The 208644-nt window shown below is 33.9% G+C and overlaps 2 protein-coding genes across 2 annotated transcripts; one reads left to right on the plus strand and one right to left on the minus strand.

The window, feature by feature from the left end:
- Positions 1 to 40500: 40500 nt before the first annotated feature.
- On the plus strand, positions 40501 to 124240 carry LOC123657913 (scavenger receptor class B member 1-like). The gene is made up of 12 exons (XM_045593400.1): positions 40501 to 40587; positions 67204 to 67304; positions 72214 to 72305; positions 86811 to 86974; positions 90182 to 90329; positions 97832 to 98035; positions 107534 to 107658; positions 111503 to 111661; positions 112337 to 112443; positions 115442 to 115560; positions 122841 to 122966; positions 123830 to 124240. Exons 2-12 carry the CDS (start codon positions 67211 to 67213, stop codon positions 124169 to 124171), a joined length of 1680 nt encoding a protein of 559 aa, XP_045449356.1. The 5' UTR covers positions 40501 to 40587; positions 67204 to 67210; the 3' UTR covers positions 124172 to 124240.
- Positions 124241 to 130621: 6381 nt separating this feature from the next.
- On the minus strand, positions 130622 to 160374 carry LOC123657957 (salivary plasminogen activator alpha 1). Its single transcript, XM_045593437.1, has 6 exons — positions 160299 to 160374; positions 137265 to 137374; positions 134981 to 135087; positions 134164 to 134303; positions 133245 to 133954; positions 130622 to 130937 (listed from the first exon to the last, which is right to left on the minus strand). The coding sequence occupies exons 1-6, from the start codon at positions 160372 to 160374 to the stop codon at positions 130776 to 130778; spliced, it is 1305 nt and encodes a 434-aa protein (XP_045449393.1). The 3' UTR covers positions 130622 to 130775.
- Positions 160375 to 208644: the final 48270 nt, after the last annotated feature.

Genomic DNA, 208644 nt, shown 5'->3' on the forward strand with positions numbered 1-208644 from the left:
ATACCAACATGATTGAATTAATTATTTAAATTTACGTTGTGATTAATTATATTTACTAGATTAGCTCGCTGGCGCAGTTTGCGGTGAGCCTGCTTTTTACGTTGGAGGTAGTGGGGTCGATTTCTGCCCCGAATCTGGATGTGATACATATTTATTTAAAGTGTGTGTATAAATTTGTTACCAAAACATATATTAAACAGTCATTAAGTTGCCTACTTTAGAAACAGACGACCGTGTGTGTTTGTGTATCATATTCATTTAATTCTTAATATTCAAATCGTAAGAAATACATTTTACTTACGATTCTAGGAGAAGGATTGGAGCTTAATTTACCACACTGCTCCACTGCGGGTTAGCGGTTAATAAATTTTATTTACCATAAGTATTGCATTGAAGTGACTTCTAAACATTTAACATAATACTTTTGCCAACATCTTTCTAGGAACGAAGGGTAAAGTTAAAATGTGTCATGTTTTTGTATCTTAATCATTATGTTTGCACGAAGGCGATCTACTTCTGTCGCGTACAATCATCAATTACATCGTTAATAACATCGATTTTTATAAGTTATCTGTGTCCATTCTTTCTTCATACACTTCCCGATGTTGTATTATCCAGTTGTAGATATGCGATACTAGGCTGTTAATATATTTCTATATTATATGTGAATATACAACTTACGATTCAGCCTGTAACATCCCACTGTTGGGCATACGCCTCGTTCTTCATGTATTCGTAGGAGAAGGATGCTGCTCCCGCCATTATATATTCTCTACTAAATGCCAAAAATTGCGTGTGTTTTTCCCATAGTCTCCACGCTGTTCAGACGGGTTAGTTACCGCAGAGCTGGCTTTGTTGTACCAGAGACGCTGCTGCCCGTCTTCGGCCTATGTATTTCAAAGCCAGCAGTTGGATGGCTATCCCGCCATTTGTAAGTTCCAAGGTAGTAGTGGAACAGTGTTAAGCATATATATGCCTATAGGAAACTAGGCAAGTGACATCTTTGCATAAATTAATACAAACTTTAAGTGGACGCCATACTTTAGTACTCGGAAGCGTTTATATCTCAATAACTTTTCCTTCCAGGGATGGGTATGTGATTGAAACTGCCGTTTTAAAAACCCGTTGAGTTGATCGATCGTCGAGTAAGTGATTCCGCATAAATTATAAAAACCGACTTCAATTACATCGACAAGTAAAACAACATGGGTATTTGAATAAATATTCAAATAAAACGCATTATTAAGGATAGTTCAAAAAGTACTCGTCAGATTACGAATAAATGAAAATAGAACTATATGTCTATGATCAGTTTTCGATTAAAAAAAGAATCATCAAAATCCGTACGCCCAATAAAAAGTAATGATACAAAAACTAATGAAAATTACAATTGAATCGGGAACGTTGTCCGTGTTTTGAAGTCGGTTAAAAAAATAAAATTCTCATATAATAGATACGAATATAACCTAACAGATTTTTTTTTTAAAAAATAAAAAAAACATAATAATAATAGATAAACTGACATTTACATTTTGCGTGAAATTTGTGCGTAATTAGGCGGCTGATAACGATTGTCTCGTACATAAGTTACTTGTATGCTTTATTAGCAGTAAAACAGGTCCTTAGATCCTATTACATCTTAACTAATACTATACAACTCTCGGATTTACAAGTTTCAAATAGAATTATATTCACTTATGTGGTTTGATGGGTTCCAATGTTGCCAAAAGAGCACAGGTGATGTCAGCAATCGAGGTGTGGTCGAAATTATAAAGGCCTATATTTCATATACAGGTTGGAATCAAACAAGAATCATGATATAAAAAAAAAAACATACTACACACAAAATACACAAAATAGGCTTGTTAGTTATGGTTTTAGAAAAAGTAACTCCCGAGTCCCGCTGGACCGACGAACTACATAAGATTGCTGGTGGTAGCTGGACGAAGTTACGGAAAACCGGGATGTTTAGCGCGAACTTGGGAAGGCCTATGTCCGGCTGGAGTGGACTGCGATAGGCTAAAGTGAACTGCGGCGTTTCTTGCCGATTCTTCTCTGCAGAATCTACATTCTGAACCGATGATAGCATCACATAAACTGTAATTGATTTATTATATAGTAATATAATCTTAATTTATGAAATGACAATCCAAAAGTGCTTTTGAAGCCCATTTGAATAAAGATGATCTTCTTTAATTTTCTATCAATCAAAATTTATAACAACACAAAGGACACTTCATATATGATAATGAGGGTAATTTGAATGAATTATGACGAACATAAAAATGTTAATTGATAATTTATTGATCTGGTCTAACAGCGCGATAATCGGTACAGACTTCGTTAAGGACAAGGAGACGCTGTGGAAGTTCATGATATTTGCCAAATATTGAATTAGGAAATACAAAATTATGCTTAGAGGAAGTTGTTCGGAAATTACCTTATGTATGCTTTTGACATATAATAAATAGTATTCTGACATGTAATAAAATTGTTGATATCTAAATGTGAGAAACATTTAAGAAAAATTTATTATAAGGATCTTGTGATGTCTATCTACTATATCGTTTGTTTGCATGTTTCGGTATCATGCAAAATCTTGTTGCACGCCCAGTCTACATAGTCATACACGAGTACATCTGTGTGACCTCTACAAACACATGTCATATTGTATGACAATCAAATTCTGCGGTTACTTGGGGATCGCGGTTTTAGCCTTTGTTTAATCATAATTACAATTTACAGTGTAAAAATGTTTATAGAGGAGGAGACCACGCCATCACTTTAGCCTAAGTCTATTGCTGAACGTAGGCCAAGTTCATGCCAAACTTTCCGGTTCTGTACAATCCTCATCCAGCTTCCACGTCCTCTACATTCTCACGTCCCGCACTGCGTTTGACAACACCCGGTCTCCACTCCATGACTGTTCCAGTGGCCATCGGTCCTACGACACGCTTGGCCAGTCCACTCTCACTTTGATTTGCTGATTCTAGTAAATGAGATATGCCAAATATTTTATAATTTTAGCTACTAATATAAAATATTTGTGTTAAAACTGAGTAATTTTTAATGGTAGCAATGATATCAGGGAAGTTGTCGCCAAAAATGTCAACCACTTTTATATCAAAACATGACCATCAAATTCTCTAGAAGAGTCTTTAACTCATAAACGTATATCATTTGTCTTTGATATATTTCTTGAAGTTTATCTAAATATGTCTCTAAAATATACGTCTTTTGACGACGTTATTTTTGTTTCTAGTTTTAGTTAGTTAGTTTTAGTTTGAGCTGTAATTGCTGTTTTTTTTTTGGGTATGCTCTTTTTCATTGTAAATATAGACCCAAGGCCCTAACATTTCCATAGGAAATGTCAAACGTATTCAAGTAATTTTACATATATTTTATGTGTTTATCACGGTCTCATCTCCTAAGCTATATATTGTTTCGCAAATACTTGTCATTGAACGTTGGTTTATATTTTTATACAGTGACGCAAATTTTTATAGTTTTATTATGTTTTACGATTCTGCAAGTTATATAGTCTGCTTTAAGTTCAAGTGTAATTGATATTAAATACAATAAATTTGATGACTGTGCCCATCAAGAAGACTAACAATGACTCATAAACCCCTAGCAAGTCAGTCAGGCAGGAATAGTCTAGTATCTGGCTCCACCCATATATATATATATATATATATATTACATTACTAGTACTAAAATATAGCTCATTTTGGGAAACAAGTAACTGAATAAATCTTTATTTTTTTAATTGAAAATTTATCTCGGGTACCAATCCTGCTCCTTTGTGTCTTCTCCATTAAATATGAAAATTGACGAATACATCTGTGCTCATTTGGCAAAATCGAAAGGCATTAATCCTGAAAAAGAAAAAAAGGAAACTATTTCAAATAAATAATACGAACTACTTATTTGAAATTAAGTTAAAAAAAATCGAATGTACCAATTATGTGATTTTTTAATGTGATTTTTAAATATCATACTACTTATATATAATGAAACAAATTTTTCGGATTTTATCTCGGTTTATTAAGTTTTTTAGAGGCCCAACGTTTTGGATACTTTACAGCAACCATGGTCACGGGAGGTTGTTTCATTATAATGAGTTAAATTCCCGTAAATATTAGAAAACAGTACCTCATCTATTTTTTAGGTATATTAAGTTACCACACATTTATCTTCAGAATAGAATTGCTGAAGAGAAGCAGCAAGAAAAACAGCTTCTTTTATACAATTGATTATTAAATAATAATTTAGACGTACATAAATGTTGTTAGAACTTTTACAAGTAAACCAATTTGTGTTCATTTAACGAGTTAGCTTTTGTTATTAATATAGAGCTTAAATTTATAGCTCTTCGTATCTATTTTCATTATTTATTACAAAAAAAAATCACGATAACCTTGACATTGTGATGTTTTAAATTTTGCGTAGTTAGAGTATGTGACCTTATTTTGCCAATATATTTGTTGATGTTGTTATCAATATCGCTGTTGATATACATTATGTTATTATTTATTACTGCAATAAATTAAATTTTTAGCAAATTAACATTTATTACAATTATAGTTTTTGCTTTACGAGAAAAAAAATCCTTTCTTTGAAGTCACTTTAGTGACGCATCATTATCAAAAATTGTATCATGGCGCCTTAATAATGATTCGATTGGAAATATCGATCAGCGAAATCGTTTTGTTTTCACTGATGACAAATTTAAACCAGCGCTGTCTATAAAGTATATTAAAAGTAATAAAGGGCCTAAAATGGACCATTGTAGAATGCCTATTTTAACCAAAGATTTTGAAACTTTTTTGTATTGTACTATTGCTACCTAAAATAATTTAAAAGGATAAAAATAAATGCTCTAGGCTGTTTGAAGGGCTTACTTCAACCGGTCAATATGAGTAAGACATTCTAATTTCCCTTAATCTAATTGGTCAAGAGGTGTGGCTAAGCTGAGTGATCGCAATGACTAACTGTATGGTGTAACTTGTTTAATGGATCAAAAAATTTATGCTGAATTATCAACATTGGATTAACTACGTTCACAGTAAATCATGTTTTATTTATAAAAATGAAATAACTTAATAAAAATGCGTGTTTTAAACTGTCATATTTGAACATGTATTTATGTTTCTGAGGTCAGTGGTTATTATTTAACTATTATGTTTTTAAATTTATTAACAGGTCCGTTGGTTGTAAGCTTCTAAGCCTTTTAAATTATTACCCACGTTTGCCAGTTGATTATATAATAGATGAAGATGTGTTTTTTTAGTGAAGATGGCTTATGTAAAATTTGCGACAGGTAATAATTATTAGAAGTTTATTAATATAAAATTGTTTTTTAAGGACGGTTAAGTTTCTTGTCAATTCATCTTAACAAGATCTATAAATAAATCTATATTGCGTATTTTTGGCAGTTCGCCTTGACTATCGTAAGGTGAATTAATTAAGAATAGTGAAAAAACAAATCGAAAGTGTTTTTCAATCGTCATTCTACTATAAGTTATTCACTGAAGTAGGACACATCATGAAACCTCCTCCTTAAAACCTCGACCTTAAAGAAGATCACAGCTAAATAATACTGCTTTTAAGCAGTGTTGTGTTCCTGTGGTGAGTAAGGTGGCCACAGCTCCTGGGGAGATTGGGGGTAGGGTCTACAACACGCGATGCTTCTGGTGTTGCAAGCCCTTACCTTACTAGCTGCTTATTGTAGCCTATAAACATAGGCTACGGTAATCACTTACCATCTGATAAGTTTTTTTTTGTTTATATAAATAAATAATTAAGGCCTATATGTAATATATTGATTTGAATCAGTTTGCCACATTTAAGTACCGCTATTTTTTGGCTGTATTGGTAGGGCACAGCAGGAATTTCCTGCTCAAAATATGGAGCAGCCCGACTGGGGTAGTACCTCGACCTTACAGAAGATCACAGCTAAATAATACTGCTTTCAAGCAGTATTGTGTTCCTGTTGGTGAGTAAGGTGACCAGAGCTCCTGGGGGATTGGGGATTGGGTCGGCAACGCGCTTGCGATGCTTCTGGTGTTGCAGGCGTCTATAAGCTACGGTAATCGCTTACCATCAGGTGAGCCGTACGCTTGTTTGCCGACCTAGTGACATAAAAAAAGGCTAAGTTATCAAACTTATTTGACTGTAACTGTTTGAGTTTAAGTGACTGTGTACTGTAGATTTAAAGTTATGTTTTTCGTACATCTGTATGTCGGTTTATCTACGTTTCTATCTAAGGAGCAGCAAAATAAAAAAAAAAAAAACTAGACAATAACCAAATCAGATCAATACGTAGATTATTTAGTTTTAATTTTTATTTATATGGGCTGATTATCCCAAGAACACCAGTCATTTGAAGGTCAGTTTTTTGATAGATGATGATAATTTGATGTACCAATGCAAGAATCTTTTACCCCAGAGCTTTGACTGTAGCTCTCAGTCCTCACCAAATTAATTAAGGTATAAATATAAATAGATAAACATAAATATATTATTACACACACGGTCGTCTGTTCCTATGGTAACTCAATGCTTGTTTTATAGGTAACAGCTTACTGATAAATATATATTTGTTTCATAAATGTAAATAGAAATAATATACATATTACATAAATATTACACTCAGACTCAGGCGGGAATCGAACCCGCAATCCGCAAAACAGAACGTGCTAATCAAAAGTTAATGTTAATAACGCAAAGATTACAAAGCTGTGGTCTAAAAATATAAATAACTTCAAGTGTTCACACAAAAACGATATATTATTTTACTACGTTTTATGTAACACGTTTAAGTCCACGTGTATGCAAATAGACGCTTTTTTATGTACCTATGGTAATTATATAATGCGTGATTTTTTCTATTTGTAATATCGTCTTAAAGTCTAAACGATTGAAAAAAAGTTTTATGTTATGATCCCAGACATGGTATAAAAAATTATTAAGATGGTTTTTGGTACATACCAAACATACCCGAAGAATGGCAGCTCAATATAATGCTATCTAGCACATAAAGCGTTGATTTCCAGCTAGAGCCTTAATGCATATGAAGTCAAGGTTACCTAATTGTGTAACTAAATAAAAATTTAAAATAAAATCTGCTTAATCGAATACTATTTATAGTATTGCTTAAAGGCTTTAGCCTTTACTAACCTGCAGCAAAAAAAAATAAAAAAATAAATAATGGACGAGCTTTCAACCAGGCGGGATATCTCTTAAATAGTTTAATTTTTTGTGGTCATATTGATGTATTTTTTATTTTTAAGCTTTAAAAGGGTACCAAAAGTTTTTTTTCTCTCGGCCTACACTAGGGACATTACTCTATTTATTGTAATCATTACATAGTATAAAACAAAGTCGCTTCCCGCTGTCTGTATGCTTAGATCTTTAAAACTGCGCAATGGATATTGATGCGGTTTTCTTTAATGAATAGAGTGCTTCTAGAGGAAGGTTTATATGTATAAGACATGCATTATATAGTAGAGTTAACCTTGTTGTCATTTTCGATGACCAGGAAAGTAAATCGAAACTGGTACACTACTTTCTTGGCCGACCGTACATTAACTAAGTTTATAAAGTACCAAATGTTAAGATGTAAGTTTTTATTTGATTGATATTTTTGCTACTTTTACCTTTGTTGGGATTTTTTTTAATGACCTTATGACTTATTTAAATATTTTCGTTTCATTTTACATTGTAACAGTAGGTAGTCGTATATTTTCGACGTTCTACTTTTTATAAATTTCAATTCTGCCGTGTGTAAATTGCATACACACACATTTTTTTATTTTTGTATTATTTCCATATGTATTGTAACAAATATTTACGTGACTACATCTAGCTCCGTAAGACATACGCCCAAAGACAATTTGCTATTATTTACACTTCATCATGATTAGGTACGTCTTTCTTATTTTTCCTTCAAGAGATTTTTCTACGAATTTTGTATTTCTTTAACATGACTAATTCTGTGACTCTACAGTTAACGGCAATGTCACGACTGACACATTAACGCCTAACTGAAACCATTAGTGATAGGAGTATATTACATTTTAACTGCGATAGGGCGCAGCAGGACATATTCTGCTCAAAATCTGGAGGCCGACTGGGGTAGTACCTCGACCTTACAGAAGACCACAGCTAAATAATACTGTTTTCTGGGAATACTGGGAGGGGGGATTGGGGATTGGGCTGGCAACACGCTTGCGATGCTTTTGGTGTTGCAGGCGTCTATAAGCTACGATAAACGCTAACCACCGGGTGAGCCTTGTTTGCCGACCTAGTAATATTAAAAAAAAATCGACGAGAAAAACAATGTACGGTTACGGTCAAATTTAAAAAGAACGAAATGAAAAAAATATACATAAATAAATACAATCGAATTGAGAACGTCCTTTTTTAGAAGTCGGTTAAAAATAAGCTAAATTTGACAACAATATTAATATATTAATTGAAGTCACTAATACACGTACCTGTAACGCGTTTCTTGCTGTAATTGCTTTGACTTGTTCGAAGAAGTGGTAAATAAGTGTCTCAAGTTACGTATTTTTTGTGGATTGAGAAATAGGAGATAAATGTCGAAAATGTTTAACACCAGACTGATTTACGGTCAAGATAAAGACAGGCGAATGAAAATAAAAAAAAATAGGGTGTTTACTGTAATATTACAGTTGCTAATAAAAATATAGGGTGTTTACTGTAATATTACAGTAGCTAATAAAAATCATTGAAATAAAACTTCTGTACGCGCGCTTGACTTGGGGAGTAAGCTGGTAAATGCGTGACGAGAGCGTTACGAAAAAAGTGATTGAGCAAGGTAAATGGAAGTTAAGAGGGAGATAATAATAAAAATAATAAATACTTTATTGTACACCACAAAGAAACATTACACAAAAAATGTGATACATGCAAAGAAAGATGTACAAAGGCGGTCTTATCGCTAAGAGCGATTTCTTCCAGACAACCTTTGGCCATAGGACATACATCTTAGTGAAGATAGAAGAGTTACGTTTCGTACGTTACTGTAGGAGCTAGAAGTTTTACTTCAGTCGTGTGGTCTAAAGCACACTCGTTTTTTTATATTAAAAACCTTTGCCTGGTAATTCTTTTGCATTTACGTATTTTAATTTTGATTATCTAAGGAACTGCACTGAATTATGAGATAAAAAGTATCCAGAATCCTAGCTTATGTATGGACTCAATTTTCCCCAAAATATATGTGATTTCAAAAAAAAATTCAGACTTTTTTGCTTGAACAGAATTTGTCCTCGATAATTTTATAAAAATAATATAAGCTAGTATCCCCAAATATAAACACGAAAATGATTTTTTTTTGCTAATTCATAAAAGATCGATTTCGATGTTCTGCGTCATCAGTAAATACCGTACATAAGTATAGATTAGTCCGTTTTTGTAAAATTACAAATATACTACAATTTCCATATTGTAGTCTTTATATTGCGTTCAATTTTATCGTGAGTCAAAGTAAAAACGTTATAACATATATTTTGCTAAATTGATATTATTTATGAGTTGGCCATTTCATCATGTCGAGAATGAATACGTCAATGTTATAATTGCATGTTGGAGAAAAAAATCTAATAGTACCGAAATGTCTAGATACAGCGTGTTATTAACTTGTAATAACTAGTTTGTGTAGTGACTAAAAAAAAAATAATAATTGTGTTTGCTCGCAAACAAAAAAAAAGAACCTCAATTACATAGACAAGTAATACAACGTACACGAAACAATAGTTAAGTAAATATGCGTTAGCAAACATAACTCAAAAAGTAGTCATTAAATCTCACTCATTAAAGAGTCCACGTGACAAGCATCAGCTTTCGATTAAGACAAGAATCATCAAAATCGGTATATCCAGTGAAAAATTATGCGGTATAATACAACGTAGGTCGACGAAAAAATAGTCAAGTAAATACGCATTATTAGATATAACTCGAAAAGTACTTATTAGATCGCAATTAAATTTAAATGGGACCACATGACACCACCTTTTGATTGAAAAAAAATCATCAAAAAAAAAATCATAAAAAAACAATCGAATTTGACCACTTGTGTAAAGGGGACTAGCCCGTTAGCGCAGTTTATAGTGACCCTGCTTTCTGCTCCGGGAATTGTGGGTTCGATTCCCACCCTGAGTCTGGGTGTAATATATAGATTTATTTAGAATTATGTATTATTTATATGTATGTTTATTGATTTGGTTCAGTAGTTTCGGAGTTTATCGTCCACATACATCGTGACGCGAAATTTTTATTTATATAGATAGAAGTGTCCATAGTGTTTTGATTTTTTTGAAATCGAAGCGCATATTAGTTTGTTGCGTACATGTATCTCGAGAACCAATCTCTAAATATGTATTTTAATAAAAAAATATATTTCTTTTGAAGGTTACTTGACGTTTGACAAGACTTTTTGCGAGTTTTAAAAGTGACGGTAGTTCGTAATTATCTTTAGAGGAGATCTTAATGTCTAAATTGTATGTCGTTTTAAATAATTTATATCTATAAATAACTAAGAACGGCTGGAGCGATTTTTATGTTATTATTATGTGGTGTCATGGGACACCAGGTAGGAACGAAGTTCCTTCGGATAGTATAGAAGCAACGCAATATAAAAAAAGGGTTGCATTTTGTATATATTTTCTAGTTCTTGATTTTTTTTTAAATTTTGTTGACTGGTGTTTTAATTTTTTAGAAAATAATAAATATCGTAAAATAAAATAAAGCAAACAAAATAACAATAGTAATAATAATTCAAACTATTAAGTGAAATAAAAAACATATGTCTTTATTTATTTTTGTCGACAGTATAAAAAAATTACATAAATAATTTTAAAAAAGTTTACTAGTAATATTTTAGTTTTACAAACGTCATATCTACGTCATATTGTAACAGTCGTGTGATCGTCGTTATCTTTCCCTACATTTTCTTGCCCTATTACTCATTTCTAGTTTGGCAGATCCAAGGGCAAAACGAACGTAAGGAAATCAGATTCAAGGTCATTGCACCGGTACAAAAAATTATAGCACTTAAATCTAGCTTAGTATTATTCAAATAAGGCTTTCCGCACACTGGCGGAAAGATCGTTGCGAGCGCATATCGACCCACCACCACGCTATATGTAAATAATTTAATATATAAGCAGATAGCGTAGTGATACTTTCAAAGTCAAAACATACTAATGGTTGCCGGATTGATAATCAGTGACTTATACAGCTTTTGACGAATGGCATGGAAAAGCTGCCGCTTTTACGAGTAAATGAAGATCTTAAGAAACTGTTTTTAGATCTAAAATTAAAGTTGGTATATCTTTTCCTGTTAATGATACTCATAATCTACCACATGGGTTGTAGTGTCTGAGACATAAGATAAAATTTAAAATTCAAATTAATTTTGAAGTTTTACAATAGTACAGATATAGTACACAATACACGGGAGGGCAGGTGCATTCTTTGCAAAGACAAAAGTTCCGGTAAAGGAGGAAATGCCGCCAGCATTCTTGGCACCATGCGACGCGGACATGATTTGTACCAGAATTCATTTTTTCTGTTAATAAATTCATAATTAGTGCCTACATTTGCATTGTAGGGATATTTTATTAAATGATGACGATTTAATTAGGGGTCGTCCACAAAATACGACACGCAGAATTTTACCGTTTTGTACACCTTTTATCATCGTGAGTTGTGACTTAGAGTAACTTTCAGTGACCGCTTAGAAGGCCTTCCTAGCAAATGATACGTCACAAAAGTTATGTCTGCCCTCATAAATTATTTTATCAAAAAAAAAGCATACAGATTAATTTTTTTTTTTCCAAATATATAACAACCTTTCCCTCTTCCCCCTAATTTTCAAACGTATTTAATACAAAACCCCCTATCACTTCATATACTAACAAAAACGGACGAAACCGCGTGCATATCTAGTATAAAATTAATATTTATAACAAGGCTCTTGGAGGGATTGGGGATGGGGTCGGCAACGAGCTTGCGATGCTTTTGGTGCTATAGGCTACGGTAATCGCTTACCATCAAGTGAGCCGTACGCTTATTTGCCGACCTAGATGTATAAGAAAAAGTACTAAAAAGTATCAATTAGTTCCAATATTTATTCACGTTATGCAAATACGTCTAACGCAGTGAGCGTCAAAGCTCGCGGGGTATTGCGTCACTAATAGCATATCTTAGTTTATTGACAAGAAAAAAGTCGGTATGAGATCACTGACATCCACAAATACCTTATTTGTCAAATGACCAAAAAGGTTTAGTTTATTAGAAAAAAAAAAAAAAACAGAATACAGATATGTATGTATTTCCTCATGTTAAGGTTGATTGTTTGTAATATACAACGTTATTGCTTTTTTGATGTATGCTTCCTCAGAACTTTTGACTGGGTTGATCGAATTTGATGATTTTCTTTTCATCGAAAGGTGTTACGTGTCGTGTGATCCCATTTAAATTTAACTGAGACCTGACAAGTACCTTTTGTGTTACAGTTAACAATAATACGTATTCACTTGACAATTTTTCGTCGATATACTTTATATTATTATACCTCATGACATTTAATTGGGTAGATCGATTTCGATTACTCATTTTGAATCGAAAGGTGGTGCTTGTCATTTGGTCCCATTTAAATTTGATAAAGATCTGACCAGTACTTTTTAAGTAATTTTTGATAAAACGTATTTACTTGAGTATTTTTTGTCTACCTACGTTGTATTACTTGACGATTAACTGAGGTCTATAATTTTTTCGTTTGCACTAATGTGCCCCGCGGTAAAAGACCATCTCACAACGGCTAGACTGCTAGAGATCTCTTTAAGAGATAAATTGGTCGTTGTCAAACTTTAAAGTGTTTTCAAGAATATAGACGAGTGTATGGGTTATACACACACAAAGTTAAAGTAACATTAAAAAACGCAGCCTACTAAACTAAGTTATGTTCCTGCCTGGAGCTGCTTGTCGACGTTGATTACATGGCAGGGCATTATGTCCTGTTAGCCTATTATATATTACATGATATGGCACATTATGTACTGTTAGCCTATTATATATTACATGATATGGCACATTGTCCTGTTTGCCTATTTCACTTTGTAGTAACGTAGTATTTTAGTATTTTTTATAGTTTTATCGGTCAGTTTTTCAAGTGTTCATCACAAACAATCATAAAAACAAATATTTTCGTGCTTAAGATGTACTTAGGTGACTTGTATCTAACGGGCATCGGATTTACTCCTGTGCCATTCCAAAAACAGTTTCTGAGATCAGCGCGTTTAAACGAATAAACAAACTTCTTTGTTTTATAATATTAGTATAGATTTCTAAATCACATATTACATTTACATTTCTCGATTACAATCATATCGAATCATCTCGAGTCGAGTTACCTTGAAAAGTGTACAAAAATCTGCAAATAAAAAAAGTAAATCAATAAAGGTAAATTTAATAAAACAAACAAAAAAACCGACTTCAATTACTTCGACCATAATACAAGGTAAGTAGACGAAAAAATTGTCTAGTAAATACGTGTTATTAGAGATAAAAAAGGCCTCGTCAGATCTCAATTAAATTTAAATGGGACCAGTTAAACTGCACCAGTTTTCGATAAAAAATCATCAAAATCAGACAATCCAGTAAAAATTAACATACCATTTAATATACATAAAAAAGTCGAAATGACATTTTCTTTTTTAAATCGTTTAAGCTGTTTTTAATAATAATATTAATAATAATAATAATTGTTCATTTGCAAGACCATGGTGTTGAAGTTGTACAAGATTAACATTAGTATGGTTCAAACATGTTCTACCTTACGGTGTCATCATCATTACAGCCTATACAGTCCACTGCTGGACATAGGCCTCCACAAGTTTACGCCAAAAATAACGTGAACTCATGTGTTTTGCCCATAGTCACCACGCTGGGCAGGCGGGTTGGTGACCGCAGGGCTGGCTTTGTCGCACCTAAGACGCTGCTGCCCGTCTTCAGCCTGTGTATTTCAAAGCCAGCAGTTGGATGGTTATCCCGCCACCGGTCGGCTTTTTAAGTTCCAAGGTGGTAGCGGAACCGTGTTATCCCTCAGTCGCCTCTTACGACACCCACGGGAAGAGAGGGTGTGGCCATATTCTTTAGTACCGTAGCCACACAGTACAGTACCTTACGGTGTACAAATATTAAATATTAATGTATTGTAACGTATAATTTTACTAAAAAAAAACGCTTTGCGACGAGAGAACGTGATCATTTCCGTCTGTAAAAATGTATTTCGCAATTTAAGTAACAATTTAACAAATTAGTTTTCGTTTCATTTTTTGTTTTGAGGTTTTTTGTGTATAAGACGTATGTGTTTAAGATTAGCGACGGCCTTATAAGCTAGACTGCTAAAATGTCAACGTACAAATAATCGATATATCCAGCAATATTTAAAATTAATTTAATTATTGTTATTTGATTAGCTGTGCCCGCGACTTAATCCGCGTGGAACTTAACAAAATAGCTATTGTTCAGTTCGCAAAATTATAAAACAAAAACTAAAATGAAAGTAGCCTAAGTTACTCTTTATGACATTAGCTACCTGCCAGTTAAAGCCCCGACAAAATTTGTCCAGACGTTTCAGAGATTAGCTGGAACAAACAGACAGACAAAAATAAAAAAAATGTTATGTATATTTATATTTATCGTATATACAGTACCGAGTATACTAGATCGTTCAATAAGTCCCGAGACTGACCTGGAAATGGCGCATATATTAAAAACTCTTTTGACTTTTAAAAAGTACTGGCTATCAATACAAGAATATGTGTCAAATTTTTAAAAATGGAACAATAAAATTATTGATTTTGAAACATTTAAGTGACGCTACGGTTGTAATTTCGATACAATGGAAAAAAACGAGTTTCGCGTGTTGATAAAACATTGTTTTTTAATGGGAAAAAATACCGTTGAAGCAAAGCAATGGCTTATAAAATGTTATGCAGGATCAGCTCCCTCTAAAGCAACCATTTGTCGGTGGTATGCCGACTTCAAACGCGGTCGCATGGACACCAATGATGGGGAACGCTCAGGTCGTCCAAATGAAGCAGTGACTCAACAAAATATTAACCAAGTCCTCAAAATCGTATTGGAAGATCGGAAGGTAAAAGTGCGAGAGATAGCCGAGATAGTGAAGATTTCAGCTGGTAGTGTTTTCACTATTTTACATAAAAATTTGGCCATGAAAAAGCTTTTTTCTAAGTGGGTGCCGCGTTTGCTTACAACTAATCAAAAGGAACAACGTATCAATGATTCAGAGCGATGTTTGGCGCTGATGAATCATAATAAAAAGAATTTTTTACGTCGGTATGTAACAATGGATGAAACCTGGATATACCATTTCACTCCGGAATCCAATCGGCAGGCAGCGGAGTGGAGAGCGGCTGGTGAAAGCCGCCCGAAGCGTCCAAAGACTCAGAAATCGGCCGGTAAGGTTATGGCGTCTATATTTTGGGATGCGCATGGAATACTTTTCATCGACTACCTTGAAAAGGGGCAAAATATAAATAGTGACTATTGCATGTGCTTATTAGAGCGATTGAAGTACGAAATTGCGGATAAACGGCCTCACATGAACAAAAAGAAAGTGGTGTTTCACCAGGACAACGCGCCTTGTCACAAGTCCGTGAGAACGATGGCCAAAATTAACGAATTGGGCTTCGAATTGCTTCTTCATCCCCCTTATTCGCCAGACTTGGCCCCCAGCGATTACTGGCTGTTTGCAGACCTCAAAATAATGCTTCAGGGTAAGAAATTTGACTCAAATAGTGAAGTTATCGCAGCAACGGAGGCTTATTTTGAAGCCAAAGACAAATCGTTCTACACACATGGGATAGAAAAGTTAGAAAAGCGTTGGAGGGACTGTATCGCTCTTGGAGGAGACTATGTTGATGAATAAAAATTAATTTTATAAAAAAGACCTTTTTTTAGTACTTAGTCTCGGGACTTATTGAACCACGTGTTACATCAATATGCTTTTAGTAAAAAGCGGTTATTTTAATATTACAAACAGACACTCCAATTTTATTTATTCGTATAGATATGGAACTGTTAATAATATAAAGCATCTCTTTTTAACTTTGTTATATATATTTTCTAATATCGGAAACTGTTTTTGGTCGAGTGATGACCGTTTTGTTTGTCATTCTGTATATTATTGTAATACCATTTGTTTCCAAAGTAAATACGCATTATCAAAGATTACTCCAAAAGTTGTAATCAGATCTCGATAAAATTCAAATGTGACCACATAATAAACATTGCCTTTCGATTAAATTAAAAATCATCAAACTCGGTATACCTAGTAAAAAGTTATGCGGATTTTCAAGAGCTTCCCTCGATGTCTCTGGGATCCAATCATCAGATTCTGGTTTCCTTATCATGGTACCAAACTAGGGAAAACTCCTTTCCAACAAAAAAGGAATTATAAAAATCGGTTCATAAACGACGGAGTTATCCCCGAACATACATATATATAGGTGTTCACAATTACTCTTAACACGTATTCATATAATTTGAAGAAAGTCAATTGATTGTCTAAATTACATTGAATTACCAGAGAACATATTCAAATACATTTCATTATATATTACATTACAGCCTATACAGTCCACTGCTGGGCATAGGCCTGCACAAGCTTACGCCAAAAATAACGTGAACTCATGTGTTTTGCCCATAGTCACCACGCTGGGTAGGCGGGTTGGTGACCGCAGTACTGGCTTTGTCGCACCGAAGACGCTGCTGCCCGTCTTCGGCCTGTGTATTTCAAAGCCAGCAGTTGGATAATTATCCCGCCACCGGTCGGCTTTTTAAGTTCCAAGGTGGTAGCGGAACTGTGTTATCCCTTAATCGCCTCTTACGACACCCACGGGAAGAGAGGGGGTGGCTATATTATTTAGTACCGTAGCCACACAGTACACAACAACCACACCATAACCCAATAAAATTATAAAATAAATGCATTTCAAGTAGACAATTAATACCTTTTTTTAATACCCTCCTTTAAAAATTACTGAAATCACAAATTGATAGTTTATTTAAAATAGCGCGATACAACCTTACTTAATACACTTTAGTAGACTTTGAACAATTTTTAAAGGAAACCCGACACGTCATGACATTTTAAAATCTCATTTATGCAACCATAAAATATTATTGTATGAAAATTGCTTTTATGGATATATAATAGGTATGTTTTGCCATAAAATTATCTGAAAATGACGAAAAAAAAAAGGTTCTGGTAGACGATTTCTGGTCGTTTATGAGGACGCTAATTTTTTTACCGAGAAGTTAAAATTTTATGTTATAATAACTTACAGTTTATTGCTATATGGTTTTTTTTTTGTAATATAAGAGATGCCTTAAAGTAATTAAAATTATTATAAAGACCGTTAGTGCGTTTGCTGTGATCCTGTATTCCATCAAAGTCGTGGGTTCGATTTATACATACAACAACACACACACATAATATATATTTATAAAAAAAAGTGTGTATAACGACCAACGACTGATGTTCACTCCTTCAGATCGACTGTCTGTCACAAAAAGGCTTACTAGTCTAAGAAGAAGATTAATACTTTATCAAATGGTAAATAAACGAATCGAATAACGCCATCTATCGGAACCCAATAGGGTTAACAAAAGCGTAACGAGGTCATTCGTTCAATAGATTTTACACCTCATATTTTTTTCATACCGGAGGCCTTATGTGAAAATCAATTCTTAAGAAGTTAACTCCAGAAATGTCAATAACATACTAAGGATTTATTAACTTACTTTAGCTATTAAACGAAGTTCTGTGTGTTGAATAATTGCTAAGTGTATACAATAGGCAGAATAATATGCCTTTCTGATTGGAAAGACTGTTCTAAACACTTTTTGAAGTGAATTGATTCAAGCTATAACAACCACTGCATAGGCCTCTTTCTCCGTATTGGAGAAGGACCGTAACTAAATTCCCCACGCAGCTCCACTCTCTAAAACTTAACTGACTCGATTTAAAGATAAAAAATTAATTACAGATTAGACCGAACTAAAAAAAAATGTTATTTTTTTCTCTTGAAGCCTCGGCATCTCTCTGTTGCGGAACAATAGTACCCGTAAAATGTCTATTTCGTTAGTTTCCGTTATTACAGTTTTATTTTTTAAATATAAGAATTTTAATTCAGATTAAGTACTAAAAAATAATCGTTCAATTTTGGCACAACCAAAAACGCTGAAATCAAATGTATGAATGAATGAATGAATGAAATACGTATAAGAATGCGTGACGTGTTTTGTGTGAATTAGTGATAATGAAGAGAATTACAACATCAGAATGTATTCTTAAATATTTGCAGTGGGTATGCGATTTACTGAATAATGAACTAGCGATAGTAACAACATCGTTATTGTTAAGGAAAATAGGCTAACCTCACGCTATAAACGGAACTGAAATAGTAAATAACAAAGTCAAACATTGATAATTTAACCAATTATTAAAATTGAACTATTCAAAACAAAGTTTACTATGAAGGAAAAACGAAAAGATCACAGCAGTAATGCTGTCAAGTTTCAGTAAGTAACGAAGCCAAAGGTGCTTGGAATACACTGTAAGTATAATAATTGAAAAACAAATTCTAATTAAAATAATTATCTCCAATCTCTTTTGTATATTATTTGGTGCAGAATTACATAGTTATTACTAATTTTGTACTAAAACGAAGTTTATATATTATTTTTAAAAGAGCGGACTAACTAAGTAACTGCGGAGTTTTTTGGTAGATTTATTAAAAAAAAAAAGTTTCGTAAAATGACGATTCAAAGGTACTTTTGAAGCATATTTTGAATAAAGTTGTTTGTTTATTTTGGAACGAAGTTCTTTACGGCAGGCTTGACATTTGGCTGGGCGACCGAACGAAAAAAATGTGATACTAAAACCGTAAGAAAAACATATAACGGAAGTGACGTAATATCAGTCACACGACTGTATAATATGACGTTTGTAAAACTAAAACTTTTTTTTAAATTATTACTATAAAACTATATTGTTAGCATAATCTCTTTTTAAATAAATAAGTTTGTTTCTCCTAAAAATATATATTACTAGTAAACTTCTTTTTAAATTATTTATGTAATTTTATACTGTCGACAAAAATAAATAAAGACACAATATGTCTTTTTAATTCACTTAATAGTATGAATTATTATTATTTTGTTTGATTTATTTTATTTTACGGTATATGATATTTTCTAATATACTAAATTTCCTAAATACTTTTATGTACTTAATTAAAAAACAAGCAACAAAATTTAAAAAAATCAAAAACTACAAAATATATATAAAATTCAACATTTTTTTTTTGAAATTGTGTTGCGTCTATACTATCCGCAGGAACTTCGTTCCTACCTGGTGTCCCATGACACCACATAATTTTCTATATTGATTTTATTGACAGCGGAAGTAATCGGTTACAGGTCAATAGGTTATGGTTACCGCTTACCATTATTTAGGTGGACCGTACACTTATTTGATAATATAATGGTATGAAAGAAACCGGTTTTGCAACGCTTCATAAATTTAATACTTATCGATTATATCGGAAACGAATTAACGTTTTAAGGAAATCGCTTTGCAAAGGACAGTCTCTTTATAATTTAAATGTCGTTTATTTTTTAATTTACTTTAATTGTATTCTTTTACATATTTTTATTTTATATACAAAAAGTAGGGTTATCAATTATCACAATGTAATCATATATTTTCTCCAATGAAATGTAATTAAATAGCTATTTTTTTATATAATTCTGCAGAAGCTGCTGATTACCATCGTCGAGGTTCGGTTCAGTGACCTTATTGTGAACGATATCTCAATATTTTTAATCGACTTCCAAAAAAGGAGGAGGTTCTCAATTCGACTGTATTTTTTTTATGTATGTTATATCAGAACTTTTGACCGGGTGGACCGATTTCGACAAATTTTTTTTAATCGAAAGGTGGTGTGTGCCAATTGGTCCCATTTAAATTTATTTGAGATCTAACAACTATTTTTCGAGTTATATCTAATAATGCGTTTTTACTTGACGCTTTTTTCGTCGACCTACGTTGTATTATACCACATAACTTTTTACTGGATGTACTGATTTTGATAATTCTTTTTTTGTTGAAAAGGAGATATCCCTAGTTTTGTACCATGATAAGGAAACCAGGATCTGATGATGGGATCACAGAGAAATTGAGGGAAACTCTCGAAAATCCGCATAACTTTTTACTGGGTGTACCGATTTTGATAATTTAATTTAATCAAAAGCTGATGTTTATCATCAGGTCACAGGTCACATTTAAATTTTATCGAGATCTGATAACTACTTTTTGAGTAATCTTTGATAACGCGTATTTACTTGACTATTTTTTCGTCGTTCGTTGTATTACTTGTCGATGTAATTGAAGTCGGTTTTTTTTTCGTTTGCCTACGAACATAATTATCCTTATAAGAATGGTATCATATATCATATTACGTATTTCTGAGGCAGGAAGATTCTTAATGACATAGAGAGGGTACAAGGTGGGAGTTCTGTATGAAAATTTCGAGGGCGTTTATCACCAAAATGACTGGTCGTTCTGGAGTTACTTGGAAAGTAAACCCTGAAAGAGTACAACATCTGAACCAAATCCTATCTCAAAGGCAGTTTCCCTCCCCTTCTCAGACTGGAAACAAATATTTGTGTAAATACAAATATAACGGACAATCGAATTCCAACCGGCTTACGGTGACATTTCGTATACATTACACACAGTTAAATAAGGACGATAATATTGCATAGTAATGCATCAGTCATCATCAAATTATTGACACTACACACGATGTCGTAACTTGTTTATTTAAAGATTTCTTTATTTATTTATTCCATCATCTTACATCTAACATTACAGGATATTATCTTAATGCGTTAGTGTCGTTGTCGTATTAAATACATGTCATATGAAGATAAAAATACAAAAATTGACATCAAATTCAATTCCATTATTTCATTTAACAAAACAAAACTAAATTACTACTAAAATTCACAATACATAGTCAAATTACATAATCTATATTAATAAAAAAACTATAATAATTTCATCACTTCAATAATTTTCAATAAAAATAAAATAAATTAAAACCAATAAATAAATTTAAAACCTAGTCAATAAAACTAAAATCCAATTAAATACTTGATAAAATTGTATTCTCTTGATAAAACTGTGACGGGGTCAAGTCTGTGTGTGCATGACTAGTTTTTTGAAAAGATTAGCCACAGTCACAGTTTTTATATAGGAACATTTTTTAAAAATAATGTGGTTCGTATATAACGCAATAGCACTTACAATAATTTTTTTTCCGCCTTTCTCCGTCCTTGTAATGTAGGCTGGACTGCACCAAACTCCTTAAACTGTTTGTAGCGTTCCATTCCTTGGCCATTTTCTCTACGACTAAGACATTTTCGAGAAGGCAGTTTCTCGTAAGTTGTAAAATTTTTAACCGCCTCCAAAAAAGGAGGAGGTTACTCAATTCGACCATATATATATATATATATATATATATATATATATATATGTTCGGGGATAACTTCGTCGTTTACGAACTGATTTTTATAATTCTTTCTTTGTTGGAAAGGAGATATCCAAAGGATGGTACCATGATAAGGAAACTAGGATCTGATAATAAAATCCCAGAGAAATCGAAGGTAACCCTTGAAAATCGTAGTGACGACTAGTGTGTTTGTTATTTTTTTTCGTCTACTTACATTGTATTACTTGTCGATGTAATTGAAGTCGGTTTTTTTTCGTTTGCTAGCAAACACGATTATTTCTCTTTTTGAGTTTGAGTTGGCACGATTGGCACAACTCATATTTTAATCATGTTAAGAAGCAGAGGCGGCTCTAGCCCTTGTGGCGCCCGTGTGCAACCAAGTACTCTGGCGCCCTCTAGTAGGCGCGGGGTCAAAATGGAATACTTACAGTTATATTTTCAAACGGAAATTTGGGTGCAAAGAGTGCAATTTTAAATGATGTCGGGAAGCAAAGTGTTTTTTAGGAAGATTGGAGTTACGACAATAAAAAATCACAACTTTGTAATTCTTTTAAAATATTTAATTAAAAACATATATTGAAGGATGCTCGCACACCAAATATCATCGCACACAGATATATACACACACACACACAAACACAAATGTATTTACAAAAAAGTTACTTTTCGTGCTTTTGCATTAGCGAAATCTTTAACAATGTCACTGACTTCAATTTTGATTTCCTGTTCAATATTTATTAACGATAAATTTGTCAATGTACTTTGCGACGATGTTGATCTAAGATAATTTTTAATTATTTTACTTTATAAAATGATCTTTCGCTGTGAGCTACAGTGACTGGAAGTGTCAGGTAAATCCTCAGTGCCGTGGACAGATTTGGGAATACTGAAATCAATTTATTCGTAAACAAGTAAATTAAAATATCAAATGGCGTAGTGGAATCATCAATAAACATCGGTAATAATTCGATTTCATTAAAGAGCTCGAACTTTTCCACATCTGAAGAGCTGGCATGGCAAAGTTTATTTTGTAAATTAGAACAATGTGCTTTTTTGTATCAGAGTCCAAATCCTTCCAGTGTTTCAATTTTTGAAGAAATGAAAAATTTACATTATTTTGATTCAAAAGTTCGAACCGTTCGTCGAACTTAGTAATCGCGGTGTCTAATAAATAGTAGTAAAAATTAACTCTAAAATGTATTTTGGCGTCTGTTATCGGTTCATCCTCCGCCTCCTAATTAAAAACCTTTTACGAGTGCAAGGGCGTGCAAGTGTGGGAAATTCTGTTATTGCCTAGACTTCTCCCGCTACAGTTTTCACGCTGTTAAGAAGTCCTCAAAAGCGGAATCATTGCGGAATCCAGACAAACTTATTTTTGAATTGTCAATCACTTTCACCGCTTCTGACAATACAATGTCTGACTTTTGAAGTGCCTTGCTAACTACATTTATCTTGCTTAAAATTTCAAACCAAATAAGCAGAAAGCAAATTAATTTAAACGACTTAATTTTTGCCACTAATGATTTTGCTATATTTCTTGACTCCGAATCTTTGCTCCTATCGGAATATATGATACACAAGACATCATACACTTTTCCCAATTCAAATCGTAGAACTTTTACTGTTTCAACCCTACTCTCCTATATGTATTTGAGAGTAGTTTTAGACTTAAAGTTGGCACTTCTTTAGCAAGTATTTGCCAACGTGCTGTTGACGCAGAAAAAAAAAAAACAAATTTCTTGCACAATTGAAAAGAAATTTAAAATTTCTAATGAACTTTTAGCTGCGTCATTCACTGCCAAATTTAGGCTGTGTGTCGCACAAGGTACATAAAATGCGCACGAGCTTAAATCTAAAATTCGTTTTTGTAGACCTATATTTTTCCCTTTCACGTTTGCACCATTATCGTAACCTTGACCACGTATATCTTGGATATCAATTTCATTTGAAATTAAAAAATTTAACAAAAATTGAGTTAAGCCCAGGCCAGGTCTGTAATAGGAAAAAACCCAGAAAGTGTTCTTTTACTTCAGCCTTGTTGTTGCTTGCATTTAAAAGAACGTACCGTACGACGACGATATTTGTTATTCGTGAGCAATATCTGGAGTGCAATCTAAAATAATTGAAAAATATTTGAATTGTGTCAATTCCAAAACTAGCTTTGTTTGTTTTTTTCTCCTAATAATTGTATTATTTCATTCTGAATATTATGACCAAGATAATGATTTGGGTACATTCAACCAGCTTTAAAAAGTTACCATTATCAGAATCGTAAAGTTTTTCAAATCTTCCCCGTAAAGCCAGACATTGCCTAGCTAAAAAATGAATCATGTTAATTATTTGTCGAGTACTGCAACCCAAGGTTTTTTTTTTCTCATTCAATTTCATTTTGGTGCAAAAAATCTACCGACTTTTCTTTTAAAATAATAGTTTTCAATGTGATTTCTTTCTTAAGACATTATAGGCCCTAAGCTCTTTTCATGACGTTCTACAGCAATAGACAAATGCTGCCAATCTTTGTAACCTATTTCACCATTGAAAGAAGTCACATCAGCATAAAAAAGTTTACAACCTGCACTATAGGTAAAGACGTCTCTGTTAAGAAGGCCATACAGTTGCCAATGATAATGAATACCTCACGTCTTTTACATCGATTTATTACATTTTCTATTTCGAAACATATGCGACATTAACGATTATTTAATAAAACAAAAATAAGTTTTTATTGCATTTCTAAGTTTTCTAGTTTTTAATAATCATCTAATACAAAGGTTAAAACTGATACTACGTCAAAACGAGTACGCGTACCTTATCGGCTCACCTTATACGGTTAAGCTTTGACATGCGCTTGTAATAAGAAACACAGCTTGCAAAATTTAACCTAAACATACTTGCAAACATTGTAAGTTAAATAAAAGCTTCTAATGAGATACAATTAGCGGCAAATATTGTAAGGCCATGTCAACTACTAATACTAGCATTAAGCCTGACTGAACCCAGATTAAAAAACTTAGAAGAAATCCGATCCAGACGCCTCCAGAGCCAATATTATATGATTGAGAAATAAAGCTTCAGTCTTTAATATCCCACTGCTGGGCATAGGCCTCTTTCCCCATATAGGAGAAGGATCAGAGCTTAATCCACCACGCTGCTCCAATGCGGGTTGGCGGATATATTCCCTACTACGAGTAACGATCGCTATAGTATGAGGATATATCAAAAGCCATACATATCACTACTTCATAATTGCATATATTATTTCTTCTTCACAACAATTTTAATCAACCTTTCTTGTGTTCTACATCTAACGTGACAGTGGCGAAATCATCTGCTCTTTCGGCACCATCAAAAGTCATTATATAAACAAAGGAATGAAAATTCAAGGTCTAAGGAATAATATTTTATGTTTTTGTCTGAGACAGACACGTTGCGTAACATTGTTTGTAAGTTCGATTGTGTTAATATATACATTACTTTTTAATATGTATGCAGGACTTTCGAAATATTAGGCGTTATTATCGCTTAGAAAAAAAAATAGATTATAAAAAATATGCCAAGAATTAGTAACGCGCAAAACGGAGCGTTCTGTACTACAACACGTTAAAACTTGAAAACATCGAAAAACACTTATCTTTAAAATGTAAAATAAATAAGGAAGTTAAACTTTAAATAAATGAAATTCCGTAAGATTATATATTATAGATATATACATAGCCTTGCCCTAAATATTGTTACAAAGAAAAAAATATTTTTTCTATTCCACGTAACATTTATTACTATTATAGCGTGTTAGTTTAAAATATTAATATAAAACCATTAATAGTTCTGTTTGCAGGCAACGAAGAAAAATCGACTTCAATTATATCGACAAGTAATACAACGTAGGTAGACGAAAAAATAGTCAAGTAAATACGCATTATCAAAGATTACTGCAAAAGTTGTAATCAGATCTCGATGAAATTTTAATGTGACCACATGATAAACATCGGATTAGATAAAAATCATTAAAATCGGTACACTCAGTAAAAAGTTATGCGGATTTTCGAGAGTTTCCCTCGATTTCTCTAGGATCCCATCATCAGATCCTGGTTTTCTTATCATGGTACCAAACTAGGGATATCTCCTTTCTGACAAAAAAAAAGTATTATCAAAATCGGTTATTATCTTATCTTTAAATGTTGAACTCAGTTATCAATAGAAGCACGCACTCTTTTCAATGGCAAAATTCTTCACTGCCAATCGTATGGATATTTTAGGGACTCCAAATTATTATGACATTTAGGGCAAGCCATACTCTCTGAATATGATCATAAATGATAATCTAGCGGATTAAGATCGGGATTAGCCAGTCTTCAGCTCTGGTGAAGTCCAAAACGTTGGTGTGAACGTTGGTGTTTAACCAAGATTGGGTGGATCGAGCTTTATGATCTGGCACCGAGTCTTGTTGAACCATTCTTGGTTATTAAACATGGTGTTGTTAAGGGACTTAACTACCTTCTCAAGAATGATATCTAGATACACTTGTGCCGATGTTCTGATACCTTTTTCACAAAAACATGGCTCAGTCACTCCTTCATAGGTAACTCACCAAACCATAACTGAAATTGGATAATGCCCACGTTGTACTCTGTTGACTAATTGGGAAGCTTACTTAGAGGTGCGACCATTAATACATAAATTTTGTTTGTTAAAATATTGCTCATTTGTAAAAAATTCCTCATTTGTAAACAAAATGTTTCTGTGACCTCATTTTGTGTATTTTGATTTTATCACCTTATTCTTTTTTATATTATCAGTTAAGGAATGCTTCCCATCAGTGCATCTCATATAGGCTGCAAGTCCTAAGTCATCTTTTAAAATACGTAACATGGTTATCGGTGCAATCTTCATCTCCTGAAATAAAATCTTCTGCTTGCGGACAGGATTTCTTCAAATTCTTTCCCTTACAACTTTGATTACGTACGAATAGTACTTGGACGGCCAGATCTTTTTCTGTCACAAACAGAGGAGGTTTCATTCCATCTATCAATAGCCTCGTACACAAACATTTGACTAATTCCAAGCGTAAAAAAAGTTTTAAAAATTGTATTTGGCTCCATACCTACTTTGTGTAATGTAATCACAGCGATTCGGTTCTCTTTATCGCGCCACTCTATTTTAAGATCACAAAATATTTTACAATGTATTGGCGCGAAATTAAGAAAACACATAAACAATCATATAAAAATTACAGATTCCAAATTCAAATGTAATATTTTGTTTATTTTTAATTGTAACAGTATTTATGGCCAGACTATATACCTATATAGTGTAGGTTTTTTGTAAACTATTTCATTTAGTTATTTTTTACTTTTTGTACACTAAAACTACATGCATTAATTGATTTATTTATAAGGTTAGTCAACAGTTGTTTACACTAATTTATAAATATTTAACATTGACAAATAATACATTATATAAACAAATGCAACAACCACTTATAGGCTGACATCACAATCATAAACAATAAAATAAATTAAAACTTGATCACAGGAAATAATATATAAATCAAATAAAAGAACGCGTATAAATATTTTACATCAAAAATAAATAAAAATAAAAATGAATTTAAAAACTGGTTGAAATCTAATGTTTGTTTTTACAATTTTCCCGTGTCCATGGTTGCTGTAAAGTACTCGAAACGTCGGGTATCTAAAAAACCTAATAAACAGCGATAAAATCCGTAACAGTTGTTTCATTACAATCTAAAAATATAAACATTTTTGGATTTTATTTAAAAACTAGCTGACCCGGCGTACTTCTTAACGCCTAACAATGACTTTTAAGTATTATCACAAATCTTTTGTATGGGAGTATAGAAAAGTGTTGTTTTTAGACTTTTTCAGGAAATTTAATTTTTTTTTTGAATTTTTCTCTCCGTAAGAACCATCCTCGTACTTCAAGGAATATTTTAAAAAAAGAATTAGCGAAATCGGTCCAACCGTTCTCGAGTTTTGCGCTTAGCAACACATTCAGCGATTCATTTTTATATTATAGATTTACAAAATGCAAACAAATCGAAGTAATGAAATGCGAGCAAACATAATTATTTAGTCAAAAATCTTCAATTATCAATCTGAAAAATTTTGAGCGATGCGAATTCTTAAAAGAAATTAAATTTCCCAGAAAAAAGCTTTCTTAGTAAATTAATGTAAAACAAGTCGTTTTGTAATCGTAAATCTAATATATGAAATTCTCGTGTCGCGGTGTTTCTAGTTAAACTCCTCCGAAACGGCTTGACCGATTCTCATGAAATTTTGTGTGCATATTGGGTAGCTCTGAGAATCGAACACCATCTATTTTTCATCCCTCTAAATGTTAAGGGTAGTACACCCAAAATTTTTTATATTTATATAGTATAAATTATTTATTTTTTATTTTATTATGATTTGGCGTTAAAAAATACATACAACCCTAAATTTTCACCCTTCTACTACCAACCCCTATTTTTAAATAGCGTTTAGCGGCAAGGTAACGTTTGTCGAGTCAGCTAGTTTCTATCTATATTTATCAAAAAACAAATAGCTATAGTAGTCAAGCGTTACCTATAACACAAACATAAAGTTGCGTACAATAGGAACAGACGACCGTGTGTGTGTATGTTATATGATATTTATTAATTTATTTTTATTTAGGTACAGACACAGGAGGAAATAAACTGCTCAAAATCTGGAGTAGGCAACAAAGGCAGTAACTAAGCCTCGATCAGATAATTATAACAATAAACTTTATTGTACCCCAAAAACAGAAATAATACATAGTAAAGAAAGAAAAAAATATGAAGAATATATTCATTAGGTAAAAGGTTCAAAGGGCGGCCTTATCGCTAAAAAGCGATCACTTCCAGGCAACCTTGGGGCAAAGAAAATGGTCTAACGTCAGCATAGGTATACAAGTTACAACAAATTTATAATAAATATTCAAATAATTAAATATATGCATACATACATATATACATATATACATACATACATACATACATACATACATACATACATACATACATACATACGTACGTACGTACGTACGTACATACATACATACATACATACATACATACATCAGATTAAAGATAAGTAATACTTCTCTCATGTAGTGCTGAGCTCTTGTAGTTAGTAAGGCGGCCAGAGCTCCTGGAGAGCGCCAGCAGTAGGTTCGGCAACGCAATTTTGATGCTTCTAGTGTTGCTGGCGTCTGTCTATAAGCTATGGTAAATGTCAAATTCAGTGGGCCATACGCTTGTTTGTCGTCTAAAAAAAAACGAGTGTGCCTTAGACCACACGACTAAAGTAAACTTACGAAACATAGCTCTCCCTTCAACTTCCGTTTGACTTGCCCGACCACACTTTACGTAACGCTCTCGTCACGCATTACAACACCTTACTCCCTAAATCAAACGTGCGTGAAGAAGTTTTACTTCAAAATCTTCATTCCGCATACACTTTATCTCTAAAAATCTTCTCATTTATTTAACAAAAATATTACGAAACAAGTTAAGCTTGTTTTCTTGTCGGCTATTGTGACCTTTCCGCTACGATCCAGAGTAATTAAAAATTTTTTTTAATATATTATGCATAATAACTATAGCTTGGTGTCGCAATATGCACTTCGAACGTTACGTAACATGCAGTCATTGGCCGTTACTACAGCTTTTTTGGCTCAAAATGATCCCTGACACGAATCAGAAAGCGCTTTTACCACATGAATGAGATGACCAGATGAACAACAATGAAGTTATTTAAATGTAGTATTGATAGTCCATGTAGCAATTAAGCTGTAATTATTTCCGGATGGATAAGCGTGATATTATTTTTAACTCTTACATTTATTCATATTTGCGTGTTTGTAGAATTTCGTTGAATTTGTCGAGAATTTTATACATTTTTATAATTAAGTTTCAAGTTCGAATTATAGGCGAAAAAGAATTTTATTCACCGATTTAATTGTTGAGATAAACGAAATAGCTTTTCAACTCTGAATATAAGGTATTAAAGACAGAAAACTCTCTCTATGTGGTTTATATTTATTTCTATAATACTACCTTTTGAGATATAAATAATATGCGGTTTATTGAACTACATAAATGCAGGATTTACGGTGTAGATTATTATGAAAGATCGATTGAACTGTTACGTGAATACGATGTCGAAAATGTACAATTATTGCTGTCAAAACGATATCGCTAATTATAGTTAGCGATAGGTTATAGGTTTTAACTGAGGTAGGGCACAGCAGGAATTTCCTGCTCAAAATATGGAGCAGCCCGACTGGGGTAGTACCTCGACCTTACAGAAGTTTTCAAGGAGTATTGTGTTCCTGTTGGTGAGTAAGGTGACCAGAGCTCCTGGGGGGATTGGGGATTGGGTCGGCAACGCGCTTGCGATGCTTCCGGTGTTGCAGGCGTCTATAAGCTACGGTAATCGCTTACCATCAGATGAGCCGTACGCTTGTTTGCCGACCTAGTGACATAAAAAAAAGGTTAACAAAATTTTGGAATCATTTATCGCTACCGTATTTGCCACTACCAACTAGTTTAGTAAAATAAATGTGATATAATATAACAATTGATCGCGCGATAATTGCTTGTTTATCGCAAATATTTTAACCATTAAGGTTTTTATTTACGAGTATAATTGCGAGGTTTGGTTAAATGTTTAGACATATTTTTTTAAATTATGACATCAACATGATATTCAATTTTTCCCATATTTATTCTGGGCTTTAATACATACGTTAATTTGTGTGTCACTTGTTTGTCAAACCTCTACCACAATTTATTGAGAAAGCCATTCACGTGACGTCGTTCAAACTGTGTGATTATGCGACAAATTCGTTTGTAAGCGCGTGAATCGTAAAAAGGTGTATGCGTTCAAGGTCGTTTCGGTAGTTGTCGTGTTGCGAATGGTCTCCTTTAGTTATAATGTATGACAGCGTATGTATTTTACGAGTTTTTAGCGAATGTTAGCTATGACTAGTGCTTATGTCGAAACGTAAAAAGTCGCTAATTTCTACGAAACTGCAGGATTTGGATACGGATTATTTTGCAAGTGTATTTAGTAGTAGGGGTAAGTAATATGGCAAAATATGCCTTGTAATTTGTTCCAGTTGTGGTTGCCTGTAAATGGATGAGTACAGTGTGAAATTATTTTCTGTATATTGACTTGTATTTTTTTTCTATATCATCCTTTGGCGATCTTTTAAATAAATAAATAAAAAATCCTGTACTTCTTAAAAATATTTACACTCAAAATGCTATTCATAAACTAGTTGACAATACAATAATTTTACTTAAGTACGTCAAAAAAGCTGACTAGTCACGAGGTGGAAGGTCACTTCACGTCATGCGTCAGAACGTTTTTGCTACTACCTCGAGGTGTCATTAACAAAACCTGTGTCATATCGCCTTACTTGCCTTATATAATTTTATGGGGCATTATTTTTTTTTCATAGAAACTTGGTATACAAGACGTATTGCCTGCCTTATGGTGCGAACGACGATTCAGCCTGCAACATTCCACAGCTGGGCAAAGGCCTCATTCTTCATGTTGGAGAAGGATTGGAGGTTAATCCACCACGCTGCTCCGCTGCGGGTTGGTGGTTAACTTTATGGTAAGCGTAAACTTTTCACGTGACAACGTCTAATAAATCGATGAACGCCGGCTGCATGCCGGCTGGATGACTCATTGTAGTGTTACGCTCATTGTCCCGTTATGCCCATTGTACGCTTGCGCCGCATCTACCTCTCTTCCACTCGATTAGCGTATGCGTCCGAGAACATGTTTTGTTATGACGTTGTCACGTTAAACTATTTATTGAGTTAGTGACGAAATCCTGCTTAAATCTGGAGTAGCCCATCTTTAAAAATACCTTAACATTACAAAAGATCACAACGAAGCAATATTGCTCGAGTATTGTTGTGATCATGTGGTGAAAATGGCCAGAGCTCCTGGGGAGGGTCAGTAATGTGCTTACTCATCACAGAAATACAACACCACTTAAGAGAGTATTATTTAGTTGTAATCTTCTGTAAAGTTGAGATACTTCAAAGAGGGAGAGGTATTTCTTGATCGAAATGAAAGTTGCTAAATTCGGGTGATGGCAAAAAGTAAGCATTATATTAAATTGCAGTTTCTTGATGATCTCCTGCAGCCGACGACGCGATCTGTGTGCTTACAACACGAAGCGTATTCGAAATACAATCGAGCGGAACAAAAGCCCCAAAGCGTTGGCAAGGGAACTGCGTATTTGGCAAAGTCAATTGACGACGTAGAGGACGGGGTTTTGCTCCATAGTTTCGTCTAAACCTGAGGATCAGAGAGAAATTGAGAGGTACTACGGTAACTTGTGGACGGTTACTAGACTACTATATAACAACATAAAAATAATTTTTAAATTTGAACCAGTAATAATTAAAATTACCACGTTTAAATAAACAAACAAACAAACTTTTCAACGATATAACATTAGTAGGTATAGATAGGACTCGTTAACGTAAGCAATTAGTTTAAATAATATTTGTCAATAAAAGCTAGAAATTATAAATGTATTTAGTTTTTTAAAATTTGAATAATTATAATAAGGTATGTAAATAAAAATGAATGTTGCTAAGCGCATAACTCGGGAATGGCTCGACCAGTTCGGCTAATTTATTTTTTGTATGTTCCTTAAAGCCCATGGAAGGTTTTAATACTTAAAAGAAAGGAAAAAAATACTATTAACTTTTGACAGAACGAAGTCTGTCCGGGCAGTTAGTGACTAATATTTCTAAGTATCGAATATATAAAATATATTTATATTTTTTTATTAATTGAGTAATAATTACGAATTGATTAAGTATTGAAATAAATTACAAGTGAAATAAATTTAATGTAAAGATATTGATATAATTATATGTATATTTCAAAATTTATAAAGTAACTCGAAATTGTATTTCCTCTTATTTATAACATACCTATTTTTCTTTTTTTGAAGTATTGTAAATGTTGATGCATTTAATTTTTTATTTTTATTTATTTATCGATAAATAAAAGTAATGAATATTAATGATACCAGTTATCATTCGTTTTTTAATTAAATTCCAGAAGAATCGTGGGAACCTTGAACATAATATATATTTATATAAATTACTTGATTCTGTTTAGATTTTTGAATATCATATCAAAAATTTTGATCTAGCGGGTACATCGTTCCATAGCTTAATAATTGGCTAGAGCGATCAGTCGGAGACGCGGGTTCGATCCCCGCTGGAGCGGTCAATTTTTGATATAATATTCAAAAATGTTTAGAATTCCTAATGTGTGGAAACACTAAAATAAAATCTGTTTAGATTATCTATTATAAACTGTAATTATGTGTACTATATAGTTACTATTGAGCATTGGTCCCCGGGTAATAGCCCGTTTGGCCCTAAGGTAAGTACGCCCATGCTGTTAAGGTTTACCCAATAATTAAAAAAATCTGGTGATGAACTCTGGAAAGTGTGTTACTTATTCAAAATTGTTTTAACCGGGAGTTACTCCTTTACAACATTACTTTATGTATTATGTACTGTAGCAATATTTATTTGAAATTCAGAATAGGCTTGTATAATTTTGACCGCGTTAGAGTAATGGTCACAGAACTGGCTTTTGACTAGCGCTGGCTCTGCGGATTCGATCTCCGCGCATGGTATATATACATTTGTATTGGTCATACAGATATGTACTTGTGTATGGTCTGTGTTTCCGGATCCCGATACCGTGAGGCATTCATTTGTTTATTTATTTATCAGCGAAAATAGAAGTATTAATTTTCACTTATTAACTGCCAATTTTTGGGGATTGGGACTTTCAAGTTCTTTTTTGGCGCTTGTCACTCCATTATTCCACGCACTCCTAGCACTCTTCCTATGGATTTCGCTTCATCCATGAAAGCCTATAAAGTCAGCTGGTGAATAATGACTGATTATTATTATAAAAATAAGAAAAGAATTATTTTGCTTGAAATGAATAATTATCCTACATACGAGAAGAGGTGTGCTGAATACTGGCTGTAGGCGAAGCTTGTTTCGGTTCAGTTGAGTTTACTTTTTAAGTACAAATTTAATTTTAAGGATATTATTACCCGACTGCCAAGGAAGGGTTATGTTTTTCGCGCGTATCTTGTATGTATGTATATTTGTATGTAATATTCTTTACTACCTCATATTTACAGAACCACTGAACGGATTTACATAATTGAGGTATCGTTAGGTTCATCTTAGCTGCCCAAGTGTTCTTAGATAGGTGACATTAAAAAAAAACAAACATGGCGGCTGCGCGAAGCCATTGTAGTTAATGAAAAAAAAATTTTTTTCTCGACTACTACAATATGGGTATCAAATTGAAGGGCACAATACAAGGATTTTAAAAAGGTATATCATGATTATTATTACCGTAATACTAATAAAGAAATACAATATTAAAGTTTAAAAAATGTGGACTTTGCTATTTCCCACGCCTATACCATGCCAAACTCGCCTCCTAGGCGACGATCAACTTCGGGGTGTAGCCTTTCTAATAAAATACAATGGTTAAAAAAACATACAATTAAAATTACAAATAAAAATTAATAAATGTCACACCAATTTACAATTACATTAATAAAATCAATAACAAATACATAATACCAAATAAAAACAAATAATTTTAATAATAATTTTATTATATTAAAACTAATAGTTGTTGACTTAAGCAGTCACCTATTTGCTAAAGGTCAGACTTACGTTGCTTTGAGCAGAGTGAGATCTTTCCCCGGGCTTGCTATCAGTTCTCTTGACCCTAAAAAATTACTTAACCAACCACATGATGTAAACTGTTTTAATGAATTGAACCGATTACCTAATTTGTCTGACTAAAAAGACATAAATAAAATAATAATTATAAAAAAAAAAACAAAAAACCCGCCTGCGTGAAGAACAACTAATAGAAAATCAACTGAAAAAGCTGGAACAAGATAAAAATTCAATATGCACACAAAGTCAGCGAAATAAATAGAAACAATATCAAACATTTTGTGCTGTACATTTAAAATATATTAATACGGTAGTCCTTCAAAACTTTATGCAACGTAGTAGATAATATGCAGTCGGAGGCATGAAATTGAAGGATAAGTCAAATCATTCTCTCTTTGTGCATGTCTCCGACTGCATGTTATGTACGACGTTGCATAAAGTTTCGAAAGACTACCGTATTAATATATTTTAAATGTACAGCACAAAATGTTTGATATTGTTTCTATTTATTTCGCTGACTTTGTGTGCATATTGAATTTTTATCTTGTTCCAGCTTTTTCAGTTGATTTTCTATTAGTTGTTCTTCACGCAGGCGGGTTTTTTGTTTTTTTTTTTAATTATTATTTTTTTCGTTTGTAGTTGTACAAGGTTATTATTATAAGCTACCCGTCTCAACACACGGTATGTCTTCCGGACTGTCAAACGCATAAAATTATAAATATCGTTATAAGTTTTTTTTAATTTTTCAAGTTTTTAACGAATATCCTTAATTTTTCATTCCGCAGGAACCTTCAACTGAGGTAAGGCACAGCAGGAAATATCCTGCTCAAAATTTGGAGCAGCTTGACTGGGGTAGTACCTTGACCTTACAGAAGATCACAGCTAAATAATACTGCTTTCAAGCAGTATTGTGTTCCTGTTGGTGAGTAAGGTGACCAGAGCTCCTGGGAAGGATTGAAAGGTCGGTAATACGCTTGCGATGACTCTGGTGTTGCAGACGTCTATGAGCTACGGTAATTGCTTACCATCAGGAGAGCCGTTTGCTTGTTTGCCGACCTAGTTGTATAGAAAAAAAAGAAGAAAAACAAGAGTGCTACACAATAGGGCTGCACTGTGTCTTAGATATACGAAACGTAACTGGCTATGAGAGAAAGAGAGAAAGAAAATGAGTTTAGTAATGCTCTCTAAAAAATATTCCCGTGTATATTCATCGTTGTACAAACGTAATTTCGAAGAATTTTTAAAGTAAAACATTTTTACGCATGCTTAACTTGGGGAGTAAGCTGTTGAATGCGTGATGAGAGCGTTACAAAAAGTGTGATCGGGCGAAACGAACGGAAGTTGAGAGATATATATAATAAGGATGGAGCTAAAGAAGTTACGACTAAAGTCGCGTGACTTAAAAAACACTCGTTTTTTAAATTTTGTTTTTAATGTTTTCTTGGAATTATGATTACGTCTTGTTAATTCAAAATAACAAAACATTTACATAGTTTTATTAATGGCATAAACACTTACGCGGTTTCGAGGTGCGAAGGTTAGATGGCATTTTTTTTTCTTTTATTTAGATGTCTTTTTGCTTCCGTTAATATTAAAAAAATCCATTGTCTGAAATATTATTATTGTTTCTATTTATTTATATGTATTTATTTGATTGTTCTCGAAGTGTAAAACACAAGTTATGACGTAGTTTGACGAAGTCGATTTTCGATAAGGTTGATAACTTTACTTATTAATGTCGAGGTTTAGAGAACACGAGTTTGGCGACGTTATTCACAATTCATCATTACAGACTATACAGTCCACTGCTGGACATAGGCCTCCACAAGTTTACGCCAAAAATAACGTGAAGTCATGTGTTTTGCCCATAGTCACCATGCTGGGCAGGCGGGTTGGTGACCGCAGTACTGGCTTTGTCGCACCGAAGACGCTGCTGCCCGTCTTCGGCCTGTGTATTTCTAAGCCAGCAGTTGGATAGTTATCCCGCCATCGGTCGGCTTCTTAAGTTCCAAGGTGGTTGTGGAGCCTTGTTATCCCTTAGTCGCCTCTTACGACACCCACGGGAAGAGAGGGGGTGGCTAAATTCTTTAGTGCCGTAGCCACAAAGCACGCTATTCACAATTGCATTTTAATAAGTCTAAAAATATTGTATGTACTTGACGTTAGCGCAGCGGTCACAGCACTTGCTGTTGCGCTGGCGGTCGCGAGTTCGATCCCTGCTCACGACTGACATTTATATTGGCCATATGTTTGTCGCAGTCTGGGCGTTTGTGCTTGTGTATTGCGTATGTTTCCGGACCCCCGACACAGGAGATAATCCTACTGGGGGCCGTTGAGTGTGAAACGTTTATTTATTTATTTATTTATTTATTTATTTATTTTCTCTAGTTTAATATGAGCCGTTTGTTCAAAGGTTTCTGTTACATTTCGGGTTTCAAGTTATTTGGACCTGATTGATGGTTAAGATGTCCGCAATTTCTGAATTTATAATAATAATAGAAATTAAAACACAGTGGAATGCAGATACTGTTCATATTGTTCCCACTGTACTCTCCGCAACTGGAATCATACCTAAAACTCTTACTAACAACAGCTTAAAAATTCTAAACATGTCTACCAATCTAACATACACCTTACAAAAAGCAACAGTGCTCAACACTTGCCGTATCACTCGAAAATTTCTGACAGCCTCGACAATCACCTCCAACGCAGAACCATCTTGAACCATCTGCCATACTTGGTTAAGGCCCGTATGGCAGATTATTACCTTCTCTTAACAAGAGAAGAGAAAAAGAAAATAATAATAATAAAATTTATTTTGGGACTAGCCCATATAGTGTTAGTAACAATGTTTCTTATAACCTAGTGTTAGTACAATAACAAATTACTAATTTAAAATAGTAACATTAATACAATAAAAAAATTAAAATACTAACATTTTTATATTTACAAATTTGTTATATCACACAGAATTTTTTCCAATGTTCCAACATTTGGCTCTCTTTTACGTTGATATTTTTGGAATTATTGCGGAGCAGTTATAGCAATATAAAGAGCCGTAGAAAAAAAAATAAAATAAAAATACAAAACAAAAAAAAATAAAAACTTTTCAAATATATTATAGACGATGTACAATTGAAAAGAAATATTGACATAAGTTTACGATCGTCTATCTACAAAAACACTTTCAGAATACTACTAAATACTAACAGAAAAACTAATAAAACACAAGGCATAGAAAAAATCAAAGGTTAAATCGCTAAAATGATTTATTTTTTAATTAAAAAAGAAGGGATGAATCAACCTACTTTTTTTATTACTTTCAACACTGTTTCAATGGAGCCGTGTTAAATTACCCAAATAAAAAAGTGTTCTAGCAGTAGTGTAGTTCTGCGGAGCACGTTGAATGAATTCTAATTATTACCAGTTTAATTTAAACTCAAAAAGTAGTTTACCATGGCTCTTAGATATAGAGAGACAGGCATAATAAAATCCGTTATATTTTGATTTCAGTATTAATATTATGCAATTCTCTCTATTGATGATATGGCTTTGAAATACACAGGCCGAAGACGGGCAGCAGCATCTTCGGTGCGACAAAGCCAGCCCTGCGGTCACCAACCCACCTGCCCAGCGTGGTGACTATGGGCAAAACACATGAGTTCACGCCATTTTCGGCGTGAACTTGTAGAGGCCTATATCCAGTAGTGGACTGCGAAAGGCTGCTGTGATGATGATGTGAATTCTCTCTAAAAAGTTCTCAGAGCATTGTCGATAGAAGTTATGTCATGTTACAGTTTTATTGTAAGTTAATAAAAGAAAATTGAATATATTTATTGCTCATTTAAATATAATGACATATTTGTTTTTTATTGGATTTGTTTGGATTTTAGTTAAAATGTGTCATTTCTCTCTTGTAAGATTGTGGTGTTGCCACAGTTGGACTGCTCCAAATTTTAAGCCGGATGTTACCTTCTATGGCGATGTACGGCAGGAAATATCCTTTGATTTATTATTATATTATAATAGTTTTTTAATTCATAGTTATATGAAGGATGGAATGGAAGGATGGTTATGGAAGGGGTTTCTCAATTCGACCGTATATATATTTTTTGTGTGTTCGCGGATAACTTCGTCGTTTATGAACTGATTTTGCTGATTCTTTATTTGTTAGAAAGGAGATATCCCAAGGGTGGTACCATGATAAGGAAACCAGGATCTGATTATGGAATCCCAGAGAAGTCGAGGCGAATCTTCGAAAATCGTAGTGTTGACTTGTACGTTTGTTAATTTTTTTCATCTATTCACGTTGTATTAGTTATCAATGTAATTAAAGTCAGTTTTTTTCGACTGCTAGCAAACACAATTGTTAAAATTTTACTTTGTATGCCTTCAGGTTTTGTTTGAAATTGTTGAGATGTTTTAAAAGTATTATGTATTCATGAAGCTGGTAGAACGCTATGGATACATGTTTCAAGCTGATAATTAGCTGTATAGAATAACTGTCCTCTATCAATATCAAATAAAATATTAATAAAGGTTTACATATAAAAACAAATTTAGTATTTCCGATATGATTTTCCCCCGCTCATGCTGCAAGTAGACGTTGCAGACGCGGTACCCCAATTTTATTTCATAATACGCGACGCCGGATTGAGCCGACACGTAGCTGTTGCGCAAAGTCGAGTTTGGCGGGAGATGATCGCAAGTCGAGCGTAAGTATAATCGAATACGATTGTTAATCAAGCACGCGATCCAATCGGAGCGTTCGCGGAGACTGTGATTTTGGTGTTTAATCCTTAAGTAGTTCAGTTAAATCGTGCGAAACGAAACAGCAGTGACGCTGAGAGTGGCGCTTTACAGCGCCCTTAGCGCTAGCAAGATATAGGTATATAAGTCATTTACTCACCCGATGTGAAGCGTCAATTTATGATGTTTTATTTTTAGTTTCATTGTTTTAATTGTTTACAATTTGAATAGTTTTTAATTAATTATAATTTATCGTGTAACAGAAAGCGTTAAATAATTGATAAAGGTAAGTTATGCGTACACCGCCCTTTCATTATGAATTATAACCGCGCTCATTGAACGGTTAATGCTTAACTTTAAAGTAATGTAAGTTACATTGTTAATTGTTTTTAATTCATTAATACATTTACGAAGTTTGGCCCAGATATCGTTAATCAATTTATTATATATACGTTGATATATGTATTATATGGCTTATGTACTTGATCATTTTCGTTAAATAGTAGAGTTTCGTTAGAGGGTTCCTTAAACCGGTGTCAGACCATTGGTAGAATTAGATGTTTCACGATACCTATTACGCCTGTTATTCACAGTTTCCCTCAGCGTTCAAAACGTCTCCTCTTTGTTTTTGTTTAAATTCTTTTATTACTTTTTTTTTAATCAAAGCAGAATAAATGTGTAAATAGATACGGCGAAGTAATAGAGAAAAAACAAAATGTTGACTGTTAATAATCAATAATCAATTTCTGTCCATGTTTTCTCAGCAATTTAATATTTAAATTCTTAACTAGTAAAAAATTGTTTACAATTACAATTAATAAAAAATGTAAATATCAAACTGAATTAAAGTATAATTAGTTATTTTAATTTAAAATCTTCATGACTGGTTTTAAATAAAATTAGTCAAAAAGTCAAGTTTAATTTGTTATGATGTTCATGTATAAAACTAGTCATTAAATGTCTTTATTTAAATACAATATTTAAAATGATAGATATGTCATATTAATCTAATTAATATATTTATATAATATTGTTTATGTTCATCCTTGATAGCCTATAAATAGCCTACCAATCTCCTTTGTTACTTTCAATATTTTGTAAAATATCTTATTTCTGTGAATGACCTAACATTTATATATTACATTTCAAAATATATTTATCAGTAAAATAAACATAGCAGGATACTCATAGATACAAAGAGTATTTGAACATTGTAAAATTCGTGATATTTGAGATATTTTTCGAGTTTTACGTCAACGGCTAGGACGAAATTCTGAAGCAGAGCTGTGCTTATATAGTATAAGTTTGTTGGTTCGGTTTAGTGCAATGACAGCGCGCAGTATGAGTGGTAGCTTACGTTGGAAGTGTCAAGTGATTTAGTGTTGTGACAGTCGATACGTGAAATACGATGTAAGTTCTAGCGATTTATCGATTTTATTGTTTTGTTATTTTCTTTTTTTTGTTGTTATTGTTATTGATTACGCACGTGATTTTTAGTTATTTATTTTATTTAGTTATTTATTATCTTTTATTTAGTTATTTTTTTTTAGTTTTTTATTACATATTAGTTATTTGGATTTTTGTTTTTATTTTGATATTATTGAATTAATTATTAACTTAGTGATATTTTATTACGAATTTCAAATAAATATGTAAAAGACTATCAAATATATGATATTAAATTATTTAAAAGTTTAAACAAAGGAAACAATGTTAAAATGATAAATGTAATAATTTAATAAACATACTTTTTATATAACATTTTACAAATTACAAAAAAAGTTGGTAAATTGATTTATGATTATTTAAAATATATTTTTTCAGTAATTGTTAATATTTATTTCGAATAAATTATATGTATACCTGCTATTGAATATCGAAGCCTTGGATTTTATTTATTTATTTTGAACTTATATATTTTTTTCTTAATTGAAAATTGATAATTTCAATGTTAACTAATATTTTTACTGAATAACGTGATATTTGAACTTTAATAATAAATAATAATAATAATTTTCTTTAATTACTGTTAGTTGTTTTTCAATAAACAATTAAAATAACACAAATAATTTTTATAGTTGTAAAAAAGCATGCCATTGTTTGCTATAATTATTTCTTTTCCTACGCTACAGATTAAAAAAAAATGGTAAATTAAAAAAAAATCTAATCATAGTAGGTACGTAGTAGAACTAGTTGTCGCTTTGAAACGATTTGTTTATTACTGGCTGTGCCCCGCGGTTTGACCCGCATTAATTTAAGAAAAAAAAAGCACTACAATATGCAATACAAAACGCACTGAAATATAATACTCACTCCAAGTTTCCGACTACGCAAAGTAAACGTCTCCTTTCTGGGTTATGCTATTCGCATGTATATTAAAATCCCAAAAACAATTTTGCAATCTTGTCTCAACATAAATTTAAAGGTTTTATCAAAAAGAAATTAATAGATAAAGCGTATTATTCGGTGCAACATTACATAGATGATAAAGATGTGTGGACTTAGTGACGCTGTATTTCATGCAACATGTTTCTAATTTTGTACTAAAACACAGTTTACATATTATTTTCAAAAGAGTAACTGCGGAGTTTCTTGCCGATTCTTCTCTTCAGAATCTACATTCCGAATCTGTGGAAGCTTTACTTTTAAATTTTAGTTTCTAAAATGACGATTCGAAAATGACATTAAAGCCTATTTGAATAAAGTTGTTTTAGATATCGATTTTGATATAGTCTACCTTTTTCGGTAAATAAGCTATCCAATACAAAATTAAAAAATTTCAAATCGTATCAGTAATGCCTAAGATTAGCGCGTTCAAACAAACAAGCTCTTCAGCTTTATAATTTTAGAATATACCTATTGTGGTAGTGGATTAATTAAAAATAAAATTAAAAACTATTTACTTTTGTGTAGGCTAGGGACTTTGTATATCTTCATTAAAATGATTCATTAATTAATTCAATCGACACGCACATGATAATTGGAACTCATAATTCTTTGTCAATATAGATTCTTAAAAATATCAACAGTAAATATTAGCGCCTAACTGCGAATTACGCGATAAACAGTGTAATTCGATTGTGATTCCCAGGTATACGAGAAGGTGGAAAATTTAGTAGACCACAAAACTGTGTACACAAAAAATCTGTTTGTTTATTAATGAAAAACTACGCAAGCTTGACTTGGGGAGTAAGCTGGTGAATGCGTAACGAGAGCGTTACGAAAATTGTGATCGGGTGAGGCGAACGGAGCAAGAGAGAGAGGTGCGGACACATTTTCTTTCTATATTTCTCTCATAGTTACGTTTCGTATATCTAAGACACAGTGCAGGCCTGTTGTGCAGAAGTTTTACTTCAGTCGTGTGTTCTAAAGTACACTCGTTTTTTTTAAGAATTTGGTTTTGGATAGTCCATTTCTCGAAGAAGATTATAAGCTATACAACGACGCGGGTAACTTCATGGTTTCAAAGCACTAGTCGTTACACGATAGTACAAAATCGTAAAAAGCATGTGTATACAATCGGATCTACTAGATGTGGACGAAAATTTGTGATAAACAAACAAAAACTGGTAACTTAACGCCAAATCACAAGTTGTATAAACTAAAATACATTCAAATCAAAAATACAATTAAGTAAAGCATAATTTTGGTCGGTGGACTCACGTCTGCATTAGGGATACTAAGACAGCATAATTAGTTTTCTTAATGTAAGCTGCAGTAGGGTACCAAATAAACGATCACTAACAAAAATATTAATAGCATGGGCATTATAAGCCTGTGGACATAACTTTATATATATATATATATATATATATATATATAAATACAAAAAGTAAGCGTTACAATACAAAGAAGGCTTTCTTGCAAAAAATATTCTTAGATTACAATAGAGTAATACGGTCACCAACCCGCCTGCCCAGCGTGGTGACTATGGGCAAAACACATGAGTTCACGTTATGTTTGGCGTAAACTTGTGGAGGCCTATGTCCAGCAGTGGACTGTTTAGGCTGTAATGATGAATACAAATAGTATATATAGTATTTCATTAATAAATGTTATTATAATAAAAAAATAGATATTTATATGTATATATAATCTTATCTATAATATAAATAAATGAGAAAAAAATTATATTCATAAGGAAATATTAATTATATTTAGTGATATTATGAGCATCCATATCAGACGGAAGTTATATAAAAAGGGGGTTACGGGGTTATGGGTACAGTCTCTCTTAGGATTAGACGGTCGTCTAATCGTAAAAAAATAAACTACACTTGTTTTTTTTTAACCGTGCGTGTTTGTTAAAAAACAATGATACCCATTGAACTTCTAGTTCCTAGATAATTGTTTTTATAACCTTTGTCACTTTAAAAATAATAACAATTGAACAAACTTCTCTCATTCTTTATCTATACTAATATTATAAAGAGGAATAGTTTCTAACTTTGTTTGTATGTAGGGGGTAATCTTCGCAAATACTGATCCGATCATGAAAATTCTTTCACTAACAGAAAGCTACACTATTCAGCAGTGACATAGGCTATATTTTATTGTTACTGAACAAAAAAATCACTGAAAAATAATAGTATACACAAATCAAGTCGGAGAAAATACGAGCGAGATGAAAAACTTTACTATATATTTGCATCACTAAAATAATTAACGCCCATGAAGTGGACACGGATCGGCTAGTTTATTATAAATTTCAAGTTATAATTAATTAATTATTTTATTATCATCAATAGGTATTTGTTACGTGTTTTTGGACCTCATATTACCTATATTCATTCTACCAGTGATGGTTGAGTGAGAAGCGAATATTTCGTTTACGATAATGTTTACATTGTAACACAGAACACAACACTTCTTGAAAACATTATTAAGCTGTGATTTTCTGTAAGGTTGACATACTTCCTATGACAGGCTGCTCCAGATTTTGAGCAGGATATTTCATGCCGTGTCCTATTTTAAACATAAAAATAATTATTGATTGGAAGTCAACAAGCAATGTGTAACTTCGATTATCTCAATTAACATTCTTCTTCATGTAACATCAAACGCAACAGTTACATAAACATTAGATGATACGCTGTGATGCGTTACGTTATATACTAAGTGGTAAACTTAAAGAAAGACGTGTTTAATCTCTAATGAATAACTTTTTTACTTAAAAAAAGTAGGAATTTCTGAATTAAATTTTATTTTTTACTAGCTGTGCTGCAACTTTTAACTGAGGTAGGGCACAGCAGGAATTTCCTGCTCAAAATACGGAGCAGCCCGACTGGGGTAGTACCTCGACCTTACAGAAGATCACCGCTAAATAATACTGTTTTCAAGCAGTATTGTGTTCCTGTTGGTGAGTAAGGTGACCAGAGCTCCTGGGGGGATTGGTCGGCAACGCGCTTGTGATGCTTCTGGTGTTGCAGGCGTCTGTAAGCTACGGTAATCGCTTACCATCAGGTGAGCCGTACGCTTGTTTGCCGACCTAGTGACATAAAAAAAAAAAACTTCGTCCGCGTGGAATTAAAAAAATATTGCTCAGTTACAAAATAAATAAATTTCTAAAATAAAAGTAGCCTAACTTACTCCTTATTACATCAGCTATCTGCCAGTGAAAGTCCCATCAAAATCGGTCCAGCCTTTTCACAGATTATCCGGAATAAGCAGACAGACAGACAGAGAGACAAAATTTTTAACAAATGATATTTTGGTATGTATACCGTGTATACATCCATATGCATTTAGTAAAAAGCGATTATTTGAATATTACAAACAGACACTCCAATTTTATTTATTTGTATAGATGTGTTTTATATTATATTTTTTTTGACTGAGTGGATCGATTCCAATTTTTCTTTCTTAAGTAAGTTGGTGCTTGACATAATTTTCCATGTCAATTTAATTGTGATCTGACGAGTTATTTTTGAGTTATTTCTAATAATACTCATTTACTCGATAATTTTTCATCTATCTACGTTGTATTATCTGTCGATCAGTTTAAATTAATTCTTGATTGGTCGTATCAGGTTATTGGTCGGAGTTTTTAACGTTGATTTACGCACTAGCTAGGCGTTTTACAGTTAAGTATTCAATGTATTTTCTGTATAATCTAATATATAAAATGATTATATGTATGTATACAATTCTCGTGTCGCGGTGTTTGTAGTTAAACTCCTCCGAAACGGCTTGACCGATTTTCATGAAATTTTGTGTGCATATCGGGTAGGTCTGAGAATCGAACAACATCTATTTTTAATACTCCTAAGTTATGGGGTTAAGAGGGTTAGTAAAATATATACGGCAAACGTACCAGCGCCTTAAACGATCTTGATCTAGAATTAAGAAATAATATAACTCCAACAAATATAAAATACAAACTTAAGACGCATTTCTTGAAAAAGCTATAACAGCCTGTATCAATATTGTTTTTGTATATTTAACATGTTTGTATATGTATATTTTTTATTGTATTTACTGAGTCGGATTTCTTTTAATACTACCTTCATAATTATGTTGTTTTGTTTTGATTAAGAACTGTATTGTGATTTTTGTGTTGCGAATGATTGTTGAACGACATATTCCTAAGTAAACCTAATTGGTTTTTTTGTGAATGTGTAAATTGTACTTTTGTTACATGTTTGTATGGTAATAATAATAAAAAAAATATGGCAAAACAACGTTTGCGGGGTCAGCTACTATACATATATTAACTAACTATAAATAACTTGTGTCTCCGTTACTCGAAGTAGGGAATATTGAAAGCCATTTTAACCTGAAGAAGAAGAGAAGAAGTAGGGAATATCCTCAAACACAACAATAAGTTCCGACACATCTCCATAAGGAGAAATAGGTCTAGAACCAGTAATGGGATGCAACAGGATTCATCTTCAAAATTTCCATACAAATCCAATTCTTAACTTCAATAGTACAGCTTTGAAGATTTTATTACTATTTCTAGAAAGAACATTGTTATGACTATTAATGATTAATTGACCTTAAGTCTCTTCCGGTGATATATTATTGTGAACTATGCGATAACTCATTCCGAATTGTCGCAAACGACTACAAATTAAGATGACCATTTTAATGTGAATGACCTCATGAATACATAATAATATTTTAGACTCAATAGTTAGTAACACAACAACACTTATATTCAGTGCGAGTAAACTATGGAACGAAATACTAAGATTTTATTAAAGCCTAATTCTGAAGGAACGATGTGGTACAAGATATTTAGGATGTGAAATTGTGTGACAAATGACGTGGGACAGTGACGGCGAGTCATGCTCTTCAGCGCTTTTTTGGGCCGACACGAATAGGAATAGTCAATTTAGTTTTTGATTCCGAATTTTTGTAATTTACTCAATTATATTCTGATTCATTTAATAGGACTGACACACACAGTCTTTTTAATTATTTTCTTTCAACTTTCTCCGATTTTTCTGGTTTTGGAATCATTTTTAACAGACTTTATTTTTTTTTTTAATGTATGTTACCTCAGAACGTTTGACTTTGTTGATCGATTTCGATGATTTTTTTGTTATCGAAAGGTATTGCGTGTCGTGTGATGCTATTTAAATATAATTGAGATCTAACAAGTACTTTTGACTTATATCTAATAATGCGTATTTACTTGACTATTTTCTGATCAATCTATGTTGTATTAAACCACATAACTTTTAACTGGGTGTACCGATTTTGATGATTATTGTTTTAATCGAAAGCTGATACTTGTCTTGTGTTCCTTTTTACGCTTGTAATGTAGTTCTATATCAATATGATTTAAATCTGATGATTCCTTTTTGAGTAATGTTTGATAACGCATATTTACGAATATTTTTGGTCAAACTACGTTGTGTCACTTATCGATGTGATTAAAGTCGTTTTTTTTCGTTTGTGAACAAACATAATTATGTAAATTAGAAAGCTTACATATTTTTTAATAAGGATTCAACTAATTTTCAAGTCTCTTTGATATTTACAATACAAATATAAAGCTTTAGATTTTCGTTCCAGCGCCATCCACAAAAACGTTGCCGTTTCATCAAAACGTTGCCGTTTCATCAAAACGTTGCCGTTTCATCAAAAGGTTGCCGTTTCATCAAAACGCTGCCGTTTCATCAAAACGTTGCCGTTTCATCAAAACGTTGCCGTTTCATCAAAACGTTGCCGTTTCATCAAAACGTTGCCGTTTCATCCGTAATAATTTTACCCTCCGCCTAAATAAGTTTTACTTCAAAAAATCAAGAAATAACTCAAAGTAGCAGAGCAATAGCCTATGTATGGTTATGAAATTGGACGAAGTAATCTTGTTTGTAAAATTTATAATCGCTTAGTAGCGTTTTAAGAACATACATTAATACATAAATATATTAAAGTTTTGCAACTTGTTATAATAAGAAAAATTAATCATAATTATTCCAATTAAGTCCTGTATTTCGATAAAGTTGAAGCTAGTTTTTAATTTGTGATTGCGTATTTCAATGTTTTGATTGGTGTTTTTGTGGAATTAAAATACTAAGTTATTATAATTATTAATACGCTTAAATTTATTTACTAATGTGTTTTATCTTTAGCAGTTTAAGCAAATGAAAAAGTATCGTTTAAAATAATGTTTACTTGCACTTTAAATTGCTTTTCTATAAGAAGTATTAACGTAAGATGTTTAATTACATTTGAATTTTAATATTTACAATAACATTAAAAAATAACATTTCTTTTTAGAATGTATATAAAAGTATATACCAAATTTTTGATGCAATGAATTTATAGCTGCTGTTTGGTTACGGGATTAAAGAATATAGCCACCCCCTCTCTTCCCGTGGGTGTCGTAAGAGGCGACTAAGGAATAACACAGTTCCACTACCACCTTGGAATTTACAAAGACGACTTAAGGCGGGATAACCATCCAATTGCTGGCTTTGAAATACACAGACCGAAGACGGGCAGCAGCGTCTTCGGTGCGACAAAGCCAGCTCTGCGGTCAAAAATCCGCCCAGCGTGGTGACTATGGGCAAAACACATGAGTTCACGCCATTTTTGGCGTGAACTTGTCGAGGCCTACGTCCAGCAGTTGACTATATCAGGCTGAATTGATGATGATGATGATGATGATGAATTTTAATATTTACAAATATATTAAAGAACAACGTTTCTGTTTAAAATATATATAGAAGCAGATACAGAACTTTTGATGGAATGGAATTGATTCATTGTATACAATTAAATAAAAACAGGTTTTTATTATATGTAAGAATGTCTATATATCAAACCTATAAATTATGTATGAATTTTACGAATACTACAAATAGTCTTGAGAGCTATCGTAACGACGATTATGGTTTCTACTGCGGCGCTTTTGACTAGCCCGTTGGCGCAGTTTGTAGTGGCCCTGCTTTCTGTGCCGAGGTTTCCGGGTTCGATTCCCGCCTGAGTCAGGGTGTAATATTTGTATTTATATATATATATTTATATATGTATTATTTATATGTATATTTATATAAAAAAAAAAGATATAACAGTCGGCTGTTACCTGTAACACAAGCACTAAGTTGCTTACCAAGGAACAGACGACCGTGTGTGTTTGTTATAAGATATTTATTTATTTATTTTAAAAAAAAGCTTTGAGTTAAATTTCAGTTATTAGTAAATATCTATTCAAATATTCTCATACGTAAAATTAATAGAATAACAATTCTAAAATTATGTAGCTTTACTATGATCCGAGTGTTAAAACAATTGTTCATTCAAAAACAGTCAGTGCGTGGTTCGCATTCTTATTAAGACGAGGCGCGTAAGTCATTTTAGATGCATGATATATGCAGAATACATTCTTACACATTACGTTGTATATTTACTAGCTGACCCAGCAAACGTTGTTTTGCCATATATGTTATAAACCCCTTAATCTCTCCCCCCTTAGAACTTAGGGGTGTGAAAAATAGATGTTGGCCGATTTTCAGACCTACCCGACATGCAACAAAATTTTATAAAAATCGGTCCAGCCGTTTCGGAGGATTATGCTAACTAACATTGTGACACGAGAATTTTATATATAAGATAGTGAAATGAAAACATTTATTTCGTCATAAGGTGATATACACACTTAACGAAAGTCAAAATAATATCATTAACAAAAATAATAATACAAATAAATTAAAAAAACTCGACAATAATAAAAGAAAGTTAAGGCAAAAGTTAATAAAATATTGAAGTTAATAAAATATTAAGTCATTTTTATGAAGATCTATTTTGATAACGTAACTAGCGACCTTAATCCGTTCATATTTTTTTACACAATAAGTAATCACCAAGATTTCATATACGAGTGTTATTCCGATCGGTTTCGACGTTTTCGCAACATATCCGAACAATAAAACCGGCTCTCCATTATATAAGATAAAATTAATCACATCAATCTATGTAAACGAAATGCTATGTCAACATTAAAATCAGAGCTAAACCCTAAACGATGAAATATGACGTTTATACTTTAAAGGCTTTTCTGTATTTTTGTTTTAAGCCTATAACATCCCTCTGGTAGGTAAGGCCCCTTTCTCCATATATGAGAGCTTAATATACCGGAGCTTAATTTACCCCCGTACCCTTCAAGGGCCCACATCTTCCTTCGCGGCCGGTGTCTATAGTACCCGGCCCCTCTCACCGGTGACGCTGTAAAGGCCAGTACCAACCAGGACCAACAGCAACAGTCATTTCGAAAAAAAAAAAAATGGAGCTTAATGTATCTATATGGAGAAATTATGGATCGGGTATTATTTTTAAAAATACCAATAATATACACTTCAACTATAAAATTTAAGAAACTGATTTTATTATTTACTTATTATCGATGGACTCCAAAAAAATGAGTAGGTCAATTATTTTTTGTGTCCTCAAAAAAAAAAAAAAAAACTCATAAACAACACTCTAAATTGAAGTCGTTTTTTTTTAAATATCGTGTGTAAAATGCCTACGAAGTTATTTTAAATTCGATTTACGTTTGTAGTTTCAAAGATGTTTAATAGCGAAGGAGTTTGAATAACAATTATTACGATAAATCATTGAAAAGGTTACCTTTAAAAATATATAATGTTTATCGAGTTTATTATAAACTTATCTTTATATAAGTTATAGCTGGGGGGGGGTACTTTTTGAATAATTTATATGAAGTTCAATGGGTCTGTATGCGAACTGCCTGTTAAGACATTGTTTGTTTAGGATAGCTTTTAGTGATGGGAAAAAGTATTAGAGCCTTCGTAAAGATTGGAATTGTCATCAATTATTGTTTTACAATTAGGGTTGTTTGTTACTTCGTCTGGAGGGAAATGTTGATGTTATACCATATGTTATGCCTAAATGTCACATACAGTATATAATTGTGTTTAATTGCAAATGAATAAGCGTTAACAAAGATTACTAAAAAAGTAATCATTAAATGTCGTTCAATTTAAATAATGTTGTCTTATTAATATTAGATAAGTATCAGCTTCCGATTAAAAGAATCATCAAAATCGGTATACCTAGTGAAAACTTATGCGGAAAACAACGTAGGTCAACATAAAAATTAGTCAAGTAAATACGCATTATTATTAAATGCAACAACAACAACAACAAAATATATATTAGATCAGGGATCACATGACACAGACACCTTTTGATAAAAAAAAAATATCATCGGAATCGGTTCATCCATTTAAAAGTTCTGAGGTATAACACATTAAAAAAAGATACAATCGAATTGAACCTCCTCCTTTTTTGAAGTTGGTTAAAATCAATATAAATTTTGATACTTTGAGCTTCTATTAGTATTTTAGGCGTTGGTGTTTATTTTTCCTTGTGGGTCTCCCCACCGTGCTTCGGAGAGCACGTTAAGCCGTCGATCCCGGTTGTTATCATGTACACCTGATAACGATCGTTATGCATAGGGACCGCATTGGAGCAGCGTGGTGGATTAAACTCTGATCCTTCCCCTACATGGGGAAAGAGTCCTATGCCCAACAGTGGGATATTACAGGTTAAAGCGATTTTTATTTAAATTCTATTCAAAATACATAAAAGTCCTTCATTTCAGTAAATATTAACTAAAAAATAAATAAATCATACTAAAAAAATTTAAAATTAACTTCAATTAATATGGTTTAGTATAATTACAATATTTATCTTATCAGCGATTGAACTCGTCGATCGGTACTTATCTAAGTGTCATCTACATATTTATACAAGCAATCAAAGATATCTTTTATAGATAAGACAGATTACTTGAATAACGTTTAAGAGTCGGATTTCACACGTGATTATCTTATGATTTATAATTTAATATAACTTAGATAAATAATCTTAGATTATTAAATGTATTACGGACTATACGTCTCGTGCGGTCGCGCTTAATTAAAATTTTAAGCCATCTGAGTTGAACTGACGCAGGCTGATAACATCACACTGCTGGGCGAATTTATCTTTACCATATATTCTTATTATGATGTAATTACCGTTAAAGTAACAACCGCTCTGGTGTAATGGTGGGAGTAGTCGCCTAAAACACCGACGGTTTACAGGTTCGGTTCCCCCCCCGGGATGGATATTTTTATTAGTTCAAATATTTCTTTCCGATTTGGTCGTCTCCCGATCGTGCCTCGGAGAGCACGTTAAGCCGTTGGTCCCGGTAGTTATCATAAATACCTGATGGCGCTCGTTATCCATAGTGAACATATCCGTCAACCTGCAGTAGAGTAGCGTGTTGGATTAAGCTCCAATCCTTCTCCTACATGAAGAAAGAGCTCCATGCCCAACAGTGGGATATTACAAGCTGATTGTGTATAGTGAAAGTATCTCTAACATGATACAACCGAGATCGATGGCTTTTCATGCTTTCAGCTCCATAGCGGCGAGAATTAAAAAAAAAACGTTTAGCGTCATGATGTGGTTTTGATATCACACATACACACATTTTTTCACGTTCATTCCTACTAATTTTATCTGTATCTGCTAATTTATGAATAATAAGTATTCGTTCCGAAGACGTCTTCGGTGCGACAAAGCCAGCCCTGTGGTCACCAACCACCGTGGTGAGCAACACACATGAGTTCACGCCATTTTTGAAACGAACTTGTGCAGGCCTATGTCCAGCAGTGGACTGCAATAGGCTGAAGTGATGAAGTATTCGTTATCCTAGCTCGTAGTATGGTCACGAAACATGTGAAGTTTTAATTGCGTCTTATAGTTTCAGACCGCGGCCAAGATACTGACAAAAAGGTATTTTTTTTTTAATCTCTGTCAACTGTAGAAAACCACTCAAAAAAGACTTTAAATAATATCTTCAATGTACAAAAACGGACCTGTTATTATTTTTTTTAGACGTATAGACGACGTTTACGTTTTTTCCCTATTTGTTATGTTTATGTATTGTCACTTGATTACGTCGTTATGCTACTATGTTATTATTTGACGTTGCAAAAAATGAAATGACTTTTTGGAATTTTGTGGCCAAGGGTAATGATCTTTGTGTGAACAATTGTGTTGTGGGCAGTCTAATAGTAAAACTCTGCGGTTATTTCGTCTTAGGCTAAATTCATTTTTTTTTGTATTTGGTCTGGCTTATATTAATTACTTTGACTGATGGTCTCGCTTTTAAAATATTTTTTATTTTATTTTTAACCGCCTTAAAAAAAGGTAGAGGTTTCTTAACTCGACCATACATATATTTTTATGGATGATCGCGGATAACTTCGTTGTTTATGAACCGATTTTGCTGATTTTTTTGTTTGAAACAAGACACCCCAGGGGTGGTGTCATGATAAGTAAACCAGGATCTGAGGATGGAATCCCAAGGAAATCGAGGGGAATCTTCGAAAATCGTAGTGACGACTAGTGCGTTTGTTAATTTCTTTCGTCTTGGAGTAATCTTTGATAATGCGTATTTACTTGACTATTTTTTCGTCTACCTACGTTGTATTACTTGTCGATGTAATTGAAGTCAGTTTTTTTCGTTTGCTAGCAAACACAATTATTTACTTTACAGATTTTATTTTAGCTTATCCACTCAAAAAACGTGACCTAAAACTTAATTGTAGATAACCCACTATAGATATTCACGTTATTTCTAACTTATTCAGACACAAAGAAATAACAATTTTGAGGTAATTTAGCGAATCACCGTTTAACTATCGTCGTGAATTCAAATGAACTCGTGGTCGTTGGTTTTTTCAATCTTAAATTACTAATTTAAAACTAATTTTCGTTCTAAGATTAAAAGCCCCGTGGCAAGGTCAGTAATGGCGTTTGTAGCTTAAATCTGCGTCGAAATTAAAAATTGACGTGTCAAATCGCGTCAGTTGCGCGTCAAAATATATTTAATTTTTATTATACCGTTGCATATATTATGTGTTTTTTAATGTCATTTATATTTTAATTGTATTTTTTGTCGTCATTTGCCAAGATGACGAAGGGACTTATGTTAAGATTTTTTAAGCGTAACAATGAAATACTGACTATTTGGCCTGTTTTCAAAATTAATTTGGGACTGTTATCTCAACTGTACCGATCAGTCTCCTTCGTGTATAATCCGCTCTAAGTGACATTGGCGGAATCAACCGGGCTTCACTTCACACACGGTCTTAAATACAGGTCTTGCAACGGAGCCCAATTTCAATTGTCAGAGATTAGTACGATAGTGTCATAAACTTTTCGTTCGCGTCAACGCCTCTGTACGTCATTGCTTTCGATGTGTGCGGTCACGTGGTGCGGTGCGCAGTGCGCACTGCGCACACCGGTTGAGTGACGTTTTATTATAATTGGTTATATTTTTAATCGTAAATGCGTTACGTGTGCTAGAAAAATAGAATGCTATTCTGTCTTCGTTGCACAGAGCACCCATCTGTCGTCATGGCTCTGGCGGCCATAAATTGAAATTAAAGCGCAACCATTAAGCCGACGTACGGCACGGTCTTCTACACATACTTCTAGAAGACCGTGTTTACTGGCACAATTAAAAGCCTTTAAATCAAATCAATAAATTAATATTTTTTAACAAAAATTTGCAATAAATATCTAATATGTTAGGCTAACTTAGGTCATGATGATTTGAGGTGGCGAATGCTAACGCGACCCCATCTCGCCCCTCCCAGGCGGACGACTGCTCACACGTGGTGGTTTTTAGTCAGTAGGAGTCTGATATAACCCTCTGGCGCCCCGCGCTGGAGGGTATCCATGATGGATTTTCCCCACGTAAAAAAAAGGTCACGATGATATGCAAAAAAAATATTTTTCAGTTTATTTCCTTGTAATTTTTATTCTGTAAATAGTCATGGAGAGACTATGTCTCAAAAAAAAAATCGTTTAAATTCAGTGGTCCCCAGTGGGGCGAAAGTTCTTAATTGTGTTTGGTCGGCTGTTACCTACACCACAGATTTTAAATTGTTTAATTTTTGTGCAGACGACTGTGTGCGTGTGTTGAACATAAAAGTTGAAATAATAAAACATTTAACATTTACACCAACATCGCAATACGATATCAATAAAAATGTCCGCATTCTTTTTTAGTTTTAAATATAATACATTACTTTAAGTATATGAAAAACTACTTCCTAAAATGACGTATAATTTGACCTGTTACAGTTTATTGTATATACGGATATATATTTATGTATTATTTTAACAGATATTAAATATTTTTTTTATACCAAAAAGTATTTAATAGCACAATCGTATTATTTGTCTCAAGATTTATTTTAAACTAGCTGCCCGGACAGACTTTATTCTGTCAAAAGTTAATAGTATTTTTTTTTCATTTTTCCTTTTTTTGTATTAAAACCTTCCGTGGGCTTTAGGGAACATACAAAAAAATTAATTTGCCGAATTTGTCGAGCCATTCTCGAGTTATGTGCTTAGCAACATTCATTTTTAGTTATATAGATTGGAAATACTGAGGTAGGGTACAGCAGGAAATTTTCTGCTCAAAATATGGAGCAGCTCGACTGGTTCTAGTACCTCGACCTTACAGAAAATCACAGCTAAATAATATAACACTTTGCTAAAGATCATGACGTGATGAAAAAAAAAAAATATATATATATATATATATATATATATATATATACGGACTCTTATTATCATCCCTACTTCCTTACTAATCACGCTTTACTAAGCAAGCTTTCACGCGAAAATTATTTAACCGATCATCATGAAACTTTATATACATATTTTTGGAGGTAAGTAACATAGGATACTTTTTATAAAAAAAAGATGCGAAAGATAAAATCTCTCTCTCATACTTATTTAATAGCTTTAAATGCGGGTGAAGTCGCGGTAAAAGCTTGTAATGTATAAAAAGACGATTTAAAAGTGATTTTGCTACTTGAGTGTAACGACTGTAAAGTATTTTAGGTTTTTAAGACATTTGGTTGAAAGTAATTTAGAAAACATTAAAGACTACTCAAAATTGTTACTGTATATTGTTCTGAAATTAGATTTTTTATCCTTTGTATAATAGTGCAAAAAGTGCAAAATGACCGGTTGCAGTCATTATAATGACAACAGCTTAATGTTAAAAAAAATGTATCAAACTTCCAGCTCCAAGTGTAAAATAAATTTATAAGCAACCAAAACTCGATGGTGATAAATTGAACTTCATTATTATTAATTCAAACTTACAGTGGGGACCCCATATCTATCAATTGACGGATGGCAAGATATAAGTATATTATTATAAGGAAAAAAATATATATAATAATAATAATAAAAAAAAACATAGATAAATTGTATCATACATTAGAATAAGATCCGGTCGGTGGACTCGCGTCTCTTTTGGAGACATCGAGTTAATCTAACTTGAACAGCGATGTTGTAGAGTAACGCCTACCTTGATTTAAAAAAAAAATGCATGTTTTAGAATAAAAAAGGACATGGGTTCAAAAGCCCGTGGATGTATATCACTTATATATATTAAAAAAAAAGTGACGGATAGACTGAGTTCTGCAGCATACGCGGTCAAAAGAATACGGTTATTAACGGATGTCGATACAGCTAAATTAGTTTATTTCAGCTACTTTCATAGTATAATGTCCTATGGCATTTTGTTATGGGGCAATACGGCTAATATTAATGTAATTTTTATTCTGCAAAAAAGGGCTATCCATTTTATTTACAAAATGAGACGTAAAGAATCTCTGAAAGAGAAACTTAAAGAGATCAACATCCTGACATTTGTATCGCAGTACATTTATAAAAGTGTAATGTACATACGGAAAAAAGGCATTTATTTGTTAATCGTAGTGCCATATATTTAGCAAACAACAAAAAAAAAAAATTAGCAAACAACAAAATTTAGCAAGCAACATAAGGGCATAGTTGAAAGTTTTTTTTTTGGTTATATATAAAAATAAAAATAAAAACAAAACGAAATTAGCATGTTTTGGGGAGGAAATAGACAACTACGAAATGCTGTTTTGGTCAATAATTATCTGCCTGAAACGGTCCGAGCTGCAGTTGTATTAGAGATAGGAACATTTTATTAAAATACCTATTTTCCAAAAGTCTTTCAAGTACCCTTTTCTCTTAATGATGAAAAGGTATGGGATTGAATAAAGCTCGACCAGGCTATGTCTATGACCCCGCCGTACCCGCCTTGTAACTAAATACAGTTACAAATGTTGTGAGCAGGTGGCATGTGGTGGTTTCGACACACACGATTGGCTGTCACGTGTTGTCCTGATCATTTTATGGTAATACTGTTGCGATTTGTCTTGTAGGTGACTTTATATTTTTCTTTCTGTCGGCCTACGCTGTGACATTACCTTATCTTATTAATTGTAATATGTATAAAGCCGAGGATACAATAGGAAGGTAATGTCTACAGAGTTATTTTTTAATTAATATCATTTATTGATTTTTGTAAGTGTATTACCACGAATGATTTCATTTCGTTGTCAAAATATGATTCAAACACTCATTATAATTATTAATTATGGTTAAAGGTGTACCGACGATTCAGAATACAGATTCAACGAATAGAGTCAAAAAAAAACTTCTAAGTTACCCCTTAAAAAAAACTATATTTTAATTTAAGGTTGGTAATATCCTGCGTAAATTACAGCGTCACTAAAACGACCGATCTTTAAAATCTATATAATCTTATACCTACTAATCAGTTGTAGCTATTAATTTCTTTTTTAAACAAACTTTGAATTTATTTTGAGGCAATTGCGAAATCGTTTGCGATATTTTATATATTCTTTATTGCACTTAAATTTTTTGTACACTTATTTATGTACAAATTAAGTAAGTAACGGTGCACTTATCTCTAAAAGAGATCTCTTCCAGCCAACCTGTGATGGTGAGAACTAATGTTACATAGCAAGCTAAGATAGTGCATTAATGTAGATAATATACAGATTCTTGAAAATAAAAAGCTAATTAAATAACATTCATAAGATCATACAATATATATATATATATATATATATATATATATTTATATATATAATGCAAAATAACGCTTACGGTGTCAGCTAGTTAACAACTTCCATACTTTTTTTGTAACACTGGGAAATTAATTTACACACCATCCCCTTGCCCGAAGGCGACGGGAGTGTGGGGCTCCCGGGGCGGAAATGACTTCTATACCTCATCCAAATCTTGCGTTTCAAATAAAGTATTCTTCTCATTATTATTATTGCCAGGTACCTTCAGATTAACATCCAATTGTGGATAAGCTCTCATAACTTCACGGTGTCTATCCATCGCTTTCTTCATTTGGAAATTAGTTAGTTAATTGGAATTAGTAGACACAGAAACATTTGCCTCACCAACATACTTGCAGCTCCAAGAAACACGGCTATTTGACTTATCGCAGACCTTCCACTAAATATGAATAAAATATTTGGACTTATAAGTTCATAATAGTTAGGGTATAATGATTTATAAGTTCATAATAATTCGGGTATAATGTTAATAAATGTGCGGTTTTCCTTAATTGGAAATACATATATAGCTGTTAGCGTAGTATTCCTTCGAGGTGTTGATGTGACCGCGCAACTTTTATTTGTTCTTTGTCGTGCATTCTTGTGGACGGAACTCTTTTACGTATTTTAGGAAAAAACCAACATAATTACACCAAGGGCATATCGACATAAAAATAAAAAGCGTATGCTTTCAAGAAACGTAAAAAATAAAATAAAAAGTAAAGTTTATTTTAAAACGGCTTGTTATATATATAAAACAACGGATAATAAACTTTATACTTTATCTAATATATAAAATTCTCGTGTCGCGGTGTTTGTAGTTAAACTCCTCCGAAACGGCTCGACCGATTTTTATGTTTGTGTGCATATTGGGTAAGATTGAAAATCGCGCAACATTTATTTTTACACCCCTAAATAATAAGGGTATTACTACACCCAAATATTTTTATTTTATTATATTTTTACAAGATTTTTTTATTATTATTGTGATTTGGAATTAAAAAATATATACAACGCTAAATCTTCACTATTCTACCACCAACCCCTATTTATTAATAGCGTCAGCTGGTAATTTATATTATTTTGTATTATCTGTATTATTATTGTCATCATATCATCTATATAATAATTATGACTGTCATTGTAGATATTCCTTACCATAGTCACGCCATTAATTAAACATGGCTGTTTCTTTGGTATGAAGTAAAGTTTTCGCACGTGTACACACTGATTTTGTAAGACGAAATGGCGTCAAAGCTGTACAGCAATACATTGACAATTTGACAGCACAACGTGTCAAATATATTATGCAGATAATCATGCTTCAATTATGCACAGATAACTGCACAGCGGAACAAATGAGCCTAAATACTATTGCAGTAGCATAGATGGGCGCGGATAGTAGCATAGAAATAAGTGGAGATTAACGAAGCACTTGTTTTATTGTCACCTTGTAATATTGAGACGGAATATCATTACATAATATAAAACAAAGTCGGTTCCCGCTGTTTTTATATTTAGATCTTTAAAACTACGCAACGGATTTTGATGCGGTTTACTTTAGTAAATAGAGTGTTTTCAGAAAAAAGTTTATATGTATAATACATGCATAATAACACACTGATATTTTTTGCAACCGTGCAAAGCCGGGGCGAGGCGCTAATCATTTTATAAAATTCTGCTCCGGGGGTTGTGTTGTGTGTGGCCCTGCTTTTTGCTCCACGGGCTGCAGGTTCGATTCCCGTCTAAGTCTGGGTGTGACATTTGTATTTATATATGTATTACTTCTATGTATATTTATGAAAAAAATATATATGTAGCTATAACAGTCGGCTGTTACCTATAACACAAGCATTAACTTGCTTACTTTAAGGAACAGACGACCGTGAGTGTAATGTGTAGATATTTATTATTATTTATTATTTATTTATTTATTTATGTCGAATAGTATCACCCAACATTTAACAAAAAATTGATCACAGGGTTTACAGTTTGTCAACTTTGTCCCTGAAAAGTACGATGAATATTTTACCGTTCGTTCAAAGTATTTCGCAATAGGAACATTGTAGTCTATGTGAATTTTTCTTCAAGCAATAAATCGCTTAAGAAACCAATAACAACAATAAAATAAAGCTTAAAAACGACCTCAACAAGATTTACAATGAAACAACTTTATTGGATTTCATCTGCCCGACGTTTCGTGTACTTTACAGCCACCATAGCCAGTCTCCTTTTCATTGTAATGAGCGAAGTTCGCGTAGACATTAGAAAACAATATGTAATAAAATTTCAATGTCTATGAAAATAAGATTTTTTAATTTGAAAGTTTTTATTAGTTTCTCGATCTTAATGAATATTAAATGATTTTGTTTTATTTCGTCTATTTACTTATATCGTCTTGTAAATACTTATATACTGTGCTTGATCGTTCTTGATCAGATGTAACTCTATGCATACCATGATATCCCATTTCACTATTTACTTATAAAACCCAGAGAACAAACCTCGGTTATTATTCCCTCATCCCTAGACTGAGTAGGCTCTACAGAGAATTTACAGTTAAAAACGAGTCATTAGACATCTTTGCAGATAACCTAGCTGTATTGAAGAATAAACTATTATATAAAGTCATTTGATTCCTCAAATCAAAAGCTGTGTAGCACTAATATTAATTTATATTAATTTATAATAGTAATAGTTATGTATTTAGTTCTTTATTTTGTATGTATTTTTTTGTTAAAATCTTGTACGTTCAAAATGTTTTGAATAGGCAGACGACTTAATTCTCTAAAGCGTATGCTGTAACTACGCTTAAGAGGAATTATATGTATATATTTAATACCTTGGCATATAACTGATTATAATAATAATAAATGAATATAACAAATAAAAAATGGACAAAAGTAATACGTATGTAATTAGAAATTAAACGAACTTACCAAGTGAAGTTCGAATTTCAATTGTACAAACTGCATAGTCTCGAAATGATAATCATGACGTGTAGTAACCGCATCCGCCAGCCCTTAATGTCACGAGTATTCAGAGCTAAAACACCCCGAATTCAAATAAGTAAAGAAGTCAACTCCATCCTGTGTTGCCATCTATCGGTAATCGTCATTTAGTTTAGAAGTCTAGGATCCGGGAAGTATACCTAGAGGCTTGATTATTTTACACCAATTGTTATACATCGGGGGTAATTCTTATTGTAGATAAGAATGGGTGGGAGGGTTATATTACTTTCTTTATCACATGAACATCCCCAACCAGTCAGTGGTGAGTCTGAAAATATTTCAAGTGCATAATTTCCACATTTTATATTACTTACAGATGTTCTTATATGAGACAACCACCACATAAAATCAGGTTTTAATTTATCTGACAAGGGCATGGTTCTTTCATAGTTGTTTTGAAATTTATTTAAATATAAGTATTTTTGTCCCTCTAATTCTTTACTGTGCAAAAAACCGTAATCAATAGCAGGACATGCTAATACAAGTAGACCTGTTACTTGTGCAAGTTCCCTAATCTTGCAATACTTTAGACTAATGAATTTCTGTAAGGTATTCTCGATAGTTAATCTTTTTTCTTGTGGTAGAGTAATAATAAATTTCTTTGAATTGAATAAGAAGCCAAGGAACTTAATAGTAGTATTAGGTATTATAGAACTTTTTTCATAGTTTATACTAAACCCTTAATGAGTAAGTAATTGAATAGTTTCTTGCACATTACTATGACATTCCGAAAAGGAACCCAAACCCTCTTAATCTCAGATGTTGCATGACAGGTTTTAAAAGTTTTGTGAATACGTATGGTCCCGTGTTTAATCCAAAAGGGAATACTGTAAATTCAAAAAAATTCTCTTTCCAATAAAAACGTAAATACTTCCTATGGCTATAATGAATCGGTAATAAGAAATATGCATCTTTGAGATCAATAATACTCATGTAGCAACCTGGTGTCATTAATCTAGTTACAGTACGTATATCTTCTAATTTAAAATGTTCAGTGATTACAAACTTATTAAGTTGTTTTAGGTTTAGTATAAATCTACTGCCACCGTTAGGTTTGGGCACAGTAAAAATTTTGATAAATATTGTCCCTCACATGGTTCACAATGAACAATTGCACCTATAGTGACAAGTTTTTCTACACCTTCGCCTATTTTAACAGCTTCGCAGCTTGAAAAACATTCATTGTTATCATATCATATCATTCATTGGTACCATGTACTGAATAGGTGTCTTAGCAAATGGAATTTTGTAACCGTCAATCCAGCTTAATATTGTAGGGTCAGATGTAATCTGAGTCCATTGATGTTTATAATAAATTAGTCTACCACAATATGGCTTACTAACCAGGGTTAATTGCGATTGCTCGTTGATCTCGGTGGTGCTTTGGGCTGTATTTTCTGTGGTGGGGGTAATTGCGCTCGATGTTTCCTGTTCTGGTAGTAGCGTTGTGACCCAGTGTGTATTCTCTGACCTCTGTATTGATTCATCGCCGGGCCCTTGTAGTTTAAAGGCTTACGCTGTGTCTGTTGCTGTACTTTCTTTGATTTATTTAGACTTATTTCTTGGACAGATTTCTTAATGGCTTTTGAAGCTTTCAGCTTCTCTGCAAAGCTTTCCCCAAACAACCATTGGTCAATTTCTGTATCTTTTACAGAGTCCCGAGTAGTTTGCTCTAATCCTTGTAATTTCTTCTCATATTAGACTCCTGGTTTTGATGGTCGCACAGTAGGCGAGCAGCATCACTCACATAATTTATAATTGATATATTTTCCTTTCCATTCTTGGATAGTTTCTCAAACGCCATGGAGAGCGCTGTAAGCGCCGAGCCTATTTGGCTTTGCTTGCTAGCGATGGCCTTGTCCCTCTTGACTGCTGCCTCAGGGACAGCTGCTTGGGCTTCCAAATTCAACTTTGGGGCATCTATTGTTTTGCAATTCTCGGGAGGAAGATACTTTTTCATGATTTATTTTTTCTTTTCTTTGGGTAAGCCATTCGTGATAGCATTTATCCATCTCAGTGCCAGTTCTGTATGAATGGGGGGCCCATACGATAGTTCATCTGGAGCATCGCCCAGTATATTGATGATTTCCTCATCAAGCGCATTCTCTGTATAAATATAAAATAATTGGTTGAATAAATTTATTCACCGTTATACTACTTAATAGTAGTGAGAGAACTAACGTCTACTAAGTAGTAGAATTTTTTATGTGTATGAGAATGCTTATTTTTGAAAACAAAAATAAATAAAATAAAAGCACATTAAGTTTAGGCTAAATAGGTAATTTCTTATTAGTAATAAGTTATATATTGAGTTTAATGTCTACTTTTAAAGTACAACTGTATTATGTGGGTGAATACCCATGCTTGAAAGGATGAATATCCAGTAAATTTTGGTAGTTTTGCACTAACAATAAAGCCAGATCGCCGAAATAGGTGACAAGCTAACGGCTTGACTTAGCGTCGCCATATACCGACACAACCTAAAGATGTCGGAACTAATGAATAGAATCAAAAAAATAAACGCAATTAAGTAAATACCTGTGTTGTCATCGTTAGGTTCCGCGATGAAATTATTTTCCTCATTATGATGAGGTGACGGAGATATTCCGGCGGCGTCATCGTCTGTATGAACGGTCTGCAGCGTGGGCGCCGGTGATGGCGGCCGTCGCCTCGAGCGCACTTTTTCTAACTTTTGCTCGTATTTCTTAAGTTTTCTTTGTAATCTTTCCTCACTTGATTTCCTCTTACGTTTTCTACGTCCCGACATAACATTGTATTTGAAATTATTAATAATTTCCTTAATTTTCTTAATTAAATCGGGAGAACGCGTGACGCGGGCTGCACGAAAAACGATAATGACGATTACCGATAGATGGCGACACAGGATGGAGTTGACTTCTTTACTGATTGGAATTCGGGGTGTTTTAGCTCTGAATACTAGTGACATTAATGGCTGGCGGATGCGGTTACTACAGGTCATGATTATCATTGAAGAGACTATGCAGTGAAGTACAATCTTCTTATATAAATAAATATGAATTTTGCTAAGTGCATAACTCGAGAATGGCTCGACCAATTCGGTTGTATGTTCCTTAAGGCCTACGGAAGGTTTAATTAGAAAAAAATAAAACAAAAAAAAAATACTTATAACTTTTGACAGAACGAAGTCTGTCCGGGCAGCTAATAATAGACATATACTGAAGTTAAGTTATAATAATATGATAACATCCACTCTGGTGTAGTGGTGCGGTAGGCGACTAATGCATTAACGGTTAGCGATTTCGTTTCCCGCTTGGAATGGTTATTTATATTTGTACAAATATTTCTTTCCGGTCTGGTTGTCTGTTTTTGTGGGATTCCCCGCTGTGCCACGGAGAGCACGTTAAGCTTTCGGTCCCGGTTGTTATCATAAATACCTGATAGCGATCGTTACTCATAGTACGGAATTTATCCGCAACGCAAGTTCACGCAAACGACGTCGCGGGCAGCAGCTAGTACATATATAAATATATAAATAAATATTTATATTACACCCAGACTCGGGGTGGGAATCCCACCCACAACCCTCGAAGCAGAAAGCAGGGTCACTAAAAACTGCGCCAACGGGTTAGTCAGTAATATATTATCTATTGAAAAAAAAACATATTTTTGGTTATCATTTCCTATTTATTAACCATATCACCTATATTGTATCTTATGTATGAAATCTTGAGTCAGAAGTCAGGAACACCAAACATAAACGCCCAAATCACGACAAGTATCATTATGGTCTGCGCAACCATTTGTTCGGCGAGGAAAGAACAGGTCTAAGCTTGTGCTACTCGTCATAAAATAGTTTTCATCATTTTCCTCGTTTGAATAGACTGGTGAGAATCAGCTTAGAAGTCGATAGATTCAAATATACGTAGAAATTTTTCTGTTTTATTAGAATTACAAAATCAACACCCTAATTTTATTTATTTACATAGATAATAAATATAGTACTAAATAATAAAATAAGATAATTATGTACGATTTTATTTTTGTGTTACCCACGCGTTAGGAATTCTAAACATTTTTGAATATCATATCAAAAATTAACCGTTCCAGCGGGGATTCGCTTAAACCGAAAATAAAATCATATCAAAAATTTCGATCTAGCGGGTAAATTGTTCCATAGGTTAATTGGCTAGAGCGCCGACACGGTCAGTCGGAGACGCAAGTTCGATCCCCGCTGGAACGGTCAGTTTTTGATATGATATTCAAAAATGATAAGATAATTAATTACGATCTTACTTTACTTCAAAATCACAATTTTAAAGTGAAATCTCAATGCTATTTATAGCTTTTTAAACGAAGTCGAATAATGACGGCGTCGATGGTGTGGTAGAACGGAAGAAATTAAACATTTTTTTTTTAATTTGTAACAAAAAAAAAAATTATAATTTTCTTCTTCTGTTACTTTCTCAAGGTTCAATTCCACTTTCAACCCAGGAACGACGGAAAGTAAAATGCGTAAATTAAGGCGAATCTGCCGTCTTTTATATTTTACTTTGTCCGATTTCCTTCTTTGAGTTTCCTTAAATGTATCTTACCTACGTCACGAAACGATGTTGCTAATTCGATGATTTTATTTTTTTTACATTTATTAATCAGGTTCGCAAGCAGGTTTTGTATTATATAGTACATATTCATTTTAACCAACCTTCAGAAATCATTAAAACACGTGTGAGAATTATAATTAAGATATTTTTCATACAACTAGGTCGGCAAAAAAGCGTACGACCCACATGATAGTAAGCATTCACCATAGCTTTTAGACGTCTGCAACAGCAAAAGCAAGCAAGCAAAAGCGCTTTGCCAACCCTACCCCCATTCCTCCAGGATCTCACCTAATCATCACAGAAATATATCACTGCTATTTAGCAGTGATCTTCTGTAAGATCAATATATTTCTTGCTGTGTACTACTACCCCAGTGAAGAACATATCACATAAAAAAATAAAAATATAATACCTTCAAGTGTTTAAGGTGTTATAGTATTTGATCAAATAATACTATAACAGGCTATCAACATTGATTAATGGAAATTAATTCAAAACTCAAGTCAAACCAAATCAAATCGGTTTAACGAAAACGAACGAAGCAAATCTTGTTTTTTTTATGACATTCTGTGCATTCATATAAAAAAAAAACAAATTAAATTTATTTAATTAAAGTCTAGCGCGATGTTATAATACTTATCTCTTTATTATTAGTAACAACTAAACTTTAAAATAATTAATAATAAAATTGTGGAAATAATATATTCTTAGTTTTTAACCGACTTCAAAACAGGAGGAGGTTACTTAATTCGACCGTATATATATATTTTGTATGTTCGGGGATAACTTCGTCGTTTATAGACCGATTTTGATAATTCTTTTTTTGTTGGAAAGGAGATATCCCAGCTGTGGTACATGATAAGGAAACCAGGATCTGATGATGGAATCCTAGAGAAATCGACGGGAGCCCTCGAAAATCGTAGTGACGATTAGTGGGTCAACTTACGTTATATTACTTGTCTGTGTAATTAAAGTCGGTGTTTTTTCATTTGCGAGCAAACACAATTATTAGAACCGTGATTTACGCAATCAAGCATGTTTCGACAAAATACGGTAACTTGTAACAACCTGTTTGCAAGGCAAGTGCACCGGGGCACCGCAAACAAACAAAGGCGAAATCAAAACTTTAAAAGGCAGGGATAGCTTTTTTAGTATCTTATTGTTTTTGCGTGCTTTGCCAGTGATCCATATTCCCACGTGCCTGATAAAGTAATGAAGTCATTATAGCCATTAGTTTTATAACTTTCAATAAATCGGTTTAAATCAATTTATTGAAATTGTGAATTCCAAAATATCGGGATAAAATTTATACATTTATCCATTCAGTACTTTCGAAATGACGCGCTAATATAGCTATATATACATATATGCAGACAACATTGAAATTTGTATTTCGAAATATGTCCTTTTTCTTGGGTCCATTGACTCTTAATGCGTCACCGGAGAGCGAGCCGACGATTTAGACATTTAGAAAGGCTCAGAATGGACGTTTGGTCCTAAGAATGTTTCCAAATGAGATAACACATACGTGTGATAACACCTGGGCTAAGAAAATTGTCGGATGAAAAATAAAGCCATACATAACGATTAAAATGCCTTCGTTTGATAGATCACATCTATCTTTACTTGATTCGACCCTGTATATATATATATATATATATATATATATATATATATATATATATATATATATATGTCCGGGGATAACTTCGTCGTTTATGAACCGATTTTTATAATTCTTTTTTTGTTGGAAATGAGATATCCCAAGGTTGGTACCATGATGAGAAAATCAGGATCTGATGTTGAGATCCCAGAGAAATCGAGGGGAACCCTCGAAAATTGTAGCGACGACTCTTGTCTATTTAGTTTGTCATGTAACATGTGTGTTTTTCGTTTGTTGACAAAAATAATTATGTAATAATAAAATTTATTTCGTTTACATCATTTTAATTTTTGAATTATTTGTTACAGATAAAAAATGGTGGTCGGCGCAAAGAAAGCCATCCAACATGTACCTAGCAAGGGGAAAATATCAATCCGAAGATTACAGAGTTTCACAGTGAGAAAACGGCGTAAGTTTATTTATTAACCTGTTTTATTATTTACAAAAGAGTAACTGTGGAGTTTCTTGCCGATTCTTCTCTGCATCTACATTCCGAATCGGTGGTAGCTTTTAGTTAAAATAATAATCACTTTTACAATTTTAATTTGTAAAATAACGCTCATGGGTCCTATTTGAATTAAGTTGTTTTTGATTTTGATTTTGATTAGTTTCCTTAGATTTTTGGGATACTTACCTCGATTGTGGTTTATTATCGTGCTAAATATTTATATATTGTGACTTAAAAGGATAAAAATACCGATAAATTTATATGAGAAAATTGCACGAAAAGTTAAATATATATTATCGCAAAGTTTAGATATTTTTTTTTTATTTTATTTATTATCGTGTATGATGTAATATAGCGTGATGTTTATAAACTATAAAGCATAAATTAATCCGAAACAAGTTATTGAAATTATGTAATTAAATATTATGCTGTGCTGTGCTGTGTGGCTACGGCACCAAAGAATATAGCCACCCCCTCTCTTCCCGTGGGTGTCGTAAGAGGCGACTAAGGGATAACAAGGTTCCACTACCACCTTGGAACTTAAGAAGCCGACCGATGGCGGGATAACAATCTAACCGCTGGCTTTAAAACACACAGACCGAAGACGGGTGGTGGCTATGGGCAACACAAATGAGTTCACGCCATTTTTGGCGCGAACTTGTGGAGGCCTATGTCCAGCGGTGGACTGCAATAGGCTGGAATGATGAATTAAATATTTTATATAATATAAGAAACAATTGAGCTTTGCCCGCGACTTTGATTGCAATTTCACATTTATTTTGATTGATATATTTGATTTTCATCGCCTCTCCCCTCTCCCCTCGGAATATAAAATTATTCAATATCATAGCTTGTAATATAGCCTAATGTATTTTCAAAATCAAAATCAAAAACGGCTTTATTCAAATTCATTTTACAAGTATATATATTTATAACTTTAAAAATAAATTATTGTTTTTGTAAAAATAAAGTTACCACCGAATCGAATTTCAAAAACATGCAGATTATTTCACCGTGGTGCGAGCTTAAGATACAGACAGACGACATTTAAAATACCTTTAGCTTTAATATCAATTATAGAATACCCTCCAAAAAATGTTCAAAACACTTTTTAAAAAAATCAAAATTAAAATATAATTTAGTCAAATAGGCATTTGATTCGTCATTCTACAAATTGAAATGATGTATCTAATTGTTTTTAATAAATAAATTGTTTATTCGGAATGTAGTAGATTCTGCAAAGAATAATACTGTATTCAAGCAGTATTGTGTTCCTGTTAGTGAGTAAGGTGACCAGAGCTTCAAGGCCGGCAACGCGCCTGCTAATCCTTTGATGTAGCGGGTGTCTGTGGATGTTGTTTTTCACTTACCATCAGGTGAGCCGACTGTCCGTTTGCCCCCTCTTCTATAAAAAAAAAGCTCCCGGGGTGATTGGGGATTTGGTCGGCAACGCGCTTGCGATGCTTCTGATGTTGCAGGCGTCTATAAGCTACGGTAATCTCTTACCATCAGGTGAGCCGTACGCTTGTTTGCCGACCTAGTGATATAAAAAAAAAATAAGAATCGGTAAGAAACTCCCTAAATATTATTATTTATAAAATCTATCATCGTTCAGTGTACAAACTTGGTATTTTTGTAATTATTATAGGTAAACAATTAAAATATAATACCATTTCCAGTATCGTAAAAACTGTTAGTTATTGTAAAAATCCTTAGTTACAGAAAAAACAACGCCGTCTGTTAGATAGACTTTAATTTAAAATTACATGTTTTATTGGACAACTATGTTTTTATATAACTGATTAAATCAGCAATAACCTCTTTGCGTAATATTTTATATTTTCCTCATATTTGCATGCGGTAAATGATAGTTTAGGTTCAGACTTGGATGTTAGTAACAGATGGGTAACAGAGGGTAGAATCATGACTGACATGACTGTCATGATTTGGCCATTCGAAAGCTGATAGTGTATGTCATCATCATCAATATATATAATAGAAATGTAACGGACCGCTGTCTGTACATGGAAGATATATGAGAAAAAATATTATTGGGACCTTTATCAACGCAAACAGCACCCATAATTGTGTTTGCAGGCAAACGAAAAAAAACAAACTTCGATTATATTAACAAGTAATACAACGTAGGTAGACGAAAAATATGTCAAAAATCAAAAATTATCAAAATCGGTACACCCAGTAAAAAGTTATGCGGTTTGAGTTTCCCTCGATTTCTCCGGAATCCCATCACCAGGTCCTGGTTTCCTTATCATGATACCACACTAGGGACATCTCCTTTCCAACAAAAAAAGAATTACCAAAAACGGTTCATAAGTGACGAAGTTATCCCCGAACATAAATAAATAAATAAATAAATATATACGGTCAAATTGAGTAACCTCCTCCTTTTTTTAAGTCGGTTAAAAACAGTGATTGCTAGAATTCACTTCACTTAATATCTAGTATTTGTTTCATGTCAATCGGTTCATAAATAAAAAATTTATACCAATTTAAACAGTTACGTTGAACATATAAATACCCAAAACGCGAACGAAATCGTGGGCACAGCTAGTATAATATAGCTGCGGAGCATCTTGCTGATCACTTTTAGTTTAAAAATTTCGACTAGTAATATAATTATGAAATCGTCTATGACCTGGATTGTGTATTGTTTATATTATGTCAATATTCTTCAACTTCTAATTCTTTTCGCTTTCAATTGAATCAAAAGAGCGCAGATAATTTTGGCAATATGACATCACACACACACTTCAGCCTATCGCAGTCCACTGCTGGACATAGGCCTCCCCAAGTTCGCGCCACACAACCCGGTCCTCCGCAATCCTCATCCAGCCTACACCATCAATCTTACGTAGATCGTCGGTCCAACGGGCCGGAGGACGTCCCACACTGCGTTTGCCAAGATGCGGTCTCCACTCTAGGACCCGTCTACTCCAACGGCCACCGGTCCTGCGACACAGATGACCAGCCCACTGCCACTTCAACTTGCTAATTCTGTGGGCTATGTCGGTTACTTTCGTTCTGTCGCGGATAGTCTCATTTCTAATCCTGTCTTTGAGAGAGACCCCAAGCATAGCCCGTTCCATTGCACGTTGAGCGACTTTAAACTTGTGGACCAGTCCCTTCGTCAGTGTCCACGTCTCGGCTCCGTATGTTAACACAGGCAGGACGCATTGCTCGAAAACACACAATCTTCACTTCGAAGATTCCGCAATGCTTGAAGACAATATGACATAGAAATAAAAATTTCAATTATTTAATCGACTGTAAATCGATAGTTTGTTTTAGACCTTAATTCCAACCTCAGCCATATATGTTAGTTATCTTAAGCACTAAATCTTGAGTGCAGTGCAAATAACCGAACTTGTTTTTATTGACATTTATATAAAAGTACATCGTAAAATGACGATTCGAAAGTGCATTAAAGCTCAATTAAATGAATAAATTTGAAAATTTTGACTCGAAAAGAATCGAAATTCATTCTAACAAAGGAGTAAGATCGTAATAAAATAATAGTGGCAACGAACGGTTTCGCTACAAGAATGAGGGTAGATGAATATATCTATCAGGAAATATTTTAAACATACGACAAAATAGAATTTAGTGTGTGATTATGGCGTCTGAAATTGTGTCTAAAGATCCGGATATCAAAAAAAACGACAATAAATACGGTAAATACATAATATATTATCATTTTACGACTAAAAATTCTAAAAGTGATCATAAATATCTAAAATAAGTGTTATGTATAAAGTAAACATAAATAAAAATCGAATATTTAGGAGTATTCAAAAGTCTAACGTATACTTCTCTTCCTTTGTTCTGTCTCTTTCTTTTCTCTAAAGACCAGCAACGCACTCGCACTCCTGCAGTGTTCCAGATGTCTATGGCGGTAGTGACCACTTGGCATCGTAATGTCTGCTAATTTTTCTTTTTTTTTTGTCAAAAAAGCACCTTAATACTAATTCTATAATTCACGGGAAGGCTATTTGAAACAGTCTGAGTGCAATTATAAAATTTTAATAGACCTCGTAAACATTTCTACACAAAAATTGTACAACTATAAGTATTGTTTTGTTACTTGTTAATTATGACAGAATCTTTTTTAGTTCTTAATTGATTGAGAAATTAGACATTTTTTGCTGCATTGTAACTTTGGAACGTTTTGGATGTTGATTTTTTGTAAACGTTAGTTCAAAGGGTAATGTTCTTCGTTTAGTGCTGAAGAACTATTTATTAAATATCCTCGACGTAAAATTATTTTGTTTCAACTATATTCAATATATCCAACGGATATTATAATTATAATTTTATTCCTATTTCAACATCAAACTTTATTCTACAGAGAATTCTATTTGCAAACTGTAAATTTAAAAGATTTAGTTGTCAATTGAGATATAATGCCTCTTGATGATAAAACCTATCAGGATCTTATGTTTTAGATAAGGTTCAGACTATGTTATATCAGGATAATCTTCTTTTCTAAGCCTAAATGACTAATTGAAGTATTATCAGTCTTACTATAAAACGGTATCTATTAACTTTTTATCTTCTTTTATCGTCTTTCATTGTAGCAAGCAGGTAAGCAGGAAATACTGGGGGTCTACCTTAACCTTACAGTAGATCACAGACAAATAACGGTGCTCTCGTGTACTGTTGTGTTCCTATGACGATTAAGGTGACCAGAACTCCTGGGGAGGGTGGGTATAGGGTCGGTAACGCGATGGAAATGCTCCTGGTATTGCTGTTGTTTATAGACTATAGTATCCGCCTACCATCATGCGGTCCGTACGCGTGTTTTCTACCTTTGTATCAAAAAAAGTTTATCTAGATTACCTCTTACTTTCAGAATCCGTCATCAGAGTGGTGTATGGCGTACTCCTAGCCATGTTCTCCATTATTCTGGCGGCTATTGATCCAGTTGACACAGTCACGAATTGGGTGAGTTTTTCTCCCATATTTTACTAATTTGTAACACATTAATCGTTAAATAAATAAAAGATCAACAACTATAACATGTTCTTTGCCATCTGAGTTTAAATTTAAAAAAAACGAGTGTGCTTTAGATCATACGACTGAAGTATAACTTCTTTTGTTGCCCTTACAGTTAAATACGAAACGTAACCTTCTCAATTTCCGTTCGCCTTTTGTAACGCCCGATCAAACTTTCGTAACGCTCTCGTTACACATTCACCAGCTTACCACTGAAGATAGAAGTAGAATGACCACTAATTCACTTCTAATAACTTCTCCAAGAGAAAAGCACCAAAATACAACACCAAACCCAAATACACCCAAACTACAATCAAAGAAAAAGAAAGCCAATCTGTGCCAAAATACCGGTTCTGTTATTTCACTACATGGATATAAAATATTCGTTTTAAAATACAAAATAAACTAGCTATACGCAATAAATAACGTTTCATTTTGGCCAGTGACGCACAAGATACCATTCATCTCGAACATGTGATAACCTGTTCTAAGGAGTTCAAGAGAATCACAAGTATTATTCGAGACCGTCTGCCCGTTTATTGGAGAAAGTTTCAGAAAAGTATTTCGCATAGCAGTCGGCTTAAATGTGAAATAATCCAAAAAAACAAAGAAAATATTGGCTTCGATTGGTCTACACACCGGTTTTTCTTAGTTCAAATACAGAACTTCATTAAATATGGTAGGTTAAGCATAAAATAAAAGGGATAATTATGTCGCTTTCATGGAAACATTAATTATAACAATAGTGATTTACTTATAGTTCTTTGTTTATCTGTGAGGTTGGATTTGATTTTGGCCATTAGTAATTTTAAACAACAGTATTAATAAAATTTATCTTTACTGAAATATAATATCATTAAATAAATAGAATTATCTCAAGAAATAATCTTAAGGTTTCTGTTAAGAAATTTTAAAAATATTTTACATTTCGCAAGCAACTGATATAAACGCGAGCGAAGCTGGTTACGGGACTCTGAATATGTAATTTTTATTTTAAATAAAATAAATTTAGCTTTTTATATTCAGACCCGAACAGACTACAATATTTATTACATTATTAATATATACATCGCAATACCTATGATAACTAAGAGATAACACAGTTCCACTATCACCTTGGAACTTAAAAAGCCGACCGATGGCGGGATAACCATCTAACCGCTGGCTTCGAAATACACAGGTTAAAGAGGGGCAGCAGCGACTTCGGGGCGACAAAGTCAGTCCTGCGGTCACCAACCTTCTGCCCAGAGTGGTGACTATGGGCAAAACACATGAGTTCTCCATGACTTGTTTCACCTGTATTCAATATATTTTTATTTTTATTTATTTATTGTCATATAAAATGAACTAAAATATTGAGTATTTTTCGTTAAAATATATTTAAGTAAAAAACATAACATGAAACAAGGCTGTATGGTCTTAGACCTTTGCCTTTACAGTTATTTAAACAAAAACAATGAATTTATGCTTACATTGTTTTGGAGCGAAACGATAAGTGGCCTGTCATTTTTTATTAAAACATCTATTTCTCAGTTGTTAAACATTTGTTGTATCGTTTGTTAAAAAACCGTGTGAAAACGTTCAATTAACGTGTGAAATGTTATAATTATGTGCGAAATGTGAAAATAACATGTGAAAACTACGGAACGGAGCATAAGTAACGTAAGTTGTATCGTTTGTTGATCTTGGAGTCGAGATCGTTATTACGTACTCCTGTTTGAAAATAACTTATGAAACGTGAAAATAATGTATGAAATGTAAAATTAGCGTGTGAAATGTGAAATTTTTTTTTGTGAAATGTGAAAATAACGCGTGAAAGCTGCGAAATTCTTCTTCTAACCTCAAAACTTTAACCATGGATATCTCCATAACTATGGGGTTTCGAAGTGTGACAGTGGTACCGGGGGTAGCGTTCCCTACCTTTTCCCTCTCTTTCCCCCACGATCCCGAAATTCGGTTTTTTCCAATCTAAAGTTTTACCCGCGTCGTTTTTTTGGTGCGAACTCGTGGAGGTCTATGTCCAGCAGTGGACTGCGATAGGCTGAAGTGAAGTGTGACAAATAAATAAATAAATATCTACACAATACACACACGGTCGTCTGTTCCTAAAGTAACCAACTTGACGCTTGTGTTATAGGTAATAGCCGACTGGTATAGCTACATTTTTTTTTTTCGATAAACATACTTATAAATAATACATATATAAATAAATATTTATATTACACCCAGACTCGGGGTGGGAATCGAACCCACAACTCTCGGAGCAGAAAGCAGGGTACTAGAAACTGTGTGTATATATATGTCATTTATATAATGTGTAGCAGTTCTGAATATTATATACATTTGGCTAAGATCTAGATTAGGTAAAACCGAATTTTGGGACCGTGGAGGGATGGGGGAAGGGAGGGTGGCGAACACTACCCCTGGTACTACTATCACACCTCGGAACCCCATGGTTATGGAGATATCAATGGTTAAAGTTTTGAGGTTAGAAGAAGAATTGGTCATTCGTTAGTTAAGTGGCCTCCAATTTATGGGGTGAAATGGGGATGGGAGGGTAAAGTTTTACCCTCCCACCCCCCCGTTTTTTAGCCCCCCGTAGTGTGCGTTTCGCGTAAACCCCGTGGTTTCGAAGATATCGTGTTTGAAGTTTTGGGGTTAACTTTACGTGATTCAGAGATATTACAATACCTTAGAGCTCCGTGTCTGACTCCACCTTAACTCCGGTGCAGCGGGAAGTGCACTCATATGCTCCATTCACCAACTTTCACATTTTATTTTCGAACAAATTTACGTAAAAACGATCTCGATTGCAAGATCAACAAACGATACGAACTGACGCTTAACGACTGACAAATCGACATTTTTAAACAAAATAACGCGTCAGACATAATATTCTAATAAAATTAGTAACATTGCGTGCTAGAATATAGGTTTAGAAATTCGAAAAATACCCAAAACCGAATCGGAGCACCCCACTGTCCACGTGGTCTTGGTCTGTCCTACCCCTAGAGTGTTTTTTTTGTGCCGCGGAGGCGCGGAGGGAGGGCAGCCCTCGCCCGCCGTGCGAAAGCGCGCGAACGAATGCGTAGAGGAGCGGCTGAGGCTGGTCGCCGAAGGCGACCAGCCTCCGCTGCGGAACGAAGCATGAGTGAGCGTGCTTTCGCACGCAAGGGCGGAAGGGCTGCACTTCCCGCAGCGCCGGAGCCAAGCGTTCCTCTAATTTTCGAAATTCTTCTTCTAACCTCAAAACTTTAACCATGGATATCTCCATAACCATGGGGTTCCGAGGTGTGACAGTGGTACCAGGGGTAGCGTTCCCCACCCTCTCCCCCCCCATCCCCCCACGGTCCCGAAATTCGGTTTTACCTAATCTAAAGCTTTACCATACATTTTTATATAGGCTTTGTTTTCAAGGTTGTCTTGAAGTTAGCTGCTTCGCGATAAGACCTCCTTATTGTGTACCTAGAAGAAATTATAAGTTTTTTTTAAGTAATTTGTTTTCCTATTGTTAGTGGTATATATACTAATAATATTAAAAATCTAGAGAGTTTGTTTGTATGAACGTGTGTATGAATGTGTTGTTTCAGGACCTACGAGCTCGAATTAAAAAATTATATGTGTGTTGTGTGTGGCTATTTCAAATTCAAATTCTTTTTTTTATATTAACACAAGTAAAACAGCAGATCCCAACTGGTAAAGAAAAAAAAAATAAGGACAAAACGCCGTATTAAAACTTAAAACTTTAGCGGTTTACAAAGTGTGTAAAAATAAAACCAATCTTAATTTAAATGCAAAAATTAACTAGTAACAAACATTGTAATAAATACAAAAAGTTGTTATACGTAATAAATAAGATCAACTGTAGTCAAAAATTCTGTCGTTTGAATATAAATTCAACATGAAAAACATGTTATATAAAAATGCCTCGGTCACCAACCCGCCTGCCCAGCCAACTATGGGCAAAACACATGAGTTCACGCCTTTTTTTGGTGCGAAATTGTGGAGGCCTATGTCCAGCAGTGGACTATATCAGGCTGAAGTGATGATGATAAAAATGCCTAAACAGATCGCATCTATTTAATAATTGTGTTTGCTCGCAAACGAAAAAAAAACCGACTTCAATTACATCGACGAGTAATACAACGTAGATCGACGCAAAAATAGTCAAATAACTACGCGTTATCAAAGATTACTCAAAAAGTAGTTATCAGATCTCGATAAAATTTATATGTGACCACATGATAAACATCAGCTTTCGATTAAATCAAAAATTATCAAAATCGTAATAGTAAAAAGTTATTGCGGATTTTCGAGAGTTTCCCTCGATTTCTCTGGGATCCCATCATCAGATCCTGGTTTCCTTATCATGGTACCCCTGGATACCCCTGGGATATCTCCTTTCCAACAAAAAAAGAATTATCAAAATCGGTACATCTAGTAGAAAGTTATGCGGTATAATATGTACAACGTAGGTCGACGAAAAAAGCGTCAAGGAAAAACACATTATTAGATATAACTCGAAAAGTAGTTGTTAGATCTCAAATAAATTTAAATGGGACCAATTGGCACACACCACCTTTCGATTAAAACATAATTTGTCGAAATCGGTCCACCCGGTCAAAAGTTCTGATGTAACATACATAAAAAAAAAAAATACAGTCGAATTGAGAACCTCCTCCTTTTTTGGAAGTCGGTTAAAAATATCAATTAAATTTTTTATTCTAAAAGTGATTCCCCGATATTTATTTATTCGCTTTCCAACGACTGTACTAGTTATATGACCGTATAATGTGTTAATTATTTTTTGGTGTCATCATTATTACAGCCTATACAGTCCACTGGTGGACATAGGCCTCCACAAGTTTACGCCAAAAATAACGTGAACTCATGTGTTTTGCATGTTTTTGGTGTCGTTGTTTTTCGATTGAGTCCAAGAAGGAAGTTCTCAATTCAACTATTTTTATGCGTGTTACCTCATAACTTTTCACTGGAGCGATTTCGATGATCCTTTATTTTAATCGAGAGGTGGTGCACGAGCACTTTTTGAATTATCGATAATAATGCGTATTTAATTATCTGTTTTACCGCCTAGGTCTATTCCTATGTCGTATTCCTTCTCGATATAAGTGAAGTTGGTTTTTTTTTTGATAGCGGCTAAACAATTATGTCAGGATAAGATTTATATAAAAGAAAAGAAAAATGATAAGAAAATGGCGAATTTCGGACTGTTGTATTTTTGTCGGGTTCGGTAAGCAATTCATAAATACCACATCTCATATTCCCGAATCGTAAAGCCACCATTGACGTTACGATAATCGCATTAACGGTCGCACGTATTGAGGTCGCGGCAGAACTTCCTTGGTGTGACCTTTGAAGCGATGGTAATTTTTTGCGACGGATGATCATTGGTTTTTAATCAAATCAATTCACAATCGGCTGTTGACTTCTCGATTGACTTTTTATCACCTTGGACCCGTTGATAAAACTATCTGACGTATAACGATATCAAACAGATAAATTGTGATTGTGAGGTGACGATTCAAAAATGCTTTTGAAGCCAGCCTGAATAAAATTATTTTAGATTTCGATTTTGGAAAGTATGTTATGCACTTTTCCTTTTCTCCTTTACCTGTCAAATATTTCTGTTTGTTAACTGTGAATCCAAATCTTGCAATTTATTGGTTGATGAAATATGACTGTGTTGTACTTCCTACTGATAAAATCTATCAGTGACATACATATGTACAAGATAAACTATTAGAAATTGGTGTTTCATACCCGTATATTTGTGATCTTGATTTAATCTTGACGTTAAAACGACACTCAAAATTCACAGTAACTAGACGATCAAGATGATCGTTGTCATATCAATGGCCGCCTTTATTTACATAATTTTAGTATTGGAAGAAAAAATTGAAAAACACATCACATCAATATTTACTGTCTAAGATAAAATAAAACGGTATAGAATTTTGATGATAATCGTCACGTCAGTAGCTGACGTTTCAGTATATAATATCCGACAACTGGGCATAGGCTTCTTACCCCATGTAGACGAAGGACCAGAGCTTAATCCACCACGCTGCTCCAGTGCGGGTTGGCGGATATATTCCCTACTATGAGTAACGATCGCTATCACGTGTACATGATATCCGGGACCGACGGCTTAACGTGATCTCCGAGGCACGGTGGGGAGACCCACTAGGACTGCACAAACACCCAGACCACGGCAAACACCTGTATGGCCAATACAAATATTTGTCATGTGCAAGAATCGAATCCGCAACCGCCAGCGCAACAGCCACAATCCATAGCTGTGACCGTTGCGCCAACGCGGCGTCACAGTCACTAACTGATTTTATTGAAATGCTTAAAATTGGCAGATAAAAAGTAAGACGACGCCATTGTTCTCACAGTTTTAAACCGCTCTGTCGTCAAATGCAAGTCATCGCTAACTATAAACCAATTATGTTTTTTAAACGACTTCAAAAAAGGAGGAGATTACTCAATTCGATCATATATATATATATATATATATATATATATATATATATATATATATATATATATATCCCTAGAAATCATTTTTTGCTAAACTAGTATATCTTATTTCTTATTATATTTATGTTTGTCTTTCTGTCTATATGTTTGTTATATGTGAAACACATTCTACTACACGAAAGTGGATGTGGTAGTCAATAACGGAATCCTGGAAATGTACTTAAAGGCTATAAAAAGGGGATGCTTGATATTGGTTGAATTTTTCAAACAAATATTATTATGTAATTAATCAAGTTTTTTATGACATTTATAAAATTCTTTAACAACAATATAAATTAACTCTCGAGAAAAAAATATGTCACTTAAGATGAAGATAAGATTTTCTTCGGTTTTTATTTGATTTTTAATACTACGAATGAAATATAAATTTCGTAATAACAATTACACAACGGGTTTTGAACCTACACTTTAGGACAGGTAATGCGTCCAAGGTGAACTTCTGGTATGGAGTTATGAACCTAAAAAGCTTAAATATAATTTATGATTGCAACTACCTGAGTTTTATAAATAACTAGTAAAATAATTAAATTAGGGTATGATATAAGTTTTTTTTTTCTTTTCAAATAACTCTGCCCAGGTAGGTTTGTTATTATAACTTCACTACATAGTATAAAACAAAGTCGCTTTCTCTGTCCCTGCACATGTATGTACGCTTAAATCTTTAAAACTACGCAACGGATTTTGATGCGGTTCTTTTTAATAGATAGATTGATTCAAGAGGAAGGTTTATATGTGTAATAACATCCATTAAATAGTGGAGAAATACTGTTATTTTTGAGTTTTCTAATGTTATGTCGTAAATAATTATTATTTTTTTTTCGCTTAATTTGCAAACGCAGGCTGAACCCTACGAAATTTATTAAAATAATGTACTAAGTATTGTACACATTGAAAAAGTCTACAGAAAACTCCGCGATGGTATATACCTATCTCTTATGGATATCCCACAATAACATTTTTTTGTCATTTACTTTTTACGACAAATAATGGCTAATTTTCGAAGCGATTTTAACCAATACAGCATTAATCCTTATCCAATTAAATACCTTAAATATATTTTTTATTTAATATAGATCTATATGGCCCTTTATAGCATATGATTTAAATGAATATTTTCGAAGATATTACCGATTTAAAAATCGCGGTACGTAGCGTTTGCGGTGGTTCCGGCCGGCTTTTACTCTAAGTTAACGCGTGCGGGCCACGGGCAGTAATGAATTAATGAAAACTACTGGATCGATTTTAATCATTTTTGCAGTGAATGACATAGGCTATAATTATATTTTATACCCGTGCGAAGCCGGAGCGGGTCGCTAGTGTTATATAAGGATACTTTTCACTTGAGCAAATATACGCTGACTACAATACCCCTGGACACATTTCGTGGCAAACACGAGCAAAATCAGTACCTGTATATTTATCTTCATTCTTTAAATAGGTCTATTTATATTTGTTAAATAATTGTATTTGCTCGCAAACGAAATAATTGTGTTTGCTCGCAAACGAAAAAAAAACCGACTTCAATTACATCGAAGAGTAATACAACGTAGATCGACGAAAAAATAGTAATACTTTGTTCGTATTCCATATAACGCGACATTATAAAATTGTAGAATTATATAATGTTCTACTGTTATTTCTAACATTTTGTTAGCGATTGTAGGCAGAAATTTCATAAAAGGCCCGTCGTCGATTCGCGCGAAGCGCTGACATCGCTTATTACGGCGGGTTTTTTAGTTGAAGCGGATTTATATTGAATTACGGTTTATGTCTTTTTTATTAAAAATATGTAATGTTCATGTTTTCACACAGCTCCGATGCACAACTGGAGTTTACCCCTTCAGATCAACTGTCTAAATAGGCACAAAAAGGCTTACTAGTCTAAGAAATATATTATTACTATATCAAATTGTAAATAAATGAATGCAATAACGCCATCTATCGGAACCTAATTGCGTTATTAGAAAACGTCTGAACGCCATCTCTAACAAGGTCATTCGTTCAGTAGATTTTACTGTTCAATTTTTTCATTCCGGGGCCATAAATGAAAATCGATTCTTAAGGAGAAAACTCCAAAAACAGTCAAGTAAATACGCCATATCAGATATAGCTCAAAAAGTTCGAGTCAAATCTCAATTATATTTAAATGGGACCACATGACAAGCACCACCTATCGATTAAAAAAAGAATCATCGATATCGGTCCACCCAGTAAAATAGTAATGAGGTTAATATAACGTTGGTCGACGTAAAATAGCCAAGTAAATACCCAGTATTAGCGATAACTCAAAAATTAAAAGCTCAAATATATTTATAACGAATAAACTGCTACTCTCTACTCTAGTGGAATATTGTAATTTGATCGATAGTGAACGAAGTAATTTCATTACATTTTGATAGATGGCGTTGTGGCAAAGTATTGAACATGACCACAGTCGTCTTAACATCGTCATGTAAATACGTGTCATCAAAGATTACTCAAAAATTGCTCATTATATCTCAATCATATTTAAAACGGACGACATGACAAGTATTAGCTTTTGATTTATACAAAAAAGATCAAAATCAGTGCACCCAGTAAAAAGATATAACGTATAATACAACGTAGGGTGACGAAAATAATGTCAAGTAAATACGCGTTATCAAAGATTAATCAAAAAGTAGTTATCAGATCTCGATAAAATTTATATGTGACCACATGATAAACATCAGCTTTCGATTAAAGTAAAAATTATCAAAATCGATACACCCAGTAAAAAGTTATTGCGGATTTTCAAGAGTTTCTCTCGATTTCTCTGGGATCCCATCATCAGATCCTGGTTTCCTTATCATGGTACCAAACTAGGGATATCCCCTTTCCAACAAAAAAAGAATTATCAAAATCGGTACACCCAGTAGAAAGTTATGTGGTATAATACAACGTAGGTCGACGAAAAAAGCGTCAAGTAAAAACGCATTATTAGATATAATTCGAAAAGTAGTTGTTAGATCTCAAATAAATTTAAATGGGACCAATCGGCACACACCACCTTTCGATTAAAACAAAATTTGTCGAAATCGGTCTACCTGGTCAAAAGTTCTGATGTAACATACATAAAAAAAAAAAAAAAAAAAAAAAAAAAAAAAATACAGTCGAATTGAGAACCTCCTCCTTTTTTGGAAGTCGGTTAAAAAACCGACAACAATTACATCGAGTAGTAATACAACGTAAGTCGTCACTACGATTTTCTACGGGTTTCCGTCGATTTCCTCAGATTTCGTCAGATCCTGGATTCCTTTCATAGTACCACACTTGGAAACCTTTCCAACAAAAAAAGAGTTATCAAAATTGTTTCATAAACGACGAAGTTATCCCCGAACATACATTAAAAAATATGTATATACATACACACACACACACATATATATATACCTATATATATAACCTTAACCTTTACCTTTTATGAACCTTCTCCTTCTTTGAAGTCGGTTAAAAATTAATTTAATTTTTTTAATACGAATACTGTTAACCGCAAATTCTAAACAGTAATCGAATTTATTTTCATAAACATTTTTTTGCATGTCGCATCACTACACATATTATGTACGCATTAGGAATTTTTAGTCAATCCTTTCGTGATTTATTTTTATATACATATAGTAAGTACCGACGAGACGCCGCGTTGGCGCAACGGTTACAGCCATGGATTGTACCTGTTGCGCTGGCGGTTGCGGGTTCGATCCCACCACATAACAAACATTTGTATAGACCATACAGTTGTTTGCCGTGGTCTGGGTGTTTGTGTAGTCCATGTGGGTCTCCCCACCGTGCCTCGGAGAGCACGTTAAGCCGTCGGTCCCGATTGTTATCATGTACACCTGACAGCGATCGTTACTCGTAGTAGGGAATATATCCGCCAACCCGCATTGGAGCAGCGTGGTGGATTAAGCTCTGATCCTTCTCTTACACGGGGAAAGAGGCCTATGCCCAGTAGTGGGATACTACAGGCTGAAGCGTAAAGACAACATAATTTTTTTTTATCGATTAAACAGATGGGTGAATGTTTTTTCACATTCGGATCTCCTACAACATACGTTTGACGTCGGCTATTTTGAATTGTGCCGGGGCCCGGAAGCTTTGCCCGGGCCTACAACCGGGGTGAAGTGGCGTGGGACCCCATCTCGCCCTACTCAGGCGGACGACTGCTCACACGTGGTGGTTTTTTTAGTCAGTAGTAGTCTGACATAACCCTCTGGCGCCCCCGCGCTGGATCCATTATGGATTTTCTCTACGTAAAAAAAAGGCTATTTTGCATTGAGTTCCCATATTTCATAACAATTCCAAGCACTTTGTCATAGTTACTTGATGTTTTATTATATAAATCTAAACTGCATATTAATTTAAATATCTTAAGAAATGATATCATTTTATAAGCAAACAATTTATTTCCAATAATTGTTTGACTTGTAATATTCCGTGTTTAAATATAATTTGTAATGCATAAAATATAATTAGTCACAATTACAAAAAGCAGTCTATGCGTCACGGAAACAAAATCTATTTATAAATTTATAAAAAGTACTAAAATTTTACATAAACATACGTCTGGGTATATTTTAAATTTTAATTATTCATTGTGCAGTTTCAAGTTATTGACGACAACACGTAAAATACATAATGATACATACATTATGACGTTCAATATACAAAGGTTGACTTTGTATACGTGTGATCTAGCGATGTTAATCATCTTTGGTCTATATAACTTCGCTTCAGCCTGTCGCAGTTCATTGCTAGATATAGACCTCTCTGAATTCGCGTCAAATATTCAGATGTTCGTAATCCATTACTGCAAATAGGCCTCTCCAAGCTCGCGTCAGATATCCCGTTAATCTACAATCCTCAGCCAGCCTCCACTGGCAATCTTACGTAGATCGTCGTTCCAGGGAGCCGGAGGACTTCCCTCGCCAACATACGGTCTCCACACCAGGACACGCGTGCTCCATCGAACTTCGGTCCCGCGACATACAATACCAGCCCACTACCACTTCCAATTGCTGTATCTACTGTATTCTATATCACCCATCTATCCATCAGCCTTTAACAGTCCACTGCTGAAGATAGGCCTTCCCTTATGTTCGCCACTCCGAATCCAGCGGCTTTCCGATGTCTTCTTAAAGTAGTCAGTTCATCTGGTTGGAATCTAAACTCCTATTGTTGAGATGTGATTGTAAACCATTGTCTTGACATTTAGTTCTCTTAATTTGATATCTGCGCTTAAACTTTATCTCTTCGAGTCTGTACAAAAAGAAAATATTTCTTCCTATTAAGCCAATTGAATAGATTATGCTTTAGCTGACTGATTCGAATTGTCAAAGGCACGAAGTTAGTTAGCAGAAGTTTTTTGAAGTTTTTCGCAATTTTCTTACTTTTTCGTTTCGTGAGAATATTTTATGAAGTATTAGAAGATAAATATTATGTTCTATCTGCTGGTCAACTTCTCAATTATGTTATTTATGTATGATGTGTTTGTATTTATAAAAAGAAACCTAAATATATAGTTTGACCTCTACACACATAATTAATTAAGTAAGGTCAAGATATCATTCCTACACTAAAGGTCTAACTCGTCAGCTCTTGTGGTATGTTAATGCAAACCCATAATGGTTCATAATTTTTATTGACCTCAAACCGTGTCCTTTTTCTTCGCTAAGGCTGAAATGCAATAACATTGCTATTTGATACAACATAGACAATTAACGTGTCAGTAGATCTGACACTGAAGATTGATTTGAACATTGAAAAGTAAAAAATAGTTATTGATATTTATATTTATTTTAGTAATAGTAAAAGCAAAAGGTCACTCACCCGATCGAAGACAATTTTTTTCGAAGTTGAAATTTTCCAAAGAGTATAAATAATAAGAAATAATTTTAGGAAACCCTGTCTGCATAGGTATTTTAGGCAGTCAGATTTCGCTTGGACCTTTTTACTTAGATGCTTCACCTGTATGCTTGTAAGTTTGTGACCGACTTCTTTGGACTTCATTTTGACCCACTTCTAACGTTCAGATTTAATTTAGACTAATCGAGGACCGATGACAATACACTAATTGGATAAGATTATACCTTTTTAGTTTGGTTTATGTATGAAAGGGTTTTTTTAGTTTTTTTTTTAATTTTAGTTATTATTATTTATGGATATTAATTCTAGTAAAGTCAAATTTAAAATGTTATGCCACAGCTTGATTTCAACAGTTCAGTTAGTGCAACAGTCACGGCGTTAGATTGAGGCTGTTGCGCTGGTGGTTGCGGGTTCGATCCTCGCACAAAGCATACATTTACCCCACATACATGCCCGTATGATGATGATAATTGAAATGTACTTTATTAAGGGGTGGAGGCCTGGTGTTCTGAAACACAGGCCACGAGCCTAGTTTAGGCACCAGTCTCCCACAATATTAGTGACCATGTTATGTATCAATCTAATGTCATGTTTACAATATTGTGGTGAGAAAATAAATTAATTAATCTTATTACTATTATCTTATTACTATTATCTTATTACTATTATCTTATTACTATTATCTTATTATTATTTATATGGACCATATAGATTTTTGCCGTTGTCTAGGCGTTTGGGCTTGTGTATTGCGTGTATTTCCGAACCCCCGAGACAGGAGTAAATTCTCCACGGGGGCCGTTGAGTGTAAGGCATTTTTATTTATTTTATTTATTCAAAGTAACCATATCTTTACATTTAGTAAAAAATGGCATTTCATACTTAAGAATTGCAAACGTACTAAATACAGAACCTGATAGCTAAGAGACAAGGTTTACGAAACGTTTGACAATTTCTAAATGCAATCCCGAGTTACTAAAGCGGATACTTGATGCAACGGTCACGCATGCGCGATCTGTCTCGTGAGGCTTTATAATTAAATGCATAAAATTCAATTTATTCTTCTAAAATGATGATATGGTTGCAAGGAATTTCGTAAGTCTATCAATGTTATGAGGTGAGACTTGCAGTATCACCCGTTCTGATATTCAATACTAATTGATTGACGTGAATAGTTGGTCAAGTTGATTTGCATAAATACTTGTACAATACACATACTTCATATACTTCTATGTACGTATATTTTCGACTGTTATGTGAAAATATCAAAAGCAAAAATTTTACTGAACTAGTCATCAAAAGTAATTTTAAATCGTGTTTTACAAATTATGTTATATTATTTTTTAGAAAATTTAACTAGAATTATGCAAAGATGACCGCTCTGGTGTAATGGTACGTGTGCCGTGTCGGTGGCGCCTAAACACCGACGATCAAGGGTTCGATTCCCGCCCGGTGCGAATATTTATGTTTATACAAAATATTGATTTCCGGTCTGGTTGTTAGTCCTAGTGGGTCTTCCCACCGTGCCTCGGATAGCACGTTAAACTGTCGGTCCAGTTTTTTATCATGTACACCCGATAGCGATCGTTACTCAAAGAAAAGAATATAGCCGCCAACCCGCATAGGGGCAGCGTGGTGGATTAAGTTCTGACCCTTCTCCTATATGGGGATAGAGGCCTATGCCCAGCAGCGGGATATTGCAGGCTGAAGCGTATGAAAAGAACTTAAAACGTACGAACCGAAATGAAGCTATTTTTAAAAAAGCTGTCAATCATTGTAAGTCACGATGAGACTACAGTATGTACCTATGTACGTGCGTACGTATGTATGTACCTGTGTGTGTGTGTGTGTGTGGGTGTGTGTGTGTGTGTGTGTCTGAGTGTGTGTGTGTGTGTTTTTTTAAAACATTAATATTTTTGTCATCATATTAATTTTCACACGAGTTCCCAGCACACTATTGTTATAAAACAAATATTTGATGTAAATAATAATATTTATTTTCGTCCACAGTATCTGGATTTCGATGAGGGGTCATTTTTATTTCGGATGTGGGAGAACCCAACCTACGAACTCTTCTCTGATGTGTACATCTTCAACTACACAAACACAGAGGAGTACCTCAGAGGAGAGACGTCGCAGTTAAACCTAGATGAAATAGGGCCTTTCACGTTTCAGTAAGTACTTTATTTTTTTATACCATTAGGGTGTCCGACAAGTCTACAGTCAGCCTGGCGGTATGTGGGTAAAATAGCTTATGCCAGGATCATTTCATTTCATTACAGCCTATACAGTCCACTGCTGGACATAGGCCTCCACAAGTTCACGCCAAAAATAACGTGAACTCATGTGTTTTGCCCATAGTCACCACGCTGGGCAGGCGGGTTGGTGACCGCAGTACGGGCTTTGTCGCACCGAAGACGCTGCTGCCCGTCTTCGGCCTGTGTATTTCAAAGCCAGCAGTTGGATGGTTATCCCGCCATCGGTCGGCTTCTTAAGTTCCAAGGTGGTTGTGGAACCTTGTTATCCCTTAGTCGCCTCTTACGACACCCACGGGAAGAGAGAGGGTGGCTAAATTCTTTAGTGCCGTAGCCACACAGCACAGTATGCCAGGATCATTGCTAGTGTAATGTCGACACTAGCCCAGACCCTCCCCGGGTGCTCTGGCCATCTCACTCACCACAGGAACATAACACTATTGAAGAGCTGTACCTCCTTTAAATTTTAGGTACTTCCCAGTCACGCTGCTCCAAATGAGAGCAGGATATTTCGTGCTGTGTCCTACCTATAAAAAGATGATAATTATTTGAATTGACTAGAAGGCTATGAAGGGTTCTACTAGAGTTGGCTTGGGCGGTTCTACTAGAGTGATTGTTATGTGTTTGTTTTCCGGACACCTGCGTCGAAAAAGATGTTTGGCTGTTTATGAACACCTATTTTCTCATTCATTCATTCATTTAATTAAGTTTTCATTTTTGCTAGTTTTTAATTTATGACAACATATTAACTAATTTGTTAAGACTGTGTAACTTGATTAATGATTGCAATTGATGACTTCCTCGATATCGTCACCTAATATTATTGATCGATTATCTTATTTTCATTGCAAATTAATATTGTATGTATATTCTAGAATATTACTAAGTCATTAAAAAACTAGGAAATATTGATATACAATCATATTTCACTATGATTTGGCATAAAACAAGACTTTATTAATGATAATTAATTATCTTAATACGATTATTTTAATAAGCTATATAGCATAAGCTACCACAACATCAACAGGAAGTACATTACCAATATAATGATGACTTATCAAACGAATGACCATTAGTTTCTTGGGTAGGAGAGAATTAGGAAAAAATTGCGATATCATTTATGACTAGCTTTCCACGACCATTTTCGCCTGCATGAATTCCATGCACTGGCCTTTTTTTTTTTTTTTTTTTTTACGTGGGGAAAATCCATCATGGATACCCTCCAGCGCGGGGGCGCCAGAGGGTTATGTCAGACTCCTACTGACTAAAAACCACCACGTGTTAGCAGTCATCCGCCTGGGTGGGGCGAGAGGGGTCGCGCTAGCATTCGCCACCTCGCCTCAGCGGTAGGCCCGGACAAAGCTTCCGGGCCCCGGCATGATGGTGGGGTGGCCTCGCTCACAACAAGGCCACCCCCAGACGTATGGGGTCGTGTCGTCCGGCCGGCCGAAGTCCCCCGACTATCGGCCGCCGACCCCACTATTACGAGGGGGGGAGGAGGTGGGCAAACCGCCTTCTCCTTGCCCCCGTACGTCTGCGCCGGAGTGGGCCAGCAGAGGCGTCTTCCTCTCTGGCCCGCTCCGCGGTCTCCTTCTGCGTCATTACCTCTTCGCAGAAGGAGACCACCGCCTGCCACGATCTCTCGTTGTCAAGCATGGCCTTTACGACACTCGGCAGCGAGAGATCCCGTCCGATAACCGCTGAAAGCGTGCGCCGCTGCGGTTCCCAAGTGGCGCACGCCTCCAGCGTGTGGAGCGCCGTATCTTCTGGCGCTCCACACTCGTGGCAGGCTGGAGTCGCCTCCCGTCTCGCGATTTGGTGCAGGTACTTACCGAAGCACCCATGTCCGGAAAGCACCTGCACCAGTCGGAAGGTCAGCGGCCCGAACCGCCGCCTCACCCACTTCCGGAGGACCGGCTTCACTGCGTCCACCGTCCACTGCCCGGGGACTGGCGAAGCCAAGTCCTCCGTCCACCGCCGCAACAGGGTGTCCTGCGCCAGCTTCTGCATGCGTGCGAGCTCCTCCCACGTAGGAGACTCCCCCCGGGATCTCCTCGCCGCCACAAAATGATATGTTTCGGCGAGGATCTCCGCCTGCAGTTCCCAGGGGGGATCGCCGGCCAGCACGCACGCCGCCGTCCAGGACACTGTCCGGTAACCGCGTATCGCCCTCGTCGCGATGACCCGCTGCGGCCGTCGCAGCTGGATTTTGTTGGCGCGACCGAGGGCGTCCGCCCAGATGGGTGCCCCGTACATGGCCATACTCCGGATGACCCCGGAGTACAGCCGACGGCAATGGGCACTCGGACCACCCACGTTCGGCAGCAGCCTTCCCAGTGAGGCGGCGGCTTTCACGACTCTTGGGGCTAGCTCTGCAAAATGAGCCCCAAAAGCCCACCTCCCGTCCAAGGTGAGACCCAGGTACCTCATCTGGGTCCCCACCCGGATCCATGCACTGGCCTGCCTTTACCTGTTGAAATATGGCCTATGGTATTTAGGGATAACGTAATATTCCACTAGCGAAAATTTTTAATATTTTCAGTTCTTTTGTAACTTTGAAGAAAAAACGCTGTTCAAAACAGTGTTAGAATATTTTGAGATGTAAAATTTAAGGGCAACTGAGGTAGGACACAGCTGGAAACATCCAACTCAAAATCTGGAGCAGCCCTTACAGAAGATCACAGATAAATAATATTGCTTTCAAGCAGTATTGTGTTCCTGTTGGTGAGTAAGGTGACCAGAGATCCTCGCGGGATTGGGGATTGGGTCGGCAACGCGCTTGTGATGCTTCTGATGTGACTTCTATAAGCTACGGTAATCGGTTACCATCAGGTGAGCCGTACGCTTGTTTGCCGACCGATGTTTTATATATATATATATATATATATATATATATATATATATATATATATAAGGTTCTCGTTTGAACTTAAATATTGTTATTTTATACGAGTACATAGAAAATAACAAAATTCATAATGAAAATTATCTCAATTTAATTTTGTTCGGTTAATTACTTGTTTATCATATTTAAATAATTAATTTAATTATTTACAACTTTGTAAGTGTTCAAATAGATAGTATATAGTGGATAAAGTATAATTAAAACTTTGTTTGTCCCAGAGAAAAAAGAACGAACGAAAACATGACGATAGATAAGGAACGGGGCGTAATCACAATGAACCCTAAGGTCGTGCTGAAGTTCCTTCCGGAAAAGTCCGTGGCGCACTACAAGGACGTGCCCGTCGTGGTGCCGAATATCGCGCTCATAGTAAGTAATTAGATTATTTTTCATCTACCTACTCTAGTCGACGCCACGCTGGCGCAACGGTTACAGCCATGGATTGTACCTGTTGCGTTGGCGGTTGCGGGTTCGATCCCCGCTCATGACAAACATTTGTATTAGCCATACAGGCCGTGGTCTGGGTGTTTGTGCAGTCCTTGTGGATCTCCCCACCGTGCCTCGGAGAGCACGTTAAGGCGTCGGTCCCGGTTGTTATCGTGTACACCTGATAGCGATCGTTACTCATAGTAAGGAATATATCCGCCAACCCGCATTGGAGCAGCATGGTGGATTAAGCTCTGATCCTTCTCCTACATGGAGAAAGAGGCCTATGCCCAGCAGTGGGATATTACAGGCTGAAGCGTACTCTAGTCTTTTTTTTATGTTTGAGATCAAACACAATCTAATATATAAAATTCTCGTGTCGCAGTGTTTGTAGTTAAACTCCTCCGAAACGGCTTGACCGATTCTCATGAAATTTTGTATGCATTTTGGGTAGGTCTGCGAATTGAACAACATCTATTTTTCATACTCCGAAGTTATATGGGAGAGGGGGATTAGGGGGGTTAATAACATATATGGCAAAACAACGTTTGCGGGGTCAGCTAGTTATTTTATACAATCTTAACTTATACTGCATAGAACCAATTGTCACTCGTGTTTGAAATTAATTGTTACATAACTTTTATTGCACAAGATTGTCTCAGAACTTTATAACGCTTTACTTATATATAATTAAGTAATTATCTGAGTAAACATATCATATATAATTAGTCTATACTAAAGATTATCCTCGATAACGAAGTTATTCGGTGGCAGTCACGCTAAGTCATTACAAATGTGATAATTGCGCAATTTTTGCTGACAAACTGCAATATAAAAGCTGTTGATAGCTCTGCTAGATAATGAGTAACCTAACAATTAACTAAAGTTTCAACTAAACAATTAATATCAGTAATTTTTTTTTTTTTGTTGAATTAACCTAAAGTAGAGCAGCGTGGTGGATTAAGCTCTAATCTTTACACAGAGAAAGAGGTTTAAGGGCAGCATTGGGATGTTACACTACAGTGGGTTAGGTGTATATGATATCACCTATAATCGACAGCTTCAAGTGCCCTCCGAGGCACGGTAACAAGGACACAATATCCAAACCAAAAAATAAAAAATACAAAGACATTGCCATCCCCGCAGAATAAAATTATAACTGCCAATATTAATATATGGAATAAGGGCCGAGCCCTAATACTAATGTATTAGGGCCCGGCCCTTATTCCATATTTGGAATCTGTAATACATCTGCTCAATTTTTTATGAAATCTTTATAATTATTTCACGAAGTAACAATAAGCTATTAAAAATCGCTACACTGAAGCGGTTGTTTATTTATTGACACATAATAAAAGAATAAAAAAAAATAAGTATTTAAACAAGTTTGTATTCTGTAACGGTAATTGTTTTACATGAGATTATAACTATTGGTCAGCTTATCTGAGCTAGTTACTTGTAACTTTCCTGAGGTTAAAAATCAATGAGCTATAAATTAAATATAATTATACAATTATTATAAAAACATACACAAAGGCATGTCGTTTTATATTTAAAAAAAAAAACTATTGTGACATCGAATAAATTATGGAAAACATAAAATAGATAAAATATTACGATAACTAGATAATATTAATTATAAAAATGAAACAAGGAAATATCATATTTATGAATAAAGATTCATTTCAATAATTGTTCTATATATTTTTTTTGTAATTCATATAACTCTAGGGCCTTGACTCAAAGATCAGTCCATTATTTAAACCTGCAGTTAATTGCATGTTAGTCTCGTTAGATAGTTTAATCTAAGGTTATAATAATTGTTAGAATAACGCTCACTTCACGCTTTATGTAATCAAAATTTTCTAGAGCCAACAGGAAAACATTGACGATTGAAAATCAATTTCAAATATTTTAAGTTCGATGTTTTCAACTTTCATTGGTAACTTTTACAAATCATAATAATTATACGCGAGTTACGATTGTTGCAGCCGCAGATGCCAAAAAAAAGCAATTTACTTATAATAATTTATTAATCTACATTATAATTAAACTTAATACTAAAAAGAGAGGTGATTCCCTACTGATGTTAAGTAGAAGAATGATCTAATAAAACGTAGTTGAAGAAAGGTTTCCACGGTGTGGCCGTCGCTGCGGTGGTCTCTGCGGTGGTCGCTTTCCGTTGCTTGCCATCTTCGTCCGAAATGATGTTGAAATCTTGCACGTGTGCCGTACAGAGAAAATAAGGCTGTGGGCACACCTGGGTTTCTTATATTCAAATATATTGTTTAATTATCTTCGTATGAAGTTAAGTCGGAGGCACACTGATACCGTGGGGTTAGGCTAGTGTAACACGCGTCTCATTTTCATATTTCATCTTATTAAACTATCGATTAAAAAGAAAATCAACGAAATCGGTCCACCCAACAAAAAGTTGAGGTGTAATACAACGATGGTCGATGAAAATATGGTCAAGTAAATATGCATTGTTTTCTAATGTTTACGCGAGTCCACCTGTGACCATGATTGCTAAGTATCCGAAACGTCGGGCATGTAAAAAACCCTATAAACCGCGATAAAATCCGAAAAATTTGTTCCATTAAAATAAATTACCATTATCAGAGATTACTCAAAAAGTACTTGTAAGATCTCGATTAAATTTAAATGTGACCACATGACGCACACCACCTTTTGATGAAAAAAATCTTAATTGGGTCACCCAATCAAAACATCTGAGGTAGCATACATAAAAACCTCCTCTTTTTTTAATTCGGTTAAAAACAACAAGCTCAATTCATTGAATCAATTTTTGGTTAGTATTTTATAATCTATACTAAAATGTTAACCATATTTTTTTTCTTGGCAACGAATTATGCTGAAAGTATTAAATAAATTTCAATGTCATTGCATATTGACAGTCCAACAGTTTTGTGTTCCTGTTGGTTAAAGGTGTTATAAGGTGACCAGTGCTTCTGAGGGGGATTTGGGATAGGGTCGGCAACGCCCTTGCGATGCTTCTGGTGTTGCAGACGTCTATAGGTTACGGTAATCGCTTACCATCAGGTGAGCCGTGCGTTTGTGTTCCGGCCCAGTTGTACAAAATATATATATATATATATATATATATATATATATATATATATATATATATTGTCATCAATTATTATTTATTATACTTAACTAGCTGACCCGGCGAACTTCGTATCGCCTAACACAAACTTTATCGTATGGTATTAAAGTTCAAATTGACTTTTAAGTATTATCACAAATCTTTTGTATGGGAGTATAGAAAAGTGTTGTTTTTAGACTTTTTCAGGAAATTTAAAATTTTTTTTTTTAGAATTTTCTCTCCGTAAGAACCATCCTCGTACTTTAAGGAATATTTTAAAAAAAAGAATTAGCGAAATCGGTCCAACCGTTCTCGAGTTTTGCGCTTAGCAACACATTCAGCGACTCATTTTTATATTATAGAAGATTGTCTAAGTGGTGTCAATTCAATTTTAACTCAGGGTCAAATGTCATGTTCAGTGATAGAGGTATAAGCGAATTTATGTATAAAAAACCTTAAGCAAATTCCCATTGTTTAGCTAAATTACAAAATAAAATTGTTTACGATTTTAATAATAAATATAATCTCTATAACGTCGATGTATGTAAAACTGGGCTAATTAATTCATAAGAATTTTTAATTACGAGTAAATATTTAATAAATAAATAAAAAAGAACTGAACAATGTGTGTAATTATTGTTTATTTAAAATATATAATAAATAAAAATACGCGGAATTTATATTGTTAATTATGAATAATTGAGATATCTATCTATTATATATTATTTATAATATATTATCTATAGTATATTATCTATATACGACGATATACGACGACCCGCTGTGGTGTAATGGTGCATGTGCCGTGTACGATGATGTTAGAGATATGTTAGCGACACATTTTTATCAATGTTGTGTATTTGTTTGTTCACCTTGGTTTTTAGTCGACTTTAAAATCTGGACGAGGTATTCAATGTTACGGTTTTTAACCGACTTCCAAAAAGGAGGAAGTTTACATTTCGATTGTATTTTTTTTTAAATTTTTCAAAAGAGTAACTGCGGAGTTTCTCGCCGATTCTTCTCTGTGGAATCTACATTCCGAATCGGTGGTAGCTTTACTTTTACAAATATAATAATTTATTTTTAAAGTTGTAATTTGTAAAATGACGATTCGAAAGTGCTCTCGGGGCCTATTTGAATAAAGCTGTTTTTGATTTGTATAATGTATGTTAGTTACCTCAGAGCTTTTGATTCGGTGGATCGAAATTGATGATTTTTTTTTAATCGAAAGGTGGTACGTGTCATGTGGTCCCATTTTAATTTAATTTAGATCTAACTTAACATTCGGAGTTATAAATATAAGGTTGCTTGACTTGGTAAGGACTAATAAGGTGGTGAAGCACTTAATTATGAACAAGATCAAACTCAACTTCCGTTCGCCTTGCCCGATCCCACTTTTCGTAACGCTCTCGTCATGCATTTCTGTAAAGAAGTTTTACTTCAAAAATGCAAAAATCAGCTAGTAACTTATAATTTAATAAAATTAATGCATACACGCGTTTCTGAGATCGTTGACCCCGCTCTTACGCAATTATATATCTTAGTATGTAATAGCCCTTAGGAAACATATTGCGAAATGAATATATAAGTTTTATTTGGAAATCCGATCGAATAATTTGAGGACGCGTTAGCGTAGCGGTACACTAGTTTGATTTAGGCAAGGTCTTGGCCAGAGTTCCTGGGGAGGGTAGAGTCAGCAACGCGTACTGCTGACGTCCACAAGCTACGGTAACAGTCATACCGTCAACAGTATAACACAGGTGCTTGTTTATCTGTCTAGTCTTGTAAAAAATAACCTGATAGCAGGAATTAAGAACGCATAAAAAATTCATCTATTAAGCTAATTCAAAAACAATTCTTTGAATACATTAATTGCATGCGCGTTTCGTGATATGACGGCTATAAAAGTCCGTTACGAAGTAATATACCTAATAGCGTTGAATGTTTATATTTCCTTAGAATATTTACATTAGAATATATTTTTATAGCTCGCTAATGGATAGACTGTAGTTAAAATATGCTCTTTGATCCTGCGAAGTCAAACAATACGTCTGAATAAATGTTTGTATGTCAGCAGGAGATGAATAAAAATATTAGTCATAAAATACTGTTTCGTAAATACCGTTTTATTATACACTAGCTGACCCGTTGAATTTCGTACCTGCGGCTGTATTTCTATGTGATTATATTGTGTATTTTTATCGAGGTAGTTTTTTTAGAGCAGCCCGACTGAAGGCTCTCAACCTTACAGAGGATCACAGTTACGTAATACTGGTGCAAGTATTGTGTTCCTGTGGTGAGTAAAGTAGGCAAAGCTTCAAAGATGGGTAAGGTGGTTAAGGTTTAAGGTTGGAAAGGCACTTGCAACGCTTCTAGTATTGTAGGTGCGCATAGGCTACGCCGCTTATTCCTTTATAGCATTAAACTAGAAAAAATATCAATTTTTTGTTAAATTTTATTTTATAAAAAATCTCGTACCCTGACAATAATTAACACAAAAAAAAACCGACACCCAAAAAGTTAGCTAGTCAACGAAAAATAAGTCAGCAACGTGAAGTAAGCTAGCCAATGATATATAACTTTTTACGTGCGTACATACTAAGCGCACTCACTTTTTATTTTTTATTTGTGTAGGACTTAGCCTTACTTTTGCTACAAAAGTCGTTTTCAAATCTTCCTACCTTAGAACACAGTTCTGGGAAACCTAACTTCGAGTCTTCTTCATATCATTATTATATATTTTATTATCACGATTTTATGGAACCATACTGACGGCATTGCATATTTAATAGAATAAGTATAATCAATATGAATATTTTATAAACAATGTCACGAACTTAGGTAACTTAATGTATTTTTAAAGGTTTCTAACTTATTAGAAATATCAACATTTGCAAAATATACGAATACGAGTATACGGTCTTCCAATCAACCACCCAACCAAATAGGTTAGTTTGTAAATCACGCATTCGCGTACCATTCAGCCTGTAATATCCCACTGCTGGACTCTGTCTCTTTATCTGTGCATGAAAACAATTGGAGCTTCATCCATCATGCTGCTCATCAATCATAAGTGTTCAAAAATGGACAGATATTAAGAGCCATAAACGTGAAAATATAAAAATATTGAGCTGTGTGTATCAGACAGATTTGACAGTGGTTGGAATTTACTCACCCCAATTAAAATATTCTATTAAATAATAACTGAGGTAGGGTAGCAGGAAATTTCCTGCTCAAAATATGGAGCAGCCTGACTGAGGTAGTACCTTGACTTTATAAATATATTATAGATCACGGCTAAATAATACTGATTTCAAGCAGTGCTGTGTTCCTGTTGGTGAGTAATGTGACCAAAGCTCCTGGGGGAAACTGGGGATGGGGTCGGCAGCGCGCTTGCGATGTTTCTGGTGTTGCAGACGTCTATAAGCTACGGTAATCGCTTACCATTAAGTGAGCTGTAGACTTGATTGCCGACCAAGTTATAAATAAATAAAAAACACATGAATATTAATTAAAACAATAGAACTCTTAAATCAAAAACATTAATTGACGTTGGCTATTCGTATCGGTATACGATACGAATAGCCAACGGGTGCTGTGTGGCTACGGCACTAAAGAATTTAGCCACCCCCTCTCTTCCCGTGGGTGTCGTAACAGGCGACTAAGGGATAACAAGGTTCCACAACCATCTTGGAACTTAAGAAGCCGACCGATGGCGGGATAACCATCAAACTGCTGGCTTTGAAATACACAGGCCGAAGACGGGCAGCAGCGTCTTCAGTGCGACAAAGCCAGCGACAAAGCTGCGGTCACCAACCCGCTTGCCTGCCCAGCGTGGTGACTATGGACAAAACACATGAGTTCACGTTATTTTTGGCGTAAACTTGTGGCGGCCTATGTCCAGCAGTGGACTGTATAGGCTGTAATGATAATGATTCGTATCGGTATACCTATATCTTGATACAGATAAATGCGCTGAAAAGGGTCGCTCTCAGCGTCACTGCTGTTATGTTGTTACACCCGATTTCATTCCCCTTATTGAAGTAAAATTTCTTTACACACGCTTAACTCGGGGTGTAAGCTAGTGAATGCGTGACAAGATCGTTACGAAAAGTGTGATCGGACGAGGCGAACGGATGTCGAAAGGAAAATATAACTTATGAAGATCGAAAGAAAGAGAAAGAGTTACGTTTCGTATATTACTGCAAGGGTAACTAAAAAAGTTTTACTTCAGTGGAGTGGTCAAATTTTTTTTAATACCGCCTTATATTGTTGCTTAAGAAGTGAACTAAAAAAATTAAACGCACAACACCTAATTCTTCTTAATCTACCACAGGCAATCAGCACTCTTCTGGCAGACAACATGGGCTACTTCGCAAACGCTGGAGCGTATTACTCCATCTCAGCTCTTGGGTCGAAGCTCTTCCTGAACATGACAGCGGAAGAATTGCTGTGGGGTTACGATGACCCCCTCGTGTCGATAGCAAGCCGTCTCCTGCCGGGTTGGATCGACTTTGGAAGAATTGGAGTTATGGACAGGGTGAGTGGAACTGCCTATTGAATGTGTGTCTTTAGTGGCACTGTGTGATTGACGGTTTTTGAAAGAGTAACTGCTGACTTTCTTTCCGTTTCTCCTCAGAAGATTACGTTCTGAAACAGTAATGTGCCTTTGAAACCTATTTGAATAAATAAAAAAAGATTATAACACTCTCACAGTAGATTAAAGATGTGTACATCGTCATATCAGTATTATGACTTATTATGTTATTTTGCTAAAAAAGAACGCATCCTTGACCATGACACTTTACAAAATATTCCGTTTAAAAGGTTACGGAGATTTTTTTACACTTCCGCTTTTGAAAATTTGTAACGTTACAATAATATTGAATTTTTATTTGTTACCTTAAGGAAATGTAAATTTTTAAATAGGATCTATCCGTGATACCTTTTATATTGATAATATGAGAGATAAAAATGAACATTTTACGCAAAATTTCCGACACATGATGTCAACATACCCTTTTTGGGGCAAGGCGTTCTTGTCTGTCTTCAAATTTCGTTAATCATTTTACATTTCCACTTTCTAAGTTTATATCTGTGCTAATATTATAAAGCTGTCTATATAATAATAATATCAGTCTAATATTATAAGTCTGTTTAGACGTGTTAATCTCGGGAAGTATTGTTATGAATTGCATAATTGTTTTTTGTTTTTGTTTTGGATAATCCAATACTGAAGAAGGCAACAGGTTATATAATATTTCAGTACATTTTTGGGTTTAACCACGCTTCACAGCTAGTAAAAATTTAACTGAGATAGGGCACAGCAGAAACTTTCCTGCTCGAAATATGGAGCAGCCCGACTGGGGAAGTACCTCGACCTTACAGATCACAGCTAAATAATACTCTTTTCAAGCAGTGTTATGTTCAAACAATAGTTTAGAGTAGTAAGGTGTAAGTGATCTTCTGTAAGGTTGCGGTACTTCCAGTCGGGAACTACGCCAATAATACTATCTAGATAATTATAATGTTTATGCATTTTGTATGGTACAGTTTATGGTTGAGTGAGAGATGACATATGAGGGAAGGCTATGAGGGAAACCAAACCCAATGAAAGTCGATCTAACATAAAGTTTATTAAGATTATTTTGAGTGTATATAGGCAGAAGTACAGACGTCATTCGACGTCATTCGTAGCAAACAAATAACGATTTCATTAGAAATCTGCATCAGTCCAATAACAATTTCGTAATAAATAAGCTAAATTAAGGAGGTTATTTGTTTGCAAGACATTGCTCAATGTGCGTTAACCCGTACACATTTGCTTCTGCATTTTCTTGTTTACTCTGACAATGACCTTCTATACTTGTATAATTTGGAGCTAAAAATAACGGTATCAATTTCATAATCCAATGTCACTTACGAAACTTTAGAAATATCGAGTTATAAACATTCAAGGGATAAGGGCCTAAATTGAACATTTTCAGTAATTTATAACTAAGTAATTAATTTGTTTTTTGTCACCTCAAGGCGTTAAGTTGATTCATTAATCCATAAACCGGTATTACAGGAACAAAATAATATTGACCTCATCAACAGTAATGTAGATCAAGTATACCCATTCGAGTGTTATGGTTTTTAACCGACTTAAAAAAAAGGAGGAGGTTGCTCAATTCGACCGTATATATATATTTTTTTTAAATGTATGTTCAGGGATAACTTCGTCGTTTATAAACCGATTTTGATAATTCTTTTTTTGTTAGAAAGGACATATTCCTGGTGTGGTACCGTGGTAAGGAAACCAGGATCTGATGATCTGATCCAAGAGAAATCGAGGGAAATTCAAAAAATCGCATAACTTTTTACTGGGTACATATACCGATTTTGATAGCTTTTAATTTAATCGAAAGCTGATGCTAATCATGTGCTCACATTTAATCGAGATCAGATTACAACTTTTGGAGTAATCTTTGATAATGCGTATTTACTTGACTATTTTTTCTTCTATCTACGTTGTATTATTTGTCAATATAACTGAAGTCGATTTTTTTTCGTCTGCAAACACAATTATGTCATAACATGTGGTATAAAATGTATGGGAAAGTTATACTGACTGACAACCCGCAAGGCGCACTTTGCAGTGGCTCTGCTTTCTGCTACGTGTGGCTTCGATCCCTGCCTCAAATTTCGAGGTGGTATATACAATGTTTGACTCTTAACAGCGTTCGTAATAAAGTCAAATTTAAAAAGGGGTTGAGAAATTTTTCTTCACATGGAATATGATCTATAAGACCTACAGAAACCCTCTATTATTTATTATATATCACTTATATAAAAATTAATCATTGGTATTTAATATTTATATGTAATTTCATAGCAAAAAATATGTTTTAATAAAAGTTGAATGTTTCTTAAAATTCTGGCATTATTTGTTTATTTTAGGAACAGACAATCGTGTCTGTTTGTTACACATATTGATACAGACTAGTAGATTGCCCAGTGGTCGAAATCCGACCTTAGTTAATTTAAACTTAGTTTGAACATTATGAAGGATCTGTTGGCAGACTTACTTCTATAATAATAAACAAAAGAGTATATATGTGTGTGTGTCAGATACGTTGTAGTGTGTGTAATATTTTCTATATTTATTAAATTTATTTTCTGTGCATAATTAAAAAAATATATTAGCATTCTGCATTTTTCCCTATATAAACTATATGAGTGCGAAATTTCACACTTCTCCGTCCGCGCAATTTTCGTAAACAACAAAGTTTTTGCTTCACGTATTAATATATCAAAGAAGATACTAAATGACGTACGCCATCGTCAAACAGTATGCATATTACGTACAAAGTTCTTGAAAAAGCGCCTTTGTTTGAATAACGCTTTGAAACAGAACATTTAAACTGTGTGAAGCAGTATTTTGGCACAAATCTAAATTGTACATTTATAAGTACACATACACTCACAGCCATGCTTTAAAAGTCAAGATGAGTTGAACGACCTCTGTTCAAGGATCATGTTTTTCTCGAAATATGGGTCGGTTTCCATGTTATATACAAGTATCAAAATATTTTTTCCGTGTAGCTATCGAAACAGACCCATATTTCGAGAAAAACTCGAAAAAAGAGACGCTCGAAGGCGTATAACATAACATAATATGTGAGAAACGTCAATAGTAGATTAGTAGCCAAGGGCTGTAAGGCATCAATTGCAGCCCGAGATATTTATATTATTTTGCTATAGTTCGAGGGTGCAATTGATGCTTACACCCGAGCTAACTATTCTGCTTTACATCTCGATTGTGAGGTTAGTAGAAAAAAACCGGCATTACAAGAATAAAACATTTTATTTCTTGAAATTTATAGTGAAATGAGAACAATTTTAATTTTTTTTTAATTACTTACCGCCCTAGAGCTTTTCTAGCTACATTATTACCCTAGAGCGCTAATTAGTCACCTACGAGCCCCATTTGGAGGTAATAAGAACCTACTTACCGAAAATGAAAGATGTAAAAAATATTACGCAACTCAGCAAAATGTATGTCATTTAAATATATATTGATTCGTTGACAAAATAAATCGTCAATCGTTAAATCGTTACCACATTTTTTCTAAGCTTGATTTGCGTGACGCCTGCGACACCAGGTGCAAGCGTGTTGCCGACCCCTGACCCAGAAGCTCTGGCCACCTTACCACAGGAACAACGCTGTTTGAGAGCAGTGTTATATAGCTGTAATCTTATGTAACGTTTTAGTACTTTCCCAATTGGAATGTTTCAAATTTCAGACACCCTCCAACTCCAAGTCTCAAACTGCGCAAAATAAACGTCTCCTTTTTTATTTCCTGGGTTACGGTATTTGCATGTATTCTAAAATCCTACAAACGGTTTCGCGATTGTTTCGGCATAAATTAAAAGTGTTTATTGAAAAGAAATTAATTGTTTAAGCGTATTATTCGGTGCAGGATTATGTAAATGATAAAGACGTGTGGACTTAGTGACGCTGTATTTCATGCAAGATATTACTTTTTTTTTATGTCACTAGGTCGGCAAACAAGCGTACGGCTCACCTGATGGTAAGCGGTTACCGTAGCTTATAGACACCTGCAACACCAGAAGCATCGCAAGCGCGTTGCCGACCCAATCCCTAATCCCCCCGGGAGCTCTGGTCACCTTACTCACCAACAGGAACACAATACTGCTTGAAAACAGTATTATTTTGCTGTGATCTTCTGTAAGGTCGAGGTACTACCCCAGTCGGGCTGCTCCATATTTTGAGCAGGAAATTCCTGCTGTGCCCTACCTTAGTGAGGATTACTAATTTTGTACTAAAACACAGTTTATATATTATTTTTAAAACAGCTTCTTGCCGATACTTCTTTGAAGAATTTACATTTGCATTTGAAGACTATTTGAGAGTTATTTCGATTTGATTTGGATAATATTACCTACTGTTACCTACCTCAAAAGATGATATTATATAGATTTAATTACTTGTAGTATTAAAGTAATGATATCTCCTACGTGTGTAGATCTATTAAATTATCTGAGCAGGCGTATCAAATCGTGTCCATTAATAAAAGTAAAAGTAGATGCGTGTTTGTCGTACAAGCGACACGTTCACGGATAACGCCTTGGTGAATCAAGGCTTGTGACCGATCTTAATGTAAACACTTACACAAACGACAAATACTTTAGTTTGATAACTAATCTTTATATTATTTTTTTTTAATATAAGTAATACACATCCAAAATATAAAATTTAATATTCGGGTAAATTAATAATTCTTAGTATCTTGTCACAAGTTACCATACTTCTCCGAAACGACTAGACCGACTATTATGAAATATTGTGTGCATATCGGGTAGGTCTGAGAATCGGCCAACATTTATTTTTCATACCCCTAAGTTATGGGTGGGGGGGATATATGGTAAAACAATGTTTGTGGGGTCAGTTAATGTATCTATAACCTTAAAGCAATCAGACGGTGTGCTTGCATTTCAGTATCAAAATATTGTAACGTGGTAAAAGGCTAAGCTTTCGTGGACAAATATTTAGAAATCGAAACATTGATTAACAATTATTTGAATTCGTTTCTTCGGGATTTACACCAAGTTCGGGAAGTTCTTCCGTGACCATGGTGCATGCAACTGCGCCGTAATATCGGAGCCTCAAATATAAAAAGGTACATGGTGTAAATCCCGAAGAAACGAATTCAAATAATGTAAACAACCATGGAAATTTAAAACAATATGTTGATTAACAAGTTGACTTCAAATAAAACTTCAAATTACAATTACAAATAAAATTAAAAGAAAATTTCGCCCAGCTTTGTGGCAGGCTAAGAGGGAAGGTTTTGAGCCTTTTTAATATTTATTCCTAGTTACGCTGTATATATTATAATAAGGTTGAAAGACGATCCTTAAATAGGTCTGTTTTACAAATTATGAAAGACCCATATAGGCTATATAAACTATAACTAATTTCTTATAAATTTTTAAAGTAATTTGGACTTCTTAAAACTATTGAAGTGCCTCGGAGAGCAAGCTGTCGGTCCTGGTTATTATCATGTAAACCTGATAGCGATCGTTACTCATAGTAGAGAATATATCCGCCAACGCGCATTGGAGCAGCGTGGTGGATTAAGCTCTGATCCTTCTCCTACATGGGAAAAGAGGCCTATGCCCAGTAGTGGGATATTACAGGCTGAAGCGTAAAACTGTTGAAAATTAAGTTCAAAGTTTCCCTTACAATACATACAGGTCAAGCTAATAAAAGCGTGTTAAAAAACAACTATTATGTAAAAAAATTGCGTAAGTGGCCAATCGTGTGATACGTATTCAAGGTCAGACATACATAATCAAAACCGAACTCACGTAACCGGTGAGTTGACTAAGCCTACTGTTGAGTGTACTGTTGTGAATGAAGATATATGGCTGTGGCACACTGCACTAGATTTTTATTTAGTGGAGTGTCCCGCAGCAAATAATTTGCAAACTGACCCACTAGGTGTAATATCGCCTAATCTCATTCTAATTAATTCAGTCATTGCATCGTTATGTGAGATCTAGATACATTTGGATAAATTATTAATTTAATATTAGTTATAAAAGAACTTCTAACTTTTTTTAATACCTACAAAAAAATCTAAATCAATTTTTTAATTCTTGTAGGCTGTATTAGGATCTCTGAATCGTTATTTTAAAAACTACAATTATATTTATTTTAATAACGTAACAATAGTTAAAGAGAAGCTACCCATTCTAGATGTATATCCCGCAGAGAGAATCGGCAAGAAAAAAACTTCCTTGCACACGCTTGACTTAGTAAGCTGGTGGTTGTGTGACGAGAGCCTTACGAAAAGTTTGATCGGGCGAGGTGAACGGAAGTTAAGAGGGAAATACAAGTTAGATGGAGCTAAAGACTCTTAAGCACACTCATTTTTTATTTTTGTGTTATTATTTGCAATGTATAGACTATATAAAATATATTTAATATTATAAAAATTCCTGTCTAGTACTATGTTGTCCACTCAATAGCATATACAGATTATATATTTATGGGGATAAAAGGGAGCAAAATTCTACGCGAGAGAAAACCGGCGGAAGGTTAGTTTTCAATATACATGCAAAATATTTCCCAGGAAAATATAGTTTATTTTCCTTGAGATTGACATTGAAGGAGATATTTTTTTCCAAGTGAACGGATCTTTACATATACTTGTATTTATGGTTATATAGGATTATATGTAATACTATGTGGCCGCGACTATGTCCGCGTGAAATTTAACAAAATAGTTGTTTTGTTGTAAAAGTAGCCTAAGTTACTCCTTATTACATCAGCTATCTGCCAGTGGAAGTGCCGTCAAAATCGGTTCATACGTTTCAGAGATGCTGAAGAGCTGGAAAAAACAGACAGACAGACAGACAAAAATTGTAAAAAAATATTTTGGTATATGTACCATGTATGTATTAATTGTGTTTACTCGCAAACGAAAAGAACCGACTTCAATTACATCGACAAGTAATACAACGTAAGTAGACGAAAAAAAATAACAAACGCAATAGTCGTCACTACGATTTTCGAAAGTTTCCGTCGATTTCTCTGGGATTCCATCATCAGATCCTGGTTTCCTTATTATGGTACCACCCTTGAGATATCTGCTTTCAAAAAAAAAAATGTATTATCGAAATCGGTTCATAAACGACAAAGTTATCCCCGAACATACATAATTGACATTGAGTAACCTCCTCCTTTTTCGAAGTCGGTTAAAAGCGATTATTTTAATATTACAAACAGACACTCCATAGATGTATAGATAACGCCTGTCACATAAATAGCGAGTACATAAACATTTTAATGAGCTTTAAAGTTAAGTGTAGGAAAATATTAATTTTCACAAATTTACATAAAATAAATCCATCTCACAATTAAACTATAAAATAAGATCGGTTACATCTATTCGTTTCTAAAGAAAATTTTATAAAATCTTGGTTATAAATATGTATAAAAAAAATATATGAAGAAGTGACATTATAGGGACCAATAATGTACTAGATATTTCGCTTTTTTGCCACCGCGGTTCCTCCAACGTTTCCATGGAACATAGTGCGAGGTTTTATAGCCTATAAATCTTCTGCGATTAATCTAAATTAATACACTAAGAACCTTATTGAATTTATTTTTATTCTATATAAAATTCTCGTTCATTCTTATATTAGTTGCCATACTCCTCCTAAACAGCTTGACCGATTTTTATGTCATTTTGGTTGCATCGGGTAGGTCTGAAAATCGGCCAACATCTATTTTTCATACCCCTAAGTTATAGGGGGGGGATTAAGGGGATCCATAACCTATATGGCAAAACAACATTTGCGGAGTCAACTAGTTGTGTTATAAAACAATTTACAAAAAATACATAATATTGAAATAATGTATAAATCTCACAGAGTACATAGCTTCAAACAATTATACATAGGCTTTTGAATTATAAGCTGGAAAATAGGATTTTATTAAAAAAAAGTTGTTTTCTAAGTTTATTGAATACATATTGTTCTAAGTTTCTTTGTTAGTTCATTAAAAATAATGATAATCATTATATTTTATTGTACCTAAGTAGTGTTGAAGGACCACCAGTACATATAAAACTGAATATATACTTCATATATTTATAAACCTTCTAAAGCCTTAACGTGTTTAACCTACTGCGTTTCATCACGTGTAGCGACAGGTGACTGTGAGGAAACCCATGCATAGTGAAAGTATGAAATGTCTTAACTCAGATCCACTGCCTCGAACTGGGTTAGCTTTAAAACCTTGCTTAGTTAGAACCTCTTTCAACAGCGACTTTTGAAATATACACTAAACGATATTGATATAATAAGTACTCAAATGATAACATAAGGGAATAATATATTTTCTGTCTGTTAAAAACTGCTAAATCTAATAATGAGGTTGTTTTTTGCTTTCACAGCAAATTAAATTTAATAAAGTCACTATAATTTTTCAATTAGGATTCTTGTGGGTCTCACCACCGTGCCTCGAAGAGCACGTTAAGCCGTTGGTCACGGTTGTTATCATACAACCTGATAGCGATCGTTACTCATTGGTAGGGAATATATCCGCCAACTCGCATTGGAGCAGCGTGGTGCATTGAGCTCTGATCCTTCTCCTACACGGGGAAAGGTCTATGGTCAAAAGTGGGATATTGCAGGCTGAAGCGTAGCGTAGCTGTAATATCCCACTGCTTAGCATAGACCTCTTTCTCCACATAGGAGATTATTACAACTTATTTTTAAATAATGTTTAATGTAATCATAAAATAAAATACAAAGATAAAAACTATAATCAATTAACATTGTCTACAAAAAGTACACTCTATGATTGAAAAGGGTCGCATAATAATGTTAGTGTCAAAGCAACATGTTATTACGTGTCATTAAATAGATTTTACGTAATTATTGTAATTATAACATAAAAAGTAATAATATTTTAAACAAAGAATGATTACGAAATCAATTAATCGTTTTAATGACTTTTAATTATAATATTGACTTCGTGTCTAAATAAAATTGTCTTGTCATTGTCTTCCAAAACACTCATTATATTATTACCTAATAATAAATAAATAAATAAATAAATAAATGTATATAACACCCAAATTAACAGCAAAAAAAATCAAAATTTTTAAACTTATTTATCCAAGCACGCTTCAAAAGCACATTTAAATCTTCATTTTATTTAATCTACATTTTAATTAATTAGTTATATTTGTTAATTATCGCAAAACCATAATAATGAAACAACTATTTCCTCCACGGTCCTCCCATGACTATAGTTTCTGTAAAGTATCCGAAATATCGGCCATCTAAAAAACTTTAATAAACCGCGATAAATTCAAAAAAAATTTGATTCATTATAATGAGTGAAATTCGTGTTGTTCGTGTGTTTCGTTTAAACATTAGAATATGTAAATCGGAAACCATGTCTCCAATTATAGAAGAGCAGCTTTTTGCTGATGTTGTCATATATTTGCAGTTTTATGCCCAAAGAAAAGAGGAGGTGGAGGTGGAACTGAGGAACATATCCAGGAAGTACTCCATCAACACGTGGAACCAGTCACCGGGCTTGCCAGAACAGGGCTTCACTGACTGGAATACGAGGTAAGAAAGTTTAACTAGAATTTATCAAGCTTTTTTCTCAGTATTTTCAACTTTTGGTATGTATCAGCCAGAATGTTCTCATTACCACTCTTCTATCGACCACTTGTCAACCTTCTTTGTAAATATGATTTATACTTATGGTTTTTAAATTTCAATAGAGAATATTATGTTCCTGTGGTGAATAAGGTGGCCTGCAGCACCCGGGGAGTGGGGGAGGGGGTGTAGGGTCACCAACGCCTTTGCAATGCTTCTGGTTTTACAGACGTCTATAGGCTACGGTAGTCGCTTACCTTCAGGTAAGCGATAAGCTTGTTCGCCGACCTAGTTGTATACAAAAAAACTATAGCATTTTATCTACCATTATAAGAAAAGATATATAAGAAAATTTATATGTTAACATAAATAAGCGATAATTCAACTGTAAAATGTCAGAATAGAATACAGACAACATTTTGTAATACCCTCAATGTTGTGTATAATTTCAAAGCTAACATACGTATTATTAAAACAGAAATTAGGACCCGATGAAGTACTAAATGCATATTTAAAATGTTATTAGACAAATAATGATTCGATATTAATCGGTAAACGCTGGTAGGCTACAATTACATATCATAAATATAAAATTTTCATTTGAATCATAGTTGTTTGAACAGCAGTCGCTATGGACCTTGATTCTGTTTATTGACCGACTGTAAGTAAATGTTGAATTTTAATTCGATTCTCCGTTATATTAAATAAAGAAACGATTTTGTTTCGTTTGTTCGTAAACACGCCTGTGAGTTATATAAATATTGACGTCTCTCACGAGTATACTTTAAGTATTTTTGTTATTCTTAGTACAATAAGTACTCATATGATTGTATATCTTTATTATTGGAAATTTGTTCCGTTTCCGTTACGGCAGAAGATACGAACGAAATCTTAGTAGGTAAAAAATAATGATATACAACGTGTTATATATATAGGGTGTTTGTGCAGTCCTTGTGGGTCTCCCCACCGTGCCTCGGATAGCACGTTAAGCCGTCGGTCCCGGTTGTTATCATCTACACCTGATAGCCATCGTTACTCATAGTAGGGAATATATCCGCCAACCCGCATTGGAGCAGCGTGGTGGATTAAGCTCTGATCCTTCTCCTACATGGGGAAAGAGGCCTATGCCCAATAGTGTATTACAAGCTGAAGCGACAACGTCTTATAAAACTGGCGTCCTACTGTTTAGGGCCACACGGGGGTATACCATTACCGATATTACACTTTAAAAAAAGGAAGCAGTAGTAAGTACAGCCCATTATTACCTAACTTTAAAATCGACAAATTTAAAAAAAAAAACGTCAGAAAGAAAAGAGTCAGACTCGCTCGCTGAGGGTTCCGTACAAAAATTTTGAAAATATTTTCGGCGAGCTCAACAGCACTCATACCGGTTGTTATATCGACAAAGTATGTGTCGATAATATTAGTTACGCGGAAGATATGGTGCTGCTGGGACCAACGGTGGGTGCCATTCGCAGGTTGTTGAATATTTGTTCATCATATTCGCTGGAGCATGGACTTACATATAACAGTAAAAAAAGCAAAATACTCGTTTTCAAGGGTAAATTTGGTGTATACGTGCCAGTCTGTGTCCCTCCAATTACATTGTACAGTGAGAGCGGGTAAACAGTTTTAGGTATCTAGGGCACATTGTGACGGATAGTTTGACCGATGACGAGGATCTGGAACGTGAGCGTTGGACTCTGGCGGTCCGAGGAGATGTGATAGCCCGTAGATTCGCTCGACGCATTATTAAATTATTGACATGAATTTCATTTAATTGGTTATGAATATGTATGTATAAAATAAACAAATTATTATTTATTATATGATGTAACTAAAAATTTATGCTTTGCGCAATTTTTACTTTATCTGTGCTGGAAGACGTTGCTTCGTAGCAAATTTCAAGATTCTGAGTTCACGGGAAGTACCCTGTAGGTTTCGATTCCTTTACGAGTGTCTTAAATTTGCAGCACAAACGGCTGTATCTTTTGATTGCGTTGGCTTAGAAGTTCGATTTTTTTACAATTCTAAGGGACAGTAAACTTGAATATTTGATATGCATTTCAGCTTGATACGTCACTCACAACCGAAAGACGGTTAACGAACCGAATGGCTTTTGCTTTGGCCTTGCTTCGCTTGGCTATGCCGTGGCGTCATAAGGCTCGGCTAGAAAATATGGTGTGGCGTTACAGTCGGCCATCCTGAAACAATTGCTCCCGCAATGGGAAGACGTTGTCGATTAGTTTTCTAGAAGGTCACTATGATCTTCAATTTCTAGTTGGTTACCAGAGCTGCTCGCGCTATCTGACACTAAAGCTACACTACGAGGGTCGCAAAGACTCAGGGAAAACTAGCCCAGTAAAGTTTTTGTAGCCTCTTAACCCCTTTATGCTCCTAATTCTATACCTATCGTACCGATGACTTTAGTTACAATACAGGGGCCAGAATATAAGTCATCTAGTTTAGTGTTAACCTTAGCAGCACTACTTGTAGGCGTCTGCCTCCACAGAACCAAGTCCCCCTTTTTGTAAATATGACTCCTTTTGCGTTACAAAATAATACTAATTTATTAATTATTTTTTATTTTATTAAAGCATTAGGGAAAGAAAATTGAGTATGTAGGTTACAAAATTGATTCTTATATCGCAGTTGAATGAAAGGACGCCAGTTTAATAATACGATGTATAAAAGATAGCCATGTCAATATTTTGGAGCACTATATTATATTTGATTGATTTGATTATTAAGAAACGTTACGATCTCTTCATAAATCAAATTCTTTGATCAATGATTTTTTTAACCGATTTCAAAAAGGAGGAGGTTACTCGATCCGACCGTTCGGGGATAACTTCATCGTTTATGAACCGATTTTGATAATACTTTTTTTTGGAAAGAAGGTATCCCGAGACTGATATTATGATAAGGAAACCAGGATCTGATGTTTTCAATCCCAGACGAATCGCGGGAAACCCTCGAAAATCGTAGTTACGACTAGTGCGTTTGTTAATTTTTTTCGTCTGCTTACGTTGTATTACTTATCGAGGTAATTGAAGTCGGGTTTTTTTCGTTTGCGAGCAAACACAATTATTAATGAAGGAATAAAATGATTTGACCTAGATATTATATGCGGATGATGATGGCTCATACAAGCAGAGCAGCGTTAAATACTGCTAAACACATCATAGTACAAAATTGCATAAAAATGCATAAAAGATTCATTTCTTTTTTAATAATTAAATGAGAAAATGTTAATGTATCGAGGGTTTATTTTCAAATACGTTTTTATGAGATGACTTAAATATAGTTAATAAGTAATAGTATTCATAACTATATGATTGTGTTCGTAATTAACATTTTATTTTGAAAACAACGTCAATATGACAGAGGTATAAATTATTGATCGCTTCAGCCTGTAATATCCCACGACTGGGCATAGGCCTCTTTCGGATGTAGGAGAAGGATCAGAGCTTAATCCACCACGCTGCTCAAATGCGGGTATATTCCCTACTATGAGTAACGATTGCTATCAGGTGTCCATGATAACAACCGGGACCGACGGCTTAACGTGCTCTCCGAGACACGGTGGGGAGACACGCAAGGACTGCACAAACACCCTGACCACGGCAAACACTTGTATGGCCAATACAAATGTTTTTCATGTGCGGGAATCGATGGCTGTGACCGTTGCGCCTACGCGGCGTCAATACAATACTTTATTTGAGTGGAATTGAACTCGTAACCTTAAGGAATATTTCACCATTATCTGGTGTCGTTACATCCTCATTAGTCTAATTTTTCAATCCACCAGCATTCCCTGCAATCGTCTGAAAGGGACCTTTGAAGGGCTTATGCTGCCACCGAGGATGGAGAAGGTCAACATCGGTGTGTTCAGGAAACAAGCCTGTCGCGTCTATCCCTTCAACTTCGATGCAGAGTATCGGGGTGATTATGGGTTCGATGTATACCGGTAAGTCTTACCTTTCCTATGACTATTATGAGTTAATAGCTATGTGCTCGTGGTTTTGCCTGCGCAATTCAACGATTTGGACTGATCCGTTTTTTACTGAAAAATTATATTATGTCACTCAGTGACGACACAATACTCTTCTTTTTTTTTATGTCACTAGGTCGGCAAACAAGCGTACGGCTCACCTGATGGTAAGCGATTACCGTAGCTTATAGACGCCTGCAACACCAGAAGCATCGCAAGCGCGTTGCCGACCCAATTCCCAATCCCCCCAGGAGCTCTGGTCACCTTACTCACCAACAGGAACACAATACTTCTTCTTCTAATGAAATAACTATAATATCGGTCCACTTTTTGAATTTATCAATTACAAACAAATTAAACATTAAATCTTTCCCATACTTACCTCCTCCTTACTTATTGTAAACGAATTTCTATGTGTACAATAAATAATAAATTATTATTACAATATTTTATCACACTTAAAACGATGGGCAGGGACTAGTTTCATTCCTGCGCGTGATCTATTTGAATCATGATAAACGCAACAAAGTTATTGTGTCAAGAGTTCTTATAATTTAAATATCACTCTAGTTATTCAATAACAAATAAAAAACAGTATTTTGTTATTAATCAAAGAGATTCACAATTTACATATTGGTATTTTTTCTTTAGATACAAGTTGGAGGAGTCTGCGTTCAACAAAACGTCGCCTTACGCCTGTAAGTGCTCGTACAACTGTTTACCAGACGGATTCATAGACATCAGTAATTGCTATTACGGTGAGTCCGGGGTTCTTTTAACCATGAGAATATTCGTGTAGGATGGATTAGTGTATGGGACGGTATTTGGTGGTAGTTTTGACGCTACTTTTCATCCAATTTCATATCGAAATTTTCCATTTGATGTCATTAAGGTACTTTTTATTCGTTCTGAATATAAATTTAAATTTTTCATCAAAAAGAAATTAATAGCTAAAGCTTATTATTCGTAATAGGATTACATAAATGATAAAGATGTGTGGACTTAGTGACGCTGTATTCCATGCAAGATATTACCAAATTTGTATAAAAAAGCAGTTTATATTATTTTCATAAGAGTAGCTGCGGTGTTTCTTGCCGATTCTTCTCCCCAGAATCTGCATTCTGGCAGTAATTACACTTTTAAAGACAAAAGGAAGAAAAGGAGAATTCTTTTAAAGCCTTTAATATTTTTGATTTTGATTTTGATTATGGCAAATTAATGCAGAAATAATTGCAAACATTAGATAATTTGGCAATGTTTAATTGTACGTTATTAAATCAAGCAAAAAAAAAGCTTCGACTTTTCACCGTAACGTGTCAGCAAGATTTTTTTTTTTAAATTAGGTAAATGTGTGCGGACAAAATCGATAATCACTCGATAAAACATTAGGCTCATTTAGAAAAAATCGTTCTTTGACCCACTATTAACGATTGAGGATATTAAAAATTTCCAAAACTTAAATGGAGCAAAATTTCTTCTTTCTTTTCTTGTCGAGTTTTTATAACAATCAAGTAATATCTATACTAATATTATAAAGCTGAAGAGTTTGTTTGTTTTTTTTTTTTTTTTTGTTTGAACGCGCTAATCTAAGAAACTACTGGTTCGATTTGAAAAATTCTTTTAGTGTCATTAGTCCATTTATCGAGGAAGGTTATAGGCTATATATCATCACGTTAAGACCAAGAGGAGCGGAACACCAATGAAGAATGTTTCAAAATCGGAAAAATTCTTTTTCCTTTTGAGAGCTTCCGCTGCGTACTGTTAGGATGCCGACCCTGTTTGTCTTTTTAAAAAAAAAAACTACTCTATACCGCTAGCTGCTTTATTCAAAATATTGGACACAATGTTGGATAATTGACTTCCGAACTTTAATTGATGTCCGATCTACTCGGGGCTCTGAGTCTAACTGACTATTTTAAAATAAAAATAATATTAACGAAGAAACAATATAATTCAATTGCTGAGTAATGATAAAACTAAAGGAAAAATACTGTGTATTATATAAATGCTTATGAAGCTTTTACTGCGTTGTAAAATGGGATATAACAGTACGCTGTGAAAACAGTTAAAAAGTTAGCAAGTTAAGTTTCGAAAAAATCATGTATGAAAGAATTGATTCTCTTTAAAAGTTCTGAAAAAAGTTCGCGACAGCATATATCTATTTTTTAAGGTTGGCTCACTATAACCTTTTTTATGCTAACCAAGTTTGTTCTAAAATAATGCATTATTTGCGAAGATGTTTTTATAAACATGATATTAATCCTTATCGAAATAAATACGTTATTCATCACAAATATTTAATCTAAAACAAAAAAGCCTTTTATATAATTCGATTTCAATGAGTATCGCAATTTTAAAATAACATCGCAGAAAAATACTGATCAAGTATTGCGCGCGCCTCTGTTCCACGCGGACGAAGTCGCGCGCAGAGTAGTAGTATATAAGTATATATTAATTTTAAATTGTACGATTTTTTTATTTTTGTATTACCCACACATTAGGAAATTCTAAACATATAATAAATACATTACACTACAGCCTATACAGTCCACTGCTGGACATAGGGCTCCACAAGTTTACGCCAAAAATAACGTGAACTCATGTGTTTTGTCCATAGTCACCACGCTGGGCAGGCGGGTTGGTGACCGCAGTACTGGCTTTGTCGCACCGAAGTCGCATAGAATAGACATAGAATAAATAAATATAGTGAATTCGATCAATTCTATGTATTACAGTGACTGTATGAACCCGGTTCCTATATTTAAAAATAAATTAATTTTACTTACAAATACATATTCGTAATTAAACGGACAGTAAAAAGTACCGTTACAGAAATTATTTAATAAAAAAAGCTATTAAGTATCAAACGGTTTTTTTGACCTGGTCTCAATCACAATAATCACTTAATATCAAGTGTTGCAAATCATGACCTCCAAATCCTCTTTTCTTAAAGTCGGTTAATTAGAAACTCCTATTAGAGTGATATTTTGTTTAAGCAACGTGTTATTTGAATCATTAAAATCAAATTATTCAATCTTGAATTTGTAACATAAAAATAATTCAAGGACTTGAAATTTGTTTGAACTTTGAAATACTATGTAATGGTCAGATCAAAAGTGCAAGTATATTAAGGATAATGAAACTTTTGGTAATTATAGGGTGCAGTTGATTGTATAAATGACACAGACATGAGTCAGAATTACCTTTCATTAAATAATGTAGTGTATATACATATCTGTATATGTGTATGTTTATTTGGTTGTATATTATTTATGTATGAATTATATTTACTTTTTTATATCATATAGCTTATAAACTCCATGCTAACTCTTTATTAACCTTTTGTACACCCCTACCGCTTCTCATTTTCTATGCCCTGTTTTATACGCTGAGGTTGTTTGGAAGAAATCGCTAGCGATAAGACCGCTTCGTACATTTGACAGAGTGAAACTTACCACAATATATTCGTGAAAACCACATCAGAATCGGATAAGCCGTTTCTGAGATTAGTGTGCACAAACCCACAGACAAACAGACAATCAGGCAAAATTCTAACTAAGTGCTATTTGCGTTGATAAAGGTCCCGATAATATTTTTTCTCATATATCTTCCATGTACAGACAGCGGTCTCTTATATTTTTATTGTATGTAAGTGTTGATGATTGATGTTGAATGAATTAATGTGCTGCTGTTTGCAAATTAATAACATCATCAAAAATCACAGGCATTATTAAAACATATTAATATTGTTAACAGGATTTCCGATAGCGTTATCAAAGCCTCATTTCCTGGACACGGATCCAGCTCAGCGGGCGTACTTCAATGGCTTCAAGCCAAACCCCGAGAAGCACAAGTCTTCAGTCGTAATAGAACCGGTACGTAACAATATAAATACATCGGCTAATTGAGGCAAAGCAGGAAATATTCTGCTCAAAATTTGGAGTTGCCCGACTGGGGAAGTACCTCGACTTTACAGTAGATCACAGCTAAATAATACTGCTTTCAAACTTGTGTACCTGTAGTGATTAAGGTAGCCAGAACTCCCAGGGATGGTTGGGGATAGGGTCGGCAACGCACTGGCAATACTCCCGACATTACTAGCTTCTACCAAGGTATCCGCCTACCATTATTCGGACCGTACGCTTGTACGTAAAGATAAACTAATCGGGTGAATTTTTGTGTCATCTATACAAATAAATAAAATTGGAGTGTCTGTTTGTAATATTAAAATAATCGCTTTTTACTAAGTGCATATGGATGTATACACGGTACATATACCAAAATCTCCCTTTTTACAATTTTTGTCTGTCTGTCTGTCTGTCTGTTTGTCCCGGGTAATCTCTGAAACGGCTAGACTGATTTTGACGGGACTTCCACTGGCAGATAGCTGATGCAATAAGGAGTAACTTAGGCTACTTTTATTTTAGAAATTTGTTATTCTGCGAACTAAAAAATAACGTTTTTGTTAAATTCCACGCAGACGAGTCGCGACAACAGCTAGTAGACGTATATAAATACAGTAACTTGGCGTGATCTCATTCAGTGGATGTGTAGTACAGAAAACGTGAAATTTGTCTGACACATAAAATATGTGGTCGAGACACGACGAAAAAGATTAAAGTTTAATATTTATTTATTTTTTCGCAAATTAAAAATTTAGCAATTTTTCGATGTAAATGTCAAATTTTATTTATATTTATTGTTCTCGTTTTTAAGACTGTGTATATGCTACGCTGTTGCTATCTGACTCGTCATTGTCGTAAAAAGAAAAAATTTGAATCTGCTAATTCACTTCATAACGGTACATTTAGCCTTAAGCGTACAGCTTTTTTCCAACTTAGGTAAATAATATCATAAGTAGAACTTTGGTGGTGTGAAATAAATTATAAAATTTGATAAAAATTAAAATTTATGTCGAAATACACTTAAATATTCTAATTTGGAATCATAAAAGCACATTATTGTTTTATTATATTGAAATTAAAAGTCATATATTTTAATCTGTATATCACGTGACCCAAAACACGACATGCCATGGTATGACGTCATAAGGGCTAAAACAAAGTTCTGTCAATGCTGTAAACAGCTAGGTACATATTTATCAACTTTAACTTCAACAAGGAGTAATAGTTGTGCTCTTTCGTTACTTAGCTTTCATTTGTACAAATTTTGTACCTATTTATTTATTAAAATACCGCTTTTGTAAAGCCAGATAGTACGAATCTGCCAAAAATTGGGTCAATGATGGTTGCAAAGTTTTTTGCATGTAACCCAGACTTCGGTTCTGCCGAATTCCGGAATGTTAAAACATCTCTGTAAGTATTACCCGTTATATTATACTGTTTTTTATGTAGTGCCAGGTATACCTAATTTAAAAAATAATGTTGGAAAGTGTTAGGTTATGTTTTATTCCTTATAGTTCTGCTATATTAAGACTTAACAGTTTTTTAATGCTATTAATTGTACAACTAGACACTACACACCAACGATAGCCATAGTAATTCATTATTTTACACAAAAACGCCAAATATTTGTAGCTGTCAACGTTGAACGACACAGAGTACCTATATAAGGCATTGAACTATTGACGTTGACGTATTCAACGAGTTCGGTCATGGTTCGGTCTTACATACGTCACACACGACTTTTGTTTTTTACCATAATTATTACGTCACCAAAATGGTTGATAGCGTTTTCGCGGAAATAAAAAAGGTGCAAAATGTAATTTGATTTTATGGCATTAAAGCGTGTTTATTTTGCCGAAATATATTTTTTTGTGGCTTTTTTTGGAAAATCAACGTTTTGAAATACTTTTTCAAACATAGTGGAATATCCTATTGTAAACACTTAAGGCAAAACTGAGATAGAACACAGTAAGGAGTATCTAACTAAAATTTTAAACTAGCCTGACTGGCGAAGTACCTCACCCTTAAACAAGATGACAACTAAATAACTACGACTGCTTTCGAGCAGTGTTGTGTTCCCGTGGTGAGTAAGGTGACCAGATCTCCTGGGTTGACAACGTAGTCGAACGATGCTTCAGGAGTTGCAGGCGTCTATCTGATACGGTAGCCGTTTACTATTAGATTAAATGGTGTTTGACACCCTAGTTGTATAAAAAAGATCAATGCAACTGTAAAAATAAAAATATATAGTTTTAAACTGTTTTACTTATTAAAAAATATTCATAGAACAATAAAAGAAGTTATGTGCCATTCAAATGCTATGAAAATTCAGAAATTAGACTCAATCATTCTAAAATATTCTCTCTATCATTCACATCAAAATAAACAATTCACTTATGTATACTTTTTGATTTATCATAATGTTTATATAAAAATAATATTAACATATCATAAACCTTAGTTTTTTTTATTATTATCACTACTTGGGTGTTGACATTTAATATCTTTATAGTAAGATTCATTCAGTCAATGACCTCGAAATGGCAGTCAATAGTTTTTTGAAGTATCAGAAACGATTGTGACGTAATTATTTATATATTAATATTTGAAGCAAAAACAAATTGCGCGGACGGAGGAGTATGAAATTTCGTACACTTATAGTTTATAATATAGAGAAGGAGTGCAGAATGCTAACATTTTTTTTAATTATGCTTAAAAAATACATTAAATCAAAAAAAAAAAAACATTACACACACCACCATGTATTTTACAGAAATACACACATATAGGTCTTTTGGTTAATGTTCAGACTTATAATTTAAATTAATTGCGGTCGAATTTCGACCACCGGACGACCACTAGTAATAATAATTATGTCAACCGACTTCAAAGAAAAGGTGAAGGTTCTCTATTCGAGTGTGTATTGTTTACCTCAGAACATTTAACTGGGTGTACCGATTTTGTTGTTACGTTTCTTATTCGAAATCTGGTGCTTTACATGTGGTCTTATTTATTAATTTCAGCTCTGATCTATGTGGGTTTTTGATCCTACTTAAATTTCAATACTGTGTCGGAGGTCAGGAACAACACACGGGAAGTAAACTTCGTAAAAAAATAAATAAACGCCCAAACCGCGCCATCTGTATGGCCCATACAAATATTCGTCTTGATGTGGATCAAACTCGCAAACTTTATCGCAACAGCCGGTGTTATGGCCACTGCACCTACCATAACAAACTAATGTGCAATTAACTCAACCTGACCTTGTTGTAATGTTGGTACAGTAATTTTATTATAAAATAAGTAGTTGCATAGAATACTGTATTATCCGGTTATCCTTTATTTTATTAACGCGGATATATTTCCTCAGACGGATATTGTGATAAAATTAACATAATATATAAATTATTGTCGACAGAATCACATTGAAATTTCTAACATATGAAATTATGTATAATGTGATGTCGTTAAATTAATAGGAAATTTGCAATTTTTGTAAATAAACTTGTCTGGGAATATTCCAGAATATCAATGCAATGTCAGACAAAACGTATTTATTACGAAATTTGAAATAATTACACACACGGTCGTCTGTTCCTATGATAAGCAACTTAATGCTTGTGTTATGGGTAGCTGACTGCTATAGCTAATTTTGATAATTAAAATAATAATAATAAGCTTTTTCAATTAATATTTTTAGCTGGTGGTATCAATTACAAAATTTACTCATGCAAAGGGTTTAATTACATTAAAAAATGTCATTCAATTTTAGTTCAGACTGAACATGCTTTATGGGTTATTGGTATAATCTGTGTTAAGGATGATCACCCAAAATATACATAGATATTAAACATATTATAAAGAAATAAATACAAATATGCAACCTAGACTCAGGCGGGAATCGAACCCGCAACCCGCGGAGCAGAAAGCATGGTAACAACAAAATGCGCCAACTGATGCGCTAATTGATTTCGAATGTGTTCCATTTATTAAACGTAAGTAAGATCACAACAAACTAGTTGCCTATATTACAGCGAATTTGCAATAAAATACATATATACTAGTTGTGCCCGCGAATTCATCCGCGTGGAATTTCATAAAAGAAAAATACTGTTTAGTTCGCTGAGTTAAATAAATTTCTGTAACAAAAGTAGCCGAAAGTACTCCTTATTACATTAGCTATCTGCCAGTGAAAGTCCCGTCGAAATCGGTCCAGCCGTTTCAGAGATTAGCCGGAACAACATACATACATACATACAAATAATTACGCCTCTTTCCCGTAGGGGTAGAGACCACTTCTTTCCACTTGCTACGATCTTTACATACTTGTTTCGCTTCGTCCACTTTCATTATTCCCGTCACACATGCTCTTTGGTTTAGGGTACTCTTGACCTGGTCTTTTTTCAAGACGTCCCTTATTTGGTCCTGAAACGTCCGCCTAGGTCTACCCCGTCCAACCGTTCCATTCACACTCGATTTATACACTTTTTTCGTCAATCGTTCTTCACTCTCTCGACATGGCCAAACCATCCGAGCATACCTTTCGCAATTTTTGTCACTACATCTTCTTTCAGACCACAACGTTTCCTTATCTCACTATTTCTTATCCTGTCACTCAGTTTAACTCCTATCATACTTCCTAACACTCTCATTTCAACTGCATTTATTCCGCTTTCATGTTTCTTCTGCCATACCCAACTTTCAATTCCGTACATGAGTGTCAGAATCAACACCCCCTCACGCATAGCCAAACGAGCCTTGTTAGACACCTTCAGACTACTCATAAAGAAGTGTAAAGCTCCATTCACCCTGTTTCCTGCATTCACTCTTCTTTCAATATCACTCTCACACTTTCCATATCTTGTAAACTTTGAACCCACATACACAAACTCATTCACCTGTTGAATTTTTTCATCTTCAATCACGATATTGCAGTCTGTTACTGCCTCATCTCTTTCAAACACCATCACTTTCGTCTTCTTTCCATTCATCTTCATCCCCTTAACAAAAGTTACCATCTCCTGCAACTTCTCGGCCAAGTAATACTTGGTCATCAGCATAGAGAAGACATTCGACAAGCAACTCGTTCATTCTCAACCCACTTTCACTATCATTTAAATCTGTCAAACAATTGTCCATGAACAGATTAAAAAGCCACGGTGACGCTACACATCCCTGTCTAACACCTTTATCGATAGGAAACCATTCAGTTTATGCCCCCTTTATTCAAGCACTAGAATCCCTATAAAGAGATTGCAATGCTCGTATGAGGACACTGCTCACACCGTTCACGGACAATTCTGACCATAATTCATTCCTCACCACTCTATCATAGGCCTTTCTAGATTGTAAAAAATGTTATTTTGGTATATGTACCGTGTATAAATCCATATGCACTTAGTAAAAAACGGTAATTTTAATATTACAAACAGACACTCCAATTTTATTTATTTGTATAGAAGATGTATTTGAAGTCTTATGTTAAGGATAAAGATTTTATTTAAAAACGCTAAAAGTGTATTTTTTCGTCGTTATTGTTAGTGAATTGCCCGCAAGGTGATCTTGGGTAAGGCTGCGGTCTCAAGGTATTCCCAGTATACTTAATATCAGACAATTATTACTGATTTGTTTTAGTATTTAAACAAGAATACAATGTTAAATACGAAAATATTTGTATACGTTACTGTGACGACGCTTTGGCGCAGCGGTCACAGCACTGGCTGTTGCGCTGGTGGTCGCGGGTTCGATTCCCGCTTACGACAGACAATTGTATCGGTCACCAACCCGCCTGCTCATCGTGGTGACTACGGGCAAAACACATGAGTTCACGTCATTTTTTACGTGAACTTGTGGAGGCCTAAGTCCAGTAGTGGACTGCGAAAGGCTGCTGTGATGATGATGATGGGCCTTTACTAGCAGATATTTTTAAGCTATTTTAAATTTGTTCTTGGAGATAGAACAGCAGTATTTTTGTAGTGAAACTTATTTAGAAAAGAGAAATGCATCACGATAAAGCAACATATGCTTAGATGTATAGGATTAAGTCGGTACGAGAATGAAATAAAATACATTACACATTATTTTAAACTCTCTCTTTCACTCTCGGTCTCCTCTTTGTGCGATGCTCCGAAGCGACCCACTCTCGTCTACTAATTATTGCTTTTTATTATTAGTTGTTTATTATTAAATAATTATTAATAATAAGCTTAACTTTTCTTACTTTTATGAAATTTGGTGGATATAATTTTTTTTTTTTTTTTTGTTAAGGTATTATAAATACGCTTAAGACAAAATAATTGCTAGCTCTCGGTCCGTAAATATATGAGACGTATATTTAGCGAATTCGTATTTTTTTTGTAGCTAATAGTTCGGCGGATTCGACACAGGAGTATGATTGACGGATGTCGAAGTTCAAGTACTTGTCAATCCTTTTGTCACTTTGACATTTTTTTGTCATTTGTTTTGCTATTAATATTTAAAATGACAAGTCAAATATTCTATACTTGTGACGTATCTAATAAATTTGCATTTTATAATATTTATTTCGATATTTTGAAAAAAAAAATAGTTTTTTTTTAAACAAATATTTCTCCAATTGTTAGACGGGTATATGACTACCTACAGATACTAAAAAATTAAAAAAATAATATTAACTGTACAGAACTTCAGAAACTATAGCTATAAACATAATGCAAATCTACAAAAAATAGTAATACCTAAGTAGTAGTAAACAGCTAAGATCGTGCGAACGTAAAAGATATAAGACGAATCGGTCCGCTTTTCTCTTGTAATGCATGGGTTGTCTGTAAGAAATATGGGTTGTCTGGAAGAAATGGCTAATTAACCATAAGTCCGCCCATTGTACTTCACTGTCTGTAACTATCTTTATGCTTTTTTTGTAATATATTTGTGGTGTACAATAAAGTATAAAATAATAATAAATAATAATGCACTTAGCAGTCTATTTAGCGATTCACTTTTTAACCGTCTTTCAAAGAGGAGGAGGTTCTCAATTCGATTTTTACATGTATGTTACCTCAGAACTATTGACTAAGTGGATCGATTTTGATGTTTTTTTTTAAATCGAAAGGTAGTGCGTGTCATATTGTTCTTTTTAATTTTGATTAGGATCAAACGAGTGATTTTTGAATTATATCTAATAATGCGTATATACTTGAAGCCCCAAATTCAAAGAAGTTATTTTTGTATTTGATTTTATTCAGTGTGTTAATATAGGTATTTGTTCACAGGTCATTGGCGCTCCTTTGGCTCTGACAATGGGAATTCAAGTTAACATAGCCGTGCGGACGTCCGCTGGAAATCCCATCACACGACCTTTGAAAGATAAGGTCTTGCCGATACTGTGGTTGTCTCTGGTAAGTTGCTTTTAAATATGAACATTGAGGACATTTTTCATAATAATAAGTATAAGTATTATTCCAATCGGTTTAGTAGTTTTCGCAGTATAGCCGAACAAAAAAGTTAGTAGATTTGGGAAATCATTCATATAGATATTCTTAACTGAGGTAGGGCACAGCAGGAATTTCCTGCTCAAAATATGGAGCAGCCCGACTGGGGCAGTACCTCGACCTTACAGAAGATCACAGCAAAATAATACTGCTTTCAAGCAGTATTGTGTTCCTGTTGGTGAGTAAGGTGACCAGAGCTCCTGGGGGGATTGGGGATTGGGTCGGCAACGCGCTTGCGATGCCTCTGGTGTTGCAGGCGTCTATAAGCTACGGTAATCGCTTACCATCAGGTGAGCCGTACGCTTGTTTGCCGACCTAGTGATATAAAAGAGAATATAAATAAACTTAAAATAAATTCGGTTCAACCTTAAATTTGTACTAGAAAACTGTAAAAAATAGAATTTTTACTCTAAGACCTGTAATAGCTCGAAATTAAAAAATTAGCCCGTTAGCGCAGTTTATTATGTTGTAAAAAAAAAATTAGCTATAACAGTCGGGTTTTACCTGTAACATAGGCATTAAGTTGCTTACTATATGAACAGACGACCGTGCGTGTATGTTATAAGATATTTATTTATTTATTAACTAAACATTACTTTTGGTAAAGTGAAATAAAGAACAAAATGAAAAGGTAACCGAACCAGAGACATTTATTTTCTCGATCTTTATGGTTTTATCTTAATATGTATAAATAACAAAGTTGGACTTGTACATTCGAACGAATATATGCAAACAATTCAGTTTAATTAAATTAATAACGTTTGTTATAGTATTGCAAGGAACCACCTCCAGAGGTTCTCAATCTGCTTCGACTCCGCTTTGTCATCGCGCCTCCACTCGTCATCACCCTGGAGGTGATCCTCTTCCTCATCGGCATGTTCTTCGGAGTTCAGGGAGCCTATCGATTCTGGAGGCCGAAATATAAACCCGTGAACACGAAAAAAGACAAGGCAAAACCTAAAAAAATTATAGAGCGAAGGAAGTCGAGTGTCATCTTAAATTTGTCGGATAATATTGGCTACATTGATGATCAGGAGTTAGCCAAAGAAGCGGTATCGTTACTAGCCATAACAGAAGACGAAGGTCACACACCTGACTTACTTTTAAGTTAATTGTATAAGATTGATTAATAATATATGTATTTATAACATTAGCTTCAATGTTAGAGTCAAAAAGAGCACAAATATTTTTGTTACAAAAATTGTTACCATAATCAAATTTAAAGTAAACTTTTATGTAAATATAAGTTTTAAAATATTTTAAATTGTAAAATTTTGGAATTAAAAACAACATATTGGTAACGAAAATTTATTTTGAGAATGAATTTTTAAAGAAAAGTGTTAAATAATTTTTCAGCTTTTTTTTTTAAATATGGGGTTTTCCTTTAAAAATGGGAATTTATTGAATAGATTTATTTTTTATTATTTGATGACGCTTGAGTGAAATGCCGTTAAATCATAATAAGTTAATATTTAATTTTTTAGTTGTCAATCCGTCCAGTTTTTAAGGGAATTATGGGTATAAATGTTAAAACTTCTCGTTTAGTTAGGGTTAAGGTTTTTTTAGAAAATTTTCTATAAAAAGAATTTTCATACTGTTATAAATTATATTTAATTTTTATTATATGATATAAATATTAATGTACACAGCATTTACTATTACTATTATATTATATTCATTATTATTATTTTTTTATATAATTAATTATAATTATAAATAATTAAATTTTATTTATTGTAAATTGTTCTTCGTAGAAATCGGGTCATAAATTTATTCCCACAATGGTCAATAAAAGTGGTCATTTAAAACTAAAATATATTTAAAAAACATATATATATATATATATATATATATATATATATATATATATATATATATATATATATATATAAATGAAACTTGCCCAATTTGTGATTATAAATAATGAATGTTTAGTATTAAGATAAACTTGTGTAAAATGCTTTAAAAATTTGCTCGTTTTATTTTGACCTTAGTTCAAGGTACCAACGAGTTACATTTTGAAATAGTATAAATATTTATTCTGTTACAGTTTTGTTGACTGTACTTGTTACATCCTAAAAATATCCTTAAATTTAGATATGTTTAAAAATACAAGTTTAGCAGCGACCAGAACGAAATGACACCTTTGTTATTGTAAAAATAATCTGTATTTATTATAAGAGGTCATAAAATTACATAAAAATACTGTTATGTAATTTCTCATGACGCGATTTAATCTTGATCTTGATTAACAAACTGTTTGAAAACAGATGTGAAGGTCTTGGTCATTTTTTTTTTTTGTAAATAATGTCAAAGATTTGCTGTATGGATAAAATGTTTTTGAACAGTAAACCCCGACATTTAAGATCTCAATTTATGGCTGGCAACACATCAACACAGAGACAACGGAAAATATCATTAACAGATTTGGAAAGTTTGAACATAATTCGTTGTTTTTTTTACAGAATTTTAGAAAGATTCTAACGAGAAACCTTAAATTTGATTGATTGGTTAAAAAGTTTTTAACCGACTTCAAAAAAAGGAGGAGATTATTCAATTCCACCGTATATATATATTTTTTTTTATGCTTTCGGGGATAACTCCGTCGTTTATGAACCGATTTTAATAATTCTTTTTTTTTTGTTGGAAAAGGGATATCCCTAGTTTGATACCACGATAAGGAAACCAGGATCTGATGATGGGGTCCCAGAGAAATCGAGAGAAACTCTCGACAATCTGCATAACTTTTTACTGGGTGTACCGATTTTGATGATTTTTAATTTAAGCAAAAGCCGATTTTTATCATGTTCATATCAAATTTTAGAGTAATCATTGATAATGCGTATTAACTTGACAATTCTTTTGTCTACCTACGTTTTATTACTTGTCGATATAATTGAAGTCGGTTTTTCTACGTTTGCCTGCAAACACAGTTATGTACTGTTACTTTTTTATTGATTGAAAATAGTTATTTCGTGTTGTGAACATTCTAATTTAAATGTTTATTTTACGTTAATTATTTTAAGTGGTTCTCGTTGATTTAAAATTGACGAATCCTTGTTTATTTCTTCTTATAATCATCTGTAAACGTCGATGCTAGCTGGTCCAGTCGGCCAATGTGTTGTCAGCCTGAAATATAATACATGCCAGATTATATTTGAGTACGATTTTCATATCGTATACTTGCCTTGAACCTGAAATTTATTGCTCAATTAGATATATCTTTTAGTTTTTCAAAAAATGTTATGTTATTTATTGTACGAGTACACTAAATACGGGTTTCATTCGAATAAAAAAAAACAACATTTATGGTTATTTGGTAGTTTGAAATTTTTTTTTTTTGGAATAAAATAATTATTAAATATAATTTGTAACATAAAAAAAAGTTATTTTTAGATTTTTTCCATAATATAAAAAACTAACTAAAAATATGTTAATAATTGCTTTTCCTGTTTTAAAATGTGTCAATTTTGTAATATAAATTATTGTATTTAAATAAATTTAACATAAATTGACACATTTTGATTTTTTCTTCAAATGAATTTATTTTGTGTCCAAAATAAAATAGATCTATAAATTACACAATACAAAACTAAATAGATCTGCACATTTCAAATTAATTTTTACTTATTTTATATATGTAACAATGTATATGAAGTCAATTATTCAGGAAGTACCAAATGACAGTATTGCTTAAGCGGAATAGTTGCAAATAATACTTTTACCGAATGATGAATACATTAAACGGTAACACTAATTATGAAAAATATTTAAAAATGTATTTTTTGTATCAAACAGTAATTTGTTATAACAATTGTGATACTATTTTTAATTATAGATAGATTAGCGAATTGTAAATACAGACTGAAGGTGTATTGTGAATAAAAATATATTTTTAAGAATTATTTGTTTATATTTGATAACTCCATTTTATACAAAAACACAAAATAGACTAGACAGGATATTTAAGTGATAATAAAATAAACATTTTGTAAAAATGTCATAAAATAACAATGTCATGTCATAAGAATAACTATAAATACAACAATGTCAATTATCAAACTAAATTAACTTACAATACTTGTGAACTTAATTTATAATTTAAGAATGTAATTACAATAGCTTACAAAACTTAATTCAATTTTTAAATATTATATAATTTTACACTAAATGGTACAAAAAACTAATCGAGAAACTTGGTTACGCCTGTTTTAAAGTTAACAATCACTGATTTACTATAAGTTATAACAGGATCTTTTACAGCCTCTAAATACCCAAACGCGATTATTATTTAATCATATAATTAGTTCTGAGATAAAATACTTCAAATAAACCCTATAAATTTATAATATTAGCATGCATTATGTAAAAATATTTCAACGGTAAGTGGTCAGCTATTATCAAAACATTAAAAACTAACATCCAATTACAATTATCAAGGTCAGTAATATATTTTTAAACATTTGAATTGAATTATTATTCATTTACGGTATCTTATTATTCAAGTTATTTTTATATGAATAAATAATTAAATTATAAGGTAACATTTAAAATGAGTAACATTATGAAATCAAAACTATAGAAAAATAATAACAGTATAAATACACAACACAGTATTTTTTAATTTAGTTTTGTGTTTGTTAACCAAAGTTATTTTTATTTCTATATTAACTTGAACTTAACGCTAATATATATTATTATTTGTAATATCTAGGTATATCGGAACATTCTATTATATGTGTAAATAAATATTTGAAATGTAAACATGTAGTAGACCACTTATAAGTAATATTGCCGTGTGGCTACGGCATCAAAGAATATAGCCCCACTCTTCCCGTGGGTATCGTAAGAGGCGACTAAGGGATAACACAGTTCAACTACCACCTTGAAACTGAAAAAGCCGACCGATGGCGGGATAACCATCCAACTGTTGGCTTCGAAATACACAGGCCGAAGACGGGCAGCAGCGTCTTCGGTGCGACAAAGTCAGCCCTGCGGTCACCAACCCGCCTGCCCAGCGTGGTGACTATGGGCAAAACAGATGAGTTCGCGCCATTTTTGGCGTGAACTTGTGGAGGCCTCTGTCCAGCAGTGGACTGCAATAGGCTGGAATGATGATGATGATGAAAATGATGAAGTAATATTAACAAAGACATTACGATTTTTTTTTAAATAAATAATAATTTTATCTTTTAAATTTAAATATTACACGAATATAAAATTATACAATTGAATTGAGACTCCTCTTTTTTTAGAAGTCGGTTTAAATTATTTTAACTCAAACCCAAAAAGATGCGAACCACACATCTCTGTCCTCTTTACTATTTTTCTTATTGGGGAAAAAGGGATATTTCTGGAAAATATGGTATATAACGGTAAATGGAGTATCTGCATATATCGGTAACTAAACGAGCGCTTGTTTTGCGAGCGTTGCTCAAAAATAAAGACTAAAAATTTTATCCTAATATAAAACCTGTATTTAAGAAAGACATAAAAATACAACCAGCTTTATTATAGAAAAAAAAACGAATGTGCTTTAGACCACACGACTGAGTCAAACTTCTGCACTTCACTTTGTTAGATATTAGAAATGTAACTGGCTATTAGAGAAAGAGAGAAAGAAAATGTGTGGTGCATCTCTCTCTCTCTGTTGCTCCGTTCGCCACACTCAATCACAATTTTCGTAACGCTCTCGTCACGCATTCACCAGCTTACTCTAGCGTCAAGCGTGCGTATGGAAGTTTTACTTAAATAATAGTAAAGTTATTACCTTCACTATAAACTTCACAAATGGTAAAGCTTGAACTTATCAAGCTATGCAAAGGATGAAAAGTAAAAATGGAATGAAGAAAATCAAAGGAGAAGCACTTGTTCGAATATGGACGATAGTTTAAAGACAGCAGTGAATATGATGGAATATTATTTACAAGATCATTTTAACAGACTAAGAGATTAAAAAAAATTCACTAAGAAGTTAGCTCGACCAGTAGAACTATGAAAAGCTGGTTAGCAAAGTTTGGAATCCGCCAAAGAACGTTACTAACATTGATTGATATGATGGTGTTAAACTACTATAAAATTTTTAAAGGTTTGGCCATAATAATAGTGTTTGTATGTAAATTTAACTGTCAAAAGATTTATTAAATTGTTTTATTCTTGTCATTTTAGTAAAGAATATTTAAACGAATTAAATATCTCACTTAAAACTTGTATCATATAGCTATTTATAAAAATAAAAAAAAAACTTGATGAAATCACGTTAAATATAGCAAAAAGATAACGTTAGGTTAAATTTATTGATTTATAAGAATATATTATGCTTATAGAGCTTGATAATAAAATAAGTATGACGCATTCGACTATAACAGAATATACACTCCACATAACTTATTATGTTATGTAGAAGTCATCCTTCCCTTTATTTTATTACATGTTCCTTAACATAATATGCTATTTATTTTAATTTTCAATGCAATAATACTATATATTAACTGAGGTAGGGTGTAGGTGGTACAGCAGGAAATATTCTACTCGAAATGTGGAGCAGCCCGACTGGGGAAGTACCTCGACCTTACAGAAGATCACAGCAAAATAATACTGTTTTCAAGCAGTATTGTGTTCCTGTTGGTGAGTAAGGTGACCAGAGCTCCTGGGGGCATTGGGGATTGGGTCGGCAACGCGCTTGCGACGCTTCTAGTGTTGCAGGCGTCTATAAGCTACGGTAGTCGCTTACCATCAGGTAAGTCTTGTTTGCCGACCTAGTTGTATAAAAAATATCAATAAATTCATTTAATATAATAAATATTTAGAATGTAGAAACGTAGGGAAATCGCCCGGAAGTTTTAGGTAACAGCCACTTAACGTACATATATTTTTCAATATACGTACGTATGCTCTGGCGAACTTCGTACCGCCAATTTTTTTTTCATGAACATAATTATATATATATATCGAAATAAAATATAGCCTTTACATTTTTAAATTGGACAAAATTACATATCAGTACAAAATATTAATAAAAACCGTCCAGTAGTTTCGAAGATTAGCTCGGACAAACGTCGTGATACGGAGATTTTTATACATATTGATTTTTAAATACATATAGATCCAGGCGAAAACCAAAATTTTAAGGCGAGAATCGAAACATCTACCCTTGGAACAGAATATAGAGTCAGTTCAAATTGCGCTGACAGGAAAGTCAATGTATAGTTTTAGATCTCTAACTTTGTAACAGCATTAGAAGCCATTATCCTATACTTACACATACAACTTTGCGGGTCAGCTTTACTGCCGCACTTGCTCTAGGTCATTTAAAACTAAATGTGGATTAGCGAGCCATATTAGGGCCCATCAGAGAAATTAGTCATGACTCCCTGGGTCGCCGTCATCGAAATCGATGACGAGGAGATGATGAGGAGGACTGCTACTAAAAGCCATTAAATATTACTTTCAATAAAATATAAAGCCTAGTATGTCATATATCTTGTTCACTTCCAAAGTTCTCAATAGAATAGTCACTTAACAGTTAAAGTAAAATCATGACATATAGACAATAAAATACATTTTTAACATTAAAAATATGTCTTTGTACACGTTATCTACAAACTAAAAATTGGATTACTTAAAAAAAAATATATAACTATCCTAATATATATATATTAGTATATTTACAATATACATAATTTACTTATATATATTCTTATTGTAATTAAATCTTCAACTAGCGTAAATATGAGCGTAAATCCATGACACGTAATGGGCCACGTTTGTGTACACATCCGGGACCCCGATCCTCGCACATCCCGACCCGAAGGAAGTCAACCCTCTGAGCTCCCAGCGACCCCCAGACCTGCACTGAAGTGGACCCCCACTATCACCCTGGAAAATAAAAATTAAGACTTCTAATTATTTTATTGTTGTTATTGCGTTTCGAGGTTATTCTTATTTAAGTACTGCTAATGACAAATTTGATCTTTTATTTATTTAGTAATGGTAGTAATTGGTAGTTTTAAAAGTGCTTCAAATTTAACGTGAACAAGCAATAAACTGTTAAACTACATATCAATTAAGTATGACTTGTTTTAAAGAATTATTCTAAATATCTGAAAAGTATTGAATCATTATGAATATTATTTATTTTTATTTTATACTTTATTGTACACCACAAATATGTTACAAACAAAGCATAAAGATTAATTACAGACAGTGAAGTACAATGGGCGGACTTATGGCTAATTAGCCATTTCTTCCAGACAACCCATACATAGAAAGGGAACTTATTATCTAAATTGGGTAGGTGGTGTAGGAGTATAATAAACTTACATACAAATGTCTACATTCAAATACTTATAATAAAATAAAGAATTTATTATTATCATTAGCACTATCATAAAAAATACATAAATAAATAAAAAGAAGAATAAAAATATAATGCACCATTTATACACTAAATCGTCTCCATCTTAAGATAATAATCCTTAACGTTTTTTTTAAAAGTCAACAGTGATTTGGCCTCCCTTATGGCTAAGGGCAGACTATTCCATAATTTAATAGCCTGAACAGTAAAAGACTGACTAAAGTACTTGGACTTATGTACGGGTAGCTTCAGCATAAGTCTTCGAGATGTTCTTAATTCTGAAGCTTCGCCGAGATATGTAAATTTATCTTTTAAATAAGAAGGAGAATTTGAATTAAATAGCACACAGTACAACAGAGAAAGAATATGTAGGTTCCGGCGAAGGCGTATAGAAAGCCACTTGAGCTTTGAACGAAACTCGGAAACATGGTCAAATTTGCCTAGGCAAAATATGAACCGAATGGCAAGATTTTGAAGTCGCTCAAGCCTATTAAGTTGGTCCTCGGTCAAATTAGTGTAGCTCGCATCTGCATAATCTAGAATGGATAAGAGAAGAGAGTTTGCTAACATAATTTTTGTAGGGATTGGCAGAACGGATTTAAGGCGACGTAACGAACTCAGTGTCGCAAAAGTTTTCTTAGTAATGACCTTTAAATGATCCGACCATGACAGCGTCTTGTCTAAGTGAATGCCGAGATCTCTGACAGTGGAGCAGTAAGGCAAGCTAGTATCATTAAGTATTCATTAATTAGGTAATAGGTGGTAAATTATTTATTTTTGCGATCATGCCAGGACTGCCCATAACAATGACTTCCGACTTGCCAGAGTTGATACTAAGCCCATATCGCTTGCTCCAAACAGAAATTTTTTTAAGGTCCATATTAATTAAGTTGATTGCACTCACAACATCCTCAGGCGTGGAATGGCGATAAATTTGAATATCGTCTGCATACATGTGGTAGTGAGAAGAAATATAGTGAGTAATTGAATTAATAAAAATTGAAAAAAGCAAAGGAGATAAAACGCCGCCTTGAGGTACCCCAGATTGGACGTCGCACAATATTAACCTGGTCGGCTGTGCTTAATAGTAATTATATTTATCATTGTTATGTACTTAATATTTTTTATTTTAGATTTGTTATTGTAAGCTTATTTTATCAGTAGGGTTTTAGTTTAACAGTTTGTAAATTTTATAGTCACTTTTTAATTTATTTAAAGTTTTATTAAGCGAATCTTTGAGTTTTATATAACCCCTAAATCTTATCAAAGACAAGAGTAAACTGATTGATATTGTACGTATATCTTATTGCTATGTTTTCCATTTTATTCATATAATTAATTCGGTCAAGATTATCGTCAACTACATTGTGAAACTAATATCAAAAACTGTAGAAGTGTAAAAAAGTGTAGTTATTTCGCTTAATTACTAAACGCAAAGTATTTTACAGTTAAAATTAAATCGTTTACTTTTTTTAAAATGAATTAATATTTGTATTCAATCAACAAAATGGAGAAAGTAAGATATAAAAATTGACGTAATAAAACTTATTTTTATTTGATTCTGAAACTAATATATTATGTACTCCAAAAATCGCGGGGCTATGTCCGTAGTGTTTAGTTTGAATATAGTTAATTTAGGAAATTACCAATAGGAGGGTAGTTCTATAAAATGAGATAAGTATAATTTTTTTAAATTCGATGTACTATGTATATATAGTGTGTAAGCAGGGAAGTCGACCGAGACGCAGAACCGGTTTGTTGCAAACAATTACAGTGTGTTCAGATAACCTAACTGTAAACTTATTAGTGATAGTAATCTAAGCACTTACCACGCAAGCACCTGTACTGCCATCGGTACTCCCAGCACACAAATGTCCATCATTTAAAGGTAAGCTCAATGAATATTTATCTCTACAAAGCTGCAACGGTAAGACTGGTACTTCAGCCTCTAACAAAACATCTGTCAAAGTACCATTCGTCTGTTGCCTCCCCCATCCAGTAGCGTAGCATTCATCTTTGAAGTCTAAACCGTTATTATCTTCAATGAAAGGATCAATTTCTTCACCGTACATAAGTTTCTTATCACTTCGTTTAGTATTATCAAATTTAATTTTATCTCTGGCTGCTTTCGTTTTTATAAGCTTAACCACGCTGTCTAGTGTTGCACTGTCGTATGCTACATCTTTGATTTTTCTGTCAGTATCATTTACATTAATGTCTTCATCGTTTTTTCTTTCTGTTGGTTTATTTGAATCGTTTGAAACTCTCACGTTATATCTAGTGTTTTTGTGTTTCTTGTTCGTCACTCCTGAGAATACAGTTTTAGTGATATTATTAAGTCTTTCTAAATATTTAACAGCGGTATCTGGATTGGGTTTTTGAGGTTTAGGTTTTCTCCTTATTTCATCTGGTTTCTTGAAGAATGACGTGCTTCGTTCTGTATTGTGAGTGCTGATCGGTAGTTCGTAGGAAGGGAGGCAGATGGTACGTATCCGACTCCCGGCACTTACATCTGCTGCCTTTATCATCTTCATGAGAGCTGAAACATCAAAAAAATATATCTCTAAATGTCATTAGCGCAAATTCCCATTGAAAATCCAAAAAATCCAGAAAGAATCCAGATAATCTAAAATCAAAGATTCAAAGTTTGCGAATTTTATTTAGAATTTTATTTCAAGATATAGTTCCCGTAGTTTTTAAGCTACGTTATACTTGGGTGCATTAATTTAGGGTTAAATAATGGGTTACCTATATCATGCTGATAATTATGAAATCTGTGGTGTAGAACGATCCTCTCGATCGGCAAGTAAGCCCCTCGCTGTTCAGCTCGATCCCATTCACCAAGTACAGCCGTCCATAATGCTGGTACAGGCAGGTTAAAGAGCTCACTGGAATTCATATAGTTTTAACTGTAAAATATATAGTTGAAAAATAATGAAATAATGACTTTGCTATGTAAATATTTTCAGGCGCCAGGCGCTACATTTGATAACCTTACTGTTTTTAACATTTTATCTATATATGTTCTATTCAAATTATGCAAACATTGTTAGACTAAAATTTAGTTTATCTAAAAACACAAATAAACTTCATTTTTATAACGATAAAATAGTGTAAAGCCTCTACAATTTTCCGAATGCATTTTCTGCTGAGGAGAATAAATTAGGAGCTCAATTATTAATTTTAACAATTTTTAATAAATTGTTCAGTAATTATAAACTTGTTAGTTGAAACAAATGCCATGAAAACCTTGGAGTCTAAAACTTGCAATAAAGCAAATAAAATTTAGCTATTACTGCAAGGACTTCGTGATGGAAAACCGGACTAACGTTTCTATTTTACGTGAAATCTGGAATAAAGGCTATGAGAACCAGAATGACTTGAAGTTACTTTTTAATGCTTTGTCAAGTAATGGTTAATAAATGGCAGAATAAAAGTTTCAATAATTCAGAAAAATGTCTTTTCAATTTTGTTTTATTATTATTTATTCTTATATTAGCTCTGTCGATGATTTTGAACAATCGTGTTCAATTGACCTGCCATAATTTATAAAAATAAGAATTACTTATGTATACAATGCGCAGTGGTCAGCAGCCATTGCGGATGGATCAGCACACCCCCGCACCAGTGCCCAATAAGACCGTAGTTGGGATGGAGCAGCTGCAGAGACACCTGGAAATATAGATATCCAATAAAAGTAACAAATATTTCAAAAAACGTTGATTATTATGGGTTATGGTGTAACATATGTTAGGTGGGTATTTCATTGCAGGTAAGGGTCTGGAGAAACACCTCAAACTTCTAGAAGTTCAAAGCTAAATAATACTGCTCTCCAGTAGAATAGTGTAGCCAGAGTTCCTAGGGATGGTCGGGGGTGAGCTCGGCAACGCGCTTGCGATTCTTCTGAAGTTTGCTTAAACTTATATGGGCTACGGTAAGTGATTACCATCATAAGAGCCGTAAGCTTGTTTGCCGACCTAGACGTTTAATAAAAAATAACGTTAAGTCAACGCAGTGCACATAACAATAAATTTTATTACTAGCAATAACTTCGTACCAAGGACGCTAGTTCAAACCTCTCTCGCGATAAATTTTTATATAGGTTACTAGCATCCCGCCCCGGCTTCGAACGGGTATTTAACAAAAATTTCAAAAAAAATCCTTAAAATTTTTAAAAATGTAATATAATCTATGTCAACCGCGGATAGTGTAGCTTCCCAACAGTGAAAGAATTTTTCAAATCGGTTTAGCAGTTTCGAAGCCTATTCAATGCAAACAAACACTCAAATCTCTCGTCAATGTTTGTCGTGCTCTGGGTTCGGGGAATTGTTTATTTTAAGAACACAAGAAATAATTTTCATCCTAACAGGATCGATGATAGTTAGTACGTTTATTTATTAATCATTTGTTTTTCTCAAGAAATAGTTGTTCTAATGATGTCGTGGGCCATAATTTTTGAAATGGTTTAACCTCAGTGACAATAAATATAGCTATACCATGATTACGCTTCAGCCTGTAATATCCCACTACTGGCCATAGGCCTCTTTCGCCATGTAAGAGAAGGATCAGAGCTTAATCCATCACGCTGCTCCAATGCAAGTTGGCGGATATATTCCCTATTATGAGTAACGATCGCTATCAGCCGCCGTGTTGGCGCAACGGTCACAGCCACGGATTGTGCCGGTTGCGCTGGCGGTTGTGGGTTCGATCCCCGCACATGACAAACATTTGTATTGGCCATACAGGTGTTTGCCGTGGTCTGGCTGTTTGTGCAGTCCTTGTGGGTCTCCCCACCGTGCCTCAGAGAGCACGTTAAGCTGTCGGTCCCGGTGGTTATCATGTACATACCATGCATACTAAAGCAGCTTTACTTTCCTAAATTCAATAAAAAATTTCAATACGTATCTTCAACTTCATCCGCAGGATTCACTTTAACAGCTTTAATGGAATAGGCTGCCTAAAATGCGTTGAATTAATTTCATTACAATTGTCCAACATACTATTGCAATTGTTATCAATACTCCGATAATAGAATCATTTACATTGATGTTGGGCATAACGTAATAATAAATTTAGTAATGCTACTTCTAACGGCTACATCAGCGACAAGACTTATAGTATTTTTACAGTTTAAAAATAATTAGCTTCGCCTGCATAAAGAAATGAGCCACCAAGTATAAACTAAAGGCAGAGAAAAAGGCAGGGATTTAAAAAAAGCTTTAGTCTTATCCTAGTAGGAGACGATCTTCAAAGTATCAGCGCTACTAGCCCATCTACTTGAAATATGTCAAATGCTAGAGGTAGATGAGGCATGGGGTGCAAGATAAACTGAACCCACTTTTCCTCAAAATCTCATTCGATGACAGATATGAGTTTGAGTGAACGACACATTTTATATAACTGGTTCTCTTCTGTTTTTTTCTTCTTCTGTATTTATAAAATTATACCAACCAACCCACGCATTACCAAGTTTTGTGCACGCCTCCTTTCTTTAAATCGTAAGGACTAAATATCGCTCGGTGAAAGTGAGAGTTTCACGATAAGATAATTAAATCGGATTGTAATAAAACAATTAATTTATTACAACTTCATTTTTTCGTTTAATTTTTAAAATATATAAATGTTATTGCTCATATTAAGTTTGTAATGGCACATTTTTTTGCATAAATTGGCAGCTTTCATCTGCTTCTTTTTTAACTGACTTCCAAAAAAGAAGGAGTTTCTCAATTCAATAGTATTTTTTTAATGTGTTACCTCAGAACTTTTTACTGGTTGGGTGGGTGTGACTGCGAATCGATCCCACCTATCGCGTAACTATGGGGTATTATTGTGCTATAAACAAAACCTACCTGCCAAGGCCAAGCTCCTCTTTTGGACTCCATTCCCTTTATAATCCGTAGTTGCCCCGCTGGTCGCTCGCGAGGCTGCCTCGTATGCCTTCTCAGAGGTACTCCGCATTCTGGAACAATTTATGCACATTCTTTAACTATAGTCCACTTGAATTTATAAACACATAGTTTATTTTATCCGCTAATCTTATTGACTCCTGTAAAACCAGTAATTACCAAACGCGGTATAAATCATGTCCGAATAAAATGGCGCCAAGATTTTTACTGTTGAATCGCTATGCTGGTTCTATGAGCAAAATTTACCAGCCCTCTTGACGTTGAGGCGAGGATTTAAGTATTATAATTTTTTTAAACCATAATATAGCATATTTTTAACGCTAAAAGCTACTTGTGTTTCCACAGTCCCAAAACAAGTACTAATACAACAATGTCCTATTAGGGGGCGATGAGTGTGAGGCATACATTGATATAAGTAAAATAATAAATATCCCATAACATACACACACGGTCGTCTGTTCCTTATATGATAAGCAACTTAATGCTTGTTATAGTTAACAGCTAACTGTTATAGCCAATTTTTTTTTGATAAATATACATATAAATAATACATATATAAATAAAAATATTACACACAGACTTAGGCGGAAGTGCGCCAATGGGCTAGTTAGAGTCAGTTCATTAATTATTAAATACATATTTTTTTCTGTAATAGTTACGACGCAGTATTAACAAACTTCGCTTCAGTAACATCCCACTGCTGGGCATGGGCCTCTTTCTACATGTACGAGAAGGATCAGAGCTTACCACGCTACTCCAATGCGGGTCGGCGGATATATTCTTTACTATGAGTAAACGCTATCTGGTGCAGATGATAAAAACCGGAACCGACAGTTTAACGTGCTCTCCGAGGCACGGTGGGGAAACCCACCAGGACTAACAACCAGACCGGCAATAAATATTTATATAAACACAAATATCCACTCAGAGTAGATATCGAACGCGCGACCGTTGGTGTTTAGGCGCCGCCGATAGCCGTATCACTACACCAGAGCGGTTAACAAACGTAATGATTTGTTAATTAAAATCGATTAACGCACATGTTACATTAAATGATAATCACACTTTACGCACTCGCGCACGCTATTAACAATTCTACGGAACACATTTTAACGACTCAGTGCATGAATTTACCGGTCAAGTGTGACTTTTAATCCTGCATATTGTTTCGTACAATATCAGCCAATCAGTCAGTTCAGCATATTGCAGTCAACTGCTGGACATAGGCCTCCCCAAGTTCGCGCCAGACATCCCGGTTTTCCGCAATCATCATCCAGCCTTCACCAGCAATCTTACGTAGATCGTCATGTTATCGTCTGCGTTTGCCAAGACGCGGTCTCAACTCCAGGACTCGTCTGCTCCAATAGCCATCAACCATAGTCACCACAGTCACCCGCCTGCCCAGCGTGGTGACTATTGCCAAAAACCCTTAACGAGTTTGCGTCGTACAATATTAAAAAAAAAAATATTATTCGTTACATGAAAAAAATACACACATAATTATGTTTGACGATATAATGCAAGGAAGTGGTCAAATCACTGTACGCTAGCGGGCGCTGGTTCGATCCCCGTAGTTGATAATAGTTGGTATAATATAATAATAAAAAATCTGAAAACTTTATTGAATTAAATTGGTTATACAAAGCTTATTATAAAATAACTAGCGACCCACCCCGGCTTCGAACGGTCGCAAAAACTATCAGTGTTCCTCTATTATATTATGCGTGTATACATAATATAAACCTTCCTCTGGAATCACTCTACTTACTAAAGAAAACCGCATCAAAATTCGTTGTGTAGTATTAAAGATCTAAGCATACAGACAGCGAGAAGCGATTTTGTTTTATACTATGTAATGATGCTACATAGCAATCATTACATTTTGCTTACTACTTTGACTGACCCACTAGCGCTTAATGCCGAGGCTGTATCTTAAATGTTAACCTCTTTCAATGTCAATCTTTGAGCACTATCACAATTTTATTTAAACTGTAATTTTGGGGCCGTTGTGGTCACATTTATTTATTTTAAATTAGATCCTAGTCTCAAAAAATATTTCCAATCGAATTGAAAACTCCTTTTTTGAAGTCAGCCAAAAGCCGTTTTAACAGTAAATCGCGGAACCCTAAAACGACGCATCGAATAGCTTTCGTAATACGTATATCATTAACAAGAAAAACTGTCGTTAAATTACAACATTATGTATCGATTAGATTATTCCTCGCACCGCGGAAGAACACACGCACGCGAGTCACGCTAGCTGGTTCTGTCAGCTTCCTAAACGTTATATCCGGCTTAGATTAGCTGTTATGGCCTGTGAAGTTTAAAAAGCTAATGATTACCACTGGATGATAATCTTAGTTACATTATAAATGGGAAAGTTAGGACGGATGGCAAGCTAATCACGGTAGAAGGACAGAATTATACATTTAAACGAAACGTGGTTTTTCAATAGCTTGTGATCGAAAACAACACGAAGTCCATTTTCATCCCGATTTCCAAAGATAAGACGCTACGCGGATAAAGCCGCGAGATGAATTAGTAATAACTGCTAAATAATATAACGGAAACTTGCTTGATGCGAATACACACTGCTGCGGGTGTGGTCGCTGTCACTCAAATCATTATGTCGCGTACGAAGCCGGGGCGGTTATAAGTTGGAACATTCTATATGATTTCGATAAAGCCAATGATTTCGAAAAATAGACTGATTTTCAAGTATAGTAGTGTTTTGCATTGAATCTAAAAAGAAGGTTTCGGGTATGTGTAGTGTTCTGGACGTTTATGACTGTGAAGCTGAAGCGGGTAGCTAGTGAGTAAAATTTCCTCAGTCAGCTCAGTCAGTTCAGCCTATCGCAGTCCACAGCTAGACATAGGCCTCCCCAAGTTCGCGCCAGACATCCCGGTTTTCCGCAATCCTCATCCAGTCCACACCGGCAATCTTACGTAAAATTTCCTCAAATATTTGAAAATATTTTTCTACTTCTATAGATACAGTACCATATAATATTGTTACCGTACTTATGTACTATTATAATATTATGTATTTAAAAATGTAAATATTTCATAAAGAGAGTGAAAGCCTATGTTATGATGATAAATACACAGTAGGTATAGATGTGTGAACTTCCGGTTGACACTCGAACAAGCTTGTCACATACTACATAACATACATACATATAAATGTACATAGTAAAATTTTACTTGACCTGAAATGGATCAGAATTCATAGCATAGAAGTGACATTTTTGTTGGCGGATTTAGTGTCGATTGCAATCACGATTCAGCTCGTAACAGCCCAATGCTGGGCAAAGGACTCTTTCTATAATTATAGGAGAAGGGTCGGATCTTAATCCACCACGCTGCTCCACTGCAAGTTGGCAGAAGTATTCCCTTCTATGAGTAGCGATCACTATCACGTACTTATGATAACAACCAGGACCGACAGCTTGCAGCAGCGAGTTCTCCGAGACATGGTCGGGAGTCCCACAAGGACAGACAATCAAACCGGAAATAAATATATTAATATTAATATTTGCATTTTTCGATTCAGTCTGCTAAAATTTATCTTAATATATGTCTATTTACCTATTTGGTCTAAATAAACAAAACATACATAAAATTCGACGAGGACTTTTAAATCCTAATATCCTAATATTAATGCTTTATAGAAGGGATGCCTTTTCAGTTCACATGAACTGAGGTAGGAAAGTACCTCGACCTTACGGAAGATTACAGCTAAATGAGTATGGTGACCAGAGTTTCTGAAAGAGATTGGAGTCGGCGATGCGATTATAATGCTTCTGGTGTTGCAAGCATCTATAAGCTACGGTAATCGCTCATCAGCCGGCCTAGCATGCATACAACGAGATATCTCTTGACGAGAGAGAGAGATAATGTCTACATCGAGTATTTTCTCGATTACCCTAACATGCGCACTACGAGAGACAAAATTATCTTCCGAAGACTTCGCCTTGTCGAGTAGAGAAACATTATCAACCATAATCACAACTGAATATCATTCTTATTTCTTATGTCGTAAAGTTGAATTTACAAGGTTATTGACCAATCGTGCCAAACCGGGATGAGCCAACGTTTGTATAATTTCAAACGAGTGACACATGTTTTATTTAACAATGTTCTCGGCCTTTTGGCTAAGATAAAAGGTGTATATCTAATTTAAAAAATCTAATATGGAAAATAAAACGGCGTAAGTAAATGAATTTAATTATATATGTAAAACAATATGCTCGTGTTGTGCTTTATATCTTGTCGCACATTAGATAATTGTAATTCTATCATATAATTGTATATCTATTGATAATTGTAATTAAACCTTTTTTTTTTAATTTTTAAAATTTTTTGAATTTTTGAATTTTTTTTTTTTGATTATTGATTTTACTTTTATTCTATTTAATTTTATTTTTACTTATTGATTTTTTTAATATAATTTTGTTTTGTTTTTTATTCTGAATGTTGTCTTTTCTTGTTGTACTAACCCAATATGGACTTATACTTTGGTCTGAAATAAAGTATTATTATTATTATTATTTAGAATAAGAAGCAACAGGGCGCAAATACGTTTTTTGTGTCATTATATGGCACACTTCACTCGACTTTTCGCATTTCCCGCTCTTCGTATACCGAAATTATATAATTATAATAGGGAAACGCCATGGTATACAAAAAATAGGCACCCGGTTTTATTTATTTTTTATTTATCGTCTTTCTCGTCGATAATATTGAAAACGAGAAGTTTCTCTTCCTAAAACGACAAAATTCGACAAAATTACGATGTCATGTTAGCTTCCGTAGAGATAAATATCACAGATCACTAAAATTTAATGATTATCTCTTCTATTGACGTAACGAGAAGAGTATCGCGTGCACGCATGTTAGCTACTGTAGACATAGAGAGATAATACGAGAAAAGGGGTAGACAAAATTTTGTCGTGGCGCGCATGCTAGGCCTGCAGGTTTACCATGAAGTGTTTGCCGACCTAGTTGTATATAAAAACTTTAGATAATTTAATATAGGCTACAAAAAATCACACTATGACTAATACAGCTCGAAATGCAACAGCAATCTAATTTCTATATACATACAAATGTACGAAATTTGTATGTAAATCATGTTTGTTTTGTATGTATACATGTTACATGTATCATTAAGTAATTGTGCGCTCATGAATAATTTATGTTAAAATTACGTCAAAGATGTGACAAGGAACACGGAAAGGGAAATGCGACGGAAGTGTTAACACATCGAATGTGTCACTAATACTAATAGACACGTGTGATTTAAATATTCTAATACTTAAAGCTTTGTGTTGTTAAATCAAGCTATAAGAATTTTATTACAATGTAGTTATTGTAACAGTCTGTTAACATTTAAAAAACGTGAGAGTTAAATATCTGAAACTCCAAATCAGTAACAAAATAATAAACTTGGCAAATATTCCGTTTTAAAATATCTTACAATTACCTAATATGGCTTAGTGTATCTAAGTAGCTAAATACTTATTCAGTACACTACGCCTAATAACGCATTATTTCGATACTTAGAATTAAATAATTGTGTTTGCAGGCAAACGAAGAAAAATCGACTTCAATTATATCGACAAGTAATACAACGTAGGTAGACGAAAAAATAGTAAATACGCATTATCAAAGATTACTCCAAAAGTTGTAATCAGATCTCGATGAAATTTATATGTGACCACATGATAAACATCGGCTTTCGATTAAATTAAAAATCATCAAAATCGGTACTCCCAGAAAAAAAGTTATACGGATTTTCGAGAGTTTCCCTCGATTTTTCTGGGATCCCATCATCAGATCCTGGTCTCCTTATCATGGTACCAAACTAGCGATATTTTCTTTCCAACAAAAAAGAATTATTGAAATCGGTCTATAAACGACGCAGTCATCCCCGAACATACATTAAAATTAAAATATATATATACGAATAAGGTCGAATTGAGTAACCTCCTCCTTTTTTGAAGTCGGTAAAAAAAGAAAATAAGCCTCGAGTGTCAAAAATATCGTGTAATAATTTAATAGCCATCGTTTGGCTTTTTCTTTTTACTGTAAATAAAATAATATGTAACTGAAACAAGTGAACAACACTTAGTTAAGTTTTACCGTCCATATCACTTGCTCATTATTGTCACATCTGTGAACACTGACGGCCATGTGTTTGGTAGCTTAGTGACCAAACAATAGTCAATGTTACATATTATATTTTTATGTAATGTAACACACACATGTTACATTACGTTTGCGATACTAATAGTCTTAAATTTTTGTTGAATTGATTTTCTCTCGTTAGCGCAACGACAATAACAGACTTATGGCTGTTGGCGGTTATGACGGCTGTTTTTTATTTATTTATTTATTTATTTATTATGTATCTATAAGGAGTAAAGTTAGCATGCAGTTAGACCAAGGTCAGGGAGTCTCATTCAAAAATATTACTACATATTCTGTACAATGACATGTTAATTTTTTATAATAGCTACGAACCAATCTGTACGGGGTTTCCCGGGTTCATATTCTTGTATTGAATATCGAATCAGAACCTCGAATGCATCGTGATATAAAAATTCTTAACTGATTTTACGAAAGGAGTTTTCTCAATTCAACCGTATAGGTATACCTATAATTTTTTTTATATGTGTTCGCGGATAACTCCGTTGGTTATGGTCGATTGGTACTAAGATAAGGAAACCAGGACGTGATAATGGCATCCCAGAGAAATCGAGGGGAACCTTTGAAAATCGTAGTGGCGACTAGTGCGTTTCTTAATCTTTTTCGTCTACCTACGTTATATATATAGTATAGTTATATAGTATAGTTAGTAAACGCAATTATTTATCCGACGCAAATCGTCCAAAAAACTTCGAAGACTATTGGTACATAAGGTAACTTACTTATTTTAAGCACTTGCTCCTATTTTAAAGTCGGATAAGGTACGTTTTAAGTAAACGAAACAGCTGAAAATTGCCTTAATCAATTGAAAAACAAACTAAAAGTTGGAGAATTGCTATAAAGTTGAACCAGTGGGCCGTTGTAACGTAGTTTCTGTATTTTTTGTAAAAGTAGTTAATTCGTTTTACGTTTCATGACGTAACAAGCTTTCTTTATGACAGAATTACTATTATATAAGAAGACGGTAAAATTCTATAGGTTTTATTTATTTTATTATCGTTCTGTACACTATAAAAAGAAAATAATCGACACAATGTAAATGTGCTGTGTGGCTACGGCACCAAAGAATATAGCCACCCCCTCTCTTCCCGTGGGTGTCGTAAGAGGCGACTAAGGGATACTAAGGTTCCATTACCACCTTGGAACTTAAGAAGCCGACCGATGGCGGGATAACCATCTAATCGCTGGCTTTGAAACACACAGGCCGAAGACGGGCAGCAGCGTCTTAGGTGCGACAAAGCCAGCCCTGCGGTCACCAACCCGCCTGCCCAGCGTGGTGACTGTGTGAAACACACATGAGTTCACGCATTTTTGGCGCGAACTTGTCGAGGCCTATGTCCAGCAGTGGACTGCGAAAGGCTAGAATGATGAATTGACACAAATCGTGTATAGCTTAATCTTAATTTGATTACTAAACAGTATAATATGAAACGGTGCAATACGAAAATGTATGTGTTACTGTTATTCTTACAAATGAATCACGTAATATTTACTATTTATAGAGTTTACTGTTTAAGAATCGATTTTCATATAAGGTCCCCGGTATGAAAAAAAAAAGATGAGGAGTAAAATTTACTGAACGAATGACCTCGGTATGTTTTTGTTAACCCTATTGGGTTCCGATAGATGGCGTTATTTGATTCGTTTATTTTCCATTTGATGTGGTATGAATCTTTTTCTTAGACTATTAAGCCTTTTTTGTGCCTATTTAGACAGTTGATCTGAAGGAGGAAAATCTAGTCGTGCGTCGGAGCTGACACAGACAGTTTTTAGTATTGTTGTTACAACATAATAACAGTTGAGTATTTTAATTATTTTGTATAAATATAATGTGTTTCTTATTTAAAGCATTACTAGTAAAGTTCTCTGGTTAAAAACTTGCGACCTGACGTAGTGCGATGCGGTCAGTGGCTGATTTTGTTAATCTCATTAGGCCATATACTCATGCAGGAAATTGTCGCAGATATGATTATAAAATTTTTATGTAAAATAAATGAAAGATTGCGTTTGCTATGAAGTTTGCGAATAAATGCCTAGTTCTTTTGTACAACTTAACAAAAAAAATCCTACACGAGTGTCTATGACTACAATCTAGGAAGACTCAACCACAACGACGCATGAACTTCTTTAAGCACGCTTGACTTGGAGAGTAAGCTGGTGAATTCGTTACGAAAAGTGTGATCGGGCGAGGCGAATTGAAAATTGAGAGGGAGATATAAGTTAGTGAAGATAGAATGAGTGTGAGTTACGTTTCGTAACTTTTACTTCAGTCGTGTGGTCTAAAGCACACTCGTTTTTTCATTTGTGCAATAACTAGGAAAAATCTAAAACTTTTATTAAAGTAGAGCACATCAGGAAGCAGGTCTTGGTTAACATCTGGGACAACTTGATTGTAGAAACACTTCAACTTTGAAGAATAACACTGCCGAATAACGCCGATCTTGAGTAGTGTTGTTGTCCTGTGATGAGAAAGGTAGCCAGAGCTCCTGGGTATGTTGACAGCGGAGTAAATGTCGGCAATTCACTCATAATGCTCCCAGTTATGGTAAGCCTAATATATATGCAATGTTTAATGATTAGTTCATTACTTGTGTTACAATCCTTCTCCTACATGGATAAAGAGGCCTATGCATAGCAGTGGGATGTTACAAGCTGAATCATGAACGTGATCGATTAGTTTGTATGAGGAAAACGCGTCACACTTGATGGCGACGATATCCGCGCCGCATCGCATGCTGTGTGCGCTACTCCTAAAGTCAATGTTTCCTTTTTTGTCCTCCACAGCACTTTGGTGAAATGTAAATAAAATTAATTCGTTTCTTTTCCTGTGTTGTTATTACTTTTATTACTGCTTTGTCTCGTAATTTCGCGGTCAGAGTTATACAATTTTATGACTGTAATAGCAATCGTTGAACGTGAATTACTATATCCGGTTCCGGTTAACTAGCTTAATGTCATACTTGACGTAATATTTGATTAGGAGATTGGTGTTGTTTTTAAGGTGTCATATTTTAAAGTTACAATAGGAACTGTTACAGAAGCCTACGGTTTTCTTTCAATCATTCTAACATTGGACAAACCTTGGTGGTGCGAGCGATGAACCCGAAAGCTATAAATACGCTAGGCACTTGAATTAAGGCTCTCGATGAGATTTTTTAATAAGGCTATAAAAAATGTTGTTGATTTCTTTAAATATTTGCATTTCAATTGTTTTCTAGTGCTGCTGCTTGCTGTGTGGTTACGGCATTAAAGAATATAGCCACCCCCTCTCTTCCCGCGGGTGTCGTAAGAGGCGACTAAGGGATAAATACGTAAAGCAAAATCTTTGCGGACGGTGGAGTATGAAATTTCGCACACTTATAGTTTCCATAGAAAAGGAGTGGAGAATGCTAATATTATTTTTTCTAAATTATGCATAAAAATACATTTTATCAATAAAAAGCAACAGTACCATATATTGTTTTGTTTAATGTTGAAACTTATAATTTAAATTAATAATGGTCGCATTTCGACCACCGGGCGAACACTAGTATTAGGATAGACAGACCAATTATGTCGAGTTACCTACAATAAACTAAACTGCTGCTTCAGCCTGTAATATCCCACTGCTGGGCATAGGCTTCTTTCCCCATGTAGGAGAAGGATCAGAGCTTAATTCACCACGCTGCTCCAATGCGCGTTATCGGATATGAGTCCCTACTATGAGTAACGATCGCTATCAGGTACCGACGGCTTAACGTGCTCTCCGAGGCACGGTGGGGGAGACCCATAAGGACTGCACAAACACCCAGACCACGGCAAACACCTGTATGGCCAATACAAATGTTTGTAATTTGCGGGTATCGAACCCGCAACCGCCGGCGCAACAGGTACAATCCATGGCTGTGACCGTTGCGCCAACGCGTCGTAAACTAAACAAACATCAAAAAAATAGATAATTTAAAACTATTCTTTTCGTCTCTACAAAACGATCGCTCAGAAATCAATTGCTCAATAAATTCCTTCGCTACAGACAGATGAGCAATTAAGATGCTGTAGATAAAATTACGTAGTGCGCGATTGATGGCTTGATAAATTGTGGTATTAGGAACTGCTGATGCGGGTTCGATTGTTAACATTTTTGTGTACTGATGTATAGTTATATAAGTATTTATAACTAACTAGCTGTGTTACGCGGTTTTACGTCTTATTATTTGTTTATGTGTAACTTTAGCTGTATCGTGTTGGCATTTTTGAGTTAATTAAAATATTATTTATAATTGTTCTAATGTCTTATTTTTAACTTTAAAAATATACAATGGAAAATACAACCTTTTCCTTTTTAAAGTTGGTTGAAATTCACAAAATTTATGAGTCATAGTACCTATGTAGAACTATTTGGTGGGTAAAAAAAAAATTAAATAAAATATAATATTTACTTTATTTTTAAATGATATTTTTAAGTCTTTTTTACGTTTACTTGCATAGATTATATATAGTTTTTAAATTTAATTCATATATGATACAAAAATATATGCTTAAAATATAGACCACAAAATAAATTAACAAATCAAAATCTTTTTTAAGAGTTATATTTGAGTTATGTTCAGATTTGATTCTTGAATCATCCGATATTGAATCAAATGTTCTATTTACTGTGCTGAGTAGTGTTAATTTTTTATTATTATATTGGGTAAGCAAGTTATCGGAACTATCTGTTAAATGTCTACCATCGCTCATGGACATCTGCAACATTAAAGAAATTGCGTGTTCATTGCTGGGCTTTATGCAAAAGATGTCTGTACACTTGATGCTTGAAAACCAATCTAGATTATCATCTAATTAACCGACGTCAAAAAAGGAGGAGGGTACTCAATTCGACCGTAATTATATTTATTTTATATGTTCGAGGATAACTCCGTTGTTTATGAACCGATTTTGATAATTCTTTTTTTGTTTGGAAAGGAGATATCTCAAGTGTGGTACCATGATAAGGAAACCATGATCTGATGATGGAATCCCTGAGAAATCGAGGGAAAACCTCGATAATCGTAGTGACAACTAGTGCGTTTGTTAATTTTTTTCGTCTACTTACGTTGTATTACTTGTCGATGTAATTGAAGTCGGTCTTTTTCGTTTGCGAGCAAACACAATTATTTATCGATAGATACGCTCCATCAATCTATATTACTTATTAATTTTAGTGCTATAACATAGCTAAGGAAGTTTACTGTAATTAGATTCTTGGAAGTTACAGAATAGAAGTGAAAGTGAACGTTGAAGATGATGAGATCTTGATGGACGTCGTCTTAATGTCCTCGGACATATATTTAAAAACAACGACGCTTAAACCTTTTGAAAAATTAGCATTACTGTTTCTTTAGAATATTCTCTTTGTAATTGTTTAGTTCTTGACATTCGCTTGAAAGACTAATGAGGTTTTTAAAATTTTAAATTTTATTATATTTAACATGCAACACTGTCGGGAATCCTTACAGTAATTGTCTGTTTTATTTGTTTTTTAGTAAGTTGTATTTGAGAATTAGGTGATATGAACTTTTCCGATCTCTTTATTAAATGATAAAAGTTTATTCTAATATTTATATATTATAATACATATTTGTAATTCACAACTTAAGAACTAAATATTTACAGATAGTTATGGTATAAATCCTGCTGTGTGGTTACGGCAGTAAAGAATATAGTATCTTTTCCCGTGGGTTGCGTAAGAGGCAACTAAGGGATAACACAATTTCACTACCATCTTGATCTTGGACTTAAAACGCCAACCGATGGCGGGATAACCATCCAACAGCTGGCTTTGAAATACACAGGCCGAAGATGGCCAGCAGCGTCTTCGCTGCGACAAATCCAGCCCTGGGGTCACCAACCCGTTGCCCAGCGTGGTGATAATGGACAAAACATGAGTTCACGCCCTTTTTGGCGCGAACTTGTGAAGGCCTATGTCCAGCAGTGGACTGCGATATAAATCATATCCGCTGATATTAGAAAAAGTTCAATTGGCTAGATACGTAATCATTGCTGTGATCCTCGTGCTTACTCTTTATGAATACATAAATTCTTTAAAAAAATCGTTACTTCGTGCTTTGATGATTTCTTTTTTCGTTTATATTTCGTTACCTATACTAAATTTGAACTAATTAGGTTTTCAAAACTATTAATAGTACACATTAATCAAGCATTAGTAATTAAATGTCTATTGTGACATAAGTTTTATAACTTGAGACCACGACTTTAGGCATGGTTCTTAAAAATGCTTCTTGCTCTTCGGTCCCCTGTAAGACATGAAATTTACCGAGACACTCAACACGCAAGCACACATACTCAGACCACGACAAACATCTGCATGGTCTAAGTCTACATAAATATTTATCAAATCTGTGACCACTAGCACATAACAGTTGCCGTGACCACTGCACAAATGCGTCGTTGCCATCTACGCGTTTTTTTTTTTCAAGTAAAATTTCTTTACGCAAGATTGACTTGGGGAGTAAGCTGGTGAAGACGTGAGTAGAGCGTTACGAAAAGTGTGATTGGGTGAGGCAAACGGAGCAAGAGAGAGGGGTGCGAGCACATATTTTCTTTCTCTCTTTCTCTCATAGCCAGTTACGTTTCGTATATCTAAGACAGTGCAGGCCTATTGTGCAGAAGTCTTACTTCAGTCGTGTGGTCTAAAGCACACTCGTTTTTTTTTTCTATCACAACCAAAAGATCAGAACCAAAAAGTCTGATAGTTCGGATTCCGTAGTTCCCGTAGCGTCTGTCTTACGGAAATGCGAGCACTTTCCTTTCTAAACTTATCTCGAACATCTCGACGGCAATTAGTCGAGACGTCGAGCTACCGAAAGATACAATCGATAGATAAAATCGATGAATTCGTTCATAAAGAGGATTTAATGTTGCAGGGATGATTTGGTAACACCAGTAGTGGTTATTAAATTATATAGTTTATTGTCGATTCTCCTCTGCTGGATATACATTTCCGAATCGGTGGTACTTCACTTTGACTATAACTTATTCATTAAAACAAAAACATTTTTTCATACAACTAGGACGGTAAACATGGGTACGGCTTACCTGATAGTAAGCGATCACCGTAGCTCATAGACATCTGCAACACCAGAAGCATCGCAAGCGCGTTGCCGAACCTATCCCCAATCCCTCACAGGAGCTCTGGTCACCTTACAACAACATACCACTGTTTGAAAGCAGTGTTATTTAGCTGTGATCTTCTGTAAGGTCGAGGTACTACCCCAGTCGGGCTGCTCCATATTTTGAGCAGGAAATTTCCTGCTGTGCACTACCTCAGTTTTTTTTATAAAGTTACTGTTCAAAAGTGCTTTTGAAGCCTATCTGAATAACATAGTTTCCAAATTTTGCTTATAAGTGCAGGCAAACAGCGTGTGTTTTTTATCTTATATATAAAATTCTCGTGTCACAATGTTAGTTAAAATACTCCTCCGAAACGGCTAGACCGATTTTCATGAAATTTTGTGTGCATATCGGGTAGGTCTATGAATCGGCCAACATCTATTTTTTCATACCTCTAAGTTATAAGGGGTTAAGGGAGTTAAACTAGTATAATATATATTTTTTGTTGAAAAGTTGAGAAGATCGTGAACCCCGGTGAGATATTTGCACTGTTTGATGTTTTTAAATTAAAAAAACTATTTTTAAAATATACATCCCGTGTTGTCTGTGGCAGTTGAAAATGAATAATTAAAGACCAGAGTCGAGAATTAGTCAGCTCTGTCTCTCTTCACATTGTCGAAAGAAATTATCTTTTCCTATTTGAATCATACTCCTTCACCTACACGGATACAGAGTCTATGCCCACAAGGGGGATGTTACAGACTGAATCGTTGATAAAGTCATTTTAGTAACAACTACTTGATACTATCGAGTTCATCGTTGATTAATGTATGTGTACAAAACAACTTAGCTGGGCGTTAATTTGTGGACCAATCACTGGACTTCTAGACAGTGTATCAAGATAAAACCTGTACCAGATTTTTGATCCTACTCCGCTTAGAGTTCATTGTCAGGACAAGATATGAATTAGAATAAAAAATTTAAGCGTATGTCATTTTAATTTTTGTGTTCCGTTAGTTGAATCAAATTAAAATTAGTTATAACTATGATCTCCTGAAATCAAGATCGTGCTATTCGCATATCTATACAAATATATAAAATAAGAGTGTCGGTTTGTAATATTAAAATAACCACTTTTTAATAAATGCATATGGATGTATACACGGCACTTATACTAAAGTAAGATTTTTTACAATTTTTGTCTGTCTGTCTGTCTGTTTGTTCCGGCTAATCTCTGAACCGCTTTCGACGGATTTCCCGGTGGATAGCTGATGTAGTAAAGAGTAACTTAGGCTACTTTTATTTTAGAAATTTATTTATTTTATAACTCTGCGGACTGAACAAAAACTTTTTTATCAAATTCCACGCGGACGAAGTCACAGACACAGCTAGTATACAATAAACTTGCTATACTGTTTATAAGGTTCTTTGAACAGTTAAAGGCGCTGTAAAATGTCACTTTTAACGTCACTATTATGCCTATCGTTTCTCAACGATTAAATTGCAATAAGTAATCGGTAAATTCAGAAATAATAATTAGAGCCAGCTAGTTATATCTAAGACGTGATATAACAAATAAAATCAATATTAATTCTTACACTTCATTTCAATTCTTCACGCTGTATTTTGATCAGGAAGCAATCACAACTCCATTTAATAATAGCATATTTAAATGACAATATCGACGTCTCAAGCGCATGCATTAAAACCTAATTATGATCCACTTGGAAAACACAGTTCCTTGTGGCATCGAACGTCGGACCTTTTACTTTCATTGGCGTGTTACGTTACTCCGAGAAAATAACGCGGTTCTATTATATCGATCTACAGTTCAATTGTGTGCCTTTGCTTGTAACATTTGACTCTTATTGCTTATGAGATGAATCAGTGCTTTCATTGTAAAGTTACGTGGTTTGTTAAGTAAATTTATGTAAAAATTGTATTTTGTAATATATGTATGTTCTCGTATATTGTGAATGGAAAATCAAAATTAATTATGTCTTATACAAACAAGAAATATTTTGTTAATTTATAAAAGACGAAAACTACTTCTTTTTTTTACATAACTAGGTCGGTAAACAAGCGTACGGCTCACCTGATGGTAAGCGATTATCGTAGCTTATAGTCTGCAACATTAGAAGCATCGCAAGCGCGTTGCCGACCCTTTCCCCAATTTGCCCCAGGAGCTCTGGTCACCTTACTCACTAACAGGAACACAAGACTGCTTGAAAGCAGTATTATTTAGCTGTGATCTTCTGTAAGGTCGAGGTACTGCTTCCTGCCGTGCCCCGTGGGGTCATCCCTGAGCCTCCCTAAGAGCTCTTGTCACCTTACTCACCACAGGAACACAACACTGCTTGAAGACGGTATTACTTATCTGTGATCTTAAGGTCGAGGTCTCCAGTTGGACTGCTTAAGATTTCGAGCCGGATATTTTCTGCTACGTCCTACGTTAGTTGTTTTACAAATTATTTGTATTTATGATTAAAATTATATTTCTGCTTTTAATATATATTTTTTTTTGTATAATATATAAATATTTACGTAAAATTACAATTAGACAGACCGTCAAAAACTTTAAAAACTGACAAATCAAAAACTTCCGACTTCTATTGCCGTTATATATTATATATGCGACACATTATATATTCATACATACGACACGATAAGATTTACATTATTAATTCAGTAACACTATTTATACTATGAATATAGGTATAAATTCTTCTCGCTAAGAATTTCAATATATTTCTATTAAGATTGCATCTCACTTCAGCTTATCGCAGTCAACTGCTGGACATAAGCCTCCCTAAGTTCGCGCCTGACATCCCGGTTATCCGCAATCCTCATCCAGCCTACCGGCAATTTTTCGTAGATCATCGGTCCAACGGGCCAGAGGACGTCCCACACTACGGTTGCTAAGAGACGAGTGCAATGAGATTGCATATATCTACCTACAAACATACAGACAATAATTTTTATTACAGATTTGAACATCGAAAATACCTTTAATGTCAAATTGAATAGCGATGGTGAGTTATGCAAGAACCCGAACACCACATAATAGGGCTTGAAACAGACGCGACAGACCAATGAGTACTGTGACGCAATATGCTAGGGTCTAAGTTGGAAGGGAAAGCGAATATATCTGTCCATTAAAATTTTACTGTTTCTTTATGAACAGATAATTGAGTGAGTGTGGAAATTTATCTATATTGTAAAAGTTTGTTTTGTAAAATGGATAAATAGAGTAAAACTTCTTTAGTTTCATCTAACTTATATCTCTCTTTCAATTTCGTTCGCCTTGCCCGATCATACTTTTCATAACGCTCTCGTCACGCATTTACCAGCTTACTCCCCAAATCAAGGGTGCGTAAAGAATTTTTACTTAACAAATATGTACTTCGACACAAATTGGATACGTTATGGTTCAAATCTTGTGAGCTTATCAATAAACGTAGATAACAGTAGTACAATATTACAAAAAAAAAAAAAAAAAACAAACATGCTATATTTTTTCTATTCTAAAAAATTTATAATTTTTCTTTCCATTCATGATTTGGTATTATTTATTACAGAATATTTTTCAAATTAACGTTAAATATTATACAATCTTCACCGAACTGAACTCTATAATAAAAAAACAATAAAAAATGTTTTTAAATAATTAAAAAATTTTTTAAGCAACCCATTTTTAATATATTATCTAATATACTAAACTAACTAAAGTGCCTCACTTTGTACCGCTATATTTTTTTTTCGTGAATATTTAATTCATTTTTTAAACTATTTTTATACAAACCTTATAATGACAATAGTGAACACAAAAAATATAAAGTTACTTTATTCCAGTAGATTCAAGCACTTTTAAATCATCATTTTATAAAATATAGTTAATTATACCTAGTTATAAGTCAAGCTACCACCGATTCGAAATGTAGATTCTATAAAAACGCCTATAAATTAACCCACACGATAGACCAGTGAATTGTATTAAAACGCACGTGGTGTACGGAACTGTGGTTTTCTATTACGCAACTTGAACTTCAATGGCATACTCATTATGGCCACCATGGGTACTTATCATAGAATTGTGTAACTTTCTTCGACCTCTTAATTGGAAGTTTTTACTCTACTACGACGATGACAATAGCGTAGTAATGCGTTTGTTCACCTTATTATTCATTTTTAAAAAAATATTCAATGTTTCCAAATGATACTCCATATGTAAGACTATAATAAGCAATTAACGTTGCTTGCTGCTTCCGATATTATTCTCATAAAATTACTTAGTTGGAAAATAAGAACTTGTAATTATATTAATTATATTAGTTAAACATATTATGACTTTTTTTAAAATTTTTAATAGCGTCTAAGCTAGCCCTACCTCAGAGTCAGGGCTACCTTAAAGTAACTTATAAAAAAATGTTTCTTAAAACTTTGATGAATTCATATTACTTTATATGAACCAAGGAATTAAACTTAGAAGATTTGAAACAAGATAATTAATAGCAATCTAATATTTTTCACAATCATTTCATCTTCTAGATATTAATACGTGAAGCAAAAACTTTCTACCCCTTTTTATGAAAATTGCGCGGACGGAGGAGTCTGAAATCTCGCACACTTATAGTTTACATAGAGGAGTGCAGAATGCTAATATTTTTTTAAATTATATATAAAAAAAACATTAAATCAACAAAAAAAAAAATTACACACACTACCATGTATATGACACACACGCGCATTTGTTTAATGTATAAACTTATAATTTGAATTAATTATCCCATTACTGTACTGTGTGGCTACGGTACTAAACAATATAGCCACCCCCTCTCTTCCCGTGGGTGTCGTAAGAGGCGACTAAGAGATAACACAGTTCCGCTACCACCTTGGAACTTAAAAAGCCGACCGGTGGCGGGATAACCATCCAACTGCTGGCTTTGAAATACACAGGCCGAAGACGGGCAGCAGCGTCTTCGGTGCGACAAAGCCAGTACTGCGGTCACCAACCCGCCTGCCCAGCGTGGTGACTATGGGCAAAACACATGAGTTCACGTTATTTTTGGCATTAACTTAGTAGAGGCTTATGTCCAGCAGTGGATTGTATAGGCTGTAATGATGATGATGATGATCCCATCACTAGTTTATATAAATTTATTCAAAAATGAAATATTTAAATTTAATAAATATTTTTCGTAACGATCAACAACTTAAATTCCTAATCCATCGAACCGAAACCGCAAAATTATAACAGAAACTAAAACAACAATAAAAATTAAAAAGAGCGCTATTAATTTACCGCTTGGTTTACATCATCAGGCATCGAACTGGTGAACCCAGTGAAAGCAGCTTGTGTTACCGTCAGATGACGGAATTGGAATACGATCTTTGTTTCCGTAATTCATATGTAATGCCTTCCGTTTTCCTCATAGTATATTAGAGATTAATAAATCTAACCAGTATTAAGCTGTATTATAATATGATTAATGAAAATTTACAGTTTAATATATATGGGTACGTAAAACTTATTCCCTTATACTTTATGATTACCTTACCACATTTACATTTGAACAATATGAATAAAATTCAATCTCCGATTTTTATTTAGAGTCTCCCGATATTTTAGCGCCATTGCAAGCACGATGGAGACAGTTTGTGTCCCGTTGAATAAAAAGTGTTTTTAGAGACCGTGAACTTTTAAAACTTTAAATCTCCGAAATATATAGTATTCCGAACTCGCTCGCTTCGCTCGCTTTAGCCTGCAATATCACGCAGCGGGGCACAGGCCTCTTTCCCCACGTAGGAGAAGGATCAGAACTTAACCCATCAAGCTGCTCCAATGCGGTTTGGCGGATATATTCAATACTATGAATAACGATCGCTATCAGGTGTCATGATAAAAATCGGGACCGACGGCTTAACGTGCTCTCCGAGGCACGGTGGGGAGACCCACAAGGACTGCACAAGCTTCTGAACGGATGCACCAAATTAATTTTATTTGTGTTCGTTATTATCGTTTATACTCGTTATTTACAAATAAAAAAACAGGTAACACTCGTCGGGTCGGCTAGTAAATCATTAAAATTTCATTATTTACGGTTAAAGAGTCTTTATTGCCCATCAGAATAAAATTCACTCACACGAGAAATGTTATATAAATTTAAGTTAATACATTTATATTAATTCGCATTCGTTTAAATCAATTTCAAATCTAAAAAAAAAAAAAAACAGATTGTGAAATCGAAAACATGAAATGAAATTGAGTTGCACGTTCAGAAATTCGGTAAAGAACAAAAAGTTAGCGTGTTCTTTTCGACGTTAATCGGAAGCAATTGTTTCGATGGCGTGACGTTTAATGTTGAAGCAGATCGATGTTCGGGTATAAATGTTATTAAAAATATGGTATAGAAAATTGGATGTTCTGCTTTAATTGACCGGTAAAACGAGGTCATCATCACCTTGTAGCTCGTACCACCGTACCCAGAATTTCGTAAAGGTGGGGAAAAACAAATAAATGTATGATTTCGGTAAATAGGAAATTATAAAATTCTCGTATCGCGGTGTTTGCCAAAGTCCTACGAAACAGCTGGACTGATTTTTATGAAATTTTGTGTGCATATAGGGTAGGTCTGAGAATCAGCCAACATCTATTTTTTATACCCTTAAATGATAAGGGCTACCTACCCCAAATATATATTTTATTCATTGACTAAATTTAATATTTAATTATTGATACATACAACCCTAAATTTTCACCCTTCTAACACAAACCCCTATTTTTATAGCGTTTAGTGGCAAGACAACGTTCGCCGGGTTAGCTATGCTGCTAAAAATGCTTTTTTTTTACTGAAAGTTTTCGTTTCCCCTTACTTTCTACACTACTTCAAAATTAGCTTAAATTGTATATTGCCACCCCCTCTCTTACCGTGTTCTGTTCTTCTCGTTCCCGATCCCGACCGATGGCGGGAACTGCTGCCTTTGAAATACACAGGCCGAAGACGGGTAGCAGCGTCTTCGGTGCGACAAAGCCAGCCCTGCGGTCACCAACCCGCCTGCCAAGCGTGGTGACTATGGGCAAAACACATGAGTTCACTCCATTTTTGGCGCGAACTTGTGGAGGCCTATGTCCAGCAGTGGACTGTATTAGGCTGACGTGATGATGATGCTTTTCTTTACGTTTCAAAAGAAGCCTCTGCAGCTTATTTGAAAAAAGAAATATTTGATTTTTTTATGGATTAAAACATACAAACAATAATTTTATTATATTAAGATCAAACTAGAAAGTGAGCTCACGCCAGGTTCATATCGAAGAATCAACAAAATCACTTATTGAAATTGCATTTTATGTGTTTCGTTTGTTACGAAGCCATTGTCTGTCGATCTATCTATTTTTCTCATCGTTCGTTAAATAATATGAATGAAGTCATTAAGTACGTCAGCTAACGTTGGTATAAAACTTTTTATAATCCTTTCGGGAGTGTACGTAAATGATAGATACAAACTAGTACTTTTTTAAGCAATTAGGTCAGTTAACAAGCATACGTCTCCCGAGCCTACCCTCGATTCTCCCCAAGAGCTCTGGTGACCTTACTCACAACAGGAACACAACACTGCTTGGGAGTGGTATTCATCACATTACAGCAGCCTTTCGCAGTACACTACTGGACATAGGCCTCCACAAGTTCGCGCCAAAAAGGGCGTAAACTCACGTGTTTTGGCCATAGTCATCACGCTGGGTAGGCAGGTTGGTGACCGCAGGGCTGGCTTTGTCGCACCGAAGACGCTGCTGCCCGTCTTCGGCCTGTGTATTCCAAAGTCAGCAGTTGGAAGGTTATCCCGCCATCGGTTGGCTTTTTAAGTTCCAAGGTTGTAGTGGAGCTGTGTCATCACTTAGTCGCTTTTTACGACACCCATGGGAAGAGAGGGGGTGGCTATATTCTTCACTGTCGTAACCACACAGCATAGAGCATAGAGAAACAAATATTACATACAAATTATGTAATTTTAAGCATTTACATAAATATTACGTACTCAGAATTATTATTATTTTTATGTCAATTACTATTTTACAAGGTACAAAGCGGATGAAACCTCGTGGTCAGTGACGTCGGTCCGATGTAATCGTGCTTTATTTTGTGCTTTTTGTGTACACTTCAAACCTTTCGTCCAATAGAAAAATACGTTTCATAATAATCGTAACTAAGTTTATAATTCATTTGATTAATTTCACAGTACACTACAGTCTATATTTTGGGACATTTATGTATTGAGGAGGATATTTTTTTTTGACAGTTTAAATAATTGTTAATTTCGTAGCAGATGTAATTATTAGAGTAATTATTCTTGTTTTTTTTTTTTTTTTTTTTTTTATTTATATTTCAGATGTAAATTTGAAGTTAGTTTAAAAACTTTAGCGATTTTAAGTTAGAACTCTATTCTATATTGATCGCGTATTAGACGCATCTATCGTCACTACGGGAATATGCTATTAGGGCTAGTTTTTTGTCCATTTGTACGAATAAATGAATAAATTTTTACTATGGACTAAGATTGTATACATATTTCGCAGTAAAAAGAAAGATAATCTATACATAATGTGACAAATAGTAAGATTTTAAAGCTGTAAATTTTCATAATACATGTATAAGCAGTGTACATATTGTAATAGTGGATGCTGTAATAATTGTAAGCGTCAACGGTAGTAGAACGGCGTCGGTGTTATTTACCCAAGAAAAGTGAGAGTTATTTGGAATCGTATCAAATTGTATTACAATATGGCAGATATCCAATAGTATTTAATTAAGTCTAGTTCTATTTTAGCTCTTAAAATCCTTTACTTTGTATCTATATAAAAAATAGATAAAATTGGAGTGTCTTTTTGTAATATTGAAATAACAGTTTTTGACTAAATGCATATGGATGTATACACGGTACATATACCAAAATAACATTTTTTTTACAATCTTTGTCTGTCTGTCTATCTGTTTGTTCCAGCTAATCTCTGAAACTGCTGGACCGATTTTGACGGGACTTTCACTGGCAGATAGCTAAGGTAATAAGGAGTGTTTTAGGCTACTTTTATTTGTGAAATTTATTTATTTTATAAGTCTGCGAACTGAGCAATAACTTTTTTGTTAAATTTATTTTGTTTATCATATATTTGTATGCATATTAAACAATATACCTAACTTTCAGTTTGAAATCGGTGATATAGTTCTTAGTGTTGCCGTGTTATTTTATTAAACCTCCTTGCTGGTTAGTAAGAAAGTGATATTAAAATTTTCTCTTTATTATGATATGATTAGGGTAAAAACGTTCTCAAAGTAATAAAAGGTATTTTAATATTTTTGTTCGGAAAATAAAAAGATGAAATACGAAAGATTTTAGAAGATATTACATGAAAAAAAATGGTAACTGATTTTAATGATTTACGATAGTACTGGCAATATGCGAGTAATTTTTTCGTTTTTAGAATGTATACTTGGAAAAATAAATACATCGCCGCGGTGATACTAGGTACAATAATAATGTAACGAATTTCTTCACTTCTATGGAAAGCTTCTTAACCGATAACAACTGTAATTTCAAATAAAATCATCGCTCGAGTAGTTGTTCTTTAAATAACACAGTTTCACGTGTTATTTAACTATTAAGATCATTATCAAAACTCACCTCTAGGACTATACGCGTTAATTTCAAAAAGTAGCACTAAAAAAATAAAAATAACACAAACACACTTAACAGCCATGTTAACACTAGCACAGTAATTTACCACAGTAAAAATATATGTAATACACAATCGATTCAGTAAAAGTGTTCGAACGCATTGACGTTTTTATTTTATTTTATTGAAATAGTTTATTATATTTTTTGCGCGCGAAACGACGCGAGTAACGTCCACAACGGCCGGCGTCCGAATTAGAAATGGGGAGAAAAAAGGCGCGCCATTGTTGTTATCGTTAGTTTTTGCTTTTTTCCGCTGCGCCGGCGCCTGCGTCCCCACTGGGACGTGCGCGCTGGAGACGGATGAGATTGTCAACTATTGGTGCAAATGGAGGGGAGTTGAACATTTGTAATATTTATTTAATAAATGTTTTCATGTACATATATACATATATGCAAATTTTTCCTTGGTTCCTTGGTCTTCATGGCACTATTTTGTCGTTTAAACTTTTATTAATATAAGTATTAATAATAGTAATATTTATATTTAAATCTTCTTTATATGTATATTTTGTTTTATTTCATATAAACGTGTTTAAATGTCAAGTCATGTTGTAGTGGATTGAATTGAATTATTTTTTAAATGGTCAAACCGATTTAGGCATCGCTAAATTAGCTTAGTTACAAATAATAATTGGCCGCAAACGAAAATAAAAACTGACTTCAATTACATCGACAAGTAATACAACGTAGGCAGACGAAATAATTGTCAAGTAAATACACATTATCAAAGATTACTCAAAAAGTAGGCATCAGATCTCAATTAAATTAAAGTAGGAGCTGAGAGAGAAGTGAAACTTCTTTGTCAAACTAATTTTTAAGACTCATTCATATTTATACAAATCTAAAGTTTTAGATTTCTGTTCCAACGCCATTGTTTCCTCCGTAAAAAAATTACCATCATACGCCTAAGGAAGTTTCACTTCAAAAACACAAACGAATTGTGAACCTCCTCCTTTTTTAGAAGTCGGGTTAAAACGGATCAGTACTAGGTTAGATAACATTTTGTAGTTATAATTAGTTAAGTGTATAGGAAATGGTAAAAATCGTATGAAAAGTCTTCTTAAGAACGGTGACCGTAAATTCGATTCTCGGTCGGGGTAGATATTTGTACTTGTAGAAATAATTGTGTCCGATAGAATCTAGCGGGTCATCTAATCGTGACATGGTATACGTAAATCCAGTTGTTATGATAAACAACTGATAGCGATTCTTATTTATGGTAGATTACCCTCCAACCAGTAGAAAACTAGCGTGATGGGTAAAAATCTATTCATATAGGAAAATGGTCGGAACCTGAGTCTGGTAGGGCAGAGTTAGTTTTTGTCTTTTATATACAACTAGGTCGGCAAACAAGCTCGCGGTCCACCTGATGGTAGCGATGACCGTAGCCTATAGACGCCTGCAATACCAGAAGCAGAAAGAACAACCTCCCCTGGAGCTCTGGCTACCTTACTCACCACGGGAGTACAACACTACTTGATACCAATATTATTCAGCTGTGATCTTCTGTACGGATGGAAACATCCCCAGACGTGCCACTCCAGGTTTTGAACACGATGTTTCCTATTTTCTCTTCCTCAATAAAAAGTTCAGTTAAGGCTGCCATGCCATTTTATAAATCGTAAACGTTTAACACAGCTATAGAGAGTGAAATGATTACGGGCGGCGCGTGCGCAGCTATAAAGCTACGGTTACGAGACCGTTGTGTTTAAATAAACACAGACTTAATACAGGCAAACAATTCATAAATACTCATATGACACTAAGAAAGAAACACCAAACTAAACTATAGCTTTATATATATACATACATACATACATACATATATAATCACGTCTCTTTCCCGTGGGGGTAGGCAGAGACCACTTCTTTCCACTTGCTACGATCCTTACATACTTCTTTCGCTTCGTCCACTTTCATTGTTCCCTTCATACATGCTCTTCGGTTTGGGGTTCTCTTGACCTGGTCTTTTTTCAATACGTCACTACCTCATCGCTTTCAAACACCATCATTTTCGTCTTCTTTACATTCTTTTATATACAATATTATATATATATATATATATATATATATATATATATATATATAATATTGTATATATATATAAACTATAGTTACAAGTTAATTTATTTTTAATTTGTCTGTGGAATAAATCAATCGACGTCGGCGATAGTGTGTTAATTCGACGTTATTTGTGTATCCATATACATCCCACAATAATAGCTTTCCGTGACAAAAAGTAATTAAATCTAGCTAGTTAAGATGACTATTAAACTTCAGTATTTAGAAACTAAACATTTAGTTAACTCAGATTCGAACCCACTACGATATTAATACATTTTCTAAAGGGATACCTTATGATTACGTTAATGGATAACATATTATATGAGCTTAGCGATGATGTATTTCACGCAGAATTTGACTAAATTTGAAATAATTGACTGTTTTTTTTTAAAGTAAACTTCTGTACGCACGCTTGACATTTTTTTTTTTTTTATATCTTTATTTATTTATAGAGGGTTTATTCATACACTGAATATGTCACCCTCATAGGGGCTTATATTAAACTTATCTACGCTTTATTACTAGTTTGTACAAGTTATACATCATTACAGCCTCTGCTGACAATGGATTGCTCAAAATCACATTACACAGACCCAAATCGAACAAGTTAATATTATATTTAATATAAAAATCCCACCTCTCCGACTCAACGCGAACACATTCGATCAGAACATGGTATACGTCTTCAATTACATTACATTCTAAACATTTTGGGGTTGGAGACTTGCCAACTAAATATGCAAAACCATTTAGGGGAATGTGTCCAGATCGGAGTCGGAGAGCCACAACAAGATTATTTCTATTAATTTTTATGCCTGTGAACCATGGTGTATGAGGAAGTGACGGTTGAATGGTTTTATACCATATGCCCTTACTGAGTGACCTAGCATCAAAGTATTCTTTCCAGCTATCAGTACATCTTCTTTTAACTAATCTAAATAACTCACTGAAATATGGAAGAACCGAATGTGTTATACCATCTGAACATGCTTCGTTTGCAAGCCGGTCTACTTCCTCATTTCCAGGTATTCCTACATGTGAGGGAATCCATTGAAGTTTTAAAACTTTACCTGTAGACTGAATAATTTGAATGGATTTTATAATTTCATAAGCGATAGGTGCGCCTCGACATATAGTTGTACATTTCAAAATATGTTGAAGGGCACTTTTTGAATCAGACAAAATTACATAATTTTTCGGTTCTAATGAATCAATATATGCTATTGCTTTTGCTATCGCTATTAATTCCATATGCATGATCGACACAAACTCCGAATTTATTTTAAATTTAGCTGACATCCCTGTTTGCAAATCGAAAAAAGCCATACCAGATACATTTTTTCCTTTACATCCGTCCGTATAAATTTTATAATAGTTTTTATATTTAATATTAACATAATTTACACATATATCTTTTAACACACAGGCATTATAACTTTTCTTAGAATTATCCACTCCAGTAATATTAAATTCAATTATATTGGTTAAATTCACATTGTTGTCCCAAGTATCTAACGAGAAACATTCTAAATTTAAACTTCTACAGAAACTAATAGATTTATACTGGTCGTGTGTAATTGCTAATAAGGGTTTCTTTTTACGTCTCCAAGATCTAGTTTGACAAACATGGCTTAATTCATTTAACAGTAATGAAAAATTGTTTTGCAAAAATGACATATGTTTAAACCAATATTTTCCAGCAAGAAATTGTCTCCTTACACTCAAGGGTTGAAGGCAAAGCTCATATTCCATTACATGAATGGGTGTAGTTTTTATAAAACCACCAATAATCCGCATAAATTGATTTTGTATACGGTCTAATTTGTTCAATTGAGTATTGCTACTGTTTGCATATAAGAAACTGCCATAATCCAAACGACTACGTACCACCGATAAATAAAGACATCTCAAATATGTTTGATGTACACCCCAACCGGAACCTACTAACACTTTAAACATTTTAAATATATTACAACATTTCTCTTTTATTTCATTTATATGCCTATTCCAGAGTAACGAGCGATCTAACCATAATCCCAAATATTTAATACAATCAACTTGCTGGAGAGCTAATCCATCGACATATATATTTGCTATTTCATTTCTATTTTTTGTACTAAAAACACAAATTTTAGATTTGCTTGAAGATACCCAAAGTCCTAACTGTAAAGCGGAATTAACGAATTTTTCAATTTCTATTTGGAGTTGTTGCGTACCTCTCTCAACGTTCTCACAAGTTATATATAATGCAAAGTCGTCTGCATATTGGGATATAGCTATAGAATTATTATAAAAAATTTTACATAGTTCGAGGGTCGCAATATTAAAAAGTAAGGGCGAGAAAGGATCTCCTTGAGCTAAACCGTTACTGGATCTTCTACTAATAAACTCATTATCTATATTAATTTTTAATAATCTATCATTTACAAAATTCCACAAATACCGACACATTCTACTACCCACGTTCAAGTTATCCATCTTTTTTAAGAGTACCGATATATTGATGTTGTTATATGCATCCTTTAAGTCCAAAAAACAACCTATAGTGCTTAATCTTCTCGAGAAACCGACTTGAATAGCAGTAACGAGTAAAGACAAATTATCTAACGCGGAGCGACATTTCCGAAAACCAGTAGTTGATGATAATAGAAAGTTATTTTTTTCTATGAACCACTCTAATCTTTTTATTAAAATGGCATGAAAAATTTTGCATATACAGGATATCATCGATATCGGTCAAATTGACAAATTTTTTTTTGTTTTAATTTTTTTTTTTTTTTTTTAAGTAAAAAGTCTGTACGCACGCTTGACTTGGAAAGGAACATGGTGAATGAGTGACGAGAACGTTATGAAAAGGGCAAAGATGAGAGGGGGATATAAGTTAGTGAAGATAGAAAGTTTTACTTCAGTCGTGTGGTCTAAAGCACTATTTTTTTTAAAGAATAACTGCCGAGTTTATTTCCGATTCTCCTCTGCAGAATCTAAATGTCAGTAGCTTCACTTAAACTATTATTAATTTGTAAAAACTTTTTCGGAATTTATCGCGGTTTATTAAGTTTTTTTAAATGTCCGACGTTTCGGATATTTTACAGTAACCATGGTCACGGGAGGACTAAAAAGCGATACGATAAAATCCGAAAAAGTTGAATTCGCGTAAACATTAGATAATCATATATGATTTTATCAAATAAATAAAATCGATTTTCAAATATGTTACCTATTATTTTGAATATTGTATTATTTATTTTATTTAAATAAAGAATAGTTAACCGATGGTAAAACGATGCTCGTACGCAGCGCAGTCGCACCGATCTGGGACGCACTTTTTAAGTAAATACTGTCAAACTGTCGGGTTGTCTAGCTGTCTGTTACAACGTACGAAATTACTGTTTTCTTTGTTAAATTGTTTTATTAGAGTAATGCGATTCTAATTTTCAATTCTTAGTTGTATTTTGAATAAAATACAACTATAGTGAAACCGTTTTAGATGAATATGTAATTGGTGGTACGTAATTTTACTCGCTCGCTAGTAAAAATCGTGGCTTCATTTCCGTTTGGAACCATTTCTGAACATATATTGTTATTTGTAGAACTATACCTATAAGTGTCCTTGTGACTCTTGTGAGTCTTCCTATCCTTGTGAGTCTCCGAACCCTCCCTAGAAGACTACTTGCCCAGCAATGAGACGTTTAAAGTTTCTCGAATATAGTAATTATTTAACTGAGGTAGAGTAATTATTGAACTAAGGTAGGGCACAGCAGGAATTTCCTGCTCAAAATATGGAGCAGCCCGACTGGGTACCTCGACTTTACAGAAGACCACAGCTAAATAATATTGTTTTCAAGCAGTATTGTGTTCTTGTTGGTGAGTAAGGTGACCAGAGCTCCTGGGGGGGGGGGGGGATTGGGGATTGGGTCGGCAACGCGCTTGCGATGCTTTTGGTGTTGCTACCATCCTCTTACCATCAGGTGAGCCGTACGCTTGTTTGCCGAACTAATGATATAAAAATAATAATATTAGTAAAAAATAAATGGTAGAGCGTCCATAGAGGCCATCTCTTATTGTTACGAATTTAGTTTCTAAGCAACTTTTTGTTTTGATGTGTTTGGGTGTTAGGGGAGAGTTTATGAAGCTGGCGTGGGGTTGTGTATGACTCATACTAGGTTCTTACACTCTTTATTTGTTATTTAGTACCGAATAATATTGTTTTGTATGTATGTTATGTTTTTTAATGATAGGCTGAAGTGAGCGAGTGAGTGAGTGATGTAATGTTCATGTACTGTTGACAAAAATAGATCTTAAATACGAGTTTTTGAAATAATAACGTGTTCGAAAAAAAAAAATAAAGCAATAATAAAAACTTGTCTACAAAAAAAGAAATTTACCAATGTTTTACATGCAAATATCAATAGACCTTATTCTGCAGCCGTTTCTATTAAATCAGATGTTAAATTACTAAATTAAAAACTGTTTTACATAAATCAATAATCGTTAAAATATGTACAATAAAGATAGTTTTACAAAAACTGTAGTTGATTCTACCAAATATTATTATCACCATCCCGCAGGAAAAGTTTCTTAATATGTCATTCTCTGATACTTTTTTTAATGTAACTAGATCGGCAAAAAAGCGTACGACTCACCTGATGCAGATAAGCGATTACCGTAGTTTAAATACGTCTGCAACACCAGAAGCATCGCAAACACGTTGCCAATCCCATCCTCAGGTCCCCCAGGAGCTCTGGTAACCTTACTAACCAGCTTGGGGAAATAGACCTATATGCCCAGCAGTGTTTATAGGCCTTTTAATATACACTACCTTTAATTAATATACAGGCTGAAGCGTACTTTTATATGTACGTTATCTAACAAATATACACATATATTAAGGGTCTGTTTCACCAGTTGTAAGTAGATAACGCTATTTGACGGATGACAGTATCCGACAGTAAAAAGTTTTTGAAGTAAAACTTCTTTACGCACGCTTGAGTTGGGGAGTAAGCTGGAGAAAGCGTGACGAGAGCGTTACGAAAGGTGTGATAGGGTGAGACGAACGCAAGTTGAGAGGGACATATAAGTTAGACGGAGCTAAAGAAGTTTTATTTCAGTCTGGTGGTCTAAAGAACACCCGTTTTGATTCATTTTTTTACCATCGAATTCTACTATATTTGTGAGACATTTCTATTCGATTTTTTAAATTTTAAGGTCAGAGTTTATTAATTGAGGAGAAACAGGTCCTACTGGTCTCTTCTACTCCCGCTGTCAAAGTCTGTTTGTATCGATATCCGTCAAATAGGGTGGTAAAACTGGTGAAACCGGCCCTTAACATTTATATTATAAAATACAAATTTCTAGTATTTTAGCGACATCTTGTATCTAAGTAAAACACTATTATTATATAGTAACAGCGCCATCTATGCGACACACTCTTAACTTAATTTAAATTATCAATACTTATTTGACAAAGTTTCACAAAGCTACCACTAGGTGCGCTGCCGTCAATTACGTCCGTATGGGAACTTACAATATGTTTTATCTCTTTCACTGATCGTACAAACGAAAGAGAAAGGGTGTATCTATTTTAGCCAATACAACTTAACAGGAATTGTAAACTTGTTATGATGTCAGCCGTCAGTTGTAAGCGCAATACCGTCGTGTCGACTTTGTAATACATTTCGTAAAAAAATAATTAAGCTTACGTGTATTTCTTACAGAAACAGATATTGTAACTTGTGTTTTTACGATCAAAGTTTGTGATTGACTAGTTTTGTGCGTGTGTTTCATATATCTTTGTGTGTTTGTGTTCAAGATCTTGTGGTTAACGGTATAACTTCGTGAACTTGTTTCAATTTTAAGGCATAACTCGATGTAGGCTGCAACGCGGAAGACGAAAGTGCAATCATGTGTTGATATTAAAATTGCCTTTATTCAACGGTAAGCTTTCATTGAGTATTTGAGTACTTTTAATTTCGGTAACTTTAGTTATTGTTTCCAAATTGTTTAAAAAGTAAATGATGTTACAGAGACTTAAAAAGGAATCTTATATATTTCCTAATTTTACATAATAATGTGCTATGAAGTTTTAATTATATATCACTTTTGTTTAGTTAAAAAATTCTTATTAGTATTAATCTATTTGTTAATATACTGCATAATGCATTCAGTTCCGTAAGCATTTTAATGCGGCCAGTTTCCTTCTAGGTTTTGCGTTTACGCACGTTTTTATTGGCGTTTACATCAGAAACGTGTTGACTCAGCATAATTATGTTTATACACACCTTAGCATTGTTGAAATGATTTAATTAATAAACTTTCATTATATTTTTGTTTGAAAATAACTATTATTGATAATCATAAATTCCATTTCCTACTAATGCTATTCGCCTACAACTTCTATAGTTCTTATTAGCGTCAAAATACAGCAATAATTTTAGAAGATACTTTTACCTACTCGTAAGTCTTAAATTGCGATGGTTATTTTGCAGCGCAGTTAAAATTCTGAAAAAGTTTTCTTAAGAACTTTTATTTTGACTAAAGGTAACAAAAAATAGGTATATAGTTTACATCTAATCTTTTTGTTCTGTTATGCCATTTATGAAACTAAAAATTATATTATTTTACTATTCAAAATTAAATAAATAAAAAATAAAATATTATTTAAAATTTCATATTTCATAAAATATTTCACCAAATAATAAAACTATTACAAATGTCATTCCAATATCCACACAAAGACATGCCATCGTAACTGTTCTCACATGGCAAGGTTAAGCTTTAGCAACTGCCTTTTACTTAATGAAACAATTTAGCTTAGAATATTACCTAAATGCATTAAAGTAATACCTAAAAAAAAATTTTACGTAAGGTTTTCTAATATCAAATATTTGGTACCTATTTGTTTTTAAATCAACCCAAACAATATACCTATACTTTTTCACTAGCTGTTCTCTACGGTTTAACACGCGTTAAATTAAGGAAAAAAAGCATTAGCCTTCTTTGGTAAACGGACTAACTTTACAGTTTTATAATATTAGTATAGATTATACTCAAAAGCTTATAAGCAATATCTACGCGCGATTCCGTCATGTTCGAAAAAACAATCGTAAAGAATTAATTGATCATACTTCGATTACTGTAAAAATACTGAATGATTAATTTAAAAAAAAGAAACTCTTCAGCCTGTAATATTCACCTCTTTCTCCATGTATGAGCAGGATCAGAGCATAATCCACCACGCTGCTCCAATGCGGGTTGGCGGATATATTCCCTACTATGAATAACGATTGCTATCAGGTGTACAAGGTGTACATTATAACAACCCAGATCACGGGAAACATCTGTGTGGCCTATACAAACGTTTGTCATGTACGGGGATCGAACCCGCAACCGTGCAACAACCATTAACTAGTGCCGTGACTGTTGCGCCAACGCATCATCTAAAAGAATAATTGTGTTTGCTGGCAAAGGAAAAAACCGACTTCAATTAAATCGACAAGTAATACAACGTAGGGTAGACGAAAAAATAGTCAAGATCTCGATGAAATTTAAATGTGACCACTTGATTAACATTGGCTTTAGACTAAATTAAAAATCATCAAAATCGGTACACCCAGTAAAAAGTTATGCGGGTTTTCAAGGGTTTCCCCTCAATTTCTCTGGGATTCCATCATCAGATTCTGGTTTTCTTATCATGATACTACACCTGAGATATCTACTTTCCAACAAAAAAAGAATTATTAAGAGCGGTTCATATACTACGAAGTTATCCCCAAACAAAAAATAAAAAAATAACATAAACGGTATATAAAACTGAAAACAATTCAAAAAATTAAAGATATTACGAAACCCAAATTACTACATTTAAAACATTATAAAGTGATAAACATTTATTCAAATGACTATCATTCTACAAAAAACGTGACCATTGAAAGAAATGTTACTTATATTCATTCAATAAAGACCGGATGAATGGACAGACGGACTATTGACTTTCAAAAGTTACCTCAATCTCTCGGAAACGAGATACGGCTTGGTCACGCGAACTTACGTATACGAACCCTGGAGATGATCGTGTATAATTAAAAACAGGTAAAAATCTATTGAATACCTAACTGGACACGTCACTAAAATTAAATATAAAGGTTATATTAAATTGTTTAAAAACTAAATCATATAATCTGTAAAATATATTATCTATATTAATATGAAAGTTTGTTTGATTGTTCGTTTAAACGCGGTAATAATCTCAGGGACTTCTGGTTCGAATTAAAAAAATATTCTTGTGTTGGATAGCTCATTTACCGAGAAAGGCTGCGCTATTTTTTTTTCTCAAATTAACGCGTTTGAAACCGCGGGGAATAGCCAATTAAATAAAGATATGCCAGTATTATAGTTGTATAAAAGAGTGTCCGCGTGGGTCGTACCCACTCCAGGATGTTTGGTTACCGATTAGAAATTCTAATCTATATATATTCTTTATTGCATTAAAAAAAAAAACATAATTACAAGTCATTTTTACAAAAAATGTTGGCAAGGGTGAACTTATCTCTGTAAGAGATCTCTACCAGTCAACTCATGGTGGTGAGAGTTGAAGTTACCGCGGGACTCATAAGCGCATTTGTGATAAAGTGAAAAAAAAAACTGAACAAAAAGTTAAAAAATAATAAAAAAAAGCCATATACTTATTTTGCAATATATACATTTATAATTAATGATATAAAATACATATATACTTAAATTCATACACAGTTACATGCACATATACATGCATACATACCCACATACATACATACACATATACATACATAAATACATACATACACACATACATACACATATATATACATACACATATATATACATACACATACATACATACATACATACATACATACATACATACATAAATACATACATTCATACATATATTGAGAGTACAACAATTATGAGACATCTAGAATCTAACAACATTTATAGTACGATTATTTTTAAAATGTCTAATATAGTAGATATAAATTCCTTATTCCCTATCCCCTTCCTACCCAAATAACGATAGACACGCCAATGGCGGGTTGAGTAATCAATCATTCATTTTAGTTTCATGGCTTTTAACAGTGCAGATATACACAATTTCGCCAAAGCTACGTATCATGAATTATACACAAAGTAAATTGTATTTTTTTATTGTTAAAAGTTAGTATCGTCAGTTTTCATGCAAAACATATGGCTAAGAATTTAATTACTGGACGACGCATTAATTTTTTGGTTTATCTGTTTGAATTTGCTGCTTATTCTTCGTAACTGGATATATGGGTATTATAGGTATCCTTAGTAGATAAATGACGATTCGAGATTTGACTTGACTAAGTAAATTTTTATTTAGTTTTTACAATGTCCGAAATATAAATATATAAAATTACTAGCTGACCCCGCAAACGTTTCTTTGCCATATATGTTATTAACCCGGTTAACCCCCCCCCTTATAACTTAGGGGTATGAAAAATAGATGATGGCCGATTCTCAGACCTACCCGATATGCCCACAAAATTTTATTAAAATCGGTCGAGCCCTTTCAGAGGAGTTCAATGTTTAACACCATGACACGAGAATTTTGTATATTAGATAAATACAAATTGGATGGATACCTATAAAAACTAAAATTCTACGCAAAACAAGTTACAAGTAACAAGAATAAAAATTTTTGGAGAGTGCAAGACGACCTTGCTCTAAGGTCCGCCTCGCCTTCTCAACTGGTTTGTCACGTACGAGAACCGAATGAGTCACACATTTCTCTGACAAAGTTCGCGAACACTGGCGAATACTAAGTCTTTGAGACCTAAATTACTAACCATAATGTTTCACTTGATCCGGCGTCTCTTAATATTCAAAAAAATCTAACAGACACAATGTTGTAATTTTTTTCATTAATATTTTTAAACTTCATAACCACTACAATATCGTTTCTTATACCCAGAGGTTGTCTGTAAGAAATCTTCCCTTTATGGTTCCTCGAGATGAAAAAAAATTTATATAAAGTTTCTTGTATTAAAATTCGTAATGATTCTTCATTGTCGTACCAAAATAAAAGAAAATTTTACGCTTTGGTTACGCTTATTAATCCTTAAGTTTTTTTTTTTAAATATAAGTATTCCACACGGTCGTCTGTTAATACAAAATTAGACAATTTATTATCTGTCTTTTAGGTAGTACTGGCTGATACATATCTATGTCATACATACATTGTTTTAACTGTTTAATTACTGTGTTTACTTTATGTTTAGTTTTTGTTTTTATCATTGATTGTCAAGTGTTTGTTATAATTTTCTGTGGAAACATGATTGATTTGTGTTTTTTCTTGTATTGTTTTTATTGAAGAGTGTTGTAATAATTGTTTGTTTCCCAAAAAAAAAGAAAAATAATAAAAAAATACGATTATATAAATAATATATTTATATATAGGAATCAAATTAACAACACTAGAGCAGAAAGCAAAACGTCTGCCAAATTTGCAATAGGTCAGCCATTAGCAATTGTAATAGCAATATGGCGCCCTTGTCGTAAACTTTGATCACTTGTATTGCTTCACTATGGTATAACGGATGTTACGCCCGAGAATTTGTTCATAAGTTTCTTCACCATGTTATTATCTTTTGAATACTAAACTATAAATTTGGCTAATATCCTTGTAACTTCATGAAGAACAGACATTCATGAGAAAAACATTTTTTTTTATATTTGTAATCAGAGTACTTTGAAATTATGGCATATAGGTATTTTGATAGTTCTCAACTTCTGAAATAGAAGAAAAGTTATATTATTTAAAGTAACTATGGCGTCATAAACGGCAGAAATGTCAACACATATAAAATCGCAGGTGACATATGATGACTTTTAAGTATATTTTTTCAATAATAATTTTTTTTTAATTAAAACTAGCTGCCCGGACAGACTTAGTTCTGTCAAAAGTTAGTTTTTTTTTAAAGTATTAAAACCTTCCGTGGGCCTTAAGGAATGTACAAAAAAATAAATTAGCCGATTGTCGAGCCATTCTCGAGTTATGCGCTTAGCAACATTCATTTTTATTTATATAGATAAAATATTTTAAAAGGTTGAAATTGAATAGTTATTATTCTTGCAGCGAAAGTTTTTCAAGTATTTGAGAACTCTATACGTTTTAAGTAAACCAAATATATTCAGTGAAAGTAACACTTGTATCTACTACATGTTGCCTTAAAAATGGATTCCGAAATTCTTTCAAAGTATGTTCGTCATTATGTGTAATATGAGATTACTTTGACAACATTTTTGTACAATGGCGCATATATCTTTCAGTCGTGGTACCCGCTCGTATTATCTGTTGTATGTTTAAGTATATCCTTGCGAGTTATCTTATCATGCCTCGGAGAGCACGTAAGCCGTCGGTCCCGGTTAACATCGTCACTCATGATATGGAAAGTAACCACAAACTTGGAGTGAAGCAATACAGTTTTTAGGAGGACGATTTTATCATCATTATCCCCTACGCTGCTCCACTACAGGTTGGCGGATATTAGTTTTTACGTTACCTAACAATTCATTTAGTTATCTCATCATCACATCACAGCAGCCTTTCGCAGTCCACTACTGGACATAGGCCTCCACAAGTTTACGCCAAAAATAACGTGAACTCATGTGTGTTGCCCATAGTCACCACGCTGGGTAGGCGGGTTGGTGACCGCAGGGCTGGCTTTGTCGCACCGAAGACGCTGCTGCCCGTCTTTGGCCTTGTGTATTTCAAAGCCAGCAGTTGGATGGTTATCCCGCCACCGGTCGGCTTTTTAAGTTCTAGGGTGGTAGCGGAACTGTGTTATCCCTCAGTCGCCTCTTACGACACCCACGGGAAAAGAGGGGGTGGCTATATTCTTTAGTACCGTAGCCACACGGTAACCACAAACTTGGAGTGAAGCAATACAATTTTTAGGAGGACGATTATTATATTATATAATATATATTATATCCACTACGCTGCTCCACTGCAGGTTGGCAGATATTAGTTATTACATTACCTAATAACTCATTTAGTTATCTCTTTCTACATAATATGTAAGTTGATTGAAGGGCTGGCCTAAGCCCTCGTTTTTCATACATCGCTGACTACTTTACTTTTTAGGTGTTCATGTCCACAGAATTTGAAAAATAGTTTTAATATTACTTCACTTATGCTCGACCACTGCATATCTGTAAGTACCTACCATTATGTCAGCTCCAGTACCTACCAAAATAGCCGTTACAAGTACCTACCACTTAAAATAGATATATTGTAGAATTACAATTGTATGGACATAAATTTAAAGTTTCTATTAAAAAGAAATTAATAGATATAGCGTATCTATTATTCAGGGCAGCATTACATAGATGATAAAGATGTGTAGACTTATTGACGCTGTATTTCATGCAAGATATTACAAATTTTGTACTAAAACACAGTTTAAATATTATTTTCAAAAGAGTAACTGCGGAGTTTCTTGCCGATTCTTCTCTGCAGAATTTACATTCCAAGTCGGTGGTAGCTTTTACAAAAATAATAATCACTTTAAAATTTTAATTTGTAAAATGACGATTCAAAAGTGCTTTTGAAGCCTGTTTGAATAACGTTGCTTTTGATTTTATTTTATTTTTGAGAAAAAGCGAATGCATAATTTCACTTTATCCAACCAACCAAACCCACCAAGACCAACTTTATCGGTTTCTGACAAACTTTATCTCGGGGTTAATGATAGGCTATCACGGTTTTTATTAGCAAGTGTAAAATATAACCTTGGGGTTTCTTTAAACTTAACTAATAACTTACAAAAGAAGTTATACTATTTCAGTAAAAGGTTTTATGATTTATAGATTTATTGGATATCATTTTGTTACTAATTAAAAGTTTTCGTCGTTCATGGTAATAACGCTACAATATTTCAATTTTTTTTACTTTTTTTTATATAACTATGTCGGCAAACAAGCGCACGGCTCACCTAATGGTAAACGATTAGAAAGAAAGAAAAGGAAGAAAAAACATTTATTTGATCACATACAATAGACAACAATAAATAGTTTAAATCGACTATAGAAAGCAACAAATACATAATACTCTCGCACTTATTAAACTATCGTGTGCCTCAGGCATGCGCCAAATTGTTTCGGTTCGGCATTAGTCAGATTACCATAGTAGAAATGGTACTTGACACCGGTTTTCTACCAAACCATAAGACGAGTGCGTCTCTGATGTCAGTTGCCTACAAATAAAAACTATTAAATCTAAATATAGAATAAATAAATAATAATAAAAAAACGTAATGTCACTCAAGTCGTCAAAAAAAAAGTCGTAAATCAGAAATTATACAATTACCGATTAATTATTGATTACCGTAGCTGATACACGTCTGCAACACCAGAAGCATCGCAAACGCGTTGCCGACCCTTATACGCCCAGGAGCTCGGTCACCTTACTAACCAACAGAAACACAACACTGCTTTTAAATATTATTATTATCAACAATTATCTTATTCAACTCATTATTGTACTAATTATCTTCGTTAACAATAAGTCGTTGATTGTTAAATGTTATTATTAATTTAACTTTCACCATTATTGTCTCTGTAATCCTCGAGAGACTTATCATAACATGTCTCTAGTGGCTAACGCTAACATTTCATTGTATTTCACAGTTTATATAAACAGTTTAGTTACACAATCGAATGGTATGTAAATGTTCAAACAGACATCGTTATTATTGAATACTAATTAAACTTCTATGTAATACGATTCAGTTTGTAACATCCCACCGCTGGGCATGGGCCTCTTTTTCCATGTAGCAAAAGGATCGAAGCTTAATCCACCACGCTGCTCCACTGCGGGTTGGTGGGATATATTCCTTAATAACAGTCACAACTGCTATGAAATGTGTATGATAACCGGGAGTAGCTGTTTAACGTGTTCTCCGAGGCATGGTGGTGAGACCGAGAAGAATAGACATCCGAACCGGAAAGAAATATTTGTATAAAAACAATCTTCCATCAGATGTTTAGGCACGCACGTCTCACACGTACCACAACACCAGAGAAATTGTTCTATACAACACGCTACATGTTCCTAATTAAAATTCGTATTTATATTTATTACGAATGTGAATCATACTATAGAGGTCATTACACTCTGCAGTAATTACAGATGTATGATCCTCAAGAATATTAATAAATTCTGAACAGATCTTAGTACACACACGCATGTGTACGTGTATGTTATATAACTGCTTTTATGTCTGTGAATAGGAGGATTATGATCTCGTTAAAAATAAGAGCAAGGATCGAAAGAGATAACATAGATGTGAGAAAAGTCGCACGAAATTTCTTTTCATGATTAAATTATCATAGTTGATAGTACTTTTCTCTACATTGGGGAATATATGGATCATATCGACGGGTGCAAAGTAAAAAAAAAAAAACTACAATTTTAAGATTTTTTTAAATTTCAGTAACTAACTAAAAACTTTATATTTTACAACATGGCAAAATAAAAAATACAAATATCGCCTCATTTCTTGTACTTTTGTCAAGTAAAAGAAGACAACTACTGCTGTTTTGTAAAATTACACGACGTACATCCGTTCAACTACCGCCTGGCCGCTTTTACGCAGTCCGCACGGGGGGCGCACGTTCATTCCTATTGTGTCATCAGTCAGATGGCGTGTGCTTCGCCGACCGGCAACAATGTTTGTTTTGGCTTTTTACGTATTAAGGTTTGTGTGAAGTGTTATCATAATAGTAAACAATTTTAATACATCACAATAGACATGGAAAGACGTTTTTAGAATTTTTTGGAATTTTTTTGGAATTGCAAAAGTCATACTTTTTATACTTACTGAAATATATGAAACATGCTTTATTAAATCCAGATTTTTTAATTCCTATGTAGAAACGACCAAGTGGTAGTTAATTCAGTTGTCATATATATTTTTAAGCACAATGTAGAGGCAAACAACTGCAGTATCTCTTAAATGAAACATAATTAGAAGAAATGAAATATACAAGTGTTTCTCTTTGTAAATAATGTAACAGTGATGAATATTTCATGAAATTTCGTTTGAAATTGACAAAATGGCAGCACTTTTTCCTATTATGCGCTCTCCTGAAAAGTAGCTGTTTTGTATATACCTAACTCTTTTTACTTTGCACCCGTCGATATTACATCAGTGTGCTCTTTTGCGGATTGTCAAAAGATTTCTCTACCGAGAATAACGATCATTATTATCTATGATAACAACCGGGAGTTATGTCTATACGCGCTCTTAGGCTGTGTGAACTTGGCACCCGACTTTGGAAAAAATGTTTTTTTTTGGATTCATTTAATAGATGTTGGTTAGTAGTTGATAGTAGTGACAACAACTTTTTTTGTAGTTGTACAAAAAAATTTTTTTTGGCACCAAAAAATATTGCATCCCCCCACATTTAAAATAAAAATTTTTTTTCTTCGATTCTTATAGAGGAACGTTAATAGATGATTGTAGTGCATTTTGTTTTGTTTTTAGTAAGCTAGAAAAAAAATAATTAAAAATATAAAAAATAATAAATTGCGAGCAATTATCGTCATGAATTTTACCTCTATAAAATCAATTTGAAAGCCTCAATAATAACAATTACAGGTTAATTGAACGATAATTTCCGTAGCGATTTATAGTCATCATTTTTTTAGTTTGTGATAGAATTAATATGACATACTCGTAATATATAACAGTATCAGATGCAGTGAAAGTAAGAAAACCAGTGATTCAGTGCGAGCCAGTTACCGATGGATGGTCTTCACAATTACTGCATACGTCTAAAATGATTGAGGGACCTCTATAGAGGTTTGAGTGAAAAGATTTTCGTTTTGTAGTTGAGTAAAAATTACAGAAAATTGAAGTGAGATCCGCGGAAGTACGAAAACTTCGACTTCGACTGATTCGATGCGAGCCAGTTACCGATGGATGATCTTCACAATTACTACAAACGTCATAAATCATTAAGGGACCTCCAAAGAGGTTTTTAAATAAAAGACTTTCGTTTGTAGTTGAATAGAACTTACAGAAAATTGAAGTGAGATCCGCGGGAGTACGAAAACTTCGACGTCGACTGATTCGATGCGAGCCAGTTACCGATGGATGATATTTACAATTTTTACAAACGTCATAAATCCTTGAGGGACCTCCAAAGAGGTTTGTAGTGAAAAGACTTTTATTTGTAGTTGAATAGAACTTACAGAAAATTGAAGTTAAAACCGCGGAAGAACGAAAATTTCGACTTCGACTGATTCGGTGCGAGCCAGATACCGGTGGATGATCTTCACAATTACTACAAACGTCATAAATCATTGAGGGACCTCCAAAGAGGTTTGTAGTGAAAAAACTTTCGTTTGTAGTTGAATAGAACTTACAGAAAATTGAAGTTAAAACCGCGGAAGTACGAAAATTTCGACTTCGACTGATTCGATGCGAGCCAGTTACCGATGGATGATCTTCACAATTACTACAAACGTGTAAAATGATTGAGGAACCTTCAAAGAGGTTTGTAGTGAAGAAATTTTCGTTTGTAGTAGGATAAAAGTTAAGCTATTTGAAATGAGAGCCGCGGAAGTACGAAAATTTCGTCTTCGACTGATTCGGTGCGAGCCAATTACCGATGGATGGTATTTACGATTACTACAAACGTCAAAAATTATTGAGGGACCTCCAAAGAGGTTTGTAGTGAAAAGACTTTTGTTTGTAGTTAAATAAAACTTACTGAAAATTGAAGTGAGATCCGCGGGAGTACGAAAACTTCGACTTCGACTGATTCGGTGCGAGCCAGTTACCGATGGATGATCTTCACAATTACTACAAACGTCATAAATCATTGAGGGACCTCCAAAGAGGTTTGTAGTGAAAAAACTTTCGTTTGTAGTTGAATAGAACTTACAGAAAATTGAAGTTAAAACCGCGGAAGTACGAAAATTTCGACTTCGACTGATTCGATGCGAGCTAGTTACCGATGGATGATCTTCACAATTACTACAAACGTCATATATCATTGAGGGACCTCCAAAGAGGTTTTTAATTAAAAGACTTTCGTTTGTAGTTGAATAGAACTTACAGAAAATTGAAGTGAGATCCGCGGGAGTACGAAAACTTCGACGTCGACTGATTCGATGCGAGCCAGTTACCGATGGATGATCTTTACAATTTCTACAAACGTCATAAATCCTTGAGAGACCTCCAAAGAGGTTTGTAGTGAAAAGACTTTTATTTGTAGTTGAATAAAACTTACAGAAAATTGAAGTTAAAACCGCGGAAGAACGAAAATTTCGACTTCGACTGATTCGGTGCGAGCCAGTTACCGGTGGATGATCTTCACAATTACTACAAACGTCATAAATCATTGAGGGACCTCCAAAGAGGTTTGTAGTGAAAATACTTTTGTTTGTAGTTGAATAGAACTTACAGAAAATTGAAGTTAAAACCGCGGAAGTACGAAAATTTCGACTTCGACTGATTCGATGCGAGCCAGTTACCGATGGATGATCTTCACAATTACTACAAACGTGTAAAATGATTGAGGAACCTTCAAAGAGGTTTGTAGTGAAGAAATTTTCGTTTGTAGTAGGATAAAAGTTAAGCTATTTGAAATGAGAGCCGCGGAAGTACGAAAATTTCGTCTTCGACTGATTCGGTGCGAGCCAATTACCGATAGATGGTATTTACGATTACTACAAACATCAAAAATTATTGAGGGACCTCCAAAGAGGTTTGTAGTGAAAAGACTTTTGTTTGTAGTTGAATAAAACTTACTGAAAATTGAAGAGACAGCCGAGGAAGTACGAAAATATCGATTTCTACATATTCCGCGTGAGCCATTACATATGGATGGTCTTTACGGTTACTACAAACGTCTTAAATGAATAAGGAACCTCCAAAGAGGTATGTAGTGAAAAAAATTTCGTTTGTAGTTGAATAAAACTTACAGAAAATTGAAGTGAGATCCGCGGGAGTACGAAAACTTCGACTTCGACTGATTCGATGCGAGCCAGTTACCGATGGATGATCTTCACAATTACTACAAACGTCATAAGTCATTGAGGAACCTCCAAAGAGGTTTTTAATTAAAAGACTTTTGTTTGTAGTTGAATAAAAGTTACTGAAAATTGAAGAGACAGCCGAGGAAGTACGAAAATATCGATTTCTACATGTTCCGTGTGAGCTATTACATATGGATTGTCTTTACGGTTACTACAAACGTCATAAATGATTAAGGAACCTCCAAAGAGGTTTGTAGTGAAAAGACTTTCGTTTGTAGTTGAATAGAACTTACAGAAAATTGAAGTTAAAACCGCGGAAGTATGAAAATTTTGACGTCCACTGATTTAGTGCGAGCCAGCTACCGATCGATGATCTTCACAATTACTACAAACGTCATAAATCATTGAGCGACCTCCAAACCTAGATCTAATTATTAATTATTATGATTTTACTATTGCTGGCAGTAGTTGTGTCCTAATAAATAAAAATAAAAAGCGCTTGAAACTCAAAGGCCTCCGGTAGGATTTGATCCCGTGTCGGGGGTCCGGAAACACACAATACACAAACACAAGCGTCCAGACCACGACAAACATCTATATGGCAAACAAAAATGTTTTTCATGTGGGGATCGAAGTCTCGAGCGCAAACGCAACAGCTAGTGCTATAACCGCTGCGACATTGCATCGTCAAAAATTGAACTATATAAGTATCTTAGAAACTTTAATTTGAAGATTCAAACCTACCTATCTTAATGAGAACAATATGTCTATCATAACGTAGGTATAAAATTTTAAGATCTAAATATTTTTCCACAATTCGGCGTTTTTGGTAGATCGTATAACGATGGTATAATAGACCCTATTAAGTATGTCGTTCATAACTTTTTTTATAACTTACCCGTATGGTGGTTGCATACCCGTATACTTACTTTACAAGAGCTCTCATTGATGACAAGATCAAAACGAAAATTCATATTTATCTAGTTAACTAACAACTGAATACAAGTGGATCAAAACGTAAATGTCAAACTGCTGGCAAAAAGCTTCACCACTTGTAAGACGAAATGTGGCTTCAATCTGCCGAAGGTCAAAATAAAACTCTCAAGCTGCGAATCCAAAAATTGCAGTTAATTAGTGCAGGTGTCAGGTCTTCTATTATACCCGCTTCTGATAAAGCTTATCAATAACTTATATCCAAGATAAAATCTGAATCTAAAACTTGGATTAATTAGGAATTATTGTTACAAATGATTTCAAAATATCGCACGGCGATGTTCGAATGAGATTCTAAAATCGTAAGCATATATTTATGCTAATCTGACATTTCTATTAGAGATAAGCAAAATATTCAAAACCGGTTCTTGATTTTGTAAGCTATTTAAATTCATCATTATATGAATCTAATTAACTTAGATAATTTTAAAGAGATACAGTTAACTCATAAAATTAAATAATCGCCACAATTTTCGATGTAATATTACTTAAAAGCTATTACTAAAGAAAAAAAAAACCGGTAACATTAGTTTCAAAGAAATACTGAATTTATCAACATTAAGAAAAAAAAGTGTGCTTTAGACCACACACCTGAAGTAAAACTTTTTTAGCTTCATCTAACTTATATCTCCCTCTCCACTTCCGTTAGTCTCGCCGATCACACTTTTCGTAACGCTCTCGTCACGCATTCACCAGCTTACTCCCCAAGTCAAGCGTGCCTAAAGAAGTTTTATTTCAAAAACTTTCGTAGGTAGTGAAGCGAATCTTCTCCTCATGGCTGTAGCTTCGACTCCAAGGCTGATATTTGTATTTACTTAAACAAATATATGTTTTTTGATTGGGTATCATCATTACAGCTTATACAGTCCACTGCTGGACAAAGGCCTCCACAAGTTTACGCCAAAAATAACGTGAACTCATGGGTTTTGCCCATAGTCACCACGCTGGGCAGGCGGGTTGGTGACCACGGGGCTAGCTTTGTCGCACAGAAAAAGCTAGCTGTCGAAAGATAGGGTATATTTTGTTTTGATATATGTAATTATTATATTTAAGAAAAAAAATAAGGCGATACGAAGTTTGCCAGGTCAGCTAGTATATAATAGGGGCATTCCACGCGAAGCGGACAACTAAAAAATGTCGATGTTTCCGATTTTAGTAATTTTCGAATATGTTATACCTATATATGCCCTCAATACATATGTGTAATATTATTATAGTATATTGTTTAATTATCGAGTTATTAGTCATTAAAGTGTCGAGTAACCAGCAGGAACGCCCTACTGTAAGTGCCAATATTAGCTATTTTAAAGTTATTTTAAAATAAATAAGATAGAAAAGTGTTTACGTGATGAAATGACCTTTGTGATGATGTTTTTCGAAATTTGAAATTTTATATATTTTTTTGGAAAAAATTCATTTAAATTTTTCAATTATTATTTTTTTAAACTTGGACCCCTTAAATTTTTTTAATTTTTTTTCTCAAAACAGCTAATAGTGTATTGAACATACTTGCAAAGTTCTAGAGTGGGCCGAAAAGTCGTTTAGGAGCTAGACCAGTTAGTTATACTGCCTAAGCGCAACTGCGCCGGTGGTCGCCGTCCGGCTTACATCAGCCGCACAGTAACGTTTCACAGAGGAATACCAAAATACCTTTGTTTGAAATACATACATATACCCATATTTTGAGTAATTCTGCGTAGTAATCAGTATGTATTTATCACAGACACACATACTAGTAAATAAAAGAAATATTGTTATGATATATAATTATAGGTAATACAAAATGGTAGCGCCATTTTGCATCACTAACTGAATTTATTTCTGAAAGCAGTTAAATTAAAATAGTTTGTGTATATGCATAACATATTCGTAAAAACATCACACAACGTTAATAAAAACAATATCAAACGCAGTATAAGCACCACAACGAAAAGTAAACGTACGAGTGTCTTTTATACTACTTTATATGCTAATTAGTCGTAATATAAATATTTCAGTTTATATTAAATAGAATTTCAATAACATAGCATATTTTTTAGTACAATATATATTACAAACAAAGATATGGAGTGGGTTTAGTAGCACTATATTTTATGGAAGACATGAATAAAAAAATATTGATAATTTAAAAAAAAAAGTAACTGTTAAGCTTCTTGCCGATTATTCTGAGCAGAACATACATTCCGAATCGATCGGGGCTTCATATTAACTGTAATTATTTATTTGAAAATATCGTATAATAATAATTAAATAGGCCTTGAAGCCTACTTGACAACAAAAGGAAAAATGTTTTCATTTTTTTTAGCTGTTTGTTCATGAGCAGTGCAGTGCATACGTAAAAAAAAAAATAATACTTTTTACTGGGTGTACCGATTTTAATAATTTTTAATTTAATCGAAACCTGATGTTTGTTACGTGGTCACATATAAATTTTATTGAGATCTGATAACTACTTTTTGAGTAATCTTTGATAACACGCAGTTACTTGAGTATTTTTTCGTCTGCGTTTGTTATCTGCGTTGTATTACTCGTCGATGTAATTGAAGTCGGTTTTTTTTCGTTTGCGAGCAAACACAATTATTAATTTTCTTAATTGTTTATGTTTTTTATGTCTTGCTAAATTAAATGGATTAAAACAACGATCACGATAAAGCGCCATTATATTGCGATTATTATTTTTTTTTTTTTACGTATGCACTGCACTGCTCATGAACAAACAGCTAAAAAAAATGAAAACATTTTTCCTTTTGTTGTCAAGTAGGCTTCAAGGCCTATTTAATTATTATTATACGATATTTTCAAATAAATAATTACAGTTAATATGAAGCCCCGATCGATTCGGAATGTATGTTCTGCTCAGAATAATCGGCAAGAAGCTTAACAGTTACTTTTTTTTTTAAATTATCAATATTTTTTTATTCATGTCTTCCATAAAATATAGTGCTACTAAACCCACTCCATATCTTTGTTTGTAATATATATTGTACTAAAAAATATGCTATGTTATTGAAATTCTATTTAATATAAACTGAAATATTTATATTACGACTAATTAGCATATAAAGTAGTATAAAAGACACTCGTACGTTTACTTTTCGTTGTGGTGCTTATACTGCGTTTGATATTGTTTTTATTAACGTTGTGTGATGTTTTTACGAATATGTTATGCATATACACAAACTATTTTAATTTAACTGCTTTCAGAAATAAATTCAGTTAGTGATGCAAAATGGCGCTACCATTTTGTATTACCTATAATTATATATCATAACAATATTTCTTTTATTTACTAGTATGTGTGTCTGTGATAAATACATACTGATTACTACGCAGAATTACTCAAAATATGGGTATATGTATGTATTTCAAACAAAGGTATTTTGGTATTCCTCTGTGAAACGTTACTGTGCGGCTGATGTAAGCCGGACGGCGACCACCGGCGCAGTTGCGCTTAGGCAGTATAACTGGTCTAGCTCCTAAACGACTTTTCGGCCCACTCTAGAACTTTGCAAGTATGTTCAATACACTATTAGCTGTTTTGAGAAAAAAAATTAAAAAAATTTAAGGGGTCCAAGTTTAAAAAAATAATAATTGAAAAATTTAAATGAATTTTTTCCAAAAAAATATATAAAATTTCAAATTTCGAAAAACATCATCACAAAGGTCATTTCATCACGTAAACACTTTTCTATCTTATTTATTTTAAAATAACTTTAAAATAGCTAATATTGGCACTTACAGTAGGGCGTTCCTGCTGGTTACTCGACACTTTAATGACTAATAACTCGATAATTAAACAATATACTATAATAATATTACACATATGTATTGAGGGCATATATAGGTATAACATATTCGAAAATTACTAAAATCGGAAACATCGACATTTTTTAGTTGTCCGCTTCGCGTGGAATGCCCCAATATAAATGTAAATATTTTGGTATATATCCCATTTATACATCTATATATGCATTTAGTAAAAAGCGGTTATTTTAATATTACAAACAGACACTCCAATTTTATTTATTTGTATAGATACTTCCTAGTTTACTAAGTTTTATTTTGAGTCTCAATACAGATTCTAAATTCGATCGAAATTCTCGGTCAAGTATAAAAGTCAACCATTTTATTGGCTTCCATTTTACCAAAAATCTATCGAGACGGCCCGATGTACACGTAAGTCGCTTATTTCTATGTAGTGTTTAAAAAAATTGTTTTGTAATTAATTCGGTTTGCGAAAATTTTTACTGCCTTGCGTTTTGTATAAATCTATTTGACAAAATTTTTGTTGAACAAACAACTTTTGAAGTACTTAAAACTTCTTGACGCACGCTTGACTTGGGCAGTAAGCTGGTAAATGCGTGACGAGATAGTTACGAAAAGTGTGACGATGAGACGGAAGTTGAGAGAGATATTAATAAGTGAGTGAATAAGTAAGTCTTTTTCACATGGCTTGAAGGTTCTTTAAATGTCACATGTTTTAATTTAAGTAAATAATCTAATAATTTGTGATCTGATATTGTTACTGACATTGCCCTTGAGATAAGATTAGCCCTTGACATTACCTAAATGCTAGCAACTGTGAGATTAGGTATTTAGTTTCTTGTTTTTAGTTCACTGATTCATGTGGCTATTATTTCATTACATAATTTGTTATTATATATACTGTACTTTCTGGTAAACCATTGAAATTCTAGAAGTTAAACGATAGCATACAATTGATATAAAACTAACACTAATTCAGAAATAAATTTCATATAATATTTAATTGAAAAAGAATAAAAATAGTTTATTAAACATTATACACATTTACAATTCACAACTTAAGAACCAAATATTTACAGATAGTTTTGATATAAATCATGTCCGCGTGGAATCGTGTCAAGAATGCTGGCAGCATTTCCCCGTTGAATCGCTATGCCGATTCTCTGGGCAAAAAATGCACCAGCCCTCTTGTCACCAGTGGAGGCAATAAGGCGAGGAGTTATCTCATTAAAAAAAATTAGCACTGCTACTCCAAGGTCCAAGTGTTTCGACTGCAAACGGCAAAATGAAGAATGTATATAGATACACAGCTGTGAATAATTAGCAAGAAACTTCTCAGTTACTCTTACAAAAAATGTCAATAAAACGTTTCTTATAATAAATACGAATATAATGTAACAGTTTTTTTTTTCGGATTTTATCGCAGTTTATTACGTTTTTTCGATGTCCGACGTTTTGGATACTTTACATCAACTATGGTCACAGGAGGACTAGTCCAAAAAAAGTTGTTCCATTATAATGAGTGAAATTCGCGTAAACATTAGAAAACAGTAATATGAATATAGTTATACTAGCGACCTCTGTTCGTCCATATTTTTTACGTGATAAGTAATCATCAACATATGATATACTAACACCTCCGAATCACACTGCATATATCTTAATATGCTGTAAGTATTATTCCGATCGGATCGGTAGTCTTTGCAGTATACGAAAAAAAAAAACCGGCTCTCATTTTATTAGTATAGACTTTCTGCTTGTAAGCCAGAGCTACTGAAACGATGTTATATATAAATAAATAACAAATATCATATAACATATACACGGTCGTCTGTTCCTATGGTAAGCAACTTAATGCTTGTGTTACAGGTAACAGCCGACTGTTATAGCTAATACTTTTCTTTTATATAAATATTCATAGAAATATTACATATATAAATACAAATATAACACCCAGACTCAGGCGGGAATCGTATCCGCTACCCGCGGAGCAGAAAGCAGGGCCACTACAAACTGCGCCAACGATCTAGTCAAAACTTATATGTACAATATCTTGGTTGGAGTTGTAATTTTAAATCTAAAATTACCGATTCGAACTGTTATAAGATCTGTTTGGTATAACGATACATTTTCCGTCACGTGCGTAATATTTATGTTGTCGGAAACATCTGGACTTACGACAGCGCCCGCGCCATGGATGTTGCCACTTAATAAAGGTGATTTTCTAATTTCACACCTGCTTGAAGCTGCCTTGAGCCTTTTGCAGCCATGGTGCTTCAACCTTGACATACTTTGTATTTTAACAACTTTGCACACCTACTTTGGCCTAAAAGGCAGTAACGAATAAATATCAAAAACTAAGAAAAAAAAACGAGTTCAAAGTTAAGTGTTAGTTATAGACTTAATAAAGTAGGATTAGGACCTGCTTCACCAATTGTGGATAAAGATTATCCTGCAAATAAGTTACGAATAGACTTTAACTGCAGGTGATAGATTAGGCTATTAGGTATGGCCTGTTTTTCCTCAATTAGACGATAGTTTTAGATTCATATTTCCGAATATAAATATCTCATAAATATTTTTGAATATCATATCAAAAATTGACCGCTCCAGCGGGGTTCGAACCCGCGTCTCCGACTGACCGTGTCGGCGCTCTAGCCAATTAAGCTATGGAACGATGTACCCGCTAGAGCGAAATTCTTGATATGATGATTTTTATTTTCGGTTTAAGCGAACGTCGGAGACGCGGGTTCGAACCCCGCTGGAGCGGTCAATTTTTGATATGATATTCAAAAATGTTTAGAATTCCTAATGTGTGGGTAACACAAAAATAAAATCGTACATATCTCATAAATATAGTGGAATTCGATGGTAAAAAGAATAATATATCAAAAACTTTCATCTGTTTGCTACTGTCATCCGTCAAATAACGATATCCACAGCCGGTGCTACAGGCTATTAACAATAATATATTTTACAGTTGTGATCATAAAGGAAAATTAGCGTTAAAAATTTTTATGCAAGTAACTTGCAAAACTTGTTATTTTATAAGTTGCACATTTATTTAATACCAGCGACCCGCCCCGACTTCGTACGGGTGCAATGCTGATACTAAATATAAAATATAAAACAAATATCTGTAATGTAAGCGCAAAACAATGTGTTTATTTACGACATCACATTCGAAACCTCTAAAACTATCATTGTCTCTCTACTATGTTATGTATGTATTATACATATAAACTTTCGCCTGGACTCAATCTATTTACCAAAGAAAACCGCATCAAAATCCGTTGCGTATTTTTAAAGATCAACAGCGGGAAGCGACTTTGTTTCATACTATGTAGTAATGCTGCCTTAACACAGTCGCCATAATTTAATTAATAAAAAGTTTTAATGTATAAATGGCTTTATTAACATTAAATTAACGAATTAAATAATTAATCTGTATTATATGTAATTAATTATGATGTTTATAGCATACTTTTATGCTTTGAAATATTACTATTCAAATAATATTGTATTGATTAATATTGATAATTGTTAAATCGTATTACATCTTATAATTGATAAAAAAAGGCTTAACAACATAAGCCTTTTTTTTCTGTGTGCAATAATCAATCTGTAGCTTACAATCTCAACCACACTGATCATTCTCCTTCCTTTTTTTTCTATCCCACGTGACACTGACGAAATCACCAGTGCCCCCTGGCCCAACTGAAAGCTATTAAGCCCAAGAATAATAATAATAATATATTTGATATGCTCTGTAACTGTGTGTCTGTAAAATTACATTTTATTCAAATAAGCTATATATTATAATTTTTTATTATAGATAACTCATAGGAATTAGAAATTATGTTAAACACTTAGGTAATTAAGTTTGCAAATAAAATTAACCATTTGTTTTCTAATGTTTACGCGAATTTCACTCATTATAATTAAACAACTTTTTCGGACTTTATCGCGGTTTACCATTAAGCTGTGTATTCATTAGCAACATTTGACGCGCAACACATGACGCTCAACATGTCGAGCGACGACGCGGAACTGTCTTAAGTAATTTCTAACCCACCAACGTTTTTTCCTCTTTTTTTATGCGATGATATTATAACAAACGCAGCTGAGACCAACACTAGCACCTCAGGCGACATGTCGTTGGTGACTGAACGTCCATTAGACAGGCAACGTCGCTAAGCAAAACTCAAAAGTTACGCGTCGTCGCTCGACATGTTGAGATGCATGTTGAGCGTCATGTGTTGCGCGTCAAATGTTGCTAATGAATACATAGCTTTACAACCATTATAACCAATACATCACCTCCTCTTGTGACAATTGGTGCTCTAAAGTATCCGAAACGTCGTGAATTTAAAACAATAAACCGTGATGAAATCAAATAAAGTTGATTATAAAATTAATCTTTATTAACCGACATCAAAAAAAACATTAAACGCAGTGTGGGACGTCCTCCGGCCCGTTGGACCGACGATCTACGTAAGATTGCCGGTGTAGGCTGGATGAGGATTGCGGAAGACCGGGATGTCTGGCGCGAACTTAGGGAGGCCTATGTCCAGCAGGCTAGGATAGGCTGAAGTGATGATGATGATGATGTGAGTGATGAACCGACATCAAAAAAAGAAGGTTGTCATTTCGATCGTATTTTTTGAGTAAAAGTGAGAGTAATATTTCGAAGTTAATGTAAGTTGATATTTGTTTTCCGCCTGCACAAATAAATTTGCTCACCGACTTTACTGAAATGAGATATGTCGAAAACCGGTGAAAGGTCTTCCACCGAATTCAAAATTTATTAACAGAAAATTGTGACATGGGTGTGATTATATTCGAAGCTACAAACGTAAATGATTGTAAGTGATTTTAAACTAAATTGTTATAATATTTACATCGATATTATTAACAACTTAATATAAAAAAAATTAAGGCCACTTTTACTTGGGTCATATTCTCCCATACAAAACTAAAATTAAACAATTAAAAATTAATGAATTAATATTTGAAAAAGCTCTATTAATGTCAAAGTTCTTCAATTACCTTTATTCTTAAATTATTTTTCAAATTTATACAATAAGTGTATGATCCTAAATAAATAAATAAAATATTTAATTGAATAAGACATAACTATACAGGCAGAGTGTGAAATTAGATATAACTTAAAAAGTACGCACCACCTTTCAATAAAACAAAATAATAAAAATCATTCTACCCAGTCAAAAGCTCTACACACAAAACAAATAAAATCAAATTGAGAACCCTTTTTATGGATCGGTTAAAAATTATCTATGATTTAGCTGTGTCTGTCTCTGACTAACAAACAAATATTTTCAAATAATAGAGCGAGATAAAATATTCAGTCCTCTTCAGACTATCCTATTATATAAGGAACACAATGAATGAAGAATCAAGCCGTTTGAATACGTTTCACTGTCTGGAAGTTGACTGCAAATAACCTTTAAACGGTATTTTGATAAATAGTTTTTTTATTTCTGTAAAAATGCCAAGGTCATTGCTGAGTGTGTCGATATGTGATTCATATGATGAATAAATAAATAATTGTGTTAAATATTTTTTGATAAATACACATCATCATCATCATCATTATCATCATTTTAGCCTATCACAATTCACTGCTGGACATAGGCCTCCACAAGTTGCGCCAAAAATGGAGTGAACTCATGTGTTTTGCCCATAGTCACCGCGCTGGGCAGGCGAGTCGGTGACCGCAGGGCTGGCTTTGTCGCATGTTTTAGGTAACATCAGATGGCTATTATCTATACTATTTTTTGATAAATATACATATACCAAAACTCGGGTTAAGAATCGAACTTACAAGCCCCGGAGCAAAGCAGTCAATCAATAGATTATCTTTAAATTTTGTTTTTTATTTAATAAAAATACCTTTAATTAACAATAATGATCAAATATAAAAAAAGAATAACCCAGTTCTGTACTGTCGTTCGAAAGCTATGTGATACTTTTTAACCGACTTCATTCATTTATATATAAGCGATAAGCGATATTTTATATTATGTACTATGGTCGAAAAAATAAATAAAAAAAGCGTTCATTAGACAGGAGGTCCAATGCCGTTTCAAGGCGAGCTGCCTTCTAAACGATAGCAGTTATTTATTTCCAAAATGACACCAACGAACGACCTTGCAGAAATACTATAGGTAAGGGTACGATTAGCAATCATGTCTTCGAAATTTCCAATATATGTATATAACCTGCAGTACGTGTAGCTTTGATGGGTATTCAATTTTTTTTTCAATCTATGATTTTTATATAACTCAGCTGTTAATAATATTAATAGCAACATAACATTGGGGTTAAGTTGTCTGCCTTAGTAAACAGACGACAATGTGAGTATAGTAAAAAAAAAACTGTTGTTCTAATTATTGTTATAAATAATTCAAAATAACGTAGTGAACTTGCAAGCTGCTAGCATGAAAGGTCTTTATTTTGATTTCAATATATATGTAATGTTTACCTACATTAAAGCTAAAAAAGAATTTGACTGGATCAATTTTCAGAGAGGAATAGCTTTTTAATTTGCTTGTAACATCGTTATGACTAGCAGCTGTACATACTGTTCAAGGCAAGACGCTCAAGGGCAGACTAGAATTTAAATTTAAAAACAAATGTTTTAAAAATTATAAATAATAATCCTATTTACTTATTTTTTTTTAACGGTACAAGTAGTTGTAGTATCCGCCAACCCACATTGGAGCAGCGTAGTGGATTAAGCTCTGATCCTTCTCCTACATAGGAAGAGAAGCCTGTGCCCAGCAGTGGGATATTACAGGCTGAAGCGATACTTATTCTTTTTAATGATACAAGTAGTTTCAGGTTAGTTGAAGGAGATATCCAAATTTTTTTATGGAATGTGTTCGAAACGAAGAAAGGAGAAAGGAAGTAATAATGAAGTTTGATTTCAATTTAAATTCTGTAGACATTTTTCAAAGTATATTTGCGATTCCAATGTCGGAAGCAGCCAAGATAATTTTATAGGTTTAGATTAAGTTACAAATTAAGAATATATATATATATATATATATATATATATATATATATATATTTCTATTTTGACTATGGTACTTTTTACCTATATATATATATATATATATATATATATAGGTAAAAAGTACCATAGTCAAAATAGAAAAAAAGTAGTTTCAGTAATAAATATTAATAATAATATTTATTTCATACTACTAAGAAAAGAACAGTAAGTACTTGCAATAAATAAAGATGTACAAAGGAAATAAACTGGATTAAATTGACACGTTTTTCAAACATTTTTTTTTGTTTTTATTGCTAAGCTATTATATATTTTTTTGTATTTATTAAATTTATTTATTTAAAATATAATATTAAGCTATAAAATATTCGAAAACTGTACATAACGGTAAATTGCAAATGGCATGGTTTTTTGCGATTAGTCAGCGATGATGCGTAAAATTAACATTTTTTTTTTTATATTTATTTCGAAATAACCCCTTTATTTCGTTCAAGCATAACTCCGTTATGGTGTTTTATGAAATTTAAGATAGTTTTTTCATAACAAAAGATTAAATCAGTTTTATACATAGGACGAATAATTCAAAAATGATTTTCACAATTTCGAAGTTATAATTAGCGCTGGTTCTTAATTTTTTTTCTCATCATCATTTTAATGTTTGGAAAATATCATGGTGCCTTTCAGTTATATTATTAAGGTTTTATATCTTATATACATGTTTGTTTTTGGCTACGATGTTAGTGGATATGCGTAAAGTCTCTAAAAGGACTTAAAAACGCCTGTTATCATAAACTGTTAATACTGATCATTAGTTGTTGATGTTTGGGAATTCCCCCAACTTGTAGTGAAGCTCTTTGGACTTTGGCATTTGACTAACAATAAAACAAAGACTGTTAAAGTTCTGGTCGGTTATATTAAGTGGAGGCAGAGCTATAGCAGGAAATATCCTGCTCAAAATGTGTAGTCACTCGATTGGGAAACTACCTCAACTAGATCACTAGTTTTGTCTTCCTGTGTCAGTAATGTAGCCAGAGATCCGGGGGTTGAGCTGTATTGACTGCGTAGATAATGTCAGCAACGCGCTTGTATAGCTTCTGGTATTGCAGGCGTTTATAGGCTACTAAAATTATTTTTTTCTATACAACTAGGTCGGCAAACAAGCGTACGGTTCACCTGATGGTAAGCGATCACCGTAGCACATAGATGCCTGCAACGTCAGAAGCATCACAAGCGCATTCCCGAACCCATCACCGACCCTCCCCAAGAGTTCTGGTCATCTTATTCACCACAGGAACACAGCACTGCTTGAAAGCCGTATTATTTAGCTATACTGCTGCATATTTTGTGCTGTGCCCTACTTCCGTTAAAGTTAAGTAAGTTAAAATGTTAATTCTTACTAAAATTTTAAAATAGAAATTAGTACCGGTTCTTTAGTCCTATGTGTCATACGAGACTGACCGGTACACAATACCCAGTTTCACTTTCAAATGTTAGCAGGAGAACAATACGAGAATCATTATGAGCGATTTTCTATTCTATTCCGTTTAAATATAAAGTTTACAATGCTAGAGAGCTTAGTATATCCAAGAAAAGGTAGGTAAATCTAAATTTCTAACCGTTTTGGGTTAGGGTTGCCAACTGTTCTATTGATAAAATATATAGGTATAGAGCAGAAATAGTGTGAGAAGTTGACTCAACGCCTGTGGTAAGGGGGTTTGAATTCCGCACGGAATCTTATTTATATAATACATGAGATTTGTTTTGGTACAAATATTTGTTACTAGTATAGATAAGCCTCTGCGGATATCGGCACAGTGCAGTTAAGCTTTCGGTCCTGGTTGTTATTATAAGCACCATAGCGTATTAATCTCAAACTTTTCTCCTGTATGCAAAAGAGACCTTTTCGTTACTAATTACGGTAATTTTTATAATTAAATCGCCATAAACAAGTCTTACACTTTTAATATTATCCACTGTACTATTTAGTAAGCTGAACTTGTCTGCATTTTATTTAACTTATATATACAATTATATTTCGTTATTTCATTCGAAGATATATTTATAACTATGTTTATATCTTCGAATGAAATAACTCATATAATAATGATCGAACTTCGCTTCTCGAAGTTCAGTTGATCATCTATAATTATGTCTTTCTACTGTTGGGAGCACTTTTAATATATATATATATAAATCTCGCCTCTCTTGGTTACTTCGATTAATGGCCGCGATATTTTATTGCAAAATTAACAAAAATATACGTCAGTACGATGCTCGCCAGGTCAGCTAGTGTTATTATACATACCATAAATATTAAAAGTATCCTAAACCTTTATTTTAATAAATATTATATATCGTAGGAGAATTGTGGCATCCCTGTCTACGAGTACCTATATAGGCACGCTACTTTCACTTCGTGCATTCTTGTCACCAAGGTCCTGAAGTCACCTAATTCTGAGGTTATCCGAAAAAAAAAATATTATTATTAAAAGTGAAAATATCACTAATCCAGTTTGTAGATCTTGTCGATAAGATTCGGGAAGACACTATTACCTACTTTTTAACATGAATTGATTGGCTACTTGTCTTGTAACATTTTTTATTTTTCTTTTGTAAGAAAAAATAAAACAAAATTAATATTCAAATACTCTCTCTTATACATACATCGGCAACTAATTCTACAACTTCCCTAATCGGGCTGCTCCAGATTTTGAGCAGGATATTCCCTGCTGTGTCTTACCTCAGTTCTACTCCAAATTAACAAAAAAAAAAAAAAAATATGTAACAAAAATTTATAATGGCTAAAAATATTATGCGTAATAAATGTAAGTTAATTACTCTGTTGTAACACCACTGCGCTAATATAATGAATTGCTAATGATTTTGTAATGTCTTATAATTTTACGAGCGAAACATTATACGTTTTATCCGTATCTGTTTACTTAAAAAAACATTTTAATAATTTACATTTATAACTCCTTTTTTAACCTACTTCATAAGGAGGTTCTTAATTCGACTGTATTTTTTATCTGTGTAACTATTCTTTTTTTAAATCGAAAGTTGCCGCTCGTTTTGTATCTTATTTAAATTTGATCGAGGTCTAATGAAGACTTTTTGAGTTATCCTCTAATAATGCGAATTAAATACACTATTTTCCTACCTACGCTGGATAAGTAGTAAGCAAACACAATTTTAGTAAACCTACTAATCTAGATTTTGTGTAAATTTTAGTCAGCAGTGAAACAGTAGAACAAGCTAGCAGCTAGCAATCACGTAACCAGTCACACAACCGCCAGGTGGGCTGGGACAATGTAATCCAATTCAGAATCAATTGCTTAACAACAATCGTACCGAGATTTGATTCCATTTCACAACAATGACGCGAGCGATTGATGTAATATAATGATTGTATGAGAATGTAATGAATTTATTACGTTGTACAATGACGTTTTAAAAGTGTTTTACAAATAAACTTTTGAATAAGTAAAAACATTGTGTTTGCCAACACGCGGTCTCCACTTCATTAACAAAAGAGTGCTTTGGAATATTATAAAGACAATACACCCCAGTAAATACTATTTTGTTTTAAGCAATAAAATGCTTTGTTCAAATGTGAGGGGAGATTTAATCAAATAGCAACCATGGGGTTGAGAAAAATGCTCTTTACGACGTGCCGTGTATTTTTGCATGTAATAAATTATAGTTTAAAAAAACAAAAAAAAAAAACACGCTTTTATAGAGCTAATTGAACTAAAAAGTTGAAAATAATTTTTAATTACAAAGAGTTTGTATTATAGTAGTAGAAGATCGAACAATCAATCATAATTAATTACTTCAAAATAACATTATAATAAAATTTAAGTTATTACTTAAGAGAATAATTCAATTCAGAGTAAAAAAAGGGGGGTGCATTTTAGTATATTTTCATAACTTTTTACTGTTTTTATAACTTTCCGCGCATAAATAAGCAATAGATCCGCAAGTAGAATAATTGTTACATTTAATATATTCAGCACTAGCGACCCGCTCCGGCTTCGCACGGGTATAAAATATAATTATAGCCTATGTTATTCACTGAAAAAATGATTAAAATCGATCCAGTAGTTTTGATTTATTCATTACTGCCCGTGGCCCGCACGCGTTAACTTAGAGTAAAAGCCGGCCGGAACCGCCGCAAACGCTACGTACCGCGATTTTTAAATCTGTAATATCTTCGAAAATATTCATTTAAATCATATGCTGTAAAGGGCCATAGAGATCTATATTAAATATAAAATATATTTAAGGTATTTAATTGGATAAGGATTAATGCTGCATTGGTTAAAATCGATTCGAAAATTAGCCATTATTTGTCGTAAAAAGTAAATGACAAAAAAATGTTATTGTGGGATATCCATAAGAGATAGGTATATACTATCGCGGATTTTTCTGTAGACCTTTTCAATGTGTACAATGTTTAGTACATTATTTTGATAAATCTCGTAGGGTTCAGCCTGCGTTTGCAATTCAAGCGAAAAAAAAAATTATTTACGACATAACATTAGAAAACTCAAAAATAACAGTATTTCTCCACTATTTAATGGATGTTATTATACATATAAACCATCCTCTTGAATCAATCTATCTATTAAAAAGAACCGCATCAAAATCCGTTGCGTAGTTTTAAAGATTTAAGCGTACATACATGTGCAGGGACAGAGAAAACGACTTTGTTTTATACTATGTAGTGATTATCCCTACTATAAGTAACGATCGCTATCAGGTGTACATGATAACAACCGGGACCGATGGCTTAATGTGCTCTCCGCACGGTTTGGAGACCCACAAGGACTGCACAAATACCCATACCACGGCATACACCTGTATGGCCAATAAAAATGTTTGTCATGTGCGGGGATCGAACCCGCAACCGCCGGCGCAATAGGTACAATCCATGGCTGTGACCGTTGTGCCAACGCGGCGTCATTATTATTCATTTAATAATCCTGGCGGTCCTAATAAGGATATTGGGAATCTGTTATTGAATTATTGCATTGTCATCGGTCCTTGATACGTGCGCAAAGTTTCAAATTAATCAAACTTCTGGAAGTTGTTGATAATTATACTCAAAGATTCCATTACATACATATATAGAACCCAAGCTAATAAAAGCGTGGTAACGCTTTATTTAGCGTTAATACGCTAGATAAAATTTTTACTTCAGTCAGTCAGCCAGCCAGCCAGCAGTGTACTGTCATCACTCGTCATCCAGCGTCATCAGTTGCTATAATTACCAGAATAACTAATAATAATAATTTACTTCTTATTGTACCCATATAAAGAAGTTTACAATTCATAAAACAATACACGAAAAGAAATGTACAATTTACCTATAAAGGCTATCGCTAAACAGCGATCTCTTCCAGACAACCAGCGTGGAGGCGACAATGGGAAAAAAGTGGAAATGGTGTACAGAAATAAAATTAAGAAAAAAATATAAAAACTGTTAATAGTAAATACTTTACTACTAAAATAGAAAAAATAATATCTCCTAATCTAACTAAACTGTAAACCATACTACAATTTAGATATAAACGTATAAGTAATAAGCATGTCGTTTAAATCAAATTCATAATCATCGAAATCAAGCAAGACGCCTTTACTAGACAGACAGTCTCAAATATGTAACTTAATGTATATGTTAATACTCGTAGCATTGCTCGAGTTAACTCCGTGGTAGCAAGCGGGTTACCTGTTTCACAGCATTGTTTACATTACTAGCGTCGATCTCGTATGCAATTTGTAAGCTAGTTGATGTGCCTCATGATCGCTTTAGATACAAAGTTTGACGGTAAGTTATGTAAGCATTGATGCTGGGATATCTCACTAATATTTGTATATTGTATTCGTTTAAGTTGATTATATTTTAAAGTAATTCCTTGTGATGTACTATGATTCTTACTTTTTACTTCTCAAAATGATAATTGTGTTTGCTCGCAAACGAAAAAAAAACCGACTTCAATTACATCGATGAGTAATACAACGTAGATCGACAAAAAAATAGTCAAGCAACTATGCGTTATCAAAGATTACTTAAAAAGTAGTTATCAGATCTCGATAAAATTTAAATGTGACCACATGATAAACATCAGCTTTCGATTAAAGTAAAAATTATCAAAATCGGTACACTCAGTAAAAAGTTATTGCGGATTTTCGAGAGTTTTCCTCGAATTCTCTAGGATCCCATCATCAGATCCTGGTTTCCTTATCATGGTACCAAACTAGGGATATCCTCTTTCCAACAAAAAAAGAATTATCGAAATCGGTACATCCAGTAGAAAGTTATGCGGTATAATACAACGTAGGTCGACGAAAAAAGCGTCAAGTAAAAACGCATTATTAGATATAACTCGAAAAGTGGTTGTTAGATCTCAAATAAATTTAAATGGGACCAATTGGCACACAAAACCTTTCGATTAAAACAAAATTTGTCGAAATCGGTCCACACGGGCAAAAGTTCTGATGTAACATACATAAAAAAAAAAAATACAGTCGAATTGAGAACCTCCTCCTTTTTTGGAAGTCGGTTAAAAAGGAGTGGGTTATCGACTCGAATGACGACTCGAATATATCCTCATATCTTGTATATATCCTCTTATCCTGTATATCCTCATAACTTGTTGCTGGGTGGACAGAGCTCATTCTTCTTCTTTTTTAACCGACTTCCAAAAAAGGAGGAGGTTCTCAATTCGACTGTATTTTTTTTTATTTTTATTTATGTTACATCAGAACTTTTGACCGTGTGGACCGATTTCGACAAATTTTATTTTAATCGAAAGGTGGTGTGTGCCAATTGGTCCCATTTAAATGTATTTGAGACCTAACAACTACTTTTCGAGTTATATCTAATAATGCGTTTTTAATTGACGCTTTTTTCGTCGACCTACGTTGTATTATACCGCATAACTTTCTACTGGATGTACCGATTTTGATAATTCTTTTTTTGTTGGAAAGGAGATATCCCAAATTTAGTACCATGATAAGGAATCCAGGATCTGATGATGGGATCCCAGAGAAATCGAGGGAAACTCTTGAAAATCCGCAATAACTTTTTACTGGGTATACCGATTTTGATAATTTTTAATTTAATCGATAGCTGATGTTTGTCATGTGGTCACATATAAATATTATTGAGATCTGATAACTACTTTTTGTGTAATCTTTGATAACGCGTAGTTACTTGACTATTTTTGCGTCGATCTACGTTGTATTACTCGTCGATGTATTTGAAGTCGGTTTTTTTTTCGTTTGCGAACAAACACAATTATTGTCTAATCGAAAGGTCGATCGGAGATTTGACGAGTACTTTTAGACTTATCTCTCTGTCTACCTACGGTGTATTACTGGTCATTGACATGTAATTGAAGTCTTTTTTTTCACTTGCAAGCAAACAATTATTTATGTTATACGATTGTGTATAATAAATATATAAATAAAAATGAACCGCTACATATATTACGAAGCGTAAAACTCGAAAAAGTCTACACTCGTTCGGATAATATTTTTGAGATTTTCTTTACCGAGCGAAAAATTAAGGAAAATTCAAATAATTAGTTGCGAAAAGTCTCTATCACATTATCAACACATCTGTCTCAGATGTTATGTAATACGGTCTTGCACGGATCTTGGTTTACACGCTCTTTGAACACGATTACGACTTAATTTCGATCGTTATATTATACATAACAGTATATATACATACATGTCTTACAGAAAAATAATTTATTTATCAACGTAAATATTTATCTAGTTTTTGAAAAAAAAAATAGTTTTTCATACCCTTATTTGTCACTAGCTGACCCCGCAAACGTTGTTTTGCCATATATATTATTAACCCCCCTCTTAACCTACCCTATAACTTAGCTGTATGAAAAATAGATGTTTGCCGATTCTCAGACCTACCCGATATGCACACAAAATTTCATAAAAATCAGTCCAGTCGTTTCGGAGGTGTATTGTAACTAACATTGTGACACGAGAATTATATATATAAGATTTTTCATTGAATTTTTCGTTCAATCACAATAAAATATAGCCTATGTCACTCCTGAATAGTGTAGCTTTCTGTTAGCGAAAGAATTTTCGTGATCGGATCAGTATTTGCGAAGATTATCCCCTACAAACAAACAAATTTAGAAAATTTACCTCTTTATAATATTAGTACAGATATATTTTTTTGTTTCCTTTATTTCGTTCCTCAAATAATAAATACTAATAAACTAAATTTATTTAATTTTAACTAAAGTTGAACATTCTACGGTATTAATAATAACTAATAATTTATTAATAAAATACTTTATTATACCAGATAACACTTTAACAGTATAAAATACTTAATAATAATTGTGTTTGCTCGCAAACGAAAAAAAAACCGACTTCAATTACATCGAAGAGTAATACAACGTAGATCGACGAAAAAATAGTCAAGTAACTGCGCGTTATCAAAGATTACTCAAAAAGTAGTTATCAGATCTCGATAAAATTTATATGTAACCACATGATAAACATCAGCTTTTGATTAAATCAAAAATTATCAAAATCGGTACACCCAGTAAAAAGTGATTACAAATTTTCGATAGTTTCCCTTCATTTCTCTGGGATCCCATCATCAGATCCTGGTTTCCTTATCATGATACCAACCTAGGGATATCCCCTTTGCAACAAAAAAGGAATTATCAAAATCGGTACATCCAGTAAAAAGTTATGCGGTATAATACAACGTAGGTCGACGAAAAAAGCGTCAAGTAAAAACGCATTATTAGATATAACTCGAAAAGTAGTTGTTAGATCTCAAATAAATTTAAATGGGACCAATTGGCACACACCACCTTTCGATTAAAATAAAATTTGTCGAAATCGGTCCACACGGTCAAAAGTTCTGATGTAACATACATAAAAAAATATATATATACAGTCGAATTGAGAACCTCCTCCTTTTTTGGAAGTCGGTTAAAAACGAATTAACGCAAAAACGTAGAGCGCTCTTCAAACTCTATAGGCTTTAAATCAATATGAATGGTCGTTCGATTCCATCTAATCCAACTATACAACAAAATACATAATTATAATTACAAGTGGTCGCCCAGAGACCACAAATAAAAATTTAAATTAAAGAAAACCAAAAAATAATGAATATAAAGAACCTTTTTTAAAAATTTTCAATTTGACTACAGGCTTTGACATAATATGCGTGTGTGTTTTATTGATTTAATATATTTCTAAACATAAATGTAAAAAAAAATGTTGGCATTCCCCTCCTTCTCTATATAAACTATAAGTGTACGAAATTTCATACTCCTTCCGCAATTTTCGTAAAAGGGGATATGTTTTTGCTTCACCTATTAATATATAGAATATGTAAGTTAATCTACTTAATGGGCATCACGGATGGTTTTACAAGGATGTGTGTATCAAAAATTCGCAGTAGACGTCACTGTGTCGACGACAAGACCCTATGGCGTAGTGCGTGGCTGTCCGTAAAAGCACGTACAGTGAAATCAAAGATTGACGTAATTTATCACCAAGCATCAAAAATGTCTTATTTTAATTCTCTACGTGTTTTTTATAATAATATACGCTATTACAACAGTGAAATATTATTTCATAATTGATGTAATGAGTGATATTGACATGAAAAGTATTTCAAATGAATTGCTGATATGAATGCTTTTGCTTTGTCAGTTCGACTAATGTTGATGTCATTATTCTACAGACTTCTAAGACTTGTTGAGTCATTAATCTTTCAATCTTTAATATTTATTAAATAATCATTAGTTAATGATTCGCTTCTTATGGAGAAAGAGGCCTATGTCCAGTAGTGGGCTGAATGCGTAATGATAAGATGCTAACTATTTGTTGTTTATGGTTTAGTGGTGAGAGCCGATTATTCAAGGGTTTGCTTGAAATTTCTGACATGGTTGTGAAAACGTATGAACCTTTATTTTTGGATGTATTAATGTACAAATGTATGCCAATTCGCGGAAGAGTAAATTGGTAGGAATGCTTCTGTCTTTAAATCTTTCTATATCGTATTCTTTCATTATCATTTACGATTACGAGATGATTGTATTAAAACTTACTGTTAACCGACTTCCAAAAAAGGAGGAGGTTCTCAATTCGACTGTATTTTTTTATGTATGTTACTTCAGAACTTTTGACTGGGTGGACCGATTTCGACAAAAAAGTTTTAATCGAAAGGTGGTGTGTGTCATTTAATCCCATTTAAATTTATTTAAGATCTAACCATTACTTTTTGAGTTACATAAAATAACGCGTTTTTACTTGACTATTTTGTCGTCGACCTACGTTGTATTATACCGCATACTTTTTAGTGGGTGTACCGATTTTGATGATTTTTAATTAAGTCGAAAGCTGATGTTTATCATGTGGTCATATTTAAATTTCATCGTGATCTGATAACTACTTTTTGAGTAATCTTTGATAACGTGTATTTACTTGACTATTTTTTCGTCGACCTACATTGTATTACTTGTCGATGTAATTGAAGTCGGTTTTTTTTTTTCGTTTGCGAGCAGATACAATTATTACATATCGATTGAGGTAGGTAAAGACCTAGTCTATTTTTTGTCCCATCTATGGGATTGGAAATTATGTAGGTAAAATCGCGTGTTCCTGTTAGTGTTTTTATATAACTATGTCGACAAACAAGCATACGGCTCACCTGTTAGTAAAAGATTATCATAGCCTACAGACGCCTGTAATATCAGCGCGTTTGGCAAATCGCAAGCGAATTGCCGACCCTTATCCCTCCAGGAGCTCTGGTCACTTTACTCACCACAGGAACAAAACATTGCTTGAAAGCAGTATTATTTAGCTATGATCTTCTGTATAGTAGAGGTACTTCCCCAGTCGGGCTGCTCCAGATTTTGAGCTGGATATTTCCTGTTGAACCCTCAGTTAGTGCTATTGATATATTACTCATACAAATGAAAAATATTGGGTCGATCTTTGTTACTCTTCAGGCAATAAAATACTAAATCGTTTGCTATAAAACATAGAAAATGTTGAAGTTAAAGCTAAGTAAAAGAATAATACAAACATATAAAGTAATTCGCATGGGATTGGAAATAATGCTCGTGCGACGTAACTAATATCCAATAATATGATGGTATTAGACCCGTAACACCATCTAAAGAATATGGCAAAATACGGAAGATTAGTACATACAAGAACAGTATTGTCTAAACGATTCTTACTAATGGACGTTAGAGTCTTACGCGAGGTCATTTGCGCATAACTGTACGATAATGAGGTTTGTAACGGTGTGACGGGTCAGGCAGTCATTGAGCCTCACACATTATGACTCGCATCTAGACACGGCTTGTTTCTTTGTGCGGAACTAATGTTCTACTACTGTCAGACTTTTTGTTTCAATTGATATAATGTTTAATCGTTATCATTAATTCACACGAAAATCACGTGACCGATTTTCACATGTGATTTTGTGGTATCCGGCGATGACTGACTCATTCGTGTTTTACTAAAGCAGAAATTTCTTTTTTTAACTGACTTAAAAAAAATGAACAGGTTTCTCGATTCGACCGTATATATATTCGTCGGTTATGAACCGATTTTGCTGATTCTTTTTTTTGTTGGAAAGGGGAATCCCAAGGGTGATGATAAGGAAACGAGGATCTGATGATGTCATCCGAGAGAAATCGAGGGGAATCTTCGAAAATCGTAGTGGCGACTAGTGCGTTTGGTAATTTTTTTCGTCTACTTACGTTGTATTACTTGTCGATGTAATTGAAGTTGGTTTTTTGTTTGCAAACACAATTATTACTTGGCTAGCTGTAGCCCACTACTTCGAGTGCGTGGAAATCTAATTCCAGGAAACCGCATATTTCACCGATAGAAAAAGTCTATCTCTGTGGCATATTTTATCTAGATCCACGCAACCGTTTTAGCATAACTCAGTTACAAATCTTCAAAATTGCCTGTGCCTGTTTAAGCTCACGAAAAGCTAACATTTAATACGTTATCCAGAGGATAATTTCTGTATAAAACAAAGATATGTTTCTGAGATGACCCTGCACTGTATCTATTGAATGAAATTGTTTTAAAACAATACAGACGAAAATAGTTAATCCAAAGCAAACATTTTTAAGTAATTCCAGGGTAATTGGTGTTCCGAAAACAATTCGTAAACTTCCCAAGCAATGTTCACAGCATTATTCGCTACAATTTTAAAGATATTTTAAAGATATGCGTGCGAAATATTTACGCAATATATTGTCCTTGCTTAGGTGCGTAATGGAAAGAGGGTTCGTGAGATAACGGGTTCAAATAACAGTATATCAAGACGAGAAATAATTATATTTGCTTGCAAAAAAAACCGACTTCAATTACGACAAAGAAATAGTGAAGTAAATACGCGTCATCAAAGATTACTCAAAAAGTAGTTATCAGATATCGATCAAATTTAAATGGGACTACAAAACAAGCATCATATTTTGATTAAAACAAGAATCATCAAAATCGGTATACCAAGGGAAAAATTATGCTGAAAAAATAGTCAAGTAAATACGTATTATTAGATATAACTCGAAAAGTTCTGAGGTAACATACATTTAAAAAAATACAGCCAAATTGAAAACCGTCCTCTTTTTTTGGAAGTAGGTTTGAAATTGTTATACATATTTGTATTTGACTCTTGTCATTTCTTATCCCGTAGAAAAGTCGTGATAAAAATTAGCCTATGTGTTATTCTAGATCTCCAGCTGTTACGTATCCAGTTTCGTTACGAAGTGTTCTTAATTTTTTTTTATATATAAATAGATCGGCAAACAAGCGTACATCTCACCTGATGGGAAGCGATTACCGTAGCCTTTAGACGTCTGCAACATCAGAAGCATCGTAAGAACGTTGCCGGCTTTCTAGTCGAATATTTTTTTATATGGGGCAAAATCCCATATTTTTTCACTGCTTTTACCGATTTTGATTCTTTTTTTATTCGAAAGCTGGTGTTTGTCGTGAGGTCCCGTTTAAATTTGAGTAAGATTTTTCAAGCCGTTTTTAAACTATCCCTAATTATATGCACTGCTGTTCGCCCAGTGGTCGAAATTCGACCATAATTAATTTAAATTATAAATTTGAATATTATTAAGGTTCTGTAATCTGTTATCAAAGACTTCTATAATAATAAACAAAGGAGTATACATGCGCGTGTGTGTCATTGTAGTGTATGTAACATTTATTGATTGATTAAAAAAAATATTAGCATTCTGTACTCCTTCTCTTTATAAACTATAAGTGTGCGAAATTTCATACTCCTCCGTCCGCGCAATTTTTATAAAAAGGGGTCCAACGTTTTTGCTTCACGTATTTATATAGATTACTATAAATCGACGTAGTATTATCGACGTAGATTGAAGTCGGTTTTTTATTATTATTTGAGAACAAACATGATTATTCATAGCATAATTTACATAAATTATAAAAGGTTCTACGCAAAGTCGCAGGTTACAGTTGAGATAGCATACCTGATATGCTAATCCCGGCATTGGCGTATTGTTCGTGCAACAAGTGTGTCGTGGGATTGTGTTTAGCGATCGGTGTCAATCGCCGTTATAATTGCTATTTTGTTGCTAAAATACAACAGTTATTAAGGCGTGCACGCGACAGTTTCTGGCGCAACTGGATTGTAAGATTATTGCTATTGCTTGGATTTGTTATAATTGTTTTTTTTTTGTTTTTTTTAATGTAAGTTTTTTTGATGAATATATATTTACGTTATGTGTAATATACAAACACGGTAGTCTGTTCCCAAGATGATACATATATATTATCATCACTTCAGCCTAGCGCAGTCCACTGTTGGACATAGGCCTCCACAAGTTTGCGCCGAAAATGGCATGAACCCATGTGTTTTGCCCGTAGTCACCACGCTGGGCAGGCGGGTTGGTGACCGCAGGCTGGCTTTGTCGCACCGAAGACGCTGCCGCCCGTCTTCGGCCTGTGTTTTTCAAAGCCAGCAGTTGGATGGTTATCCCGTCATCGGTCGGCTTTTTAAGTCCCAAGGTGGTAGTGGAACTGTGTTATCCCTTAGTCGCCTCTTACGACACCCACGGGAGGTGAGGGGGTGGCTATATTCTTTATTGCCGTAGCCACACAGCTTATACATATACATATATGTCAGACATGGGGCGGGAATCGAAACCCATAATTGAAGCGGAAAGCCAGATCGCTGTCCACGTGATTTTCATATAAAATTTATTAAAGTTAAATTGAAAACCAGTTCAAACACCTCTTAAGTAAATATCCAACCGCTATTGTATACATAACAATCAAGATGATTGCTTAAAAACAATTAAAAGTTTTGTTTCTCATTGCTCAAATACCTTTACGTAACGAACAATACTAATTGATAATGATTATTAAAACTATAACAATATAATTAAAATGACCAGATCTTTAATTGTATAATCTGATACTGAATTTCCGTTCACGGCTTCGCTCATACAATCTCATTTATATCACGAAGCACGAAATAAGTATTCATACTTAGAGTGATTGATTACTGACAAAGGGGTACAACTTGAAAGATATCAATTTCTAGGTATTATTTGATGACACGTTGGCGCAACGGTCATAGCTCTGGCTTAGGGCTTCGCTGGTTTTTGAGTTCGATCCCCGCACATAACAAACAATTATATTAGCCAAACATATGTGTGCTGTGGACTGGGCATTTGGCACACAGGTAAATCCTACATGGGGGCCGTTGAGATAGACGCACTTATTAGGTATTATTGAAGTAAACTTCTTTACGTACGCTTGACTTGGGGAGTGAGCTGGTGAACGTGCGTTACGGAAACTGATCGGGTGAGGCGAATGGAAGTTGAAGAAGAAGCAACCCGAACATGTTTAAAGCGCGAGTGAACAGGGTTCTTCTGGGCGAACTCGCTCCATCTTCGACCTCGTCTGTGCTCTAGAGCTAGACTGAGGTCAAGAGTAAGCCCATAACATAATAAAAAAAAAAGTTGAGAAGAAGATATAAGTTAGTGAAGATAGATACAGAGAGAGTTAAATTTCGTAAGTTTTACTTCACTCGTGTAGTCTAATTAAACGCACTCGTTTTTTTTTATATTCACGAATCTTAAGCAGATAGAAGAACGGGAGTTTGACAAAAAAAAATTTTTTTTCTTATAATGTCCATTTTAAAATGTCAATAAAGGTTAAAACTTGACTTATACCACTTATCGCAGCGGCCACAGAATTATAGGTACAATAATTAGCTGCAGTTCCGGAGTGACCTTGCACTAATTGACCCCTTCTGTATTAGTCAGACCTATTGTCCTATTGAGCTAATTACTTGTCTTGTTTAATGAAATGAAGGGACTAATGCTAATTTGTAGAATACTTGTAATTTATGACTGCTTTTATAACAACTGTGTAAAAATATTAATTCAAGTGTTTTATACTAAGATCAAATGTGTCTAATAATAATATTTTCACCCTCACATAGAAATACTTAATACAAGATAGAAATACAACACACTGTAAATAATGTATGTATGGCGGATGTGTGAAGAACTACAGACATGGTATTTACTTTATGTTCTTTTTTGTATTAAGTACGTAAGCGGTGTATTTTATGAATAGTTTTCTTTTTAACCGATTTCCAAAAAAGGAGCAGGTTCTCAATTCGATTGTATTTTTAACCGTCTTCAAAAAAGGAGGAGGTTACTCAATTTGACCGTATATATATGTGTGTTTTCGCAGATAACTTTGTAGTTTATGAACTGCTTTTTATAATTCTTTTTTTGTTCGAAAGGAGATATACCAAAGGTGATATCATGATAAGGAAACCAGGATCTGATGATGGCATCCTAGAAAAATCGAGTTCTTTTCGTTTGCTACCAAACAATTATTTTATGTATCTTACCTCAGAACTTTTGACTGGGGTTATGATATTTTTTTTTTATCATCAGAGTGTGCGTATCATGTGGTCCCATTTAAATGTAATTGAGATCTGACAAGTATATTTTGAATTATATCTAATATTGTATTATACTGCATAACTTTTAACTGGGTATACCGATTTTGGTGATTCTTATTTTAATCGAAAGTTTGTGTCGTAGTCCCAATTGTTTAAATTTGTTCGAGAACAAATTCTTTTTGAGTAATATTTGATAACGCGTATTTACTTGATTTTTTTTTTCGTCTAGCTACGTTGTATTACTTGTCGATGTGATCGAAGTTGGTTTTTTTTCCGTTTGCGAGCAAACACAATTTTCTTTTTATGTGTATGTTAGTATGTATATCCACTATGTACAAATAGAAAAAAAATATGTAACTAAAATGTCAAAAAAATGCCACATATT

Source organism: Melitaea cinxia, chromosome 11, assembly GCF_905220565.1.
Source record: "Melitaea cinxia chromosome 11, ilMelCinx1.1, whole genome shotgun sequence".
In the NCBI taxonomy this organism is placed as follows: domain Eukaryota; kingdom Metazoa; phylum Arthropoda; class Insecta; order Lepidoptera; family Nymphalidae; genus Melitaea; species Melitaea cinxia.

What these genes read in the sequence shown, in the direction of transcription:
- LOC123657913 (XM_045593400.1), top strand. Translation starts at nt 67,211, where the DNA reads ATGGTGGTCGGCGCAAAGAAAGCCATCCAACATGTACCTAGCAAGGGG. An exon ending in TTGACACAGTCACGAATTGG is followed by an intron (nt 72,306 to 86,810) that starts GTGAGTTTTTCT and finishes TTTCGTCCACAG; the next exon opens with TATCTGGATTTCGATGAGGG. An exon ending in CTTCAGTCGTAATAGAACCG is followed by an intron (nt 115,561 to 122,840) that starts GTACGTAACAAT and finishes ATTTGTTCACAG; the next exon opens with GTCATTGGCGCTCCTTTGGC.
- LOC123657957 (XM_045593437.1), bottom strand. Translation starts at nt 160,374, where the DNA reads ATGGCTGTTAAGTGTGTTTGTGTTATTTTTATTTTTTTAGTGCTACTT. An exon ending in TAACGCGTATAGTCCTAGAG is followed by an intron (nt 137,375 to 160,298) that starts GTGAGTTTTGAT and finishes AAATTGTTCCAG; the next exon opens with AATGCGGAGTACCTCTGAGA. An exon ending in GAGGAGCTTGGCCTTGGCAG is followed by an intron (nt 135,088 to 137,264) that starts GTAGGTTTTGTT and finishes CTATATTTCCAG; the next exon opens with GTGTCTCTGCAGCTGCTCCA.